The sequence below is a fragment of the Aotus nancymaae genome, unplaced genomic scaffold (assembly GCF_030222135.1).
Source record: "Aotus nancymaae isolate 86718 unplaced genomic scaffold, 86718_ANA_hifiasm-v0.15.2.pri h1tg000029l, whole genome shotgun sequence".
Classification (NCBI taxonomy): Eukaryota; Metazoa; Chordata; class Mammalia; order Primates; family Aotidae; genus Aotus; species Aotus nancymaae.
Genome location: NW_026988442.1, coordinates 24,110,268 through 24,396,113, shown reverse-complemented (window position 1 = coordinate 24,396,113; position 285,846 = coordinate 24,110,268). Strand labels below are relative to the sequence as shown.

At 47.4% G+C, this 285,846-nt stretch overlaps 6 protein-coding genes, 2 long non-coding RNA genes, 1 other non-coding gene and 1 pseudogene across 20 annotated transcripts; 4 read left to right on the top strand and 6 right to left on the bottom strand.

Moving 5' to 3' along the window:
* The first annotated feature begins 8,125 nt into the window (after window positions 1-8,125).
* RIMS4 (regulating synaptic membrane exocytosis 4) lies at window positions 8,126-65,743 on the top strand. 4 transcript variants are annotated; one of them, XM_064382466.1, is made up of 6 exons: window positions 8,126-8,144; window positions 46,286-46,424; window positions 59,347-59,459; window positions 59,764-59,865; window positions 60,480-60,619; window positions 61,196-65,737. In XM_064382466.1, the coding sequence occupies exons 2-6, from the start codon at window positions 46,348-46,350 to the stop codon at window positions 61,412-61,414; spliced, it is 651 nt and encodes a 216-aa protein (XP_064238536.1). In that variant the 5' UTR covers window positions 8,126-8,144; window positions 46,286-46,347; the 3' UTR covers window positions 61,415-65,737. The 4 variants fall into 4 exon arrangements, with proteins under 4 accessions (XP_064238536.1, XP_012322679.1, XP_012322678.1 ...); XM_012467256.3 differs by lacking the exon at window positions 8,126-8,144 and adding an exon at window positions 9,301-9,663 and having other exon boundaries at window positions 61,196-65,743; XM_012467255.3 differs by lacking the exon at window positions 8,126-8,144 and adding an exon at window positions 9,301-9,663 and having other exon boundaries at window positions 46,283-46,424; window positions 61,196-65,743.
* Window positions 65,744-66,730: 987 nt separating this feature from the next.
* On the bottom strand, window positions 66,731-71,567 carry KCNK15 (potassium two pore domain channel subfamily K member 15). The gene is given in 2 exon segments (XM_012467254.2): window positions 66,731-67,422; window positions 71,288-71,567. Coding segments are annotated over 2 exon segments (972 nt in total).
* On the top strand, window positions 71,254-107,207 carry LOC135276972 (uncharacterized). Its single transcript, XR_010344549.1, has 4 exons — window positions 71,254-71,513; window positions 78,296-78,410; window positions 86,332-86,391; window positions 107,029-107,207. It is a non-coding gene; the product is annotated as an uncharacterized LOC135276972 (long non-coding RNA).
* LOC105727362 (uncharacterized) lies at window positions 94,931-96,234 on the bottom strand (annotated as a pseudogene).
* Window positions 95,863-108,863, bottom strand: CCN5 (cellular communication network factor 5). Of its 2 annotated transcripts, none has more exons than XM_064382465.1 (5): window positions 108,790-108,863; window positions 108,336-108,420; window positions 104,049-104,265; window positions 98,972-99,226; window positions 95,863-96,559 (listed from the first exon to the last, which is right to left on the bottom strand). In XM_064382465.1, the coding sequence occupies exons 2-5, from the start codon at window positions 108,393-108,395 to the stop codon at window positions 96,339-96,341; spliced, it is 753 nt and encodes a 250-aa protein (XP_064238535.1). In that variant the 5' UTR covers window positions 108,396-108,420; window positions 108,790-108,863; the 3' UTR covers window positions 95,863-96,338. The 2 variants fall into 2 exon arrangements, with proteins under 2 accessions (XP_064238535.1, XP_012322676.2); XM_012467253.2 differs by lacking the exon at window positions 108,790-108,863 and adding an exon at window positions 108,591-108,783.
* A 39,658-nt stretch (window positions 108,864-148,521) lies between these two features.
* LOC135277075 (U6 spliceosomal RNA) lies at window positions 148,522-148,623 on the bottom strand. The gene has a single exon (XR_010344682.1). It is a non-coding gene; the product is annotated as a U6 spliceosomal RNA (small nuclear RNA).
* An 11,406-nt stretch (window positions 148,624-160,029) lies between these two features.
* ADA (adenosine deaminase) lies at window positions 160,030-225,536 on the top strand. Of its 5 annotated transcripts, none has more exons than XM_012467239.3 (12): window positions 160,030-160,177; window positions 176,290-176,351; window positions 184,689-184,811; window positions 188,887-189,030; window positions 189,767-189,882; window positions 191,135-191,262; window positions 192,328-192,399; window positions 192,479-192,580; window positions 192,756-192,820; window positions 194,148-194,277; window positions 194,891-194,993; window positions 223,011-225,536. In XM_012467239.3, the coding sequence occupies exons 1-12, from the start codon at window positions 160,145-160,147 to the stop codon at window positions 223,154-223,156; spliced, it is 1,224 nt and encodes a 407-aa protein (XP_012322662.1). In that variant the 5' UTR covers window positions 160,030-160,144; the 3' UTR covers window positions 223,157-225,536. The 5 variants fall into 5 exon arrangements, with proteins under 5 accessions (XP_012322662.1, XP_012322668.1, XP_012322667.1 ...); XM_012467245.3 differs by lacking the exon at window positions 223,011-225,536 and adding an exon at window positions 215,034-215,420 and having other exon boundaries at window positions 160,032-160,177; XM_012467244.2 differs by lacking the exon at window positions 223,011-225,536 and adding an exon at window positions 195,994-196,674 and having other exon boundaries at window positions 160,032-160,177.
* On the bottom strand, window positions 174,567-175,836 carry LOC110567922 (heterogeneous nuclear ribonucleoprotein A1-like). Its single transcript, XM_064382464.1, has one exon. The coding sequence runs from the start codon at window positions 175,772-175,774 to the stop codon at window positions 174,812-174,814; it is 963 nt and encodes a 320-aa protein (XP_064238534.1). The 5' UTR covers window positions 175,775-175,836; the 3' UTR covers window positions 174,567-174,811.
* Window positions 196,241-285,277, bottom strand: PKIG (cAMP-dependent protein kinase inhibitor gamma). 4 transcript variants are annotated; one of them, XM_012467248.2, is made up of 4 exons: window positions 285,173-285,277; window positions 224,674-224,743; window positions 200,342-200,515; window positions 196,241-196,994 (listed from the first exon to the last, which is right to left on the bottom strand). In XM_012467248.2, exons 3-4 carry the CDS (start codon window positions 200,490-200,492, stop codon window positions 196,915-196,917), a joined length of 231 nt encoding a protein of 76 aa, XP_012322671.1. In that variant the 5' UTR covers window positions 200,493-200,515; window positions 224,674-224,743; window positions 285,173-285,277; the 3' UTR covers window positions 196,241-196,914. The 4 variants fall into 4 exon arrangements, with proteins under 4 accessions (XP_012322671.1, XP_012322670.1, XP_012322669.1 ...); XM_012467247.2 differs by lacking the exon at window positions 285,173-285,277 and adding an exon at window positions 284,750-284,886; XM_012467246.2 differs by lacking the exon at window positions 285,173-285,277 and adding an exon at window positions 233,226-233,568.
* On the top strand, window positions 237,972-240,097 carry LOC135276932 (uncharacterized). The gene is made up of 2 exons (XR_010344479.1): window positions 237,972-238,299; window positions 239,031-240,097. It is a non-coding gene; the product is annotated as an uncharacterized LOC135276932 (long non-coding RNA).
* Window positions 285,278-285,846: the final 569 nt, after the last annotated feature.

Sequence of the window (285,846 nt, the reverse complement as noted above, 5' to 3'; positions counted from 1 at the left end):
TAGGTGAAAAATGTACTTACACTTATCTTATTCCAAACAATATATGCTCATGGTAAAAAAAAAAAAAAAATCATAACATAGAGAAGGGCGTAAAGCAAAAGACACTGACTACCACCCAGAAGTTTTCAGTCTTATGTCCCTAAGGAAATCACCATTAATAGCTTCCTGTGTATGGCTCCTGAAATTTGTGTGCCCATTCAAAGATTTATATTTAAATACCTACATACATATGTATTTTAGACACAGATGGGAGTGCACTATACATACTGTTCAGACATTGCTTTCTTATTTCATTATATATCTAGGCTATCAGTGCCAAATCCATCTACCTCGTTCATGTTAATGATGATAGAATTCCCCTATATGGATGTATTATAGCTTATTTGATGGGTACCTGGCTTATTTTCAATCCCTTGCTATTATAAACAATTCTGCAAAGCATTCTTGTATATATTATCTTCCTGCATATGTGCAAGTATATATGTAGAATGTAGAATAAATTCCTAGAAGTGGAATTGCTCTGTTCAAATGGTGAATTGTTAAGTTAAATGGTTTGTGGATTTAAATATTTTGATAGATGCTAACAAATTAATCTCCAAAGTTTTCATCAATTAATATATACTCCCACTAAAATGTGTGACTGTGTCTATTTCTCCACTCCTTTCCCCATACAGTTTATTTTCAAGCAATTTCTTTGTTACACTGATAGGTAAATAATGATGGCTTGCATTTGTTTTGGTTGACATTCTGTTCATAGTGAGAAGTGCTAAATAACTTTTTGCTGTTTATATGTCATTTGTATTTTTTTTTTCCTGTAAATTGCCTGTTAAGGGCCTTTCTCCATTTCCTATAGGAGTGATGGCCTTTTTATACCGTTTTGTAAGTGCTCTTTACATATGAAGGGAATCCATCTTTTTTTTTTTTTTTTTTTTTTGCCTTTCAAAGAACTTACTGTAGTTTTAGAATGTTTTGGGATTGGATAGGGCTCATGGTCACTCATTATCCTTCCCACTTTCCTCAACTCCATATTTTCCCGGCAATTTTCCATGAGAACTGTATCATTAGCTTGCCTAGTTCCAAAGGCCCTTTTCCAAATTTTCACATTATTTCTAAAACTTCTTTACATCCATTATCCCCTTTAGCCTTGAAACCACTGAATGAGGTCCATGAGCTTATTTTCCAAATGAGGAAACTGAGACGCAAATGGGATGTGGCTTGGCATTGCATAAGGTCACACAGGGGTTTCCTGATGGCCAGAACTCAAACCTACCTTGACGCCCCTGCCTCTTCCTCCATTTGTGAGCATGTGTGCATGAGCATTTGAGTATAAGTTTGTTTAAGAGTGTGTGAATGTGACTGTGTGAGTATGCATGTGTGTTGGATGAGGGTGGCCTGAGGACAGTAGTAGTGCTTGCTACAGGGCTCTTACAGCTTTGTCAATTGGGGCAGCCCAAATCAGGTCTGCAAGAAAGTCTGACTTCATTCTGCTCTCTTCCTGTCTCCAGTCATCTCCCTCCCTCTCTCCTGTTTCTGCCTCTGCCTCTTCCATTCCTTGTCTCTTTGTGTGTCTCTGTGATGGTGTCCCATGTCTCCTTCCTAGTTTCTGTCTCTTTCTACCCTTTCTCTTCTTTCTGTGTCTCTGTCTGTCTCTTGTCCACAGTGATGGCTTATTGGAGTGGAAATCACACCACTTGCCTGTTCTCTTTTTTTCTTTTTCTTTTAAATATAAGGCCAGGTTCCTCACCAAATAGTAAGTGAGAGACAGAGGGTGGAGAAGTAAGAAGGTGTGCTCCTGCCCCATGGCTTCCCGTTTGGTGTGTCCCCAGAGGGAGATCAGGGACTGGAAATGACAGGAAGGCCTGTCAGTGCTGGGGGGTCTGGTTTTGGCCTGAAGCGCCAGGGTATTTGTCCCAGCTCTGCCTGACCCTCTTGATGACCCAGGACAGGCCTCTGCCATTTTAAGGCTTTGGAAAGTCCCCTGATCTGCTACATAACGGTACAGCTCCTTGCAGGTTAGGAAGTGCAGATGCACCCAGAATCTCTGTAAGAAGGTGGGGCAAGGGTGCTCTACCCATTCTATGGATTCAGACAGGGCATAGGCTTTGTCCAAGGTCACACAAGAAGGTGGTGGCAGAGGCACTTAATGACCTCTGCTATGGATAGGGCCTCCCCAGCTTCTAGCTCAGGGGTGGCCCTTAGTAAAGTGTTGATGAGAATTTGCTGAATCATAGTGACCACAATGATGTGACAATAGTAGGTAACATAGTGAGCACTTACTATGTGCTAGGCAACATGTCAAGTATCTTATATGTGCTATCCCACTGAATTTCTACCCCATACCCCCAGTCCTATCAGGTAGCTACTTTATCATCTTCATTTTATAGATGAGAAAACCCACGCCTAAGAGAAAATAACTACATAGTTACTAAATGCCAGTGCAATCAAGAGGGAGGGAGGGAGGGAGAGATGGATAGATGGATGGATGGATGGATGGATGGATAGACGGATGGATGGATGGATGGAGGGATGAATGGATGGATGGATGGGTAGATGAAAGAATAAATTAATAAGATAAGTAGTTTAGGGGATTTGGAGTTTACAACAGATTTTAATATCTCTATCCCTATTAGCTCTAAGGCATAGTGGAGAAGTGAAGCAGGTGAAGACTGAAGTTAATCCAAGAAAATAGGAGTCCCCTCTCAAGCTACCAGTCAACATGGACAAGTTCACACAAAGCAACATTCACACACAGTCAGGGATGCATTCACACTGACAGGATGCAAAGACACACACACAAGCATAGGCATTACAGAAACCTTATGCTGACACTCAAATACAGCTAACTAAACTCAGTTCCACATAGACACTGATATGCTTAGAGATAAGGCAAACACAGAGAGGGACACACCATCGACGGAAGACACAAACACAACACAGAACCACGTGGAAACGGGAATACATGGGTCATGTGCACACAGACACAGGTACTGTCTTTCTCTGTCTTTGTGTATATGTGTTTGTGTCTTTCACACACACAAACATACACACATATCAGTACATGCAAAGACCAGTATACATGTCACATTCGAAACTAGACTAGACACAGTTAACACAAGGACATGCGCCTTGCAAGGACGTATTCAGAAACAAGGTTATTGCTTCAAAGACAATGACACAGATATGCAGAAATGCTTATCTATCCAGAGACATGGACACATTAGCAGGAAAGTTTTACACACACACACACACACACACACACACACACGGGCAGGACACACTAGATCAGTCTTTCTCTCTTGGAAGAAACTGCAAATAGGACACCCTAGAGGTTTAACTACATTCCAGCCACTTAGCACTTTCTCTAGATGAAAGCCACTCAGCTGGGTCTTGCAAAATATGTAAAATTTAAGGACCACCCTCCTCAAGGCTTAGGGAAAGGCTCCCGAAGAGGAAAGCTCCAACTGTATGTGCTGTTACTCTTGATGCTCAGAGCTTGGCGGTGTCTTTGTTCCTCCTTTTCCTTCTCAACCAACCCTCATCCCATCCAGTCTGTCACCAACTCCTGCTCAGGTGATCTCCGGAAGTTTTAGGCCCAGCCCTCTCCTTAGCCAAGGCCTTGTTACCTGCCATCCATGTCTCAGCCTCCCACAGCCATGGCCTCCTACCTGGCCTTAGGACCCTCGGTCCCTCAACCTCCTCCACTTCAGCTTTCCACCAGCACATCCTTTCTCAGCCATCTTCCTCTGCTAGGAGGCAAAAAACCAAGCAATGGCTTTTTGGTTCAAATCAGGACTTACCTGAAGATCTGAAGAGAAGAGGCAGGGCAAGTCTCTGAATTCACTCAAATCCATCCCTCCCAGAGCACCCTTAGAGTTATTTTATTTTATTTTTTTGGAGACAGAGTCTTGCTCTATCCCTTAGGATGGAGTGCAGTGGTGCAGTCCTGGCACACTGCAACCTCGGCCTCCCAGGTTCAAGTGATTCTCCTGTCTCAGCTTCCACCGAGCAGCTGGGATTACAAGCGCCTGCTACCATGCCCAGCAAATTTTTGTAATTTTAGTAGAGACAGGGTTTTACCACATTGGCCAGGCTGGTCTCAAACTCCTGACCTCAGGTGACCCATCCACCTTGGCCTCCCAAAGTGCTGGGATTACAGGCATGAGCCACAGCATCCGGCCCCAGAGTTATTTTAGAATGCAAATGTGAGGGCAGTGACTTGGATTACTTACTGATATAAATAAGTAAAATTTGTTCCAAGAACAAGTTTGACTAAGAACGGGGACAAGAACAGTCCAGGCACATAGGAAGTACCATTTTCAACATCCTCAGTGGACCCTTTTTCCATCCCCTCATGCTGGGTCAGATTCTCCACCCACTGGCAGCTGCACACACATGTACACACATGCACTGCAAAGTATATAGGTACTGGGCTGGGCATGGGGGCACATGCCTATAATCCTACCCACTTTGGGAGGCCACGACTGGAGGATTGCTTGAGGCTGGGAGTTTAAGACCAGCCTAGGCAACATAGCAAGACCCCATCTCACCCTATATCAAACACACACACACACACACACACACACACACACACAGTATATAGATACATATCTTTTTATGGCACTTATCACAATTGCAATTCAAGTTATTATTATTATGTGACTATTAGATAAGGCAGTAATTAAATAATTATTGTCATAATTATTTGTTTAACATTACCAAACAATAAGCTTCATGAAGGCAGAGACCAGGTCTGTTTTATTCATCCCTGTATTTGTAGAGCTGGGTACAAAAGTGAGCATTTGGAACTTACATTCAACAAATGTATCTATCAAGTACCTATTATATGCGACACGCTCTATACATCCAATCTCCACCACGATTGTGCAAAGAAGTGTTAATTATTCTTTTTTTTTTGGAGACAGAGTCTTACTCTGTCACCCAGGCTGGAGTGCAGTGGCATGCTCTCAGCTCACTCCAACCTCTGCCTCCCAGGTTCAAGCAATTCTTGTGCCTCAGCCTCCCGGGTAGCTGGGGTTACAGGCGTGCACCACCATGCCTGGGGAATTTTTTTATTCTTAGCAGAGACAGGGTTTTGCCATGTTGGCCAGGCTGGTCTCAAACTACTGACCTCAAGTAATCCTCCTGCCTCAGCTTCCCAAAGTGCTGGGATTACAGGTGTGAATCACTGTGCCTGGCCTATTATTCTCATTTTTTGATGAGAACCTTGAGGGAACTTACCCAAGGTCACATAAATAAAACAAGGACAGACGTTTAAACCCAAGTCAGGCAATGCTTCTTCCACTCCACTCCGCCGAGCTGCCCGGTTCTCGGCCTCCTCCATCTCACTGGACTGTGAAGTCCAACCTGGAGGTTTGTCTCTGGTTTTCCATCCCTTCCTTCTCTGGTTCCACATCCACCATTTCCCTCATTCATATTCTCAAGCATCCCTCTCCACCCCCAAACTTGTTCTTATTATGCATTATTCATACTCAGGTGTAAGTGGCTGACCACTTAAATTTCCCATGGGAAAACATTACATATTTACAAAGGGTAATGATTTACACTTACAGCCCCAAACCCTATTGATGGAATTTTAGGCACGAGCTAACCAAGAAAGGAGAAATCACACCAAGAAGTCCAGGCACATAGGAGGTGCTATTTTCAGCTTAAACATCACATCCTCAGGGAAGACTTCTTCCATCTCCTTATGCTGGGTTAGATTCCCACCCACCATTTTTTTTTTTTTTGAGATGGAGTTTTTGCTCTGTTGCCCAGGCTGGAGTGCAGTGGCGAGATCTCGGCTCACTGCAACCTCGACCTCCTGAGTTCAAGCGATTCTCCTGCCTCAGTCTCCCAAGTAGCTGGGATTACAGGTGCCCACCACCACACCTGCCTAATCTTTGTATTTTTAGTAGAGACGAGGTTTCGCCATGTTGGTCAGGCTGGTCTCGAACTCCTGAAGTCATGTGATCCACCCGCCTCGGCCTCCCAAAGTGCTAGGATTACTGGTGTGAGCCACTACGCCTGGACTCACCCACCATTTTTGACCAGACACCCACTCGCTGTGACCTTGAGTAAGTCTATTCCCCTCTGTAAGCCTCAGTTCTTCATTTGTAAAATGGGGAGAAGATGTGAAGAAAATGCATCTCCTTCCTTCCTAAGGCTGGTGTGAGAGTTTATGCATTCAATCAACAACTATTTACTGAACACCAACTTTTTGCCAGGAATCCTTCTGGGCTCTGGGGAGGGGGAGAAAGAGACAATAAACAAATAAACAAGAAAAAAATGTGTGTATTGTGTGTGTGTGTGTATATATATATCCAAACACATACACATATATACACACATGTACATACATATGTGTGTGTCCGTATAGATTCATGTACCACACACACACATATATGAAACGTGTCAGATGGTGATGAGGGCTACAGAGAAAAATAAAGCAGAGTAGAGAGGATTTGGCATTTCAGAGAGGGGTTTTGCTACTACATAAAGAGTGGTGAGGGAAGACTTCAGAAGGAAGGTGATATTGGGGCAGAGATCTGTGAGTGAGCTATGCTCCCTCTGCAAGGGAGAGGGCTTCAGGCAGCAGGAACAGCAGAACAGAGGTTCTGAAGCCAAGTGAGCCACCGGGGTGTCCTGGGCACGAGGACAGAGGGGTGGCACAGCCAAAGAAGTTAGGACCTTGTAGAACTTGGACTTTGACTGTGAGATGGGAGGGTTTTAAGTAGAGAAGTGGTCAGTTTCTGGTTATATTTTGTGTATAGAAATGACAGGAGATGCTGGTGGATAAATGTGGTGTGTGTGAGAGAGGAGTTAAGTATGTAAGATTTCTGATCTGAACAAGTGGAAAAATGGAGCTGCCACTGACCAAGGTGGGGATAATGATACCAGCCCTCTTAACCATGACACCAGGCTGCCTCAAAGTCTAAGGCTGCTCCCTGGGAAGGGGCTAGAGCTCAAGAGCACCTGCTGAAGGCCAGCACTGTGCTAGATGTTTTGCATACTGTGATGGGCAGATGTGTCAGAATAACTCCAGTGATCCTCGCCCTTGTATAATCCCTTGTATGAGCCTGCCCTTGTGTGAGTGTGGGTGGAAACTGTGACCACGATCAGAAATTGCTACCATGATTATATTAACATTATACGTCAAAGGGACATCATGCAAGTGGATCTGACCTCTAATCACATGAGTTTTGTTGTTGTTGTTGTTGTTGTTGTTGTTGTTGTTTTTTGAGATGGCGTCTCACTCTGTTACCCAGGCTGGAGTGAAATGGCACGATCTCAGCTCACTGCAACCTCTGCCTCTTGGGTTCAAGCGATTCTCCTACACCAGCTTCCTGATTAGCTGGGATTACAGGCACACACCACCACACCTGGCTAATTTTTGTATTTTTTAGTAGAGACATGGTTTTACCATGTTGTTCAAGCTGGTCTCAAACTTCTGACCTCATGATCCACCCGCCTCAGCCTCCCAAAGTGCTGAGATTACAAGCATGAGCCACCACGCCCAGCCACATGAGATCTTTAAAAGCAGAGTTTCTCAGGTCAGTAAGCAGAAGGCAAGGTAGAAAGATTCTACTGAAGGATGAGAAGGGCTTGACATCCTGAGGCTGGCCTTGAAGGTGGAGGGGGCCATGTGTAAGGACCAGAAAGCTACTTCTAGGAGCTGAGATCGACTTCTGACTGACAGCCAGCAAGGAACCTTAGTTCTGCAACCACAAGGAACTGAATCCTGCCAACAACCTGGATGATCCTGGAAGTGGACTCTTCTCCAGAGCCTGCAGAGAAGAGCCCAGTCTGGCCAATACCTTGTGAGGCCCTAAGCAGAGAACCGAGCTGGGGCTACCCAGACTTCTGAACCTATAGGATCACAAACCATTAGATTGGTGTTTTTAAGCCACTTGATTTGTTAGGCAGCAATAGAAAACAAACACCTGTGTTATCTTACAGACGCTTCACAACTGTCCAAGATGGAAGGTTCCTGTCCCCATTGTACAGATGAGAAACAAGACCTGTGAGGTAAAGGATTTTGCCATAGGCCACCCAGAAAGACAGCACTGCAGCTGAGATTCAAACTCTGGGCTTTCTCTTTCTGAGGCCTGAACTGTTTCCATGTCACCAGATGGCTTCATAAAGAGGTATGTGAGCAGCTGGGAATTTCTTTGGCATCTGGGGCCCAATTAGGTGGGCAGGGACCATCATGTCCCAGGTCACACGCAGGGAATGGAGCGTGGGTTTTGGATTCTGCTCGTCTCTGTCCTGGGGCTGCAAGTGTCTGAGCCCATGTGTGTCTGAGGACTGCGGGGGGTCGAGGGTAATAATGGGAGAGTCTGTGAGTGTGAGCCTGCAGAGTGTGTCTCACTGTGCCTGAGTCTGAGGGTGTCAGTGCATCAGTCAGGATGCACCACGCTGGGAGGGATGGAGTCTGTGTGGCTGTGTCTTGGCATGTGTGCGCTACTTAATGTGTCCAAGGGTGACAGTCTGTGCATCTGGCCATGTCAGAGCGTTTGACAGTGCTGAGGTGGTCACGGGGGACGCGACATAGAGTGTGTGCTGGGTCTGACTTGTGTGTTCATCTGAGTGTATGAGTGTGTGTATGATTTCTAGGGTGTCTGTGGGTAAGTGTGAATGCGTGAGACTGTGTATGCCTATCTGAACTTTTCTGGGGTTTTGTGGCATCTGAGAGTCTCCCCATGTGGGAGGCCGGGCACCAGGGGTGTCCTGCCTACCTCCCTGAGCGTGTCTGCAGGTCTCTGCGTGAGTCTGCGTGTGTCCGTGGACGTGTCTGTCCCCGCGTGTGTGAGGGGGTGGGCCTGTGGGTGTATCTGTCCGGGTGTCTGCGGGGCATGCTGCAAAGTCAATGTGTAGGTGTAGGTGCCTGTTTGAGCTTCTCTGTAGGTGCAGGTGTGAAGCTGAGGGTCTCTGTGTGGGAGGCCGAGTGCTAACCGGCCTGGACGGGACCCTCTGAGGGCGTCCCCTCCGAGCGCGCCCGTGTCTCAGGGTGAGGCCTATCTGGGTGAGGGACTGGACGCCGGCCTCTGGGCGAGTCCGCGGGCTGAGGGTGGGGGCCGCGGCGGGGTCGGGGGACGGCCCTCGGACCAGGGCCCAGCCAACCTCGCCCCGCGCCTGCCTCCCAGCGCAGACCTGCCGGGCCGGGGACCGCGAAGAGGGGCAGCAGCCCGCACCCTCTCGGCTCCCACGCCCCGCGGTGGCGCCCCCTCCCCCGGCTGCGCGGATTGGCTGCGGCGCCGCTCCGAGCCCGCCCCGCGCGGCCGGCGAGGGGCGCCGCGGGCCAGAGCGCGCTGCGCCGCCACCGCCGCCGCCACAGCCGCCGCCGCCCGGAGCACAGCGCGCCTCGGGCTCCGCGCGCCGCCAGCTCCTGGCCCGCCCGCCGGCCCCGCCGCGACCGCCAGCCCCACAGCGGAGCCCCGGCCCGGCCCCGGGCCGCCGCCACCACGCCTCGCGCCGTACTCCGCGTCAAGAATGGGGCGGCCAAGCTGCCCAAGCCGCCCGCCGCCGCCGCCGCCGCCGCGGCCGAGGCGCCCGGCGCCGGCGCGGGCATGGAGCGCTCGCAGAGCCGCCTCAGTCTGTCAGCCTCCTTCGAGGCGCTAGCCATCTACTTCCCGTGCATGAACTCCTTCGACGACGAGGACGCAGGTAAGCGAGCGGCCCGCCCCCAGACCCCGGGGGTGTCCCGGGATCCAGGTCCCGAGGCCCCCTCCCCGACCCGTGCGCTCTTAGAGGTGGCCACGCTCTCCTCCCCACCCCCAACCGCCTGGGAAGGCGCCCCTAGGGTCTCCTTCGGCACTCACGGGACCCCAGGGTCTCCAGGATGCGCTGTCTTCTGGCCTTCTCCTCCAGGTACCCCGAGATCGTCTGCATTCACCTTTCCCGCAGGTGGGCCCTTTGGGTCGCCAGGACCCAGCTCTGCCTCCTCACCTGTGCCTATTGGATGCCCCCTGCCTCGTCCCTGGATCCGACCTGCCACCCTCCCTGAGTCTCCCGAATGTGCCCGGTCTTCAAGCCTGGGGCTTTGGCTGTCCCACCCCTAGGGCTCCGACGCGCCCCCCGCCATTGGAGGTGGCGCGCAGACCTTACCACTCCATCTTTGTCTTGGCCGCATCCAGAGGATCTCTGCCCGGTGCCAGAGGCCTTGAGCGCCCCCATTTGTCTCTCCTTTCCTTCCCCGATGGGCTTGGGCTCCAGACTCCTGCTTCTTTTACGCCTGGGGCAGATGGAGGGGAACCGGCCAGGTGACCGGCCTATCCTCCCCTCTCTTCCCGGAAAGAGGTGTAGGGCGGCGCCAACTCTACACTTGCGCGCCCGCTGGTGTGTGCCCCTGACCTCAGGTGCTCTTGTCCCTGGAGTCGCCTTTCTCGGTGGGCTGAAGCCGGCACCATCCAGCGGCTTGAACCTCCTCTTCCCAGGCCTGCGCACAACCTCAGCCAGAGCGAGGGGTGGGGAGCTGTAGGAAAACCTACTCTTTGGGGCCCTGGGACCCGGCAGAGGGAACATGAGGGCTCCAGATTTGGTTCTGGGATGAGGAAGGGAATCCATCAACAGGTGAGGTAGCTAGAGGGCTTGGGTCAGAGCTCCCCAAAGAATGCCAGGTTGGGAATCAGAATCAGATTCCAGTCTTCATTCTCTACTCATTAGCTGTGACCTTGGGCAAGTCATGCCACCCCTGAGCCTGGATTTCCTCATCTCTGAAATGGGGATCGTTGTATAGATGCAAGGTGTATGTATAGTGTGAGGGTGTTCAGTGTTTTGTGAGCTGAATATCCAAGAGTATTTGAATTCAATGAGGGGACAAAACAGAGGAGTGTATGTGCTGGAGGAGCAAAATGGTTTCATGGGCACTTTCAAATCTCTGAAGAAAACATGGACTGTCTCTCCCAAAGTACATGTATGCACCATCCACAAAACGTAGCCTACGGTTTTAGGAAGTTCTTGGGCCCAGGTTTAGACTTAGTCTTTGGGGACCCTTGTCTGGTCAAACTGGCCACCAGGGTTCCAGCATGGGATGAAGCGGTGCTCATGTCTTCCCGCCCGTTCTCCAGAAGAATTTGTTGGCTGGTAAATGAATGGGGATAGGTGAGGCAGATCCCCAATAGACCTGGCTTTCTATTGACCTGGAGCTGGGGATGGGGGTAAGGGTAAAAATGGTTACGGCAGAGACATTTTACCATTTTTACAATCACCATTTTACAGGGGGAAAAAAAAAAAACAGAGGCTCAGAGGTTTAACTTCCCCCTTGATGTAGCTGAGGAAGGTTGTATTATTATTCTGGAGAAGGCAAGGTGGGAAGGAGTAGGGGGCTCCCTAACACAGTAGAGTGGTCAGCAGGCCACTTGGGTCTCAAGAGCCAAGATGGGCAGGAGCATGTGTTTGTAGGAGCATAGGAAGGCAGGAACAGTTTAGTTTTTCTTCAAAGTCATGCTCTGTGTCATGGGTCAAACACCTTGGTTATTGCAGGCTGCAGGCAATTTGCTCTGGTTTCACTTAAGTCAGAACAGATAACTTCATGCAGTATTAGTGATATTTTTGAAGGTCCACTCATATTTTTTTTCCAGTGGGCTTCTTGAAATTCTTTAGCGTTTCACTTGGAAGAGACCTAGAAATCATCTTGTCTATCCCCTTTTTGCCCCCAAATGGATGGGGTGTGTGTGTATTTGTGTGAGTGTATTTGTATGTGTGTGACTGAAGCCCTGGAATTGCGGGGGCGGGGGGTGTATAATCCAAGGTCATCTAGTGAGGCAGCCACAGAGCTGAGACTAAAATCAAGTTTATGGTTCTCTTTTCAGTAAACCAGTAGCCCTCCCTCTGAAAGAGGATTTTTAAGAAATCCAGACCTCACCATGTAGAAAATGGTTCCCAGGTGAAGAGGCTTGGGGGCGCTGCTGGCGGCCAAGAGTTTGGTTTGGGCATCTTGTGCTCTCTGTTCTTGAGGGATGCTTCAAATTTGGGAGGGGGAGGGAGAGAGTCAACTTTCATTTCCGGAAGAATAATTAATGTCTGGTGAAAGTCGGAAGTAGCAGCATTGTCTTGGTGCTTTATTTCTCTTGTTCTCCTTAAAATCATTAATTTTCTCCTAAAAGAAGCGTTTTGGATTTATTCTTTTAGAGCAGCACTGCGATGAACTGATTTCTAAACGGTCTCTTCCATACTGGACGTGGGCATGGCTCCACTTGCCTCTTCTCTCCTCCCTCCCCTGGCCCTCTTAATGCCTGTCTGTCTCTGCTGGCTCCTTCTCAGAAGTGTGTCCCTGACAGGCCTCCGGCTCATCTAGGAGCCTCCCCTTTCTTGCAGCTTCCAACTCATGTCGAATGCATCTTTTTCCAGCCAGACTGAGCTAGAGCTATCTTCAGTGTTTAGTTGCCACCCTTTTGCTAGTTTCCTGAGAAATGGTGTGAGAAGGAGCCTTTTTCTCATTAGCCTCAACTGGGGCAGAGCACATTCCCAATTTGGACTTGGGAGCCTTAGCCATTGGGGTGGGCACTTGAAGCTGCCCCTTCCTCAGCCACCCTTGGGCCCAGGATGCTGATCCTTACTGGTTTACAGAATTCCTCTCCAGGGGTTTCTTCCTTCATGCACTTTGAACCTATTTCTTGCAATGCTTCTTTTGCCCTCTTTCACAAGGATGCCAGGGCTTTAGGGAAGCATGTCCCTAGGGGTGTTTTTGTGTATGTGTTTTGTTGCCCAGCCTTGTTGGCACTGGGTTTGTAATTGAGGAGAAGTTAGATATGTGGTCTCAGTTTCGTATCTGTGAGGAAGAAGAAAAATAATAACATGGACTGCATAGGGTTAACATTTTACAAATGACTACCTTTGTGCAAGACATGTTCTCAGGCATTTTAAATATATTAACTCATTCCTCATTGCAAGCCAGTAAAACTGCTAACCTGTTAACATCCCCATTTTCAGATGAGAAAACTGAGGCACAGACATAGTAATTCCTTCAAGGTCACTCAGCCAGGAAGTGAAGGAGTGAAGCTTTGAACTTGGGCAATCTGACCCAAGCATCTATGCTTTTAATCAGCTATTATGTATGCTGTTTGTGCTGTGCAAAGGTCTTAGTACAGAGAAAGAGTTGTTTCTGAAAGTGACCGTAGAAAAGAATCTGTGGGTTTGGGGAGCAGAGAATGCTGATTCTCAAATGTTAGCTTTATAATTTTAACAGACTAATCTTATTGCATTGTTATAATTATTAAGATAGAGCCGGGCCTTCCTTCTTTGAAGTGGCTTAAACATAGGGATTTAGGGGACTTGCCTGCCAATCAAGAGGTTAGGGAGGATTTCAGCCACTGTTTCCCTGCTCTTCCTGACCACTTCGTTTGCACCAGTCACATCTACAGTCCCAACCCTGACACTCTGCCTTGGGGCCTAGCTGAGGAGCTAGGGTGTCTCTAGTTTCCAGCAGATGCCAAAGGGGGTTGTTACATCAGGGTCTGGAATTGAGCATGGTGTTCCTGAGCCTGTCCAAGTGATTTCAGCGTCCAGTTCTCCCCCTCCCACCCGGGAGAAGGGCGGAGAAGCTGGAGCAGCCAGCTCTGATTTGCCCATAGGATGGAAGCTTCGATCCAGCGCAGGGAGGAAGTTGCCATGGCAACAACAGCCCGCTACCGGTCCCTCTCCTAGCGGTTTGGGCCACATCTCTGGGCTGGAAAGCCCTTCCTGGCACCACCCTCTTCCACTCAGACCAAGTCTGTTGGGCTGGGGGTCGGGTGGGATAGTGGATGGGACCCAAAAACTAGTACCACAGCACCCCACTCCCCATTTTTGGACAGAGGAGAAATGTAGGGGGTGGTCTGAGTACTTCTGGGTTGTGAGGCAGCGATACCCATTATCCTGCCAGACAGATCCTGGCAGGGAGAATCAGAGTTCCAATTCCTCCCCGCACCCCCAGGGACCTGGAATGACCTCACTGGAGTTCTCCCCCTCCCCCTTTATTCCACTTGGCAGAGTTTTCTTTCCCAGACCAAGTGCTAACTTTTGTCCTTGAAATTTGACCTGAGCTTTTTCTGGGAAACAAAATGTCCTGCTGTCTCACCCCTTCCCTCTAAGATGGTGGGAATGAATCCTTCAGCCATAGAAGGAGGCTGGCTGGGTGGGTGAGGGAGGAGGCCTTAAAATATCCTTCATGATCAGGACCACGTGCAGGCATGAGGTTGAGGCTTTGAAGCCTCCACTCCCACCCTAACCCTCCAGGGCAGGACACTTCCTCTCCCTCTTCTTCCTCACCACACCCCCCTTCCCATTTTCTTAATGTTTTCGGAGCTGGGCAGGACTCTTCTAGATTTGGATAATTGAAGCATGATGGAGAATTGAACCAGTTGTTCCCATAGTTCAAGTTGAGGAGTGGGGTGAGAGTGTGGACACAAACCACTTTATTTTATTTTATTTTTATTTTGAGGCAGAGTCTCACTCTGTCACCCAGGCTGGGGTGCAGTGGTGCCATCTCAGCTCGCTGCAACCTCTGCCTCCCAGGCTCACCTGATCCTCTCACTTCAGCCTCCCAAGTAGCTGGGACTAGAGGCAAGCACCACCACACCTGGCTAATTTTGTTATTCTTTTTTTGTAGAGATAGGGTTTCGCCACATTGTCCAGGCTGGTCTCAAACTCCTGAACTCAATGATCCTCCCGTCTTGGCCTCCCAAAGTGCTAGGGTTACAAGCATGAGCCACCATGGCCAGCCCAAACCACTTTGTTTTAATCAAATTATCCTGAAACAAATTATCCCCAGCCCAAACCACTTTGTTTTAATCAAATTATCCTGAAAGAATGATCTCAGAAAAATCAGGTGCATGAGGGGTCACCCTTACCCCATTATACAGATCATTGGTCTGCAGGTCGGCTCTGGTGCTATCAAAGCTCTTTCTTTATTTTCTCTCTCCCTTAGGCACCCGCTTCTCTATCCCCAAGCTCCCAGACTCCTGGCTCAAGCTTCCTGAGTTTGCAGCTGCCATAGACCCACCTGGTTCTGTTTGGTGGGAATGGAAAGAGAGGTCCATCTACCTTGTTTCCTTTTCAGGATGCAACTCTGCCTCCCTCCTTCCTAACCCCTAGAACCAGAGGCAGAGCCAATTCTAATTGAAGGCTGAGTAAGGGTGCAGGCAGAGGTACAGAGGAGAGCGAGAATAGAAGGAAGCCTTCACCCTCAGCCGACCCTCTCGCCTGTCTCAGGGACTTCTTTCTACTCTACTTTGCCTCCTCTGTGTCTTTTCATTATGGCTCTAACAACCATCATTTCAGCATGCCTTTTAAAAATTGCTGGAAAGGTGCCACTTTTGGTGAATGTGCTCAAAAGGGTGCAGTATCTCCCCCACTATAAACCTTCCCCAATTCCGTGATCCGCGTCAGTTCCACTGCCTCTATGTACTAGAAAGATAACTGGGCTTGGATTTGAATCTGCTCTGGTTCTGTGACCTCAAGCAAGTCTCTTAACCTTCCTGAGCCTCATCTGGAAAAAAAAGGGTTAATTATTTTTGTTCAAGCATCTCTCAGGATTATAAAAATAAAATGATTGATGGGCTTGCTTGGTCATGCTCAGTGCTTTCTGTGATCTCACTGAATCCTATGGCAACCTGAAGGGGTAGCTGCTGTTGCAGATGTACCCATTTTGCAGATGAGGAAAGCCAGGCAGCTCAGAGCAGTTGAATTAATGACTTTCTTAGGCTATAGGGTGGCAATTCAAACCTAGGTGTGTTTGACTCTAGGCTGTCTTCTGCTTCTGTGCATGAAATGAGATCCTGGGTGGGACAGGACTGTGTAAGCTCCTGGGGCTGTGCTTGTGCTGTCGGAACAGCAGGTGACAAAGGCCTGGGTGTGATGTTCTCTACCAGGGCCCACCACCCTGCTACAATCCACCTGCCCATTGGAGTGCCTTCCTGGCCATCGGTTCCTGGATGATACTTATCACAGTTGGTCCTCAGCTGGTGTGGCTGCCTGGCCTCCTTGAAGAATCCAGTTGTCTGCCCTGGCCCTGGGGGCCAAGCCATCACCTGCCTCTCCAGACTGATGTAGGCCAATGCTGGATTATATTTAACGCTGTGCTATTTCCACTTGACAGCTCCAGCGCTCCATCCCCCCTCCCCTTTTCTTCTTCCTCCCCCCTCCCCTTCTGATTCACTCGGAAACTGAGGAGGCTGATGTCAGTGCCTTATTCTTAGCCCCCGTAATTGTAACTGCATTTAGCAGTGCGCACTTCATTAACAGTTTCTGCGACGGGGGAGTGAGATGACGGTGTGGCTGGGCAGGGATGTGGATGGGAGTGGGGAGAGGGCAGCTGCTGCCGGGACCCTGGCCAGCTGCCTTGTCTGGATGGACCAGCTGGGCTGCTTCCAGGTCTGGCTTTCCAAGACTTCCAGTCTTGGAAGGACCCTTGGAGAGCATCTAACCCATTTCCTTATTAAGCAAGGAGGGAAACTAAGGCTCAGAGAGGCGGACTGGCTTGCCAAGGTCACATGTTAAGGATCCAGAACTCTAACCTTTGAGTCCACCTTTTCTTTTCTGGTATTTATTCATTCAGCTAGTCTTTAATTAGCTTCTCAGTGTTAAACAATGTTCTAGGTGCTAGGATTCTAGGGATATATTGAGGAACAAGTCAGACATGGTTTCTGCTCTCAGGGAGTTATATTGTAGGGTGGGGAAAACAGACAATAAATAGATAACCAATTAAATAAATAATTTCAGGTTCTGTTAAGTGGGATGAAAATGGAATGATGATGGGATAGGATATAATGTTAAGTAAGGTAGTCAGGGAAGGCTAAGGAGGTGACATTTGAGATAAAGCCTAAATGACAAAGAGCCAGCAATGGGAATATGAGGAAGAAGAGTGTTCCAGGCAGAGGAAATAGCTGTGCAAAGGCCCTGAGGTCAGTACGAGTTTGAGTTTTAGGGAATAGAAAGGAGACCAGTGTGGTTAGATTAGATCAGAGAAGGGGCAGATTATCCCAACCTTGTAGATGATAAAGATTATCCAGTGTGGGAACTGAGGTCCAAAGAAGGAAAAGAAAGGGCCCCCAGGTGGATGAAGTTAGAGAGGCCAAGAACTCATGCCTTCTGAATCCCTGTCTTTTATGTTCCTTAGGCACAGATGGCTGTGCCTTTAAATACATGACGTGGCTTCCTTTCACATTGTAGCTGGAAGGCACTGTGGAGTCCAGGCTGGATTCTTTATACTCACCTGCCTCCCTCTGCCCCTGTTCGAATCTCACCTGACCAGGCTGATGTAGGTGTGAGAGACCCTGGGGAACATCCATGGATGGACAGAAAGAACACAGCTTTGGAATCTGGAAGATCTGAATTTTCATCTTGACTGCCACTTCTAAATTGTATGACTATGGGCAAGTTGCTTCAACCCTCTGGGGTTCAATGTCCTCATCTGTAAAATGGGGCATAATAATAGTAAATACTTCAGAGGGTTCTAGTGAGGAGTAAATGACATCAAGCACAAACACACCTAGTGCAGAGCTGGATGAGTGGAATAAGGTGTCCTTTGCTATGAGGATTAATGAATGAGAGTGTGTGTTTAACCCTTGCACATAGTAGGTTCCCAGTCATTGGTAGTGGCTGCAGTTGTCACAGTGTGTGTGTTGTCAGTTTTAAGGGGTTAGAGCAGGGCCGCCAAACTTGAATGAGCCTCAGAATCCTCTGGAGGGCTTCTTAACACAGACTGCTGGACCCATCCAGAGTCTCTCATTTAGTTTGGGGGCGGGGCGGGACTTGAGAATCTCGTTGCTAACAGGTTCCCAGGTGATGCAAATACAGATGCTGCTGATCCAGGGACCCTACCTTGAGAACCACTGGGTTGGAGGAAAAGGATGGAGAGAACTGAAGGGGTCTTGACAACATGGGATGTCTCCTGGCTCCCGATGTCTTAGATGCTGGGACATTGAGTACCAAATTCAGTCCCAGGTATGATCTTCAGGCCCTCTTGTTTCTGTCACAGAGTCTGTGATCCAAATGAGTCTCAGCTGCTGCCTGTGTTGCACCGGGTTTAACACGTAGGCCCTCATAAAGCCTCTAGGAAGTCATTTGTACAAATGATAAATGAGTCAAAATGAGCAATGCATCAGGCCATAATATCATTTCATGGGATATTGGACCCAGGCAGCTCTGGGAATTCTGAGGATTCAGGTCTAGCTCCTTTTTTGTCCGGAGAGAACAGGACATGGTCCCTTTTCTGCATTGGGAAAAGGGAGGGCTATGTGTTAAAACCAGGAAGTTCATTTGAGGACAGGCCTCTACTGGGAAGAAGTAAATCAAAGGAATCATCGATGTAAAGGGGGCAAAGTGCTGAGAAATGCTACCGAGGGAGTTTACTGAGTCAATTTATTTAGATGTTTCTAAGAAAGGGGTCCCTGGTAATTTTCTAGGGAAGATTGGGGTCTAGCTCAGGTTGGAGGCAGGGGACCAACCTTACGATGTGATGAGATTCTCACTCAGCCCATACAACTCAGAATCTGAAGACAAAGGCACTTAAAAATAGTTTCCAGGTGGGACTTGTCCTAAACTGATGGGAAATACCCTCTGTGAGGGGTGGCTTGGGCTAGCAAAAATGAGCCGACTTGGGAGGCCCAAAGACCTGGGTTTGTGTCTCTGGCCCTTTCTAGCTGTGCATTGTGACTGTGGTATGTAACTGATCTAGGCCTCAGCCTGTCCTTTGCAAGATGGAATTAGAGATACCTTGTGAGAATTCTAGAGAATGTATGTACAACACATAGAAGGCATCCAAGAGATGGAAGCTGCTGCCTTTCCTGTTTCTGTAGACTTCCTGAAAGTGATGCGATATGCACATCTGGGTGGAGGAAGGGTGGGATGGGGCAGCGCACAGCTGGCATCGGGCCTCCTCGCTCTGCTGTAGGTATGTGGTGTAACTGTGTGCACAGTGGAGCCCAAAAGGCTGCATTAGGAGTAAAGAGAGAAGGACTTCGTTCATCTCTGAGTCTCCTACACCCACTGTTCTTTGTCTCTTTGGGCCTCAGTATCCCTGTCTGCAGAGTGAGAGTCTGGTGGGCTTAGTTTAGGTATACCCATAGTCTCCCAGAGAAGGGAGGGCACTTATCCAGGCCCCCCAGCTCCTCCTTTGTCTCCCCCGACTCTGCGGTAGCCCCTAGATGGTTGTTTTTCATCCTGCGAGTACCCCTTCCTGCCAGTTTCTCTCTAGCTGATCTTTTGTTGATTGGTCCTTAGATAATTTTTAAAGTAGTATTTTTTTTGGATTAGGTAATAGATGCAGATGCTACAACATTTTAAACACATGAAAAATATCCAGTGGCAAGTGTCTTGGGCACCTCTGTCTTCTGATCCTCCTGCCCCGTCCTTGGTACATGCGCTGTTGTCAGCTTTCGCAATGCTTTATGCTATGTAGGTGCATAGTAAAAAAGCTGAACAGCACCAGAGGACATCCAAGGAAATGGCATCTCCCTCCCACTCAGCTATCCAGTCCCACTCCCACAAGCCACCATCACACTCCTTTAGACTACCAGTTTTTTTCTTATTTTCCTGTTTTCAAATTCTTATTAAGCACTTATGGCGGTGCCCATCCCTGTGCCAGGCACTGTGAGAGTTCCAGAGAAGTTGGGTTGTACTAGGCAGTATAGCATGGTGGAAGTAACAAGCTCCACAGCCAGATAACCTGGGTTTCAATCTTGACTCTGCCGCTTATTGGCTTTGTGACTCTGAGCAAGTCACTTAACCTCCCTGAGCCTGTTTCCTCATCTGTAAAGTGGGCCTATAATGGCCCCTTCCTGCCTCAAAGGTGTCAGGAGGATTAGATGAATAAATATTTGTAGAGAGCCTGGTACACAGTAAAAGTGTGTTAAGAGTGTTAGCTGTCATTATTTTAGCTAAAAGTCCTCTGAGATCGTCTACTGTGGCTATCTTAGTTGAGGCCCAGAGAGCAATCTCAGTTGGCCTGAAGCCTCAAGCAGGCCTGTGGCACTGATGTTTCTGGACACACACCTCAGGGCCTCTCCCCCTACCCCGAGGCACCCCAAATGACCATCATGGACCCCATCGCACCTGAGGCCTCAAGTCTGCTCCCTTCATCTCCAGCACTCAGTATCCCTCCCTAGTAAGTGCCACCTAGAGTCACCCTGAGAGTGGGTGGAAAGATGTGTCACTAACTGGGTCCTCTAATGAAAATTAATTAGTTCCTCAGCAAATGTCTTGAGAAACATCTTTCATCAGCCTGGGCCCAACACCAAGACTGGACCAGGTGCCTCTGGGGCCCACCCAAACCCGGGCCAAGCCACCCCCAAGCCATCTGGCCTCAGGAAACTGCCATTTGTGCCCAGCTTCTACTGGGCATGCTAAGTCCTAGCAGAGGGACCCCCAAACTGGGTGGCTGGGTCCTGAAGGGAGTCAGGTGTGTGCCTCTAGCAAGGGAGGATTTTTTTTTTCTGAGATGGAGTCTTACTCTGTCACCCAGGCTGGAGTGCAATGGCATGATCTCAGGTCGCTGTAACCTGTGCCTCCTGGGTTCATGCAATTCATCTGCCTCAGCCTCCTGAGTAGCTGGGACTACAGGTGCATGCCACCATGCCGGCTAATTTTTGTATTTTTAGTAGAGATATGGAGTTTCACCATGTTGGCCAGGCTTGTCTCAAACTCCTGACCTCAGGTGATCCACCTGCCTCAACCTCCCAAAATGCTGGGATTACTGGCATGAGCCACCACGTCCAGCTCAAGGGAGAATTTAACATGTACCTTCTCTGTACTCTTCCCGGAAGTTGCTTAAATTTGTAAAGAATACAGAAAAATGGGAGAACTCTTCATTCCTGTTCCTACTGTCTTAGCTTGAGACATGGATTTTTGTGAGTGATAGACTGTGGGAGTGCTGGTAGGTGAAACCTGCATAAGAGTGAACGGGAGACACAGCATGGGGCAGGAACAGAAGCAGCCAGACCTGTGCAATCGGCTGCAGTCTAACCTCAGCCAGATCCTGGGGAGCTCTGGAGAATGGATGGCACGGCAAGGTTGACTAGCCTGCGGTACTTGTATAGCAGGGTAGACCCCGAGGGCATAACTATTGGGGCAAGGCAGCTCCTATGAGCTAAGGGCAGTTGTCCAAACATGGGACAGTTGTGAGCTGGCACCAGCAGATACTCACGGCAGCTGAGTGATGGGGGACCTGCTTGGCACAGGGAATCTGGCCAGGACACCAGTAGGGTCCACTCACCCACTGTCTGGGAACCCCTGACTACAGAGTTGGGAGAGTGGGTGTGCCCAGCTCTGTGCTGAGTAATGTCCAACCCTTACTTCAGGTCACCCTCTCCATGGTCCACAAGGTGGGCACAGTCATTACATTAGGCCATTTGGAGAAATGGAGCCTCTGGATAGACTTCTGACTTGGCCAAGGTCACACAGCTAGTGAGGGACAGGACAGGGCTTCAAACACAGGCCTTTTTCAACACTTGTGTTCTTTCCAGCTTTCTATACTATAGTTAATGTTTGTCATGAATATATGTGTGGATTTGTGCTTCTCTGTGGGCCTCTTTCCGTCTTTGGAGGGTGTCTGTCCTGACTTTCTACTTTGTACCTTGCAAACATAAAGTCCTTTGTGTCTGACACAGCATTTTAATATATTTGAGCCCATATGATCCTCATGGAAAGTTGGCCCTGTATCCAGAGAGGTGGGCAGAAGCCCTACTAGGCAGCCTGAGGTGAAAGCCGAAGGGGTAGTTGATTTGTCAGGGGATGAGCCCTGGATTTGTCATAAGGAAACCTGGGTTTGAGATCTCATTTCTGCCAGTTTGCCAACTGACCCTGGGCAAGTCATTCTCCTCTTTGAACTCTGATTTCTTCATTAGATGAACAGGTTCACAGCTATAAGCAGCAGGTAACCTACGGCTGTTTTAATGATACTGCATATGTCAAAGATACATGGCAAGGCTCTGACTGGGGAATGCCGGAGGGATCTCAAACCAAGGCTGACCTCTGCCTTTGCTGAGGAGACAATGTGTTTGCAGGGAACAGCTTTAAATTAGGGCTTGTCTGTAAAATGGGCATGATAACACCCTGCTGTCCTAGTTTGGTTTTTCCCAGAAGCAGAGCCTGACACAAGGAATCAAGTATAAGTATTAGGGCAAACCACCTGAAACTGCCATTTTTATTAGTGGAAGCAGTCTAATAGAATTTTACATGCTTCCTATGGTTCACAAAGGTGATAGATGAAACCCCAGGATGGGAGTGAGAAAGTGGGGCAGAGAAAGAAGTCAGGAGAGTCAGGAGACTGTGTGTTATCAGGCAGATTACCCCGGAGTGAGGGCAACTGGAGTTTAGTCTTGATGGGGACTTCTGGGGAGACATTGTAGCACAGAACTCAGCAAGCTGCTTCTGTAAAGGGCCAGACAGTAGATATTTTAGTCTTTGCAGGCAGTACGGTCCCTGTTGCAACTGCTCAATCATGAAGTTGTAGTGAGAAAGCAGCCTCAGACAATATGTAAATGAATGGGTGAGTTGTATTCTGATAAAACTTTATTTATAAAAACAGACAGCAAGATGGATTTAGTCTGAGACCCATAGTTTGCAGACTCCTGGGGTAGAACGTGCACTTTAGTTATCCCACCCGGGAATGAGGGAGCTGGGGTATTTATACAGCAGTTCCCATTAGTCATTGGTTAATAGCTGCTAGGGCAGATCAGAGAGTTGGTTATTGCCTGCTTTTTTCCAGCTTGCCACGGGTGGTAGCCCTCAGGCAGAGAAATGCAGGTGCTGGCAATAGGAGACTAGGCCAGGACAAGGGGTTATGAGGTGAGGAGTGACAGCATTGCTCATTCCAGCTCAGGGTCATGGCTTGTTTATTTGGAGAATGTACTAGAAAGGCACAGGATGACCACCAAAAACAAATATATAGAGCCAGATTTCTAGCTCTTCCAAGCATTTGTTACTTCTAGGCAAAAACCAGCTTCTTCATATTCGACAGTCTTGTTTGAGTTTTCTCCCTCCATGCCTCTACTTGGGCCATTTCCTCAGCTGGGACACCTGATGTCTCCTTCTCTGGGGCTCCAGGGTCACCTCCTCCAGGAAGCATACCCGTCTTCTCTAGGGTGGAGGTGACCATTCCTGGGAGTCCCTGTGGTGCTTTGCTTTCTCCCTCTCCAGTGCATGCACAGCCTGGCTTTTCACTTTTTTACTGTCACACTGTGAGCCCCTGCAGGGCAGGCACTGTGTGATTCCCATCTGCATCCCACCTAGGGGACACTGATTTGGGAAAGGCAGAGTTGAATCCCAAGCCCCTCCCTTCCCCACTCTGTTTCTTTCTTTCTTCCTCCAATGGTTGCTCATGGCCAAGCTCTGTTCTGGTGACCTAAGGCAATCCAGTCTTTACATTCTGGTTCCTGGGGTATGGGGAGGTGTTGGACATTACACAGCTTGAAGGAGCAACTAATAATCTGATCGTGCCTGTAATAAGAGTCATGTAAGACAAGTACAGGGTGCTGGGAAAGGCCATAGCAGGGAGAACTGACATGTTGGGTGGGGGCCACAGGGAGGGTGGCAGCTCAGCTGAGACCTGAGGTGTGAGTAGCACTGGCCAAGTGAAGGCAGGGTTGGGGGTAGGGGGAGTGAGACAGGATGCTGCGAACAGACTTGGTAGTGATGGGAAGGGGGATGGAATCCTGGACTCTCTGTGTGGCTGTCTCTCTCCCTCCCGCTCCCCTCTCCCCACAGATGGAAATAACTATAATTGCTTCTGCATGACAGAATTATGGGTAGCTTTTGCTTTCTAGTTTGTGTGCTTTTTTTGTATTTTCCAGATTTTCTACAATGGGCATATTATGGTAAAAATTAAGAGCTTCAGAGTCTGGAGAGCATACTCTCCTTAGCTGCTACGTGACCTGTACACATTGTTTTTCACTTGGTGGTGCTTCTGTTTCTCTCTGTAAGAGGTGGATAAAGATAAGTAACATGGCTTACATGGCACCCCTTGTGTTCTGACACCACTTCCATTCACTCATTCGAGCCCCAAAACTACTCTGTGAGGTCATTTTGGGGGCTATCCCTATCTTATAGATGAGGAAACTGAGGCACAGAGACGTTAGGTAAGTTGTCCAAGATCACACAGGCTCCAAGGCAGGATTCAAGTCCAACTATTTGGGCCCTGGAGCGTCACCACTTGGCTCCATTGCCTACCTCATGGGGTAGGGGTGAGAGGACACCTATGAAGCCCTTAGCACAGTGCGTGGTATATAGTTAGTACTCAATAAATGTTAGCTCTGGTAAGTATTAGCAGCTATGCAAGGGCCCTGAGGCAGGAATGGGTCATAGTCTTTTGAAAGCCCAGGGAAAGGGTTGTTGCGGTAGCAGAACTAGATGATAGTAGGTCTTTAAAGGGGAGGCTCTTGGGCTTGAACATAAGGTCAGTTGGAACCCCTCATGGATTTTTAGCAGGGATGTGACAAACTCAGATTTGGGGTTTGCAAATCTTTAAAGACCTCTCTGGCCGGAGGCAGGGAGTGAAGCCAAGAGGCCCAGAGATGGCTCCCTTTGGTTATAATAGCTCTCTCCAGACAGATCTGACCATCTACCCCTGGTTCTCAGGTCAGGGTAGTGATATCTCCTGGTGTCTGGGCTGGCTGTGTGGGCCAGTACGCAAGAGACAAAAAAGTCAGCAGTGTGTCACCAGGCTGGTCTGGTGATTCTGGGAGGCTGGGAAGTGCCGGTTTGAAGGCAGGAACAAATTACTCTCCTGGAGACAAGGCCGGGCCAGTTCCTGCTGTGTTACATTATTAAATTTGTAATCTTCATTCTAATACTTTCCAGCAGTGAATAAGAACCAAATTTAAAATGCCGGCTTTACATTTCGGGAACGAAGCTCTTTGTCAAGAACTCATGAAGCCCATAATTTCTCTCCAGAGGTAAATGTCTAAGTCTTCAAAAAAAATTAAAATAAAAAAATAAAGGAAAACCACTCTTTAGTTAAAGGCTAAGTTTGAATGGTTGGCGACCTCAACCTCGGCCAGGAATTGGGAGTCGGGTCCGAATGTCTCCAGCCCCAGAAAAGGCCCAGGCTAGGACTGGACCTAGATGCGACTCCTCAATCTGAGCCTTGCCGGGGAGGAAAGCGAGAGAAGCTTTATGCCTACCTCACCCCCAGGTGGTTGGCACATCTGTTGATTTGTGAAAGGTTTTGGTAAAAATTGGAGACCACAATCCCCAAAGGAATCACCCCATATAAATCTCTTGTGAGTTTTCTCATGACCCATTTGGTGAATATCAGACCTGGCTGGTGGTAGAATTGGATACTGTCTTGCTCCTGCCTTTACTTTTAGAGACAAGGTCTTACTCTGTTATCCAGGCTTGGAGTGCACTGGCGCAATCATGGCTCACTGAAGCCTCAAAGTCTTGGGCTCAACTGATCCTCCTGCCTCAGCCTCCAAAAAAGCTAGGACTATAGGTACATGCCACCATGCCCAGCTAATTTTAATTTTGCAGAGTCAGGGTCTTTCTATGTTGCCCAGGCTGGTCTAGAACTCTTGGGCTGAAGTGATCCTCTCACCTTGGTCTCCCAGTACACTGGGATTACAAGTATAAGCCACCTGCCTGGCCTTCATTTCTACCTTTAGACCAGGGCAAGGAGGGCCCTGATCTGGGGTCACCAGCATTACTGGGATATTCTCTGACCCTCCTCCAGCCAGGCCTCTGGCTTCACTCTTATTGAGTGAAGGGAATATTACCCACCTGGACTCTTCCTTCTAGGCTTGTTCTAGACATGGGGACCCTGAAATTCCTTGCCCAAATGGCCCTGAGTCAGCTTTCAGGGTCTGTCTAGACCCCTTCTCTGGCTTCATTCTCCTGAGGGTGGATGCACCCCTTACTAGTATCCTGGGGGTGGCCCTGAAGGTACTGTTTGTGGAGGTGACAGCCAGCACAGATGTCCAGAGTGGGCCCTCTGGATATGGGAACAGAGGGAGAAAGGGTGGGCCATGGCTGAGGGCAGGCTCCCTCCCCACTCCACATTCATCTGTGGCACTAGGAGGATTCTAAATTTGAACTGTCCTGGCCTTGAAGGTCATTATGAAGACATATCTGTCAGAATGAAAGGATAGGACATATTTTATTTAATAGCCTGATTTATAACTTTTACATATTTAGAAAAAGTATGAGGTCTTCCTTTTGTACTCCTGCCCTGGGCCCCATAATCTTGGAGGGGACTTTACGTCATCCTTAGAACTGAGAGTGAGCACAGTGCAGGGTGTCCCTTCCCCTCATGGTCCCATAACGAGGGCCCTGGTCCAGGCACAGCACTTATATGGCACCCTTATGCAAGTTAGAGGAAGGCATGTCTCTCCCTACCCTCACCCTGGTGGTAGGATTTTAAAAACGCTACCTCCTCTAGGAGGATGAATCAGAACAAGCTTCCCCTTTCTTCAGTGCCAGCAGGGTACACAGCTGGGCAAGGGAAAACAGGCTGTACCTCTGCTTGTGCCCCTTCTCAGTCAGGCATTTTTGTGCAAGAAGCACTCTGTCCAGGAGTTCATCTGACCCCACAGACCTGAACCAGATCTGAAGGGAAAGTGCTGACACTCTGGTTTCCAGAGATAGCCATCTAGTCATTTTACATTTGTAATGATCATTTTCATTATGATAGTAATATTTATTGTTTCATGTGTGCCAGGTATTCTGAACACTTTACCTGGATTATCTTATTGAAACGTCAGACTATGAGGGGTGTACCATTGTTATACCCACTGTACAGGCAAGGAAACTAAAGCTCAGAAAGGACAGACCCATCTTTGGCCCAGGACCATTCAATAATAAGTTCAAACACAGACCTGCCTGTTGCTTGAGTCTGTGAACCTACCCACCGCTCAGCACTGCCCTTGATCATATTTTACAGCATTCTTTATGCAGTCAACAAATATTCACTGGCCTGCCTCAGTGTGCTCGGTACTTAAGTTTTGGTGCTAAAAAGGACCAGGACTCTCTCAGCCCAGAAGGAAAGACAATCAGAGCAAGTAAGGGTGACTCCATTGAGCAGGGAGTGCTGAATACCATTTTGAAGGGTGAGAGGCTAAATACCTGGCTGGATGTAGGGAAGGTGCCCCAGACCACTGGGGATCCTGTGTAGTCAGGGAGGAGCTTCCTGAGGTTTATGTATTGGGAGGCAAAGTAGATACATTAGGGAGTGGATATAGGGAAGAAATGGAGCTAGGAAAGGGGATGAGTGGGACCAGGATCCGCTCCTTCTTGGAGATCCGAGTTATAGCATCATTGTCAGGCCTCTGGGGCCTCTGCTTAGAGGAGCAGGCCTTAGCGTCCACCCCTACCACCATTTTTTTCAAAGTCAGAAAACTGATCAAGAGAAGGAGTCATTTGTGCATTTTGGGCAGGTCGAATTGGAACTCAGGCTCAGAGACAGCCGTGATCCAATCCCATCTCAGGGCTCCTTCCACACCTGGGACTGGGAGAGTCGCCATTTATGCTTTTAATTTTTAAAAACGGTATCATGCTTTCACGAGTTACAAATACTTGTCCAGTTATACTAGCTGGCATTTCCTGAGCACATGCCACGTTCCAGATGCCGTGCTAGGATTTCACATATGTTACCTTGTACAATCCTTGGAGCAAACCCCTAAGAAAGGTTCTGTTGCTATTCCCACTTTACAGATGAGGAAATTAAGTAATTCCCCCAAGGTCAGACAGCTAGCAAATGGCAGAGCTGGTTTCCTTGAGTCTAACATCCTCATGACACCGTATATGCTATGTGGACCCATGGTGGCAATTTTGGGAAGAAGCAGAGAAAGCACACAAAAAGAAAATAAAAATGTCTCATATTCTATAATCCAAAACTAGAATGCTTTGCTGCTAGGGCTGTTTCTCTCTAGGGTTGTGTGTGTGTGTGCATGCACACACACACACACACACACACACACACACAGGAACACGTATTTAAACCAAAGCAGGGTCATACTGTGATACTAGTTTGTAAGCTGAAGCCACCATTTAAAAATCACCTTAAAAGGACCTTCACAGGCCGGTTCCCACAGGGACACTCTGATTTCTAGGATCGGGTCTAGCACTGTGTGCAACTCCTCTGTAAACAGCCTAGGCAAGGCAGGTCTAGGGACAGGACAAGGCAGTTCACCCTAATAGCCATGGTTCATTTTTGTCCCTGCTTTCTCCTCCTGTTCTTATAGAAAATAAATATATAAATTTGAAAACTGACAGACCTTCCCAGGATTTTATTCTATGCCTGGCCCTGCATTTAAATGCAAGAAGCAGAAGGCTTGTGAGCTATAAATAGCCCAGGCCTCTTCTGAACAGTGGCGGGGAGAATTTGTAGGTTCTGTCTCCTTCCAACCTGGTGACCTGGATTACTTCCTTCCTGCAGTGGCTGCTTTCTTTGCTGCCTCCTCTGTCCATCCTTCATGGAGCAGAGCAAGTCGTCTCTGCAGATGTTCAGTGAGCACCTACACTGGGCCAGGCCCTGAGTGCTGGGCACAGGGACTTGAGTGAGACACTAGCATTGTCACAGCCTGGAGTGGCAACAGGTAAATATAGACACAGACATCCACAAGTGAGAATCGTATCTGTTGTGGAACCCCAAAGAGGGGTCCCCAGCTCTGGGAATCAGGGGAGGCTTCCTGGAAGAGAGGATGCTGGAGTTGAAAACTCCAAGAAGGAAGGAAGATGAAGGAGCCTGGGGAGGAGGTAGCCTGGAAGGAGGAGTCAGTGGGTCCGTGGGTGTCATGCTTGGCACAGTGCCTGGCCAGAGCATGCCTTTATTATTAGGCAAATCATATGTTTTTTGAGAGTATGTCCTGAGTTCCTTCAGTGACTCTGTGGCTTCTGGAATACAGTGATTGTGGGTAAGAAGGACACTCAGCATTTCGCTAGTCCGTGACTCAACATGCTCTGCATGTGCCTTTCATCTGCAGCCAGGATCCTTATCCCCAACCCAGACCACTTAATTGAAAATCGAGCGTGCAGCCTGGAATCTGTTGCTTCACAAGCTCCCAGGCGATTCTGCGATTCTGATGTTCAACCACATTTGGGATTCGCTGTGCTGATCCAGTGTCCCATCTGGGAACCACAGCTCAGTTCCCATCCCAGTCTCCCTGCTAGACAGGAGTTTATTCTTCCTTGGATGCCTCTAACAACAGCAAAGAGAGCTCACAACCTCCCAGGGGCTCCCCATTCAGTTGACAGGTAGCTCGACTGTGGAAAATCTTTCTTCCCCCTGGGCCCATTAATCAGATGTTGGGCTGGGCACAGTGGCTCATCTCATGCCTATAATCCCACCACTTTGGGAAGCTGAAGTGGCAGGAGGATTGCTTGAGGCCAGGAGTTCCAGCCCAGGCTGGGCAACATAGCAAAACCCCCATCTCTACAATAAATAAAAATCAGCCAGATGTGGTGGCATGTGCTGATAGTCTAGTACTCAGGAGGCTGAGGTATGAGGATTGCTGAGCCCAGGAGTTTAAGGTTACAGTGAGCTGTGATTGTACCACAGCACTCTAACCTGGACAGCAGCAAGACCTGATCTCCTGCCAAGAGAAAGAATTTTCAGAGTGTGTCTCTAAAAAATAAGACATTTTCACACTGTGATGATACTGGTGAGTAACATTTGTACAGACCTTTGTTGTACACAAAATATTCTCTTGATTTAGGAGGCCAAACATACATAGTTTTTTTTTTTTTTGGGGGGATGGAGTCTTGCTCTGTCACCCAGGCTGGAGTGCAGTGGCGTGATCTGGGTTCACTGCAACCTCCGCCTCTCGGGCTCAAGTGATTTTCCTGCCTTAGCTTCCCGAGTAGCTGGGATTACAGGCACCCATCACCATACCTGGCTAATTTTTTTTTTTTTTTTTTTGTATTTTTAGTAGAGATGGGGTTTCTCCATGTTGGTCAGGCTGGTCTTGAACTCCTGACTTCAGGTGATCCACCTGCCTCGGCCTCCCAACCTGGGATTCCAGGTGTGAGCCACTGCACCCAGCTAGATTTTTAATTCAGACAGACTCTGAAAATTCTTTCTCTTGGCAGGAGGGGATAGAGGGGAGGGGAAAGGAGAGGAGGAGGGGAGGAAACTGGTATTCATGGTGCATGTGGAACAGGATAGAGTGTGATCAGCAAGTCAGTGGACTTTGGCTCCAAACGGCCAGTGTTCCTGTCCCAGTCCTGCCACCTCTAAGCTGCGTAAACTTTGTTGAACCTCAACTACTCTATCTGTAAAATGGGTATAATATAGGGCGTATTTCACAGATTGTTATGGAGATTAGGTAAACAAATCCATGTTAATTGGGTAACATAGCACCTGTCACCTGTGCCCAAAGAATGCTAGCTGCTTTTATCATCACATTGTCATTGTCATTATCATCATCACCACCATCTCTTCCATCGACTATATGCCAGCTTGGTACAAAGTGTGTCAGTTTCTCAGTCTGCCCTCTCCTCCTGCCCTGTCATCTTGAACCTCATCTCACACTGCTCCCTCTTGCTCTGTCTGCTCCAGCCACTCTGGTCTCCTTCGGACTACCAGACATGTCTGCCACGGGCCTTTATGTTTCTGTTCCCTGTGTTGGGAATGCTTTCCCTGATCACTCTGTTTCAAAGAGAAACACCCATCCCTGCCCTCACTGCCTTCTAGCATCCTCTGTATCTTTCTGTATTTGTCTGGCTTGATGTTTGCTTGCCTGTTGTAGCATGGAGATTCAGGAGGACAGTTCACTTTTCCTTGTTTTGTTCCCTGCTCTAGGTCCAGTACCTAGAACAGTGCTGGACATATAGGAAGTGCTCAAAAAAATACTTTGTGAGTGAATGAATGAATGAATCTAATCTGATATAGGCTTCTATAGGGCTCTCAAACTTCACATGATGTCTCTTGTGTAATATTTTCAATCAACAAATAATCTCTGAACCCTCCTTTCTGCCAGGTTAGGTCTTAGGTTCAAGGGATAGAAAGATGAGTGAGAACATCCCAGTTCTTGATAAATGCACAGTCACATGAGGTGACCATGGTACAGTTCTCTTCTAAGCACTTAGACTATCGTTGTAACTACAGAATTATGCTGCTGTCCTGTTTCCTGTCTGTCTTCCACCCTAGACTAGAAGAGCTCAGTGAGTGAGGACCCCCATCTGTCTTGTTTAATGCTGCGTCCTTGGCACTAGTATGAAGGCTGGCACGTATATGTAAGCAGGGTGCATGAATGAAGAAATACAGGGTACAGCAGGATAGCGACTAGCAGAGAGGTCTGTGGGTGTACCAAAGAGGGGCGACTAGTCCTGCCTGGGGAGGGGTGGGGTGGGGCTGTGAGAGATTCACATGGGAGGTGAGGAACCTTCTGTCCCTTGCCTCGACTCTCATTTGGCCAACTATGGAGCAGCTTGGGAATGATGGTGAGGGTGTGGTTCCCCTCCCTCAGAGACTGGGTGGCCCTTCCATATTTCAGCTTCTGCCTGAGCTGCTGTCCTTGAAGTTAAAAATAGGGAAGGATGGGAGCACAAGGACATGCTGTCCTCTGCCACTGAGCAGGGATTCTCCTACCTCTTCTCAAAGGGGGCTGTAGGGTGGCAGGTTTGAGAAGCTAGAAGCTTAACGAATTATCCCTCTTACCCCCTTGCGGACAGGCACAGACTTCTTTCCCCAGTCTGGCATGACTCTGAATGAGCTGTATGGAATGTCACAGCTGGAAGGGCTCTCTGGGGTAGGCGGACATCTGGCAGGAAGCCCATCACCCTCCAGGCCTGGGATCTTGGCAGACAACACCAATCAATCAAGGCCTCCTTTCCTGGGACCATGGCAGGCATCACCAATCAATCACAGCACCCTTTTCTGCCAAGTCCAGGCACAGTCTAAGAATTCTTAGCACAGGGTATTTCAGGCAACAGCTACCAGAGTTGGCAAAAAAAAAAAAAAAAGAAAACCTATTTATCATCTCCAATCTAGTCCACTAGATTGGGAAATCTGGTGGGAAAACTGAAGCTCAAGGGAGGAGCAGAAAGTTGTCTGATGTCACATCGGAAGTCAGTAGTGGAGCTGGGACTGGGACAAGACCCAGGAGTTCTGAGTCCCTGCCAAGGCTTTTTCTTTTTCTATCCCCTGTTGCATCCTCTTTTCCGCAGGAACTAAGGTTTGCAGGTTTGTGTATGCAAAAGAATGGCTTTTAGGCTAGGAATGGTAGGCAGTTCACACTTGTAATCTGAGCTATTTGGAAGGCTGAGGCAGGAGGATCCCTTGAACCCAGGAGTTGAAGACCAGCTTGGGCAACATGGCAAGACCCTGTCTCAACAAAAAACAAAGTAATTAGCCAAGCATTGTGGTACCAGCTACTCAGGAGGTTGAGGCGGGAGGATCACTTGAGCCTGAGAAGTCAAGGCTGCAGTGAGCTGTGATTGTGCCACTGCACTCCAGCCTCGGTGACAGAGTGAGACCCCTGTCTCTTAAAAAAATAAGAAAAAAAAAAAAGAATGGCTTTTAACCCAAGGACTGCAGGCTCCCAAACTTTATGCAACATACTGTATGTGCTGGCAGGTCCTTTTCTAAGAGCAAGTAGCTTTTATCCACTCTCAAGAGGCTCCTTGAACAATGAAGAAGGCAAAGAAATCAGAAAAGAGTGAATGGAATGGGCTGGAGTCTTGCTACTCAATGTGTGGGCCACAGACCAGCAGCATTGACCTCACCTGGGAGTTGTGAGAAATGCTGAATCTCAGGCCCCACCTGAGACCTACTGAATCAGAATCTTTATTTTAACAAGATCCCTGCATGATCCATTTGCACATTAAAGTTTGAGAAGCCTGGGCTGGATTTCCTTCAGCCTTTAGTGTCTGTGTGGAGGACCTGCTGAGTGCCAGCCAGTGTCCCTGTCCACATTTAAGAGAGAGAAAAGCAACCAATGGAAGTGCCTTAGCCAAGGTAGGGCTCAGCTGCTCTGCACCTCTGCTAAGGCCAAATCAAGGAAGAGATTTGTTTAAACTGTTTCAAGGTTAAAGGTAGCACTGCTCATCCAAGGAGTAGGAGATCCAGCATGCATTAAGCACATATGTGGGAGGTTCTTGGGAAGCCTTAGTGGACACTGGGTTAGCTGCCATCCTGCAGAGCAGTCTGGAGAGAGGTGGATTTTAAGTAGTTGTGGGACATGGATGAGCTGAGCTGGAGCAACAGGGGATGTGCTGCTTAAGGCCAACATCACTACAGCCTCTAGTGCTGAGAACAGCTAGTTCAAGGTGGGTTTGCTCTGTGAGTGCTGGTGCCAGGTAGTTTCAGGTGGTCTTAACTAAGCCTAGCTAGCTCTGGGTCTTGCAGGCTCTGGAGGAAGCTGGCCATGTGTAGATTGAGGAAGGTGGTGGTGGGGAGCCTGAGGCTTGCCGTCATGGGGCTGGGAGGAAGGAATTTCCTCATTTCCAATCCCACCCCATCCCCTACATCTCTGCTCCCCATGTACCCACTGCATGTTTTCATCTGTGGGCCTTTGTAGGGATATATGTGCACATGTGTTATCCAAAGATGACATCTGAGTAGCCAGACTCTATGGCTTGGCCTTGTCTGGCCTTTGCAGCAGATTTTCCACACTGCTTCTGGCTCGGGGGGAGTCTCCCCTGTGGGCTCCTTGACCCTCTTGGGGTCAGTGTAGAACAGGGGTTAATAGCCTGACCTGGGAGATAAGATGAAGTGGAAGGAGATATATATAAGCTTTTGAGATATAATTCACATACCATGCTGTTTGAATATAATTCACATACCATACTGTTTACTAGCTTGAAGTGAACAATTCAGTGGGTTTTAGTATTTAATATATTCACAGAGTTGTGCAACCATCACCATAGTCAATTGTAGAACATTATCATCACCCCTGTACCCATGAGCAGTCACATCCATTTGCCCCTCCCTCTGGCCCTTGGCAACCACTAGTCTGTTTTCCAGTTCTATGTATTTACCTGTCTTGGACATTTCAAATAAGTAGAGTCATAGAAGAGACAGTCTTTTATGACCAGCTTCTTTCACTTAGCATTTCTCAGCTCACTGCAACCTCAGCCTTCCCGGTTCAAGCGATTCTCCTGCCTCAGCCTCCTGAGTAGCTGGGATTACAGGCACATGCCACCACAGCCCGGCTAATTTTTGTATTTTTTAGTAGAGACAAGGTTTCACCATATTGGTCAGGCTGGTCTCAAACTCCCACCCTCAGATGATCCTCCTGCCTCAGCCTCCCAAAGTGCTGGGATTACAGATGTGAGCCACTGTGCCTGGCCCAGTACTGTGTCTTTTTTATGGCTGAATAATACTTTATTGCATGGCTATACCACAGTTTGTCCATTCATCTATGGATGGACATTTGAGCTGTGCCACTTTTTGACTGTCACAATTAGTGCTACTGTGAACATTTGTGTTCAGCTTTGTTTGGATGGAACGGATTTATTTTGCATTCTTCCCCTCTGACCCTTACTTGCTGTGGGTCCTTGGGCAAACTACTTCAATTCTCAAAGCCTCAGTTTTCTGAGAGTTTCTGAGAAGCAGGGACACCACTCTCTATCTCAGAGTGTTGTTCATAATAGTAACTGCAATTTACGGAGTGCCCATATCTTACTGTGACAGTCATTGTGCATATGTTATGTCATTGAGTTCAGTCTCACAGAGGATATAAGATGTTTATTTCACATCTGTGATAGCCTCTGTGCTATCAGGGGCTAATATGTTACCTTGTTGGAACAAACCATTTGGTGCCTTAAGGAGTTCTCTTTCCAGTGTATGTGGGGAGGAGGGAGCTTCCCTGCCTCCCCTACATGTTTGGCATTGTCTCTCTGTTAAAGGCCATATTTCTTTCCTTTCCTTTCCTTTCAAAAAATTTGAAATACACACAGATAAATGTGCAACAGCTGGAAGAACTCCCTCTGTCATTCCTCTGCCATGAGACCAGCTTGTCCCATATAGGGCTTGCCCCTTCACCCTTGGTCCCAGTACAGTTTGTGGGATAGAGCCATAGCTAACTCATAAAATATGTTAAGTATGGCCAGGCGCGGTGGCTCATGACCGTAATCCTAGCACCTTGAGAGGCTGAGGCAGGCAGATCATTTGAGGTTAGGTGTTTGTGACCAACCTGACCAACATAGTGAAACCCCATCTCTACGAAAAATACAAAAAAAAAAAAAAATTAACCAGGCATGGTGGTGCATGTGCATGTAATCCCAGCTACTCAGGAGACTGAGGCAGGAGAATCACTTGAACCTGGGAGACAGAGGTTGCAGTGAGCCAAGGTTGCACCACTGCACTCCAGCATAGGCCACAGTCCATCTCCAAAAAAAAAAGTATGTTAAGAATGAACAAGAACTAAACCTTTGTTCTATAAGCCACTGAGATTTGGGGGTAACTTGTTATTGCAGCATAACCTAGTAAGAGCTTACTAATACATTTAATCCTTACAACAATAGGTGGAGTGGGTTCTATTTTTTTTTTTTTTTTCTGTTTCGCAAGGGAACTTAGGCTCAGATTGGTTCAGTAACTTTCATTAGTTTACTCAGAAAGTGGCAGAGGCATGCTTCAAGTCCCAAACCCGGTTATTCTGGCTCCAGAGCCTGTTCTCTTAAGACGGAAGTATGTAGGCTGTATTTGGTGAATGATGAGTAATTCCGTGTGGATAGAACACCTGGTATGTGCATCATGGCAGACTTGTAGTATAGGTTTAGGGCAAATCCTGGAAGTCTTGAATGCTGTGTGGATTGTACAGCTTCCCAGTGCCATATGGGGCCATAGACTCTACCTTTTGCCCACAACCCAGTTCCTTCCAAGGCTTGTTTCACTTGTCCCAAATGCTGGTGGGAATAGCTTCCTGAGGAAAAACAGCTTTTTGTAGGACTGTGAATTGTCTTCCTTCCAATGATTGCGGAAATGCCTCTTCTTTAGGAAGTCTTTCCACGTTGGCTTGAAGAGAATAAATGACTTTCCCCGACCACCGCTGCTCAGCGTAGGACCTCCCCCTACCCCAAATGCATTTACTCCGCATCCAGAACTTTTTGTCTTCAGTTTTCATTTGATTCCGCATTTTCCCCTTCACTTTATCTACATGTTTTTATTTGTCGATATAACCTTCAGTCGTACTGAAAGGTAGCGCTTGCATGTACAATGAAACCTTCTGATTTTATTTGCAATCAAGTATAATTCAGCATTGAATCATTTCTGCTTACAACCCAGACCGTTCCTCTACCTCCAGTGCTGTGTTAATTACCCTTCTCCTCAGCTCCCATAATATTCTGTGTGTATCTCTGCCCTTATATTATGCCACGTTGTAATTATTGCACAATTGCCCCTTTACTTGTCTATCTCTTCTGGTAGACTGGGAGTTTCAGCAAGGTCTGGGTTTAATTCATCTGTGTTATGAGTCTACAGCATAGGCTCTGGCCCTGAATAGGCAATTAGTAAAGAGTTTGTTGAATGAATGATAATTACTTATCTGTTTCATGTCCCCTCCCCACTCTACTACCTGTAATCTCCTTAAGGTCAAAGACTGTATCTTATTCAAATCCTCAGGGCCAAGAACAGCATGGCATAGGAAATGAGCTCAATAAATGTATATTTTGTTGGATACGTGAGAGTAACATTTCCTTCCAGGGGCATAACCCTTTAGAGTTAAAAAACACATTCTATATTTGTTATCCAGCTGATTATCTCAAAATCTTTGCATGTGTGCTCTCTCTCTCTCTCTCTCTCTCTCTCTCTCGTTCTCAAATCCTTATCATGTGCCCTTTGCTTCTCTTGCTTTCACTCATTTCATCTCTGCATCTTTATGATCTCCTCCTCTTTCCTCTTCAGATCCTCTTGGAAAAAGATCTGAGGCACTCATCCCTTCCCCCAGTGTAGAGCAGCCTACAGGGCAAAAATTGCATTCTGGCCTGCATTGAACCAAGATCACATCCTACATGCCAGCTTTGTAATTATGGGTAGGTTCATTAACCCCTGAGCTTCAGCTTTCCCTTCTGAAAATGAAGACAATATTTACCTTCACTGGTGGTTGTGAAGATTAAATGAAATGATGAATGGTGAGTGCCTCCCATAGGCTCTGGTTGAACTCAGTAAATGGAAGTTCCTGTCTTTATGTGGAAAGGTGATTCTTTGAGGATGGGATTTCAGGCATCAGCAAGCCAGTGGGAAGGAATGGAAGGACTTACGGTTTAAAAACAACCACAGGATAGGAATGCTTCGTAGTTCTAAAATCTCCCTTCCTTGTGAGCCCCACCTCTGCCCTAGGCAGGCCCAGTCCTCGGTACTCGATCAGCACCACGGACACTTCCAGCACGTGCCAGTTCTTTGCTGTGGACTTAATCGCATTTTAGTGGCCTTCAGCTGCAAGTCACAACTTTATTTTATGTGCCACCGAGGGAGCTAAGATATGTCAGAATGTAACTCTGACATGCCATTGGTTGCCATTCACATCTTAATTTTGGAGATGTTGAAAAAAATGCTTGTCTTAGAATTGATGAAATAACAAGTTTGCTAGAGGTGATATCAGTGAGCAGTTGACCACTGACCTTTAGAGAGGTTAATAATGATAGCCAGTACTTACTGAATGCCAACTGTATTCCAGGCCTTTTCTCCTCCTTAATCTCTTGTCCTGGGTGCTATCTGACCTTGATACACATTCTCTTAACAAAGATTACATTTTGGGAATATAAATGTGAGCCAGATATACAGTACATCAGCAGTCTTTCCACCATCCTTTTCTTCAAATATTCCAGTCTTGAGCCTCACTTCTTTAGAACATTGCTTCCTGCCAAACGATCATCTAATGTGTTAACCTTTCCAGTCCACACTGTGGTTAACCCACCTAAAAGGGATTTCAAATGCATATTCTGTGACCCAGCAGTTGCTCTCCTAGGTGTGTGCCCTGAAGAACTGTGCAGAAATGGTCACCAAAAGACACATACAAGAATATTTTTGGCAGAGCTATTTGTAATATCCCATTACTGGAGGCTACCCACCCAGATGCTCATCAGCAATAGAATGGATGAAAATTATTTTGATATATTCACACAATGTACTACAATATGTCATGAGAATGAATGAACTGCAATGAAACGATCAACATGGATGAACCCCACAAACATCGTGTTGGGTAAAAGAAGCCAGTTGCTAAAGAATATACACTAGGTGGCTTTGTGTACTGAAAGCTACAAAATAGGCAAAACTCAGTCTGTGAAGTTTGGATAATACTACTTTTGGTGGAAAGTAACTGGACGTGGCATGTGGGCCTTCTATAGGGCACTGGTAATGTTCTGCTTCTTAATCTGGGTGCTGGTTTCGTAGAATTTTGTAATATTCATCAAGGTATACACTTATAACTGTGTGATATATAATTGTACAGTTTTCTTTATGGGTATTATCCTGCAACAAACAGTTGTTTTTAAAAGCACCTTTCTCTTCTCAGAAGAGGAGAGAATGCTGAGACTTTGGTATGCAGGATGATGGGTAAGAACTTTGAGGGACAGCTGGTCACATGGAGGATTTGGCACCATTCAGTGTGAATAGAATGTAGAGCACACTAGAGAAAAGGGAAAAAAATGAGGCTGGAAATGTAAATTGGGACCAGGTCAGAAAGACAGTATGTGTTAAATTTGAATTTATTCTGCAAGCAATGGGTGCTATTGAAGGGCTTTAGTCAAAGGGATGATGTGTTCAGGATTGAGGTTTGGGAAGCTGAAGCAGGCCATAAAGTGGAGAAGAAACTGGCAGATGAGGACACTCTGGTGGCGTGGACACCAGTTAGCATAGAGGAGGACACTGAGCCACAGAGCGTTTAAGTAACTTTCTCAAGATCACACAACTAATAGGGTGACTGGGGCCAGGTTTACAACCCAGGCATTCAGGCTCCATTGTCCATGCTTTTAGCCATTAGGCCATGCTGACTCCCGAAGATGCTCTAGAAATAGTGAAAGGCTGTCAGCTGAAAAGGAGCAAGGAGGTTGGCAGTTAGGAGGCCTGGATTTTTTTCTTCCTGAGATAGGGTCTCTGTCACCCAGGCCGGAGTGCATCTATTATCGTAGCTCACTGTAGCCTCAAACTCTTGGGCTCAAGCCTTCCTCCCACCTCAGCCTCCTGAGTAACTGGAACTACAGGTATGGGCTAGTAATTTTTAAATTTTTTGTAGAGACAGGGTCTCACTATGTTGCCCAGGCTGGTCTTGAACTCCTGGGTTCAAACAGCCCTGCCATTTTGGCCTCCCAAAGTGTTGGGATTACAGCTGTGAGCCACTATGCCCAGCCTGAATGTGAATACCAACATGGCCATTGACTCCTGCCCCCTCTCCTCTTTGGGCCTCAGTTACCCTCTGTAAAATAAATGTGTTGATCTGGATGATCCCTAAGTTCCTTCCAGATGACTCTTTTCTTATTTTAAGGGAGGGCAGATTCTGATAGCTCCAGAGAGAAGAAGGGGAAGATTAGGGCCCTCACAGAAGTAATCAGGGTTGTGCTTCCTCCACCCATCCTTGTAGACACAGCTAGAGGCAACATCACTGCCCTGGAGGCCTGAGTACCTGCAGATGGTTCTCAGCCCTTGATTTTCATATGTATTTCAGGACCTGGACAAGGGAGGCATGTGAGGCCCAAGTCACTGGGAATAACTAGGCCAGGGAGAGGTTGACCATGGAGGAACAAGAGGCAGCAGCCTCCAGGGTATTTATCTCAGAGAGACAAGAAGGGTAGTTGCTATGCGAAGGGGAAGCAGTGAGCCAGGGGCCTTGGTGCCTCTCGCATCATAGTTTAAAATAACCCAGTCACCCACAGCTCTTGTGTCTGGGGGAGCTTCACAGGCTGCTCTATGGACTCAGAGTGGACACTCACACTGACCAGGATGTGGTTAGCGATTTTAAAGCCTGGGACCTGGAAGGAACAGGTCATGGAGCCTCTCTCGGCCTGAAGCTTCTCATCTGGAAGTCAAAGATGATAATACCCATTTTCAATAAAATGTCAAAGTGGGGACTAGTTGAGTTCTCTCCTTCTCCTTCCCCCACCACATCCCTGGAGTCTTGTGGTTAAGAGTATATGATGATCTGTTTTCACACAGACCTGGTTTCAAGCCTAGCTCTGTCTTAACTGGTATAACCTTGGACAAGTTGCTGAACTGTTCTGAGTCTGTTTCCTTGTTGTAACATTAGGATAATATTACTTGTCTTTCAGAGTTATGGTGGGGTTAAATTATATATGTATATATGATTTGTATATGGTACAGGGTAAAAGCTAAAAACAATAGAATTTTTTTTCATAATTTATCATCATTTTATTATCCTGTTCCTCATGGATACTTGCTTTTGGGAGAACTCACATTAAACATATTCATATTCAAGTATAAACAGCAGAGTGAGATCTACTTGTTTACTGGGGCTAAGTCCTAAAGCCAATTCAATTTAGCTCACTTTCAGTGGGGATGGGCAATGTGGGTGCTGTCCCTGGTGCTGAATGGAAGTAAGTGAGGAATCAGCTCAGGCTGTAAACACAGACATCAACTAGGTGGATGAGAACTGTGTTTCAAGGTGCCGTGGAATAGTTACCCCAAGAGAAGTGAAGATTGAAGTGTTCTGAGACTCAAGGAGTCTGATGAGGGACGTCTTTGTGGGAAGAGATGGCATTTGAGTTCTGTGGTGGAGCTTGGTGAGTTTACTTTAGGGCACATTTAAAACATGGCTTTGGAGCCAGAATAGCCTGGGTTTGAAGTCCAGCTGCACCATTAGTAGTTGGTGCGTGTCCTTGGGAAAGTTACTTAACTTTCTTAATCCTCATTTTCTTGCTCTGTAAAGGGGGGGCAGTAGCTATCTCATGGTTTATTGTGAGAATTAAGTAGGATGATACCTTTATAAAACACTTGGCATGGCTTATAGCACAATGGTAATAGCCATATTAATAATAGCCAGATTTTTTTGAGGGCTTAACCTGTGTTTCAGCCCACCTAGGCCGTCCTGAGGGTTAAATGTCATCGCATTTTTACATTGCTTGCTTGTTAACATTTAATGCTCACACAGTCCTGAGAGTCTGGTGCTTTTATCCCTGTTATATGATGAAGAAACTGAAGTACAAAGTACCCAATAAATTGTAGGTGTTATTTAAAGCTAAACTCTGGAGGATGGTTAGAAATTTGATAGGGAAGATGAGGAAGGCAGGAAAGGAAAGGAGTGAGAGCCAGGACGAGGAAGTTACTGAGGATGTACAGTATTTCTCAGGATGGAGCAATGAGGTTCTGGCTGGGCTGGGATATACAGACTGGGAGGGAGACAAGTAGCTGATGGTTGGGGGGAGTCAGAAAACGGAGAGTCTTGGATGGTGGGTGCAAACACTGAACCTAATTCAGCAGGCAGTGAAGAAACATTCTAAGGGTTTTGTTTTTGGTTTTGTTTGAGATAGGATTTCACTTTGTCACTCAGGCTGGAGTGCAACCTCAACCTTCTTGGCTCAAGTGATCCTCCTACCTCAGCCTCTCTATCAGCTGGGACTACAGGTGCCCATCACCATGCTCAGTTAATTTTTGTATTTTTTTGTAGAGGTGGGGCTTGGCTGTGTTGCCCAGGCTGGTCTCAAACTTTTGGGCTCAAGTGATCCACCTGCCTTGGTCTCCCAAAGTGCTGGGATTACAGGCATGAGCCACTGCACTCCGCCACTCTAAGGCTTTAAATAAGGTGTTGGCATGATTGAAGCTATGATTTATTTATGAATTTGTTTGTATTTACTTTCATTTGCATTATAGAATTAATATATTAATTATAAAAATTCAAATGACATAGAAGCACAAAAAAATTCCCTTCCCAATGTGCTGGTTAGGTATAAAAGGGTACAGCTACAGTTATGATGCGGGAGCCCACCTGTGTGAAGATTTTTGAACTTTGACTTGCTAAGGGCCTGTCTTAGGTCAGGTGGCCCTAAAGCAGACCCTGAGATGAGATTCACATGCAGGTAGTAGATGAAGAAAGTGCCCCCAGAACAGACACAAGGAAGCAGAACAAGACAGGGCAGGAGGCACGCAAGGGTGTGCTGCCAGGCAGATCCTGAAGAGGGCAGCTCCAGCTCCGCTGTGAGGTTGCTCTGGGGCCTGTGTGAAGCCTCAGCGTTGTTCTGACCTAGGGCATCAGAGGTTTGATGAGGGTTCATTCTCCTGTTTCATTTAGTCTTTGATGAAGGGCAGGGCAGAGGCAGGTTAAGGGTCATACATTTCCAGACACTTCTAGCTCTGCCTATGTGGGGGCAACATGGGCTCAGTAGCCCAAAGAAAGTCTTCACACCCCACCCCAGAAAAAGGTGACACGTACTGGCTGTGGGAAGCCACAGCACACAGCATGCTACAGTGGGGAGGGGGCTCATAGAAGTGGTAAAAATGGGGTCTTGCAGGAGGATCACATTGTTCCTTGCAGTGGGTTAAGTGAGGGTCTATTTCTGGGTCCTGATGGACAACAAGCCAAGGCTGTTAATTTTTCCCTGGCTCCCATCAGTGTGTGTTTTATCAGCAGATGCAGCACTTGAAAGTGTGTTTAACATCTTCACAGGGGCTTCCACCTCCCAAAAGGGTGTTCAGTAGATGTTGAGAGAATGGAACAGCCATGCTTCAGGGCCTGGGAGCTGAGTTGAGGCCCTTGGACCTGGTCGTGAGCAGTCAAAAGAGAATGGTTTAGTAAGCTGCCTGGATGGAACGGTGGGCTGGAGACACACTGCTAGAGATAAGAGAGAGTGTGGTGGGTGACATGGTGGCCAGAGGCTGTTCTCTGAGGAAGTTAGTTGGTGAAAGAGGTGGGAGAACTAGAAAGGGCCAGAGGATGGAGACGCAACAGACTCAAGGCCCAGAGAGGACAAACGGGGGAGGAGGTTGTGGTGAGTGTGGGAGGAGGTGGGATGCCAAGGATGGACACGGATCAGCCATGGCCAGGAGAAAGATGGCCCCCTCCTTTCAGAGAGGAGGACAGTGTCAGGCAGGTGAAAGGTCAGGATGGTGACTGTATTTGTCAGAGTTCTCTAGAGGGACAAAACTAATAGGGTAGATGTATATATATAGGAGTGTTTATTAAGGAGTGTTGACTCACATGATCACAGGTGAGGTCCCACAGTAGGCCATCTGCAAGCTGAGGAGCAGGGGAGCCAGTCTGAGTCCCAAAGCTGAAGAACTTAGAGTCAAATGTTCGAAAGCAGGAAGCATCCAGCACGGGAGGAAGATGTAGGCTGGGAGGCTAAGCCAATCTAGTCTTTCCACATTCCGCCTGCTTTTGTTCTGGCCATGCTGGCAGCTGATTAGATTGCGCCCACCCAGATTGAGAGTGGGTCACCTTTCCCAGTCCACTGACTCAAATGTTAATCTCCTTTGGCAACACCCTCACAGACACACCCAGGAATGATACTTCACATCCTTCAGTCCCATCAAGTTGACACTCAATATTAACAACCACAGTGACATTTGGCAGTGAGGAAGAGCAGAACAAAGGGAACACATCTTCTCAGCCATGTGGGATGGATGGATCTTGGTGGGGGCAGTTGAAAGCATTGGAACAGTCACTTTGGAGACTATGGCCAAGTTAGCGAGAGAGGACCCACAGAAGAGGTAGGTGGCAGAGGTTGGATGGTGGACATTGCTGTGGTTGGGTCCAGTGGTGGTCTTCAGCTTAGAGAAGGTGGCGTGTCAAGGGAAAAAAATGTGTCTATGAGGGTATCAGCAAGATAGTTGGCAAGGGCAGATGTAGGGGCATTGGAAGGTCTTTCTCCCTCTGCAGTAGTTTGGCTTTTTATGTTTGGCACCACTTTGTGCCCAGCACTGTGGTAAACATCTGTCATTTAACCCTCTCAACAGCTCCGGGGGAAGGTGCCGTCCAACTTGCCCCACGTCTCCATACCTGGGCCTTGTGACTGCACAGCCATGCTCACCTGTGTGGGAGCCAGGGCTGCTGTGAGGCAGATCCTAGAGGCCTGGTTGGGAACTGCTTTGGGGGTTGTAGGGTGCCACACACATGCAAGGCACAGCTCTGGGGCACTGAGTTGTTTGTCATGCTCTGCTCCTCCTCTTCCGGGAGAAATGTGTCAGACCCAGGTAGGCGGAGGTGGAAACGCAGTGGGGGCTCCCAAACAGGGCTCACTCAGCAGGGAGGGAGGGAGCAGAGGCAGGTGTGTGCTGCCTGCCTGCAGGGTGCCCAGTCATAGTTCTGTATCCCCAGTGTGGGGTGGAGGGGGTGTTTGTCCCTGCACATCTGACAGGGACATATGTACAATGCTGTGTGTGTGTGTGTGTGTGTGTGTGTGTGTGTGTGTGTGTGTCTGAACAGGGACATCTCTGTGTCTGAGACTGTGTTTCTGAATGTGCATGTGAGTGTTTCTATGTCTTTCTCTGTGTCATTGTACCTGATATACACAGAGAAATACAGAAACAGTGGAGAATGGAGGGTTGAGGGGAGGCTGCAGATACAAGCTAGGGAAAGAACAGATGACGGAATGGAGTAGAAACACAGATATAAGGGCACACATGCTCTCCCACGTGTTCAGAAACACCCAGAAAAGTTGTGTATATACCTACCCACTTAGCCTCAAACACACAGAGCGACAGGCAGGTGGAGACCCCTGCGAACATACTCAGACCTGCATTAACACACTCTGCATGCATATTCCTCTGTGTGTGTGTGTGTGTGTGTGTGTGTGTGTGTGTTACTGTGTGTTTTTCTGAGTGTAGGTGTCTGTGTGTCTGAATAACACAGACACATGTGGGAGACAGAAAGATGAGGCTACACATTCTGAGAAACAGAGTGTATGTATATATATAGATGTATGTATAGATATACATGCATGTATGTGTGTACATGTGTGTGTGATTCTTAGAGGCAGGGAGGAAGGAGATTCCATTCTGGAGTTGGGAGGAGGAGGGAGGCCCTGAAAAGGCCAGCAGGAGGTATCCTGGCCTTGCCCTGCCTCTAGTGAGCAGGCCCAGCTCTCCTGTCCTCTGGCAGAAGCAGGATGACTGGGTGTGATTGGGGCTGCTTTTCCCCAGTGGGTCAATCAGCAAGCATTGAAGGATCCCCTTGGGTATAAGCCCACTTCTGGACTTCATGGGACCATGAAAAAGATCCCACTAATGACCTACCCCACCTCTAGGAAGCCCACAGTCCCTTGAATCACTAGGCCATGGAGCAGGGAGCAGACACCCTCCTGGGGGTGTGTCCTGGCTCCCCGCCTTGCTAGCTCTACCAGCGTGGACAAGTCCTGACCTCTCTGTGCCTCCCGTTTTGGGCACTGGATGGGAGTAAACAGCAGCATTCACTTTATGGTTGGTTGTGAGGATTAAGGCTGCTCTCAAGGCAGACATTGGTCCATCTCACAGTTACTAGATGAGCTCTACAGTGGTCTAGACTCTGCTCTTGGTGCTGAGGCTTCAAGAGTGAACAAAGTTCCCTGTCCTCATGGAGTTTACAGTCTTAGCGGAGGAAGCTGGCCAAAACACCAACATTGTCTAATGCATTTGGGTAGTGAGCATTAGGAGGAAAACCAAAGCAGGAGTCAGGGCAGAGTGGGGCAGGGGGTGGGAGAAGGCTGCTGTTTTGGAGCAGCCAGGAGTAGTCAAGAAAGATCTTGGATAAGGTGATGTTTGACCAAGAATGGAAGGAGGAGTAGGCTGCTGATGGGAGCCATCTAGCCTCATAGGAGACTACTGTTCTCCCACTTTGCAGTTGTGCAAATAGAGTCACAGAGAGGCTGAGTAACTTGCCCAAAGTCTCCCAGCCACTGAGAAAGATATCCAGGATTTGAACCCATGTGATCTGGTTTCAGAGTGAGTAGTCCTTGATCGACTATTTGGCAATGTCTGCAGATATTTTCGATTGCGGCAACTGGACTGGAGCAGGGTGGGGTGGGGGGTGCTACTAGTATCTAGTGGGCAAAGGTCAGAAATACTTTTAGACATTCTGTGATGTACAAGGCAGCCCCTCGTGCACAGCAGTATGCCATCCAAAGTGCCAGTCTGCTGAGGTCAAGAAACCCTGGCCAAAATCCATGCAAAGCACTTGACACAGTAGGAAACATAGTGGGTGCTCAATAAATAGTAGCTGAAGAGGAGGAAGAGAAATGATTTGGAAAAGGTTGCAGGGAAGAAATGAATCAAGGGGAGAAAAAGCACATGTAAATGAATCCATCATTTAACAAAACTCATGCAATACTGTTTGTTGGTAGGGTGGGTACTGGTGAGGCCAGGGGTCCTAGGAGGTTGATGGTCTGGGGGTGCAGGTTGAAGCTGGACAGCCACCAGCTGCTGAAACACCGCTAACCAGATGACTCTTCTCTCTGTCCACCTCCCACCTGTGTCTCTCTCCCCATCTCTCTTGGTCACTTTGCCCAGAAGGGGACAGCCGGAGGCTGAAGGGGGCCATCCAGAGGAGCACAGAGACGGGCCTTGCAGTGGAGATGCCCAGCCGGACGCTGCGCCAGGCCAGCCACGAGTCCATCGAGGACAGCATGAACAGCTATGGCTCGGAGGGCAAGTGAGTGTGGGGCCACCGGTCCTCCTGGTGCTTGCACTCTTTTGCAGTGGGCTGTGGGAGGGACCGAGCAACCCCTCTGAGAGCCCTGGAGCAGCTCCAGGTTGTGGTGGGCACCAGCTCAGGGCTCCAGGGTCATCCTCATCTTCAGAAAAGAGGCAGTATAACAGCAAAGCCCCAAGGGAGAGTGAGCAGAATGCAGGCTCTGGAACCCAACTGCTTGGATTTGAATCTTGGCTCCACCCCTTTCCTACTGTGTGACCTTGGGCAAGGTCTCTCTGCCACACTTTCCTCATCTGTAAAATGGGATTAACAGCATCAGCTTCATAGGGGTGTTATGAGGATTAGATGTTTATAATCCGCATAATGCAAGGGTAATATTTATACACAGCATGAGGCAGTGTTTGGCACTAAGTGCTATGTATTAGTGCTGCTTAAGAAATAAAGAAGGGTGTAGAGAGGGGCTTTATTATCATCATTATTTCCTCTTTTTAGTTTCTTATTTCCTGTTGGTTTTGAAAAATATGTAGTACTTCTTTTTATAAAGGCGTTTCTTGAGCATCAGCTCACTAGACAGTAGTGTGGCCCGCTCCTTGCCAGTGTTTCCCTCTGGGCTTCGTGTCAGAATCGCCGGGAGCACATTACCAATGCAGATCTCAGAGCCCCATGTCCAAGCTGCTGAATTAGTCTGTGGGAGTGTGGCCTGAGAACTCCACTGTTAAAAAGCCTAACCTCGAAGAATTCACCTAGACTAGAGGTTTCTCATTTTCACAGGCCCCTTTGAGAATTTCAGGAAAGCAATGGGCCCAATTTTCCCCATACACACAGCCCCCAGTGCATGTACACACATTCTCCCACACACAGTCCTGCAAACATGCTTTTCTCATAATGATAGGGTATTCTCAGATTCCCCTAAAACCATGCATGGTTCCCCAGATGAAAGAAACTTTGATCCAAAATGACTTCCTTATCATACAGATGACCAGGGCACTCAGAGAGGTTAAGGAGCTCACTCTGCATCACGAAGTGTGCTACCAGGTCTGGAACCCAGGAGTCTTGACTCCCAGCCAGGGGTTATTTCACAGCGCTACATTGCCTCATGGTCCGAGCTGTCCTCTAAAGTCAGGGAGGTGGGCTGGGATGTCATGATTCTTGTGCACATGGGAAGACTGAGGCTTAGAAAAGTTAAGTGCCACAACTATCCAGCAAAGTAGCCACTAGATGCATGTGGCTGATTAAATAAGATGACACTTTCTGTTCTGTTGCACTAGCCATATTTCAAGTGCTTGTTAGCAACTTGTGGCTAGTGACAACGATATTGGATGGTGTAGAAAATAGAACATTTCCATCATCATAGAAAATTCTGTTGAACAGTGCTGGCTAAGTGACTTGTGCAAGGACATACACACAGGCACTGAGGGGTGGGGCTGGGGCTCGGCCTCCACCTTTTGCTTCCCTTCATTCCGGCCCTGCTCCTCAGTTGGGGACTCCTGTTAGCTAAAAGCCTTCCCCTTTCCCCACCCCGAGCCCCTCCTAAACTGGGCATCTCCAGCCTTGTGAATGGCCTTGCCTTAGCAGATGCTGCTGTTCCACCCACTTCCTAGCGAGACTTTCCCGTGGGTGAGAACAGGAGGAGGACAGCGGAAGGGAGAGGAGGAGGAGGAGGAGGAAGGGAGCCAGTGTTTTCTTTAACCTGAGAAACATGGCAAGGCAGCAGAACTTGGAGGAAGATATTCTCAGCATCTGGGGAGCAGTGGGGCGCTGCTGACAGGTGTGAGTGTCAGGGAGCCAGGAAGCTCAGGTCCTAGCACTGACTCTGCCAGTGCTCTGCCACTTATGCCCCGGCTCTGCCACTTATGCCCCTGGGTGGACCTGGGCACATTAGTGGGCCTCTCTAATGTTTGAGGAGGCCGGTAAACATCTGTTAGCCTCATGGGTGAGTCTGGAGGACTAGATTATGGGAAGGGCAGCGAGCTTCAGTGAGCAGTAGCAGGGAAGTGAAACCTGCATTTCCGTTTATAGAAGAGGAGGGGAAGGCTCAGAAAGGCCACATGACCTAGGGGCGCATCATCAGAGTGTGTTGTGAGGAAGAACCGAGGTGATGCCTGCAGGTGACAGATGTTTGGAACGTGGCTCTTGTTACTGTTTGCTGTAATAGGTTTTAAGGAACCAGAGAGTCTAATTACATTACAGAGAGGTTCAAAGCCAGGACTTAATAATGACATAGCCCTGGTGTGTGGTTCATTTGAGCTTCTTAGTAGCTGTGTGGCTTTAGGGAAGTTACTTCACCTCTGTGAGCCCAGTTTCTTCATCTGTAGAAAAGGGACAGTAACAGTGCAGACACTTAGAGTTGTCGTGAGGGTTCAATATGTTAATACATGTGAAGGCACTTTGTTAGCTATTATTGTTTGTTGTTAATGAAGCCACTATTTGTTGGCTATTTTGCTGCTATGGTCAGTTGTATTCTAATGGATATAGTGAGCCACCCCAGATATGATTGTGTCTGTAAAGTGCTTACTGCAGTGTAAGCACTGAGTAGGTGCTGGCTGTGATGATTGTGATTACTAAAAGCTCTCAGGTGGGTGTTCTGAGCCCAACTGAGGAGGTATCAGGTGGGTTGGAGGGTGCCGGGTCCAGCAGTGGGGTCAGTCTTGGTCTCCTGAGAGGGGCTGAGTGTTGGTGGATCCCAGCCAGGCCGGGCGCTGCCACCTGCCCAACACCTGCGTGAGGTAGGGACACAGAGGGACTGGTGGAGACATTGAGCTCTAGTCAGCCTCTTTGTTCTCCAGGCATTTTGGGCACTGGTTGGGCCCAAATGCCAGGCTCTGAAACAGGAAGGGATGTGACTGTTCTCCCCTCTCCCCACCCCTTGGGCTTCTGCCAGCCCAGCTGAGGCTTACAGGAGCCAGCCTCGCTTGAGCAACCCCTGCGAGGCTGCAGCCCCTGGCACCGCTGGGTCTGTCTGTGCTGGATCACTAGGCATATATATTCCTGCAAGTGGGCACAGGAGTGCTCCCACATGGATTTTGATTTGAGCAGATGTGATTGAGCACTTAGAATGTGCCAGGCAGTTGGGCTGGGCACCTGAGACACCCTGACCTCCATGAGCTTCCACTCTTGGACACTCACTAAGCAACTAACAGTGTGGGGAGAGCTGCAATGGACAGGTATAGAAAACTTGGGAAATGCTGTGTTCCCAGCCAGGTGTCAGGGATGGGGAAAGGGTGCATGTGGGTTGGGCGCTCTGTCAGTGAAGATGCCTTGAGTCCCAGGTTATGTAATACCAATGGACAATAGCTTCAGCCCTTGCTATTCAAAGGATGGTCCACAGCCCAGCAACACTGGCATGGGAGCTTGTTAAATATACAGAATCTCAGCCTCTACCCCAGACCCACTGAATCAGAATCTGTATTTTAATGAGACCCTGAGGTGGTTTGTATGCACATTAAGTAAAGAAGCCCTGGCTTAATGGTAATAATGGCCATAGCTAGCTCTTACAGAGAACACTTAGTATGTGCAGACACTATGCTGTGCTTTTACTTGTATTGACTCAGTTAATTCTCACAACAGCCTGACAGTGGCACTGTTAATATCCCCATTTTACAGATGAGGAAATGGAAGCTCAGAGAAGGTAAATAAGTTGCCCAAGGTCACACAGCCAGTCAGTGGCTGAGCTGGGATGCAAATCCAGGCATTGGGTATCTGCCCTTAACGTTTACACTCAACTCTTTTTCTCATTTAATAGTTGCATCTATCAAGATTTTTGGAGGTAGAGGCTTCCAAGATGGTTTGGGTAGTTCAAGGATGCCATCAAGGACCCAGAGCCCCTCTCTCTTTCTACATCATGGGCCTTAGCATGTTGGGCCAGCTGTGGTTGTTCCCTTAGGCTGGGGGAGAGCTTTCCTTCCTTGAGCCTGTTCCTGCCTGATCAAAAATTGGGGCTCTGTGTGTTAAGGATGGAGAGTCAACCAGCCACGCCCCCAGTCCAGGCCCATCTCACCCAGGAAAAGGGCAAGAGCTAGAGCTCAAGCCCCTCAGATGGGGCCATGAGAACAGAACCTTCCAGACATACTGTACTCCCCACCTGCCCTAATCCTGAGATACTCCCCATTGACTGTGTGCTCTAGTTTGGGTTTTCTCAGAACCAGACCTGAGACATGGGTTCAAGTGCAAGTGATTCACCTGGGAGGTGATTAGAAAATAATGGCAGAGGAGCATGTGGGAGAGAGGTGATGCACCCAATAAAGCCTACTTTAAGAAGTCAGCTTTCCCGGTAGGCAGCCAGAGCCAAGGTGTAGATCCCAGATCTGGGATCCCGTGTAGAACATGCACCTGGGAGTTCTCCCTCAGGCGGCAAGGGAGCTGAGGTATTTATATTCCAGCTCTTCCTAGTTACTGAGCAGTGGCTGTTCCCTGTTAATTCTCTGGCTCTTTCTGTGGTAAAATAAGCTTTAGAGGCTAAAGAAGCTCTTCGGGGGCCAGAGAAGCCTGGGCGAAGGCATGCAGACGCTGGCTATTAGAAGTCAGCAAGCACTGGCATAATAAGGGGTGGGGGATGGGCCAGCAGGGTGTGCTACACTGCCTGGGTACACAGGGCCACCATCTCCCCAGCTGCCCAAACCAGAAATCTGGGGTTCTCACAGACAGTTCCCCCTCTCCAATCCATAATCCACTCCCAATCCATAATCATGCTGTACCATTTTACTCTTAATGGTCTCTTGAATCCATCCATTGCTCCCCATCTCCATCTCCTGGTCAAGGCCATACATCGCTCTTGCCTGGACACCTGCAGGTCTCCTTTTTGGTCTGAACACCATAGTCTGCCACCCAGCACTTATTCTTCTGACCTTTTCCAGCCTCTCTCAGTCCCCAAACATGTGGGGACTCTACCATGCTGAACCTTTACCCTTCCCTTTCCTCATCTCCAGGTCTTTGCCTCCATTGTGCCCTCTACCTGGCACTGCCTTCTCTACCCTTGTTCCCTCTTCACCCTCTGACTAATTCCTTCTCCAGACCTCAGCTGAGAGCTGGCACAAAGGGTATATCTCATGTGCCAACTCCAGTAATTGATAGTGGTTCCCTGGAGTGCTGTGTTGAGAAGGATTCTGGAGCCAAGTCCAGGCTTGGCAGGAGAGCTGAGGTTGATTAGCAATGTCTGTCCTGGGCGTGGGCAGAAGTGGAATGGAACGGGTAGGGCCTGCCATTCCTCTGGCTATATCAGCAGCTCTCACAGTCCCCTGTCCCTCCTCCACTACAGTGCCTTCCACCCTCTATCTTAATTTGTCACATGTGTGTCTGTCTGGCCCACTAGACACTGAGTTCAGTGCCTGTCTAGGTGGTCCAGAGTCGGTGCTCTGCACATTCTGATGAATAATGGGTGTGTGTTGTGTGAGCAGAAGCATGCACACATTCCACTCCTTCCCGCCCCTTCAGCACACAGAATCCAGGGCCTTGGCATCCTCTCTGTTGACCCAGAAGCGCTCCAGGCTGGCTCCCAGAGCCCACCTGCTCCTTCCCTCTGCTCTTTGTTGTCCTGAGATGTCTGGGTCGTCACTTTCCAGGTCTCTGAGTGTCTGGGTCACTGTGTCCACAGCCCAGGGAAGCAGAGTGTGAGCTGAGGGCAGGGCCGCCGCTGCACCTGGGCTCAGGGTCACAGTCCTGCCAAGGCTGTTTCCTAATCACCAAAGGGCTCAAGAGTCTGGGTGGGTGGTCAGAACCACCTTTTCTTCCCCACCTCTGCTATTTAGCAGCATCCCCATGCCCAAAAGGACAAGGCGGAACTGGATGCAGCTGTGGCTAGGAGACAGGGATTTGTTTTGTTTTGTTTTATAAGCACTAGTATTTCTTGAGCATCTGACTGTGCCAGACTCTGTTCTAAGGCGTTTATCTCATTTAATACTTACAACAGCACTGGGATTATCCTATTGTTCTTTATTCCTGTTTTACTGAGAAGGAAGCCAAGGCTCTGAGAAGTGAAGAATGTGTCTCCATAACTAGTAAGTGCTGGAGTCAGGATTCAATTCCAGGCCTGCCCAACCCCATAGCTTGGCCTGCAAATCTCCGTCCTCTGCTCTGCTCTGGGCAAGGCTGAGGTCCCCTCAGGGCAAAGAGAGACAGTATAACATAGTGCTTAGGAGGGTGAATTCTGGAGCCAGACTCTCCAGGTTCAAGTCCTAGGTCTTTCACTACTAGCAGAGTGATTTTGGTTCAGTTACTTAACAATTCTGTGCCTCAGTTTCCCATTTTGTAAAATGGGTATTAATTACAAATACCTAGCTTTTATAGAGTTGTTAAGAGGATTAAATGAATCAACATTGATAAATGGTTACTATCAGTGCTTGGCTCATGACAAGTTTTTGACAAATAAAAAAATAAATCCTTGGCTTTGCACTCATGAGCCACAGTCTCATGGAGGCAGTCAGGCTTGGCAATGACTTGAATGCTTGAGAAGTCAGAGTCAGGACTGTGTGATATGGTGTATCCTGGCACAGGGCAATTCTGCTAAGCACTTGTTTTGAAAATGAGAATTTGTTCCAACATGATTCAAGTATTAGGGAACAATTTGAGCATAACATAAATTTTGCATTTGTTCAGGTGCAATTTCATCCACGAGGAACACTGAGTGAATGAAGGAAACTGCACCCACATAAGAATACACAAAACGCGTGCGCCTCACACATCCACTGCACCCTCAGTTTACTATTATAAGCCACACCCATCCACACCTGGTGCTACAACTTTCCATCAACTTCACTTACCACCTCACAATCACTCACAGGCTGCAGCTCTTCTGACACCCACTTCCTCAAGCAAACTGCAGCCCGTTTTCAAGGTCAAGTGCCATTTTTATTGTAGTATTTATGCATTTCTAAAGCATTTAACATATATAAAACCATGCTGTCATTTTTACCGCATTCCTGCGTTTTTCTTTTTTTGATGTGACACTGACCCCATTTTGCCATAAGCTCTGTGATTTTTATAGCAGAATTTTGCGTTGCACAGTAATTTTTAGAAATGTATATTTCACGTTACAGCAGGATTGACTGAATTGTAGGCTTAGCGAGTTTGTGGGAAGATGGATGGATGGATGGATGGATGGATGGATGGATGGATATGTAGTAAATGGATAGACAGGGAACCTATAAACTCCTAAACCCTTTCAGAACCACATAACCCATAATCACCACAAGTGCTGTGCAACCTTTTAATTTCTGATGCTGTTGAGATGAGTGATCCGTCTGGAAAAGAAAATGGAGTCAAACCCCTGAGTGACCCAGTTACTTCTTTCGCCCTAAAGAACACAGAAAATCGAGGGGTCAAACCAAGCTCAGAGGTTAATAATAAAAGATCAATGGGCTTCAGCTCCACAAACAAAAGTAATATGATTTGAAATGCAGGAAATCTCATTTCACCATTAACACAAAATAAAAGGCCAGCAGAACATGGGCTGTAATCCTGTCTCAGGGCTTTGTGCCTGTCCATGTGACACACATCCCTGGAAGGGACCTGCTGCTGCAGTCCTCCCCAGAATGGCTTGGGCTTGGTCTCAGGCATCCAGATGCTGCACTTACTAACAGGTCTAGAATCTGAAATGCCATGGAAATGCCAATAATGTGGCAAAGAGGCTCTCCCAGGCCAGGCAACAAGCCCAGCAGGCCATAATATCTCACCCTTTGGTTCACTCGGCAGGTCCTCTGTGCTAAGCACCTTGCCTGCACTCTCTCTCTGACCCTCCCCAACAACTGAGCAGTGTGATTACTGTTTACTCCCATTTTCTGCACAAGGAAACTGCAGCTCAGAGAGGATAAGACCCTTGCCACAGGTTGTATAGTACTGGAACCTAGGGTCTGTGTTATGCCAAATCCAGTCTTCACCCCATCCTTTATTTTTCCAGTGTGAATCCAGCTGTAGGGTTTGGCAGTGAACATTTATTGAGCTCCTGTTGCATATGAGAACTTGTCCAAGTTGTAGCACGTCTGCAACCCTTAATTCAGTAAGCTCTTTTATGCCCCTGTGCTCATGGATGCCGTAAGCAGAGATTTTGAAAAACGTTTGAAACTAGGACAGCACAGGCATTGGCCAACTAAATGGCCAGACACTGTCCGTGAGGCAGTGTGATCTCGTTTGCAGATAATAACATCAAAATGCAGAGACAATAACAGCTTGTCAGAGTTCGCACAGCAAGCAGTTGGCTAGTGAGGAGTAGAGGCAGATTTGATTTTGTGGCCTCTGCCTTCTTTCATACTCCAGGGAAGACCCCAAGGTGGAGTCAGGTCTCTGATGCAATTGGATTTCTGGCCAGTAGGGCCTGGCCACCACTTTATTCCTCTTTCCTCCAGCCCCCAGGAGGACGTGGTAACCCATTCAGGGTTTCTAGGGCGTCAGCCGGGTTCCTTGGCAGCCAGCAAGGCTCCCTGGGATAGGAAATCAGGCAGCTGCCCAGATATTATAAACAATTACCACTAATTACCAGGCCTGCCAGTTCCCCATTGTCTGCTCACAGTCCCACCAGGAGCTGAGGAGCAGACAATGATGATGTTGGAGGAAACTTTCAATTTCAGGCTGCAGAAGGCCTCCCTCTGCCTGGGAGGCTGCGCTCCTTCCATGCCTGGAATCCGTGAGACCCCATCATTTCTCAGGCTTTTGGAGCCCAGACACTCCTTACAAAATGGAGCCTGGACCCACGGATGGCTGGGAGGGTAGGGTGGAAGAGAGACCCAGGGACATGGAGGAAAGGCCACGTCACCAGTGTGAAAGAGTCTAGGTCAGGGGTCCCCCCATGGGTACCGGTCCATGGCCTGTTAGGAACCGGGCCGCGCAGCAGGAGGTGAGCAGTGGGCAGGAGAGCAAGCATTACTGCCTGAGCTCTGCCTCCTGTCAGATCAGCGACCGAGTTAGATTATCATAGGAGCATGAACTATCATGAACTGTGCATGAGAGGGATCTAGGTTGTGAGCTCCTTATGAGAATCTAACTAATGCCTGATGATCTGATGTGGAACAGTTTCATCCTGAAGCCATCCCCCGACTCCCTGCCTCAGTCCAAGGAAAAATTGCCTTCCATAAAACTGGTCCCCGGTGCCAAAAAGGTTGGGGACCACTGGTCTAGATCATAGCCTCAGTGCTGTCAATTAAGGATCTTTGGTTTTGCAAGAATAGTGGGTACACATTTCAGTCCCCAGACACTTAAGTGACTATTTTTTCTTTCTCTCTATTAAAAAAAAAACCATCGTTACGTAATTGTTAAGACAATAGACTTGGAAGCCTGACTCTCCGGGTTCAGATACCACTCAGCTTCTGTCTTGGTTTGGCTTCTTCCAGAGCAGACCCTGACTCAAAGATTCAAGTGGAAATTGGTTATTTGGCAGGCCATCCCAGGATTCCCCAGTGTGGAGCCACAAGGAATGGGATGGGAAAGGAAGGGAGCTAATAATGGATGCTATTTCAAGACTGCTGCCACTAAGGGCAGCTGGAGCTCAGCCCCACTGGGGAGCCTTGGGAGGCTGGTTGAACATTCACCTGCATTATCCACACTGCAGACTCCCAGTGTGTCACTGGGTGGGGTTTGCTTCTGGGGCATGAACCCTCAGGTGCTTCCAGCCTGCCCTGTGCCACAGGCTGAATTTTCTCTCCCAGCAAAATTCAGAATTCTCACAGCTAGAAAATAAGCCCTCAGTCCTCATGGCAGGTATGAGAGCAGGTAGCCTCGGAGTGTAGAGGTGCGTGCTGAGGGGTAGGGTAGGGCTGTGCAGTACCTCTGTGACTTGGGCAGGTTTCTTAACTCTCCAGCTCACCTATAAAATGGGCCCAGTAATAGTATTGACCTCATAGAGTTGTTGTGAAGCTGAAATGAATTAGTAAGTGTAGAGCACTTCGACATTCATGGCATTTAGTGAGCACTGGGAGTTCCCTCTTACTAATCTCTGTATCAAGTCCCCAGTGTCCTCTGTTTGCTGAAAACTTAAACTCATTTGGTTCAGGATTTTCCCAAGGGTTATGCCTGTGTCCTGGGGAAATTTATGTGGAGAGAACCCATGTAAATTTCTAGACCAGGCCCAGGGTAACAGTCAAAGTATTTAATATGAAGCACAGGTCATAGCTACTGATCACACTATCTCATACTGCAGCCCATATCCCCCTCGCACGTGAATTTTCTATTTTTTCCTAAGATTTCTATCATTTATCACCTTCTAACATACTGTATTGTTTATGATATTAGTTGTGTGTAATATGTCTCCCTCCACTAGAATCTAAGCACCTCAAGGGCAGGAATCACCATTCACTGACATACTCCAGGTGTCCAGAATAGTGCCTGGACACAATAGAGCACATAGTATGTGCTTGGTAAACATTTGTTGGATGAATGAACAGATCAAATGGATGCTGGCCATTAAACCTGGTGTACCCGCTGAATGCCAGTGAGGGCTCATGTCCAGTAACATTGGCTGCTATTATTGTGCTGCTCAGACACTGGGGACAGAGTGTGTGGTCCTCAATCATCATCCATCATCCTGGTGTCTCTGGAACGTGATCTCACTGTCTGCTCCTTGGTCATTGTTTCCCACTGGTCTCAGCTACTTCTCTTTGTCCAGACCGCCAGGCCTCTATGGATCTGCTCTTCTCTCTAGTGCACCTGGATCATATGCTCCTCTCTAGGGTGCAGAGGGACGTACAGAGAACCTCAGAGATCTCCCAGTGGGTCACTTGACAAGACGCCCAAGCACCCATTTCTGTAGAGTGTTGTGTCCTTTTCTTAGCTCCACACAATAAGAAGGGTGGGTGCAAGTCTCCTCTGCTTTCAGATCCCCCCAGCCTATCTGGAGTTTCCTGTCATCCCCCAGCACTTACCAGCTGGGGACTACAGACCTTCCTCAAGTATCCTGCAGCATCTCAACTCTCTTCCCTCCTTGCCTGACTTCCTCTGCTCTCCCAGGCTGAGGGTTTGTCTGTTTCAGTACAGGATAGCCTAGTTTTGTACCTATTCTTTCAAGTTTGTTTCTTAGCTTTGGAACTGAAAAGTCAAGAGTCCAAGTCTTGTTCTCTACTTCCTGCTGGGTGTCATTCCTTCCCTGAGGCAGGAGACATAGGAGACACTAGCTACTGTCTGAATGGGGAAAGCAGGCCAGGGGTAGTAGGAAATCATGAAAAGGAAAAGCACTCAGGCAGAATATTCTGCCATTAACTCTGCAGATAACTTGAATAAAAACAACACTAGGGGACCTCACATGGTTGAGGAAAGAATTGGGCAGCCAGGACTGGGTAGCTAGTAGAGTTTATGGGTTTTGCATGAGGGCAAACCATTTATGTGACTCAGTTCTTGTGACGTTTAGTGTCTGGGATTTACTTTTTTATTTCTCAGAGAGAGGTTTTGATTGGCCTGGCTGGGTTAAGCCTCTAATTCTGTTTTCATCAGCTCTGGCTAGGGAACAGGGTCACCATTTTGCTGGGCAAATGTGTTTCTTATCTAAATGATGGTGATAAAGATCAAAAGCCAACCTCCTGGGCTAGGCGTGATGGCTCACGCCTGTAATCCCAGCACTTTGGGAGGTCAAGATGGATGGATCATATGAGGCCAGGGGTTCAAGACCAGCCTGGCCAACATGATGAAACCCTGTCTCTATTAAAAACACAAAAATTTGCCGTGCATGGTGGTGCTTGTCTATAATCCCAGCTACTCAGCAGGCTGAGGCATGAGAATCCCTGAAACCCAGGAGTTTGAAGCTGCAGTGAGCCAAGACTGTGCCACTGCACTCCAGACTGAGCAACAGAGCAAGACTCTGTCTCAAAAAAAAACCAATCAACCAATCAAACAAACAAAAAACAACCTCTTGTGGTTGTGGTGAGAATCAGATGAAAATGGGTTGCAAGTCCTTTGGTCCTCAGGATGACAGGGGCACATGAGGCATGGTACTTAGTGCCTCATCTCACTTAACACAACAGACCCAGGAGATGGGAACATTATTATTTCCATTTCACAGATGGGAAAGCGATACTTAAAGAAGTGAAGGGAGTGGGGAGAACTTACTAAAGCTGCCTTAAGCAAAATAATAAAATTATCTTTGTTGTTGTTGTTATTGACTTAAGATAACCAAAAGATGAAGTAGCTTGCTTCAGGCAGAGCTTGATCCAGGAGCTCACACAGTGCTGTCATTTTGATGGTTTCATTCTTGGGATCCAGATTGTAGCCACATAGCGCTAGAAGCTCCTGTCCTGCATCTCAGGCACTCCCCATAGTTCAAACAAAGCTTCTGGGCCTGATTCTTGTTGTCTGAACTGGGCCACGTGCCAGCCTTTGAGCTGATCACTGGCTAAGGGGAAGGAATGCCCTGATTGACCAGGCTGAGCTGCAGACCCAGTCTCTGGGGCTGGTCAGTCCACCCCACTGTGATCATATGCCATAGGGAGGGGGCTCTCCAAAGAAAATTTGAGATCTTGTTACCAGAGAAAGAGGAAGTGGATATCAGGTGGCCAAGCAGCAGCAAGAAATGCACCCCTCAGAATCCAGAGCCGCTGGGCCAGTGCAGCTCACATGACTCCCACGTGCAAGTGCATCACCAGGGGCTTGTGTGAAAATTCAGGTTCTCATTCAGCAGCTGGGGGAGGAGCGGAGAGCAGTTCTGTGTATCGACTTAGTTCCCAGATGATGCTGATGCTGCTGGCCTCTGAACCACACTTCGAGAATCAAAGCACTAAACCACATGAGCCAGATACTGGATAAACCTTGTCTCCACCCCAAGAGGGAAGTATCAGCATATACATTTCAGGGAGGTTGAACGTAAGGCTTAGTGAGGAGAGGAAGGGTGATGGATGTGGACACAGGTTGCCAGGGAATGAGGGATGTTCTGGAGCCGACTGCCTGAGTCCAGAGTTGTCAGTCAACCACTGGGAATGTGTGGGGTTTTTTTCTCATTTTTTTCCTCATGCAGCCTTAACTATGGAGGAGTTTGCCTGGCATCAGACGCCCAATTCAGTGACTTCCTGGGAAGCATGGGGCCGGCACAGTTTGTGGGCCGCCAGACCCTGGCCACCACACCCATGGGTGAGTGCCCCAAGGCTGATTTCAAATGGACTAGGGGAGGCGGGGTCATACCAGAAGCCCAGCGTCTCTCCCTCCTTCCCCTCTGCCTGTTGATCCATCCTGTGAGCATGCAGCCTAGGGCCCAGGCCACACTCTCAAGCCCTCAACAGAGCCCAGGCACTTGGTGGGAGTTGGTTCTGGTCTTATTCTGGGCTGGGAGCAGGGGAAGGGGTTTCAGCCCTAAGCAGAGGGGAGGAGCTGAGTTGCCTCAGAGGCTTGAGCTTCTGAGCCATTTCCCAGTCTCGTCTCTTGGTGCCTGTTGCAGGGGATGTGGAGATCGGCTTGCAGGAGCGGAACGGTCAGCTGGAAGTGGACATTATCCAAGCTCGGGGACTGACAGCCAAGCCAGGCTCTAAGACACTGCCAGGTGTGGGGCCCACCCTCCCCCTGCAAGGTGGGGGTGGAGGTCAGGGAGGAGATCCTGATGGGTACCGAGGGCCTTGAAGAGAGAAAATTGAGCCCAACTGTGGGGACCCCCTGTCCCAACTCTAACATCTTATGTGGAACTGGTAGTTTAGGGTTTATCTGGGGACCCAGTTGAGATTATCTGTTGACCTTGTTCCTCTCCTCCACTGGACTGAGCTCCTGGAAGGCAGAGACCATCTTCCCTGCTTATCATTATACCCCAGGGTACTTGGCATGCAATAGATGCTCAGGCTTGGTGAGTGAGTGGGTCAGCAGTAGATGTATAAGCCAGGGAGGGGGTGTGTCATGGACTGAGAGAGGAAGGAGGTGAGCACAGAGTAAGCTAAGGAAGGGGAGGCAGTGATGACCACCAGAGGGGTGGGACAGGCCACACCCAAGCCTAGCTGTACCTGTCCCCCACACCTGCCCACCCCTCGTGTGTCCTGGTGCGTCCTCCCCAGACTCCATGGGGGCACACCTGTCTCCAGCAGAGGGTGGGCAACCTCCCTCTGTTGCACCCTTTGCCCACCATTTAAGGGCCAAACTAGAACTCACCCTGCTGGCCTCTGTCCCCAGCGGCCTACATCAAGGCCTACCTGCTAGAGAATGGCATCTGCATTGCCAAGAAGAAGACCAAAGTTGCTCGCAAGTCCCTGGATCCACTGTATAACCAGGTGCTGCTGTTTCCCGAGAGTCCCCAGGGCAAAGTCCTCCAGGTGAGGGGCAGTGGTGCGCTCTTGTGTGTGTGTGTGTGTGTGTGTGTGTGTGTGTGTGTGTGTGTGAGAGAGAGGAGGGCACCCCTGGCAGAGGTGTCTCTGGAGGGCCTCACCTGGAAGAAATAGGTGAGGCCCTCAGTTCACTGTGGCTGAACTGAGCTCCACAACTTACTGTGCAACTTTGAACAAGGGACCCTCAGTCACCTCATCTGTAAAGTGGGGACCCTAATAGTACCTACCTGATAACATTCTGCTGCCAGTGGAATGTGTACTTGTGTGCAGGAAAAGTTCTTACAGTTTTGCCTACACAAGTGCTCTGCCCATGGCTGCCATTACCATCATCACCATCACCACCGTCATCACCATCACCACCCTCATCACCGTCAACAACCTCTGGAGGCCAGGGGCTTGGCGTGGTGTCCAGTGATAAGAAGGGCCTGTTGAGGAATTGCAGTTTTAAGGAGGTAGAAATCATAGGACTGAGATGGATTAGGCATGGGGGACCATCCAGGTTCTGCTTCTGGGCCTGTGAGTGCCACTGGCGGGGTTTGAACCACTGTGTCTCTTGCCCTGCAGGTGATCGTGTGGGGAAACTACGGGCGGATGGAGCGGAAGCAGTTCATGGGTGTGGCCCGCGTGCTGCTGGAGGAGCTGGACTTGACCACCCTGGCTGTGGGCTGGTACAAGCTCTTCCCCACCTCCTCCATGGTGGACCCAGCCACAGGCCCCCTGCTCCGGCAGGCATCCCAGTTGTCCCTCGAGAGCACCGTGGGGCCCTGCGGAGAGCGATCTTAGTGCTGGGATGGGGAGGGGTTCCCCAAGATGGCCTGGAGACCACCCAGCCCTGACCTGGGACCCCAGGCCCAGGGGCACATTGAACAGGAGGACGGGGCTCTCCCCCACAGTGGGGAAGCAGAATGGGGAGACCTGCCCCCCTTGGGCCCCTCCTCACCCCTTCTTTGCCTCCTACCCCCTGAGACCTTCCCTCTCCCAACGGGATTGGCTACACTTTTGACTTGGCCGGTTCTTGACCTGGTGGATGTGGCTGCAGTCTGGAGAAAGGAAAGACTGAGGTGGCAGAGCAGACCACTCTCCTGTCCCAGACTCTGTCCAACTTCTCCCCCTTTTTGCCTCCTCGGAAGCTTGCTGCCCAGAGCCAAGTCCAGAACCCAGCCGGCCATCTCCATGGTGCCAATTACCAGCAAGTGTCTTTCCTGCGGCACCCGGTTCAGGCAGCTACTCCTGCCCCAGAGATGAAGGGGCAGCTTTGCAAGGATCCGGAGCTAGCTCCCGGGGGCCCAGAGTCCCCCACTTGAAGAGGAGCTTGGGCGTCCCTCTGCCTGCCCGTGGAAGGAGCTTTGCCGCAGCCTGTCCGAGTCCATCTGTCCATCCCCTCCTGCCTGCCCCTCTTCTGGTGGCTCTAGGAATTGGGGTTCAGCAGGGACCAAAGGAAAGGAGGAGGTGCCAGGGGCCTGGCACAGACCCCTAGGTGCCTCGCTCCAGGGGATCACAACAAGCTAGTTTGGGAACCATTGGTGGACTGGGAAGAATGTTGTCTGTGTTCTGGCGGAGGAGCTGTGGAACCTGAGTTTCCAGACCCCAACCCTAGAGAGCATTCGGGGGGTGCTGTATTGGAGGAGGAGGCTAAGGAAAGTTGGGATTGGGACTGGTGGTGCCAAGATAAGGGTTTCTCAAATTGGAGAACCCCTCCTTGTTAGATGAGGTCGAAGGTTATCTTGTCTACCCCTTCTGCCTCCAGGCCAGGGGTCTGGGGAGGCAAATAGAGCCCCCCTGTTTTAGTCTTTTTAAACAAACTATCCTATGCTAAGGGCAGAACCCACTGCCCCGGCCTGTTACCTTGGCTGAAGGAAAGATGGTGATAGGAGAGAAAGTGAAGAGGCGTGCATGTGAGAACTGGGAGATTCCTTTTCCAGCAGGCCTGGGTAGCTGCCTTCCCAGCCCAGCCCTCCCTGGGGCCTGCGGTAACCCTTTTGCATGCAAGGGAGGATGGAGGCTGGCCCCTCTTTATAGAAGCACATTTCTGCCACCTCCCCTGGGAGGCACCCAGAAGCCTGCCACTCTTTACCTAGTCCCTGCCGTGTAGGGCGTAGTCTGGGTTAGCTAGGTAGAGTTAGTGTTCCAAGCCCTGGGGCCCGTTCTTAGCTCATGCATAGTCCTTACCAAGTCCCAGGACGGGGGTGTAGAGGAGACTCACGTACATTCCAGGAGCCCACTGTCTCCTCGCTGGCCTGGGCCTAGAAGGGGCAGCCTGGCTCACAGGAGGCCAGCCCCTCATCTTCCGCCCCCTTCCTCCCCGTCTCCCCTGTAGGGTTATAGCCGGAGCTGCCTGTTATACTCAGATGTTCTGATTTATTATTCTTGGTACTGACTTTCTTTATGAGGCACTCCTGAGGGTTGTAGGACCTTGGCAGAGGGGGCCTGGTCTCCATTGGAGGGTGTCATTTTCCCCTGAGGACACCCAGGCTGCCTTTGGTCCCACCTTGTTCCCGGTCCTGGTCCTGGTCTTGGTCCCTGTCCCACCAGGCGACTCCTTCCACCTGGAAATTCTTCCCTTCCCTTAGCCTGTGTAAGCCCTGGGTATCCTTTAAAGTTCTGGTCGATGTATGTCACCTCCACAGAGCTGCTTACCCCGCACTGGGAAGTGGAGATGGAGATGCCCCCTTACCCAGGAGGTCTTCAGAACTTCCTGGGATTGTGGCAGGTGGAATCCCAAGGCTGGGGACAGAAGGAGCAGGGCTCTAGAGGGACTCGCATTCAAGGCACAGAATCGGCCTCTCGCCTGTTTGTTTTTTTAACCAGTGTGATTTCTCTGCTATTCGTTTATTACTCACCACTGGAATATTTTGAGCCAGGAGAGCACCTTCTCTCTCCAGCCATCGTCGCTGTGGTGGTTCAGGGGTAGCTCTTCAAAAATAGGGCACATCCTGGCTGTCCCAACCAGAGGGAGCAGGGGCTTGTCCCTGACAGCCTGAGCCCTTCCCCTGGTGTCCGCACAGCCTTCATAAAGAGAGAGAGAGAGCTCCGAAGCAATAACAACACCTGGGGGTGGTCAGCGAGAGCCCCCTCAATGATTTTCTTGTTTGTTCTGTGAAATCTCGCTCACCTCCTGGAGGGGTGGAGCAACTGGGGGCTGGAGCCCTGTTTCTTTGTATCATCGTGAGCATGTGCCCCCTTCCCAGGGGCTGTGACCATAGGGTATGGGAACCACACAGTCTGTCCTCACCAAGGGATGGGGGTTTGGGGAGGGGAGTGACATTTTCATCATTAGCTTTGGAGAAGCTTCAAGCCCATCCTGTCCCCACTGCTGCCTGGCCCCTTGCTGACTCAGGCTGTACTGTTTGAAGAGGAGCAGAGAGGGTGGCACTGGGGGCCCTTATGGGGCTGTGGCCTCCAGGGAGTGACTTTTTTCAATCTCTGGGCCAAGATCACATGCAGGATACTATGGGAAGGAGCCATCTCCACTTTCCTTCTCCAGAACCCCCTTTGCATAGTAAAGGGGAAGGGCCTTTGGGACCATTAGTCCATTTCCATTTTACAGACAAGAAATCAAGACCCAGCTTGGGGGAAAAGCCACCCCTGGAATCACCTGTGTGTTCAGTGGCACCCCCAGCCTGGGCCTCCTCCTCCCAACAGAGGCTGAGCCGGAGCCAGGGCAGTGTGAGGTGGGGCCCACACCTCCTTCTCCCTTTTTTTGAAGCCTACTTGCCCCCAAAAGATGGGCAGGACAAGTTGTAGCCCATCTGAGAAGTTGGAAAACTGAGGCCCAGGAACAGGAAGCGACTCACACAAGACCCCTCAGCAAGGTCGAAAAGGGGGAAGAACAAGGGGCTCCACTGTGCTTCAGGTGACAGGAGACATTGCTCCAGGGCGTGTCTGCTGGGACAAGGATTCCTGGCCTCTACACCCTGGCTGCACAGCTCTGCTGGGCTCCACCTCTATAAGCCAGTGACTTCTCTGGGCCTGGGTAGGGGGAAGAGGTTGCCAGGGAGACAGCTCTCCTGGGGGGCTGGCTCAGCTGACTGAGGGTACACAGGATGAGGTCTAGACCTTGATGCCTGGGTGGAGGTTCCTGCTAAGGGGCCATAGCCTCTTCAGGACCAACTGGAGAGAGAGGAAACAGCAGCTCCTGCCTGGGGCAGTGAGGGAATGGGAGCAGATGTGGGCGCCTCATTTTAGGGAAGTCCTCCCCAAACCTTCAGATGCAGTGAGACCTGGCCTTCCTGTTGTACTTTGCAGACTTGGTTTTCAGAATGCTTTTACCTCGAGCGTGCCCTTTGGCCCTCACGAGAGCCCCTGGGGACTAGGTGGGGGCCTGTGCCATCATCCCTGATTCAGAGCGGGCAGCTGAGGTCCTGGGAGGGAAGGTGCTCGCCTCAGGTCCCGCTGTGTTAGTGGGTGGGCAGCACTGGAGCTCGGTTCTTCAGCAGCCCAGAGCTCACTCTTTTACACTCAGAGATGGAAATAGCTTAGAGGGTGGTTGTGCACTTCACAAGCCAATTCAAGATCCACTTCCTTCAGCCAGGAACTCCTGGGTGCATCTCCGTGTCAGAAACAGCACCGAGTCCTGCCCCCTCTGGAGGCACAGCTGTTGCGTCAGGCAAGGTCACCTGCATTTATTTATTGAGCAGCAGCGCTGTGTCAGGCCCGGGGATGGAGTCCCCTCCCCGTTCCCCCATGGTGACTCCAAAGCCCTCTGGGAGGGCCCCAGGTCTGTGGAGCAGCACCTCAGCATGGATGGAAAGCATTCGCGTCCATGAGCTCACCCAATGCCAAGCCTGTGAGGTGGGCTGATGGTGCCCGTCTAACCCAGCGCTTCTGTGAGGTCAGAGTGGAGCCGAACCCAGGGCTGTGGGCATCACCTCTGGAGCCCTTTCACTCTCTGACTGCCTCCTGGGCGAGTGGCGGGAAGGCAGGACCCGGGTCCTCAGGCTAGGAGCCTCTCCATTCACCCACCTTTCCCTCATTCCTTCTCTTAAAGCAGGAGCCGCCCAGGCCTTTAGGGAGGGAGGGTTTCTGGGGCCCCTGGGTTGGAGTGGGGTCACGTTGCATTGTGTTCATGACCATGTAGCTCATGTTAAAAATTAAAGTTTTTGGCTTTTCTAACCTGGCTCACTCATGCTTTGTGTTGAGACAGTCCTATCTGGGAAGCCAAAGGAATGGGGTGTTTGGAGGGGCTGAGTGCCACGGGGTGCCAGGATGCCACACCTCAGGCTTTGTCTCTGCCCCCTTATGGTGCAGGGGCCTGCTCCAGAAAGTCCTGTTAGAGATGCACAAGAGGGAGCAGGGTTCTGGATGAACCCAGTTGTTCTACAGATGTGGAAACTGAGGTCCTGGGAGGGGATGCAATTCTCCAAGGTCACATTGCTGGTGATTGACGAGACCCAGAAGAGAGCTCATCCCATGGCATTCTGCTGTGTCCAGGTGGCCCCAGTGACATGGTGGGTGGGTGACAGCAAGGCCTTCCTCATCCCGAAGTGGGGCTGGCCACAAAGAGCATCAGCCATAGGGAGGAAAGAGGCCATCATTCACACATGGGCTGATTCCACTCTACACACTGGGCAGAGAACGAGAGATTAAGTAGTGCAGAGACTGACCCACTTGTCCACACTGGACTGTACACTGTCCCATTTAGTCCACCTTTGTTCCCCATGCTTCTTGTAGTGTAAGCATCTGACCTCACTAATTCCAGCGAAGATTCCAGTGTTGAAAGCTGCACATTTCAACTGCGACTCAGAAAACCAGCCTCTTCACAACAGAAAAGTTGCTCTAGAGGGCCTTTCTAGAGCAAGGCTCTGGCATGCACCTGTGCAGAGCCTCGCCCAGGTGCGGATGTGGCCACGCCCTCATGCAATTTGGACTACAAGGAGTTTGCTGCTACAGGGTGACCCTCGAGCTTGGTTTGTGCTTATGATGTGACCGTAATATATTTTTGGAGAGGAGGGAGGGGACTTGACCACAGAAGGTAATAAACTGTGTGTAGCTGAAGACCGCCCGGAGGCCCGTCACATGTCTCCAATCCCTGAGGAGGGTGCCCTGATAGCTGAAGCCAGACCCTCCCGTTTCAGATTCAACCCAACCCAGGTGGGTTTGTCAGATAGACTTCCGCCGGGCCCCAGGCCTGGGTGCCTGCCCGCCGCGCACGACCCCCGGGCTCGAGGAGGGCGAGAAGCCCACGTTGTGTCGGGCGCACTTCTCCAGCTGGTGCACGTGGCAGGAAACAGAGGTGTAGCCGCCGGAGCCTGCCAGGCAGCGGGGCAATGAGGGGCCGCGGCTCTCGGGCGCCCCCTGGTGGCGCGGGCTGGGGTCGCGGGCAGCACGCTCGGACCCGTCGGCGCTGGCGGCAAGGAAACGCAGGACCACGAGGTTGAGGAAGGCGCCAATGACTGTGAGCCCCAGGAGGATATAGTGGAAGCTGAAGGCCACGTACGGGGGCTTCCTCTGCAGCGCCACGAAGTCGCCGAAGCCGATGGTGGTGAGGGTGATGAAGCAGTAGTAGTAGGCGTGGAAGAAGGTCCAGCCCTCGAAGTGCGCGAAGGCGACGGCCCCGAAGGCCAGGGTGGTGGCGCACGCCAGCAGCCCGGCCACCACCAGGTTCTCTGTGGACACGCGCGGCCGCCGCAGGCCCAGGCAGCGTTTGGCCGCCAGCAGGTGGCACCGCACCAGCGCGTTCAGCCGCTCGCCCAGGCTCTGGAAGGTGACCAGCGTCAGGGGGATGCCCAGGAGCGCGTAGAACATGTAGAAGACCTTGCCAGAGTCCGTGCCCGGCGCAGCGTGGCCGTACCCTGAGCAGGGAGAGCAGAGGGGAGGGCTGGTGAGCTCAGCTCCAGCTGACTACAGTCCCTCCCCACCCCCGGGGCTGGCAGCGCACCTGCAAATACTAGTCCTAACCAGGTCATTCCCCAGCTCTAAAACGTGGCGTGGTTATTCATCTTCACCTCAAACCGCAGACAACCAAAGTGTCCCTCGACTGGGGAATGGATAAACAACCTGTGGGGCATCCAGACACTGGAATTCTTTTCAGCAAACTGAATGAACTCCTGTAACCTTGCGGCCACCAAGGATGGATCTCAGATGTCTCCAGCTGAGCGGAGGAAGACAAACTCGAAAGCCTACAGACCGCATGGTTCCATGTAAATGACAATCTGGAAGTGGCAAAACTGTGGCGACAGAGAACAGATCTGTGGTTGGTTGCCAGTAGCTGGGGTTGGGGGTGGGCTTAACTACAGAAGGCATGGAAGAATTTTGGGGGTTGATGGCAATGTTCTGTCTTGGTCGTGCCTGCAGTTACACGACAGGTATTCATTCATTTGTCAGAACTCACAGGCGTGTACACAGGAAAACGGTGAGTTCTACTGTATGTAAATTATGCCTTGAGGAAAAAACGAAGCAAAACTTTCCACACTTTCCAGCTACACCCCAAGCTGTTCCCCAACCAGCATGTCCCCTCCACATGCCTTTTCTCCTGCCTTTTCCCCTGGACTACCTCCCCCAGTTTCTGCCTCCCCCTCCACTGCTCAGCCTACCCTCACTTAAACACCTTTTGGTTCTGATTGTCTGGTGTGGCAATTCTTCACGGGGTCCCCTCAACTACTGTAGGGAATTTAAACATGACTGAGCATCCTTGAGTCCTGGAACACGGTGCTATGGCAGGGGAATGAATGGGCATCTCATTGTGTGTCTTTTCCTGGAAAGAGGAGTAGTCACTTTCATGGTACTCTCAAAGGAGCCCGTACCCCAGGAACAGTCAGGTGGATCTTCCTAAAAAGAATATGCCTCCTCTAACAGATTGGCCCTACCTGCCAAAAAGTACAAAATACAAATCCTTTGACCAAGGTAGTTCCACAGTGAGGAAGTTAGCCCTTCAGTATACACACATGCGTAAAAATATGCGTGCATGTGGGTCATCATTGCAGCATTGTCAGTCATAGTGAAAATGACAAACACTGTAAGTGTCCATCGAAAGGGACCTGGTTAAATAAACTACAGTGCCATCCAAACCATGGGATCCTACACAGTAGCAGTTCTCAATCGAGAGTGGTTTTGCCCTTAAGGGGACATTTGGCAACATCTGGAGACATTCTGGCTGTCACAAATGAGGGTGGGGAGTGGGGACGGCTCTGTGAGACTGGCATCTAGAAAGGAGAGGCCAGGGACACTGCTAAACATCTTGCAGCACACAGGACAGTCCCCACTGCCCCAAATGTCAGTAGTTCCAAGGCTGAGAAACCCTGCAAACAAGATGACGCAGCTCCTTAGAGACTGACATAAAAACATCGCCAACATATATTGAGCAAAAAAAGCAAGAGACAAAACTGTGTGTATAATGTCTACACAATACGTGGTGTGTTTTAAAGGAATATATAGGCAAAGAATATATCTAGAAGGACACACACAAAACTGGTAACTGTATTTAACCCAAGAAGAATTTATGGACTGAGAGACAGGGTGGGAGGGAGACTTCCTTTTCATTCCATGCCCCTTTGTACCCTGTGAAGTGTGTACTGTGTGCATATATAACTTATTCAAAATCTCAGCACTACAAACATTTAAAGGCCTGTGGCTCCATTTCCGCATTTCTGTTGCATAGCCCTATCGCGTTGCCTCTCTGTTATTTGGGGAGAAAGGGGGTCTGCTCATCACTCGGCTTTGAGATCTCTGAGGGTAGGGACGATGGTGGTCACCTCTCTATAGTCCCCATCACCAGGGTCCTGCACCAAGCCTGGCATAGACTAGAAGCTCAATGAAAGTTTCTTGAATCAAGCCAAGTTGAAGGGGGCGCTAGTGAGAAAGAGAGGAGCCTTTTTAGGAATAAGAGGCTTCCAGCTGTTTGGGGCTGTGCCAAGTTTTGGCAGAGAGTGAAATGAAGAAGAATAATAATAACGATGACAAGAACTAATCCATGTAGGTACTGTGCATGGATATCAGGTTTAACCCTCCCAATGACTAGATGACATGTTATTGTTCCCATTTTATAGATAAGAAAATTAGATTAAAAGGGACAAAACTGCCCAAAGGCCCCGGGCCTGAGCTATTGCTTCAGTGCCTCTCTCCCATCCAAGCAAAGCCCAAATTCCTGGGCCCTGGCACCTGGCTCTCTGAAAGGCTGGCTTAGCAGACTGGACCACAGTAGGTGGTGGTGCCCCCAAGTGGCCAGAAAAGGCAAAATTCCTCTTGTTTCCACTTAAGTCTCTTACCTCGGCCTCCCAGGTGTACCTCAGAGGTGAAGAACCGGGATAAGAGGCCAAACCCACCTGGTAAGCCTCCAAAGAATGTGGAAAAAGGCAGAGAGAACAGGTTGATGGCATCTCAAACCAATGGGCACGGTAACTGGGAGGGTCTCAGGCTTTACCAAGATAGGGAAGCAAGGGTGTCCATGTGGACAGGAGGGAGAAAAGAGCTGAATAAGAGCTGGGGCCATGTTGGCAAATAATGAATTACTACTACTAATGAATAGTGCCTACTTGGTCTCAGGCACTGTGCCAAGCATGTTACATGCTTGACCTCACTGAAACCTGGCAACCACTCAATGAGGTAGGAACAATTGCATTTTGCCTTTGGGGAAACCAGGGCTCGAACAGATAAAATCAATTGCCAGAGAAGGCAGGTGGCAATAGAGACGAGACCAGAACTCCAGTCTCTGTAATTGCAGAACTCATGCTTTTAACTCCACTGCAAAACCCACAGCTCACATTCACTTGCAAGAGCATTATTGGAGAAACTTTCTCCAAGGCATTGGCTTTGAGGCTGGTGGTCCAAGCCCTAGGTGGGGCGCCTGGACGCTCACAGCTGGAGCCTGGGGAGTGGCTGACACCAAGCTTAGAGCCCTGCAGAGCCCGCTTCTCTCCTTCCTGTTCCCCCAGACTTAGGCTCAGCAGGTACCCGCCAGATGGTAGTCATGGCAACAGCTGGTGTTCCAGATGCTGCAGAGGAACTGCTCTGCATCCCTGAGGGCAAGGTCCCGAGCCTGTGGTTATTCATCATTCCTTTAACAAGTATTGATTGAGCATCTATTGCACCCTAGGCACTGGTCATACAGCGGTGACTAAGACAAACTAGGTCCCCATTCTCATGGGGTAACAATATCAATTGTTAATGGGGGGGGGAAACAACTGTAATAATCAAAAATCGATCTTTGTAGTGCTCTGTATGTGTCATGTTTTAGCACAGGCCCTGTGCTAAAACTTTCTACATAGTTGGCCTCCTGGAGGGTGAGATACCACAACCCTAAGATAAGGCAGATTAGCCACACTGTTTTACAGAGGAAAAAACTATGGCTCAGAGAGGTTGAGCAACTTGTCTAAGGTCACACAGCAAGTGTGATGCAACCAGGCAAGGAACAGCAACTCCAGCCACTTGGATCCCAGCCAGCCCCTCTTCGTCTGTCTCCAGGCCCCTGGGATGTTTTCTGAGCACTCCCGGCTCAGCCTCTTGGCAAACTCGATTTACTGATTCCTCTGGTCCCTGCCTGCGTTGGCTGACAGCTCCATTCAGCAGAGCGAGCTGAAGGAGACTAGGGAGGCTCGGTGAGCGGAAATGACCTGTCCGAAGTAGCTCAGCTGGGCGGGGGCAGAGGTGGGACCGAAACGCAGAGGCACCCCGGGCGGCTGGGGCTGGAGCGGGCGCGGAGGGAGGCTCCGGGCGGCTCACCGATGGTAGTGATGACGGTGATGGCGAAGTAGAAGGAGCCAGCGAACTTCCACTGGCGGCGGCGCGGTGGGGCTCGGCGTAGCGCCAGGCGCTCCAGCTCGCGGTAGTCCTCGGCCGAGAAGCCGAACTTCCTCCGCAGCGCGCCCCGCTTCTGGACCAGCAGCCGCTGGCGGCCGCTCTCCGCCTCGGACTAGAGCGCGTCGAAGACGGCAGCGCCCACCAGCAGGTAGCACAGGGTGCACAGGACCAGCCCGGCCGCGCACACGCTCGGCCTCCGCATGGCGCCCTGGCCCCGGTACCCGCCCGGCCCCAACCTGCTCCGTGCCCGGACCGCGCGCTCCGCCCCCTCCAGCCCCGGCGCCCCACGAGGCAGGGGTGTGACGGGCGGGGTGGGGCGGCTGCGGTGCACCTGGAGGCTGGGATCGCCACCGTGGGGGCCCAGAGAACCGCTCCCCTGTCCGCCTCCCAAGCGCCTGCCCGGGGTTCATGTGTCCGGAAACAGTGACATCTGAAGCAAAGGCCCAAACCCTGAGCATGCAGAAGTCCTGTTCCCACCACTAACTCATGCTGTGACCTTGTGCCAGTCATTGTCCTTCCTCACTCCATCCCTCCCTCCCTCCTTTCCCCTTCCTCCCCCTTCCTTCCCTCCCTCCCTTTCCTTTCTTTCTCTCTCCTTCCTTCCTTCCCTCCCTCCTTCTTCCTCCCTTCTTTTCCTTCTTCCCTCCCTCCCTTCTTTCCTCCCTTCCTCCCTCCCTCCTTTCCTTTTCTTCCCTTCTCTTCCTTCTCCCCTTCCCTTCCTTCTCCCCTCTCCTCCCCTCCCCTTCCCTTCCCTCAATCCTCGACAAATATTTACCAAGCACCTACTGGTGCAAACATTCCTGTTGTAAACAAAGGTGATAACCTAGTAAGGAGGGCCGGCTAACAAACAAACAAACAGTTACTTTAAGACAAGAGTGATAGAGAAGGAAAGAGATCATTTCTTAGGAAGGTGAACCCAGCACCTAAGGTGGTGGGGAAATCGCTGAGGAGTGACTGGGGGAGAGAATCCAGGCAGCAAGTGCAACTTTCTGCTTAAAAGCAGAACTGGGCATGGCTTGGCGTGGCAGCCAGAACAGCAGGGAAGCCAGTGTTGCTGGAGCCCAGAGAATTGGGGTGCAGATACTTTGGGGGAGCAGAAGGAAGACAAAGAGGCAACTTCACACAGTGTCTTTCTTACAAGCCCTTATGTGGGTGTATTGAAAGCCATGGAAAGGCTGTATTACAAACACAGGTGCACACATACACACACACGCAACAACAGTGATCCGATTCATATTTTTTAAAGAGTCTCTGGCTGTCATGGGGAAAAGGGATGGTGGCTAAGATTGGAGGCCAGTTCGAAGGCTAGTGTATCCAAATGTGTGAAGATGGAGAGAAATGAGGGGATCTGGAATGTTCTGGGGAAGTGGAGCTGGGCACACAGCTGGCCACGTGCCAGTTTCTACACTTAGCGGAGTCTATGTGACCAAGCCTTAGCTCATGGAACATGGGCAGAAATGACGTGTGCACTTCCAGGCCTGGCCCATAAAACCCTGTGCACCTGTGCTCCATCTCTTTCCCCCACCAGCAGACTGAATGCAGAGACCCGAAGTCTTTAGAAGAGAGGGAGCCACAAGGTGGGAAAAACCTGGGGCTGAATGACACATTGCAGGGTCACCCCCATCCCCAATCAGGAGCCCTGGTTTTGAGCTTCTATTAAGTTGCTGACATATGCTAAGCCCCTGAGGACTGCAGCTCCCCAGGTCATGATCCTTGCAGACTAGGCCCTCCAAGTCCCAGAGGAGGCTGTACTTCCATATAGAAGCCTCTAGAAAGGAAGTCCTGCCAACACCTCGATTTGAGCCAAGTGAGACCTGTGTAGCCCTCCACCCTACAGAACTAGAAGATAATACATTTGTGTTACGTTTGTAATAGCTTATTGCAGCAGCAACAGGGAACTCATACAGTGGGGTGGGTGTGAGGATTAAATGAGTCAATAGATGTGGAGCCAGAGAGCTGACCTTGGCCCTGAGGATTTGTCTAGAAGTGTGAGCCGCTGTTACAGATACCACAAGTGAGCAGAGGCCCGGCCTGTAGGGCTGTCTGACCCGGTGCCTGCCTGACTCAGTTCCCAGGCAGAATGGGGCCCCAGCGCCTGGTAGAGAGGGTCTTGGCCCCCCTCTTCTGCCGAGAAGCAGGATGAATCTCAGTGGCCCAGAAGCAGTGTTGGTGCCACTACCTCAGCCTGATTTTTAGCAACAGCATCAGCTGAGTTTGATATTCCGACTTCTGTTCAGACTTCAGAGGAGCAGAAACCTGGGCTAACGTCTTAGAGTTGGGGTGACTGGGACACCGAGGACTTACAGCCCAAGAAGAGCCTGAGAAGAACCTGTGGAGACAGGGGGATGCAGGCAGCGGCTGTTCTTAGCAGAAGGGCACGGCCCACTCAGGGGAAAGTTAATGAGGACCTGGTGTGGACACAGCTGGAGTCAATAAGACCTGGCTTTGAAGTCCAGCTCCTCCGCTCGCTCACTATCACGAGAACAGCATGAGGAAAACTGCCCTCATGATTCAATCACATCCCACCAAGTCCTTCCTTCAACACGCAGGGATTACAATTCGGATGCCATTTGGGTGGGGACACACAGCCAAACCCTATTACTGGGTGTCCAGAAACAGAACACTTGTACTTTTCTGTGCTTCAGTTTTCCCATCTGAGAAATGGGGGTAGTAATGACACTCACCCCATAGGACCACGTTGAGGATTATAGAAGCCGTTTTGTGCTACTATCCAAGTGCCCCTTATCCAGTAGCTGCTTCTCCTCCCTCTTTACAACTGTCTGTGTGCAGATGTCAAGCACTCTTTTTCCAGAAGCAGGGGCAGGGCTAAACTCTGCCCGTGCTAGGCATAGTCACAGACATCACTCATGGGACCCTCACCTTACAGCCCGGGACACAGAGGCACACAGAAGATACTTAAGCTGCCAAGTCCTCCCAGCCAGGCTGTGGCTGAGCCAGGATTGAAGTCAGGGCTGTCTGGCTCCCCAGGTCATGATCCTCGTCAGGCCAGATGCTGCTGGCTTTATCCCCCTCTCATTGCCTCTGTGGTCCTCACTTTCCTTGTCTCCGTGCTGAGGCTGAGGATCTGTGGCTGGCTGTGCTCCCCCACTGTTGTGAGGGTCCCATGATGGGCAGCTGAGAGGCGCTTGGTCAGGTGTGCCCGCTGGGGGCGGGTGTTACTGGGGCCACGGGGGAGCTGGCTGGCCCCGTCAGGCAGGTGACTCTGCCCTGTGCTTGGCATTTTTGGTTCAGTGGCTCTATTTTAAGCCAGAGGAGGTTAGACTTTGTGTATGTGTGTTTCTCAGGTTGGAAAGCCATCAGCTGAGCAATCACCAAAAACAGCAACACCCGAGGCACCTCCCCCTTCAACTTACCCCCTCTGCCTCCTCCCCTCCTTCCTCCTGTGCAGACCTGAGGGAACCCAGTGATTTTCCTCTGTCCCATCGTGCCAGAGAAACACCCGCGTCCCTCAACGGGGTCTTGGATTTCCTTCTTTCAGAGCTCCAAGGTTGTCAGCTTTGAGGACGACAAAAAAGGTAATCCCAGTCCCAGGCTGGGCGCTGGGCATGCTTCTAAATACTTGGAAGTCTAGATCATTCTGAAGCCTTTGTGAGCCAGGCAGGCCGTTCCTGTCTCAGGGATAGGAAACTGCGGGGCAGGAGAGAGAGAGGACTCACCTAAGGCCATACAGGGTAGGGCAGTGGCAAGAAAGAACATGGGTGTCAGAGTTAGCCAGTCCTTGGTTCTGTCTTGGGCAAGCGACTTCACCTCTCTGAGCCTCAGTTTCCTCGTGTGACCTGGGGCTAGGAATGTCTGCCTGACAGTATTCCCGCGAGGATTAAATGTAGTGTGTGAAGAACTGCTCAGCACAGATTATGCCCAGCAAATGCTAGTGCTGCCCTCCACCCAATTAACTTCTTTGCCCTTTTCCACACTGCCTGTTCCTCAGGGCTACTGGGATCTTCAGAGATTGATTTTTTATAGTTAGACTATAGCCTAGTAATTTTCCAGAAAGCCAGAGGACCGGGCAGATTCCCTAATAAGATCTCTCTCCTGTCTCTCTCCTAAAAGAATGGACTATTTTAACGTCAAGGGACAGTAGGTGCCAGCTCCTTAGAGGTGGCAGTTGTGGCCTTTCGGTAGCCTGATTATCATTGAGGGATCTGGGTTACAAGAAATTAAACGCTGTCTCTTGGTAATTTAAACAACGTTACTGGTAGGAATTTGGGGTCTCTCATAATTTTCTGGGCGTTGAAAGACAAACCATGTGATTTGGGGGACCCAGAGAGCTGAAACCTTGAGTAGAAAAACACCAGAAAAACACCATAGCCACACCCAGTGGGGGCACCATTGCTCCCAGGCCGGTGAACATATTATTTGGGGGACAAATGACAACTGTCTGAACAAGATCCTGCCTCTGATGGGTCTCAGGCAAGGCTACTCAGAGGAGTCCCTACACGTGTTTGTGACCATTTAGTTGGAGCCATTGAGAGTTTGTTTTTCAGCCTTGTACGGATCCATATATTTGAGTTAATGGAGTTATTAAAGCCCTTACTCTGGGCCAGGTGTGGTGGCTCATGCCTATAATTCCAGCACTTTGGGAGGCTGAGGTGGGCAGATCACTTGAACCCAGGAGTTCGAGACCAGCCTGGGTCACATGATGAAACCTTGTCTCTATAAAAAATACAAAAAAAATTAGCCTGGCATGGTGGTGCATGCCTGTAGTCCCAGCTACTTGGGAGGCTGAGGTGGGAGGATCACTTGAGCCTGGGCAGGTTGAGGCTGCAGTGAGCCGTGATCATGTCACTGGAGCCTGGGGAGGCTGATGCATCAGCCACTGCACCTCAGCCTGGGTGACAGAGTGAGTCCCGGTCCCAAAAACACAAAAAAAACCCTTTACTGTGGTTTGTTTTAGATTTGAACATCTAAGTGATAGGAGTATGGAGGTTTGCTAAGCCATTCTCTCTACTTTCATGTATATTTGAGAATTTTCACAATAAAACACTTTTTAAAAGAACCTTTTCTCTCTGTCCATCCCACCCTATTTTTTCCCCTGCTGTTTATTTGGTCTGAGTGGGAGGTTACTCTGAGAGTTACAGTAAATAAGAACATTGACTGAGTAGCTAGTATGATCCAAGCACAAAGCAGTTCTCACTTCATTCAATCCCTAGAACAACAGTGGGCACTGTTAATTCCACCCTGTAGATGAGGACACTGAGGCTCAGAAGGATGCAGTGGTTTTTTTCAAAGTCACAATTCCAAGGAGAGGGGGAGCCAGCTGCTGAGCATTTATTCTTGATGGCAGCCCTTCCCTGCCGGTGAGGAGCTTAGCACGGTGCTGTTACAGGTGGCAGCTGTTGCCATATGGCAATTTGAGCCCAGCTGCTACTCACAGAGGCTTGTTCCTGCCAAGGACCACCCCTCCCTTTCCCAGTCAGCATAATATATTGGAATCAAGAGACGTCTGAATCAAAGGGGGCAGGACTTGTGTTTCAGAAGACATGGGCTAGAGAGAGTCAAGACAAAGAAATAAAGAGCCTGCCCAGGCACAGTGGCTCATGCCTGTAATCCCAGCACTTTTGGAGGCCGAGGCAGGCAGATGACTAGGTCAAGAGATCAAGACCATCCTGGCTAACGTGGTGAAACCCCGTCTCTACTAAATATACAAAAATTAGCTGGGCGTGATGGTGCATGCCTGTAGTCTCAGCTACTTGGGAGGCTGAGATAGGAGAATCACTTGAACCCAAGAGGCGGAGGTTGCAGTGAGCCAAGATCGCACCACTGTATTCCACCCTGGCGACAGAGCAAGACTTTATCTTTAAAAAAAGAAAGAAAAGAGCCTAAGACGTGAAGAAATACATGTGCTAACGTTAGTGTAACACAGAGCTTCCCTGTCCAATGCCTTAACTATAATCATATGTGGCCATCTATAGTTAATTAATTAAAACTGAATTAAATTGAAATTTTAAGCCAGATGCCATGGTGTGTGCCTATTGTCCTAGCTACTTGCAAGTCTGAGGCGGGAGGATTGCTTGATTCAAATACAGGCTGTCTGGTTTCAGAAAGTTGCCCTTAACATTGATTCATAATCTTCGCTTTATATAGGCTGAGGAGGCTTTTGAGGGAAGGAAAGCTGGTATAATATCCTGAAGAAAGGCCTGCAGGGGCTGGGCACAGTGGTTCATGCCTGTAATTCCTCCCAAAGTGCTGGGATTGGAGTCGTGAGCCACTGTCCCCAGGCAATTTTGGTTTCTTTAAAGTGGGGCAAGGACCTGCAGACACTTGTATAGCAACTGGAATGCAGAATCCCTCAAAATTCTTGTGGTTACTTTTTTTCCAGGTATTTTTAGTTGTTTCTTCCACACCTAATTTAACAGTATTCTTTTTAGCAACCAGTCTTTTCTGAGTTTTCATAAAAACAAATCTCTTCCTTTTGCACTCATATTTCATCAGTTTATGGAATATCTAATTCAGTTACATTGTTACAATATTAAGTGTGCCTGGTGCAAACTGATTTGGGAACAGACTCAGAAGACTCTTAGCAAGCATGACCCATAGCAAAGAGCCAAAGGGAAGAGGCAAAGGGAAAGCCTAGAGAATGGCTTACTAGCCGTAAGCATTTAGTATGCCTGCGGCAGTAGCGTTGCATTCAGAGAGCATGGAGAGCACTGATTAGCCTGGCAAGCTGGTTAAACAGATTGGTAGAGAGAACTTCTTTGTGTACTAACTCTGGAAAAGACTCTATAGTGTGGAATTGTCTCTGGAAGACATGTGCCTAGCTGGAGACTACATTTCCCAGCATCCCTTGCATCTAGGCATGACCATGTGACTAGTCTCCACCAATGGAATATGAGCAGGAGTGGTGAGTGTCACTTCCAGGCAGGGCCTTTAGGAAGCAGGTGAGCTTCTCCATCCTTGTCTCCAGTCTAGATGCAGAGAACCCCAAAGCCCTGCCAGATGGCAAAGCTGCAACATAGAAGTCACCCAGATCACCATATGAAGGAAATCTGCCCTCCAACCAAGAACACCTGCCTTGCAATATTAGGTAAGAGATAAATTGCTATTGTGTTAAGCCACTGGATCTTGGGGGCTGTTCACTATAGCAGCTAGCATTACCCTATTTAATACACTTCCCATATAGGGCTGTCATGAGGATTAAGGCAAAGGACACACGTGTAATAGACTCTTAATGGGACTTTTCCTGTTGTGTCAGATTTACAGCTAAAGCCCCAAAGCCAAGGATGGACAAGAGGTGTCAAATACCATATTATGCCTGCAGGACCTCTCTCTCTCTCTCTTTTTTTTTTTTTCTTTTTGGACACAGGGTCTCACTCTGTCACCCAGGCTGGAGTGCAGTTGTGCAATCTCGGCTCACTGCAACCTCTGCCTCCTGGACTCAAGCTATCCTCCCACCTCAGCCTCCTAAGTAGCTGGGACTACAGGCACGCACCACCACTCCTGGCTGATTTTCATATTTTGGTAGAGACAGGGTTTTGCCATGTTGCCCAGGCTGGTCTCGAACTCCTAAGTTCAAGCAATCCAACCACCTCAGCCTCCCAAAGTGCTGGAATTACAGGCATGAACCACTGTGCCCAGCCCCTGCAGGACTTTCTTCAGGACATTATACCAGCTTTCCTTCTCTGAAAAGTCCCCTCAGCCTACATAAAGCAGAAGATTATGAATAAATGTTAAGGGCAACTTTCTGGAACCAGACAGCCTGTATTTGAATCCTGTGTCCAAAACTTACTAGCTGTGTGATCTTGGAAAAGTTACCTCACCTGTCTGGGCCTTAGTGGATGTAAGATGCCATTAATAATAATACCTACCTCATAGCCTTGTAAGGTGCACATAGTTAGGCTACTTAACCATTAAATAACAAACATTCTTGAGGTGAAGGGTCAAGCTTGATTCAGGGGAAGTGTTAAATATTATATGATTTGATGTTGAAACTGGACAGAAAGTCATGGGCAAAAAGGAAAGATTTCATTGAATGTATTGGAAGGCAATGGTTGAAGAAAAACTAAATTCATTTAGGTGGGTCCCTCATTACGTTCAGATTATTCAATAAACCAGTTACACATGTGAAATATTTAGATCAGCTTGGGGCACACTGAAATCCTCAATACATCTTAACCCTTATTATTATTCAAACTTGCGGCAGGTCAGAAACCAAATCCTCTCTAAGTTTTATTACTCTTGAGTGATAATACAAATGAATATTTTGGGAGTTGGAGAAAGCAATGATTCTCATACTTTTGAGTTTTCATAATACTTCGAAAAAAAATTTTTTTTGAGACAGGGTCTTGCTCTGTCACCCAGGCTGGAGTGCAGTGCACGATCTCAGCTCACTGTAACCTCCACCTCCCAGGCTCAAGTGGTCTCATGCGTCAGCCTCCTGAGTAACTGGGATTACAGGTGCCTGCCACCATGCCTGGCTAATTTTTTTTTTGTATTTTTAGTAGAGTCGGGGTTTCGCCATGTTGACCAGGCTAGTCTCCAACTCCTGGCCTCAAGTGATCTGCCTGCCTCAGCCTCCCAAAGTGCTGGGATTACAGGCATGAGCCACCATGCCCAGCCAATACTTCAAAATATTTATGAATCTAAATAAGAATGCCAACTCCACTGCAAAGTAAGAACATTGGGAAAAAATCTGCAAGTGCTATTTCTAATCACCTTCATTTTATAAAGGAATGAACTTTATAACCCCTGGAATTAGGAAGGTCATAATCTCCAAGTAAAGGGCAGTCCTTCAGACAAAATCCATTTAACTGAAGAGAATTCACTAGGTTGCCCTTATTTTTAGTGCAGTTTACTGGCCCATGTTTGGAGACTCCAAGTATAAATTACCATAAAGTGTATAAGCATTCAGAGCTATTATCCCTCATGATAGTCCTACAAAAGGGGGATTGTCCTAGTCTATTCAGGTTGCTATAACAAAAATACCTTAGGCTGGGTAATTTATAAGCAATAGAAATTTATTTCTCACAGTTCTGGAGGCTGGGAAGTCCAAAATCAAGGTTCCAGCAGATTCAGTATCTGGTGAGTGCCCGTTTCTCCTGGAGGTCACCTTCTATGTATCCTCACATAGGCGAAGGGCAAAGGGCTAACAAGCTCCCTCAAGCCTCTTTTATAAGGGCATTAATCTCATTCCCCACCTCCACAAAAAGGCCCCATCTTTTAATACCATCACCTTGGGGATTCTGTTTCAACATATGAATTTTGCAGGGATGTGAACATTCAGACCACAGCAGGGAATGTAGTCTATGAGGATATAGAGGTGCCAAAGATTAGGTGACTTGCTCAGGGTCACCCAGGTGGGCTGAGGTCTGGTCCCAGCATCTCAATGCTCTGGGAAAAAACAAGTATTTTCCTCCAGGGGTGATTATGTGTTGGAGGGATCTCTGTTCCATGTGGTCTTCCGGGGATCCAGTCTCCTTTCTTGTGATCCTCCATGCTCTAAAATGAGATTCCTTTCCTGGAGACAACAGACCCCCAAGGGATCTATGGATGGAATTCAGAAATCCATGAACTTGAAAGAGAAAATAATTGCACCCTTATTAACATTAACTTCTGACATTTAACATTTATTTCCATTATGAATACAGACAACAAAGTGGTATTAGCAGTACCTATTTGTTGGCAATAGAAATCATAGATATTTTCATATCACATTGACGTTATTGCAGATAGTTTGAAATACTGTTTATACCATCACAACATTGAAATTATGGTAATTAGACTAGATATTATTGTTTCATGTGTTAATAAGGAAGCACTATATCGCATACTTTTTACATTTTGATTACTACATTTTAATAATTTGTTGCCTTGGTAATTCCATGTTTTTTATTTTATGCCTATAAAAGTATTAACTGAGAAGGATAGCATAGACTTTACCAGCTGCTCAAGGGTCCTAGGTTCATAAAGAAAAGTTAGGAATCATGTTCTAGAGCCTTAGAGTCTTCTATTGGATCCTCTGCATGTGACCAGAAGATGAAGGCAGAGATCGAGTCTGGAAGATTGTAATGATTCAGGTCTAGAGTCACATCCCACAGCCAGACCTCAGGCACCCGGCTGGGAGGTGTGTTTTTTTTCTGGGTGCTCAGGAGGAGAGAGAAAACAGTTTAGAGAATAACCAGCCGGACTCTGCCCCATTATCATGTCACTTGCAATGACTCAAATTAGAAAGATGCTGGGACCTCTTGTCTAGCATCCTCTAATTTCTGCAGGTAGTGGGAGGGAGAGAGGTGCTGGGCACCAGGTGCCCATCTTCCTTATTTTATTTGCAGATGCAACAAGTCTGTGTTGCATAGAGACAGTTCTAAGGGTGCTTGAGATTGAGTTTCTCAGATTTTCCTTTTGCTCTTCCAATGTACTGGCTGTTTTGTGTCCCCAAGAACTTACAATTTATTGGGGGCTGGTGAAATTAGGACAAAATGTACAGCGTTGAAAATAGAATTATAGCTTGCATGTATACAGAGCTTTAGAGTTTGTCAAGTGCTTTAATAAGCCTGTGCTCATCTGGTCCTCATTACAGCCCTCAACGAGACAGGGCATTTTCATATTCAGAGTTGGAAACTAAGCTCAGAAGGAGAAATGGATGCTCAAGGTCACAAACTAGAGGCAGACTCAGGGCTACAGTGGTCTCAATCCCTGTTCAATAGGCATGTATGAAATACCTGCTATGTCCCAGGTTCTGTACTAGGGTCCAGGGACACAAAGATGATGAACCAGAAATCCACTCAGCTTCTAGGGAGAATGCCAATAGAAAAGCCAAGAATAGATAGGTAATTATATTACCACATATAATTATATTTGTCAATACTTTAATTGAAGAGATAAGAACACAAGTCAAATTAGTTTAATAAGAGGAATTTATTGGTTCACATAATAAAAAAATTTAGGAATGTATGGCTTTAGGCATGGTTGGATCCAGCTTCTCAAACCATATTGCCTGAAATGTGTTTCTCTTATTCTCTGGGGTATGTGTGGCTTCATTTTTCAGACAGGGTCTCATCTTATGGTGGCAAAGATAGCCCCATTGATTCTAGGCTTACCTTTTACTAGTTTGGCAACGTGAGTCAAAAAATGGTACCTCTTTCCTGATTGTTCCAAAAACAGTCTTAAGGCTGACTCTCATTGGCCTGAATGGGGTCATATGACTATCACTGAACTAATCACTATAATTTTGATTGACCAGGCCTGGTCACATATTGGGCTCTGCATCTGAGGGGTTTTAATCAGCCTCCTTTGAACCATATGGACTGATGTGGAAGGCCTCCCAAGGGAAAATTGGGGGACTGTCCCCCAAAGAAAAGGGAAAATATGCTGGGGAGGTAAAACCAACAGAGGCCCCCTGTGGCAATGGTGGTGATAGTACTGGCCACTATGGGAACAGAAGGAGGAGACAGTCCAGGCTGGAAGTTTGGGAATGTAAGGCAGGAGACAGCACCAGGCACAGGGAACGGCATGTATAAAGACCTAGTGATGAAGAAACCATAACACTTGGGAAACTGTGTATAGATGACAAGTGGGATGGGAGGGACTACAGTGAGGTTGCAAGACCAGCTAGAAAGCCAACTGATAAGACACTGGGGTGGTCTGGGATAGGGTTGGTGCTAAATTGCAAAAATGGCTGTACTTATTTATTTCTTATATCCCTACCTCATTACAAAGGGAAATCTGTTTCTCTGCTCCTTGAATCTGGGCAGGTCTTATAACTTTCTTTGGCCAGTTCCAGGCCTAGACCTCAAAAGAGAACTTGCAAACTTTCCCTCTGTCTCCTGGAACTCCACCCGGTCATTCTGTAAATGAGCCAGTGCCATTCTGCTGGCTGGTAAGAGACACATCAGTAGAGCTGAGCCATTCCACCTAAGTCCCTGTGATGTGAGAGAGCCCAGCTAAGGAAGGCAAAGCTGCTACTCACCCAACAGCTGGCTGCAGATATATGAGTTGGCCCAGGTGAGACCAGAAGAACCACCCTGCTGAGCCCATACCAAATTGCCAACTTCAGAACTGTGAGCTAAATAATTGTTTTAATCCACTAAGTTTTGGGGTAGTTTGTTTTTATGCAGTAATAAAGAACTGATAGAGGGGATGTTTGTAGGAATAAAATGTATGATAGGGGAGGCAATATTCAAGAGCTTTTCAAAGAAAAATAACCAGATCTTGATGACCATCTGGATGTGGAGGGTAATGGAGAGAGAGGGTTGGGCAAGTGCTAGGAGAATACAGAAGAAAGGGGAACATGTTCAAGGGGAAGATGGCTCATTCATTCATGCATTCCATAAATATCTATTGTGTACCTTTCTATGTCAAGCAGAATGCTGGAAGCTGGTGACACAGTGGTAAAGAGAACAGATGCAGCTCCTGCCCCCATTGAATCTGGGTTTGAGCAGGTGGAGTTTGAGAATCTAGTGGACATCTAGATGGAGCCATCCAATAGGAGTGGATGGCTTCTTATCCATTACTTTATCTGCTGCCTCCTCCCTGATCATCTCCCACTTCTATCTTTCTGTTCCTGGTCATGTGTCCTTAAGTAAGTCTGTTCTCTCATCTGGTCTCACTTTGCCCATTTATGACAATAGCATTGAGGAGATGAGAACTCCATGAAGTCCTGAGCCTCCATGAGGATAGGAATGTGCCTATGCCTTGCCCTGAAGACTCAGATGGAGAGGCTGGGTCTGTATTTATGATTGGTAAATCCAGGATGAGCTACTTGTGTCTGGTCAATTGGAAGTAGCAGGATAGCAGACAAACTGAGGGAAGGGGCTGAGATCCTCTCAGAAGTGGTAGCCCGGCCACAGAGCCAGTTGTCACATGAGAACAGGTATGATTTATAGTGTAATGAGTGGACTTCTAAGCCTGAAAAATCAATGGCATAAATCACCAAGACAATCCAGAGCTAGAAGGAGACATGGGGAGGACTGGCAAAGATGGATACCCTCTTTATTTAGAGTAGAAGATGGTAGCAGAATCAGGGTTATTCCCCAAAATGCCTTTTGCCTTGTGGTGAGCCGAGATCGCGCCATTGCACTCCAGCCTGGGTAACAAGAGTGAAACTCCGTCTCAAAAAAAGAAAAAAAAAATGCCTTTTACCCTTCCATCTTGCTTAGTCGTCCTGGATTTCAGTGAGATTAGCCCTACCCCTAGCTCCAGGCTGGGACTGGATGATCCTAGAGATTCTGTTCTGAAGTAGTACTACCGCTCTGCCCCCTGCTAGGGGTAGGTTGGGCAGCATTTGTAGTAGAGTGAGAGAAGCCTGTTATCAAGGTGCCTGGAGGGTGCTATTGGCACTTAGTTGGGGTTGGGGAGACCGGGGATAGTAATGTTCTGTGATGTACAAGATAATACAGCAAAATAAAGAATTGTCTCACCAAAGATGCCAGTCACACCGGTGTTGAAAAACACTTCTCACTCAGAGCACCCTCCCCTCCCTGGCCCTAATAATTGGGTCAGGAAAACCAGGCTCAAACCAGTCAGTACTTGTCAAACCCCTGGCCCCAGGGACTGATTTGAGCAGGAGGCTTAGGACCTGAGCTAGGAATTTGGGAATCCTTTGTCTCCTGCTCCTCCTGGAGGCTATGGTGTGAAGAGCTGAGGCTGGAACTGTGCATAACACAGGAGCCAGCCTGAAATTATTGCCGACACACAGAGGAGAAAAGAGCTGAAAGACTTGCAGGGAAATAGCCCTGATCAAACCATTCCTGAAGTTCACTCTACTGCTGGACTCCATTAACATTGTAGGCCATTGCACCCAGTAGGTAACTTTTTAACCCTCAGAACAAAACAAAACATTGAGGGCAGTTCATCTCCTACAGTTCAAACTAGTTTGGGTTGTGTTTCCTGTTATTTGCTATGAAGCACCCTATCAAATTCAGAGACTAGGGCTGGAAGAGTATGAAGCTTGACTGAGACCATATGGGGCTGGAGCCATGGGGCCACTCTGTGGCATGTTCCAGGAGACTGGGGAAGGTTTGAGTCTGGTCCAGAATGGTAGAGGCCATTGCTAGGCTGAATCTTTGCGTTCTCTCTGGTCCTCCAAAGGCCAGAGCCCATATTCCAGCTGGGGACATGGCTAGTTTCTAAACTAGGATAGGATTTTTTTTTTTTTTTTGAGATGGAGTCTTGTTCTTGTTGCCTAGGCTGGAGTGCAGTGGTGCAATCTCAGCTCACCACAACCTCCACCTCCTGGGTTCAAGCAATTCTCCTGTCTCAGCCTCCCGAGTAGCTGGGATCACAGGCATGTGCCACCACGCCCAGCTAATTATATACTTTTAGTAGAGACAGGGTTTCTCCATGTTGGCCAGTCTGGTCTTGAACTCCCAACCTCAGGTGATCTGCCCACCTCAGCCTCCCAAAGTGCTGGGATTACAGGTGTGAGCCACTGCTCCCAGCCTAGGATGGGATAATTTTTTAAATCCCTGGGCTGGGAGACAGGAGGCCTGGTTCACAAATGGACTCTGCCCCAGACTTGCTAAATGATCACAGGAAAAACACTATCCTACACGGGCCCCACTGTGGCCCACCTATACATGGTAGAGGAGTGGGCAAGAGAAACAAGAAACATCCTCTAAGTGCTTTGCTGAGGGCCCATTAACCTCAGGAAACAGAGCCCTGAAGATGTTGTGAGTCTTCTTCTCTCTCAGGGCCATGGAACCTTCCCCTTACCTCCTCTCCTACTGCCAAGCTTGATCCCCAGGGCTCTGAGCCACACAGTCCCTATATCCTGCATTTGCACCCTTCTTTACCTGCACAGTGTGAGTGTTCACCTAGAGCCAGGAAAGCAGCACAGGTACCTATCAATGAAGGAGTGGGTGTCTGTGCTGTCTCCAGACCCCAGGGCAATGACATTTCAGAGCCAGGCCTTGTGTTCAAGGGACTCAGGCAAGTAGTTAAGATAATAATAATAATAATGTTATTGCTTGAAGATATAGTAGCAGAGTGGAATATTCTCCACTTTCCAGCTCCTTCCTAGGGCTTGGTGCATATGGATATCTCCTTCCAGAAGCCTGGTCAATACTAAGGTATGATGAGAAAGCTGGGGGGGTTGGAATAAGGAGGAAAAAAGGGGCAAACTCTCTTAGTGGTGGAACTTACTGAAGTTAAGCTTCGAGTCTGTATTGGTCAGGACCCTTGGTCGCAAGTGACAGAATCCCAACTCTGTTAGTGCGGGTAAAAGGTTGAGCTGCTGTCACAAAGATGCCCAGCAGTGCTGTGACTTAAGGAAGACAAAAGTTTACTTCTTTTTCAACTGAGCTGCCAAGTGGTCAAGGCAGCTATGATCCAGGGGGCCACTCAGAGACCCAGGTTTCTTCATCGTGCGCTCCATCATTCCTTGGGACAGTGGTTTCCAGGGTGGACCCTGGACCAGCAGCATCAGCAGAGCCTGGGAACTTGTTAGAAATGTCAGTCCTCCAGCCCCATCCTGGGCCTAGGGAATCAGAAACTCTAGGTGTGGGGCCCAGCCGTCTGTCTCTTTACAGGCCCTCTGAGTGCTTCTTCAAGTTTGAGAATCACCCTCCTAGGATACTATTCCTGTCTGCACAGTGGAAGCTGGGGCACAGAGGGTTGCAGTTAGTGGAAGTGGGAAAGAACTCATGAAGGAAGCACACGAACTTGTAAGGCTCAGGTAAGGTGCCACTTCCCTTCATATTTTATTGGCAAGGATTGAGTCACATGGCCATATCTAGCTGCAAAGGAGACTGGGAAATGTAATCTAGGCATGTGCTCAGATAGAAGACAAATCATCTGAGAAGCAGAAAGAGGCAGTGGAAAGCTCTGTGAACTTAGCATTTAGGTCACTGGGACAGTATAAAATTTGGGATCATTTGTTTCAACTAAAAGAACCATGACTATCTGTCCTATGGTAAAATTCCTATATCAGAGAAAGAAGACTCATAGATGGTAGTTTATCCACCTCTTGTCTCACACAGACATTTAGCATTTCTTTATTGTGAAATATTTAAGACATTGTGGCAAAGACAGATAGATTTTTGTGATAGCACATGAAATGTAGATAGACTACATTTCCCAGCCTCCCTTGCAGTTGGGTATGACCATGTGACTGAGTTCTAACCAATGAGACAAGAGCAGAAGTTCTGTGTGCAACTTCTTGGCTCAGGCTCGCCATGAATTAATTGTCTGGGCTTCCTCACTGACCTGTTCAGGTCTTACTGGAGGCAGATGATTGGGAGAAGGAGACAGAAAGGAGGAACCCCAGACAAAGGAGCCCGAGTCCCTGGATCACCATGTGGGGGAGCCCACCAAGCAGAAGCACCCATTGGGAATGTTATGTGACACAAATAGACTTAGTGCTTTGGCTAGTAAGCATTTTGGCAGTGACATTCCAATGGCACTGGTGGTAATGGAAGCAAATGCAGGTGATTAAGGGGTACATTGTCTGTAGAGAATTTTAAAACAGTAATGAAACTAAAAGTCTATCTGCATTTTATTATCACCACATGCCAGCAATTCTAAATGTTGCCAGTGTTAAAATATTCCTTCTCACCAGGGAGAAAACTCCCACTGTCACAGGCGTTTGAACCAGAGAACTCCACCTTGAATAAGGGCTGGGTAAAATGAGGCTGAGACCTGCTGGGCTTCATTCCCAGATGGTTAAGACATTCTAAGTCACAGGATGAGATAGGAGGTCAGCACAAGATATAGATCATAAAGACCTTGCTGATAAAACAGGTTGCAGTAAAGAAGCCAGCTAAAATCCACCAAACCCAAAACCAAAATGGCCAGGAGAGTGACAGCTGGTCGTCTTCACTGCTACACTCCCACCAGTGCCATGACAGTTTACAAATGCCATGGCAACCTCAGGAAGTTACCCTATATGGCCTAAAAAGGGGAGGCATGAATAGTCCACCCCTTGTTTAGCATATAATCAAGAAATAACCATAAAAATAGGCAACCAGCAGCCCTCGGGGCGCTCTGTCTGCGGAGCAGCCATTCTCTATTCCTTTACTTTCTTGATAAACTCACTTTCACTTTATGGACTCGCCCTGAGCGCTTTCTTGCGCAAGCTCCAAGAACCCTCTCTTGGGGTCTGGATCGGGACTGCCTTACTGTAACACCATCACCTCCCCTGGTCCCTTGCTATGCCACTGGATTTGGGGTTAATTTATTACTGGGAGCTGGTTTACCCTAGCTAATAAAGACAAACATAAAGGTATAAATAGCAATGACGAACATCCATATGTGCACCATATTTTTTAAGGAAAAAAAAATTACAAATATGACTGTTGACATGAACATTTAAAATAAATTTAGATTTCTTCTGGTGACTGTAGACTGATACTTAAGCAATCTGCCTGACGTGGGGAAAAGATTCAGGGGGACTTTGCATTCCACAGATGCCACATCAGCCATCTGGAGTAAGCAATGAGGCAAAGAGGATGCCACCAGGTTCCCAAACCTTGGGTTTTAGTCAGGTGGGTACAGAGCAGGGGTCAAGAGAAGAAGGCAGGGGAGTAGGACTCCAGTGAGATGTCTCAGAGACTGAGAGAGGCAGGAAGTAGTGGACATGGAGGGCGTGTCCTTGAGGTGAGTGGCAGTGAGGGGTTTGAGCCGGTAGAGGGAGTCAAGTCAATCACCTGTGTCTGACCCCTGCTGGCTTCAGGGCAGAAGAGAAGCTGCTAAAGAGGTTCATGTTAGGTTATTGGCCATCCAACAGAGACTGGATGAAAAGACTTGGCCCGTTCCAGCACCGTGGCTCACGCCTGTAATCCCAGCAGTTTGGGAGGCTGAGGCAGGTGGATCGCCTGAAGTCAGCAGTTCGAGACCAGCCTGGCCAACATGGTGAAAGCCTGTCTCTACTAAAAATACAAAAATTAGCCAGGTGTGGTGGTCGATGCCAGTAATCCCAGCTACTCGGGAGGCTGAGGCAGGAGAATAGCTTGAACCCAGGAGATGGAGTTTGCAGTGACCCAAGATCACACCATTGCACTCCAGCTGGGTGACGAGAGCAAAACTCTGTCTCAAAAAAAAAAAAAAAGACCTGGCCCGGTGAAGACATTATATTAAAACCTTTTTCATGAAAGCCAGTGGTGAGGGGGCATTGGGCAGTGAAGGTGTTACTGGAAAGGGGTCCTGATCCAGACCTCAAGAGAGGGTTCTTGGATCTCCTGCAAGAAAGAATTTGAGGCGAGTCCACAAAGTGAAAGCAAGTTTATTTAAGAAAGTAAAGGAATAAAGAATGGCTACTCCAGAGATGGAGCAGCCCTCAGGGCTGCTAGTTGCCCATTCCTATGGATATTTCTTGATTACATGCTAAACAAGGGGTGGATTATTCATGAGTCCCCTTTTTAGACCATATAGGGTAACTTCCTGAGGTTGCCACGGCATTTGTAAACTGTCATGGCGCTGGTGGGAGCGTAGCAGTGAGGACCACCAGAGGTCACTCTCGTTGCCATCTTGGTTTTGGTGGGTTTTGGCCCGCTTCTGCAGCCTGTTTTATCAGCAAGGTCTTTATGAGCTGTATCTTGTGCTGACCTCCTATCTCCCTGTGACTTAGAATGCCTAATTGTCTGGGAATGCAGCCCAGTAGGTCTCAGCCTTATTTTACCCAGCCATTACTCAAAATTGAGTTGCTCTGTTTCTAATGCCTCTGACAAAGGGGCCATGGATAAAGATCAGATCAGTTGAAGTGTGATGGGCCACTTGCAGCCCCTGCTTCTGCCCTTGGGTTCTCCCTGATGTCAAAATTCATTTCAGTGGAAGAGAAAAAAGATGAACTCTTGAGAATCAGATGGCTAAGAATGCACCTCAGACTCTAGACCACATTTTAGCCATGGAGAGGCAGGTGGCCTTTTCGTTAGCACATGAGACATGGTGGCCATTGGTCGCCTCCTTTCCTGGGCGAAAGGTGGCTGAGGAGGTTACCTCCCAGGGAGGCTGTTGGAGTTGCCCCTGGAGCAGCCTCCTCCCGGCAGGTGGCCTCTCGGCTGTTCATGCATGGAAATGCCACAAGGGGGCAGCAGCACGCCACTGTTGTCCTCCCCCGAGGCTCGAGCTGTGTCTATTAATGAGATGGGAGATTTGTTAAAACACCAATTTCTGGCCTGTAATCCCAGCTACTTGGGAGCCTGAGGCAGGAGAATCACTTAAACCCGAGAGGCAGAGGTTGCAGTGAGCTGAGATCTTGCCATTGCATTCCATCTTGGACAACAAGAACGAAACTCCATCTCAAAAACAAAAACAAAAAAGCACACCCAGATTTCTGGGCCCTACTCTCAGAGCTTCTGCAGGTCTGGCATGGGGAATTTCTAACAAGTGCCCAGGGGATGGCTGGTGCTTCTTGTCCTGTACAGTCGCTCTATCTGTTAGAAGTCAGGATACCGCCTGTAATCCCAGCACTTTGGGAGGCCGAGGCGGGTGGATCACGAGGTCAAGAGATTGAGACCATCCTGGTCAACATGGTGAAACCCCGTCTCTACTAAAAATACAAAAAATTAGCTGGGCATGGTGGCGCATGCCTGTAATCCCAGCTACTCAGGAGGCTGAGGCAGGAGAATTGCTTGAACCCAGGAGGCGGAGGTTGCGGTGAGCCGAGATCGCGCCATTGCACTCCAGACTGGGTAACAAGAGCGAGACTCCGTCTCAAAGAAAAAAAAAAAAAAAAAAAAAGAAGTCAGGATACCTTGTGAGTAGTGAAGAGAAGGAGTCCAAGGTGGGTTTTGGAGGTGCAGGCAGTGCATGGTTCTGCTTTGACCCAGGTACTGATTGCATGGGTGTGCTCATTTGTGAAAACTGGACTAACTGAACATTTATGATTTGAATACTTTTTTTTGGAGGCAGTGTCTCACTCTGTCACCCAGGCTAGAGCGCAGTGATGCAATCTCAGCTCACTGCAACCTCCGCCTCCTGGGCTCAAGCCATCCTCCCACCTCAGCCTCCTGTGTAGCTGGGACTATGGGCAGGCGCCACAATGCCCGGCTGATTTTTGTATTTTTTTTAGAGACAGGGTTTCACTATGTTGCCCAGGCTGGTGTCAAACTCCTGAGCTCATGTGATCCACCCACCTCAGCCTCCCAAAGTACTGGGATTACAGGCATGAGCCACCACGCCTGGCCTTGTATACTTTTTATATTTCATTAAAAATTCAATAAAGAAGAAGAAGAAAGGAAAGAGAAAGGCAAGGGAAAGAGGAAGAAAAATGTAAGAAGAGGGGAGAAAGGATGAGAGAGAGAGAGAGGGAGGGAGGGAGGCTGAGCCAGCCGCTGCTTCAGCCAGTCTGACTTTCCATCCTGGATGGTGAGTGGTGATTGTACTCTTCAAGCCTCAGCTTCTCATCTGTAGAATCCATATCACAACAAGCACCTCACTTTCAATAATAAGGTATAGAAAGTGAGAAAGGAACATGAAAACCCCAGTTCACTCTGCCAAAAGGAAAAAGTTAAACTGAAAGTTGAGTCATGGGAGAAGCTGCCTTTCCTTTGTTCCTAAGCAGAGAGCCACAGGTAAAAGGCCAGAGAGCTCTGTGAGTAGCTGCTCTGTGTTCACTTTATCTTATGAAAAGTTACCGAGCGTGAGACAAATACCCAATTGAATACGTAATTCCCCTACCTGCTCCTTTTCTCTTGCCCCATGCGGATTTCCAGACCCTTCCTCATTCCCCTCCAGCCTGCTGTTCCCTTTTAAATACCAAAGCCCTCAAAGTCATCTTTGGAGAAAAGCACAGACCTCTCTGCTGGGCATGTCCTTAACCTTGGAGAAATAAACATCTACACTGATTGAGACCTGTCTCAGACACTTCCTGCTTTACAAAAGCATCAGGAACACAGTAGCTGCTCAATAAACAGTGAGATTGTAAGCTGCTCCATAGCAGTGTGTGGGCGCCTCTGGGAGAACCTGGCCATCTGTGTTTGCTAGGTTCATTTTAATTGTATTAATTGTAACCAGTTAGGATGGGGAGGACCACAGGTGTCCTGGCAGGCCAGAGGACCTCCTGGGGCCTGTTGAGGCCCTTCACTAGGGAAACTTCTTCCTTACGGCTCTCAGCTGGAGGAGGACAGTGTGCCGAGGGCCCGAGGAACAGGCCCTGTGCCAGATCCTTCAGCCACAGCTGGTAGCAAAGGCCTCTCCAGAAAACATTCTGCCCCGGAACACTCAGCTTGCCCTGCAGACCCAGGCGAGCACTGAGGAAGTGGGTGCAGAAGCTTCCCATGGGGGAACTGCCAGGCCTGGCACCTGCGGCCATGAGAGCTTCCGAGAGGGTGAACCTGGTTTGCACCTGTGACCTTTGTCCCCGACGTGTGTTCCCTCTTCCCCACAAGCAAGAAGATTCCCAGCCCTTGCCTTCACAACCCTTGCCAAGAATTGCAGGCAGGATGATAATAATAGCTTCAGTTGAAGAACACGGAGGAATTAACCTAATACTCACAATCCCCCCGCGGAGTGGGTACTCTGCACATTTTTTTTTTTTGAGCCAGTCTTGGTCTGTTGCCCAGGCTGGAGTGCAGTGGCACAATCTTGGTTCACAGCAACCTCCACCTCCTGGGTTCAAGTGATTCTCCTGCCTCAGCCTCTCAAGTAGCTGGGATTACAGGCGCATGCCACAATGCCTGGCTAATTTTTGTATTTTTAGTACAGACAGGGTTTCACCATGTTGGCCAGTCTGGTCTTGAACTCCTGACCTCAGGTGATCCGCCATCCTCGGCCTCCCAAAGTGCGGGGATTACAAGCGTGAGCCACCGCGCCTGGCCGGGTACTCACTTTATGCAGCCATCCTGTGGGGGCAGGCACTACTATTTATTCCCATTTTACGGATCAAAAAATGAAAGCCCCAAAAGGCCAAGTTAGGATAATGATTGCTAAATTTTATTTTATTTTATTTTTTATTTTATTTATTTATTCAAGACAGAATCTTACTCTGTCCTCCCAGCTGGAGTGCGGTGGCATGATCTCAGCTCACTACAACCTCTGCCTCCTGGGTTCAAGCAATTCTCGTGCCTAAGCCTCCTGAGTAGATGGGATTACAGGCATGCGCCATCACACCCAGTTAATTTTTGTATTTTTAGTAGAGACGGGGTTTTGATGTGTTGGCCAAGCGATCTGCCCACCTTGGCCTCTCAAAGTGCTGGGATTACAGGCATGAGCCACCGCGCCTGACCCTAAAATTTTTTTTAAATCACAGAATACTCTTAACAGTCCTCTGTGTTGACTACTGAAGAAGGGGAAACGGAGGCACAAAGCGGATAAGCACTTTGCCTAAGGTGACACCACTAGGAAATAGAGCCAGGACGCACACCTGGGCAGTTGGCCAGCCCACTCACTCCACCACCGCACAGCAGCTGCTCGGCCGTGAAGTGATGGGCCTGAGTCCCAGCTCCACAACTCCAGGGAACCTTGTTAATCTCTCTGGATCTCAGTTTACTCACCTCTAAAAAGGGCGTATTAGAGGTGCTTTCCTTTAGGAATGTCCCAAGGATGACGTGCAATGGTGTGGACAGAGCGCTTGGCAGAGAGAGCCTCATCTATAGGAATCGCTCTGCGCACGTTCCTTTGTCTTGTCCACGTTCTCCCTGTTTTGGGGGGATATCAGAACTTTGCCTGGTAATGTGTTTAGGGTTAACCTTTACAGGACCTGACCCATGGAAATTCTCAGCCTCTGAGAGACCAACAGCCATTCTCAAGAGTCAGATAAACTCAGGTTGGACTAGAATCCCACACCAGCTGTAGACCAGCTTTTAGACAGGTCACTTTCCCGGGTGTTTCCTCATCCCTGAGCTAGAGTTAGCTATAGTTAGCTATAGTTGCCGTGCAGGGGCTTTGTGAAGGTTACCTGGCTCAAACTCAGCCTGTGATTCTCCAACCAGGGTTTCTGGAGGGGGTGATACCTGAGATCATGCTGGGGGCCAGGCAGCACAGGCCTCTGTGACCAGCAACTGCACCTGGGGTGGGTAATTTACAAACACTGTGTATGGGAATTGCACTCATTTTCAGGGGCCCTCCTTGCCCTTCCTTGCCCTACATCTCCCAAGCTCCCCTTTCTTCCACCTTCCCAGCAGGTTTGACTCATGGAAGGCGAAACTGGAAACTTGCGGATAGCAGCAGGCAGAAGCCAGGGTGCGTCTCCCCACCTCTGTCTACTTTTTGTTAGGTCTACAAGGCTGCATCTCCTTGGCGGCTGCAGCTCCCAGCAGACAGCCTTGCTGGGTCCCCATCCTCTGCCTGCCAGTGCCAGCACTGGGCTCTGCCCTCCCTCTGCCCCTCCACCCCGAGGCTGGTGTTGACTTTCCCCTGTTGCATCCCAGGGTCCCCTACCTGGCTTCTCAGATGGGTAACTACGTCCTCTCATTAAATTCCTCCTATGTTATTATGTGGAGTGAAAGACGTCATTCATTAGAGAGTACCTATCATATGGTTGTATTAAGGTGAAGTTTAAGAACAGGAATGCTCATCTATGGTGATAGAAATCAGAACAGTGGTTGCCTTGGGGAGCAGAGGGCTAACTGGGAAGGAGCCAGAGGAAACTCCCTGAGATGGTGAAAAGGTTTTATACCTGAACTGAGGAGTTGGTTACATGAGTGAGTACGTTCATGAAGACTCGTTAAACCATATGCTTAAGACCTGTATATTTAACTGTGCGTAAATTATACCTTAATAAAATTAGCTTAATAAGAAGAAATCCCTGTTTAAATACCAAGAGTGTTTTCTAATTTCCTGCTTGGATCCTAATGGAAATATAGTTTTATTTTTTAAACAAGCACAGGTAGACCATGGAGGAAGATGTAAAATTCATGGATTTGGTGTTGAGTTTTGTCATTGTTTTTGTTTTGGGGGTTTCTTGTAAACAATAAAACCGGAGACTTCGAAGAATTTCACCCTTGGCTTGGTGGATTTCAGGCTCTGCTCCCCTGTCCCTGGGAGGCAGCCTTCATTCTCCCTGCTCTTTTCTGGTCAGAAACCCTGGGAAGCACTGGTCTATATAAAGTGCTTAGTGCCTAGCACATAGTAGGTGCTCAAGAAATGTTAATTATTAGCCAGGTACAATAGCTAACACCTGTAATCCTAGAACTTCGGGAGGCCGATGCAGGTGGATCGCTTGAGGTCAGGAGTTCAAGACCAGCCTGACCAACATGGCAAAACCCCATCTCTACTAAAAATACACACACACACACACAAACACACACACACACACACACACACACACAGAGCCAGGCATGGTGGTGCACGACTGTAATCCCAGCTACTCAGGAGGGTGAGGCAGGAGAATTGCTTGAACCCAGGAGGCTGCAGTGAGCCAAGATCATGCCACTATACTTCAGCTTCAGCCTGGGCAACAAAAGCAAAGCTCTGTCTCAAAAAAAAAAAAAAAGAAATGTTAATTATTATTAATACAAATTGGGTTTCATGGATCACTTAAAGACCTGTCTTCTGGCTTTCTTTGAAACTGTGATTTCACCTTGTGCGGTTCACAGAGAACTCCACCCCTGAATTCTGCCCAGATGGGAGGACTTTCTCAGAAAACACAGGCCTGACACACAAGATCACGCATAGGCTTGTATTCAGGGACGATTTTACAGAACTTTGGAAAAGGCAGCAGGAGAGCCACAATCTCTGTGTGCCTTCTCTTCATCCTACCCCAGAAAAATGGCCAGTCCAGTGCAGCACCTGGGGCAGCCTCAATATTAAGGGAACGCTTGTCCCATCTCTTGCCCAGGGGAAGTTGGAGAGAAAGCTCACCCGCGTGCATGTTTGATAAAGGCTGTGTGTGTAGCAGGGAATGGGCCAGAGGACCCTGGACACCTTGGCCAGCCTTCTAGGCAGTGAGTTAGAGGAAAGGGGACTAGGTCTTACATCCCCACTGTACCTCGGGGTCCAGGCAGACCAGGCAGCGTGTTAATATTTGTGTCCTGCATGGTGGACCCAAGCTAAAGTGTGCCTGCAGCCAAGGGCCTGGGCAGGGGCCATCTGCCATCAGTGCAGGGCCCAGGCACATCATGTCCCCATTCCCAGCCCTGCTCTAGAAGGCCCTGTTCTGTGGTCTGCGGCCCCTGGAGGGTGGGCAGGGCCTGGACAGGCACAGGCGGCGCTGGGTCTCCAGTCGGCAGAAGCGGTTCTGGTTGGACACCCGGGTGGCCATGCCCAGCCCACAGGTGGTCGAGCAGGGTCCCCAGGCCGTGCTCCATTCTGGGCAGGGGACACCAGGGGGCAGGGAAGCGACAAGGCCAGAAAACTGAGGTCCTAGGGGGAAAGAACTAGAGTTAGCACTGAGTGGCAGGGCTTGGCAGCTCAATCAGCCCCGCTACCAGTGGCCACGGCCATCTTGGTCACATGGCTCAGCCTCTCTGCATCTCAGTTTCTTCGTATGTAAATTTCCTCACAGTGGATGGCACTGAATAAAATAGTGGGTGTGAAGTGCCTAGCACAGTGCCTGGTACTTGTAAGATCCCCGTTAATATTAGTTATTTGGCAGCCAGAGTGTGCGGCTCACCATGGTCCCTCAGTGAACCGTGGCTTTCTCTTCTCTTTGGATAAACAGCATCTTACAGGCAGGGGGTGCCAAGCTGTGAGGAGTGGTGCTTTGACCCAGTGGCAAGGATGCTGAAGATTCCAGGATTCTTGTGCCTGGAACAAGATGGCAGGTTCGCTGCGGTCCAGCTTTTTCTCTGTTCCACATCTCCCTCTCTGTGAATATTTTGATGTCCTTCCTTCTAGTCTTTTATGCCAGTAGTCCTCAACTCGGGGGATTTTGCCTCCCAGGAAAGGTTTGGCAATGTCTGGTGACATTTTTGGTCATCGCAATTAGGGGGATGCTACTCGTATCTAGGGGACAGAAGCCAGGGATGCTGCTAAGCACCCACAGTGCAAGGAAAGCCCCCTAACAAATAATTACTTGCCCCAATTGTCACTAATGCTGAGATTAGGAAACTCTGATTTCTACCCACATGTGTGTGCTGTGCGTGCATGTATATGTGTAGATACACCTGTATACATGCATAGGGACACACTTAGTGGAAATAGAGTTGGAAATACACCTCTTTTTCTTTTCTTTCTTTCTTTCTTTTTTTTGTTGTTGAGATGGAGTCTCACCCTGTCACCTAGGCTGGAGTGCAGTGGCGCAATCTCAGCTCACTGAAACCTCCACTTCCCAGGTTCAAGCAATTCTCCTGCCTCAGCCTCCTGGGTAGCTGGGATTACAGGCACCACCCCCCACCATGCCCAGCTAATTTTTTTGTGTCGTAGAGATGGGGTTTCACCATGTTGGCCAGGCTGGTCTCAAACTCCTGATGTCATGATCTGTTTGCCTCAGCCTCCCAAAATGCCGGGATTACAGGCTTGAGCCACCGTGCCAGGCCAAAATACGCCTTCTTATCCTGCTTTTATCCATAAGGCAAACTCACTGGTGTTTTTCTATGTATTTAAATAATTACATCATATTCCATCACAAGGATCGTGTCAGCTACCTCTGATACAGTACCATGTGCCAGGCACTGCTACAGCTGCTTGGTTTGCACAAACTCATGTGGTTCTCACAACGCTGTGAAATGGATGCTCTTATTGTCCCCATTTTACAGCTAGAGAAACTGAGGCACAGAGAAGTCAAGCAACTTTCTCAGAGACACAGCAACAAGGAGGCAGCGAGGCTGGTCAGACGCCACGCACCTGACCCATAACACTCGACTGCCTCTCGAGGGTGGCAGCAGCATTTATGAAACTAATCCTCCTCTTTTCAGTTGCTTTTTGAAAAAGTCACATTCGTGTAATAGTTTTCAAAAAGCGACACAGCAACAACAAAAATCTCTAAAATTGAAGACTTTTAGCGGGATGGTGGGAGGTAACTGTCTTCTCTCCATCTCCAGCCCCGCCAGGCCAACCTCCCAGAGCAGCCACCTTACCTGGTTCAGTTTTGAGTTTCTTTTTTAATAACCCCAAATAATAATAAATTAATATTATATTAAAATGTATCCATATATTATAAATACAGGCATATTATATATTCTAAGAGCTTACCTCTATCACATCTCTGAAATGTGAGAATTTGGTTCATGTACCCTAACCCTCCTTTCCTCTCCCCACTCTGTCACCCAGTTTTTATTTTTAATTATTTGTGGTTGTAAATTACACATCTCAACGGCGGTGGCTTTTTGTTTATCAGTTTTAAAGAGGCCTGTTGACCCTCCACTCCTCTTTCTTTCTTTTTTTTTTTTCTTGAAATGGAGTTTCACTCTTGTCACCCAGGCTGGAGTGCAGTGACGCATCTTGGCTCACCGCAACCTCTGCCTTCCAGGTTCAAGCTATTCTCCAGCCTCAGCCTCCCAAGTAGCTAGGACTACAGGTGCCGCCACTATGCTCGCCGGCTAATTTTTGTAACTTTAGTAGAGATGGGGTTTCGCTGTTAGCCAGGCTGGTTTCAAACTCCCAACCTCAGGTGATTCACCGGCCTCGGCCTCCCAGAGTGCCGGGATTACAGGCGTGAGCCACCGCGCCCCGCCCTCCACTCCGCTTCTAACTCCCTCCTCAGCGTCTGCCTCTCCCAGCTCCTAATGTGTCCCTGGGTCCTGGCACCCAGGAGGCCCCACCCTGCCCACCCCCCAGGTGGTCCTCGGCACCCCCAGGCAGTCCTGCCCCGACCTGGACCAGCACAGCGCTCACCTTGGGCTGGAAGGGGCTGGGCCGCCAGTCCCCCTCCTTGGTCACACACCCACTCAGGGCAGCACTTGCCCGGGACCTCGACCCTCCTGGGGTGGGGGCAGTCCCAGCTGGGCACCCGCACATCCTCGGGGCACAGCGGCACGCAGGTGAAGCTCCCATCCTCACAGCGGCAGCGGATCCTGCAGTGGGGCTGGAAGATCTCCCCTTCCTGATACAGGCGGCCGTTCACCTCACAGCTGCCGTCCTCCTCTGCCACTGCGGAGGAGAAACCGCACCCCCATCGGTGACCCACAAATCCGCACAGGCCTCTCTGCAGAGCTGCCCAGATCCCCCTGCAGGAGGCAGCAGCTTCACGGTAGCTGAGCCCTGCCCAGGGCTCCTGCTAGAATATGCGCCTCTCCCCAACCCTCCCCCCGCCTTTTGGGGCACCCTGGATCCTGGCACAGGGATTGCAAGAAGACGGGCCTAGACCAACCGCCCCAGCTCCACCCTTTCCTAGCTGTGGACCTGGCCAAGTGATTTCACTTCTTCTTGCCTCAGTTTCCTCATTTGCAAGCTGGGATATAATGGTACTTATCGTCCATGGTGGTATAGATTACTCGGAATGATGATCCCAACCTAAACACCTTCCGCAGGTCCTAGCTACTCTGCTATTGTCATTAGTATAAATACTGTCTGTTGATAATGCTTAAGTAGCCTATGCCCACTGAGATTTCATGCAACAAACTCATCCTCCACGGGTTGTGTTGTAGTCATCACTGTCAGATCAGGACTTAACTTGCTGGCTGTGTGTCTTTGAGTAAGTTGCTTAACTTCTCTGAGTGGCCTGAACAACAGCAATGCTGATCTCGGTAACTGTACCTTCAGGTTCCCCGGGGTGACATGTGCGCAGCCTCTGGCACACAGTGCTAGGCATGGCCTAGGTACCCAGGGAACACTCTTTTAATGAAGCCCTCAATGTATGGGCGTTACTGCCACTTCCTCCACTGGACATGAACTCCGTGAGGGCTGGGGCTGACGGTGTCCGTCTCTGCATCTCTCCAGCAGGCTCAGGGCCTACATTCAACACATAGGACCACAGGAAATGCCCCTTGAATGAATAACTGGCATAGGCTTGGCACATGAGAGGCACTGATGGAACAGCCCTACTCCTGATCATTCCAGAGGAATTTACTGTTTCCCTCCTGTGTGCCAGCCACTGTGCTCCTGGACAGAAAGAAGACAGGTCCTGCCTCAAGGGACTCATGGGCAGGGCGGGGGACAGGTGTGAGGGCCTCGCCTCCAAGACAGGATGAAGTAAGAGCTCTGGAGAGGTGTGTGAGCTGCTCAGGAAGTGCAGATGGGGATCAGCGTGTGTGTGAGACCTGGGTGGCCGCTGAGCTGCATCTGGGGAAAGGACTCCTTAGCAAGCAGGTTCTCCCAGCTCTTCTGAGAATACCTTCCAGTGGGTCTACACACACACACACAGGGGTTTCGGAACCACACAGACTGAGGTTCAAACTCTGGATGCCACTTGTGGTGCCTGGGGCAAGTTATTTTGCCTCTCTGAGCCTTGGTACCCAGCTCACAGGGCTGCTGAAAGATTAGATGAGCTAGGGGACTTACAGCATTTTGCCCCAAGCCTGGCGCATAGCAGATGCTCAATAAATGGGAGTGGGTTATGCTTCCACGTTGCACCTGCTATGCACCAGACTTGGGGGGAAATGCTTTACGTCCCCTAGCTCATCGAATCCTCCAGCAGGGAAGGCCTCACTGGGAAATAATGCTGGTAGAGGGAACAGCCAGTGCAAAGGCCCTGAAGCAGCACAAATACCACACCCTGGGGTATTTAAGAAACAGCAAGGGGCCAATGCGGCTGGAGCAGAGAGCAGGAGGAGATGAGGTCAGAGAGGAAGCAGGAGCAAGATCCCGTGGGGCCTCGTAGGCCACTGGAGACTTCAGCTTTTACTCTGAGGTGGGAAGCCACCAGAAGGCTTGGGGCGGAGGGAGGTGATCTGACGTAGGGCTTCCCAGGAGCTTTCTGACTGCTGTGTTGTGAATAGACCAGGGGCAAGGACAGAAGGAGGGAGACAATTATGGGGCTATTGCAAAATCCAGGCCAATGATGACGGGGCTCACACCAGGGTGGTAGCCGCAGAAGGGATGGGAGTGTCGGAGGCTGGAAATAGCACGATGAATTTGCTGGTGGATGGTATGTAGGAGGTAAGAAAAGACAGACGTCTAGGCTGGGTGCGGTGGCTCACGCCTGTAATCCCAGCACTTTGGGAGGCTGAGGTGGGTGGAAAACTTGAGGTCAGGAGTTCCAGACCAGCCTAGCCCACATGGCGAAACCCCATCTCTACTAAAAAAACAAAAATTAGCCGGGCGTGGTGGAGTGCATCTGTAATCCCAGCTACTTGGGAGGCTGAGGCAGGAGAATCACTTGAATGCAAGAGGCAGAGGTTGCAGTGAGCCGAGATCACGCCACTGACTCGGGTCAAAGAGTAAGACTCCGTGTCAAAACAAAGAGAGAGATTGAGAGAGAGACATCTAGAACGACTCCAAGGTCTTGAGCTTGAGCCATGAGACGGATGGATGGGGAGGCCGATCTGCAGGGCGGGAGATCAGGATCCCGGCATCAGATGTACCGTTACCACGATGGTGAATCTGCAGTGCATCTCACAGCTCAGAGTTTGCCCTTAGAGAACCATGTTCAACGAGTAAGTGATAGGACTGAGGTTTTTGGCAGCGCGTTCCCCGCGAAGCCCCAGACTGAGCCTTTGCGATGTCTTAGCTGGACTCTGACTCACCTTTGGGGTTCACCAGTTCCCAGCCCCTAAATTCAGCTTAAATCATTAAACACTCACGAGCACCCACCATGTTGCCAGACAAAGGTGGGGAGTTTCGGGAAGGACCAGGCACCCGAGTACGCCCGTGGCCTGCAGGTGTTTGAAGTCTGAATTAAGATGGAATAAGAAAAGTCCCTTAATAAAGGTATCGACAATCACAGCCTATATACTCATCATATGCTGCATGTCCGGCAGTTGAGCAATGGAGCTTGTGAAGCCAGCTCCCTGAGTTCAAATCTCAGCTCTGCCACTTATGAGCTGTGTGAGCTTGGGCCAGTTGCTTAGCCTCTCTGTACCTCTTTTTTCCATTTATAAGAGAAGGGTGACATTATACCTACCTCATGTGGTTGTGAGATTAAATGAATTTATATTTGTGAAGCCCTCAGTGTCTTGCACGTGGTAAGGGCTATGCAAGTGTAAAATAAATAAACTCTGTGGGTGCTGTTAACACCTGTCACGGGGAATGTAAATAACAGCTTTGTAAGCAAAGTGTTACTTATCTCAATTGTTTTTCAGATACCTTTTCATAAGCAATCCTCCCTCAGTCTGTGTAACGAGTCACTTGTAAATAAAGCATTTCACATGCATTACCTTTTTTTTTTTTTTTTTTTTTTTTGAGATAGGGTTTGGTCTGTCACCCAGGGGTGCAGTCACGGCTCACTGCAGCCTCAAACACCCAGGCTCAAGTGATCTTCTCACCTCAGCCTCTCAAGTTGCTGGGACTACAGGCATGTGCCACTGCACCTGGCTAATTTTTTTTTTTTATAGAGATAGGATCTCACTATGTTGCCAAGGCTGGCCTAGAACTCCTGGGCGCAAGTGATCCTCCCGCCTCAGTCTCCCAAAGCGCTAGGATTATAGGCATGAGCCGCTGTGCCTGGCCTGTTGTTTTTTAACAAGGCTTTTCCTACAGATAGTTTCGTTGTCAATGATTCATGAGCTTTTCTCTCTCTCTTGTTCTTATTTTTATAAAAGTGTGACATGCTCATAGATGAAAGAGGTAAATTGTTCTACAAGGCTTATTATTAAAAAAGGGGAAAAAAGAAGAACACGCTCTTGTCTCTGCATTTCTCTAAAGGGATGGTTCTCAGCTGGAGATTTTGCCCCTGGGGAAATTTGGCACTGTCTAAAGACAGAGTGTCACAGCTTGGGGGATGGGAGTGCCCTGGCATTGAGTAGGTGGAGTTCAGGGGTGCTGCTAGAAGTCCTGCCACGCACAGGACACCCTCCCATGCACGGGACACCCTCCCACGCACGGGACACCCCCCCACGCACGGGACACCCCCCCACGCACGGGACACCCTCCCACGCACGGGACACCCCCCCACGCAGGGGACACCCTCCCACACAGGGGACACCCCCCCACGCAGGGGACACCCCCCCACACAGGGGACACCCCCCCACGCAGGGGACACCCCCCCACGCACGGGACACCCTCCCACTCATGGGACACCCCCACACACACGGGACACCCCCACGCACAGGACACCCTCCCGCGCACAGGACACCCTCCCAAAGCAAAGAATTCTCTGGCACCAAGTCACTACAGCCAGCTTGCAAAACCCTGCCCCAAAGCATCGGAGGATGTCAAGGCCTAGAAGAGTGGGGAGGAATGCAACGTGCTCAGGTGACTGGTGAAGACGCAGCAAACCCAGGATTCCAGCAGTGTTCTGAGGGCTCCCACACTAGAGAAGACAGAATGAAATGTTCCTTAGAGCCTGTTGGATCTGGTCCCAGGCCGTGTGACATGAAGCATGTCCCTTAATGCTGGTGAAGCTCAGTTTCCTCATTCATAAAATGGGTCTGAAAGTACTTCCCATCCTAAGGTTGCTGTGAGGATGATGTGATTTTTGTAGTAGGTGCTTAGCACAGTTCTGGACACATTATGCCCTAAAGAAGAGATGGCATTTTCCTCAAAGCGTTGTAAGGATCCTGGGAAGGGAACAGTGGCATCCGGTTTGAAGAATCTGGGGAAAAGCTGTTTGAACTTGGCTTTGAAAGTTGGCAATGATACAGACAGGTAGGGATGGAGGAAGGTTATTGGAGTAGTGGGATGGTTTAAGCAGAGGCCAAGAAAGGAGAGGAGGGGGTGGGGAGCCTTGGACCACCAGGTTCGGCTAGAATGGACGGGGTACCTGAAGTGAGCATCAAATGGGGTAGAGAGAGGAGGGCTGCGCTTTGATTCAGGATGCCACGGCCTTGACCCCCCCCCACTTAGACGCCCCCCTCAGTCCTGCAAACCTGCTTACAGAGGCACAGGGCCCCGTGGCCCCCGGGTCCTGCCCCGGACTGGCAGACCAGGCCCTGGCTGGCGTCGCAGACGTGGAGTTGGTCGCAGGGCTCCCCCAGCCGCCGTGCACATACCCAGCAGCAGCCACAGCCATCCAGCACCAGGGGTACTCCCAGCGGGCATCGGGGAGGCGACCAGGGGCAGGCACACGGCATCGGGCACAGCTGGGCACACACCTGAAGAGACAGAGACCTCATTCAGACACAGCTTTCGAGATGGGCGGTGAGACCCTCACAAATGGCCACCTCTCCGCCAGGCTGGGCAGTGTGGGGTCCACACCTTAGCCTCAGAGCCATGCAGACCTGGCCTCCGAGGCCAGTAGCCCCATGGCACGCCCTAAGAGGCAGTATGGCATTGTGGTTATGGGCAAAGACTCTGGGCTACAGTTCCAGCCCCCCTTTTTTTTTGAGTCAGAGTCTCACTGTCGCCCAGGTTGGAGTACAGTGGCATAATCCCAGCCTCACTGCAACCTCCGCCTCCCAGGTTCAAGTGGCTCTCGTGCCTCAGCCTCCTGAATAGCTGGGACTACAGGCACATGCCACCACGCCCCGCTAATCTTTGTATTTTTAGTAGAGACGGGGTTTCACCATGTTGCCTGGACTGGTCTTGAAATCCCGAGCTCAGGCAATCCGCCCACCTCAGCCTCCCAAAGTGCTGGGATGACGGCGTGAGTCACTGCGCCTGGCTAGAATTCCAGTTCTAATTCTGCCCTGTATTAGCTGAGTGACCTCGAGGAAGTTACTTAAGTTCTCTGAGCCTCAGTTTCCTCGAAGTATCTAACTCAGAGGCTTGCTGTGGGGCGTTCATGAACTGGTGCGCAGTAAACCCTCAGCACAGGGCCTGACGCGCAGCCGACGCTCAGTGCCCTTAGCTACGATGAGCGCTGCTGTTAATTACAGCAGAGGGCTCAGCCCCTGCCCTCTGGGAGCTTACGGAAAGGCAAAAGCAACAAGCCAAGGAAGAAAATGCCGGGGTCTGGTACGTTTTCCAGCATATGGATATCTATCTTAGGACTGAACAAATTGAACAGTATCACGGATGTTTTTGGCCTTTGGATCCATTCAGCGGGTTTCCCAGCTCTGAATGCACATCTCATCAGCCAGGAGACTTGGGAAAATGCAAACCCCAAACTCACTCTGGGACTTACAAAATCAGAAGTCCCAGAGTCAGGGCCCTGGAATCTGTCTTTTTAACAGGCTGTCCAGTGGCTTCTGAAGCTCGGCTAGGTTTTCAGCACATCTGCCCCCATCTAACCTCCTCCCCCTGCCAGGCACAGTTGGGGGAACTGAGCTCCAGAGAGAGACAGGGACTTGCCACAGTCAGTGTGTTTGATTCAGGGCTAGGGACATCCCAGGTCCTGCTTCCTCAGTGAGGACTCAGGGTCACGGGGTGGGGTAGACTGCGTCTGTAATAGGAAGTACCTAAACCAGGGACCCACTGCACAGTGACAGGATCAGGGCCTCAGCGTAAGTGACCTGCCTGCCCCTTGCCACCCACATCACAGAAACAACCAAACCGCACATTGGGTGCCGAGGGCTTCCTGTCCACCCATTTAAGGTGGGGACCAAGAAGGAAGTATCATTCAAGACGCTCCCAGTTGGCCCATCCATGGGGGGCCAAGTTTGAGTTTAGGAGGATCCTTAGGGGACGAGGGTTTTAACTAGAGGAGGGGAGACTTGCAGCTTAGGATGATGGAATTAATGACCTTTCTCCTGTGCAGCTCTAAAGCAGGCAATGACCCCATTGCCCTGCCTTGCCCTCTGCCCCGCCCAGTGCCCCCACCACCCGCAATCCTGCAAACCTGACTTCAGTTACCAGCAACTCTCACCCTGGCCACCAGGAGCCATTGCAAACTGGCTGACCAGCCTCTGGTGGGGGCCACAGAGTAGGACGTGATCACGGCCCCCACTGAGACAGCACTCTGTAGCGGACAGACTAACTGAGCTAGGTGCCTGGCTGCCTCACCAGGGAGTGGTCCCATAGCTGCAGGCTATTCAGATTCTAGAGACGATAGCCTAGCCTCCTTACCCCTCAAAGTGTGGTCTGAACCAGCTGCAGCAGCGTCACCTGGGAGCTTGTTAGAGCGGCAGCTTCTGGAACCCCTCTATAAATCTGAAGCCAAATTTGTATATAATAAATCCAAATCTGCATTTTCATAAATCCACAGGTGATTCACATAGAAACAGTCTGGGCTTTGGGGTTCCCTTCTAAGTCAGAGGTTCAGCTCCCTTGGCTTGTGGGAACAGAGGGAGGACTGGCAGAAGTGACTCTCAGGTCTCTCCCACCTGAAAACAGCAGTGCCAGGAAATAGACCAGCAGCTGTGCACCTGGGCTCCCACCGTGGGCTCCCTCTACTGGCCATGCTTGGCAGGCGCAGGACTCTGTAAGCCCCGATACCCAGGAGAGGCTATGAATGATATCACTTATTCTAGTGAACAATGATCACGTGCAATGCCATATGTATGACATGTGCCAAGTGCTGTTGTCTCATTTACCCCTCCAATGTGAGGTGTCATCGTTATGCCCATTTTAAAGGGGAGAAAACTGGAGCTCAAAGTGTGTAGTAACACAGCCAGTAAGAGGTGGAATCAGGATTGACATCCAAGCTCAAGCTGACATCCAAGACCCAAACTCAAGTTGTCCAATTGTGCCTCGGTTTCCCCAGGGCCTTGCCATGATATCTGTGGGGAGGGGAGCCAAGGCTCATGATATCTGGGGTAGGAGCACTAGACATGGAGTTTTTGGGCAAGAATTGAGATTCAGCTTCTGCCACTGACTTGCTACCTGGCTGAACACATGGATGAACAGCTTTGGAATGTGGAGGTGAAGCTCCGTGTTCTCCTCTGTAAAGTGGAGTAGAGACCACCTATTTCTATGATGATGGAGATTAAATGAGATCCTGGCCAGTCCTTGATCAAAGTGATTTTGCTTTTGTCCAGGTGTCTGCCTCCTGCTCCGGTCCACAGCCAGGAGCCCAGGAGCCAGCAGCCAGCCTGGAAGACGCAGAGCTCTCTCGGAGGGTCGCTGTGGCTTTCCATGTTCGTGGTGACTACGTCTCTGAGTTTCTGTGCAGTCTCTGCTTCCTGGGACCAGGGAAGAATGGTCCCATAAGTCTCACCCTAACGGTGAGTCTAGAACGGCTTTACTTTGGTCTTTCATCATCCTGGGCCCCTTCTCCCTCCTAGAACCCCAAGACCCCTATTCCAACTACCCAAGCCATCCACACTGGCACCACGTCCGACCCATCCCCTTTGGAAGAATAAACAGCAGGGCAGGATGCCAGCGTGGTTCTCAGCCTTCCCCGGCACCAGTGCTTGGAGCCTGAGGGAGAGAAGCTCCTGCCTGTGCTCTTCAAAGGAGCGTGAAAATACAGTGAGATCGTGGCTTGTGATGGGGCTGATTCCACAGTTCTGGGAACTCAGCATTTGTCGAGGGGATGACAAACTTAGCAGCTGTGGCCTTGTTCCAGGTTGGGCTTGGGGAGGCACAGACTGGAGTGCCTCTCCCCTACAGCCATGTCTATTCTGGGCTCCACCATGGCCCTCCTCTGTTGCTCTGAACTTTCTTTGCTGTGTGGCTTTGGGCAAGTTGCTTACCCTTTCTGAGCCTCACTTGACTGAAAGCTGGGAATAATAACTCCTTATGGGGTCGTTGTGCATGTTAGACAAGGGAGATGTCCCACAAGCTCTTTGGTGAATGTCCTGTGCAGCATTCCGGGATGAGGCCACTACTCTACAGAGGTGTCTCCTGTCCCCCTCTAGCTACTGTGGGCAGGTCACTCACTGCCTAAAAGTCCAGCAGAATCGATGTCCTTGCAGAATGAACCTTCCAATCAGTTAGGCACCCATCCAAATCCTGGCTCAGAGGTAGGCCAAGCATGTCATGTCTTGTGTGTCCCCATTCATAATGAAGATACATTAAAGTCCTCTTTAATTTGCCTGGTAAGTTTGATGAATGATCATGAATGGTCTTCACAGAGGCCTCCCAAACTGTACACCCTTCACCTGGGGAAGATGCTGAGGCCCAGAGAAGGCGAGGCATGTGCCTGATGTCACACAGCAGGGCTGGTCAGAGGCAGCTCTTTGGGTGCCAGGGAGAGAAGCCTTGCTCAAGCACGGTGCAGACTGTGCCCGATGTGCGGCCCTGGAGGAATTCTGCCAAGGGGGTCCTTGGCTGCGATTTTACACCCCCACCCCCTCCACACCCAAATAGTCAGCAGTGCCTTCCAGGGCCCGTGCCTCCTTACCTTTGAGAGGAGGCAGAGGAGGGAGAAGGACAGGAGGTGGGTCTGCAGTGTGCCTCTCATGTCCCCCGCAGAGCCAGCTTTCAGCCTGGAAGGCGGACCTGTGAGTCTTTATGTTCCGGCAGCTGTGAGGTCACTCCCAAGCACACACACTCGCGCACGCGCGTGGACACACACACACACACACACACACAGAGAAGCTTTTTTGTTCCTTGCTTTGCTTCCCATCCTCATGGCCCCAAGGATGAGCCCATTTACCTGAAGGTAAAACTGTGAAGGCCACCAAGGGGGTCCCTGTCCGTGTGTGTGTGTGTGTGTGTGTGTGTGTGTAAGCCTGAGCCAGTGCCAGCACCAAGAGCCTGTGACAGCTTGCAGGGACCTCTTTAGCTCCTCCCAGCCCAAGAGGGTCCTAGCCCTGCTATAGTTGTGAAGCCCTACTCCAGACCCCTGTCCGAACCTCAGCGGGGGCTGCAGATACAGGAAGCATTCAGCAAACACCCCCTTTGTAGAACTGACCCAAGGTCTCCTAAGCCCCGTGGCCCTGACTCTGGGTAGCTGCGGCCCAGCCTGCGGTTTCTGGCAGGCAGATTGGCAGCCACCCAGAGGTGGGTGTGACCCAGAGCAAAACTTCCCTGGGCGGCCTGTTTGCTTTTGGCAATGAGGGGCCTCCCTCGGCCTGCCTCCTGGCTTGGGAAGGGGGTCCATGGTTGGCGAGTTCAGGCAGGCTGGACCTACTGTGTGCCAGTGCTTGCCGGGGACCGCTAAATGATGGGGTCAAACCAAATCCATTTGGTTTCATTCAGCCGCCTCTGAGGTCACCTCTGCAGGAGCTGGAGGCACAATCGTAACCTGGAGACAAAGCCCAGAGAGGGAGATGACAGAGGGAAAGCAAGGTCCCTTGCTCAGACCAACAGTGAGGGACGCTTTCTGATGGAGGTGCCATTTCAGAAAGCCAAGGAGAGGTGAGAGAGGGCAGAGTGTTCCAGGCCAAGGGAACAGCACGTACCAACGCCAAGGGGTCGGACATAGCATGATAGCCTGCTTATTCTGGGAGCCAGAGGGCCCGGTATGAGTGGAGCCTTCTGTGCAATGGGAAATGGTGATGTCTGTGAAGGGTGAGCAGTCACACCACTAAGATTTGGGGACATCTATGATGTTCCAGCCATGGGAGCAGGGGATGGAAAGACACGGGCTTTGCTTGTAGAATTTGGCAAAGATAAAAGAGGTAATGTCTTCAGCTGCCTGGGGCTCCCATCACCTCCATCAGTAGTAGCCCAAGGCCTCAAAGTGATCTAGCTAGATGGCAGAAGGTTCCAGAACGGGCGATTGGTTAGAAAGAAATGTGACCCGATTTAGTGGCAAGACGGGGATTGTAAGCATGGAGATTCCCCCACGGCTGCTGTCCTGGGGGAAGAGGCAATGGAAATGGAAGCTGAAGATGAAAATGTGGGTTTTGATTGTCTATGGAAGGAGGTGGCCAGGATGGAGATGGGGGTCCAGGAACCTGGAGGAAAAGAAACAGCAGGGGTCTTTTTAATTTTGTTTTATTTTGGGCTTCTTGTGGAAATGCTGGTGTCTTAGAAGCATGCCTAGAGCACTTTACATCCACGGTGGATCCTCTCCAACACACCTCTTCCTTCACACGACAAAATTATTTTCAGTAATCATCATGAAATGAAACAAATATTTTTCATGTATGAATTAAAATGTGCACTTACCAAACAAAATCATTACCACTCACTGTTCGCAGTGTTTTACTCTTTTAAAAACTATAAATACAAATCAAAAATCCAAGTAGTTTCGTAAAATGACAAAATTACCACTCTGAGTTCATTGTTGATTTCACTCTACTGTTTAAATGCAGAAATACAGCCAGGCCAGTGGCTCATGCCTGTAATTTGGGAGGCCAAGGTGGGAGGATCACCTGAGGTCAGGAGTTCAAGACTAGCCTGGCCAACATAGTGAAACCCCATCTCTACTAAAAAAAGTTATAAAATTAGCCAGGTGCAGTAGCTCACACTTGTAATCCCAGCACTTTGGGAGGCTGAGGTGGGTGGATCACCTGAGGTCAGGAGTTTGAGACCAGCCTGGCCAACGTGATGAAACCCTGTCTCTACTAAAAATACAAAAAAAAAAAAAAAAATTAGCTGGGCGTGATGGCGGGTACCTGTAATGCCAGCTACTTGGGAGGCTGAAGCAGGAGAATCACTTGAACCTAGGAGGTGGAGGTTGCAGTGAGCCAAGATTGTGCCATTGCACTCCAGCCTGGAAAACAAGAGTGAAAGCATGGGTTTTTCTTGGAACTTTTTCTCTCTGATAACTGAGGATGGGAGAGTGTTGTCAGTAGAGGCCCTGGGGCCTGGCCAGATCAGGAAGCAGGCGTCATTGTGAAGGGTGTTGGGGAATGAAGTGTGAGGGATGAATCTCAGTTCAGCGTGGGTGGGTGTGGTGGGAGTGGTGGGAGCTGCCGCTTTGCTGATTGGTTTGCTGTGGTTCAGCCCTCCCTCTAAACTGTCCAGTTTTGGCACTGGAGGGACATATGCGCCCAGGGAACCCATGAGTCTTTTGGCTGCAGCCACAGCCCCCACATAAGGGCCCAGGGTGAGTGTGGCTGCCCTCTGCTTTCCCAGAAGGAAACACAAGCTCAGGAGTCAACAGGTCCCAGCTTCAAATCCAGGCTCCCTCCACCAGCTTACAGGGCTTGGGCCAGGGTGATGTGACAGAGGCATGTAGGGTACAACATTTAGGGAGGCTTTCATTCTCAGCTGCTGACCTTGCACCTGCAGGACCCCAAGAGCGAGTGCCTCGTTCAGAATGAGGCACCCAGGTCACACTAGGAGTTCATGGTAGGAACTCAATCAATGTTGGTTGATGACTAAATGATGATTTTCATAAGACAATGCTGCAATCACGAACTAATGCCCACATCTCAGTGGCTTAACCCAGTGAAGCTTATTTCTTGCTCGTGAATAGTCCAAAGCAGGCCAGGCACCTCTCCTGGGGCTACATCCTGTAGCTCTTCCCTACTCAAGTGTGTAGGGCCAATGTGGTGTAGGACTCAGATGTGTCCAAGGACCAATGGCATCAGCGTCGGCTGGTTGCATGTTGGAAATGCAGACTCCTCGGCCCCACTGTCAGAATCTGCATTTTAATAAGACCCCCAGGTGATTTGCAGGCACATTACAGTTTGTGAATCCCTGTTCTAGACCAGTGGCCTCCAAGGCCACCTTGGCAGAAAAAAAGAGGGATGGAGAAGCCACATCATGACTTCTACTCACATCTCATTGGCCAGAGCTAGTCACATGGCCCCAACTTAACTGCAAGGGAGGCTGGGAAATAGCATCATTCTGTGTGTACCTATGAAGGAGAACCAGAGTGAGGGACATCTAGGTAATGTTCTTTGCCACAGGTTCATCGGCATCTGGGACACACACTTTTGCTTCTATGGGCCTCAATTTCTCCATCTGTTAAAAAAATAAAATAAAAGTGACCTACGTGTTCAGGCCTGGGCCAGGCTGAGCATTTTTAGCATCTAAGAAATGCATCTGGCCGGGCACAGTGACTCACAACTGTAATCCCAGCACTTTGGGAGTTCGAGGCAGGCAGATCGCTTGAGGTCAGGAGTTCGTGACCAGCCTGGCCAACATGGAGAAACCCTGTCTCTACTAAAAATACAAAAATTAGCCAGGCATGGTGGTGTGTGCCTATAATCCCAGCTACTTGAGAGGCTGAGGCAGGAAAATTGATTGAAACTGGGAGGCAGAGGATGCAGTGAGCTGAGACTGTGCCACTGCACTCCAGCCTGGGCCACAGAGCAAGATTCCATCTAAAAAAAAAAAAAAAATTCATCTGAAAAGTGAAACTTATGAAACATCTCCATCAAGGCATAGCATATGGAAGCCACGAGTAAATATCTGCAGTTGAAAAGGGGAAGCCAGTCTCAGCCCTTTACAGTTTGTCAGCTCCCTGGGTGTGTGCCCGCCTTCCTGCTTACAATCTCTGCCCCATGCCAAGTCCCAAGCTGACACTGGGGAGGTGGAGCTCACAGGTGTGACATCATTTGGTCGTGGGGACAGAGAAATCCAAACAGATCCTGACCCCGGCAGGGCTGGAAGTGAGGAAGGGCAGTGCTCTAGTGGCTAGATGTACCAGGGTGTGAGGGGACACCTGTACCATGGGAAGGTCAACAGTCAGGAGAACATCCCAACTCTGTGACTAATTTGCTTTGTGGCTGTGTGTAAATTCCCTCACCTCTCTGGGCCTCAGTGAGGCAGTTTCCTGTTTTGGAAACTAGGATCTGTGGCAGAGCCTGATCGATGCCCATTCCCAAATCCTTCTTCCTCCTCCTTCAGTCACCAAACGCTGATTTTTTGTTTGGGGTGGCAGTACACTCAGCGTTGCGGGAGGCACAGCCGTGGGATAGGTGTCGGCAGTGAGATACAAGCAGAAGTGTTGTGTGCCGATTCTGGGAAGTCTCCTTAAAACGAAGGGCTTCCCTTTGGTGACCCTGCCACCACTCATTGCTCCCTCCTGCTTCCAGTCAGTAATACGGATGTGATGGTGGAGTTCCGCAGCCATCCTGGACCATGAGGGTACTCTGAGGATGGACTTCATTTGCAGAAGAGGGTGAAGGAGAAATAAAGAAACTCAGATCCCTGGTGTGCTGACACCCAGAGCTGCCATATATACCCTGGACTCTATGTGTAGATTTCATTTATGTGATTAGAAACATAATGTGTGTGTGTGCACGTGTGTGTATAGAGACACTATTATATATATACACACACTATTTTTATACTTATATATATGTACCTTTTTTTTTTTTTTTGAGACAGAATCTCACTCTGTTGCCCAGACTGGAGTGCAGTGGTGCAATCACGGCTTACTACAGCCTCCATCTCCTGGGATCAAGCAATTCTCCCACCTTAGCCTCCTCAGTAGCTGGGACTACAGGCATGTGTCACCATGCCTGGCTAAATGCTTAAAAAAAAATTTTTTTTGGCAATATGTTTCCCAGCCTTGTCTTGAACTCCTGGGCTCAAGCAATCGTCCCACCTGAGCCTCCCAAAGTGCTGGGATTACAGGCATAAGCCACTATGCCCAGCTGTGCTTTTAAAATGTATGTGTGTGTATACATTATATATAATATATTTATTTTTCATATATATTATATATAAAAAAACCTTTCTAGGTCAAAATTACTTTGTTTTTCTGGCTAGTTATTGCTGATGTAAAAGTGTCATTGATTTTTGTTGTTGATTGTGTATCTGGCAATTTTGCTGAACTCTCTTATTTGTTCTAATGTTTTGTCAGTTTATTTGGTTAGTTTTTCAGGGTAGTTGATCACACCATCTACAAACAATGACAGTTTTATCTCTTCCCTTCCAATAATTATACCTTTTATTTTCTTTCCTTATAGCTCAGCCCGGCTCTCCAGCTCTGTGTATGTAACAGCAGCTGTAATAACTAGCACTCTTTCCTTGTTCCTCTTCTTCAAAGACATGCACTATATATGAAGTTTCTCCACTGGGAATATTCACTGTAGGTTATTGGTATTAAAAATACCTACTAAATTAAGGCACTTCTCTCATGCTCCTAGTTTGCTAAGAATTTTTTAAAATCATAAATACATCAGAACCTTATCAAAAGCTTTTCCTGCCTCAGTTGACATCATTGGATTTTCCTTTTGATCGAATAATGTAGTGAGTTACACTGGCGGATTTTCTGGGATGCTTTTCTGGGATAAACCCCCACCTTATGGCAATGTGGTATCATTATTTTAACTCTGCTGAATTCAGTCAGCAAATACTTTGTTTAGTGTTTTTCTGTCGACACATTCATAGGTGAAATGGGCCTATACTTTTCTTTTTTGTACTGTCTTATTCATAACAGCTCTTAAATTACTTCAAATTCTGCGGTCAACGATGTTCCCCCTTTTTGCTCGGCATTTGATTTTACTCCCTTGCCTCATACCTCTTTCATCCTGATCAGTGTAATCAGGAGTCTCTGCCTTGTGTTAATTTCCTCCTAGACGTGGCTTCTGGTTCTGTTCATCTTCTGCCATCTTCCTTTGTTCTCTAATTCATTGATTTGTTCCCAGAAGCTTTTCTGTTGAACACAGCTGAGCCTTTCTTTGGCTCTTAACGACTCTGAGTAGTTCCATGTCTTCAGCGAGGTCACATACTTCATGGAAGCCCCATAGAAGGCCCAGCAAATTGCCCTGGCCCACTCGAGGCCAGGCTCCATCTCTCCAAGCCTGGCTACCCCCACGCTGCCCCTGCCTTGGCCATGGTAGGAGGGGTGAAGAGGGAAGTGCTGTTTGCTGCCTGCTCAGCTGGCTTGCAAATGTCCAGCCCCCAGGCACCTCCCTATGACCTCCTCTCGCCACATATTCCCTGGTTTGGGCAGGAATTCAGAGGTCTGCTCCTGCCCGTGAGCTCCCAGGTGCCATGCAGCAACTCCCCTGGGGCAGCTGTGGGGCTTGAACAGTTTAATGCCTGGCTCCAGTCTGAGCTGGCAAATATGAGCATGCAGGGACTAACACGGTCGCCACTGAGGCTGAGGATGGAATGTGCAGCTCACAGAGCACACATGTGACTGCCTCCTCTGCACACGGCAGCCGACTCCAGTGCCAGCCAGGCTTCCTGACAAGGAAGTGGTCCTCATTTGCTGGGAGAGGGTGTTGTCATAGGAGTCATGCCACGCATACAGCTAGTGAGGCACAGGCCAGCCTGCTGGAGAGCTGGAGGAGGTCATTTGAAGCATGGAAATAACTTTTAAATTAGCATGAAAGTTTATGTACAGCCCTAGCATGTCCGGGAAAAGGCATTGAGCCTGGCCCTTTAGGTGCTAGATACATACTTGCTGTATGAATGAATAAATGAATTGAAAGACCCAAGCTCTAATCCCAGTTGTATTGCTGTGTGTCCTTAAGCAAGTTTCTTGGCCTTGCTTGGCCTCAGTTTCTTCATCTGTAAAATGGTAGGGGGGTGAATCTTATCTTTTTTACACCTTTCTGGCTCTAGGGGTGTATGTTTCTATGCTTGAAAGCATTTATGAGGTGGCAACTGTAACCTGAAGAGTGGCAGGGTGGGAGGGTCTCAGGATTGCAGAGTCCCTGAATGTCACAGGCAGGGTAATTCCTATAGCCTCCTGTGTCAGATGAATTACCAGAGTTCAGGATACCCCACTGAGTTGGAACCAATTGGTCAGAAGGAAGCAGGCACCAGGGCAGGGGTGGCTTTGTTCTTGACCAAATATCTCTTGGAGAAGGCAGATAACAGGTTAGGTTATTCCCTTTCCATCCAAGAGACCCTTCATCAGTCAGGATATCCAGGCTCCAGGGATTTACCTCTCACTGTCCGAGTCCCTGCAGATGCCATAATCTGCCTGATTTATTCATCCACCTGTCCATCAACCCACCTGTCCACTAATCCACCTGTCCATCAATCCATCTGTCCATCCATTCATCCGTCCATATATCCTACATCCATCCATGTTTGTTGGTCCATTTGTCCATTCAGCTACCATTTGGTCATCCATCCATTCATCCATCCATGTATCTATTCTTCCAGCCATCCATCCATCCATCCATCCATCCACCCACCTATGCATTCATTCAGCAAATGCTGAATGTAATAGGTCATTCCCTACTATTAAGAACAAAAACTAAGGTCTCTGTCCACAATGAGCTCACAGACTAAGGGCAATATAGAGACAAGCAAAGATGATTCCAGCACAGTAAGTGGGAGGTACCAGGTCCTGAGGGAGCCTGGGAGGTGGAGGAGGTGGTTTTGAAAGGCTTCCTGGAGGAGGTGACATCTGAGCTGAGTCTTGAAGCAAGATTAGGAGTTGTCTAGGTGAAAAGGAAAATAAAACAGCAGCAGGAGTGTACGGAGGCCTGGAGGTGGCCTGAGAGCAGGAGCTATTTGGAGAGCTGTGAGTAGCCGAGCCTGGATGAAACCATGAGAGCCAGTTGGAGGTGGGGTGAGATGAAGCTGAGAGGCTCTGTGTAGTTGGGGAGGGCATTTGCAACTGGAGGTTGGAATGGGGACCAAGCCCTTGGGCACATCCAAGAACTATCTGGAGAGGTAGAAAGGCTCTGGGTCAGCCATGGGGACTCCAGTTTCCTCCCTTCTCCCCACAAGGGATGTTAGGCAGCTCACCTGGCCTCTCTGGGCCTCAGTTTCCCAACTGTGACATGACATCTTGCCCTTTTAGCCTCTTGGGACTCTTCCAGCTCTGAGGGAGCTCCTGAGTCACATGTGGTCAGCAAAACCAATGCCCACGTGAACATCTGGCCTGGCCTTAGGAGGGAGTTAATTGTTCCCAGTCTCCATGTGTGTTAGGGGCAGGATGGGGGACGGGCCTTGGTTACGGGGACCTTGGTTAGGAGCCACCCCCAAGGGGCTCCCAGTCATGGGATGTCAGGATGTGCTGAGAAGGGAATGAGTCACTGGCCAGTCATCAGCTTGGGCTCCAGGGTCCCTGAGTGGGGGCAGGGGAGCCCCATTCCCTGCTCATCACAGAGCCTCCTTCTCAAGATGGCTGACCCTTTGTTAGAGCAAAACCCCAGCCACGCTCTAATATTTAAAACAGGCCCAAGGACAGTGGCTTGGGATGAAGCAGATGATGATAGCTCTCGCCCAGAGCAGCCCCCAAGGCCCCACCAAGGAGCTGCTCCAAGTCTAAGAGTCCAAACACCCAAATCCCTCAGCAGGAGAGACAGGCCCAGAGTCATTAGGGACTGACCGGAGCTTACATAGCACATTCATTCACTTCTCTCCTCTCCTGGGCTCTGACACTGCCCTTCCCCCTTCCCGGAAGACGGAAGATAAAGCCAGCCTCCTCCACCATCCTCCGCTCTCTGCAGAGCCTCCCCTCCCTAGAGCGAGTCATGTGTGGAGTGCTGGGAGGCTCCTCTCAGCTCAAGCACATGGTGGCTTCTTGGCGACACCATAGGAGACATAGCTGAACCATGCTCTGCCCTGGGTGTGACCCCTGCAGAATTTGCCTCCATCTCTGGGCCTGCGTCTCCACCTCTTCAATGGGAAGAGTGAGAGGCTGGAATAACTAGCATGGTGCAGGGCTTACTATGAGTCATGCCATCCTCACAGAAAGCCCCTAAAGCAGGCATCATTATCCTCATTATATAGGTGGGGAAACTGAGGCACCAAGAAGTTGAGTGACTTGCCCAAAGTCACATAGCCAGTAGGAAGCAGAGCTGGGATTTGAACCCAGGTGGCTGGCCCTCGAGTCCCTGGTGTCATTCATTGTGCTATTTTGCCTCTTAAAAAATGACCTGAGGCTGGGCACAGTGGCTCATGCCTTTAATCTCAGCACTTTGGGAGGCCGAGGCAGGTGGATCACAAGGTCAGGAGGTCGAGACCATCCTAGCCAACATGGTGAAACCCCGTCTTTACTAAAAATACAACAAAATTTGCTGGGCATGGTGGTGTATGCCTGTAATCCCAGCTACTTGAGTGGCTGAGGCAGGAAAATCGCTTGAACCCAGGAGGTGGAGGTTGCAGTGAGCCAAGATCATGCTACCGCACTCCAGCCTGGTGACAGGGCAAGACTCTGCCTCAAAAAAAAAAAAAGATGACCCAAAAGCACCTTCCAGTTCCTGCTGCCTGCCGTTTGGACAGTAAGATGGAGGTGATTCAAGGGAAAGGGAGAGACTTGGCCATGTCCCAGCTCCGTCATTTACTCACTGTGTGACCTTGGGCCAGTCGCTTTCTCTCTGAGCCTGTTTCCAAGCAGGATTGTTGTGAGAATTGAAGGGCTGGGGCAGTGGCATTCAGGAAATGGTAGCAGTGACCATGGTTAGTATTCCTCCAGTGCCCACCTCTGCCCCACGGGCCCCTGCAGACACTGTCTTTGGGAGGGAAGAGGTGGCAGCTGCAGTGGAGACCTTCTCTTCCATCTTGGAGCTGCCTGGGGGTATCCCCAGGAGAAGCTGTTCCTCTAACCCCCTCAGATCCCCAGAAGGGACCAGCAGGGGAGAGTCTAGCCATACCCTGTCTCTTGGGCTTAGCCCTGCTCCATGCCCAGAGCCCAAGACCTGGTCCCCTTAGAGGCCAGTTCATCCTCAGGGACCAGTGTGGGCCTATGGGCTGCCCAGGCTGTAGCAAGGTGTGTCTAGACCCGCTTCCAGAAGCCCAGGCGGGGAGCACATGGGACAGGAAGACCCCAGTGCCCCACCCCACCAGCCCCATCAGCTCCCCTAGCCCCAGAGAAAACAATTCATTACTGAAAACCTAGCCAGGCAGAGGGGGTGGAAGTGGCCTTGCTGGCGGAAACAGTGCAAGGTCGGCCAAACCTCAGGCCCTCTTGGCCAGCAACCCACAGACCAACCACGTGGGGCTGGCTCACTGGGTGTTTACGGAAACGCTGGCCCTGAGGTTGGCCCAGCTGCTGGGCTGGGATCTCCTGGGACACCCCCACGCCTCAAAGTGCCAGCTTGGCAGGAGTCATCAGAGGCTGCAGCTGGGACCTTGTTTGCCTCCATGGCCCACCTGGGAAGCAGAGTGCAGAGAAGCCCGGTAGGCAGTGGAGATGGGCCAGGTCTCCCTGGACAGCTGCCTGAGCTGGGACCAGGGGCCAGGCTCTTTCCGGACACCCCTAGGAAGGGGCATCATCTCGGGAGAGGGACATAGAAAGTGGATGGTGGAGGCAGATAGTCTGGGTTTGAATTCTGGCTGTGGCCCTTGCAGGCTCCGTAACTCTGAGATGTTTACTTAGCTTTTCTGTGCCTCAGTTTCCCCATGTGCGAAATGGGAATGGTGATAAGAGTATATACTTCACAGGGATATTGACATAATTAAATGATTTTAGTAAGTGATCTAAATAAGTGATCATTGGCCGGGTGCAGTGGCTCATGCCTGTAATCCCAGCACTTTGGGAGGCCAAGGCAGACAGATCACTTGAGGTCAGGAGTTCGAGATCAGCCTGGCAAACATGGCAAAACCCCATCTCTTAATACACAAATTAGCCAGGCGTGGTGGCACATGCCTATAATCCCAGCTACTTGGGAGGCTGAGTCAGGAGAATCGCTTGAACCCAGGAGGAGGAGGCTGCAGTGAACCAAGATTGTGTCACTGCACTCCAGCCTGGGCAACAGAGCAAGACTCTATCTCAAAAATAAATAAATAAAATGTACAAATAAATAAATAAGTGATGATTTGATAGATTATAAAAGTGATGTGCTTAGAACAGTCCTCGTCACAAACTAAGTGCCACCCTTAGTGCTGCTGTATTCAGCCTAGAGTGTCCTCCCTCCTCTGAGGTCCTCCTGCTCTGCTCGGGTTGAACTCCCAAATGTTTGTTATGGAAATCCCTTCCACTTAAACATTTGCTGAGCCTTCCAACCGCCAATAATGAGGAACTGAGGTTACAGAGACAAATCTGATTTAGATCCTGCTCTAGGGAGCTTCAAAGCTCAGGCAAGGATAGCAGGTGAGGCCTGAGCGGCTGGGCAGGGTGACATCCCTAATAATAGACCCTATGGTAACGGACTGGGGTAACTAATTGGCTGTCCAGTCTCTGTGTTTGTGGGAGCAGGAGCTGCATGGTCCATCCACTGCTCCATCCTGGAGCCCAGCTCAGAGCCTGGTACCAAGTCATTAATGACCGCCTGGCTCTAGAAGGACTACATGAACACCCAATGTGTTTGGAGCCCTGGCCGAGCTGCCCGCACTGAGCCCGCAGCCTCCAGCCCGTGGCTCTTTCACCCTCAGCACCTTAATGGAGTAGGGCGTATCATTCTATATTCAGAGAAGCAAACTGAGGCTCAGAGAGGGCAGTCCAACGTCCCACAGCTGGTAGGAGATACAGCTGAGGCTGAACCCACATCTAAGTTCGAAGTCTGCATTTTTAGCTACTCAGCCATACATTATCTTCCTGCAATGTCAATGTAATACCAAATTACAGCAGCCCTCAGCCTGGGAGTTCAGAGGAGTGCCCAGCCTGACCCAAGAGGATCCAGAGGAAGGGAGGGAGGACTTTCTAGGCAGAGGGATCCACCTGCAGAAAGGCAGCACTGGGCCCTGTGCTGCTCCCAGCGGCCTGTGTGTGGAATAGCAACTGTGGTGTGCAGGGCTGGGGTGTGTGAATGTTGGGAGCAATGGGCGGTGGGGTTGTGGAATATCTGCAAACAACCTCAAATGCCAGGACAGGATTTTAGACTATCCTGTGGGGCTCGAGTCCCCAGAGAGATCCCAGCAGGGCCTGCCTGTGGCCAGGCTGAAAGATGAATTACAAAGATATGAGTAGGAGGCTGGGAGAAAACCAGTTTGCCCAAATAACAAGCCTCAGCATCATTACCATGGAGGAGCCGTCTCCCCAAATCCAAACTTACCTGCCTGGAGTTCCACTGCATTTAAAGCAATGTCTGCATGCCTTGGCGGTCCAGAGCCTGGCGCGGAGCAGCCAGGCTTCAAGTCCTTGGAGCCCCAAAATGTGCTTTCCTCCCCACCTCAGCCCCAGCGCCTTCAGTGCCTTCCTCTGGGGTTAACCCCATTGTGGCCATGGTGGCTGCCAGCAGGGAGGAGGCACAGAGGTGGTGGGAACAGGGCTGAGGGGCACACAGGGCCCTCAGAAGCCATCCTTAACCCCCAGCTCATCCAGGATTCAGACAAGTACAAGTCTTGGATCTGCCATACACAGGACCTTGGATCTGTCATATACAGGACCTTGGATCTGCCATATACAGGACCTTGGATCTGCCATATTCAGGAGCTGCAACCCTGTGCAGGTGCCTTGAGGTCTTGACACCTGAGTTCCCACACTTGTCATATAAAGGCAATAATAAAATGCGAGGGCTGCATGAGGACTGTGGAGACCCTGAACAGCAGGCATGGAGCCCAGCACTACCTGTGCTCTGGTACAGTGTGAGCGCTTGATAAACAGGAGCCCAATGCTGTTGTTATTACCTAGCCTGCAGCAGAAGCCGCCGTCTGGTCTGGGAAGGACTTGGAAATGGCCTGCTGTGACCTAGAAATGCACAGAGAGCATCTGGTCCCTCTGCCTGTTCTCAGGTGCCCAGGGCCTGACTTAGCTCAGGGAGGCCAGTTTAAGCCAGTGAGCAATGAGGCCCCCGCTTGGAACCATCTGTGTGTACCCTGCAGGGCAGAAGCTGGTGAAGAGTGGAAGAGGCAGTGTTCTGGGTTCCACCTCATGGGTTTTGGGGATTAAGCCGTCTTGATTCTACACTCAGCTCCATCCTTTTCTAACAATGCATCCTTGGACAAGTTACTCAATTTTTTTTTTTTTTTTTTTTTTTTGAGACGGAGTCTTGCTCTGTTGCCCAGGCTAGAGTGCAGTGGTGTGATCTTGGCTCACTGCAACCTCCACCTCCCGGGGTCAGGTGATTCTCCTGCCTCAGTTCCCGAGCAGCTGGGGCTATAGGCGTGCACTACCATGCCCAACTAATCTTTGTATTTTTAGTAGAGACAGGGTTTCACCATATAGGTCAGTCTGATCTCGAACTCCTGACCCTGTGATCCACCCACCTCGGCCTCCCAAAGTGCTGGGATTACAGGTGTGAGCCACTGCGACCACCCAAGTTACTCAATTTTTAAGTGCCTCCATTTCCTCATTTGAAAAATGGGTATAATCCTAGTCCCTACCTCATAGGGTCATTGTAAAGATTCGATGAGATCTGGTGTGTAAATGCTTAGCCCAGGGCCTGGCGCATGGGGAGCACTTGGTAAATACTAGCAATCATTGCTTCCAGGCCATCAACACAGAGCAGGAGAAATGGGACAAGGAAACAGTAAATAATGGGAATTAAACCATGTTACAAGGGATAAATAATAACAAGGGTATAGTATGTACAGTTGGAGGGAGAGATGGAGGCCATGGTGAGAGGTCTAAGGCAGGGCCACGGCTGGGAAATGGGCCCAGCCAGCCTCAGAAAGGCAATCAATCAAAATAATAGGAACAGGCCGGGTGCAGTGGCTCATGCCTGTAATCCCAGCCCAGCACTTTGGGAGGTCGAGGCGGGCAGATCACTTGAAATAAGGAGTTCTAGACCATCCTGGCCAACATGATGAAACCCTGTCTCTACTAAAAATACAAAAATTTGCCAGGCATGGTGGCATACACCTACAATCCCAGCTGCTTGGGAGGCTGAGGCAGGAGACTCTTGAACCCAGGAGGTGGAAGTTGTGGTGAGCCAAGATTGTGCCACTGCACTCCAGCTTGGGTGATAGAGAGAGACTCTGTCTCAAAAAAAAAAAAAAAAAAAAAAAAAGAAGAACAATAAGGGCATTTTCCTTAAGAGTGAGCACGAAAGGCATGCTAGGTGCTGTGCTAACATGCTTTGTATAAAATACCTCATTTCCTTCCCACGATAATCCTGGGAATCGGGGACAAGGCAGCAAGGTGACCAGGGTGCAAATCCACCGAGGCGCTCACTCTGGGACCTGCGCAAGTGCAGGGTTGGCACCTCAGAGCAAGCATCTCCTTAAATGTTATGCCTTGAGCATCTGGCTTGCTATACCCTAGTCCCAGCCCTATTGGGAGGTTGGTATAATAATTAGCCCCATTTGATAGATGTGAAAACCAAAGTTTCCCCACATTGCGTACCTGTCCAATGTCACATAGCCAGGGAGGAAGAGGCAGACCCCAGGATTTTGAAGCCTAGAGTTATTTTTATTCTGAGGAGCTGCCTCCCAGCCTGGGGATAGAAGGTTCCAGTCTACCTCCCAGTGGTCCAATAACTGGAAAAGCTGCCTAGAACTGCCCTCCTCTGGCTGGACTGGGTGGCTGGGAGAGCTGGCTTCCCAGGGGGAGGTGTGGAGATTCCTCTCCACATTCCTGGGGGTTAAGTCTGGGGATCCGGGTTCTCAGCATCAGTCATCACGTTCCCCAGAAGGAATCTCTATTCATAACAAACCCTAAAGGTCACTTGTCTGGGAAGGAGTGTTCTGTCTCCACCCCAGGGCAGGACAGAAGGTCCCAGGCTTCATGAGAGCACTGGGTCCCCAGAGGCAGATCACCTGCTTTTGGCCAGCCTGTGAGCCCCTCTTCCTCCTCTGGGTCTCCTCTGTAGATGGTATCTAGAGGGGATGAATACATACCCCAGTTGAAGACGAATGGACATTCCCCCCAGAGAGCAATCGTGTGTTAAATGCATGGGCTCAGCCTGCCTGAGCTCAGATTCCCCTCTCATCACCTCCTAACCATGTGGCCTTGGGGAATTTCCATTTCCTCCCTGTGCCTCAGTTTCCTCTTCTGTAAAATGGGGGACAATTATAATACCTACTGCACAGGGTTGTGTCATGAGGATTTAATGTCATCTACCCACTCAACAACTATTTACTGAAGGCCTACCAACTTCCAAGCAGTGAGTAATAGGGCAGTGAATAAAACAGACAAAACTCCTTACCTTCAAGTTTTTTAAAAGAAAATTTTGTGATGAATATTATTTACTTCAGAAAATGCCAGCACCAAAAACATGACACAAATATAGTAAAATGTTAACAGAAATCTAGGTGATGGGTAAATGGTAAATGGGTCTTCATGATATGTTTTCTGTATGTTTGAAGGTTTTTATGTTTTATTTTGTTCTGTTTTGTTTTGTTTTGTTTTGTTTGAGACAGAGTTTCACTCTTGTTGCCCAGGAGGGAGTACAATGGTGCGATCTCGGCTCACGGCAACCTACGCCTCCTGGGTTCAAGCGATTCTCCTGCCTCAGCCTCCCAAGTAGCTGGGCTTACAGGCATGCACCACCACGCCTAGCCTGAAGTTTTTTATAAATAAAAGTGAAAAGAGAAAAGAGGGAGAGAGAGGACTATCTGCCATTTTGAAACTTACAGTCACGTAGGGGAAATAGACAACAAACACGTAAGTATAGCCGGGCGTGGTGCATGCCTGCAATCCCAGCTACTCGGGAGGCTGAGGTAGGGGAATTGCTTGAACCTGGGAGACGGAGGTTTCGGTGAGCTGAGATCACCTCTTTCCAGCCTGGGTGACAGAGTGAGACTCTGTCTCAAAAAAAAAAAAAAAAGTAAAACGTGGTGTGTCAGTTGATGTTAAGGACCTCTGAAGAAAAATAAAGAAGAGGAATAGAGAATGCGCAGGGTGGTGGAGGAAGTTCCTTTTAAGTCAGGCGGTCAGGGAAGGCCTCTCTGGGAAAGTGACATCAGGCAGGAGAGCCTAGTTCTCCTGGCTTCCAGGCCTAGGTGCTCCTAGTGTCCATGTACAACCTTCTGCCCAGTGAAAGAGTCATTGCCAAAGACCAGGACCGAAGCCTGTTGGGATTGTGGAGTCTAAGAGTTATATGCAGCAGGCACAAATCTCAGTCTGAAATTCAGATGAGCTGGAAATGTAATCTATTTTAAATTCATTTTCATTTCAATGCTCCATTCCATATGTAGGCAGAAGATTCCTCTTAAGCAATGTTTTTCCCCCCCAACCCCTTCCCTTTCCCAGCTCCATTCATTTTTCCTGTGATTGTGGCTAGTGTGAAGTTGTCTCAGGCCCTCTTGGCCATTTTATCTCTTGAGATCCTCCCTGCTCTCTGCTTCTGAATTCTTCAAAACTCTGTGGGGTCCACTGACCAACAAAATCCAAAATATGCTCACTCGTAGCTTTTTCTCTGACCTCCTTCCCAGCCTTCTTAGATGGGAGGCAGGAGGGAGGGCAGGGGAGAGATGTGCATCAGTCAGGGTGGGGTGGGTTCTGCTGCAGTAACAGCAACGCTCAAGTCCTGTTTCTCAGTGGCTCGTGCTGCACTTCCCTGGCCCTGCTCTGTGTCTCCTTGCTCCTGGATCCCAGCTGATGGAACAACCACCATTTCAACTGTTGTACAGCAGAGGGCAAGAGAAAGCATCAAGCCACAGACTGGCTCCTAAAGTCTCCCCTGGGAAGTGGCATACTTCACTTCTGCACACATTTCATTGGCCAAAGCTTGTTACTTGGGGCCAGGCACAGTGGCTCATACCCGTAATCCCAGCACTTTGGGAGGCCAAGACAGGTGAATCACAAGGTTAAGAGATCGAGACTAGCCTGGCCAACATGGTGAAACCCCGTCTCTACTAAAATACAAAAAATTAGCCAGGCATGATGGCAGGCGCCTGTAGTCCCAGCTACTCGGGAGGCTGAAGCCGGGGAATTGCTTGAACGTGGGCAGCAGAGGATTCACTGCACTCCAGCTGGGTGAGTGCAAGACTCCGTCTCAAAAAGCAAAACAAAACAAAACAAAAACCTTGTTACTTGGCTCTACCTAACTTCAAGCAGAGGACGGAGTTCAGGTGGAAATCCTACTATGGGCCTGTGCTCTGGTCTGAATGTGTCTCCCAGAGTTCAGATGTTGAGACCTAACCCCCACAGTGATGGTCTTAAGGGGCCTTTGGAAGTTGGTTGGGTCAGAGGGCTCCACCCATGAATGGGACTCATGCCCTTGTAAAAGAGGCTTGAGGGCGCCCCTCTGTCCCTTCTGCCATGTGAGGACACATAGAAGTCACCATCTATGAGGAATAGGCCAGACGTTGAATCTGCTGGAGCCTTGATCTTGAATTTCCCATCCTCCAGAACTGTGAGCAATGAATTTCTGTTGTTTATAAATTAGCCAGTCTAAGGTATTTCTTTATAGCAGCCTGAACAGACTAAGATGGCCTAAAGGGAAAAGAAACAGAATATTTGTGGACAGTCCCTAAAGATAGTCACAGAAAGTGAGAGCTTCTTTCAGATTCATTAGGTGTTAAAGATGCCCAAGTCCCTTAGGAATGTTCTTTTCTGAGAGGAAGGGGGGCTTTTGAAACCCAGAAATGTATTCTCTGCTTTCACGAAAACATCTTTTTCCTGAGTCAGTACATGTTCTGCAGTCTTAGATTCCTGGACTTTGAGTATCATGTAATCTTAGACTCGAATCTGAGAGCAGGGCTCTGAGAATCTTCCCACCACAGATTTTCAAACCTGAAAGGTCTTTGAATCCAATATCACTTTCTATGCAGGAATTGCCTTAATAATCTTCCTTGCAGGTGGCCACCGGACTTTCTCTGCTTGTATCCTCCCAGGATACAAGACCAGGGAGCTCAGCACATCCCAAGGCAGCCTGTTCCATCATGGATGAGCTCAAAGTGTTTGAATGTTCTGCTTCATCCAGTGATAAAACTTCCTCTCTCGGGACCATCCACTCCAGGTCCCAGTTATTCTACTGGAGGAGCGAAGGTAAAGCCATCACCAGGACAAGCGTGGTGACAGACAGGCTGGACTGGCAGCCAGCTTTTGGGGATGAGTTCAGGGAGCCCTGAACAGCCATGGGAGCCAGACGTATTACTCTCCTGATGCCTAAAATTCCACTATACTAGTCTGGTGGTTTCTGTTAAGGAGGCTTATACACGGTGGAAAGAATAAAGGCTTGGACTCAGCCCTAGGTTCAAATCCTGCATCTTGGCCTGGCCTGTAGGCAAGTCTCATCACTTCTCTGAGCTTTGGCTTTCTCATTTGTCCAACGGAATAACAGTAATAACAGTAATAATACCTCCCATGCAGGATTGCTGGTATTTTCAATGAGATAATATATCTAAACACCTCACACAATGCCTGGCACATAGCAGGTGCTCTAGATCTGTATTGAAATCCAGGCTCTGTCTAGATTTTATATCTCCTTGGTTTATATGTCCTTGGACTTCATTTCCTTGAACCCTAGACTCCCCATCTCTAAGGTGGGGTTGATATTATTCACATCCCACCAGGTTCTGGTCAGAATTTTTAAAGTGCTCATTTACAGATAATGTGCCAAGTTCTTTATTGGAAATTGGATATGTAATCCTCTACTCTGTGGGTAGAACATTTATAATCACCCAATGTTTTTAATGGCAAAACTAGAGCTCAGTGGGGTTGATTGACTTTGCCCAGAGTCACACAGCCGGTGAGGCGGCAGAGTCAAGGTTTGAGCCCAGGCATTTTGCTCCCGCATATACACTATGCATATAAAGGACCTGGCACAAAGCAGCTGCTCATTTTGTGCTTGAACTGCTATACCTTCTGTCCCCGCCTCCAAAAAAGCACAACATCCAGAGTAGGTCAAAGCTATGTTACTTGGCTCTACCTAACTTCAAGCAGAGGAGGGGTTTCAAGGGAACCAAGCATTTGTGGTGCAAAGCCACTGAGGTTTTGGAGTTATCCGTTGTAGCAGCTGGCATGGCTTAACCTGCCCTCTTCGCTGATTTCAGCATTTGCACCTGAGTGTCAATCAGTTAGGAGGTTTTAGGCTGCAAGTAATAGAATACCCTATTACTCCTGAATTCAACAATAGGTGCCTTTGCAGTCAAGAAATCTGGAGGTTAGGTGGCTCCAGGTTTGGTTCGTTCAGAGGTTCAATGATGTCATCTAGGACCTGCATTTTGGCTCCAGCACTCTCATTTTATTGGCTGTAGCCCTCAGGCTTGGCCCCTCATGCTCTCAACATGGCTGCCAAAGTTCCAGACATCACATCCTCATGCAACCTCTTAAAGGGAAAGAATAGGGGACCTTCCCCACACCCCTTTTTATATAATAATTGAGGCCAGCCCTTCTCAAACCTCCTGCCCCAGCAGACTTTCTTTATGTCTTATTGGCCAGAACTGGGTCATATTCTTGTGGACAACTACCAGGGCTTACTAATAGCTATTCTTCCTGGGCACATATCTGGGATACATTTCCCAGCCTTCTTTGCAGTTAGATATGGTCATGTGACTGAGGTCTGGCCGATGGGATGTAAGCAAAAATAATTGTACTGATTTCAGGTCTGGCTTATAAAAATCTCCTTCCCACAATCCTTGCTCTTTCCACCACCTGCCTGCTGAATGGAGAGGACTCTGAGAATGAGGAAAGCCACAAAATAGGAAGAGGCTCAATCACTACACGATCTGCAGAAAACAGCCCTCCCGTCAAGACTTATTGCAGTTTGATGTGAGAAAGAGCCAAGCATTTACGGTGCAATGCCACTGAGGCTTTGGAGTTATTTGTCACAGTAGTCAACATGGCTGAACCTTGCCCATACATAGTAGCCAGGGTCTAGAGAGCTTTGAATGGTTTAGCTCCTGAGTTTGGGAAAAGATTTATTCCTTGAGTACGTTGCCCAATCTTTGTAGAGAAGGATGAAGGCAGGAAGGGGAGTAGGCGTTGGGGTTTAGACTTGAGCTAAACCCAAGGCATAGGAGGATGGAGCTTAGGGAGACAGCTGCCTTCCTCACATGCTGGGGCTAAGAGGGGTGCGAGCAGGGAGAAGGGCTTCTGCAGATCTCCAAATCTGACCCAGTCAGACCTTCCCGCAGTAGGGTCATCAGCACCCTGGGGCACCCAGGACCTCTGCTGGCTTGACCCTCTGGACTGTACCCCATGTCTCCCTCAGTGGACAGCAGGGAATTGGGCAGCTGTTAAATCATAGCATCTTGGTCCTTCACTTGAGGAAGTTCCGTTTCTTAGAAGCATGCATCTGTGGAGTCTCAGGGGCCCAGAACCTCAGGGCCTGGGGGGCTGCATAGCGGGGTGTGCAGGCTGCTTCTCTCCCATTTTCTAGGGGAGGCAAATTTGCATAGTGGTTAAGAGGCCGGACTTTAGCATCTCAGTTCCACAGCTTCTCAGCCCAGTCACCTGGACAAGTGAACTTACTTCCCTAAGTTTTTTCATCTGTAAAATGGGTACAGAAAATGAATTTCTTGAACATGAGTGAAGAAGAAATGAAATAATCAATAGGAAGTCTTAAGCCAAGGTTCTTGCACCCGGCAAGTGCTCCTTAAGTGCCCGGTGTCATCATTATCTCTCCAGGGAGGGTTTACATTCAGATCCCATCACCACCCTGTCCCCAGCCAATGATCCCCAAGGGTAGGTTCCTGGACAGAGCTTTCTCTTTCTGAAAGCAGCTTACTAGACAGCAGTCTGCCCTGGCAGGGAGGGTCCCAGCTCCTCCTCCTCTCACCAGCATGCCACCAAGCTGCTCTCAGCCTCAGCTTTCCCACCTGGACAATGGGCACAAGCAGCTCCCCCTGCCTCTACCTCACAGAGCTGTAACAGGACGCAGTGGAGGAGCAGGGCCTGTGTTTCGGGACAGATTCTATAGGATCCCAGCCCTGCTTCTGAATCTCAGCTCTGGCCTTCTCTCAGTGTGTCACCTTGAAAATGCCACTGAACTACGGTTTGGGGACATTTGAATGAGAACGCTCATTGCTTCCTCATAAGAAGGATGAAATGTGATCAGACATGTGAAGTGCTCAGCTCTGATCAATAGTTTCAATATTAATCAAGATTTGGGGACATATACAGAGGGGCTGTAAGTCACAGGGTTCTCCAGCCAGGTTCTTTGAGACAGATAAGAGGGAAGTTCCGCCCTCACCTTGAAGCCACTTGGGTCCTCCAGTTCTGCCTACTACAGAGCTCACCTCTGAGTCCCCTCTTCCTATCATTGGGACCATGTGGGAGCCAGTGCCGTGCAGGGCTGGGAGCCTAAGGTTTTGAGTTCCAGGCCAGCTTCCACCACTCTCTAGCTGTGTGACTCTGGGAAAGTGCATGACCCTTTCTGAGCCTCCTTAACAGTTATGTGAGGCAGTGGGACTGGAGGCTCTCACCCTAAGCACCCATATGATTATGACATTCACTGACGCCTTCCTCACAGCATCCAGTGGCCAAGGAGAAAGGGTGTGCCTCCCTCGGGGGCTCAGGGTCGAGGTCACTGTTCTGTGTGGAATCTGGATTTTGCTGCCCAGAATGGTCCTCCTGATGTCTGGAATTCCACCATGAGTGACTCACGCCTTTGGAAAGCCACTGCCCTGACCCCACTGAGTAATAACAATAACAGGCCCTTGTGGCTTTTTCTTTGCTGAGAGTTTTCATAGTCCATGGTCTCATCTGGTCCCCAGTGCACAGCTATGGGAAGGCAGTGAAGGTGGAGAGAGTTAGAATCACCATATACAATCCAGAAAGCAGTGTGCGCACAGCTGCACAGCAAGCTAGTGACCAAGCCTAGAGTCCTGAACTGTGGCTTTTCCCTAAAAATGTTTTGCTTAAAACGGCTACCTCTGATATCCGTGTGTCCATGTTCATACAGATTGTTCACAGTAGCCAAAAGGTGAAAGCCACTCAAGTGTCCTTTGCTAGATTAGTGGATAAACAAAATATAGTGTATCCATACAGTGGAAGATTTTCAGCCTTAAAAAGGAAGGAAATTCTGATGAAGGAAAACAGGGATGAAGCTTGAGGACATTATGCTAAGTGAAATAAACCAGTCACAAAAGGAGTAATACTGTGTGATTCCATTTATAGGCAGGATCTGTCAAAAGTAGTTCAATTCATAGAGACAGCAAGTGGAATTGCCAGGGGCTGGAGACGGGGAGAGGAGAAGTTTGCTTAATGGGTTTAGAATTTCAGTTTTGCAAGATGAAGAGTTCTGTGGAAGGATGGTGATAGAAACACAGTGATGTGAAAGTACTTAAAGCCACGCGTGGTACATTTAAAATTGCTTAGATGGTAAATTTTATGTTCTGTGTGTTTTGCCAAAATGTAAAAAGTTAAAAAAAAGAAAAAGGCTTCTCCTAAGAGGTAGGTGGTAAATTCTAATATTTTTCAGGACATATAAGTTAGCTTATCATGAGTGTATCAGTCAGGATAGGCTAGGTCATGCTGCTGTAACAAACAGCTCCAAGGTCTGACTCTAGATTAGAATCCCCTCACACTAACTCTGTTCCTCCTGGAACATTCTTCTTTGCCATCCTAAACCTTTCCTTACTCTGCCTGTACCCCAAACCCAGAATAAGGCAATAGAATCAGACATACTCAACCTTGTCTGGCTGTGTGGCTGTGGGCAAACCAGTTAACCTCTCTGGGCCTCAGTTTACTCATCTGAAAAATGGGGACAATAAGTGAACCTTGAGAAGAGAATTCAAGGAGTATGGAAATATTTAGCATGGTATAGGGCATGGTGTCAGGCTGTGGGTATATTCAAACCTCGTGCAGAGCTTGGCACCCAGGCAGGAATGGGGTGGGCTTCAGTCTCCTGCCAGTCAGGCCCTCAGCCTGAACAATCCCGAGAACACCTTCTTCCAGCCAGCCTTGCGTCAGGGCCGGGGAATGGGTGGGACAGGAGCCAGAGGCTGCGGAGACAGCCGTCTAGCGCCTGGGATACTTTTCTCCCCGATAATCTGTTTTCAATTTTTCATTATTATATTTTTTCTTTTTCAAACCCATCCTGCCAAGGAACAGGCACGCAAGTGTGGTCAGCTCCCAGCCCAGCCTACATCACACTGTTAGAGAATTTCTGCTTTGAATCATGGGGAAGGGGACCCTGCCATATGTCACGTGTGTCCAGCCTCCACACCTTTGCATGTGCCGTTTCCACACCCTGCCAGGCCCCAGCTCCTCTGTCTTTCCCGATTCTGTTCAGCGTCTGTCAAGGCTTGGCCACAGGGCTCTCCCCGGCCAACAGCTCTCTGATCTCTCTTCCCTCTTGTTACCTCAACCCCTACGGTCTCACCAGATCTGGGAACGTGTCTTGAATTCTCATTTTCTTGATTTAACACCTTTGAGGGCAGAGACAGCATCATCCACGTGGTCTGACGACTTTCATAAATTGACAAAGTGTTTTTATCACCACCATACCAATGGCAGGAGAGATGATGAGGATGTTTGTCCCCATTTTACAGATGAGAACATGGAGGTCATGAGACCAGAAGTGATAGTCACTTGGGGAATCAGCACCTCTATCCTGATGCCCTTGCTCTCTCTAAGCTGCCCTGCTGGGCTAAGCACACAGTGGATGTGTGCCTAAATGTGCATGAGTGGGGGCTGGGCAAAGGCTGGGGACTGGCAGGCTCTTCCCTCAACTCATCCCCTCTTCTGCCTGGACAAGTGGTGAATCTGCATTTCCAGGCTTCCTTGCAAGGAAAACAAAGTCTCTCAGGGGACTGATGATGAAAGTAGGCCTGATTCTGCACCACTATGTTTCCACACCCCTTTGCAATGTGACTTGGCCTTCCTTCCCTCCAATGGGGGTTGGCCTTGGGACTGTCTTTGGTCCATTGAGTGTGGTGGAAGTGACCTTGTGCTAGTTCTGAGCCTGAACCTCAAGAAGACATGCAGTCCTTGCAGATTCCCTCTCTCTCTCTCTCTCTCTCTCTCTCTCTCTCTCTCTCTCTCAGTCTCTCTCTCTCCCCGCACACACCCACTGCTCCCCACTCCCCCTGCCCCACTGCTGGCCTCCTCTACCACAAGACAAGCCCAGGCCAGCCCCTTGGAGAATGGGAGAACTCAGGGAGCGGGACCAACCCTTTTTACTTTTTCTTTTCTTTTTTTTTTTTTTGAGACGGCATCTCATTCACTGTCATCCAGGCTGGAGTGCAGTGGCATGATCTGCTCATTGCAACCTCAACCTCCCGGGTTCAAGCAATTCTCCTGCCTCAGCCTCCCAAGTAGCTTGGACTACAGGCCCATGACAACATGCCCAGTTTTTGTATTTTTATTAGAGGCAGGTTTTGCCATGTTGGCCAGGCTGGTCTCGAACTCCTGACTTCAAGTGATCCACCAGCCTTGTCCTTCCAAAGTGCTGGGATTACAGGTGTGAGCCACTGTGTCCGGCCCCAATTCTTACATAAGACAGTTCTACCATCACTTTAAGTCACAAACATGGCCTCAACTCAAATTTAAAATGTCCAGTCAAGCTATTAATCCAAACTCCCAGCTGGATTTGGGTTTAAACCTTCTCCTCTTGTCCAGCTCGGGCCTGTTCTGCGGTGGCGGTTTGGGGGGTTCCTTCTCTAGCTCTCCTCCCCTCCCCCACAGGTGGGGGCTGTGGAGGTAGCAAGGGGAGAGAGAAAGGGTCTTGCTTGAGCTGCCACCATCCTGCTAGTTTTGAGCTGACAGTGTCACAGATGTCCCACAGATGGCCATCTCTGCAAGGCCCCTCACTCTTTACCCTGGAGGGACGCACCTCTCTTCCTGGGGGTCTCTTGCAAGTCCTTCCTTGGCCCTGAGGAACCCAATATCCAACTCCAGCTTCTTGCTAAGACCACTCCACCCTCCAAAAGGTCCTAGGGGACAAGACTCAAGCTGACCCCTGCAAGCTACCCCCACCCCAGCCCACATCTGATCCCCAAACCCTTCCAGATCCCCTGCCCAGCATCTGGAGATGAGGAGTGGTCCCCTCTGGGTGAGGTCTCATAGCTGGAGCTGCCACTCCTCCTGCAAAAGCTCTTCCCCAAGCCCCAAACCCTTTATTTTCCCACCGTCGTGAGGGGTGAAGGCTGCGGAGGCAGAGATGTGACCACCTTCTTTGTAAATCCGTCGGACCTGATGATCCAGTCTAGAATTTCACGCCTTTCCTATCCTGGGATCTTCTGTTGAACATTTTAGTATATTTCAACAGAATGAAACAGCCCTTATAGACCATTCTTGCTCTCAATTTTATTATCTTTATATCTTGAATATTTTCTCACTTTTCCTTACAGCTCACTTAAAAATTTTTTAATTGCAGCAAAATATACATAACATAAAATTTAGCTAATGAACCATTTTAACTGTACGGTTTTGGGGCATGAAGTACAGTCACACTGTTTTACAACCGTCACCACCAAACCTCTCCAAAATGTCACCTTGCCAAACTGAAACTCTGAATCCATTAAACACAAGCATCCTGGCCCCTCCTCCCAGCTCCTGGAACTGCCATTCTACTTTCTGTCCCTATGAATCGGACTAGAATGGGACTACTTTTTTTTTTTAGACAGATCTTGCTCTGTCGCCCAGGATGGAATGCAAAGGCACAATCTCAGCTCACTGCAACCTCTCCACCTCCCAGGTTCAAGCAATTCCCTGCCTCGGCCTCCTGAGTAGCTGGGACTACTGAAGTATGCCACCACACCTGGCCAAAACCAAGTTTTAATCCCACCAACAACGTATGGAGGAGTGTCTCTCCATATCCCCACCTGCATAACTTTGCCAATTTGAAAGTAAAACAGTCCCTGCTCAGGTGGTGTGGATTTAACAGGTGTTTCTCTTCCTAGGAGTGAAGATGAGCATCTTTTTATCTGTTAAAAAGCCACTGCACATTTTTTTTTTGTGAACCATTGGCTCACCTCTTTGAGGGCTATTTTATACTTCTCTGCACCCCTCTCCTTGTTCCCCAGGTCCCACCAGAGCTGAAACTAAATGAGGGCTCAAAGCCAGATAGTTGAGAATCATGCTGTTATGCTGGGCAAATTCTGTTGGCCTGAGTTCTGGGAAGCAGGACTTATTTTTGAGGGCACACCTCCCCCTGCTGGCCAAGCTGGGTTTTTCCTCCCCAGCTTGGACCAGGAGAAGAGGCAGGGCGGCTGGAGATTGAGGGGTCTGCCTCTGGAGTCTGGGTTTGATCTCACATATACCATTTACTGCTATGTGACCTCGGGTAAGCAGCTTTACCTCTCTGGGCTTTCCACCTCCTCATCTATAAAATCAAAATAATAGCCATTCTTCTCACTCACGGGGTTGTTGGAGGAATAATCTGGTGATAGGGCATGAAGGTGCTTCACAGAGTGTGTGACACAAAACAAGTGCTAAATAAATAGTAGCTGGAATTCTTGACATTCAGGAAGACCCAGCGGGAAGAGAGAAAGGATGATGGGAGCCTAGCAAAAGAAGCGGCTGGTGCGGCTGGAATCTCGTAGGTCCACTCCTGCCTCGCCAACCTGTTTCCTCTTGGCGACCTCACTTTCCAGCCAGAGGCCGGTCATACTGCAATGCTGAGAACTCCGTGCCCACACCAGGCAGGGCTTTGACCTCTCCCCTGTGTCTGGCTGGGTGCACTAGAGTGTTGAGCAAATCCACACTCAACCCCCGCAACACATACACACACACGCACACAAAGCCACACACAATCAAAGCCACACACACACAAAGCATCTGTATATCTTCTTCCAGGGAGCTTATAGACACCCTATTAGAGGCCTCTGTGATCACATCAGCTGAGCACCAGCTCTCTATGTAGTGCTGGAGAAGGGGAGTTTCATCTGAGCCACTCTGGCCCTCCGCTGTAGGGCCCTGTCCTCTTTTCTGACATTCAACTCTTGCCTAATTGACAATTACATTCAAATCCTCCCTCTGCTCTGCAACCTTCCATAGCTCCCCAGTGCCTCCTATGTAAGCCCAGATTCCTCACCCTGGCATTCAAGGCCACTCGTGGCATTGAATGGTCTGTGTGTGGAGGGGCCCACTAGGCTAAATGAGAAACACTCCCTCCAATCCTGCCCTTCCTTCAAGACTGAACTAAATGCCACTCCTTTCCTTCCTTCATTTCTCTACCCATCCAGTCAACATGATTTATTAAACACAAAGTGTATTTACTAACACATTTATTACCTACTATGTGAAGACATTATTCTAGGCAGTGGAGAGAGACAGTGGTCTTAGCCAATTGCAAACAGAATGTCTTAGTTTTGCAAATGTTTTAAACCATATGCCCATGTGCATGCGTTGGAGAGTTCCTCCACGGCCCTGGGAGAGGACGTCCAAGCGAAGAGCCCTAAGGCATTGCTGGCCTCACAGTAAATTCACCTCTGTGCCCAACCGTGCCGGGCTGTCCAGGATCGTGGCCTCTTCCTCCTCTGAGCTCCAAAGACTTTCACTCTCAGCTCTGCCACTGACCAGCTTTGTGACTTTGGGAAGTCATTTTTCCAAGTCTCAGATTATGTACATAAAGCGATATATAGGACGTGATTCCGACCTTGAGAGAGGAATGAAATGTTGATTTAATTGTTTAAAGGGGTTACGTTAGATTAGGCGTAAAAATGCCTGCACGTGGTAAGTGCTCATTGAGGGGCAGCCAGTGTTACTATTACTATTAGCTGCAGCTGACACGGGCAACACTGGCTACCCGCTCCCCGATGGAGCCAGAGGTTTGCTTTCTTTGCCCACTGGAGGGCAGCAGAAAACACAAACCTGCCTTCCAGAGCTTTGCACCCAGGCTAACACCTAACACAGGCCTCCCAAGCGGCAGGAGGAAGGTAAGGGGTTTCTGGGCTCAAAAGTGAGGCTGGTCAGTGAAGAGCCTTGTTCATTTCCTGTGTCCCTAGGACTGGATGTTAGTGGCAGGGGTAGGCTCCCTAAACAGCTCCGGTCAATGGAAAGGCAGCCAGCTCACCCAGCCCAAAGCCCCAGTTTTGGTTCCTGGCTGCATCCCACAGTCCCGGACAGGGTGGGCCGAGTTCTAGCCTCTGGAGCTGCTCTTCGCATTTCTGTCTGTGTGACCTTGGGCAAGTGCCTTGACCTCTCTGTGCCTCCATTTCTTTTTCTATGAAATGGAAATATTGCTGTTTCCCCCAAAAGGAAAAGCTTCCGTATATGCAGAGGGATGGCCATGCTTGTGTTGCTTTTCATCAGGTCAGTCTGTTATGCTGTAATTCGCTTTTTTCTTCTGATCACAAGTGCAATGTATTAATTGGTTTGAATGTTATTGAGTGCCCTACAGCAGGCCAACACCTGTGTGAGCTGATGAAATTGGCAAAAATGAAGCTAGTTGTGTTGTTGGGTGGTGGGATTCTGGGTGACAGAGTTCCCCGTGTCAGCACCCGCCACCCCATTCTCCAAACTTTCTATAATGTTGTTGCATCACCTTTATGATGGTAGAAAAGGGAGATCAGGAGGAATGCTGACTGAGCACCTACTGTGTGCGCGATGTTTCCATTGGTCTTTTCCCGAATTCTGCAGGTGCCACACAGGCCAGGCCACATCTGTGTGGCTTGCCACTGTATTTCCAGTGCCCAGCACCACACCTGGCATGTCATAGGTCCTCAAAACATACTCGTTTAGCACCTAAAGAAATGATTTGTGCGAAGTTTGCAAACGAGGAAATTGAGGTTCAAAGACGTTGTGTGACTTGCTCAATGTCACCTAGCTAGTGGGACGCAGGGCCAGGATCATCAGACTTCAGGTCCTGAGGAAGGCCTTTCTACTCCTGCCTGTGTCTCCTCCTCCTCACATTCCCACACCCTCTTTGTAACGCCATCTTATTTTCCAGGCCTCGGATGCAGGTGCAGGAAGAGTGCACTCTTAGCTAGTATGGCCACGCTTCCTCCCTGAGTGTGCCCCGCATCTTCTCAACCCCCTGGGGACCCCTGGATAATCTGAAGCATGCCCTCCAGCTGGGGGGGTTGCCCAGCAGGCGAGGGTTTGCCCCTTAGCCACTGTGGCCCATTTGGAAGTTTGGCAGGTGGGTTTCTAGTGCAAGGCCAGCTCTGCCCTTTGAGCCCGGAGTCACCTATCTGGGCCCCGCCCAGTCCTGCACACACCTGGTAGCAGGTGTAGAGGAGGCAAAAGCCAGACTTTGCCCCTTTGTCTGCACCCCTTTTCCCACTCTCAAGCAGATGTGTGTCCAAAAGTGTTTGACGTGTGCTGTGTGCATATGGGAATATGCACATGTGTACATGGGTGTCCCAGGCACATACTTGTGGATATGGGCAGCCCCGTGTGGGAGCACACGTGTGTCTGAGTGTGGCTTATGCGATCCTCCGTGTGCCCATTTGTGCAGATGTGAATCCAAGCGTGAACATGAGTTTATGTGTAGCTCTGTGTGGGTAACACCAAAGAATGGACCACCAAGTAGAAGAGTAACTCCTCGCCCCACCTCAGTTTCCTGGTCTGTAAAATGGGGACAGCAATGGCATCAAATAGGTGGAACCGGCCAGGCACACAGTAAGTGCCATGAGAGGGACTGGCGCAGGAAACATTTCTCCCATCATTCTTGGGTCCATGAGTGTTTCTTCTGTTCTCTTGGTTTTATCAGTGCAAAGGCAGTGTAACAACAGTAGAGCAAGTTTGGGAAAGAGATGTGGGGAAGGGGGGGATGCCTGTCCCCCAGAACCCCAACACTCCCAACACAAGGGGGAGTTTGGTTTTGCTTTTCTTTTCCTGCCTCTGTCCATGAGCCAGCACGGAGCTTGGCACACAGCACAGTGCTGGAAAAAAATATTTGGATGTTTTAACGAATATATATTAGCTAAAATGACACACTGAGTATTTGTCCATCCTGTGTTTGTTCACACATCATGGACATTTTCCATACGATAGCCGACCTTTATAGTTATTATTATTATTATTTGAGATGGAGTCTGGCTCTGCCTCCCAGGCTGACGTGCAATGGCACGATCTCAGCTCACTGCAACCTCCGCCTCCCGGGTTCAAGTGATTCTCCTGCTTCAGCCTTTCTGAGTAGCTGGGATTACAGGCATGCACCTGCATGCCAGGCTGATTTTTGTATTTTTAGTAGAAATGAGGTTTCACCATGTTGGCCAGGCTGGTCTCAAACTCCTGACCTCAATTGATCCGTCCACCTTGGCCTCCCAAAGTGCTGGGATTACGGACATGAGCCACCACACCTGTCCCAGTCTTTATAATTATTAAGGATAATAAAAGAAAATTAGGAACTACCCAATGCCCCCAAACAGCAGTTCACTCAGTTATAGAAGAGCCACTTGTAGTAAGGAATGTCATGTTACAGTAATGAACATCTTTTTCCACTAGGATTTTTTTTCTTTCTTTGGGACAAGTTAGTGTTTCTACATTGGGAATAGGATGTCCCAGGATCTATCTGCCCCTGGATAGGAAGGGGATTGCATTAAAAAAAACTGGAAACATTAACCATCAAGGAAATGCAAATAAAAACCACGATGAGATCCCACTACACCCCCCACCCCGAGGATGGCTGCGATCAAAGACACAAACCATAACAAGCATTGGTAAGGAAGCAGAGAAATCAGAACCCTTATACATTGCTGACAGCGATGAAAAAAGTGAAAAAAAAACAGTCATAAAAGACCACCGGGCTGGGCACACTGGCTCATGCCTGTAATCCCAGCACTTTGGGAGGCCAAGGTGAGGGGATCACTTGAGCCCAGGAGTTCTGGACTAGCTTGGGCAACATAGGGAGAACCCATCTCTACAAATAATTTTTAAAAATTTGCTGGGCATGTTGGTGCACCTGTGGTCCCAGCTACTCGGGAGACTGAGCAGGGAGGGTCACATGAGCCCTGGAGTTTGAGGCTGCAGTGAGCCATGATTGCACTGTTGCACTCCAGCCTGGGCAAGAAGGGGAGACCCTGTCTCAAAAAAAAAAAAAAAAAAAAAGGAAAAAAAAGACCACAGATTGCATGACTTCTTTTATATGAAACTTCTAGAATAAGCGAATCCATAGAGACAGAAAGTAATGGGCAGTTGCCTAGGGCCAGAGAGGAGTCAGCCGCAGGAATGACTGCTAGTGGGTACAGGGTTTTTGTGGGGGATGATGAAAAAGTGCCAAAATTGACTGTGACAAATACATGAAAAGTTATTGAACTGTACACTTTGTTTTTTTTGTTGTTTTCGAGACAGAGTCTTGCTCTATTGCCCAGGCTGGAGTGCAGTGGCATGACCTTGGCTCACTGCAACCTCCACCTCCTGGGTTCAAGTGATCTCCTGCCTCAGCCTCCCAAGTAGCTGGAATTACAGGCATTCACCACCATGCCCAGCTAATGTGTGTATTTTTTGTAGAGATGGGTTTTCACCATGTTGGCCAGGCTGATCCTGAAGTCCTGACTCAAGTGATCTGCCTGAATTGTACATTTTAAATCAGTGAATCATATGGCCTGTGAATTTTATCTCAATAAAGCTGTTATAGTAATGTATTTTTTAAAAAAGGATGGAGACCCAAGATGACAATAAAAATACACGCCATCATTTACTGGGAGCAGGGACTATTGCCAGGACTCATTAATCTCATGTATCTTTCACAATAACCCTGTTGGGTTATTTTCCCCGTTTTATAGATGAGGACACTAAGATTCAGAATGACTAAGTAACTGGCCCAACAGCACTTAGTTCTTTATAGAGCTGTGATTTGAACCCAAGCCCCTGCTCAATTTGAAGTAATTTTGCCTCCTTAGAAGGCACCAGGAGCTAAGGCACCAGGCCGACGGGACAGACAAGGGCCCAGAACGGGGCCTCCTTTCTCCCCTGCCACTATCTGGCCTGGGCAGCCAGAGCTCACCATCAGGGCTCTCTATCTCTCCCTCAGGCCTTCTGCCTGCATCTCCCTGTGTATGGCCCCTCCAGCAGAAACCCAGTGGAGGCACTGATCTGGTAAACAGATGTGACTCAGGCCTCTCCAAGGCAGCTCTCAAGCCTGTCCACCAAGTAGCCTCCGAGACTTACTATACGGAAATAATAATACATGTGCACAAAGATGGACAGACAAAAATGTTCATCACAGCGTTGTTTCTAATAGGGAGAAACTGGAAAGAACCTACATGTCCAGAGCTGGAGGACTGGTTATTCCACGACAGAATGTGCAGTGGAATAATTCTGTGCAGCCCTTAAAAACCTATGGTAGCCAGGTGCGGTGACTCACGCCTGTAATCCCAGCACTTTAGGAGGCCGAGGTGGGCAGATCACGAAGTCAGGAGTTTGAGTCCAGCCTGGCCAACATGGTGAAACGCTGTCTCTACTAAAAATACAAAAATTAGCCAGGTGTGGTGGTGGGAACCTGTAATCCCAGCTACTCAGGAGGCTGAGGCAGGAGAATCACTTGAACCCGGGAGGCAGGGGTTGCAGTGAGCAGAGATTGTGCCACTGCACTCCAACCTAGGCGACAGATCAAGACTCCATCTCAAACAAATAAAATCCTATAGCAGAAGAATCCAAAATCCTATAGCAGAAAGATCCTCACTGACATAGGAAAATGTTCACAATATGTCAAGTGAGAAAGGCAGACCCCTGCTAGCTGCTGCCCCTGCCACCTAGGCCCACCCCTGCTTGCACCTACAATCCAGCCACATTAACCCTCTTCTGCTCCCCCAAATGCCCCAGACTTTTCTTCTCAGGTCTTTGCAGTTGCTGCTCCCTCTGCCTGAAATCCACTTCCCATCCCTTGTCATTCTCTTTCAAGCTGGCTAACTCTGCTGCAGCCTTCAGGTCTCAGCTGAGCTCTCTCTTCCCCTGGGAAGTACCCTTGGGCCCTCAGGCTGGGGCAGGGTCCCTCCCTGTGCCCTCACAGCCCTGTGGGACCCCCATCATGGCACCCATCACCCTGTGACTGGCCATTTAACTAATGCCACCTGCATTTGACTCCAGAAGACAAGTCCAGACCTGTCTAACTGGACTGATACTGTTTTCTTAGTGTCTGATCTCAGAGGAGGCCTCTCCCAGTGACTTCTGTGGCAACTGGAGTGAAAGCCGGTCTCCTCTTCATGTTCTCCAAGGTCTTGCGTGGTCTGGCCAGTGTCCATGCCCCAACTCATCTTCTGTGTTTTTTCTCAATCATTCTGTTCCAGCCATATGGGCCTTTTAGATGGTTCTTCAACATGCCGAATGCATGCCTGCCTCAGGACCTATGCATTTGCTGTTTCCTCTGCCTGGAATAAATGGCCGAATGACCAAGACCTGATGCTTCACCCCAATTGGCTCTCCTCTGGGCCCTGCTCTTCTCACCTGTAAACCAGAGGTGGCCATCTGCCCAGTCTCTCTCTCTCTTCCTCCCCCTCCCTCCCCTGCAGGCCGTTGTGAGGGTCCCAGGAGGCCGGGGTTGAAGCATGTTTGATGAAGCATGCAGGGCAGAGGAACCTCAAGATATTTTAGGGGCCTTGAGAAGAACTCACCCAGTTAGCACAGGTATCACAAGCACAGACTAATGGTGAATACTTGATTGGCTTCATGTCCTTGAGAGGCTTTTCAAAGTCTCACGTGAAACTCCTTATAAAAAAGTTCCAGTAAAGCCAATTTAAAGGGAGCCAATCACGATTCTTGCTGCACATTATGCAACAAATCAGGTTAAGTATAATAAGTCTAAAATTTATTTTACAAATAAATCAGTCCTACTACGATTTATCTTTGCTAAACTTAGGGGACTGGAGAGGGAAAAATTGTCATGACTAGTTGTTGTTATAATGGCATAGAGAGCTGGGGACCCAGCTTCCTCATGAACCAAGAAGGGTAGGGGGAGGGCAGGAGGGAAGACAAAGGCAGGCTGTTTCCCACTCTGCCCCAGGCTGAGCCTGGCTAGGCTTGGCAGGCCGCGCTCTGAGCTCATTGTCCCAGGTGCAGCCTGGCCTTTAGCAGGGAGTCGCTGAGGCTGGGCAGGGCTTCTGTGGAATCAGGCATCTGGTGATTGCTTATCTAGCCTTCCCAAGCCAGGAGGGCCTGGGGCAGGTGGCAGCGTATCTTCAGCCCTCTGCCTTCCCGGTGTGAGTCTCTCTCTCTCTCTTTTGTTTTTGTTTTTGACACAGGGTCTCACTCTTTTGCCCAGGCTGGAGTGCACTGGCGCAATCACGGCTCACCGCAGCCTGGACCTCCTGGGCTCAGGTGATCCTCCTGCCTCAGTCTCCCCAATAGCTGGGACTACAGGCAGGAGCCGCCACAGCCAGCTAATTTTTTGGTGTTTTTTGTAAAGATGGGGTTTTACCGTGTTGCCCAGGCTGGTTTCAAACTCCCGGCCTCAAGCGATCTGTCTGCCTTGACTTTCCAAAGTGCTAGGATTACAGGCGTGAGCCACCATGCCTGGCCAAGTTTCTCTTTGTTACAAACTTAATTTTCTCTTCTCCCAGGAGAGGCCCCAGATGCCAGATGGGATGCCAGAGGCTCCAAATAATCAGCTCTCAGGGCTCCCTCTGCTCTTTTGGCCCATTCCTGGCTCCCTGAGTGTTTAAAGGGGTGCCTAATGTCATGCATACATACAATAGGCTGTTTTCAAATTCTTACTAAATAGCTCTACCTGAATGTCTGACAGGTTTAAAAATATTTTTCAGGCTAAGAAAGGAAAGACATTCTGACAGGTGCCACAAGATGGATGAAACTTAAGGACATTGTGCTAACTGAAACAAGCCAGTCACAAAAACACAAATACTGATTGCAGGTATATGAGGTATCTAGAGTAGTCAAATTCATAGAGACAGAGGGTAGAATGGTGATAAGCAGGGCACTGGGGAAGGGGAATGAAGAGTTACTGTTCAGTGGGTGCACAGTTTCAGTTTTGTGAGATGAGAAACTTCTGGAGACCTGTTGCACAACAATGCAAATATACTGAACATTTTCAGCCTAACGAAGGCAAATTAATATAGGTAGAGAGTTTATTTGGGCCGAGGTTGAGAATTGCAGTCCAGAAACACTTCCCAAGTTACTTTGAGAAATACTCTGGAGAACAAAGAAGATGCTCCAGGTTTTTTAGAATGGACAAATCATGAGAGGGGGCAATTACAAGATTGTTTTTCAGGAATTCTCATTGGTTTCCAGAAATGACATTGACTGTTGATTGACTCTACCTGGTTGTACTATAGGATATGAGTTATGGTGTCTAGTGGGGGTCAGTGTTAATTTATAGATTTTGGTGGTGATACTCAGCCTAGAGACCATACAGCAGGCAGCTTTGAAATGATTATTTAACTCTGAGTGGGTGGGAAAACATGATTGCTGTCTCATTCCAGTGCCTCTCTGGGCCTGATCATTTAAAAGAGCCTTGCTTTTCTTGGATAAAATAATTCTTTTCTTTCTCATTTCTCCCTTTCGATCAAAAATCTTTTTTCTTGAGAGCATTGATTAAAGTCTAAGTGTCAAGGTGTCCCTCGTCACTGGGAGGGCTCATTCCTGGACAGTCCTGCCTCGTATAGAGGGGGAAGGAGAAAATGTCTCAGTGAGGAATTTTAAGGGTGCCGAGAAGCTGAATTGGTATGGCGTCACAGCATGGCAAAAAATAAGACCTCAGCCAGGTCATTGATTTACATACCTGCTGTCATTTGTTAAATCATCTCTCGTTTTCAGAATACTGGGCTTTTAGTTTTCTTTGGAGAAGTAAAACAATGAGAGATATATAACATTAATAATCTGAATAGTACAAATTTAATGTTCATAAGAATTATCACAAAGAGAATTTGTATGCCAAAATGGAAAAAAAAAAAAAAAGAACTTATTCCATTAGGGAGCCAACTTGAAACATCATGAAAAAAATTAAATCCAAGTTTTTCTTTAGAAACTTGTAACAAAAAATAATTCAGGATTCAGTTCAAATTTTGGGCAAATAATAAAAACTCAAAGACCATGGTCAGGGCTAGAAGCTAACAGGTGTGCTATTGAAACAATTTTTCTCTCTCCTGTCCCCCCAATTTTAGCAAAGATAAATCATAGTAGGACTCATTTCTTTGTAAAATAAATTTTAGTCTTATTATACTTGACCTGATTTTTTGCATAAAGTGCAACAAGAATCGTGATTGGCTCCCTGTCAATTGGCTTTACTGGAACTTTTTCATAAGGAATTTCAGATTAGACTTGTCAAAGCCTCTCCAGGACACGAAGCCAATCAAGTATTCGCCATCAGACTGTGCTTATAATACCTGTACTAACTGGGTGAATTCTTCTCTCCTCAAGGTCCCTATCTTGAGGTTCCTTGGACTTCTCAGAAAGTGACATTCTTTACTTATCTCAAGTTCAGGAACACTGTAAGGGAACCACATAGACAAGATATCAAGCCAGTCTTTTACCAAGCCTATTAGCTTTATAAAGTCAACTCAATCCCTCAAAGCAGTCTGAAAACCTATGAAAATAACCCATTCCAGTCAAAGCCTCAGTAAAATAACCAAAGGTTATTTTTGGGAATAAAGAGATTTTGAGAACAAATAACCTTTGTTCTCAAAGGTGTCAGGTTCTTATTGAGATAACTATGTTGCAAATATAGTTTGCAATAACTACGCAAATAGTTACTTTGAGAAGTGCAAATAACTATATTGCCATAAAATAAGAACACTCACAAATAGTTTCTGAGTTCTGGAGCAATCAGATAAAAAAGCAAATGTGTTAATTTGCTCACAAAAGTATAGTTCACCCAATTGCTATAAGTGGCTTAAAAGAAAAGTTTTCTTGACTCTGGAAAACAACACACAAAATGAATCCACACTATTTCAAACAACAAGTCATAAAACATCATTTTAGACCTCCATTAGTTAAGTACAATGTAATTAATTCTTATTCTGCTTGATGCTGGGTTAGCAATCTTCACAAACTCCTCAGTGTTTTAAATTAAGGTTCTGGAGGTTTTTCCCTAGACCAATGTTATGATCTTAAAACTTATCAGAAAACTGACAAGTATTTAAGGATACTTGTCATTGTCCTTTCCACAAATTTATTGAAGCAGCAGCTAATTTTGTACTATTGCTGACTATAAGACACTTTTTGAGAAGAATCAAAGTCAAATAATAATTGTCTATGGATGATAAAAAACTTAGAATAGCCATGGTTAAAGACACAGTTGATAAGGAAATTTGGTTATTTCTGTGGCATACAACAATTTAACATAATGTTCATAATTATGACTGATAACATACCAAGACATATCAGATTTTTTTGAAATTTCATACAACTTCAGCACACATATTAATAACGCATTTATATAAATACAATTTGAAGAAAGTTAAACACCATTTCTTATTTGGTAATGCTTCCCATATGATTTTAACATACCAAATAAACTTAATATGTCTCCCTCGGACTTTCAAGGGTTATTTTTTTGAATGTCCAAAAGTTAGTTTGAAGTCAAAAAGACTCAATTTAGAATTTGAAATTTGATTTTGAGAAGTATGTCAAATATAAAGGCTTAAAATACTTGATATCAAAATAAGATCACAGGTCAGTGTAAAATTACAGTCATTCATCTAAAAAGCGATTATTCAAATATTTCAAAAAACAAATCTTTACTCTTTCATAGAGAGGAGATTCAGTTTTCCAATCAAAAGACCTGATAAAGACAGCTTAAGACTAACAGACTATCTCTCCCTCTCCCTCATTTCTTCTTTCTTTCTTTCCTTCCTTCCTTTTTTCTTTCTTCCTTCCTTCCTTCCTTTATTCCTTTCTTCCTTTCTTCCTTTTCCTTTCTTTCTTTATGAAGTTTACTCAAAAAGTAAACAAAAAAATATTTTATTATCTCTTATTAATACTATATGAGATCAGACATAGTGGCTCATGCCTATAATCTGGCAGTTTGGAAGGCCAAGGTAGGCAGATCACCCTGAGGCTAGGAGTTCAAGATCAGCATGGCCAACATGGCAAAACCCCGTCTCTCCTAAAAATCCAAAAATTAGCCTGATGTGGGAAAAAAAAAAAAAAAAAGAATATCTGGTTCAAAAGAAAAAAAACTGATTCTGCTTTTGCATCAGCACATTATAAATATGAAGCCTATTTTTTTTGTTGTTGTTTTTGAGACAGAGTTTCACTTTTGTTGCCCAGGCTGGAGTGCAATGGCACCATCTCAGCTTACCGCAACCTCTGCCTCCCGAGTTCAAGCAATTCTCCTGCCTCAGCCTCCCGCGTAGCTGGGATTACAGGCATGAGCCACCACACCCTGCTAATTTTGTATTTTTAGTAGAGACAGGGTTTCACCATGTTGTTCAGGCTGGTCTCGAACTCCTGACCTCAGGTGATCTGCCCGCCTTGGCCTCCCAAAGTGCTGGGATTACAGGTGTGAGCTACCATACCCGGCCCTAATTTTAATAAAATCTTATAAATAAATCCATCCAATCTCAATCAACTTTGACCATAGAAGATAATATTTCCATAAACCTTTTGTAACCTTTTACAATTTTTCCATTCCTCTTTCTTTTCCCAACTTTCTATATTCATTCAGTTAATCTATTTCATTTTTTCCTTCTTTTATCCCAATTTAATACAGTCTTTAAGTAACCTCTAAACTAGGCAAAATCACATTCTCTTTAACAAAAACCGTATACTTATGTCTTGTAATCTTCCATCCTAAAAACATATCTTACTTTCCTTATATATTCTGAATACAGAATTATTTTCCTTCTGGTCTCTAGTATTAGTTACCATATATTAGTCAGAATTTTAAATCTTAGTAATCATAATTTATACTGAAAACCTAAGAAGTAATTTTTTTTTTTTTAGACAGAGTCTCACTCTGTCACCCAGGCTGGAGTGCAGTGGTACAATCTCGGCTCACTGCAACCTCCACCTCCCAGGTTCAAATGATTCTTCTGCCTCAGCCTCCAAAGTATCTTGGACTACAGGTGCACACCACCACACTGGCTAATTTTTTGTAGTTTTAGTAGAGACAGGGTTTTACCATTTTGGCCAGGCTGGTCTCGAACTCCTGACCTCAGGTGATCCACCCACCTTGGCCTCCCAGAGTGCTAGGATTACAGGTGTGAGCCACCATGCCCAGCCAGAAGTAATTTTTAACTGTCAGTTATGTGCTAACAATTTATGAGTACACATTTTATAATAGTTGGAAACATAGGCTTTCTAATAGAACAATTTTTCAATGTGGAATAGGATATTTTTACTAACAAATCTTATTTATTATTATTTTTTTTTTGAGACAGGGTCTTACTCTGTTGCCCGAGCTGGAGTATAGTGGTGTGATTATAGCTCACTGCAGCCTCAGACTCCTAGGCTTGAGTGATCCTCCTGTCTCAGCCTCTGGAGTAGCTGGGACTACAAGCATGCAACACCACTCCTGGCTAACTTTTAAACTTTTATTTTGTAGAGAAAATGTCTCACTATGTTGCCCAGGCTGTTCTCCAACTCCTGGCCTCAAGCAATCCTCTTAACTCAGCTTTCCAAAGTGCTGAAATTCTAGGTATGAGCCAGCACACCCAGACCCTAAATATCTTTTGTTTCTATGAAACAAGAAATCAAAAGTATATGAGCTTAAAATTATATGTAGTAATTAACGTCTTAGCATTATATCTTCTTTGGAAATGGTCTAGATATTCAATAAATATTCATAATTTAATTTATCTTGGCAAAACTCTAAAGGTATAGTTACCAGAAAGATTTGAAAAACGTTTTCCCTTTTGTGTCCACTGCCAGAGCGGGAGGAGCCAAAATGAAATTTGATCCCTTTGTGACTTTCTTTTTGTTTGTTTTTTATTTTATTTGTTTGTTTGTTTCTGAGATGGAGTCTCAGGGTCTCAGAGTCTCACTCTGTCACCCAGGCTGGAGTGCAGTGGCACGATCTTGACTCACTGCAGCCTCTGCCTCCCAGGTTCAAATGATTCTCCTGCCTCAGCCTCCCAAGTAGCTGGGATTACAGGTGCGCACGACCATGCCCAACTAATTTTTGTGTTATCAATAGAGATGGGGTTTCACCATGTTGGCCAGGGTGGTCTCAAACTCCTGACCTCAGCTTCCCAAACTGCTGGGATTACAGGTGTAAGCCACTGTACTCAGCCTTAATTAATTTTATTAAATAATATATTTTTGTTATTTTTAAAAAATAGAACACTTCAAATTTGCATGTCATCCTTGCACATGGGCCACGCTAATCTTCTCTGTATTGTTCCAATTTCTTTCTATCTATCTATCTATCTATCTATCTATCTGGAGACAGAATCTCTCTCTGTCACCCAGGCTAGAGTGCAGTGGTGTGATCTTGGCTCATTGCAACCTTCCCCTCCCAGGTTCAAGCAATACCCCTGTCTCAGCGTCCCAAGTAGCTGGGATTACGGGCATGTGCCTCCACACCCAGCTAATTTTTGTGTATGTAGTATAGATGGGGTTTCACCATGTTGGCCAGGCCAGTCTTGAACTCCTGACCTCAGGTGACCCACTCACCTCAGCCTCCCAAAGTGCTGGGATTACAGGTGTGAGCCACCACACCCAGCCTTCGTTCCAATCTTAGTATATGTGCTGCCCAAGTGAGTACCTACCTCACTGAATTTTAGAAAACAAGGTAGGAAATTTACATTTCAAAGCACAGAGAAGGAATTTAAGGCTTCCAGAAGGCCATTGAAGTTTTACATTTTATTCCTTCAGCAAAAAATCATACCAACAAGAAAGGAAGGGAACTGAGAAAGGGACTCACCAGAGAATTAAAAGAGGGGTTTCAGTCACCTGGAAGAAATTCCCCAAAACAAGATCCAAAATAGAAAAAACAGAAAGGCCCTATTTTAAAAATTATAGTCTGAATATCTGCTTTTAATTAAGTCAACTTTGGACTACAGAGCTCTTAAGAAAATCTTTTTATCAGGTTTTAGCCAGGTAGATAACGAACATTCGTGTGTGTGTGTGTGTGTGTGTGTGTGTGTGTGTGTGTGTTGGCTTTTGCTTTCTGAAATTTAGTTTAAGAAGAGTTTTGGAGGAGGGGCATATTTGTTTATTAGAGGTCTAGGATAACCACTCTTTTTTTTTTTTTTTTTTTGAGACGGAGTCTCACTCAGCCACCTAGGCTGGAGTGCAATGGTGCATTCTCGGCTCACTGCAACCTCCACCTCTCAGGTTCAAGAAATTCTCCAGCCTCAGCCTCCCAAGTAGTTGGGATTACAAGTGTGTGCCACCACGTCTGGCTAATTTTTTTGTGTGTATTTTTAGTAGAGATGGGGTTTCACCATGTTGGCCAGGCTGGTCTGAAACTCCTGACCTCAGGTGATCCGCCCACCTCGGCCTCCCATAGTGCTGGGATTACAGGTGTGAGCCATCACGCCTAGCCACAAGTCACTCAAAACCAACATATATAGGTGTGCATGAGAGCAATAGCTGGTGCCCATACAGCACCCAGCACAGAGCCCAGTACACAGTAAGCACTCAGTGCTGGCTAGCACTTCTCATTATCATCATCATCATGGGCATCCTCATCTATGTATGGGTGGCTGATAAACCTCCGAGATCATGGATGAGGAAGACTTTGGAAGTCAAGACATAAACTATGAAGAGGGCCAGGTTATCCCAAGCAAGGGCAAGATACTAGAACTGCCTTGTAGCACTGTAGAGCTATAATAAAATGGAACCAGCAGCCCATTATTTCTGGGGGTGCTGGGGAAGATAAGGACCCAAGGGGAAACCACTGACAGCTAGTGGTCGGCTTGAGTAAAGAACTTCCCACAACCAGAGTTTTGACCCATGATAGTACAGGATTTGGAGAAGGGCGAGTTCCCCATCCTAGGAAGTGTGCAGAGCCAAGGCTTAGTGGGCAGCTCTCATCAGGAAGAGGATTCCTGCACTGGTGACAGGTTGAAGGAAATGACATGTCAGGTTCTTTATTTGGTCTTGGTCTCTCTGAATAAGGGTCCCAAGATTCTCTCCCCTGTTGTGGCCACTTAGCCAGCAACGGTTCATAACATAACATGTTATTAAACATATTAAGGCTGGGCAAGGTGGCTCACACCTGTAATCCCAGCACTTTGGGATGCTGAGGCAGGTGAATCACCTGAGGTCGGGAGTTCGAGACCAGCCTGACCAACATGGAGAAGCCCCCATCTCTACCAAAAATACAAAAATTAGCCAGGCATGGTAGCACATGACTGTAGTCCCAGCTACTCGGAGGCTGAGACAGAAGAATTGCTTGAACCCAGGAGGCGGAGGTTTTGGTGAGCCAAGATCATGCCATTGTACTCCAGCCTGAGCAACGAGAGCAAAAATCTGTTCAAAAAAAAAATTAAGTTACACATAACATAATAAATATATTTACATAATAACATTACATTTTCATTTATAATTACATTAAAATGTATACATTTACATTCTTATTTACATTAATATACATATCTATAATTATTTCATTCTTATATTTTGGTTGTATACTTTTAGGTTAACTCTTGATGTGACATTGATTTTGTAATGTCATTTTCTTTAGAGAGAATAAGAAGATTTCAGTCTTTTCTCTAGCACAGTTGACCAATTTTTTTTTTTTTTTTTTTTGAGACAGAGTCTTGCTCTGTTGCTGGACTATAGCGGTGCTATCTCGGCTCACTGCAACCTCCACCTCCTGGGTTCAAACGATTCTCCTGCCTCAGCCTCCTGAATAACTGGGACTACAGGTGTGCCATCATGCCTGGAGAACTTTTGCAATTTTAGTAGAGATGGGGTTTCACCATGTCGGCCAGGCTGGTCTCGAACTCCTGGCCTCAAACGATCCGCCCACCTCGGCCTCAAAGTGCTGGGATTACAGGTGTGAACCACCACACCCAGCCCCCATTTTTTTTTTTTTATGACAAGGTCTTGCTCCATTGCGCAGGCAGGAGTACAGTTGTCTGATCTTTGTGCACTGCAGCCTCAAACTCCTGGGCACAAGGGATCCCCCTGTCTCAGCCTCCCAAGTAACCAGGACTGCAGGCATGTGTCTCCACACCCAACTAATATTTTAAGATTTTGTAGAGATGGATTCTCACTATGTTGCCCAGATTGGTCTTGAACTCCTGGCCTCAAGCCATCCCCCCACTTTGGCCTCCCAAAATGCTGGGATTACAGACATAAGCCCCACATTTTTTATGGTCCCACATATTTTATAGTTAAAGTTTCTTTCCGCTTCACAACTTATCACCGGAACAGTAACCCCCTCTTGTGCAAGGTTTTGTTTCCTGAGGTTTCAGTTGCCCATGGTCATCAACCAGAGTCTGAAGATACTAAATGGAAAATTCCAGAAATCAACAATTCGTTAAGTTCTACATTGCATGCTGATCCGAGTAGCGTGCTGAAGTTTGGCGGTGTCCCACTCCACCCCACCTTGTCCCACCGGGGGCGCGAATTGTCCCTTTGTCCAGCATCTTCACCACCTGCCCATTAGTCAACTTAGTAGTTGTCTTGGTTATCAAAACAAAAAAAACATAGTCTAAATAGGATTCCATACTATCCAGTTTCAGGCACCCATTGAGGGTCTTGAAATGTGTCCCTCGAGGATAAGGGGGGACTACTGTAGAGTCATAAAATTCTAGGATTGCTGTCAAATGTAGAAGAACCTCTATCAAGTTTCTTTCATATCAGAGCTGTAAGATTTCCGGCTTGTTATGTTTCCTTCATAACTAATCTTAAAATCTTTTTGAACTGATGCCATCTATTACACCCTTTTTGTAGTGGTATATTTTGACTTTTGTTATTTTCATCAATGTCAGTATTCCGTGACAACTTCTCCTTAGCTAGATCCCCCAAAATACCAGAACCACTTGGGCAGTACCCAAAAGGAGGGGAAGTGTGACAGAGAGGGAAGCTGGAGGGGAAAGAGGCAGCATTCTTGATAAACTACAGCTAAAACATCTTACGTTGGCAAATTCAACTAAAACATGTGATGCCTGAGTATGCGTTTCTCAGCCCCTCCCAGGACCCTGGAAGGCGCCTGGCAAGTGAGGGGCTCTAAGGCTTAAGCTTGTGACTTTCACAGTAAGTTTGCTACATCCACTTCTGCCTCTCCCCAGCATGAAATCCCTACCTCACCCACACCGGACGAACAGGCTCAACAGCGCCTCATTTTGTCCACCTCCACTCAAGCATTGTTTCTTACAGGAAGCCTCCAGAACAAGTTAGCTGCCCTGCCCCCACCCCATTATCTGTGTCATGAGGCTGGAGGCCATGACTGTCTAGTTCCTTCTGTACCCTCAGTAGACTGAACAGTGGCTGGTACATAGAATCTTAGGCTCAGAGGGCTGAAGTGAGCTGCCAGGGTCATGCAGATAGGAATTGCCAGAGCTGGGGATCAGCCAGAATTAATGAATGAATGAATGAATGAACTCCAGCTTCCCAGGCTCAGTCAGGGAAACCTCATTTCTTTCTTTCTTTCTTTTTTTGAGAGAATCTCCCTCTGTCTGCAGTGATGCAATCTCAGCTCACTACAACCTCCACCTTCTGAGTTCAAGCGATTCTCTTGCCTCAGCCTCCCAAGTAGCTGGGACTACAGGCACACTTCACCACTCCTGGCTAATTTTTGTATTTTTAGTAGAGACGGGATTTCACCATGTTGGCCAGGTTGGTCTGGAACTCCTGACCTCAAGTGATCTACCTGCCTCAGTCTTCCAAAGTGCTGGGATTACAAACGTGAGCCACCATGCTCGGCCAGAAGCCTCATTTCTTACCAGAGTCCTCGATGGCCTGCTTCCCATTCTCCATCCTGGAAGACTCATCTGGAACCCCAAGAGGAGGTTTTCTGAGCCCTGAGGCAGAGGTCTGTCACCTGGAAAATGAGTCTAATGACTGCACTTCCCACGCAGCAGGAGAGGACTACAGATAGCATGGGATTGGAGGAAGAACTCTGGCCCTGGAGACAGCATCATCAAGCAGTAGCTTCATCTTTGCGAGCTGGGGCCTCGGCAGAAGCTTTCTCCTCCTCTCTACAGGCTGAGCCTGTCTCAACCCGCCCCCCACCACGTGCACCCCAGTCCTTTGGGGTCACCTTAAGGCTTTGGCTGATGCTTCTTTGCTGATGTCAACCAAGGTGATGGACCTGTTTGTCCTCATAAAGTAACTCTTGAACGGGCATGCACTTCTTCCTCCCTCCTCTTGCTTTGAAGGCTGGGTGGGCACCTGCCACCATGGGCAGAGGGAGAGCCAGCCCCATACCTTCGAGGTCAGAAGGCAGCTGTCCCTGGCCTGGGGGTGTCTCTCAGAGGGGCCAGGCCTTCCTCACCATGTGTCCCCAGCACCTAGCCTGAGCCTGGCCCAGGGGCATGCTCAGTAAATGCTGGCTGAGAATTAAGGGGGACTTTCCAGTTCCTCTCCAACTCTTTCATTTTCCTTCTTTTTCTTTTTTTGAGACAGAGTCTTAGTCTGTTATCCAGGCTGGAATGCAGTGGCGCGATCTTGACTCACTACAACATCCGCCTCCTTCCTGAGTCAGTCGTGATCCTCATGTTGCTTATAGCAAAAGAGGCCAAGAACTAGAGTGATCAAACCATCCTGGTTTACCATGTCTGAGGAGTTTATTGAAATACAGAGTTTTCAGTGCTGAAAACAAGAGTCCCAGGGAAATTCCCAATGGTTGGTCACCCTACAGAACAACCGTACCAACAGGATTAGCCCTCACACACCCACCTGGGCACACACATGTTACACAATTACTCCCCTTTCTGTTGCTATCATAGAACCCCTGAGACTGGGTAATTGACAAAGAAAAGGGGTTTGTTTCTTACAGTTCTGGAGGTTAGGAAGTCCAAGATAGGGTGGCTGCATCTGGTCAGCTTCTGGGGAGGGCCTTGTGCTGTGTCGTAACATGGCAGAAGGCATCATAGGGTGAGTGGAAGAGAAAGCTGAGGCAGCCAAACTCACTTTGGTAATGATCTGCTCTCAATAACTAACCCACTCCTATGCGAATAAACCCATTCCTGTGAGAAATGCATTAATCCCTCCTAATGACCTAATCCCCTCTTCAAGGCCCCACCTCCCAATACCATTTCACTGGGGACCAAATTTCTACATGTGTTTTGGAGGACACGAACCACATCCAAATCACAGCACACACACAGCATAAAATGTATCCCTGTTGTTTACCACAACCCCCAACCTCCAGGCCCACCTCACCAGCCCTTTTAAGAGAAATAGATGATAAAATGGTTCGGAGAGTAGGCTCTGGAAGCTTCAGTTCCAGCATTCATTAGGTATATGTGTTTGGGCAAGTCGCTTTGCCTCTCTCTGCCTCAGTTTCCTCATCTATAAAATTGAAAGAATAACACTAAGTTCTACTCTGTCAGGTCATTGTGAGGATTGAGTTAACAGATGCAGAGCAGTTACAATGGTGCCTGTCACGGAGTAAGCCACACAGGTCACAACTCCTTAACTGAAACTCCAATGTCTCAGGATCCTGATGCATTTTGGAATTTGGGGAGTTTTGGGGTTTTGGAAAGCACATGACTTATTTAACACACTAGCGGGTAGTGGGATCTGGCTTAGCATCCCATAATGGAACACATTAATATTTCTGCAGAAAACAATATGTGAGTATTCATACATCTATTCAGATCAGGTTTTTGCTACTGAATGAGTTTTGGTATTAAGTTATTTTGTTCAGAAACGTTGGGATCTCTGAAGTGTGGATAAGGGCTTGTAGATGTGCGTAATGGTTTTTATTCTTGTTCAATGTGCATCTGATATAACTGCCATGCAGTTGCTTCTTGAGGACAACTCTGAGCTTTTGTGTCCAAGGCCCTCCTGAGCTCTTGGAGTTTTCCAACAGGGCCTTCCTGCACCAAGAGCTCTGAACAACCTTTGAAGGCTGACGGCACACTCTTCTTCCTTCTCTACCCAGGTCCTCAATTTAGTGATGTCCCTCTGATCCTTTCAGTGTGGTAGTAGAGGTTGGCAGGAGAGGGGTAGGTTGCAAATGCCATCTCCATGAGCCTTCCCCAGCCTGACCCCCCACCCCTCAATCCCAGCTGGTCCCAGTGTGGGGGAGGGGGAACAGGTTATGTGGAAGTGATGCAAGCCGCTCTTCTGGCAAAGCTGTCGTGAGTTCAGGCACGTCTGGCCTGCACAAGCAAGATAATGGAGCTGAAGGAGGCTTATGACCCCACAGCTGCCTGTGGGCATGCACAGATGTCTCCGTGGCACATACTGTAGCACTTTGAGAAAAGTGTTGGGGCCGGGGGCGGTGGCTCACGCCTGTAATTCCAGCACTTTGGGAGGCCGAGGCAGGTGGATCACTTGAGGTCAGGAGTTCGAGACCAGCCTGGCCAACATGGTGAAACCGTGTCTCTACTAAAAATATAAAAATTAGTTGGGTACAGTGGCACATGCCTGTAATCCCAGCTACTCGAGAGGCTAAGGCAGGAGAACCGCTTGAACCTGGGAGGCAGAAGTTGCAGTGAGCCGAGATCACACCATTGTACTCCAGCCTGGGCGACAGAGTGAGACTCCGTCTCAAAAAAAAAAAGGAAAAAAAAAAAAAAGAAATAAAAACTTGCCCTGAAGCCACAGAGCTGTAAGTGATCATCTACATTTGATCTTGGCCTCAATCTAGCCACCTGCCTTGGCCTCCCAAAGTGCTGGATTACAGGCATGCCACTGCATCTGACCCTGATCATCTGTATTTGAATTGGAAACTTGTTTTTAACTTTTTAAAAATTTTGTTTAGATTCTATGTGGTTTTTACAAAAACTTAAATATTTTTTGTTCAGATTCTATGTATTTTTAAATATTTCAATTCATTTATTTTGAGACCGAGTTACGAGACTGGCTAATTTTTGTATTTTTGGTAGACAGGGTCTCACCACGTTGTCCTGGTCTTGAATTCCTGGGCTCAACAGGTCCACCTGCCTTGGCCTCCCAGAGTGCTGGGATTACAGGCATGAGCCACTGCACCCAGCCTGAGTTTGCAACTCTTGATTTCTCAACCCCTTGCTCAAAGTTTCACAGAGGAAGACCCTAAAGCCCAAGGGAGTCTCACTCTGTCACCCAGGCTGGAGTGCTGTGGTGCGTCTTGGCTCACTGCAACCTCAGCCTCCCGAGTAACTCAGGTGTGCACCACCACGCCCAGCTAATTTTTGTATTTTTAGTACAGGCAGGGTTACACCATGTTGGCCAAGCTGTTCTCGAACTCCTGACCTCAGGTGATCCACCCGCCTCGGCCTCCCAGAGTGCTGGGATGATAGGCATCAGCCACCATATCCGAGCTGAAATAGATCTTGAACTAGATTTTTCAGGAGGGCTACATGAGAGGTGGAGAGACATTCTCAAACGTGCTCCATCTCTGTTGTCTTCTCACAGGAGTGGCACGCTGTGTGCATAATGAATGTGTGGATAATGAACATCTCTCTCCAGCCCCTCTCAAGCTTTCTGTAGTCGCTGGTCCACTGTGTATTGCTGTGAAGAAGCTCAAGACTAGCCTGTATCATTTGGGGGTCATGGCAGGAACCAGGTGCCACACTCAAACTGTGTAATTGAAGAGGGTTTAAATTGGGAGTTATTTACAAAGGTGTGGGCTGGTGTAGCTACCCATATGCCCTCGACGTCACCTCTACATGACAATAACTACTTATTGCTAATACCTGAGCCCCTCTCTCATTGCTGCGGGTATTTTCTAGTCATGCGAGCAAGCTCAGCCAGTTATGTTGAACAAACTAAGAGTGCCAGGAAGTTAATGTCCTGGAAGCATTGCCAGAGGGGAGGGGGCAGACAGATCCCCCAGCTTCCTCCTCCTCAGTTGGGTTAAGGCTGTGACATACTCATCATCTCCATCCACCCAGGCATGGAGTTCCAGGTGCCCAGGGTGGTGACCTGCTCATATTGTTTTTGTTTTTTTTTTTTTTTGAGATGGAGTCTTGCTCTGTTGTCCAGGCTGGAGTGCAATGGTGCAATCTCAGCTCACTGCAACCTCTGCCTCCCGGATTCAAGTGATTCTCCTTCCTCAGCCTCCGGAGTAGCTGGGATTACAGGCGTGCACCACCACGCCCTGCTAATTTTTGTATTTTTAGTAGTGACAGAGTTTCACCATATTGGCCAGACTGGCCTCAAACTCCTGACCTCATGATCCACCTGCCTCGGCCTCCCAAAGTGCTGGGATTACAGGCGTGAGCCACCGCACCTGGCCTCCACCTTCCTGTCTTATTTCTGCACCCACACCTTTCCCATGGTTCCTCTTCCCAAATAAACTACTTGCATTCAAATCTTGGTCTCAGGGTCTGCTTCTGGGGAAACCTGAACCTAGAGAGTTTAAGGAAAGCAGCAAAGGGTGGTGTGGTACTCTGGGGCTGGTGAAAAAGGGAGCCACTGCCTTTCAAGAAAAAGGCAGGAGGCCAGACACAGTGTCTCATGCCTGTAATCCCAGAATTTTGGGAGGCCAAGGTGGGTGGATCATTTGAAGTCAGGAGTTCAAGACCAGCCTGGCCAACATGGTGAAACCCTTTCTCTACTAAAAATATAAAAATTAGCCGGGCGTGGTGGCAGGTGCCTGTAATCCCAGCTACTCCGGAGGCTGAGGCACGAGAATTGCTTGAACTCGAGAGGCAGAGGTTGCAGCAAGCAGAGATCGACCCACTGGGCTCCAGCCTGGGTGACAGAGTGAGACTCTGTCTCAAAATCAATCAATCAGTAAATAAATAGGCAAGAGGGAACCTGGAGAGGGGAGGGCGTGGAGAGGAGGGCCAGGAAGACTGTCAGGAGCTGTGGCCTTGGTAGACACAGTCGACCCAGTGACTGTGCACCGAGGGAGAGGGGAAAAGAACATCCTGACCTCTCTCCTCTCACCTGCTGATCTGCTGGTGCTCCCAGTTGACAAAACCCAACCAGAGCCAGAAGGCAGTTGCCTCCTTCCTGGTATCCCGTCCTCCCTCACCCCTGCTGGCCCCCTGTAATGCCCTCCTGTCAGCAGGGAGCCCAGGCTTCTCAAAGTGCCCTATGGGTACAAGCCACCTGGGGTTCCTGTTTGTATAAAATACAGATTCCAGTTCAGTAGGTCTGGGATGGGGTCTGAAAGTCTGCAATTCTAGTCAGCTTCCAGGTGATGTGGGTGCTGATGATTCCTGGATCACACTTTCAGTAGCTGGAGAATATTTTTTCCAAAAAACAATGTGATTCTGTCTTGCCTCCACTTAAAACACTCCACTGACTTCCTAGCAATCCCAAACCATCACTGGGTCCCACAGCCCTGGCAGGATTCAGCTTCCATCTGACTCTCTAGCCCCTTGCTCTCCACTCTCCCACCCTCTCTTTCCCCCTTGTTTGTGGATTTGCTAATTTATTTATGATGAAATGAAATGAAGCTACCATCCAGCCCAGTACTGGAACATTATCAGTACTCTATGGCCGGGCGTGGTGGCTCACGCCTGTAATCCCAGCACTTTGGGAGGCCGAGGTGGGTGGATCACCTGAGGTCAGGAGTTCGAGACCATCATGGCCAACATGGTGAAACCCTGTCTCTACTAAAAATACAAAAATTAGCCGGGTATAATGTTGGGCGCCTATAATCCCAGCTACTCGGGAGGCTGAGACAGGAAACCGCTTGGAATGGGGGCGGGGGGCGGGGGACGGAGGTTGCAGTGTGCCCAGATCGCGCCACTTTACTCCAGCCTGGCGTGAAACTCCGTCTCTATAAATAAATAAATGCATAACCTGTAGCCGGGCGTTCTTTCCCTCCGTCCTTGCCTCCTCCCAGCTCCTTCCCCTTTCACTCGCGGTAACCACTCTTCTTGTGTCTATGCTCACGTTTCCCTTGCGTAACTTCTTCCACCGATGCATGTGTCTAAACATGCATACCTTTGGTTTTGTATTACACATTCTAAAAGATGTAACCGTTGTATGCGGTTTTCTGCATCTTAGTTTTTTCACTCAACGTTGTTTCTGAGACATTGTTTCTGTTGTCTGGCTGAAGTTCATTCCGTTTCACTGCGGTCTAACGTTTCATGGTGTGAATATTCCTCTTTATTTGCCCACTTGCCCGTGGAGGGGCATTTGGGGGTGTTTCCAAAGTTCCTGTTAATCGGAATCGCGCAGGTGTGAACATTCTGCACCGGTCTCTGGCTGCGCCTGGGCGGGTTTCTTAAAGGCGAATGCCCAGGTGGGGCTCGTCTGTGTTCTCCCTCCCTCGGTGCTCCAGCCTTCCTCGCCTCCTTTCACTCCCAGCTCTCTGGAGTCTCCCGCAGAATGTCCTCTCCACCCCCACCCACCCCTGGTGAACTCCTGCAGTTTCTGCAGGCCACGGCTGGACCCCCTCGAAAGCTCCCTTACTATATAATTATGTTGTGAGCTTCTGCGACGAGCGTGCGTCTATTCGGTGGAACGCACGCCCCTGGAGGCTTGCGACGCTCCCGGGGTCCCCGCTTCCAGCTCGGGCCTGGCGCAGCGCAGCGCCCAGGCTGCAGGGGGACGCTTGCAAGTTGTAAGGCAGCATCCACAGGTGGGTCTGGTTGGGCGCCGCGTGGCCGGAGTTTTTGGGTCGGCAGGCGAGGACGCCGGCTCCAGAATTCCAGGAAATGCGCGACCGGGGCCGGCGGGGCGGGGGCTCCAGCGCAAGGGCGGGGCGGGGCGGGGGCGGGCCCCGGGAGCGGAGTGGGGCGGGCAGGAGGCGGAGCCCAGCCTGGTTAAGAACAGAGTGGCAGCGGGGCCACCGCGGGCCCCAGGGTAAGTCGAGTGGCCCACGAGCCTGCGGAGACCCACCGAGCGTCGGCGGAGGGATCAGCATCGGTGCGCACGCGGGGACCATGGCCCAGACACCCGCCTTCGACAAGCCCAAAGTGAGCGCGCGCGGGGGCTCTGGGGCTGGGCGTCCAGTGCCTGGGCGGCCCGAGGGGTTTAGCCGGGCCCAGTCCTGAGCGTCCGAACCCCGGGAACGAACGGGGTCTCCTGCAGGCACGTTCTTCCTTCGGCTTAGGACGTGGCTCGCCTGCGGGCTAATCAGGGACAACGGGGCAGAGGAGGTCCAGAACCCGGAGGCCTCCAAGGTCTGCTTCTGCCCCTGACTTGAACCCCTCTGGGTCTCAGTTTCGCCGTCTGTTAAGTGGGCATCCTAGCACCTTGATTGCTGTGTGGGCCTGAGCAGGGGCTTGAGGTCTCTGAAGCTCAGCTGTGCGATCGGGCTGATGTCTATTCGCATAGGCACCTGTGCTGTGCCTGGCGCGTACTGAGTGCTCAGTGAGTGGAAGCAGCTTTGTACGCCAACATTATGGTGGTGAGCGCCAAGGAGCCCAGGTTTGTGGATGTGCCCCGGTGGGGGAATAATCGTGAGCCCTGCCAAAAAGGGAGGGAGGGGAGCAGGGCACCCCCTTCCCCACGCCAGAGGAACAGGGGCTAGGTAGGCCCTGGGTTTGGGGCCCTAGCAGGGTTCACTCGAGGCCAAGCCATGGCCAGTGGCCCCAGGGGAGAATCCCCTTGTCCTCCGCCCACCAGCTGTGGCGTCTTGGGACTGGTGGGGTCAGAGAGGGTCCAGACCCCCTTGGCCTGTCTCAGAGTCCAAGGGGAGGGACCCAGGAGTCTGCCAAGCAGGGTGAATCAGCCAGTAGGGTGTAAGAGTGGGGGATTGGGGGAGGAGTAGTCAGCTGCAATCAACCTCAACTTTCCCTTATGAGAAATAGGTGTGAGTGGCCCGGCACAGTGACTCACGCCTATAATCACGGCGCTTTGGGAGTCTGAGGCGGGAGGATCACTTGAGTCCAGGAGTTCGAGACTAGCCTGGACAACAAGCTAGACCCCCATCTCTCCAAAAAATAAAAAAACGTATAGGGGAGGTGAGTGTGGTGATGCACTCCTGTAGTCCCAGCTACTCAGGCACTTTGGGAGGCTGAGGTGGGAGGATTGCTTGAGCCCAGGAGATCAAGGCTGCAGTGAGCTGTGATGGCGCCACTACACTCCAGCCTGGGAGACAGAGTGTAGACTCTGTCTTTAAAAAAGGAAGGAAGAAAGGAGAGAGGGAGGGAGAGGAAGGAGGGGAGGGAGGTGTGAATGATGATGACAGATATCACAAACGTGCCAGAGAGAATCCAGTATGTGTGTGTTAGTGTGAAGGAGAGAGCCTGTGGGAGTGAGAGCCTACCTGCCTTCTTAGGAGGGTGAAGCCTGGCCCGCATTACTGATGCCCCCAGCCCAGGGAGAACGCTCAGCTACACCCTGTCAGAAGCTGGGAGCACTGAGGCGCTGTAAAAGCCCTCCTGCCCCCACCCCTGCCTCCTTCACATCTTACTGGAGCCAGGGGCCCATCATTAGCGCCTCTCCTTTGCAGTCTTTTTGTTAAATGTTTTGGGCTCCTTCTGCCCTTAGGCTGGGGACCCACCATACCCTGATGTGAATCCTATGGCAGTAGCAAACCTCCTTGATTGCAAGTATATTGAGAGCTATGGAGGGAAACAGCAGGGCCCACTTCTAGAACACTTGCCATAGGCGCCCAGTGAGTCCTTGCAGTTCTTCTGTAATAGCCCATCAAGGGATGGGCTCATGTTATTATTCCCGTTTTTTGGCGTTGCCTGATCCTCTCATCTGATTCAAGCTGGCAGGTCATTTCCCCCATTGGGGCCTCAGTGTCCACACCTGGGGGATGGAACACCAGCTTGGGTGTCCCGAGGCCACAAGGTGATGCTTGAGAGTGAAAGTAGAATGTTACCTGCCATGTGTTTGAAGCATGACAAATCTTGTATGACTGTAGGGAGGAACTTACCTGAGCTGGCAGGAGAACTCAGAGCCACTGTGACCAGAGCCAGCTCCCTGCCCTCTTGTGATGAGATAGAACGGATGATAGTTATAATTATTAGCATTACTAGCAGCAGCTTATGGAGTTTTGATGGTTCTGTGCCCAGCACCGTTCTAAACACGTTATCTGCATTACTTCATTTAACCCAGGCACAGAAAGGTTAATGAGGCCCAAGATCACACAGCTGGGAAATGTCCAATCTGAGGTTTCAGTCCAAGGGAAGCTGGCTTTGAAATCCCATGCCCCTAACTGTGTTTCCTGAACTACCGCTGCAGAAGCCTTTGGGGATAGAGGTGCCAGTGCGCCAAGTGCAAACCTCCTGAGACAGGAGCCTTTGCTGTGCCCTCCAGCTTCTCATACCTGCCACCAGCTGAGGCTGGGGACCTGGACAGCTAGAAGAAAGCAGAGCAGGGCAGTGCTTTTCAAACTGCACTCAAATCGCCTGACTTTTCATGTTCACATCGGGATTCTGCATGGGTCGGTGGGGCCCGCGATGCTGCACTGCTGACAAGCTCCTGGGAGGTGCTGATGTCACTGATCCAGGATCAGACTTTGTGTAGCAAAGCCCTGGGCAGCTGCCTTCTGTTGTGCGGGACCCCTATTGACTCCAGTGGAGACAGCACCAGGCTCAAGGGGCCAAAGATGAGGTAGCAAAGACGACGCAGGGTTTTGCTGGGGGCTGACATACGGCAGAGAGAGTCCAGTGGCGGCCGGCTGAGCAGAAGAACTGCAACTACTCTTGTAAAAGCATGTATTTTATATAGCTTTTTTTTCTTTTCTTTTTTTTTTTTTCTTCCTGAGATGGAATCTTGCTGTCTTCCAGGCTGGAGTGCAGTGGCCTGATCTTGGCTCACTGCAACCTCTGCCTCCCAGGTACAAGCAATTCTCCTGCCTCAGCCTCCTGAGTAGCTGGGATTATAGGCGCCCACCACCATGCCCAGCTAATTTTTGTATTTTTAGTAGAGACAGGGTCTCACCATCTTGGCCAGCCTGGTCTTGTACTCCTGACCTCGTGATCCAGCTGCCTCAGCTTCCCAAAGTGCTGGGATTGCATGTGTGAGCCACCACGCCCGACCATACATAGCATTTCCATTTCACACCTTCCCCCTAACCACCTCCACCTAGTAGCCTTCATTTCACCCAAAAAAAATGGCCTTGGTCCCCTGTACCCCTGTATGGCCAGTGTCCCATGGGAATGGGGTGGTGCTCAGATGCTCCTCATAGATAAGGAATGGATCTCCAGGTTGGCTGCTTCTGTATTCCTCCGCTCGGAACTCTGAACACATAGTCAAGTGTGCCTGCCATGCAAGGTCATTGTCAGGGGATGCCCAAGTCAGGTTTTTCCTGTCAGGCGCGCTACCATACACCTACCTGGTTTGAGCACCTGCTGGAGGAAGTAGAAAGGGGGATTGGAGGGGTGGCCCTTATCAGCCTATGTCCACAGGTGGCACCAGGCACTCAGGCATTCTGCGTCCTGGAGGCCAGAGCTGATCACATGCCTCTTGTTATAATAATCGTGACGATGACTATCCTTTGCGTAGTCCTGAGTACTAGGTGCCTTCAGTGACTGTGTGTTTGAGCCAGAGTCTCACTCTATCACCCAAGCTGGAGTGCAGTGGCATGGTTTTGGCTCACTGTAACCTCTGCCTCCTGGGTTCATGCGCTTCTCCTGCCTCAGCCTCTCACGTAGCTGGGACTACAGGTGTGTGCCATAGAGTCTCCGTCTGTTGCCCAGGCTGGAGTGCAGTGGTGTGATTTCGGCTCTCTACAACCTCTGCCTCCTGAGTTCAAGTGATTCTCCTGCCTCAGCCTCCCAAGTAGCTGGGGTTACAGGCACCTGCCACCATGCCTGGCTAATTTTTATATTTTTAGTAGAGACAGAGTTTCACCATGTTGGCCAGGCTGGTCTTGAGCTCCTGACCTCAAGTGATCTGCCCGCCTTGGCCTTCCAAAGTGCTGGGATTACAGATGTGAGCCCCCATGCCCAGTCAGGTAACTTTTATCTCAGAATCCTCTGGGTGACGTGACAAGGCATAGGTCTTTATCCCCATTTACAGATGAAGAAACAGGCTTAGAGAATAGAGAGACTTGACGGGGCTACACAAAATCTGAGAGCCTTGAAGCTGTAGACTAGCGAGTGAACTGGTCCCGGTTGGGACAGCAGCTTTCCAACTGACCCTGTGTGATGCAGAGGAGAATTAGGGCTAAATCAGCCATGTGCCTTTTCTGTCTCATATCTGAATGTCTACTCTGTACGAGGCGCTGTCCTGCTTTGCATACAGTGACTCATTTAATGCTCACATCAGCCCTCTAAGGAAGGTCCTGTCCTATTCTTAACTTTACTTATCTATGAGGAAACTGAGACTCAGAGAGGGGAGGGTACTTGCCAAAGTCACACAGCCAGCAAGCAGCAGAGCTAGACTTGAACCCAGATCTGCCTGCGCTGAAGAAGTTGTTCATTGCTTTGCGCATTTGCCATCCCACTTTGTGCTAAAAACAGGAGAGAGTGTCGGGGGAAAGTTAGAATCAGGGTGGCAGTGTGGGCCAGTGTGTTGGCCCCGGGCTTCAGATGTCCTGGGGTTGAATTTCTGCCTTGCTGCTTAGCAGCTTGGGTGTCTCAGGTAGACGACAGCTGAACCTCAGCTTCCCCCTCTGTAAAATGAGATGACAAAATTAAGATCTTGAGGTTCTCGTGGAAACTGACATGCTGATTGTGTCTTGTACAGTGCCAGGCTGGCAGCAGGAGGCCCTCAGGGGTGCACTTCCTTCTTGGGGGCTGGTGTAGGGGCCGCAGTGGACTCTGGGAGGCTCCCCCCGCTGCAGAATCTCTCTCATCTTCCTGACACAAAGCTCCCCAGCTGCACTTCTTTGAGCTTGCCGTGGCTTTCAGTTACCAGAACCACCTGTTAAAACAAAAATGTCCCTGGGAAGAGCCTGCCTTACGCATTTTAACTCACATGGCAGTTGGTCGGGGAGGGGAACAAAGGAGACTGAGTTTTGTGGAAGACTTTGCTTCACAGAAGAAGAAGGGAGGACCAGAAAGAGGAAGTGGTCTGTGGTCACACAGGGAGGCAGGGGGGCCAGACAGCCTCCCAAACCCATGTCCAGCCTCAGGGTGGGCTTGGCCTGGGTGGCAGGAGGCCCTGTGATCTTCGAGAGACTTGTCCACCTGCCCAGGTGTCTTGAAGGGGTCGCTATGGTACCTCCTGAGGTGGGGCAAGGTAGTGGGACCACAGTCTGGCTGTGGGTGGTGGAGAGGAGCAGGACGAGGTCCCAGAGTGAGACTGGAATCTATATTTATCCAAGGTAAATATAGACTGGGGGGAGGCTTGCCCTCACCCCTTAGTATTCTCAGACCCCAGAGCAGTTACAGGGGATAAGCTCTGCACTCCTCAGCGGGGAGCTAGGACAGCAAGGAATTTGAACTTGGACACCAGCTGGGGTCAGGCTGTCTGGGTCTGAGTCCTGATTTCCCACTTTCCAGCTAGAGGAGCTTGAATGAGTCATTTAACTTCACGGTGCCTCCGTTTCCCTCTCTAAAATGAGAATTATACCCATGCCCACCTCTCGAACACCAAGTGCAGGCCGGGCTCAGAGCAAGTGTTTCAGCGATAGCTGCCACTGGTCATCGGCATCATCGTGGTTGGTAATGGTCCTGCTTAGACTTTTGAGATGGAGTCTCACTCTGTCACCCAGGCTGGAGCGCAGTGGTGCAATCTTGGCTCACTGCAACCTCTGCCTCCCAGGTTCAAGTGACTCTTCTGCCTCAGTCTCCCAAGTAGCTGGGGTTACAGCTGTGTGCCACCACACCTGGCTATTTTTTGTGCTTTTTAGTAGAGACGGTTTCACCGTGTTGGCCAGGCTGGTCTCACGCTCCTGACCTCAAGTGATCTGTCCACCTTGACTTCCCAAAGTGCTGGGATTACAGGTGTGAGCCACTGTACCTGGCTCCTGTTTAGACTTTAGCTTGACTGACCCAGTACCTTGCTATGCGGCATGAGGGGAGTATTCTGCCTTTAAGACCTTCAGCTTTAGAGTCCAACAGCTTCCTGGCTGTGGTGTGCATTAGACTCTAACTCAGGGTCCTTCTACTCTCTGAGCCTCCGTCTTGTTGCCTATAAAATGAGTATAAGTGTACTGGGTCCCTACGTTGTGGCTCCACGGGATTTTCCCCAGGTAGAAGACACACTACCTTCTGTGAAACCTCTGAACAGCAGAGCTTTCAGGCCCCAAGTCAGCAGGAGACACTGCGGGGACTGCTCACACCCTTCCACTGTGTACCTTGGAAGAGCCAGAGCTTAGACGAGGCTGAGCACAGAAGATTTCCTGGAGGAGGTGGAGCTGAAAGTTTATCAGCCCAGTGCTGCCTTGTCTCCTGGCCTCACGCTAAAAGTCAGCTGAGAGGCCATAGTGGCATAAGACACTGACACTGGCACTGCCCAGCTCATCACCAAAAGCAGGGCTGGGGAAGGAAGGGATGTTCGGCTGGCAGTGGGCACCTGTGGCTCATCTGGGTTCCGGCCGTGGTGCTCAGGTTCTGCGGGCTGGCCAGGTATCCCTGGCTCCTTTGCCCCTTGTGGGTTTCACCAGGTCCCGTGGGGCAGGTCGGCCCCTTCCTAGTTGCAGGGAGAGCACCCAGCATTGCTGCTGTAGGACAGGAAGAGGAGGAAGTAACGGTGTGGTCACTGGACACATAGAAAGCACTTTGTGCTGTGCGAGATGCTGTCCTAGGCACTGAGGACACCACATGATGACACAGACGAGGTCTCTCCTCTCAGCAAATGGCTCGTGAGGGAGACAGACATGCTACATACATGAACCCCAAAAGTCAGATGAAAACGGATCAATGTGTTCGGGAGGCAAACCCAACTGCTGGAGGGCGAGCAGGGCCGTCTACCTCTAAGGCAAACCCTGTCAGACAACTAAATTTTGTGTTTTTCATAGAGACAAGGTTTCACCATGTTGGCCAGGCTGTCTTGAACTCCTGCCCTCAAGTGATCACCCACCTCCGATTAGACAACCAATCTGACAGGGTTTGCTGTGGAGGTAGATGGCCCTGCTCACCCTCCAGCAGTTGGGAATATGGGAACATGAGTCAGATCTGGGAGTATGTGGCCCAGGAGTCCAAGACCCGGGTCCTCATGGTAGCTCTGCCACCGATGCAGAGCGACCTTGGGTAAGTGAACCTACTCTACTGCCCTGGGCCTCTCTGGCGGGCATCTCTTGAAAGCAGGGACTTAGTGCATTTCCCAGGGCCTCCACAGCACCTGGCACATAGTGGGGCTTAGTAAATATTTGTTGGTAACTGAGGATGCTTCCTGTTCACATCAGCGCTGGGAGGATTTCCTGCTGTTCCAACAGATGCTGGGTTGGCTGAGAGTCAGCCTTGCAGAGAGCAGAGGCAGTGGGAGGGGGGCGTGAGATTCCCCTCCCGAGAGGTCAGGAGGCCAGGCACCTTCTCAGCCTGAGCGCCAGGGAGGGGGTGTGGCCTGTGGGCAGGGCTTGGGCTTAGAGACAGAGGGGCTTGCATTCCACCCTAGCTCTACCACCATCAATTTGTGTAACCCTGGACAGGCCACTGAATTTCTCTGGGCTTAGCCTGGCAAGTCCATTTCCCCATCTGTAACATGGGCCAGTATGTCCATTGCCTAGGGATTGAGATTAAATGAGATGAAGCGTCTGAAACTAGTAGGTAGCTGCTTTATCATTATTGCCGTATTATTGATGTCTGAGGCTAGGCCCACAGAGGCAGTACAGTAGGGTGGTTAGGAGCTCAAGAATCAGACCAGGATTCAAATTCTGACTCCATCACTGACTGTTTTGGGGTACTTTGAATCTGTTTCTTCATCAGTAAAATGGGAGTGAAGTCCCTGCCTTGCTGGTTGTAAGGATGAAATAAGGTCATGCATGTAGATGGTCTAGCACAGAGGAGATACTCCAAAGTTCGAGACCACTGCTGATCCTTTTCCCTGAAAGGGGACAGGAGACCAAGGTCCCCACCCCATTGTCATTGTCACTTGGAATAGGCTGACAGACTTCCCATGGGGTGTTGCAGTTTTCTAGAAAGTTCAGTGGGAGGCCTGCCTGAGCCACCTGGGGAGGTGGCTTCCTGCCTCTGCTCTTCTCCTGAAATATGCTGGGGCCTCTTCCCAGGCAGCCCTGAGAAGGAATGAGTGCTGTGGGGCCTGGTGGGTGGCTGGCTCTGCCTTCCCCCTCCCTGGAGGAGCTCCTGGCTCACCGGGCCCCTTGCTCCTGCACCCGGGCACTGTCTGGCTCCTGCTCACTGAACGCCCGATGCTGCCTCGAGTACTTCCTTCGTGATATTCAAATCCCAATCGGCTCTTCCCTCCCACGGTAGCTTAGTAGCCCATCTTCTGTTCTGCTTCCTGCCATCCTGTCCTCAGCACAGCAGCTGGGAAAGGCTTTTTTAAAGGGGACTCTCCGATGTAACCCACTTGGGTGGAAAACCCTTTGCTTCTGCCTCTGCGATCTCCCTGCCCCCTCTCAGCTTTGCCCTGGCCTCATTTCTCACCACTAACCTCCCTCTGCACTCCCGCCAACTCCCGGCTGCTTCCTGATTCAGACACTAAGCACACGCAGCTCCCTCTGCCTAGAGCTGTTCTCCTTCCTTCTTCTCCCTGGCAAACTCCTCCTCTAAGTGATCTTTTCCCCAGCACACTTTCTGAATTGCCCGACCCTTCCTGCCCTCCACCCTGTGTGATTTTTCTTTATCTCATAGCACTTGGTTCTGCTTCTCATCGCAGTTTGCAAGGCTGAGTTCAGAAAGGTGTGTTTGCTCATTGTCAGGCAGGCGAAGCTACCTCGTGCTGCAATAACAAACAGCCCCCAGGTGTGAGGGGCCTGCAGCGACCCAGGTTGGCCGCATTCTTGCTCACACTGCTTGTCCCTCCAGGGCCTCCAGTGAGGTTTCTGCACCTTGAGATCACTCAGGACCCCAGGTAGATGGGAAGATTCCACCCTGAACGTTACCAGTTGTCGTGCCAGAGTAAAGCAGAGCTGGGAGGTAGAGCTCTTGAATTGCCATTTAAATACTTTCTCCAGGGCAAGGTGGCTTAGGTGGCTTACGCCTGTAATCCTAACACTTTGGGAGGCCTAGGTAGGTGGATCACGAGGTCAGGAGTTGAAAACCAGCCTGGCCAACGTGATGAAACACTGTCTCTACTAAAACTGCAAAAATTAGCTGGGCATGGTGGCAGGTGCCCGTAATCCCAGCTGCTTGGGAGGCTGAGGCACAAGAATCCCTTGAACCTGGGAGGCAGAGGCTGCGGTGAGCTGAGCTTGTGCCACTGCACTCCAGCCTGGGTGACACAGTGAGACTCCATCTCAAAAAATAATAAATAAATAAATACTTTAGCCAGAAGTAGCCATGCAGACCCCCCCAGCCCTACCCACAAGAGGATGTGACCACCGCCCCCATTCACTGCCTGACCCTCATGTTCTCAGGGCCTCCACGGCCAGGCCTGGTTTTACCTTCTCACTTCCTCCTACCTTCCCAGTAACTTCATGCAACTCTTCTCACTCAGCCTCAGATCATCCCCACGGACATTTAAACTTGCCCAAGACATTCCGACCTTCGAACGAGCCCCCATTCTCTTGACCCACATGCACGTCCTGCCCTTCCAGGTTGCTAGTTCCTTTAGGGGCAAAGTTGTGAAAGAGTAGCCTAACCCATCTTCGTCGTCTCACCTCTGCTTCTTTCTAACCTTATTCCAGTGTGGTTTCTACCCTCACTCAGGCCTCTAGAATGGTTCCCAACCTTGACTACATGTTTTTTTAAAACAGGCTCCCCCGGGCCTGCCACCAAGGATTTTGCTTAACCGACCTCAGATGGGGCTGAGGCCTTGGGAACTGGCTAGAACTTTCTGTGCTCCTAACTTGCAGCCAGGGTTGAGAACCACTCCTCTGAGGTCCACAGTGACTGGGCTTTTAGCCTGAGGGACATATTTCTGCTATTCTGCCCTGTGACCTCCAACAGGGCCTGACCATGTGAGTTTCCTGTGGTTGCGGTAACAAGTTGCCACACCCTAGGTGGCTTCAACCAACAGAAACATGCGCCCTGGCAGGTCTGGGAGCCAGAAGTCCAATGTCAAGATGTCATTGGCGCCACAGGCCCTCTGAATGCTCTCGGAGTGGGGGGAATCCATTCTTTGCCTCTTTGGCTGCTGGTGGTTCCAGGCATTCCTTGGCTTGTGGCCTCATCGATCCAGTCTCTGCCTCTGAGGTCACGTTGCTGCTTCCTCTTGTGTGTGTCTCTCTTAAAACTCTCTGCTTCTTCCTTAAAAGGATACATGTGATTGTATCTAGGGCCCAACCAGATAATTCAGGATAAACTCTGTCAAAACACTTAATAATCACACTTTGCCATATAAGGTAATTTTTTTTTTTTTGAGTTGGAGTTTTGCACTTTCACCCAGGCTGGAGTGAAGTGGCACGATCTTGGCTCACTGCAACCTCAGCCCCATGGGTTCAAGCAATTCTCCTGCCTCAGCCTCCCAAGTAGCTGGGATTATAGGTGCCAGGCACCACACCCAGCTAATTTTTGTATTTTTATTAGAGACAGAGTTTTGCCATGTTAGCCAGACTGGTCTCGAACTCCTGACCTCAAGTGATCCACCCGCCTTGGCCTCCCAAAGTGCTGGGATTACAGGCGTGAACCACTGCACCCGGCCATAAGGTAATATTTTCTTTTTTTGAGAGGGAGTCTTGCTCTGTTGCCCAGATTGGAGTGCAATGGCTCGATCTTGGCTCACAGCAACCTCTCCCTCCCAGGTTCAAATGATTCTCCCACCTCAGCCTCTCGAGTTGCTAGGACTACAGCTGCATACCACCATGCCTGGCTGATTTTTGTATTTTTAGTAGAGATGGGATTTCACCATGTTGGCCAGGCTGGTATTGAACTCCTGACCTAAAGTGATCCCAAAGTGTTGGGATTATAAGTGTGAGCCACCACACATGACCCATATAAGATAATATTTACAGGTTCTGGGGATTAGGATTAGCAAATAGACAGCTTTGTGGGGGCCACCATTCAGCCCACTGTGTTACCCCGTGAACCACTGTTCTCCCGTCCCTGACATCTGATGGCCCAGCATTCTGCACACCACACACCCGCCCACCTCTCTGGCCGTGCTTCTGCAGGCTTGGCCTCTTCCGTAAAGCCACTAAGTGCTGACGCTGGTCAGAGCTTCATCCTAGGCCTTTTCCTTACCTCTGTTGATGTTTCTCCCTAGGTGAGCTCCTTCAAGCCCATGGCTTCCGTGCTCACCCACGTTGCCACCTATATTCCCAGCTTGGGCTTCTCAGGACAGCTCTAGACTCTTGCATCCCATTAGCTTCCTCCCTTTACCTTTGGATATCTCAAAGGCATCTCCAGTTGGCCGGCCAAGGTTGTTCACACCTGTAATTCCAGCACTTTGGGAGGCTGAGGTGGGAGGATCACCTGAAGTCAGGAGTTCAAGACCAGCCTGGCCAACATGGTGAAATCCCATCTCTACTAAAAATACAAAAACTAGCCGGGCTTTGTGGCAGGTGTCTGTGTCCCAACTACTCAGGAGGCTGTGGCAGGAGAATCGCTTGAACCTGGGAGGTGGAGGTTGCAATGAGCTGAGCTGGAGCCACTGCACTCCAGCCTGGGTGAGAGAGCGGAACTCCATCTCAACAAAACAAAACAAAAGGCGTCTCCAGTTTAACATAACTAAGACCAAACCAATCCTGTCTTCCCCCCTCACATCCTCCCTTCTGGAGGGAGATCCAGGACTTGGTTTTCTCTTCCAGGGTTCTCTGTCTCAAACTGCAAGAATCACTGCCCACCCAAACTGAACCTGCAGTGTGATCCTTGGCATCTTCCTTCCGCCGGTTCTTCCTCTATGCACCTCACAACCCTGATCCAAGCCACTGTGGTCTTTCAAATGACTGCATAGCCTCTAACTGGCCTTATATGAGCCATCCTCTTTCTCTAACCAGCTTCCAACCCTGCAATGCCTTCTCTGTGCTTTCGAGATAAAGCCCAACTCGTTGTGGCCTGCACAGCCCTCCCTGGGTGGTCTTACCCTGCAGCCTCTCCAGTCCCGTGAACCCTCCCTTCTCTGAACCTGTATTTAATTCCTTTCATACACCCCATTTTCTCCCGCCACAGGGCCTGGCACATGCTGTTCCCTCTGCCTGGAATTTTCTTCCTGCCTCCCTCTGAACCCGGTGGGTTCCTCTCTCTCCTCAGCTTTTAGCTCAGGCTCACTGTGGGCCCTCTAGCTGTGTTCACGTGTCTTGTTTGTTACCCTCTGTCATAGGACTGTGTTTGTGCTTCCAAAGCATCATCTTGGTTTGTGACTGTACGTTTTCCCATGTGACATTTGCTTAACGCCTTTCCCACTTTGGGGCCTGTACAAGCCCCAGGAAAAGGACTTGGACCCTTCTGTTTAACTCTACAATCTAGCATCCAGCCAGAGCACAGGCCTTCATTGACTTTTCTTTTATTTTTTATTTTTGAGACAGAGTTTCTCTCTTGTTGCCCAGGCTGGAGTGCAGTGGTGAAATCTCGGCTCACTGCAGCCTCTGCCTCTTGGGTTCAGGTAATTCTCCTACCTCAGCCTCCCGAGAGCTGGAATTACAGGCATGTGCCACCACACCTGGCTAATTTTTCGTATTTTTAGTAGAGATGGGGTTTCGCCATGTTGGCCAGGCTGGTCTTGAACTCCTGGCCTCAGGTGATCCTCCCACCTCGGCCTCCCAAAGTGGTTGCATTACAGGCATGAGCCACCATGCCCAGCCTTCATTGACTTTTAGTTGACAGCTATTTAGCATTTGTGATGTGCCAAGAACTACCCATGCACTAACACGGTTAACCCTCACGAAGCCTAAGAGGAAGGACTATCATTATCCCCATTTAACAGATGAGGATGCTGAGGCACAGGGTCATGCAGGGAGTCGGTGGAGGAGCCAAGATTCCAGCTCTAAGTGCATACGCTATACAGTGTGACTCTGGCTCACTGGTTGGGCCCTCTCCATAGCCCTGTGAGGGTTAAGGATAGAAAACAGAGGCTCAGAGAGGTGAGGCCCCTTGCCTGAGGTCACACAGCTGGTTGGCCATTCCCTGGGCTATAAGCGTCAGTATTCCCAATGCTGAGCATATTTTGAGAACCCAAGAAACATTTGGCTGAGTGGGAACTGAACTCATTTTGTCAAGGAATCCAACAACTCAATTGGCCCCGAGCCTGGGGGTGAGGACTGCTCTGTCCCTTGCCAGCTGGATGACCTCGGGAGAGATCTGATGACTCTGAGATCCTGCTGATAGGACCTCTGGTGTCTCTGTTCCCTGCTGGCCTCCCATGGGCGTGGGCTGGGTTTCCTCTGTAGGAGGCAGCTCATGGATGTGCGCCTACATGCCCCTGGGCCAGCAGTTCCTTGGCCAGGCAGTTCCTGTTCCTGCCTGAGCCAGGGCAGCCAACTTACCCAGCTCTCCATGTTGCCCACCCCAGCATGAGATGTCAGCCGAGAGTTTTCTGGATCTCCCCTGGCTGGGGGAAAAGCTTCCCTCATTTGGAACAGGAACAGCAAAAACAGCAAAGTCCCTTTCCCCACCGTCTCCCACTGCCTGCTGTGCTTCATGATAAACACCCTGGCTGAGCGGCAGGGGCTACTTCCTTTGGGCTATCCACGTCCACCTACACTGTCCTTTGTAATCCTTACAATTTTTCTTGGATAGGGGAGCATAATATTCCACTGTTTTTCAGTTGAGGAAACTGAGGCTCAGAGAGGTGAAATGTCTTGTCTGAAGTCACACAGCCGAAGAAGGGGCAGAGCTGGGAGTCCAGCCACATGGGCTACCTCCAAGGACCCTGCTCTTAAACTCTAGAGTACTAGAAAGATCTTGTATTGCCTAATATTGATTCCTGATAAGCTATGCCTGAGTAGCATCTGCTTTTGAAAATGGAGCCTGGGCTGGTCACAGTGGCGCATACCTGTAATCCCAGCACTTTGAGAGGTCAGGAGTTTGAGACCAGCCTGGCCAACATGGTGAAACCCCATCTCTACTAAAAATGCAAAAATTAGCCGGGCATGGTGGCACCTGCCTATAGTCCTAGCTACTCAGGAGGCTGAGGCACAAGAATCACTTGAACCTGGGAGGCAGAGGCTGTAGTGAGCCGAGATTGTGCCACCGCACTCCAGCCTGGGTGAAAGAGCAAGACTCCATCTTTCTCAAAAAAAAAAAGAAAGAAAGAGAAAAGAAAATAGATTCTGAATTTTGAAATACACTGTGGCTCTTCCCTGGTTTGGGACATCTGGGAGTCAATCCCTTTTTTTTTTTTTTTTTTTTTTTTTAAAAAAAGACATTTATTCAGCGTCACGATCAGACTATTACATTTAGCAATCAACAGCATGGGTGCAAAAAAAAGAAAAAGAAAAAGAAAAAATCTACATTAAAACCCTTTGTTGGAATGCTTTACACTTTCCACAGAACAGAAACTAAAATAACCTGTTATACAATTAGTCACAAATACAGTCCTCGAGTTTTTTGCCCATACACATGAGTATTTGTCTAAATCATGTCTTCTTTGTAGCAGCTAGGCCCTGCCACCACTGTGCTTGGCTGAGTTCACAAATCTGTTGTAACCTGTAGCTTCCCTGTCACTTCTCTGGCTCTGCTCTCCTGCTAAGCTTTGTTTCCTAATTAAAATCTTCTGCCACTGCCATAGCTACTGCTGCTACTGGAACCGCCATAGCCACCTTGGTTTTGTGGTTTGGCAAAGTATTGGCCGCCACCACCATAGGGGCCAGAGCTTCTGCCTCCAAAGTTTCCTCCCTTCATGGGTCCAAAATTTGAAGACTGATTGTTGTAACTGCCAAAATCATTGTAGCTTCCACCACCTCCAAAATTGCCTCCATCATTACCAAATCCATTATAGCCATCCCCACTGCCACCATATCCACCACCACCATGGCTGCCACCAAAGCCACCACGACCACTGAAGTTTCCTCCACGACCAAAGTTGTCGTTCCCACCGAAACCACCTCCACGACCCCCACCAAAGTTTCCAGAACCACTTCGACCTCTTTGGCTGGATGAAGCACTAGCCATCTCTTGCTTTGACAGGGCTTTCCTAACTTCACAGTTGTGGCCATTCACAGTATGGTATTTCTGAATGACAATCTTATCCACAGAGTCATGGTCATCAAAGGTTACAAAGGCAAAGCCCCTTTTCTTGCCACTGCCTCTGTCAGTCATGATTTCAATCACTTCAATTTTTCCATACTGTTCAAAATAATCTCTTAGGTGATGTTCTTCAGTGTCTTCTTTAATGCCACCAACGAATATTTTTTTCACAGTTAGGTGGGCACCTGGTCTTTGAGAATCTTCTCTTGAGACCGCTCTCTTTGGTTCCACAACTCTTCCATCCACTTTGTGTGGCCTTGCATTCATGGCTGCATCCACCTCCTCCACAGTTGCATACGTGACGAACCCAAAGCCCCTGGATCGCTTGGTGTTTGGATCTCTCATTACCACACAGTCTGTGAGCGTTCCCCATTGCTCAAAATGGCTCCTCAGGCTCTCATCAGTTGTTTCAAAGCTCAACCCTCCAATGAAGAGCTTCCTCAGCTGTTCCGGCTCTTTAGGAGACTCTGACTTAGACATGATCACAGGGAGAAGAGAGACTTTAACGATGCTGCTTCGGCGGCGTCCACGGGCAGAAAGGACAATCCCTTTTGTTAAAATAGTTTATTTAGTTGGCTGAGAGCAGGAGCTGTGTACGTGACCTGGAGCACAAGCCTTGAACTTGGGCTTGGGTTAGAACTCCGCCTCTGCCACTCACCCACTGCAATTAAGAACAGAGATACTGGGTTGGACTCCTGCTTCTATGACTTGCATGCTGTGTGGCCTTGGATGAGATATCTAATCTCTCTGAACCTCAGTGTCTTCAATCATGAAAGAGATAGAGATAACAGCTGAACCCATTCCCCAGGAGCGGATTAAACAAGATAGTGCAGTACAGAGTTTACCGAAGTGTATGGGGTCAGCGGTCGGCCAGTGAATGGTGGCTAATGGTTATCATGATTAATGTTAACATTAAGCTCTGAAAGTTCCTTTGGGAACTCATAGGTATTTGTTCTCTCTCCCTTTCTCTCTCTCTTCCCCCTGCCCCCTTTCAGGTAGAACTGCACGTCCACCTAGATGGAGCCATCAAGCCTGAAACCATCTTATACTATGGCAGGTAAGTCCATCGAAAAGAACGTGCTCTCCCTGGGATTTGGGTGGGGTCCACAGTGACACCCAGATGCCCCTGGGGAATCCCAGGGTCACTGTTCCTTCCTGTCTCCCTGTGGAAATCAAGTCAGCTCCAGGCCAGAAGTGGGGCTGTGGGGATGCAGGGGCCTCAGCACTGAGCTGGAGACCCAAAGACCGACTCCTGAGCCTTCCGGGCCTCTGACTCTTGTCCTGCTGGTGTCAGGTGAGGCAGGCCTGAGCCTGCTCTCCCCACCCACCCACATACATTCATGAAGGTAGTTCCCAGGGCTGAATCAGTCCCTGTCTTTTTTTTTTTTTTTTTTGAGACAGTCTTGCTCTATCCCCCAGGCTGGAGTGCAGTGGCACAATCTCAGTCCACTACAATGTCTGCTTCCCAGGTTCAAATGATTCTCCTGCCTCAGCCTCCCAAGTAGCTGGGATTACAAGTACACACCACCACATCCAGCTAAAATTTTTTTTTTTTTTTTTGAGACAGTTTCACTCTTTGTTGGCAGGCTGGAGTGCAGTGGCACGGTCGTGGCTCACTGCAACCTCTGCTTCCCGGGTTCAAGTGATTCTCCTGTCTCAGCCTCCCGAGTAGCTGGGATTACAGGTGCCTCCCACCACAACTGGTCCAATTTTTGTATTTTTAGTAAAGATGGGAGTTTCACCACGTTGGCCAGGCTGGTCTCGAACTCTTGGCCTCAGGTGATCTGCCCATCTCAGCCTCCCAAAGTACTGGGATTACAGGCATGTGCTACCACACTCGGACTAATTTTTGTATTTTTAGTAGAGACAGGGTTTCACCATGTTGGCCAGGCTGGTCTCCAACTCCTGACCTCAAGTGATCCAGCCAGCTTGTCCTCCCAAAGTGCTGGGATTACAGGTGTGAGCCACCGTGCCTGGCCTCTGTCTTTTGACTTGGCCGAGAGCCTGTAGCAGGTGATGTGCCCACAGGAGATGCCAGTACTGTTTGTTGAGCATCTCCTAGAGCTGGGCTGGACTGTACTAGCTCACTGAACCCCTCCACACTCAGACGAGGAAGATATGCTCTCTGCATTTTACTGAGGAGGGAAGGGGCTCAGACAAGACAGCTGCCCAAGGTCACACAAGTTAACAGCAGATCAAGAATTGAACCCAAGGCTGTCTGACCCTGAGGCTTTACTACATCATCAGGGTCATAACCTGCTAGGAGTCATGGAAAAGTGGTTCCCCCTCTCTGTACCCAAATCTCTGCATTTTCCAAGTGAGAACACACTTCCTGCTTCAGCTCTCAGGGATGCTGGTGGGCCAGGGGTTCCCCCTGTTCCCCAGGGAGGAAGGTTCTTCTCTTCCTATACAGACTTCAAGGGCTCACGGCAGCTCCTCTCTTAGGACCAGCATTTAAGAGCAGGAACTTTGGCCAGGCGCGGTGACTCACACCTGTAATCCCAATATTTTGGGAGGCCCAGTGGGGGTGGATCACCTGAGGTTGGGAGTTCAAGACCAGCCTGTCCAACATGGAGAAATCCCATCTCTACTAAAAATAAAAAATTAGCCAGACATGGTGGTGCATGCCTGTAATCTCAGCTACTCGGGAGGCTGAGGCAGGAGAATTGCTTAAACCTGGGAGGCAGAGGTTGTAGTGAGCCAAGATCGTGCCATTGCACTCCGGCAGCCATAGGAGCAAAACTCCATCTCAAAAAAAAAGAAAAAAAAAAAAAAGAGCAGGGACCTTGAAGGCCAATGGATCTGGATTCAAATCTGGACACATTACCTCCTGTCTGTGAACTTGGTCTTTATCAACTGAGGCTTAGAACAGGGCCCTCCCCCAGAGCTGACCTAGGAGACGGGCTCCTCATCCACCCAGCCCTGCCCTGGCAGACCCGTGTCTCTCACGTGTTTGCATAACACTCGTTATGTTTGGAGCTGGAAGAAATCAGCCTCTCTCCTATGGTCATAAAATTCAGCTCTGGACCCAAATTTGAACATTTCTGCTCCGTAAGCCAGAATCCCATTATTCAGAGGCCTGCCCCTGGGGAGAGAATGTGGAATCCCTGGGAGGCTGCTGCCCCAGCTCTGGGAGCATCTCCACCAACTCCCTGGGAGAGTTCTGGAAAGTCCACTGTTCTCCATCTGTTCGCACTTCCAGGGACCTTCTTCTACCCCAAGAAGCTGCCATTGATTTAATTAATATTTAACTGCGTGGCATAAGCACATTGGCATCTCCTGTGTGCCAAACACTTCTTTAAATGCTTTACCCGGGTTATTAAATCCTCCCAACAACTTGTAAGATAGGGCTTTATTGCTATCAGTTTACCGATGAGGAGACTGAACCGTGGTAGGGGAGTAACTTGCCCAGTAAGCACAGGGCAGAGGTTTGAACCCAGATGGTCTTCCCGAGTCCATGTCCCTGGCCATTAACCCCTGCCAGTTAGAGGTTTCGGTGAGGCGATGCATATGACATGCTTAGTTCAGGCCCATTAAAGTGCTCCATAAATGTCACTTAATGATAATATTCTTATTAATTAGAACTTATGTCTCTAAGTGGGGTGAAGCCTCTTGGCTTATCTCTGCCTGGCCTTTGCCCATGTCAAGCTGTCAACTTGCCACAAGGCCCCTAATGAGGTCGTTCAGTGGGGCAACGAGATGAGATCGAACTGAGGCATTCATTAAGGGGTCATGGAGGGCTCATCGGCTGCAGCCAGGGCCTGAAAGTACCAGGTGGGTCCAAGAGAAAGGGGAAAGGAGCTGCCGGGAGGGGCACCGGTCTGATCGTCCATTTCTCATACCACCTCTGGGCCCTGGAGATGACGTCCGGCAGGTGCCAGCTGGAGCCTGGCCTGAAGTCAGCAGGCAGGGATACTGGAGAGTTTCTCACACTCAGATATGGGGAGTGGGCTGAGAATGGAGGGAGGAGGGGACCCCCTGGCCTGTGCCCTGCTAGGCCCAATTCAGTAGCCCTTTTCCCAGCTCTGGAACTCAGGCCTGCCGCATTAACTGTTCTCACCCATTGCTTCTGCCTCCAGCTTCTGGGATTCTGCCCTCTTCAGGGGCTTCTCTAATCTCGTTCTCAGTCTTGTTTATAACCCTGTCAGCTATTGCTCCAAAGATTCTGAACCTGGCTGCTCTTTCGTCCTGTCACCACCGTGGTCTGGGCCACCGCTGCCCTTCACTGGTGCTGTGGCCTTCTGATGGGTCTCAGCCATCTACTCTGGCCTTCCTCTCTGAGGGCCTTGCAGTGCTGTAGCTGGAGCAAGAGTCTTAACCCATGGTCTTCCCAGCTCATTGCCCTGCTCAAGACCTCCAGCACCCCCACCTCACTCAGGGTCAAAGCCAAAGTCCACACATGGGCCTTAAAGTTCCGCCAGGCCTGCATTGCCTCTCTGAGCTCTCTACGGCTCCTTGCTTAGTCCACACTGGATATTTTTCAAACATGCCAGACCTAATAAACAGAGAGAGAGTGGGTAACTTTCCCAAAGTCACACAGCCTTTAAGTCACAGAGCTGGGATTCAAACCCAGACCATTGGGCTTCCGAGTCTGCTGTCTTTCCCATGACACACAAACAGTTTCATTTCTTCCTCTGTGCACCCTTATAAAGAAAATATTTTTTACTGACAAAGGCACCGAGGGTCTTAGAGGGGAGAGCTCCTGCCAGGGTGATGTGGTAAATAGGGCTGGGAGATGGACTTGACCTGCAACCCCTGAGCTCATCCTCCCTCCCTGGGCTCCTGAGGGTGGGCTTCTTGTGGCTGTGTTGCCCACCAAGGCAGAAAGAAGACCAGACAATGCCCCAGGGCAGCAGCTGTGGCTGACCAGCGAGTAGGAATCATCTAAGAAAAGAGCGTGAGCAGTGGCTCACATCTGTAATCCCAGCCCTTTGGGAGGCTGAGGCAGGTGAATCACATGAGGTCAGGAGTTCGAGACCAGCCTGGCCAACCAACATGGTGAAACCCTGTTGGTTGTTGACAAAAAATTAGCCGGGCGTGGTGTCGGGTATCTGTAATCCCAGCTACTCAAGAGGCTGAGGCAGGAGACTCGCTTGAACCCGGGAGACAGAGGTTGCAGTGAGCAGAGGTCGTGCCACTGTACTCCAGCCTGGGCAGCAAAAGCTAGACTCCGCCTCACACACATACAAAAAAAGTGTGGCCTTATGAGGAGCCTCAGCTTCTGTGGGCAGCCGGGGACAGCAAGAGGTGCCAGGGCCCTAAGAACAACTCTATCCTGCTTCAACTTTGGGCCCCAGATGGGGGTTTTCCAGCTCAGTCTGAGCAGCTTCTGGAGGCCGAGTCCCGTGGGAGACACTGGGAGTCCCCTGTGCTGTCTGTCTCCGGTCGGGCCCCTGCATTCGTGCTCTGGCCTCAGCTCTGGCTTCCCTCCAATTTGTTTCCCACACAGCAGCCAGAGGAGCTTTTAAAAAGGTAAATCATTTCATGCTAGTCCCCTGCTTGAAATCCTACTGTGCCTTCCCAGTGCTTTCAGGCAAAGCTCCAGCTCCTTCCTTAGTCTAGCCTGGCCCTGCCCTCCCAGGCACCTCATCTGCGCAAATGCCTGCTCTCTGACAGCCAGCCACCCTTCGCTTCCAATGCCTGCCGCTGCCTGCCTGCAGCCTTTGCATGGACCCCTCCCCTGCCCAGAAGCACCCCCATCCCAAGGCTTCTGCTTAAATGTCACCTCATCAGAGAGGCCTTCCCTGGCTGCTCTGTCTAAACTCTGTGTTGAAAAGGTCTTGATAGATTTGAGGAGTGTTGGAAACAGATGCTCGGTGCTGCCAAGAAAAATCAGCACTGAGACAAAGGATCTTACAGCAATGCAATTTTTACTTCCTGGACTGCAGGAAGGGTACCCTCACTAGCCATTGTGCCACAAGAGTACAATGAACAAAGGAAAACAGACAAATTTATCCCTTACACATTTGGGGTCATCCTTACTGCTGTGTTTGATTTCCGTTGGCTGCAGCCAGACCTTACAATTTAAACTAAAACCTGGTTGGCTAATAACTTAAAACTTTTTTAAACAGGTAAAAACCATGGAGAGCTGGGACATGCCTGTAAGCATGGCATGTTTAACAGCTACATAGGATAAGGCTTAACAAATAGTTATTAGCACACTCATTCTTTTTTTTTTTTGAGATGGAGTTTCACTCTTATCACTCAGTCTGGAGTGCAATGGCTCGATCTCTACTCACGGCAACCTCTGCCTCCCAGGTTCAAGCAATTCTCCTGCCTCAGCCTCCTAAGTAGCTGGGATTACAGGTGTGAACCACCACGCCCAGCTAATTTTTGTATTTTTAGTATTTTTGTAATTTGTATTTCTCCATGTTGGCCAGGCTGGTCTCGAACTCCTGACCTCAGGTGATCCGCCCTCCTCAGCCTCCCAAAATGCTGGGATTACAGGCGTGAGCTACTGTGCCCAGCAGGACATTTACTCTTTAACAAGAAAAGAAACTTTGAAAAGGAACTTTTCTACTTCCCACAAGGAGAGAGGCTGGGGGAGAAGAATCAAAGAGGAGAAATAGAAAGCAAAATAATTTGTTCTTGGGGACTGGCTGGTGGTGGGCAAGGGGAGGCGCCCGTCTCTGGTGTGGGCAGCTGGGTAGATGGAGGAGCCGTATTTGGAAATGTGGAACCTGGGAGGGGAGCGATCTAGAGGAAGGGGAAAGGTGGCACGAGATGCCTGCCTCTCGGCGGGCAGTCGGACACAGGGGTCCATCTTGGTCACTGCTTTCTGCCCAGCACCCAGCATATCACAGGCCCTCAGGGGTGGTGTGTGGGCATAGAGGGTTAGAAGCTGTGGACCTCTGGATCCTAAGCTGAAGACCACAAAAGGATATGAGTTGACCTGGCCAGGTGTGTAAAAGGCAGAGTCTGAGAGAGTGGCCAGAGGGAAGAGCCCCCACAGGCGGAGTCTCTAGAGCTGAAGGGAGACCCTCGGGAGAATCACACACAGCGGGTGCAGCAGGCCCCAGGCAAATGTGGTCACTGGGTTTGGCAGTATGGAAGCCAGAGCCCTAGTGTCATCTCCCTGCCTTTACCCAGTAATTCTCAGAGTGATATCCAAAACAGTGTTTGACAACTGGTACAGGCTCTTCAGGGGCCACAATTACTGGGCAAGGCCTTGCAAGGGTGACTTTGGGGCAGCTGGCCAGCAGCAGGAGGGGAAGCACTGAGCTCTGACCTCTGAGTGCCAGTGCTTTACTGGGGCACTATTTCCCCCAAGGGTCTCAGAGGGATTGGAGCAGCTAGGGAGCCATGGTGGGCTGACTGGCAGGCTGGTGGGCACCAGGGTGACTCCTTGGTGGTACCCTCTGGGCACTGTTGGGGACTGGGGCTAACAGATGGGGAAGGGAGCACATTCAAGGGGTTTAGAAAACATTTATGTAGGGAAACATATATATATATATATATATATATATATATGTAATTTTTTTTTTTTTTTTTTGAGACAGAGTCTTGCTCTGTTGCCCAGGTTGGCGTGCAGTGGTGCGATCTTGGCCCACTGCAGCCTCGACTTCCCAGGCTCGGGTGATCCTCCTACCTCAGACTCCCCAGCAGCTGGGACTACAGGCGTGCGCCACCACGCCTGGTGAATTTTTGTGTTTTGAGGGGGTTTTACTGTGTTACCCAGTCTGATCTCGAACTCTGGGCTTAAGCCATCTGCCTGCCTTGGCTTCCCAAAGTACTGGGATTATAGGTGTCAGCCACTCCGCCCAGCCTCCTATTTTTCTGTTCTTGCTTTGTGGATAATCAGATGCTTGGCCCTCCTGATTTAATCTTCTAATTCTCTTAACTGTTTACTCCTATTTTTCATCATCTTGTCTTTTTGTTCTACTTTGTGGAGGATTTCTTCACTTTTAGCTTCCAGTTCTTTTATTATATCCTGACGGTGCTGCCATATCCTCTATTTATTTTACTTTAAGTTCTGGGTACATGTGTAGATCGTGCAGGTTTGTTACATAGATATACCTCTTTTAAATTTGAGAGCTCCTTCTTATGTTCTGAATGTTCCCTTGTTTCACAGATGTGATGTCTTCTCATCTCTTTGAGGATACTCATTTCTTTTTGTTTTGGTTCTTAGGTTTTTGTCTATTCTCTGCACTGTTTCCTCAAAGTGGTTTTTGTCTATTCTCGTTTTGTCCCTCATGTTAGAAGCATTTCTTAATGTCTGGTGTTCTCTGGCTGTCCCTTTTATCTTAAAAAAAGGGAAAACTGAGGCTCAGGGTGACCTTGTGAGCTGGAGCAGAGCCAGGATGGGAGGAGGAGGCAGGAGTGTGTGCAGAAGGGAGGAAGCCGGCTGGGCACGGTGGCTCACGCCTGGAATCCCAGCACTTTGGGAGGCCAAGGCGGGCGAATCACAAGGTCAGGAGATCAAGATCTGGCCAACACGGTGAAACCTCGTCTCTACTAAAAATATGAAAATTAGCTGGGCTTGGCAGTCACCTGTAGTCCCAGCTACTCAGGAGGCTGAGGCAGGAGAATTGCTTGAACCCAGGAGGCAGAGGTTGCAGTGAGCTAAGATCACACCACTGCACTCATGCCTGGGGGAAAGAGCGAAACTCCGTCTCAAAAAACAGAAGGGAGGAAGCCCCCCCGAGCTCTCACCCTGCTTTCCAGAGCTGGGAGGGGAGGCCGAGATGCTTGGGGAGAAATGGAGGCTCCAAGCCGGGGGGCTGTTTCCAGCATGCCCTTACTAAGTGCTGCTATAGTCCGGCCCACTGTGGGGACTGTGGACAGGAAAGGGAGAGAGGTCTGAGCTGGATGGCGGCCCACTGGGCCCTTCCCCTGAGCTTCCACCAGCCCTTTCCCAGTGCACTGGGCCAGGCAAGCCTCTGATATGCCAGCCAGATGGAGGGCAGAGGAGGGAAGTCCTGACACCTGCCTCTACCCTGGGAATTGTGACACTGCAGTTACTGCCCCGATAACCCCGGACTGGGCATAGGACCAGCTGGTTTTGCCAGCTCCTGGGGCTGATGAGGAAATCATGAGCTTGCCTTGTACTTTCCTTGTCTCCAAGCATCTGTCCACCAGGGATATGGAGCGGGTGTGTACACAGGCGTGCATGTGTGCATGTGCACGCACGTGTGCACACACACACACCTTCAATCTGTTTATCCCCCTTGAGATTTGCTGACTTGTGCATCTGGGGCAGAGGGTGCTGAAAGAATTCTGGTCCTGGTTCTCAGTTTCCCCATCTGGTCAATGGGAACAGCTGGACTAGAAGACCCCCATGTCCCCCGCTGTGGTCCTGCAAGGAGGCTGGTGCTCCTGAGTCTGCTCCATCTGGACTATCAGGCTAGTTGGATCCTGCCCTGGGTTGATCTACTACTCACTGTTTTGTTTCCAGGAGGAGAGGGATCGCCCTCCCAGCTAACACAGCAGAAGGGCTGCAGAACGTCATCGGCATGGACAAGCCGCTCTCCCTCCCAGGCTTCCTGGCCAAGTTTGAGTACTACATGCCAGCTATCGCGTGAGTTGCCCCCAACCTGCAGGTCCTGAGGCAGCATCGATTCCTATGACTAGGACCAGGCCTGTCCCTCAGCCTGTAGGGGCCACAGAAGGAGCTCTGGGACCACGGCTGTCTTTCTCACCATTGTGTACACTTAGTGAGTCTCTCCAGTGCCTTTAGGCCTCAGTTTTGCCTTCCGAGATGTGGGTGTGAGAGACTGAAATTGCTTCAGCTTCTACAGAGAAATGACAGAATTTTACAAGAGTTAAGAACACAGATCCGGCTGGGCGCGGTGGCTCATGCCTGTGATCCCAGCACTTTGGGAGGCCAAGGCGGGAGGATCACTTGAGGTCAGGAGCTGGAGACCAGCCTGGCCAACCGTCTCTACTAAAAATAAAAAAATTAGCCAGGCATGGTGGTACATGCCTGTAATCCCAGCTACTTGGGAGGCTGAGGCAGGAGAATCTCTTGAACCTGGGAGGCAGAGTTTGCAGTGAGTCGAGATCATGCCATTGCACTCCAGCCTGGGCCACAGAGTGAGGCTCTGTCTCAAAGAAGGAAAGGAAGGAAGAAAGAAAACAGATCCTAGTATTAGACTTTCACAAAATAACCGTGACATTGGATAAAATTACCCTTTCTGGGCCTCATTTCCCTCATCTATACACTAGGGCTTGTGATCTTCCTGCCTCACAGGGCTGGAGTTGGACCAGGCCCAGCACTGTCCTCAAGCAGCCCCCTCTTGCTTTGAAGATAACTGCAACCTTTACTGACAGGCACTGTTAGATCATCTGTCATGGCTTCCATTTCTTAATAGCAGAATATCTCCAGCATTACACTTACCTTTTGTGGCTGTCAACAGTCCTATAAGGTAGACACAATCTTCGTTTGCAGATGAGGAAATGGAGGCTCAGGGAAGTGACAGAGCTCACCCAGGACCATGCAGCTGGCAAGGGGTGAAGTCCAGATTCTTGCCCTGGTGCCACCTTAAGCTTCCTGGCATGAGGCAGGCAAGAATTTGGCCTCAGCAGTCACTGCTGCAGGAGCTCAGGAGGGGAAAAGGCAGAGGGGCTGGGGGCACTTGGGGAAAGTTTCCTGGAAGAGGAAACGCGGGCTGGGCCTTGAGGAATGGAGAGGGTGTGTGATCTCGTCCAGACAGCTCGATGCAGGGATGGTTTGGAGGTTGGGCCAAGCATAGATTGTTGGAGACCAGTGAACAAAGTCTTTGAGACAGACGGAGGCCACTGGCTGGGACAGAAATGAGGAGTCCTGGGGAAGGAAGATGTGGGCGGGGGCTACTGTGGTGCGGAAGATGTGGTGCGGAAGCCTTTGCGCTCAGCCTGGAAGGTACCAACTGCCCTTATCCTTGGCCCTGGTGGGCAGATGCACAGGTGAGCCCATGCTGCCTCCTTGGGGTACTCGATGTGTCTCCTAGAGACACTGCCACAGAGAGACACACGTGTAGGTGGAGCTCCTGTACACACTGAGGCATGTCACGGGGACACCACCCTAACAGGCAGTTTCTACCTCTCTAGCCTTGAAACAGAAGAGTCCCATCCCTGAAGGCCCGCGCTGGGCAGGCTGTCAGCCACTGTCTCATCTGAAGCTGCCTGGCCTTTTGGGCTTGACCTCCCCTGACCTCCTTGCCACCATCCACAGATGTTGGATGAAGTTCGAGCCCTCTGGTGGAAGTAAACTGAGGCCCAGGAAGACACGGGGTCAAAAACAATACAGGGCTTGAACCTGGCCCATCTATCTCTTAGTTCAGGCTTTGTGTTGTGAGCAGAGGGGAGGCCTGAATGTGAGATGGGGGTGGGGAGAGGCAGGGAAGATTCTCTCAAAGGCTTTTTCTTTTTTCCTGTCTTGAGTTGCTGGGGAACATTGCTAGGTACTGAAAAGGCCCAGAAGGGGTATGGGCGAGTGCTACAGAGAAATTCAATGACCTATTCATTCATTCATTGATTCATTCATTGAGACAGCATCTCGCTTTGTCTCCCAGGCTGGAGTGCAGTGGCACTATCTCAGCTCACTGCAACCTCCACCTCCCAGTTTAAGGGATTCTCCCACTTCCGCCTCCCAAGTAGCTGGGATTACAGGTGTAAGCTACCACGCCTGGCCTCCATCCTCATGCTGGAGATTCGAGAACTTCCCATGACGCCTTCTCCTGAGAGGGGCTGCTCTCCCCTGGGGCAGGGCACTTTCTTCCCGCGCTGGGCCCTCCCGGCACTGTGTGTCTCCCTCACGCATTCTAGTAACCACTTCATTTTCAGTCTTCATCGAGTCCACTGTCATGTGATCAACACAGTGGCCCTGACAGGCCAATTCGTGCCTTGCTTCTGGAGCAAACATGCAGTAACAACAACGAAAATGTTTTGAGCATGTGTCTGCTCTGCTCCATGCCCAGGTGGGGTTGATGAAGTTTGATTCCTTTGTCCCCACAATAACTCTTTGATGTAGGTGACAGAGGGTGACTAACCAGGGGCCACACAGCAGATAGGTGTGGGCACAAGGATTCAAGTCCATGACTGTATCCCAGGTGTCCCCCTTATCCAGGTGTCCCTCTGGACTTGTCCAGCTGTGTCCTTTTCTCTCACTTCTCTTCCCTGCCAGCCTTATCTCCATCACCAACAAATATTTGGCTACTTGTCCTAGGCATGGTCCTTAGCTGAGAGGTCACAGCCGTGACAAGACAGAGGGGTCCTTGCCACATGGAGACTGCATTCTAGTAGGAGATACTGCAAACTGGCTGAGAAGTCATATGACACACAGTGCTGAGTGGTGATAAGGACCTGGGAGAAAAAGAAAACCCCAGAGAATGGTGGAGGGGTCATTTTAAGGCAGTCTGGGCGGGGCACACCCAGTGGCTCACGCCTGTAATCCCAGCACTTTGGAAGGCTGAGGCAGGCAGATCATGAGGTCAGGAGATTGAGACCAGAATGGCTAACATGGGGAAAACCCGTCTCTACTAAAAATATAAAAATTAGTCAGGCGTGGTGGCACGCACCTGTATTCCCAACTACTTGGGAGGCTGAGACAGGAGAATCACTTGAACGCAGGAGGCGGAGGTTGCGGTGAGCTGAGATCACACCACTGCACTCCAGCCTGGGCAACAGAGCAAGACTCTATCTCAAAAAAAAAAAAAGAAAAAGGATAAGGCAGTCTGGCTGGGCACAGTGGCTCACGCCTGTAATCCCAGCTCTTTGGGAGGCTGATACGGGTTGGGTATATCACCTGAGGTCAGGAGTTCGAGACCAGCCCAGCCAATACAGCAAAACCCTATCTCTACTAAAAATACAAAAACTAGCTGGGTATGTTGGTGTGTGTCTATAATCCCAGCTACTCAGAGGCTGAGGCAGGAGAATCGCTTGAACCTGAGAGGCAGAGGTTGCAGTGAGCCGAGATTGCGCCACTGACTCCAGCCTGAGCAACAGAGCAAGACTCTATCTCCAAAAAAAAAAGATAAAGTGGTCAGGAAAGGCCTCTCTGAGGAGGTGAAGCTTGAGCTGGCTCTAAACCAGGGGACTGGAGAGAGACACAGTGTGGGACAGTATCAGGGAAAAGCAGGCCTGCAGACGCAAAGGCCTGGAGTGGCAACAAGCTCGACTGTCCTTAGAAAGAAGGCTCTGGTGGCCTCAGGGAATGAGCGAGAAGGAAGGTAGGGGAGGCTAGTGAGGCCTGGAGGGTGCACGCCTTGTGGGCGGGATCTGGGAGTTGCAATTTCATTCTCTGTGGTAGGAAGCTATTGGGGCTTGGAGGGGAGAAGTGATATGCTTTGATTTACCTTCTTAAAAGATTGTCTCAGCTGCTGGGTGAAAAACAGGACAACAGAGGCCAGCATGGAGACAGGGAGGCCAGTTAGAGATGGCGTGATTCAAGCCAGGACAGGAGGGCGAGAACTGACACGCACTTCCGAAGTAGAGCTGATAGGACTTGCCCAGTGTCTGGGATCTTATCCAGTGGATGCCCAGAGCTTGGGTCTAGAGGATGAGCAGGGGCCAGAAGTGGGTTTAATCTGCCAAGGTTTGGGGATGTCATTTGCTCCCAGAGCTCCCAAGGGACTTAGGGAATGTTGTTTCCAACCCCTTTCTTCCCTTCCCAGGGGCTGCCGGGAGGCTATCAAAAGGATCGCCTATGAGTTTGTAGAGACGAAGGCCAAAGAGGGCGTGGTGTACGTGGAGGTGCGCTACAGCCCGCACCTGCTGGCCAACTCCAAAGTGGAGCCAATCCCCTGGAACCAGGCTGAGTGAGTGATGGCCCAGGAAGAGCCGTGCTGAGGGTGTGGCTGGGAGGCTCAGTCCTGAGTCTGGAAGGGCAAACTGCTGGGAGTCCCTGACCCAAGCAAGACTTTGCTCTTGCCCCTGCCCCCAGTCTGGTCCATGGGCTCAGAAAAATGGGTTTAACTCTGTCACAAGAGACATGGTTCCCATCCTCGCCTTGGAGTTCCCATCCTTACCTTGAGCACAAGTGTTTGGCTGTGTCTGGCAACCCACAGCTCTGGCCACAGGCCTGCTGTCCAGGAATGTTAACCTGCTTAGCCAGCAACTTCTAAAGGCCCTGCTCTAACTTCATAACTGGAGTGAGTCTGGCCCATTTCCAGCCCCCTGCCTGGATCCCCACGGATCTCTAAGTGGTATCACAGAACCACCCTGCCCCATTTTCTGAGCCATGATTCTGACACATATCGAGTGTGAATACCATGCTAGGCCCAAGCTTAGCATGCTCTCCCTATGGGGGTGGGGAGGGCCGTGTGGACACCACACACCTCCCACTAAGATCGAGGGGCACCCAGCTGCTTTAAGGGCCAGAAGGGACATGCTAGGGCCTGGGGGCATCTCTGCCAGTCTTTCCTCTGAGGCAGTGGGTCAGTGCGGGAGGAGGGTCCTCCCCAGAGCCTCATCTTCCTCCTCTGTCCCAGTCCCAAAGCTGCCCTTTGGCCTTCCCTTTGCCTCAGGCCCATCCCTACTCCTCTCCCCACACAGAGGGGACCTCACCCCAGATGAGGTGGTGGCCCTAGTGGGCCAAGGCCTGCAGGAGGGGGAGCGAGACTTCGGGGTCAAGGCCCGGTCCATCCTGTGCTGCATGCGCCACGAGCCCAGTGAGTAGGATCACCGCCCTGCCCAGGGCTGCCCGCCTGACCCTGGCCCTGACCTCCTGGTCTAGCAGTGGGGCCCTACCTGACCTCCCCTGTGCCCCACACCCCCATGGTGTCCCCTGGAGCCCACTGTCAGGAACTCGGGGCTTCCTGAAATGACTGGAGACCTCCTAGGCAGGCTCAGAACTTCCTAGAGACGTACTTTTCTCCCCAGGGATGCCATGCCTTCATAGCCACCCTGCTGGAAACTCAACACCAAATAGGAGCTTAACTATTGAAAACAAAAATCTAGGCCAGATTCTAATCAGCCCATGTTCCTCCCTTGAGACCCCGTGGACCAGGCCCCATCCTGTCTGGGCCACAGAAGCCGTGAATAGGTCTGATTTCCCAGATTTCTGAGGGGTCTCCCTTGTCACTGACACTGATCAGATCTCAAGTTTGTGCCTCGTGGTGCACAGCCTCACTGTGTGACTTTGGGCAGGTCACACCGACTCTCTGGTTGTGCACCGAGACACCTCAGTTGTGCACTGTCATGAGGAGATGATCACACTTACTTCATTCCTTTACCCTCAGGATTAGTGAGAACCAAAGCTACCTGCACGCATCTCCTCTAATCCTCGCAGCAGGCTGTATAGTAGAACTACCATTGCTTATTCCCATTTGATAGATGAGGAAATTGAGGGGGAGTGAGGTGCAGCCTCTTGGAAGGCATGAACCCTGGATTTGCATCCAGGGACATCTAGTTCCAAAGCCTGTGTTCATTCATTCTTTTTTAAACACTTCATAATAACTTTATTAAGAGTACATAATACATTAGCAATATGCCTCATAATACTCAAGAGTTCTGTCTTAGACGACAAGTTACACCGTCCTCCATTTCCTCATCTGCGTGTGGGAGTAAGCCTACCATGAGCACTGTTGGAAACACAGGTGAGAGAAGGGTCCGTGTGTTGTTTACTGAGCTCAGGCCCGTTCGTTGGCGCTTTACACACATGGCCTCGGCAAAGCCTTGCCATGACCCTGTGCAGTAGCTGGCAGCGTTCTTTCTGAAAAGGGCGGAAACTGAGGCACTACACAGCAGTTTTCTGCAGGCCATGTGGTTAGGACGTAGCAGTCAGGATTTGAAGACACAGAGCCCTGTTATGTGTTGGCCTCCCATGGGGCGGTGAGGGGGTGGGTAGGACAGCAGGCAGGTGGGCAGGGAGGTCTCTCCATGGTGCTGATGACAGAGCCTGGGTGGGCATCTCACCCACAGACTGGTCCCCTGAGGTGGTGGAGCTGTGTAAGAAGTACCAGCAGCAGACCGTGGTAGCTATCGACCTGGCTGGAGACGAGACCATCCAGGGAAGCAGCCTCTTCTCTGGACATGTCCAGGCCTACGAGGTGGGTCCTGTGAGAAGGAATGGAGAGGCTGGCCCTGGGTGAGCTTGCCTCCCACCCATAGTTGGGAGAAATCACAAGAACCAGGGAGTATGGGGTCTCCTGAGTTCTGAAGTGTGTCTTGATTGGGTCTTAAGGCTTGAAACTGGAAGTCCCCCAGGCCAGGAATGGTGGTTCATGCCTATAATCCCAGCACTTTGGGAGTCTGAGGGAGGACTGCTTGAGCCCAGGAGTTTGAGACCAGTCAGGGCAACATAGTGAGACCCCATCTCTGCAAATATAAAAAAATTAGGTATGGTGGTGTGTCCCAGCTACTTGGGAGGCTGAGGTGCAGGAATCGCTTGAGTCCAGGAAGTTGCAGCTGCCATGAGGTGTGATCATGCCACTGCATTCCAGCCTGGGTGACAGAGGGAGACTCTGCCAAAAAAAAAAAAAACAAAAACGAGAAGGGAGGGAGGGAAAGAAAAAAAAAAGGAAAGAAAGGAAGAAAGAGAAAGAAAAAAGCCTCACTTGGTGTTGGGAGTCCTGTGTTTGAGCCTGCTTCTGGCTGTGATCTGCTGTGTGACCCTGGGCAAGACTGAGTCTTCTCTGGGCCTCTGATTCTTCTATTGGGATGACTGGGTTGGAGCCAATATCTCAAAAGCCCCTTCCAGCCTAATGATGAATGTGCTTCCTGTGGAAGGGGTGCAGCATGGTGGTGAAGGGTCAGGGTTCTGGAGTCCCACTGCCTGGGCTCAGAGCTTGCTTCCACACTTCCTGTCTGACCTTAGTCACGTTACTTGACTCTCCTGAGCTTCAGTCCCCCATCGTAAAATGGGTAAGGTAATAGTTGTGAATATTAGATAATATACACAAGTCACTTCATATACTACCTGACACATGGTAACTGGCTAATAAGTGACAGCCACCACTTAAAGACTTGAGGGGTAAAAGACGGGTTTCCCCATGCTGTTGAAGGAGGCAGCCTGACTGTGGGATGGTTCAAGCTCCACAGCGTGGTCAAGGCAAGGCCTGCGGGGGCCCTCCCTCTAGGGCGCCCATGACCTGATCTGGCTCTACCCCTTCCAGGAAGCTCTGAAGAGCGGCATTCACCGTACTGTCCACGCCGGGGAGGTGGGCTCAGCCGAAGTGGTAAAAGAGGTGAGGGCCTGGGCTGGCCATGGGGTCCCTCCTCCTCCCTGCTTCCTCCTGTACTTGGCTCCATTCTGCTTCTCTACAGGCTGTGGACATACTCAAGACCGAGAGGCTGGGACATGGCTACCACACCCTGGAAGACCAGGCCCTTTATGACAGGCTGCGGCAGGCAAACATGCACTTCGAGGTGAGCGGGCCAGGGAGTGGGGAGGAACCATCCCCGGCTGTCCCCACTTCCTGTATAGAGAGGCAGAAAGCAAGGTGGGTCCCAGGAGCTGAAGGGGTGGCCCCAGGCCCAGACATGGGGGGAGGGATCAGCATGGCCTGGGCCATCCCTACCAGCCACACACCTGCTCTTCCAGATATGCCCCTGGTCCAGCTACCTCACTGGTGCCTGGAAGCCGGACACGGAGCATGCAGTCGTTCGGTGAGCTCTGGCCCCCTGTTCAGTTTTGTTCCAGGAAGGCCAAAGAGGGAGGAAACTGTAGTGAACAGGCATCAGCCCATGCCAGGTCTCTTAGATATGAAATCTCTTTGACTCCCTGGGAAGCAGGCATTGCTGTCCTCATCTTATGAGGAATCCGAAGCCAGATGTGCTGTGGGTTGACTGGGGTTAACCAGCAGAGCTGGGGTCTTACAGCTCATTCAGCTGCAGCAGAACGCTCTGCTGCTCTGAGGGAAACTTCCACACTTCCAATTCCCCCAACTTTGCCTCCTGGGCATCGCATAGGAAGCAGGAATCTCTCCTGCCAGTATGTTTTCTGTACTTGGCACCTGGCCCTTGGGACCCCTGGGCATTCCCCTGAATGCCATCTTAAAGCTTTCCACTGGAGGGTCTGTTCCATCCTCCCTGGCTCCCATCCTGTAGTCTAACCAGGGCCAAGCCCTAGGAGTAATATCAGGCCAGCACTGATCCATCTGCCAAGCTTATGAGAAGAGGAGGGGCTTGGGCTCTGATGTTCTGAAGACAAAGGGGGTCTTGAGGCTTGCCTTAGGAACATGTGGCACCTGTGGAGGTTCTTGGAGGCACGTGGGTATACCATGGGCTGGAAAAAGATCCAGGAGTCATCTGCACAGATATGGTGGTTGAAGGAGCAGCAGTGGCCCCAGGAAGTGGTGGAGCAAGGGCCTAGGATAGAACCCAGAAGGACAATGATATTTAAGGGATCAGCAAAAGAGACAAGTAGGAGGAAAGTCAAAAGTGTAGTATCAGAGAAATCTAGGGAAAGGATTTCAAGAAACAGTCAGCATTGTTAAATTCTGCTATATGAGTCAATTATGGTCAGAGCTAGGAAAGATCATTAGATATAAGATGATGGTCAGGGATCGTGCTAAGAACAGCGTCTGTGGTATGTTGGAATAGCCCGCTCCCAGTGGGACTGAGGAACAAGCAGGGTAGGGTGCAGAGGGGAAGGTTAGAGAGGGTGGTAGCTGGAGGGGGAAGCTACTTTTTTGGCTCCCTCCCCCCACCACCACTGGCCGTCATTCTGCATGGTTCTCATGTCTGGCCCCTCTGCTGCCTTTGCCCAGCTCTGGTCTGCAGGATGGGTTGGAGTCTGGAGTTTCTGGTTACGTAGCCTTGGGCAAGTCATGGACAAGTCACTTGAGTTCTCTGAATTTATTTCCCCCTCTGCACAAGGATCAGCTCTTTCAGATCTGTTTGAGACTGCTGTGAGGGATCAAAGGTGGGTGAGTATCAATGTGCTGTGACTATGTAAGAGTAAAAGGAGGATCGTTCTCTCCCCTTCCTGCAGTCTCAGAAATGACCAGGCTAACTACTCGCTCAACACAGATGACCCACTCATCTTCAAGTCCACCCTGGACACTGATTACCAGATGACCAAACGGGACATGGGCTTTACTGAAGAGGAGTTTAAGAGGCTGGTGAGTGGGTGTGAGCCATACTGGCCTTGACTAGGGTTTGGGAGTATGAGATCTACAGGTCCTGCCCGGGGCCTGGAACCTTTGGGGAGAGGGAGCAAGTTTGCCTGAACAATCCAAGACAAGCCCAACCTGGACACTTTCCACAAAGAAGACATCTTTGGGTTGATGTCCTGACCTAGGACCAGGTTTCTGATCCTTCGCTTGGGTTGAGTGCCTTTAAAGAATCCAATGAAAGCTGTCAACCATCTCCCCAGAAAGGTGTGCCCAGCGATGAAGTCTTGCATGTTCTCTTCAGGTTGTTCTTAGATCCCTGAAGACTCTTGGGCTGATTGAGTCCATTCCTGCAGGTGTCTTTGGGGTATCTCTGCCCCGCTACATTCCACCCTGTCTCAAAGGTTTCCCCAACTTCCTTCTTGCAGCCCTTTATCACGTAATGACACATTAAAAACACGACCCCATGACTCTGGCACTTGCTGTCGTGTGACAGTGGACATATCCCTCCCCTCTAAGCATACCTGCCCATGTTCAGTGAAGAGGATGGACTATCACTACATTGCAAGAGCTGCCTTCTTTGTTCTCTGGTTCCATGTTGTCTGAATTCTGGCCCTTCCAGAACATCAATGCAGCCAAGTCCAGTTTCCTCCCAGAAGATGAGAAGAGGGAGCTTCTTGACCTCCTCTATAAAGCCTATGGGATGACACCTTCGGCCTCTGCAGGTAGGTTCCTGTCTGGGCTTCTGGGCGGTTGCCCTGTGCTGGCTCCAGCCTGGCTATCTGTGGGACTTCTAGCAAGATGCTCTTCCTTTCTTGGGCAGTGCCAAGAAGGTGTGATGACTCCGTGGTTTCTGGGCCCTGGCCGGGAGCAGCGTCTCATTAGATTGGCTTGTTTTCCATATAACTTCTTGAGAGGCTGTTCAAAGGGGGGACTTTCTGAAGCCCAGTCCCAAAGATCTGGGGAGCTTGGGACATCTCCATGGCTGCCCAAAGCCAAGGGCAGGGAGTCGGGCCCAGGCCTGTTCTGCTCCTTTCTACCACTGTGGTCTTAGCAAGGCATCTCCTTGCCATCAGTAGGAAGGAGTTCTTTTCTGGTTCTGGTGTCCTATGATTTTTACAACATCCTGGGTACTGCAAGTTGCCTGATCTTTCTGCTTCTCTGAACCAACGAGCAGGGCAGCACCACTGAGGATGCCACCTCTCCAAGCCTTCACCCTGTGGAGTCACCCCAACTCTGTGGGGCTGAGCAACATTCTTAAATTTATTCCTTCCAAGAAGACCATGATCTTGATGGTCAGTTACTGATGCTCCTGAAGCCTGTGTGTCCATTTCTGCACACACGTATACCTCGGCATGGCTGTATCACTTCTCTGATTATGTGCCCTGGACAGAGACCAGCGCCCTTACACATGGGCATGGTTGAATCTAAACCTCTCCTTCTGTGGCAACTTTTGTACTGAAAATCTGGTGCTCAATAAAGAAGCCCATGGCTGGTGTCATGGCATGTAATTTGGTCTTGGGCAGGGTGAGAATGGAAGGAGCTAGGTCAGCCTGCTCAGTAGCAGGGCTTAAGCCCAGGGAAGGCTGTGAATGCTAGGCCAGAGCCCTAATGCTGTGGGCCAAGAGGGGTCCAGAGACTGTCCTCCTTCCAGAAGAAACAAGGCTTCTCTGGTTGTCTGCTCAAACAAACATTCCCTGAACTCTTAGCCCCTCCTAATTCTAGGTTTTAAGGAGTAAACCTTGCTTTTGAGTTCCTGAAACTGGCAGCTAGGGTGACAGCAGACGAGATGGAAGAGGGTTCATCAGACACTGGGCCTCGGAGTGGTGCTGGCCTCTGCGGAACGCTGCATCATCTCAGAATCTTATGCTCCAGAAGCCTGGGACAAGTCGGCTAATTGTGGACTTGGGGAAAATAAGGCCCAACCCCTGTTTTTGCTGCTTTAAGGAGAAAGAAAGAAATCTTAAACCAGTCACACAAATCATCAGCATTTATTTCCTGGGTCCTAGGTGTCACTTATCCTGGTAGAAAGGGCAGAGGTGGTCAAATACTTTTGAGCCAAAATCCCTTCCCTAAAAATGGATCTGTGAAGCTCCATGAGGGAACCTCAGAGCTGCACAGACAATGAGTTTAGCTAAAATGGCTTAAAAAAATGTGAATTGATTGTCAGCTCTCTGTGTCTCTGCTGAAAAAAGGTTTAAAATTTTTAAAAAGTTTAAAAGTGTTTTCTAAAAAAGGGACAAGAAGGTCTTGACCCAGTAGGTTGGGGCTGGAAAGGAGGTGGTGTTGGGACAGGGTCCCTGCCCAGGCCGCTCGCGAGAGGAGCATTCCTGCATGGGCTGCTCACTGTAGGGCAGGGCCCCGCCCAAGTCCCGGCACCAGCTCAATAAATAACCTTTGTGGTTACAGTGTCTTGAAAGTGTACCTGGGCACGGTGAGAAGGTGGTGGGAACGTGGAGCCTATGGGTGTGGGCAGAGGGCTTTCCCGGAGTGGAGGCCACAGAGGCCTCTGGGGAGCCTTCTCAGTCTGGCCTGGTTTATCTGGGACATGGGGCTCAGAGAAGAGGCTGCTGGGCCAGTGCCAGAGTTCCCCCTCTGGGAGGGGACAGAAGGTATCTCGTCCAGCCTACTTGGACGAGATCAGACTCAAGACGAGGTGGTCCCATCGCTGCTCTGGGGCTGGTTGCCGGCTTCCTTGTCTGGGGCGCTTCCCTCCACCTGTCCTTCTGGAGAGGAGAGAAAGGTTTTTCTTGGGCACATATACACAAAGTAAAGCACAGAAGGGGGTGTAAAAAGGCCCAGCCAAATCGATCACAGTGAATGTGCCCTGGGGAGCAAGATAGGAGCTGGACTGGGGTGGTGGTGGCCAGTGGGACTTTGGCCTGGTCTGTAACATCTTTTTACAGGGAAATGCACGTGCTGTTAGTATAATTAAAAGTCAATTAAGGGCCATTTTGGATGGGTGCTTAAAGCATCTTGAAGGTCGTTTTATGTGTGCAGGTTCCCCGAAGGGGAGGCCAAATGTTAAGTCCCCAGAGTGTCACAGGTGCTCAGCAAATGGCAGCTGTTCTTCTAAGACAGTAAAGAGCCCTGAATCAGGCCAGCTCAGCGAGTGCTGGGCTGTGGCCTGCATTAGGGCTGTGGCCTGCATTAGGACTCTGGCTGCCAACCGTGCAGCATGGGGTGTGTGCTGGGCCCCCTCCCCAAACCCATCCTGCCAGACAGCTTGGCAGTTTGGACAGCAGCAGGCACACAAGAGGGGGAGCACCTCCCCCAGGGAGGCAAGGTACAAGCCAGGTCTCCACTCTCAGCTTCCTTTGAGCCCCACTGTGCAAGGTGGGACAGGCAGCCCCTACCACCCACTGTTACCAGCAGTGCAGGGTGAGGGAAGTATCAAATTCACACCCAGTCCTCCAGTCTCCATGCCCTCCTCCTCAGGATGCACGATAAACATATCTTTTCACAAGGTGCCCCAACGTGGGGCCTGGCATGTGAGCAGAGTTCAATCAGTGGTGTGTTCTTAAACCCCAGTGACACTGTGCAAGCTCACCAACGGACTGAGTTCAAATCCAGCCCAAACAGACCACACCTTTGCATCCTTCAGGCTAAGCCCTTCACAGAACCAGGAGAACCACCACCCTATACCTAGCTCCAGGGTCCGCAGACAGATGGGCACTTTTTCATGCAATGCACACAGTAACATGGAGGTGTAATGAGGGTCGTGATATGCACAAGAAAACCGAGGCTCAGCGAGGTGAGCTGATTTGCCTGGATCAAGGGTGGAGAGCCCTGCTTGCCACCAAGGCCAGTACCTCTTCTACCAAATTTAACCTCTTCCAATAAGCAGCATCCCTGAAGGTTTACAGAGGCCTGGCATCAGCACTGCCTCACTGTGCCCTGCAGCAAGCTAGAAAGTGGGTGGTAGCTCAGTACCCTAACCTGGGAAGCCTGCTCTTATTCCCAGCAGGGCAGCGCCTGGAACCCTGTACTCCCCCTGCCTTGGGGAGTCTACCGGACTGAGCCTGGCCCACAGCCCTGCCTGTGGAAACAGAACTGCTCACTGTGGCTTCCTGGAAGGCTCCTTCGCCAGTTGCTCTTGCCTGGACACCACCATGAGTGTTTTGTTTCCTCAGCTCCCCTTTTTAAATGTCATGTACCCAGAGGAACCCCACTGTAGGGAATCTGAGTCAGGGAAAACAGGTGTTAGGAGGGCCTGGGCACATGGGCCAGCAGCTCCAACTGCTGAGGTGTAGAGGCAGACAGAAACGAGTTCACCAGAGCTGAGGGTGAGGACATAGAAGCCTTGAGAGACAGCCCAGGGCAGTGTGCCCAGTGTGGCAGCTGGACATGCTGGTCATTCAGTCGGTCAATGAACAGCCACTGACTTGGCACCTCTGTCATGTGCCAAACGCCACCAGGCACCGAGGGCACAGGACACAGAGCCTGTGCTGGAGAAGCTCCGTCTAGAGCAGGGCACTATGCTCAATGGGCTCATGGAGGCAGATCATAGAGGCATCTGGCAGGGGCACTGCGGTCAGGGAAGGCTTCTCAGCTGAGCAGATGCCTGGGTCTCTAAGAATGAAGAGAGGCCAGCCAGGCAAGGGGAGGGAGGGAGAAGCAAACAGAGGGGCAGTATGTGAAGGCCCACAGGGGCTTCTGAGCGATCAAAGTACTTTACTCTGGCTGCTGAGAGGATGAGAGTTGAGGCTGGAGAGGTGAGCAGGGTGAGCCCCGTGGACGTTCTGCCTGGGCCAACTGACAGAGGAGGACTAACAGACCACGGAACAGGGAAGGCTTGGGGGATGGGGTTCCGTTGACAGGTGCTGGGGACTCACAAGGCGGCCAGATTCTCATTCTATGTTAACTCCCTGGTGGCCCTGAGCAAGCCCCCCAGCTTCTCTGGGCCTCAGTTTGTCCATCTATAACATGAGAGGGCTGGTCCATGCCCCTGCAAAGCCTTCTCTGTTCTGTACTTTTAGTTCACTTCTGGCCAGTGAGGCCCAAGAAGACTGGGGCTCCCCAGGGAAAGGCAGGGCTGTGACCCTCCAAGGACAGCCTAGGGGGGACAGACACAGCCTGACAGCTGTGCTGTGATGAGACACACAGCCTCTGTGGTGCTGCGGGAGCAGGAGGGAAAGGCCTCAGCCAGTGCACGGGTCAGGGAAGTTTCCCAAGGAAAGTCCCAGCCTGACTGTGGACTTGAGCCAAGGGGTTCTCTGGGTAGTGGAGGGAGGGCGGGGGTGTCCCAGTCAGTACTTGGGTGCGTGGATGCTGTTTCCTTTTGTCATTCAGTCTGTGGTTACCAAGCACCTGCTGTGCGCCAAACAGAACACAAGGCCTCTGCCTTCCTGGCACTCACATTTGGCCACATGAGACCTTGTCAGAGAGTGGTGAGGGTCATGTGATTGGGGAAGGGTGATCTAGCAGTCAGAAAAGGCCCCTGGAGAGGCTTGACTGAGAAACAGACCAAAGGTGGATGTAGCTGGAGGGTGGCAGGGAGAGGAGTGGCATCAGGTGAGACTCGGGCAGGGCCTGGCCCACAGCAGGACTGCCCCAGGGCACTGTGACAAGCTTAACTTCACTCAGTGACAAACTGGGGAATTTTTTGGCAGAAGCATGATGGACAGAATGGTTCAAACCAGGGCTGCCAGCTGCTGCATAGAGCTAAACAGGAAGGGCAGAAATGGGTGCAGGCAGGCCAGCGGGGAGGCCGCTATAGTCGGCCAGGTGAGAGCTGTGAGTGGCCAGAGCCAGCCATGGCTGTGGGGGGTGGCGAGAAGTGGAAGGATCTGGGATGTACCTTGGAGGAGAACTGACAGGACTTATGGGTGGATTAGGGGGCAGGGGGACAGGAAGAGCCCTGGATGCCCGGCCAGAGAGTCCTTGAGGCCTGAGACTCAAACATCTTCCAATCTAGAGACTGCTGGACTCAGCCACTGGCCATGGGACAGGCCTGATTTAAATGTGATTTATTCTCTAAGAAACTGTGGGCAGTCTAGGACTTGGAGGCCAGCCCGGGGCTGGGCAGAGGGCCTTTGGCATGCAGGAGTGCCAAGGACCTGCTGGCTCTTACCTGCCCCCTCAAGTGCCAGCTCGCCCATGTCTCCAGCCAGCTTCCTCACACTCACAGCCTCTGAGTCTCCCTGGATGTCAGGGACCGCATTCCGACGGCCTGTCCGGTCACAGGAGATGAAGTCAGAGTAGGAGGACTCGACCTCCATCATGCCTGTCGCATCGCTCCTCAGGCCTGTGGGGACAGGAGGCGGGGGGCAGAGGTAAGTCCAGATGCATTCTGCACAGAGGACAGCTCCAGTTCCCCAGCACAGGTGGCTTCTGTCAAAATGACAGTTATTGCCTCTCAATGAAAACAAAGCAAAAAGCACAGAAAAGTACAAAGAACAAAACAAGTCACTCATAATTCCATACCCAGACAACCACCAGCAACATTTTGAAGAACATGGGTTCAGAGTTTTCTTTAAGTAAAATTATTGACAAACATGTACATGTATTTATCCATACCACATGCCAGGCACTGGCCACAGACTGCAGATGCCACTATGAACAAATTGGCCATGGTCCCTGACCTCACAGAGCTTACCATCTACCGCAGGTGGCATAAAATCACCTTAGACCTAAGTCCTGGCCTTCGTGTGCAGGGCTTCAAGGGAGAATGCAGGCTGCTGGAGGGATCACTAGGGCCTGGCCAAGACTGAGGGTCACGAAGTGACATTTTAGTTGAGAACCAAGGATGATGAGGCTTCATGTAGATGAAGAGTGAGGGAAAGAGCATTAAAGAGAGGGGAAGAGCATGTGTGCAGGTTCCAAGGAAGGCAGGCATGGGGGCTTGGAAAAACAAAGAGCCAGCAGGCAGGAGTATGGCGGAAGAGGGGCAATGACAGCGAGGACACTGCTGAGGTAGGCAGGGGCCAGACCATATCTCAAACTTGGTCCCTGAGGGGCTTTAGGCCAGGTCATGAAGGAGCAGCTGTGCATTTTCAAAGATGACTCCAGCGTTCAGGCAGAGCAGTGCTGGGAAGGGGCAAGTTAGGAGGCTCCTGCAGAAGTTCAGGTGCCAAGATGGTGGGTGGAGGAAGGTGGTGGTGAGGATTCTAAATGTAACTTGGAAATCAATCCAGCAAGATGTAGTGTTGGACTGATGGGTAATTGATGTGAATAAAGGTGGACAGATGTGTGGTTTGCTGACATGAATAAGAACAGAGGAGGAATATTTGGGGGCATAAAGTCCTATTTGGCCACGGTAGTGCTGATATGCCTGTGATCCCTCCAAGGGGAGAGGTAGAGCCTTAGGTACATGGAATGAGGAGGCTGGAGCTCAGAAGAGAGGTAGAGTGGGAGGAGAGATATGAAATTAGTAGTTCTTACTACAGAGATGGCAGTTAACAGCCCTAGTGGTTGGTAACACAGCCTAGAGAGAGAAGAGCGCCACATATATAAAGAAGAGCCACATACATTCAGAAATGATTTGGGGCCATACTTTACGTTGTGTTTTATAGCCCACTCTCTGGGATGCTTTAGAACATGTCGCTAAGGCTCCCTCCACATGGGTTTTGTGCCAGCATACTTGGATGGGCCATGATTTACTCTAGGATCAGACCTCCAGAAATGAACACGGAGGTACTTTCCAGTTTTCTACCGCCATATACGGCACGGGGCCTTTATGTAAGTCTCTGTGCCCATCCCTAACTATTTCCTGAGAGTATATTCCTAGAATTTCTGGGCTAAAGGGAAGGGTGAAGGAATTTTTAGACTTCTGACACATTTCCAAGTTGCTTTCCCAAATGGCACAGTGGTATTATTTATGACAAAAAATTGGCAGAAAGACTTATAAAGTCAGTACTGTTTTTATTTATATTCCCACCAGTAGCACACAGGTTGTCTGTCTGAACTCTTGGCAACAAGAAGTACTGCTACTATATCAATAAAAGGTTAATTTGCTAAGGGGATACTAGTATCTCTCTCATTGAGTGCCTATGGTTTTCTGAAGGCAATTAAGTAGCAGTCATTGCATGAACTCTGCCTACCTGGCGGACCTGAATTAGGAAGTGGGAGGGGGTGGTCTAAGCACTGGCCTGACTTGAGGAGTTCACAGTCCAGTGGAGTGGGCCCAGCAAATCTTAGTTCTAGACCCACTCAGGCAAATGCCCAATGTTTTCTACAGTGTGAGGATATTTATTGCACATGGTCAGTAATAGCAACCTATAGGAAACCACCCAAATATCCACCAGGAGGTTAGGCATTGTGTGAATTATGAAGTATTCATAAAAAAGAAATGTGCCGGGCCAGGTGTTGTAGCTCACGCCTGTAATCCCAGCACTTTGGGAGGCCGAGGTGGGTGGACCACCTGAGGTCAGGAGTTCGAGACCAGCCTAGCCAACATGGCAAAACTCCATCTCTACTAAAAACACAAAAATTGGCCCAGCATGGTGGTGTTAGCCTGTAATCCCAGCTACTTGGGAGGCTGAGGCAGGAGAATCACTTGATCCTGGGAGGCAGAGGTTGCAGTGAGCTGAGATCACGCCACTGCACTCCAGCCTGGGTGACAGAGCAAGACTCCATCTCAAAAGAAAAAAAAAAGAAACGTGCCATATAGCCACTATGGAAAACAGTATGGAGGGTTTCTGAGAAAATTAAAAACAGAACTACCAGATAATCCAACAATCCCACTACTATGTATATATCCAAAGAAATGACATTGGTATGTCAAGAAGACATCTGCCTTCCTATGTTTACTGGAGCACTATTTATACTAGCCAAGACATGGAATCAACCCAAATGTCCAACATGATTGAATGGATACAGAAAATGTATGTATACACAAAGGAATACCATTTAGCCATAAAAAAGAATGAAATTGTCATTTGGGACACCACGAATAAACCTGGAGGACATAATGCTGAGTGAAATAAGCCAGACACAGAAAGACAAATATGCATGATTTTATTCATACATGGAATCTTAAAAAAAAAAGTATTATAGAAGCAGAGAACAGTGGTTATCAGAGAATAGGGAGGGAAGAGGAGAAAAAAGGATGGAAAGTTGGTCAACAGGTACATAGTTACAGTTAGATAGGAGAAATAAGTTCCTATTCTATTGCACAGTATGGTGATGGTTAACAATAAGGTATTCTAGGCCAGGTAAAGTGGCTCACACCTATAATCCCAGCACTTTGGGAGGTCAAAGTGGGTGGATCACCTGAGGTCAGGAGTTCAAGACCAACCTGGCCAACATGGTGAAACCCTGCTTCTACTCAAAATATAAAATTAGGTGTGGTGGCACACATCTGTAATCCCAGTTACTCTAGAGGCTGAGACAGGAGAATCACTCAAACCCAGGAGGCGGAGTTTGCAGTGAACTGAGATTGTGCCACTGCAGCCTGGGCAAGATAAAGCTTCTATATTACAAAATAACTAGAGAGGTTTTTGAATATTCTCATCACAAAGAAATTATAAATGCATGGGATAATGGATAGGCTAACTGCCCCGATTTGATTATTATACAGCATATATGTATCAAAACATCAAGTTGTACCCCACAAATATGTACAATGACATGTCAGTAAAAAAATAATAATAAAGTAAGAAATGTGCCAGATGGACCTGTACTGACATAAGAATGTCCGAGATAAACTGGCAATTGAAAAATGGAGGTTGCAAAACAACACCTAAAATAAAACCCAGTTCCTGTGGGGAAAGACAGCAGACATACGAAAAAAAAATCTGAAAAAACATGTTATCAACCTTGTCAATTGTGGTTGTTTGTGATTAAGGGGAACTTTCGTTTTCTAAGTCTATATTTTTTCAATGGTTGAAGTTTTTATAAACCCAAATTATTATGCAAGGCTTTTATAAGGTAGCTGACATTGGCAGGAAGTACCCAGAAAGCAACTAGGGTGGGGCTGAGCCAGTAAGTGCTATAGAGGGATGTGTGTGTGGGGGGAGTGGGGGGGGAGGAAGATCATTATGGAGGGTTGGGCCCATATCCCCCCACAACACCTAGTGTGTGTGTGTGTGTGTGTGTGTGTGTGTGTGTGTGTGTGTGTGACACAGAAGAGAGGAGAGGAGGATCAGTATGGAGGGGGTGTGTGTGTGTGAGAGAGAGAGAGGGAAGGAGAGAGCGAAAGTGAGAGAGAGAGAGAGAGAGAGGAGAGAAGAGGATCAGTACGGAGGGCTGGGCCCACATCCCCCCAAAACACCTAGCTCAGAAGAGACACCTAAAGAATGAATTAGGGGCACTCAAAGATCAGACACGTGAGACAGGGAGGTGTCCCATGGTAGAAAGAGCAAAGAATGAGACACGAGACCTTAAACCCAAGCTCTGCCACCAAACCCTGGGCAAGACCCTGCCTTTCTTCGGGCCTTCGTTTCCCCTGTGTAAAATAGAGGAGGCCAGGACACTGTCCACGGCAATTCCCCTCAGCTGCAGCAGATGGCGCGCCCCGCCTATCTTCCTAGAGGCCTTGAGCACTGCCCTAGTCACGCTCCGCTCCTCCTTGACTAAAAGAATTCTCAGAAGTTCCAGAGGTGGCTCCTTCTGCAGATCACAGAGGTTCACTCCTGTCCTCTCCCACTGGGAAAACTGCTCGGTGATTCAGGACAGAGAAATGGCTTATGATAATAACTAATAACAGGGTAAAAATGATGCTGAAATTATTCCTGCAATAAGGAAAGGTACCATGGACCAGGTGCCCGTGTTTTCACACACATCACGCAGTCAGTGGCCACAGCTGTCCTCTGAGGTGAGTGAGGCTGGTTTAGAGCCACAGCTCAGAAGGGCCTCAGCCCCACCTGAAACCCACTGCTCTGGGGAGGGACAAACCCCGAGCAGGCCACGCCGGCTCCTGGAGCCTCCAAGTCCTCAGCTCTTTTCCTCAGTTAGAATGTCAGCTCCACGGGAACAGGAATTTTGTATGGATTTCTCCCATGTCCAGCTGAAACCTAATCCTGGTAGCTGAGCCAACAGGCTCTGGCTGTGCCATTCCCTGATTCTCCCCCAACACCTGGTGAACAGCAGGTGCTCCATGCACACTCGCTGGATTTCACTCTCAGGCCTCTGAAGGAAAGGGAGTTTGTATCTATCCATCTTCTCCCCCGCTGCCCGCCCCCTCTCTGTGGGAAGGAGAAGCAGTTCCTTCTTGGGAGTGGTGAGAAAGGCCTCCATGCCCTGTGGAGGGCTGTGCAGGTGTTCTTGTCCTAGGAACTGACACCACGGGATGGAGTTACAGGCTCCATCTGAAAGGCCAGCTTCCAGCTGGAATGTCTCCTGGGGCTTTGATCTCACACTTGCCGTCTGATGTTACAAGCTGCCCAGTGCAGGACATGGCCCTCAGGACACGGAGACAGCAAGTGCCACACTCAAAGCCCAATCCTAGAAAACATCAACTGGGCCAACATCCTCCGGCTACCCTATCCCCTCAGGGAACAGCAATTCCGAAGACGGGTCTGGGGAGCTCTCCAATCCAAAGCAGAAACACATAATTTCACTTTTCTCCCACATTTGTATTTGTCACTCACCCTCTCATCTTTAAAGTCAACAGCAGGCCGGACGCAGTGGCTCAGGCCTATAATCCTAGCACTTTGGGAGGCCAAGGCGGGTGGATCACAAGGTCAGAAGATTGAGACCATCCTGGCCAACATGGTGAAACCCCGTCTCTATTAAAAATATTTTAAAAATTAGCTGGGCGTGACGGCGCGTGCCTGTAGTCCCAGCTACTTGGGAGGCTGAGGCAGAACTGCTTGAACCTAGGAGGCAGAGGTTACCGTGAGCTGAGATTGCACCATTGCATTCTAGCCTGGGCAACAAGAGCAAAACTCTGACTCAAAGAAATAAAAATTTTAAAAATAATAACAAAGTCAACAGTAAATGGGGAAATAAAGAATCCTGAGAGTTGGAAAGCATGTCAGAAAATGGTCATTCTCATGTGTAAACCGCTAGGACCTCCTCCGGCAGTGACTTGACAGTGTGTATCCAGAAACCTCAACCTTTTTCATATCTTTGAGCTACTAAATCAGTTTACAATAATCTATTCTAAGAAAATAATCCAAGATGTCCATGAAGATAAAGTGTACAAAGATGTTCATCACAGTATTATTATTTTTTTTGAGACAGGGTCTCGCTGTCACCCAGGCTGGAGGGTAGTACTACAATCATGGCTCACTGCAGTCTCAACCTCCTGGGCTCAAGCCATCCTGTTGCCTCAGCCTCCTGGGTAGCTGGGACTATACCATGCCTAATTTTTTTTTTTTTAGGGATGGGAATCTCATTATGTTAACCAAGTGATCCTCCTGCCTTGGACTTCCAAAGTTTTGGTATTACAGCCTGGAGTCACTACGTCCAGCCCACAGTATTACTTATAATAGCAGGAAACTAAAGACACCAAAATGAGTTCCTAAATGGACATGTCAAATGTCCTAAATGGACAATGGAGAATTATTAATATATACATATTTAATTTCTATCTAAATGAAATACCATTCAGGCATGAAAATTACATTTGTGAACATTTTTTAAAGACATGAGAAAATGTTCACATATCGTTAAATGAAAAAGAATCTGATATAATTACCTACATTAATATTTTTATAAGATTTTTAAATCAGCTATATTTTCTTTATAGTGAACACATTCACTTTATCTTAAAGTTAGATTATGTGTTGTGTGTGGTCTAAAATTCAAAAGGTACAAAAGGACAGAGATAAGAGCATAGTCTCCTTCCCATCCTATCCAGACACGCTCCCCAAGGCAAGCATACTCTGGTGTCCTTCCAGAGAAAATCTACACAATATACATGTTCCCTCTTTTTCTCCTTCCCTTCCTTTTTCCTTTATTTAAAATAAAATTTTGTTTTCCATCTTGCCTTTTTTTCATTTAAAAATATGTCTTGGCTTTGGGAGGCTGAGGCAGGTGGATTGCTTGAGGTCAGGAGTTGAGACCAGCCTGGCCAACATGGTGAAACCCCATCTCTACTAAAAATACAAAAATTACCTGGTGTAGTGCACGCCTGTAGTCCCAGCTATTCAGGAGGCTGAGGAAGGAGAATCACTTGAACCTGGGAGGCAGAGGCTGCAGTGAGCTGAGATGACAACACTGCACTCCAGCCTGGGTGACAAAGTGAGACTCTTTCAAAAAATATATATATGTACATATGCCTTGGAAACAACTGTAGATCACTCTGAAGCCACTACAGCACTGATTACATCAAGACACTGAAAACAAACCCAAAGTAATAACTAAATTGTTCCTTTTATTGTCCACACGATATTCTGTTGTCCCACCGCTGTAGATTGATTTAATTACTTCCCTATTGATGGGCCTGAAGGTTGTTTCCATAAATGTGTAATTGCCACCTCATAGGACTTTTTTATTATAGTAGGTATTGCAAAATTCTTCCCACAGAAGTTAGTTCCTGTCTCTCAGTCCGTTTTGTGCTGCTACAACAAAATGAGTCTGAGTAATTTCTAAAGAACAGAAATTTGTTTCACACAGTTCTGGAGGCTGCGAAGTCCAAGATCAAGGTGCCAGCCTGTGGTGAGGCCTGCTCTCTGCTTCCAAGGCAGCACCTTGAACACTGTGTCCACATAGGGCAAATGGCAGAAAGGCAAAAAGGGTCAAACTCACTCTCTCAAGCCCTTTTATTTATTTATTTGAGATGGAGTCTCACTCTGTCGCCCACGCTGGAATGCAGTGGGCATGGCCTCGGCTCACTGCAACCTCCTCCTCCCGACTTCAAGCAATTCTCCTGCCTCAGCCTCCCAAGTAGCTGGAATTACAGGCTTGCTAATGTTTGTATTTTTAGGAGAGACGAGGTTTCACGATGTTGGACAGGCTGGTCTTAAAATTTCTGACCTCAGGTGATCCGGCTGCCTCGGCCTCCCAAAAGTGCTGGGATTACAGGCATGAGCCATGGTGCCTGGCCTCCAGCTCTTTTATAAAGGCACCTAATCCCATTCACAAGGAAGGTACCCTCATGATCGAATCACCTCTTAAACACCCTACCTTTTAACATTATCACATTGGCATTTTGGAGGGAACACATTCGAACTATAGCAATTCCCAGTAGGTTTATGAGATGAGCACTTTGTTTCACCAGAGTCTTCTTGATGCTGTTTTGTTCCTAATCTAAAAGGTGATTTTAAAAATAGTGCCCCATTGTTTTAGTTCCTACTGCTCCTAGGAGTGAACCTGAGCCTCTTCCCACATGCATCTCTTTTTCTGTTTACTGTTTCTTCAAATCCCTTTGCCCATCTCTAATGGATTTTAGGTCTTTTTCTTATTGATTTGTAGGAGCTCTTAATATATTAAGGCAATTAGTCTTTTGTCTAGTTAGTAGTTACTAGTATTTTTTACTTGTCATTTGTACTTTGACTTTAACACTTCTCCACACACACATTTTTTATATTCATTAGTAAAATTAATCTGCATTTTATTTTATGGTTTGTGGGCTTTGGAATACAATTAGAAATGTCTTCCCCACTCTAAGATTAGTAAAGAAACCCCCTTGTTTATTTCTGGTACTTGGTTTTTTGAGACAGCCTCGTTCTGTCACCCATGCTGGAGTGCAGTGGTGTCAGCTTAGCTCACTGCAACCTTGAACTTCTGGGTTCAGGGATCCTCCTAACTTAGCTTCCTGAGTAGCTGGGACTACAGGTGCATGCCAATATGCCCAGATAATTTTTTTTTAAGAGATGGGGTCTCACTATGTTGCCCAGGCTGGTCTTCATCTCCTCAGCTCAAGTGATACTCCTGCCCGAGCCTCCCAAAATGCTGGGATTACAGGTGTAAGCCACCATGCCTGGCCTCTAGTACTTTTATGGCTTCACTTTTCATATTTAAATCTTTGATTGATCTAGAATTTATTTGTAATAAGCTATGAGTTACAGAGCCACCTTCATTTTTTCTACCTATCTCAAATCATTTCTGGAGTAATCCATCATTTCCTCACTGATTTGAAAAGCCATCATTGTTACATACGTGAGGGTCTGTTTCTGAATCTTTGAATCTCTTCAACTGATCTATCTACTCATGTACTAGTAACATGTTTTCTATTACTTTAGCTTTAAATTTAAAAAAATAACTGTAGGTTTCCTTCTCATGGCTCAAATCTTTTTTGACTTTAGATTTTTTTTTTTCTGGCTGTTTCTGCTAGTCTGTTTTCTTATGAGTTTAATAGTCATTTATCTCTAGAAGAACTTTTGGGTTAAAAGAAAAAAAGTAGTCATTTAACTTGTCCCCCAAATTCTCTCGTATTTATCAGGACTGCACTAAATGTATACAGTAATATCTGGTACCTGAATATAGATGGAAATCACATTTTTATGATACTGAGTCTTTTTTCTTTCACAATTCCTCTCCTATGAGGTCAGGCACTCAGACTTCCCTTTTGCTCCTCCGTGTACTCCAAAGGGCTGACCCAATGCCTGGCATGTGCTGGTGCTTGACTCTTACTACGGAATGAATGATGAATTACTGCATGAGTTCTACTTCTGATGTGCAAAGTTAAGTGCCTTCCATGTATTCTCTCATGTAACCCTAAACACAATGAACAGGCACTATTCTAATCCTCATTTTAGAAATGAGGAAACTGAGGCTTAGGCAATACAGCAACTGCCTTCAACGTCTTAGAATGCTCTTTTACATTCTCCTAGTACAACACCTTGACTACTTTTATACCCCCTTAATTCCATCCTTTACTCTCTTCTGTTTCCTCTAATTGTTCTACACGTCTCATCCTCTCTCATGACATCATCTTCCATTCATTTCAATGTCGATCCTCTCACTGCTGAGCTGCAGACATCTGGCTGAACCCACCCGGAGGATATGAACAGAATTATGCTCTCCCTCCTCCAGGACTCTCTCTCATTCATTCATTCTCTTAATCAACAGCCACCTCCATAATCAATTATGCAAGTCAAAAGCCTATTACCCTTAACACATGCCTGACTTCTTCCTCTCTTTAAAAAGGTATCCTGTACCTTAAAGCTCAATTACCCAGGTTCATTTATTTTCTCTCTTCAGTACTTCAGGTCCATCTTCCCATTTTCTCCATGCAATAATTATGGCCTCAGTTAGGCTTCATCATCTCTATTCGGTCTATTTCCAACCTTCCCCAATTGGTTTTTCTGCCTCCAGTCTTCTCACTTATTCCTCGCCTCGCCCCACCCCCACCCCCACCCCCAATTCATCCTCAAGCTCTCCGTCCTTTACTTCAAGGGGGACATTCCCAAACATCAGTTGCCTCATCCTCACACCCAGCTTAGAAACCTTCAATTATTAAAAAAAAAAAAATCAGGCAGATCCATTTATGTATACTTACATGGAAGGATGTTCTCAATAAATGATTACTAATATGCCCTAACACACGGGTCTACAATCTTTTCTCTATTGAGTTCTGAGTCTTTACAATAGCCCATGACCTATCTCCAACAGGGAGACAGCTTTAATTCACTCAGGACTGTCACAACTTTTCAATTAATGAAAAGTTGTAGAATCTAACTGGAAGACATCCCAGAGCTCATCTAGACAAGTCTCTCATCAACGGCTGCAGAAACTGAGGCTCAGAAAAGGAAAGGGTCTTGTCCAGGGTTCTTGATCTAGCGGTCCTAACTCCTAGTCCAGGGCTCTCGTGGCCACATCACACTGCCCCCTTGGGAGTCCCTGATGACATTACAAGTCTCTGAGGGGAATGGGTGGCAGGGTAGAAGGCATCTAGGGTGCTCATCCAGCCCAGCTGTGCTGTTAACCAGCTCTGAGGCCGTGCACAACTCCCCTCACCTCAGCAAAGCAGGGCTAACAGTCACACCCTGCAACTCAGGGGGCTGCTGTGAAGATTCAATAAGATGATGCAGAAAGTATACTGAGTGATGTGGAATGTAAATGGCATGAAATTAATAAATTATTCGTATGGTTCATTTGTGGGCTGAGTTAGTAAAACCTGCCTTTGGACATTTCATTCAGCTCCTCTGTTTTTACTCTGTTTAATGGTGCTACCGAAGATTAAAACTTCCTTCTTTGGTGCTTTACAGTGTTGAATGGTAAGAATATAAATTCCACAGAAGTGGTGACCCTGGCTGGTGTGTTTACTGTTATGTCCAGAAGGCCCTGCATATACTTGAAGCTCAATGAATAGTTGATGAATGAGTGAATAATAGAAGATGTTCTAGATTACAGGGAAGAATGAGGAAAGAATGTGCGGCCCTGCATCGTAACAGTGGCTGAAGATCTGGTTCAACACCCAGGCAGCAGGGTGACCCCTGATGAGTCCCCTTTTCTCTCTCAGCTTCCTTTCCCACCATCTGAATAATGAAGGTTGAAATATCATCTCCAAGTCTTCCAGTCTTTTTTTTTTTTTTTTTTGAGACAGTGTCTCACTGTGTCGCCCAGACTGGAGTGCATGGCACAATCTCCACTCACTGCAACCTCCGCCTCCCCGGTTGAAGTGATTCTCCTGCCTCAGTCTCCCAAGTAGCTGGGATTACAGGCATGTGCCACTACACCCAGCTAATTTTTTTTTTTTTTGTAGTTTTAATAGAGATGGATTTCACCATGTTGGCCAGGCTAATCTTGAACTCCTGACCTCAAGTGATCCACCTGCCTCCGCCTCCCAAAGTGTTGGGATTACAGGCATAAGCCACTGCATCCAGCCTCCAAGTCTTCCAGTCCTGATATTTCATTTGTTCACTCAATGTACTGAGCACCTTCTATATGCCAGACACTGTGCCAGGCACAGGGTATACACTGGAAACTAAAAAAGATAGTTACGATGTGTAAAAAGAAAAAGGCACTGAACAAGTAAATGAATCTATCATCACAGATTATGATACGTGCTATGGGAGAAGAGGAGAAGGTTCTCTGCATGTGGATCATTCAGTTAATGATGATCAGGAAAGGCCTCTTTGAGGAGGTGGTTTTTGCTGAAATCTGCAGAAAAGTTGGATAGAGAGTGACCCAGAGAGCCAACAGGCAATCTGAGTCTAAAAACAATCTAGAATCTCCTAGCTCAGCCTGAGACCTATGGGGTGCTAAAGAACGAAGCTCTTTCTTTTCCTCATCCTCAGGAGGTTTTGGTGTCTTGTGGGATCTGAATGACTGCCAGACATTTGATTGACCTTGAATGCCCAGGACAAAGGGTGAAGCCCTTATACTCTGTCCCCAGACCTTTTGGGGCCCTCGGGTCAGAGATTATGGTGCCTGCAGGTGCTTGCTCAGGGCATTTCCCCACAGGAAGCCACTTCTCCCCTGGGTTTTTAATACTCCCCCCAGCTTTGTAAACTGAAGAGGCCCCAGGCTCTGCCAAGAGCTACATGGTCTGTTCCAAGTCTGCAGCTATTAGTCCTCATTGCTCAGGCAGATTCCATTACAAGCTCCAAATTGTTTTCCAAATATACTACAAAGGTCATTTCCTGTTTTTTTTTTCTTTTTAAAAAATTCAGTATTTGCAGAGACCATACAAAAAGCAAACAGACTTTTGCAGAAAACACAAAGCATAGAAGTGGGACTTGGTCTCATGGGAGAAGTTTTATCAGGGGTGGGCAAAATATTCTCTAAGGCTTCTCTGAGGGAAGAAAGGGCCATGGAAACAGAAATGTCAGGGCCTACTGAACTGGCATTCATCAAATTCCAAGGGTAGCAGCTTCTCTCTGTGATGGAAAGCCAGAAAAGAGAGACACTGAGGCCAACAGAAAACTCAGGGCCCCAAATTGAGACCATTCCAAGAACCTGGGAAAGGACAGGGCTGCTGGTTCTAGCCATGTGTCACCTGCCTGGGGCTGGCTGTAAAGCCCTACCCAGTGCCTTAGGGGCACATCCAGCACAGGGTCACCAGAGAGGAGCCTGTCGCCTGCCTGGGCAAGTGCCTGCTGCCATTCGAAGAGTGGCCCTGGGTGAGGCTTTGTTTGGAGGCAGAGAGGCAAGGCCCTGGCCTCTGCACCTGCAAGGCCTAGACCCAAGCAAGCCTGGATGCAGTGGTAGGGAGGGAAGGGCAGGGTGCTGGAGTCAAACAAGGTCCTGAGCGACTTCCATGCTGCCTTTCCCCAGGTCCACCTTTTTGTCCTCCTCTTTCAACTCATTTCTTCTAGGACCACTCCCCTCATGGGACTTCCAGACACCACACCCTCTGGGCCTTTCTCCAACCACTCTGCACAGCCACCCCCTCCTGCTGGGACTTTTATTTTAGGATGCTAGTCTCTTCTGTTTGCTCCCTAAGGGCTCTTATCTGTTCCCTGAAATAATCTATGGCTGGTGACCCCCAAAGAGCCCCAGCCCTCTCTTAAGAGCTCTAGATTTGTGACTCAGCCTATTGAGCATGTCATTTGGCTATCCCACCAGCACTGCAAGCTTCAGATGTCAAGCCACCAGCGTGCTTGCCCTGGCCTTCCCAGCTCAGCAAGGGCACTGCCATCTGCCCAGCTGGAAACCTGGGACTATCCTTGACCTCCTTTCTCCTTCACCACCCATGGACAATTTTTCACCAAGTCCTGTCATTTCTTTATTTTTTTCTTAAAAAAATTTTTTGTTTTTGTTTTTTGTTTTAGAGATAGGGTCTCACTATGCTGCTCAGGCTAGTCTTAAATTCCTGGCCTTTAGCAATCCTCCCACCTTGGCCTTGCAAAGAGCTGGCATTATAGGCATGAGCAACAGTGCCCAGCCTGGTCCTTTTGTTTCTACCTGCAAAACAGAGCTTGACTCTGCTGACCTCTCTCCTCCACATGTACCACTCAGGGTCCAGGATGTCTCCCTGGGACCCTCAGCAGAGCCCCTGACCAGAGTCCTATGTCCCTCTCACCCCTAGCCCAAGGTCTGTTTTCTATATGGCAGCCAGGGTAATGTTCTCAAAATGGAAATTGGGTCATTGGAATTTCCCTGCTTGGTTCAACCTTTGATGCTTTTGTTTCACATCTAGTGAAGTCCACATTCCTGATGCCAGGCCCTGAAGTCCTGCATGGATCTGGCTCTGCCTGCCTCTGCAAATGAGGCTTTGTCTCATTTCTGCTCTCTTCTTGGTCCATTTTGCTCTGGTCACACTGGGCCTCTCTTTAAATCCTCAAATCTCATTTAATTCCTGACCTCAAAGCCTTTACTAGACTATTTCCTCTGTGTACAACATTCTCTGTCACTTGCTCTCTATAGAGCCTCTGAAGTGGATAAGCGGATTCCTGGCCTTGGTTTTTCAAACATTCCTCCTCTAGGACCTGACATGGGGCTTCTGTAGGGCACAAAGCCTCCTGAGTTCCTCCGCCCCCACCTACTGTGTGTCAGAAAAGCCCGGCAGAGCTGGCCGGAGGCTAACGTGATGGGGTGGACACCACGAGAACTTCAGAGTCTTAGCTGCTGTCCCTTCAGTGGCACATGGTGCTGGGCACCTCACCTGACTGCAGGTGCCCCTTCTATAAAATGGGAGGGCTCACACCTGTCTAAAAAGGTAGCTGTGGGGATTAACTAGAGCCAACAGTTCGTTCTTACTGCATGCCAGACTGTGCTAAGCATCTAACAAGCATTATCTCATTTAATTTTATAGCAACTCTATGACACAGAAAGTATCATTATCCCATAGCATAAAAGAGGCAGCTGAAAGTCAGAGAGGTTAAGGGGCTTGCCCAAGGACATATACCCAAGGAGTGTGGAGCAGGATGGAGCCTGTGCTACTGGGTTATAAAGAAGGGGAATGAATTAGTATCATGCCTGGCATGTAGGATGGGTTTACTGAAAAGTACTCATTCCCTTTTCTGACCACCTTTTTCCCCTGCCCCCAGCTTCATAGTAAGGCATTTCTGAAGGAAGGACAAGAAAGAAAGCAAGTCCCTGGAAAACATTCTACAAGGCTGTCTACAACATACACCCAGATGCATTTCACCCATGCTTAAGCAAACTTCTGTTATGAATATTCAGCTGGAAATACAAACCTTCAGAATCTTTTCAGTGATGTTGGGCTGATTCTCTTAATTCTACCACCACATTCTACTCTTTGGTATCTAACTTCATAGCAATAGTAAAAATAATTATTTTGGGGTATGAATGTTTTAAACTTTTACCTCCTCAGCAGTTATATCCTACTGGCAGGGCGGCGTTACTGCTTCACATAGGGCCAGGACTAGGGACTGGAACTGTTACACCAACTATCTTTAACCCATGAAAGTCTGTGCTTCCATGGAGGTCTTTGGAAAGCAGCAGAACAGTCCAGCTGCGTCACTGCTTGGTGCCGGGCATGCTGGGTCCTCCTCGGGCCTCCTGCTGTGTCTGTATTATCAAACAGCAAGGCTTCCAGAGATTGGCAGTCCCCATCCTACTGTGAGGGGAGGGGCAGGAAGGGAAAGTGAGATCACTTCTTAGCAGGCCTGCCAAAGGCCCAGGGGCTGGGCCACAATCCAAGTCTGCCCATGCCAGGCTGGGTGCCTCTGGACAAGGCTCTTCCCCCTCAAACCTCAGGAGTCTCAAGTGTGGAATGAAGGGGTAAACTGGGTATCTCTGGTGGTGGTTCTGAAACATGTTTGCAAATTACCTGACATTCCTCCTCTCAGGAAATGGAGATTAATTTCAATTTCCCCAAATGAGCTGCCCTTAGTGACCTCTAACAAATAGGATGTAACAGAAATGATGTTGTGTGACCTCCAAGATGAGGCTATAAAGAGTTATACAGCTTTCACCTGGCTCTCTCTGGGGACACCTGCCTCCAGAGCTTTGAGCTGCATATGGGAACTCTGAGGTGACCATGCCATGAGGAAGCCCAAACAGGCCCTATGAAGTGACCACAGGGGACAGTCCTGAGACAGCCAGGAAAGAGCAGCAGCCCGCCAGCCTCCAGTGGTGCTGGCCCCAAACTACTCCAGTTCTAGCCACTGTCTAAACTGCAACTGCATAAAAGATCCAAGCCAGAACTGCCAAGCCAAGCTATTCCCAATTCCTGACCCACAGAAACCACGAGATATAATAGACTATTGCTGTTGTTTTAAACCACTGAGTAACAGGGGTGACGGATTACACAGGAGTGGATAACTGAAGCAATCTCTAATGTTACTTCTAGCTCTGGGGTAAGGGAAGTAAGAGCCTTCTAGCTCTGAAGGAAGGGCAGGAAAGCAAGGAAGTCCCTAGAAAACTGCCGCTTCCTTCACAGTAGGATGGAGACTGCCACTCTCTGGGAACCTGCTGTGTAGCTGAGCCTCAGCAAGTCTGGATCATACATCCACAGCAGGAGGCCCGGGGAGGACCCAGCATGCCTGGCACCAATGAGTGATCCAGCTGAACTGTTCTGCTGCTTTGCAGAGACCATGAAAGCACAGACTTTCATGGGTTAAAGAGAGTTTGTGTCAATATAGTTCCTCTAGAATTCTATAAAATGCATTCCCAAAATACACTGTGGAAAATGAAAAGAAGCAAGATATTATCTCTACAGTATTCATTCATTACCTCAGAAAAATTTGATCCCTCAGTGTATACCAGGCTTGGGACTAGATGCCATAGATACAAAAACAGGAAGAAAGCATGTGCCCCTGAGGGAAGTCCATGGTCTAGTTAGGGAGCTCAATTTGTAAACCCCTAATTCTTAACCAGTGGTAGTAGAAGGGCACATCACAATTACCAGAATCACTAGAGGCCAGTTTCTAATGGTAATGCTAATAAGGCCAGGTGGGGGGGATCTGGTGGGGGGTTATTATTATTCTAATAATTCTGGGTATGGGGACCTGGTAGGGAATTATTATTATTCTAGTAAGGCTGGGTAGGGTAACCAACCGGGTGGGGGATATTAATATTATTCTAATAATGCTGGGTGGGGGGACCTGGTGGAAGATTATTATTATTCTAATAATGCCAGGTAGGGGGACCAGGTGGGGGATTATTATTATTCTAAGAATGCCTGGTCGGGGGACCAGGGGTGTGCTCTCTAGCTAATGTTCACTGTTCTCATCAGCTGCTGTTACTGATGGTTGGGTATCACAGCCCACAACACATGATGAGAAAGAGGAGGTTAGAAACCACTTCTGTATATACATCTAAATATGCCAGGCAGAGGGCACAGCATGCCAAGAGGCAAGGGGAGCCTGGTGCCCAGAAAGACCAATAAGAGGCCATGGGGCTGGGGAGCAGTGAGGGGGAGAGGAGGTGAGTGGGCTGACAGTCACTGGGGCCTTTCAGGGTCTTCAGGGGCAAGAGCAGACTTTGAATTTTGCTCTGACTTTGATTTTACCCTTAATATGTTAATGCTTCCCTTCCATGCCAATATTCAGAGGCTTCTCACTAGTGTAGGGTGAGTGAAGCCCTCAGGCAGTGAGAGAGTCCCTTCACTCACTGCTCAGACACTGCACTGTGTGTCCACAGCCACTGCCAGGGATGGCTGGAGCCCTGCTATCTCCAGCTTCAGGAGGGATGTCCTCCCATCCTTCCTGCCTCCTGACAGAAGTAGGGTTCAGAACCCAGAACATGGCACGCAAGTAAATACTGGTTGAACAACAACCTCCCTTGGAACCTGGAAGAGCAACATGTGTGCAAGCCAGGGCCCATCACCACTTGAGCAGAGTGTGTCATCATACCTTTGAACTACATGAACATCATTTACACAAGGTTCCTAAGCCCTTGGTTTTCAGTATTCCAGCCCTCCATCCCCCACCTCCAGATACTGGGTCTTCATGGGAATGCCAGCCCCCGGTGAACAGTCCTGTGGAACTCCTAGTGGCCTGGGGCATAGACCCCTTAGCCTGAGCGCCTCTTCCCCTTCCCTGACCCACCAGAAGAGATGAAGTTTCCTTATCTGCCACCTGCAGCGCGTTGACTTCTTTCTAATAATGACTGCACTCAAAATTCATTCAACAGTCATTCAACAAATACATATAGAAATGTCCTGTGAGCCAGGCACAATGCTGATATGGTTCAGCATCAGTTGATGAATCAGCTGGAATGGCAGATAATGAAGCATTATCTGCCATTCCAACTGATTCCAAGAGGGCAGGTACCCTGCCTTTCTTGTTTGTCACCGTATCTTATAAATATAGCACAGCTCCTGACATACAGGTTTTAATCATTCAGTGACTAAATAACATCTGAGTCCTGGCTCCTGACCAAATAAATAATAACAATGGTAATAGTAAAACAAAACAAAAATGTATTTAAAATTAATTTATTTAAAATTTAATAAAATAAAAAAATGGCTACCACTTGCAGGGTGAATACACTATGTTCAAACATGTTGACATGTTTAGGGTGCTGAGCGTGCATTTTCGTGATTGCACTGGGGGCATCACACAGGACAGTTGTACTTTTATGGCATAAAAAGTACTTGGGGCATCCCAAAGGACCGCTGTACATTTATAGTTATAATTGTGAACTTCAGCAATATTTGGTACTGTATCGCAGTTCACACCTAAGCAGAACAACAGAGGCCTGGTGTGGTCTCCCAGGATTCTGGCATCTTGAGAGGCTAGTGCCCAAGGGAGCACACTGGCCCACAACACTCTGGGTTCTCTCTAGACCAGTGCTCTTAAACTTTAAGAATCACAGACATATTTGAGAGTTTGAGGAAAGCTACAGATACTCTGCCCAGAAAAGTATATACTCTCTGTGTGTGTGTAACCATGCCTATGATTACAGGGGGTTCTTAAATCCCTAACACCTACCTATAAGCCCCTGGTCAAAAACCCCAGCTCTAGACTTCACATGACCCTGCATTCTTAAGGTTCGGAGGCTCTGGACCTCGACTCTCCAAGCACAGCTGAAACAGAAGCCTTCCTAAAATGGCCTTAGCCAGAAAACTAGTCCTGGGAGCTGAATGCAGCATCCTAGTCACTGCAAACATCTGCAACCAGGGGATTCCCAGGAGCCCTGAGTCAGAACCAGGTCACAAGATGGCTGGCTTGGAAAGTTGCTATGGCAAGGCCCTGAAGCCTTGCTGATAAGCAGCCGAACAGTTCCAACCTCAAGGCAGCTTTCCTCCGGATGAGACCCTTGCTATGACAACAGTGAAAAGGACTCTTAGGAGAGGTGCTGGAGGCAGAGTAGGCCAAAAGAAGGAATTCAAAGGAGCTGGAAATCCCCCAGACTCCCAAGACTACTAGGACCTGAAGAAATAAAGGCTGGATTTTCTGCTCCAATTGCAAGGAGACAGAGCTGAAAGGTGGTGATAGGGGAGGGAATGGGGTAGGCAAGTAAGCTATGGATCAGAGCCTGTACGAATCGGGGCCCCACCAATTGCTAGCTGTGTAATGCTGAACAAATCACTTAACATCTCTGAGCCTCAGTTTCTTCTTTTGTAAAACAGAGATACCAACCCCCAACCCTTAGGGTTGTTGTGAAATTAAAGGAAATTCATGCATAATTTTTTGAGTCCTTTCCTCCTAAGAACCTGAAAAAGTAAGGAATGAAGGAAATACAGGATGATCGTTGAGAGCTCACTCTAGTCTCAGACGAAACTTGTTAGGCAAAATTCCTGACTTCTCTGAACCTCAGGTTCTTCATATGTAAAACAGGGACAATGATACTTTCCTTGTAAGGTTCTACTGGATTAGAAGGGATGGATGTATAATGCCTGGCTCACATGACGAGATGCTCAATAAAAGGTGGTGGTTACTATTATCAGAAAAGCAAAGCTAAATTCAAGAAGTCGTTTTGGTGTAGCTGAAAAATAGAAGATGTGGAACTAAAAAAAGCTCAAGTGAAATCTTGGTTATGCAACTTTCTAGCTCTGGTACATTGGCCAAATGATGTAATCTAGTCTCAAAAAGCCTCAGTTTCCTCCTTGGTAAAACATGGATAATAACAGAAGCTACCTAATTAGACACTGGATGTAAAGGTTTAGCCCAGCATTGGCACAAGAGCACTCATCCATATGCTATAAACCATATTCTTTGGGCTTACACACAGCTTAGGGTATGACTGATGGCTTCCTGTGACCTAGGCAGATTTCTTTAAATTTTTTTTCAGTTTTATTAAGTTATAAATGACAAATAAAAATTTTATATATTCACACTGTGACATGACTACCACAATCGAGCTAATTAACATATCTACCACCTCACACAGTTACTTTTCGTGGTGAGAATACTTAAGATCTACTCTCTTAGCAAATTTCGAGTATACAATACCATATTGTTAAGTATCATCACCATGCTGTACATTAGGTCTCCAAAATGTATTTATCTTAGAACTGCAAGTTTGTACCCTCCATTTCCCCAAAATCCCTTCTACTCTCTCTGAGTTCAACTCTTTTAGATTCCACATATAACTGAGATCCTGTAGTAGTATTTGTCCTTCTGTATCTGCCTTATTTAACTTAGCATAATGTCCTACAGGTTCCACCATGTTCTTGCAAATGTCAGGATTTTCTTTTTTTTGAAAGATAAAAAAAAATTTTATTTTTTTTTTATTGCATTTTAGGTTTTGGGGTACATATGAAGAACATGCAAGATTGTTGCATAGGTGCACACGTGGCAGTGTGACTTGCTGCCTTCCTCCCCTTCACCTATATGTGGCATTTCTCCCCATGCTATCCCTCCCCAACCTCCCACCCCCCGCTGTCCCTCCCCTATTTCCCCCCAACAGACCCCAGTGTGTAGTGCTCCCCTCCCTGTGTCCATGTGTTCCCATTGTTCAACACCCGCCTATGAGTGAGAACATGCGGTGTTTGATTTTGTGTTCCTGTGTCAGTTTGCTGAGAATGATGGCTTCCAGGTTCATCCATGTCCCTACAAAGGACGCGAACTCATCGTTCTTGATGGCTACATAATATTCTATGGTGTATGTGTGCCACATTTTCCCTGTCCAGTCTATCATTGATGGGCATTTGGGTTGGTTCCAGGTCTTTGCTATTGTAAACTGTGCTGCTATGAACATTCGTGTGCATGTGTCTTTATAGTAGAACGATTTATAATCCTTTGGATATATACCCAGTAATGGGATTGCTGAGGATTTTCTTTTTTAAGGCTGAATAATATTCCTCCCTCTCTCTCTCTCTCTCTCTCTCTCTGTGTGTGTGTGTGTGTGTGTTGTGTGTGTTGATTACTATAGCATTATAATTTTTTTTTTTTGAGACATGATCTCACTCTGTCAGCCAGGCTGGAGTACAGTGGCATGATCATGGCTCACTGCAGGCTTGATGAGATGCTTGGGCTCAAGTGATCCTCCCACCTTGGCTTCCTGAGTAGCTGGGACTACCAGTGCACACCACCATGCCCAGCTAATTTTTGGATTTTTTTTTTATATAGAAACAGGGTTTCGTCATGTTGCCCAGGTTGGTCTCGAACTCCTGAGCTTAAGCAATCCTCCTGCCTCAGCCTTCCAAAGAGCTGGGATTACAAGTGTGAGCCACCACATCCAGCCTACAATATTATTTGAAATCAGGTTGTGTGTTACCTCCAACTTAGTTTTTCTTGCTCAAGACTGCCTTAGTTATTTGATGTCTTTCGTGGTTCCATTTTAAGATTATTTGTTCTACTTCTGTAAGCAATGCCATTGGAATTTTGATAGGAATGGAATTAATCCTGTAGATCGCTTTGGGTAGTATGGACATTTTAACAATATTGATTCTACTGGGCAGATTCTCTAAATGGTTTGGTGTGGACACAGACAGCCTCAATTCTTTCCAAAACTGGGCATTAGAGATCTTGTTCAGCCAGGCAGGATTCTCACTTTTACTCTCTCCACTGGCTTCACTGGCTCCTCTAAAGGGGTTTTCCTCATGGCCAGGAGATAGGGAGTGACTTCAGTGTCCATGGCAAACCAGATGAGGCGGTGGCCTTCTGGTAGAAGGAATAACTATGCTTCCCGGGATGCATGGCCTGCCTTCCTTGCTGAGGTGCAAAGGACACATTCCTTGCTGCCAAGCAGTTTGCCCATATGGTGGGAAGGCAGCAGCCCTGTTTAATGCACTTGGGGAAAAGGACTGATTGAGGGTAAGTGCTAAGTGGGGATGCTGGCCCCAGGATTCCGTCCATGTTTTGTTTGTCTGAAGGCTCTGTATAGGATTTTCAAGGTTTGTAAGAGAATCCCTTGATTCCTCTGTGTCCTTTGCATTGTCTGAAAGGTCTGAAGGAGCACCAGCGGAATGGCAAGTGCTGCGCACAGAAGTCAGAGAGCATGGCCTCTAGACTCCAGCTCTTCTCCTTCTTCCTGTGTCACTACCAGCAAATAGTTCCACCTCTTTGAGTTTCAGTTTCCTCATCTATACAATGGAGATAATATATATGTACTTCATAAGATCAAACTAAATGAGACTAAGAAGAATGTAAGTGCTTATCATGTCTGGCGCATGTCTTAAATAATAGTTCTAGAAGCTTTGCCCAAGCACTTTTTGTCTGTGGGTGTGGCCAAGAACATACCTGGCCTTCACTCAGTGTTTGCTCCCTCTCCTCTGTAGACTGATCTTTATGTGCCGCAGGGAGAGAGAGCTGTGAGACTGATCCCAAGGCTAAGGTGTCTTCACGGCTCTTATCCCAGGGGATAAGCTTAATATGCTCTTAATATGCTCTTAATAAGGACATACTTAATATGCTCTTGAGGATTTCAACAAATCCTTATGTAACAAGCAAACCAGAGAGATTTCTCTGGAAGCCCTAGCTGGGCATATAAAATATTCAGGTGAGATTAGAGAAAAGAAGAGTAATACTCACTGTCTTCATTTAATAGATAAAGAAGCTGAAGCTCACAGGTGTGAAGTGACTTGTCCAAGGCCACCTGTACGCTCTGCTTTATACTGAGTGCCCTGACCCACCCACCCACCCACCCCCACTTCCTCTTTTCTCTCCAAGGAAACGATCTCATCTTAGACTTGGGGCTCTGTCCCTGCCTTCTTGAAGGTCCAAGGGAAGGAGGAACACAGGCGCTAAGAGAGGTGATGAGAATGTGCCAGGCAGAGTACAGAACTCCCTCAGTCCTTTACCCAAACTGCAGCTAAACCTGAATCACACCTCTCTCCTGCTTAAAAGCCTCCAGTGACTTTCCATTCAGAACTATCAGGATAAAGTTCAGATTCGTTGACAACCACTTCCAGACTCAACTTCAGACACGGCATCCCCTGTGCACTGTGCACAGCCCATGGAATTCCATGGAGTACAGCGCCCCTGAGCCCCCAGGCCTTCACCATGCTGCTCCGCAAGCCCACAGCCTCTCCCTGTGCCTGTTCCAAGTCATCTCCTGCACATCTTTCAAGCCTCAGCACCCTCTGCCCACTAGCCCTCTGGACCTACCGCAGACTACTGCTACCAATCTACCGTCAGCCAGACCCATAAGCTTCCTGAGGGCAAGGACTGTGCTGCTTGTGCTTTGTTATCTAGTGTCCAATTTATAGAAGATGCTCCATAAATATCTGCTAAATAAATGTCAAAATGAGAAAAGCTTTTCCTGGCTGAGGCAGGAGCCTAAAGTGAGCTGCAGCAGACACAGCTGCACTGCGCCCCCTGTGGTGCTGAAGAGAGAGAAAATAATAAGACCTTCCCTCTCTTCATGCAGCTTTCAGTCCCCACACCGTCCTTAGTTTATGGACAGATGCACAGTAGATTCAGCAAGCTCTTCAGAGAGAAGAACTCATACCCAGGCTCTCTAGCCTCCTTGTGAAAATTCCAGCTGTGGAGAAGGTCCAGGTGGGTATAGGCCAATCTAGAATACCCTTCAATTCTGATACCTTAACAATTACATCTATGGATGCCGATGGATGCCTAGTGGGTGAGAAGATGTCTGTGGACCTGGTATTTCCAACTTGACGATTCAAAGAAATTCACCAGATTTGTTGATAAATACTGCTGCTTTAGGTAAAAAGTTGACTATTATGTTACGCTGAGTTTGAAAATATTAACTTATTCCAGAAGCATTTAGATATCATAAACTATGAACACTGACCCAAGGTGGCAATACTGCCAGGCAGGTCACTCATGCTCTATGAACGGCAACTTGTTCTCAGCGGGAGGGACTGCATCTTCATCCCTCCTCACCAGACTACTGGGCCAAACCCATTTCTTTGGGTTGGGTTTTGCTTGCTTTTGCTCCCCTTATACAGCATTAAAATGAAAATTCCCATCATGTGCCCTGGTCTTTGTGAAAACAGCTTTACAGCAAACACTTGGTGGACAGGAAAGCTGGCACCAGGCTCAAAGTTGGTAATAACTCCTGTGTATGATTCCTGCTCATGGCCAGGAAACCCATTCCCTCTTAAGCCACTGGAGGTAAACTGTCTTTCTGATACTATACATATTTTAAAAAAGAGCCTGAAAATGGAATCTTGATTGTGAACTTGCAGCATGATGTTATGTATCTAACTTCTGAAAAGAGCCCTCCTACCTTTTCTTCATAGGGTCAAAACCTACCTCTAACTTCATTTGGAACTTATGTATCTTCTTCCTTCAATCAGAAATAAAGGTATTCAGGCAGAAATGTGTGCTGCTCTGGCAGTATAGCATCAACAGGATCACTACCCACCTGGTTTAATTTTTTTTTCCTGCTTGCATCTCTTCAAATTTTCCACCGTTGACTAATCAGTATGGGAATTCTAAGGAACCAGAAGAAAAACAAAAATTAGAGCTAGATATACTCTGGGATTATAAAATGAAACAATCTTTTGAAAAGACAAGTCGACAATACCTATTAACATATTAAATGTGCATACATATCCTTTGGGGTCAAATTCCTGGACACATCACATTCCTGAAATGTCTAGGAATTTATACTACAGATATATTTATCTAATAAAAAGATACTCAGTGAAACATTGTACAGTAGCAAAACCAAGGGGGAAAACAACTTAAATGTCTATTAATAGAAAAAGAGTCAAATTATGGGGTATCAATATCATGAGAAACTATACACCTATTTCAAAGAATGAAGGCGATTTCATTGAACTGATATGGAAAAATGTACATGCTTGTTAAAAGGTATATTGTAAAATTGCTTATATTATCCTTTTTTAATTAAAAAAAAACATAAAAATTTTTTTTTTTGTTTCAGGAGACAAAGTCTCACTTTGTCCCCAGGCTGGAGTACACTGGTGCTATCATAGCTCACTGTAGCCTCAAACTCCTGGCCTCAAGCAATCATCCCCAGTCAGCCTCCTGTGTAGCTTGGGATTACAGGTGTAAGCTACTGTGTCCAATTCAAATATGAAGATGCTTATTTATGTTTAGAAAAAAGAAAAAAGTACAGCATTTGTGTACATGCATACTTTAAAAGGTATATAGTTTACACTTAAATAATTTTCAGTATACAAAGAAAAGAGCAAACTATAAGCAATGGTTTCCTGTGGGAAATTTCTCTCTTTTGAAAAAAAATTCTTTTCTTTTGAGAAATTGTGGGGAAAAAAATGAAAGACTTTCACTTTGTACATTATCTATTTCTGTTTTGATTGAAAACTTTTAAAGAGGCATGGGTAACTTTCACATTCATTACACATGCTATGCAAAAAATTCTATTCTAGCTAACATATCAAGTTTAAAGGCAAAAGATATTTTCAAACAAAGAATGGGCAAGTCTGCCATTCACAGACCCCAAGAATATTCTCTAACAGAAAGGAAACTGAACACAGAAAATAAGTGAGATTTTAGAATTAACGATGAGCAAAGGAATTAGTAGGCATATTGGTAAATTTAAATACATACTGATTGAATTTAAAAAAGCTAATAGGAGATACAACAAATGTGATATTTGATAATATTAAATATCTAACAATAACAGGATAGAAAAGATCAAATTTTTAAGTTCCTTGAGTATTCAGAACACAGAAATACTGTTTTACTTTCCATAATACATCCATGATGCATATTAAAATTCTAAAGGTTAAAAACAACAAAAAAAATAAAAATAGAATGCATAAATACCACACCAGTTAGCACGTGGTCAACTTGGGTGGAAAAGCCCAGTTATCGAGAAATATCAACCCTTTGGAAATCACTATGTAATTTTAATTAAATTTCAGGAAAAATACCAATTGGTTTTCTAGAGGGTGAATGGATAAAATTACTCTAAGTGCATACAGAATAGCCAAAAAAATTGGCCAAGAAATAGTCCAGAAAATTATGAAAAATAGGGGATTTGTCTTATGAGATTAAAAAATGTACAATAAAGACATTATAACAAAAAGATATGGTATTAGCATAAGAATAGACAAATAGGTCTGTGGACTAGAACAGAAAGTCCAGAAATATTAACAGATGCAAGTATATAAAGAAACTTATTTATAAAAATATGGGATTTCAATGTAAAAGGAAAAGACCTTTTTTTAAGAAATAGTATTGGCATAATTAGAACACAGCTAGACCACTTCTTCTTGCTATCTATAAACATAAATTCCAATGGGATTAAAGATTCTAGATTAAGTTAATTAAAACAATAAAAGTATTAGGAGAACATTTAGGAAAATATTTATATAAATTTGATGTATGGAAGTTATTTTTAAATAAGGTAAGAAATCTAGACACTATAAAGAGAAACAAAATACACTCTTTACAATAAAAAATTTTATATTTTGCAATAAAAAGCAAATGATAGATTTAGAAGAATATTTGTAGCACATATGGTATCCGTAACATATAAATCATATAAAGAGCTCCTACAACTTGTTGAGATAAAGGCAAACAAGACTATTCTAAGACTAGGTGAAGGAAATTCACAGAATGAAATGGCCAATTAACATGAATCAATGTTTAATCTCACTAAGTAGTAAAGTAAGTAACTATCAGACACGATTTTCCCCAATAGCTTGGCCACAAAATCAAACAATAGAGATACAAAGGAAGGGAGGGAGAGAAGGAGGAAGGGAGAAAAGAAGAATAGTGAGGATATGTAATATTGGTAAAAATTCTGGGAAATGGAAGTACTTGGGAAGTACTGGTATTTTGCAGGGAAGAATACAAATTATTACAACTCATTGTAAAGTAGGATGGTATTACCTATTAAAATGTTAAATATGGCCAGATGCAGTGGCTCATGCCTGTAATTCCAGCACTTTGGGAGGGCAAGTGAGGAGGATCACTTGAACCCAGGAGTTTGAGACCAGCCTGGGCAACCTGGGGAGACATGTTTCTACAAAAAAAAATAAACAAAATCAGGTGGGCATGATGGCATGTGCCTGTGTTCTCAGCTACTTGGGAAAGTGAGTAGCCTCCTCACTCCATTTCACTGTTGCCTTCCAATCCATTCCCCACACAGCAAACATCACCCACAGAGGCCAACATCTCCCAGGCCGAGCCTAACTCTCTTAACCTCCTCACCCTAATTTTCACCCATTTCTTCCCTTCCTCTCCCACTGTGCTTTGGCCACAAAGGCCTTCCCTCAGTTTCTCCAACACTCTGTATGCTTTCCTGCCTCAAGTGCTTTCACATGTGCTCTTCTACCCACCTGGATTATTCCTTCCCAATCCACGCACCCTTCTTCACTCCCTTTCCCTCCTTTACTCTTGATAAAACTGACTCCTCTTCTCAGTTTTTGTTTTGTTTTGAGATGGAGTCTTGCTCTGTCACCCAGGCTGGAGTGTAATGGTGTGATTTCAGCTCACTGCAACCTCCACCTCCCAAGTTCAAGCAATTCTCCCTCCTCAGCCTCCCAAGTAGCTGGAACTACAAGTACGCACCAACACGCCTGGCTAATTTTTGTATTTTTTTTTTAGTAGAGATGACGTTTTGCCATGTTGGTCAGGCTGGTCCCAAAATCCTAACCTCAGGTGATCCACCCACCTCAGCCTCCCAAAGTGCTGGGATTATAGGCATGAGTCACCGCACCTGGCCCTCTTCTCAGTTTCAACACCACCTCTTCAAGGAAGACCCCAGCCACACTCTCCTCTTTTGCTGCCCCTGCTTATTGACTTCTTAACGCCACCATTTGTGCTTGTAAACTTCATGCAGGTAAAGGCCATGCCTGTTTTATTTAACATCATCCACCTATCACCTTGCCCAGTTCCTGGCAGATACTAGGTTCTCAACAAATATTGGCTAAATATGTGAAAAATTTATTGAAGGCTCAGCTCAAATGGTACTGCTCCTCCAATTTCTCAGGCTTTCTACAGGACTCTGTACCCATCTTAGGGCACATTATCACATATGTTCATGTTATCTGAGTCTTTTTTCCTATCAGGCTGTGAGCAACCTCAAGGTCTTATTTACCCTGACATTCCCCACAGCACCTTGCGTAATGCCTAACACATAGAGGGTTCTTAGCAGTAGGTGAATCCATGCACACATACATGAAAGTACAAATGAAAACTGCAGGCTCGACCCAATCCCAGATAGTGGTTTCTCTCCCTCCCAGTGATTGTAAGCCCAGAACACAAGCACCTTTGAGATATGCAAACAAACATGAGACTCTACCCAGGGAGAAATTAAAATTAGAGCTGAACTTGAAATATAGTGGTATGTGGGTGGGGGGGATTGGGAGACAGGCCCTTATTCAAAAACCAGAGAAGTGAAATTACTGAGTGATGATTTATTTTAAGTATGTTTTTCTGTACTATCTAGCTTTTCTTCCCATGAACATATTCTAATTTTGCAATCAGGAAAATTTTAAAAACCCACAATAAATGTTATAAAAACAAACCAACGGAAAGTCAGTGGTGATTTTAGACTACAAAAATCACCCGTCCCTCTGTTTCCTTACTACAACTTTGGACTTCAGATTCAGGGCCCTGTCAGGTGGGGCCCATACATTTTGTGAGGAAGTGTTCTTTCTGCCCCTCTGAAGCCACGGGAGTTAGGAAGGTGCCAGAAATGAGTGCTTCACCAGGTGCAGCTCTCAGTTGCTCCCTAATGCAAATGCTGGCAAAGCTCCCAGAGTCAGGAACTATAGGGAGAGAGCAGGAGGAATCAACCCCCAGCACAAGATCAGGACCTTCACAAGGATGCTGATCCAGTGTCTGGCATTTTGGAGCACTTGGACATACTTTCTTCGCAGTACTTTTCACATGCCATTTAAATTATTTACTCCTCTGCCCATCTTCCCTTGATGCACAGAGAACTCCACAAGACCGGAGGCTGTGTCTTTACCCCAGTCCTCTAGCCCAGTGCTTAGTACTAACAGGCCCTCAATGTACGTTTATCGAATGTTAAAGACCATACTGATAAAGTACTAAAACAGTAAGTGGCCTAGATCCCTGGGACACAGTAAGAATGCACCAAATACTTTCTTCAGTGCTATGAAGGGCCATTATTCAGTTCTGAAGAGCCAAGCTAAAGCCTGTCATTTCTTCAAAGATTACAGAGACTTCTTTTAGGAAATGCTGGCTTCCTCCAGTAGAGCGGATGCATTATGCGTTCTGATCTGCAATTCATAATCAATCAGCATAAGAGCTGACTGCAACTTCCAAAGAAACCACTCTTTGAAGGAGCAGTACTCAAAGTTTTCCTAAGGCATTTCTGAAGGATTTCCAGGAAGCAATGAGCTCAGCCTAGGGTCATGATTAATAACCTGTTTCCCAGAACTTTAGATTTTCCACCTCAGTTTCCACTTAGGAATTGCTTCTGGCCCCTCATGAAAGAAAGCACTTGGCAGAGTTAACTGTGCCCAGTTCAACTTCTTGTCTGTCACACCCAGCACCTGCTACCAGCTTCTTCCTTAGGTTGCTGGGCTAGGGTCCTCTGGTCCGAAGAGAATAGCAGCCCCTTCTACTTTTGGCCTCAGCACTGGCTGGCTGATTTGAGGTTCAGCATCACTTGACTAGGTGAGAGGAAATAGTGCTAAGGCTTGGTTTGAAGAGCCAACATGGCAGCTCCAGGGTCCATCACAGGGATTTCAAAATGATGAGTTCAAAGATAACTTCCGGTTCCTCATACAAATGCCATCCTATGTCTGAGGGGGCAGATGCCTGTGTATATTGGCTGACATTCTCTTTCTGGAAATTGGGAGCAGCTAATCCTAAGCATGTATTTTTATACCAACTAAGTGCTTTATGATCCCTATCTCATTTCATCCACATGGCACCCCTTTGAGGTCGGTATGACTGTGACCCTCACCCCCACTTGACAGAAAGAGAAGTAGGTTCAATAAGATGAGGTGCTCAGTCCAGGATCTCCCAGCTAGGAGGTAGTGAGCGCAGAGCTCTTACCTGCTATCCCTTTCCAATTTCTCACTGAACTCTAGATTGTCTAAATTGAAAGAGACAGCAGACACCAACCAGACCCAGGGTTGCAAATGCCCACAGGGGCCAGGGGCCAGGCAGGGGACTAGAGAGTGGGGCAGGGGAATGCGCAGATGGTAATGAACTGGAGAACACACCTGCCTAAAGGCATTCAAATTAAAACCAAAACACCACTCTGACTTCAGGCTCTAGTTCACTCGTCATCATTTCACAGATGGGGAGACTGAGATCCAGGGAGGTGATACAGAAAAAGCAGTGCAGTATGGTAAAATGTTCAAGGGCTTCGGGTACAGCCAGTTCTCACTAGGAACTCAAGCTCTATCCCCTGCCAGCTGTGAGACTCTGGGCAATCCACTGTGCCTCTCTGTGCCTTTCTTATGTATAACATGGAAATGATCTCTGCCTCATATAATTGCTGTGAAGATTAAGAGAAGTCAGCATATGCAAGATGCCCAGCCCTGTATGTGACATTTATTTCAGGAATATACAAAAGCCAGGGAAGATCTCTGGACACGTCTTTTCCACATGCTACCTCCACTCCCAAGATGGCCTAAACTCACTGCCAGGGTGACTGAGGTGGGGTAGGTCAGGAAAAGCACACTGATAACAACAGGGACTTTGACACACAAAATAAGAATCAAAAGCCACCCTCGTCTGGTACATGAAGGCCTGGTTGAGGAGTATAAGGCATTCCACATTTCCAATTCCCACTTCCTGGACCACAAAGTCTAGGTACCTTCCTTCCAGAACATCACTTCCTCATACCACATACCACCTTAAGAAAAAGCATGTCTTTTTTGATTATTCCAAATCTCAAGACCCTGAGGGTGCTGGGATGAAGCAGAGGAGGTGGCCCTGGCCTTCCTACTGCCCATGCCCATGGGTGGGTCCATGGAAGCAACAGTCCACCTTCAATGGGATGAACTGCTGGGGAAGACTGCAGCTTTAAGAAAGGCCAAGGGCTGTTAAGACCCCTCCTGTTAACTAGTATCTTAATTCAAATAAATAGTTTCTAAATATCACAACTTCCTGAGGATTTGGGTCTCTTATGCTCTTAAAGAAAGCCCTTTATTTGTCAAGACCTAGGACCTTGGAAATTCAAAATCTGACATTTTTTTTTTTTTGCACTCTGGCTGTGCCTATCCTTCCCTTGCGGCAGGAGAGGGCAGGTCTACATTAAATGATGAAAGAGAGGCAAATAGAGAGACGTTCCCCCTTCTTCTCTCTCTTTCTTGCCTAACTAGGAACTAGGATGGCAGGCTTTAAGTTTAAATTAAGTTGTGTCTCCTTTGTACCTATGTGCCAGGCTTTCTACTGGGCAATGGGGCATAGCGATGGGCTAGACAGACAGGCAGAGAGGGTGCACATGGTCCAGTGGAGACACAGGGAACTGAAGTTATGCCAGTAATTATGTAAATACTGTTCAGTTAAACATGAAGGGGTTCAGGATCATATGAGAACATATAAGTAGATGGTTGCCCTCAGTCAACAGTGTTAGGGAATAATACTGACCATCTAGTGCTATGTAAATGGTTGAGCATAACACAGGGCCTAGTGCTTAAGAGATACTCAATAATGTCAATTCCTTCTTTCCTCTCTCCCCAAGTGTACATGCTTGTGTATGTGTGTGCACACATATAAACACACATATACACACACCACTAACACTTTGTCTTTCTCTTTGTTCAAGAACATTTTACCTAAAAAAAGACCCATAAAAACTCAGAAGTAACTTAATGTTGCCTGTTTTATGCCTTCTTTTAACTGCCCTACAGACACCTGTTTTTAGCTACTCTGGGAAACTGAAAACCTCAGGTACTTTGCTCCTAAAGCCAGAAAGGCCCAACACAAAGGGAAAAGAAATATGGACAGTTCATTTCATACTCAATTTGGAAATACAGAGATCATCTAGTATTGTCCCCTCATCAGGTACAAACGAAGAAACAGACCCAGAGAGTATGAAACACTTGCCCAAGGTGACAGTTTCTTTGGGTGACCCTTCTAATACATGGTAGCTTTTCGGTTTTTTAAGCTGAAATCTTTCCCTGTTAGCTTTAACTTTTCAAATATATACACTTAATGTGCTAACTGGGAGGTGGGCCCCCACACATTCAAGCCATCTCAAGCCACCTGGGAACCCTCAGTTCAGGGACACCAAGTAAGGCGACCTGGGCACAACAAGGGCCCCTTCTTTTCCTCTCTATAGAGTAGCTTGCTTAGTTTCAAATCCTGAAAACAGATACCAACAAATAAAACGCCGAAGGGCTTACATGTCCTGTTTATATTCTAGGCATAAACAGCAAACTTTTTAAAGGAAGCAATAAAAAGATCACAAACCCAAGGTTAAAGATTTCCAGCCCCTTTCCATCTTGGAGTTTTCCACACAGCTGCTGCAGCATTGGGTTTATATATGATAAATTCATGAAGTCTGACCGTATCTGTAACTGAAATTTAACACAACGATCGTATTCGTGAGGGGGAAGATTATAGGGGATTTTCACTACTTTCAGAGACTTTTCTTTCCAGAACGTTTAAAAAATTTTATACCACCTTTGTAATCAGAAAAAAAAGTAAAGGTCTTACAAACACCAATTTCTCAAGGAAGATTTATTTCTTCACTTATATCTGGAGCAAGGAGCTGCTTTTAAAGCTCTGAATATTCTGTCAAAGTTCTCTGAGTAAAAATCAAACAGCATCTAAATGGAGCCCATCTGTGAGACTTAAGGTTCCGACTAGCCTTAGGCAGTTTCAGACAAAGCCATAATTTTCAGAGCAAGCTCACATATATCATAATATAAAAATAGACAGTTTGTGGCCAAGAGGCTGGAAAGCAAGCTCTCTAGAGAGCTCAGCCTCCAAGCTCTGCTTCTCCCTGGAGGTGGTGGACAGGGGAGGAGAGTAAAGTTTACTTACAAGAGCAAAGTTTCCTCAACATTCAGTGGTCCTCAGTCAAAAGTGGAGGCAGAATTTAAGACATCAGCATTCAAGGTTAGCAGTCCAGCCAGACCTGTGGTGCAGGCAGGATTCTCACTTTACCCCTCTCTCTCTCTTCCCTGTGTCTCCCAAATGAAAAGCACTTCGAGGTTTTAGTGGGTGTTTCCCATGTCTCGGGCCAAGTAAGTCCCCGTTTGTTGTAATCCAATGCTCAGCCTGATGATGTCAACCACACAACTCACAAGCTCAGTTTCCACCTCTCTATCCACGGGAGAGACCCATTTCCTGTGGACAATAAGCCAGGGGCTGTAGCTGCACCCCAGGCCGCCACACTCGCCTAACATCCTTCCTTCAATTTTCAGCCCTGCAGCTTTAGTAACAAAAGGCTTCCTATCCACTCACTGAGCCAGGGTTTCTGGGTAAACCCCTTTGCTTCTTAGTGAGTTGTCTACTTTGCCATGTGTTTAATTCATTTCTTTGGTATATAACATACTAGTTAGAGTGGAGATCTTCATCCCACCCCATACCCATCTCTTTCTTCCTGCCCAATTTTCCAAGTTGTTTAATTTCTCCCAAGTCTTCCAGGTACATGCTGGGCACAGTACATGAGATAGTCCTTCAAGTTGGGGAGGTGACGTGTGCCCACAGGGAAGGCTTGGAAACATCACTGTCTGTCACCTGGGGACCTGGGTTCGGGTCTCGGTCAGGCCTTCACCTGAATGAATGACCTCAAGCAAGTCACATCCCTCTCTGGACCTCAGTTTCCCCATCAACAAAATGCTGGCTTTGGTGCTTTCCACTTCTGAAATTCAGTGACTAAAAATCAGTGACAGAGGAGCTAATCAACAAATGCATTATATAGAGAGCATTTTACTACAAGCTACCCAACTACATGCTTGAGGGAAGGAAGAACCTGGAGAAGTCAGAGGCCACTGCCCAAGATGCCAGGCTCAGCTGGGCTCCTTTAACCCCCTTTTATAAAGGAAACAAACAGATTCTCTGGGAGTAAAACCAAAAGAATTCACTGAACAAGTCCTCAGGGACATGAAAAGCAGCAGCATAAACTACCAGATAAGATAAACAAGTAAGAGAATTTAAATGTCCTTAGGGACTAACATGGAACAGCCGTAGTTACGAGAGATAATTTCATGCATTTGTCTAGTGCTTGATGGTAAAGACAAAGAACATCTCTCTACTTTTGTGTATAATGGGAAGCAATGTGACATGCACAGCGGTTAGAAACATCCTTTGGGAGCCACAGATGTGGATCTGAGTTCTGTGTGACTTAATTTCTCTGAACTTCAGTTTTTTTAACTGTCAAGTGGGATACTAATGCCTCTGTTTTAGGATTGTGGGAATTAAAAAACACATGTAAGGAAATTGAAAGTATTTGGTACATACTAAGTATTGAATAAATGTTAGCTCTTGTTATACATAATCTCATTTGATTTTAATAACATCCTTAGGAGAATTAGATATTCAGAGGCTATATTATTAATCTCTCTTTCCTGGATAAGAAGATATATAGAGAGAAGTTAGGTGACATGCCCAAGGTCACACAGCTCAAAGCAAAACAGACAGAATTAGAAATGGAGCCTCAACTCCTAACTAGGTCAGCACATGTGCTATACACATGCCAATGTCATTTCTCAAAATTGTTGCTGCAGCCAGCCTGGTAAAGGAAACACTCAGGCCACTAGGTCAGAGAGGCTGCTTTCCTTGCTTTGCTACCAAACCCTGTGTGGCCTGAAGCAAGTGTGGGCTTCAACTAACTCTCTCAAAAGGAGCAGATCTGATCTGTTTCAATGCTACTTTGATGGTGATGGGAAGGTAGGGACGGAGCTCTACTGGCAAAGCTGCTCTCTATAGGTGGGGAAGAGGCTGTGGTACTTTGTGGTTTAATAAGATTTTTTATTGGTTCTCAGAAAACACAAATGCTTATCAGAAAAGACCTGAGAAAACATGCTATATTAGGAGGAAGTTTGCCAATCTGAAGGCTTTCAACGTTATATAGGACTGTTGTGGAATAAAAACCACACCAGTCTGGTAACCCACAGAGAGCAGTCGTTCACAGTTCAGAGACCTGGGCTTCCTTCTGGTCCCCAGACCTTCTTGCTGTGCCTTGGTTTCCCAATGCAAAATGAGAATAATAGCCTTACTCCCCAAGGTTCTTGTGTGGGTTAAATGCCTGCCACATACTATTCATTCAAAATTACTTGAAAAATAAGCTGCAGTGTTTTCATAGTAAAGACACTGCAGCTTATTTTTTTTCCAATTCTGACCAGAATTAGAAAAAATTTCTAATTCTGAATTTCTGATGAAATTCTAATTTCATCATCCTTTGCCCTAATGGTGATGTGACAATGAAATAAAGTCACATATTGGTCAGGAAGTCAGAAGGGTCCTGTATTTCTCCAGAATGTCAGGATGAGTAATGAACAAAAACCCACCCATAGCTGTCAGGCCTGTTCTTGGCAGCAACACTCAGTTTGGAGGGACTGGAGGTTGGGGCCATTGTTTGGCTGAGCCTTTATTCTAGAAGCCTGAGTGGGTGTCAGGAAATAAGGGTGGGTTCTTGAGATGGGTGCTTTGAATCATGTTTTGTTACTTGAACAAAAATAATAGTAAGGAGCCCATTCATAAAAACAACAATATCATTTTCTTTAAACATGTACTTTGTAACACTTCCTTTGTGAACTGAATAATTCTACATCTGTGACAGAATCCCGGAAGACAGAATCATAGCAACACTGGCACATTCATTTCTTCTTTTTATTTTATTTTATTTTATTTTTGAGATGGAGTCTTGCTCTGTCACCCAGGCTGGAGTGCAGTGGCACGATCTTGGCTCACTGCAACTTCTGCCTCCTGGGTTCAAGTGATTCTTCTGCCTCAGCTTCCCAAGTAGCTGGGATTACAGGTGAGTGCCACTATGCCTGGCTAATTTTTTGTATTTTTGGTAGAGACAGGGTTTCACCATATTGGCCAGGCTGGTCTCAAACTCCTGACCTCATGATCCACCCTCCTTGGTCTCCCAAAGTGCTGGGATTACAGGCATAAGCCACCACGCTCAGCCCCATTTCTTCTTATAACTGACAATATTGGACACACTATGTGGACTGGAGGCCATACTGTGCACTGAGCACTCTCTAAACACCACTTCATGTCATCCTCACAATAATCAGGTGCAGGAGACATTATCAATATTCACATCCTACAGCTGTAGCAACAGATGCATGGCGAGCCAACCAACCTGCTCAAAGGCTCACAGGAGCAAGGGGCAGAGCCTATGCTCTAACTGGAGACCATTCGGGGCCAGTCCTGAATCCACAACCCCCTTGCACTACTGCCTCTTAAAGGGCTTCCCTTCAGGAAACTTGGCTGTTTTTCACAGACAGCAGTATCAGCTCCACTTGAGGATGAAAGAAACTTTGGCTGCTTAATTCCACCCTCTACCCCCACTTTAGAAGGAGTCTCTCCTTCCTCTGAATTTCCTTAGTACTTTCTGTTTCTCTCTTAAGTAACTTACCCTTTTCTCCTTTGACACATATTTTTTGGGGGCAGGTCTAATTTCCCTAGAATCTGCTAGAATCCTAACTTCTTAAGGAAAAGATCTGTGTCTAATTTAGCAGCATTTTGTACATATTATGAGACACTCATTAAAATAAGGAAATCTATAAACAAACCCCAATACTATTATTGGATGTTTACCATATGCTAGGTAATATTCTGCTTTATTATATTTTATTTATTTATTTATTTTTGTGGAGATGGGGGTCTCACCATATGCCCAGGTTGGTTCTGAACTCCTGATCTCAAGTGATCTGCCTGCCTTGGCCTCCCAAAGTGTTCAGATTATAGGCGTGAGCCACCATGCCTGGCTGTATTCTAACTGCTTTATATAATTACCTCATTTAATCCCATAAGGATCTCTATGAGGTCGGTATCATTATTATCCCCTCCTGATACATGAGAAAATCACAGACACAGATTGATTAACTTGTTTGGATGAAATGTTAGTTCATTTTGCATTGCTATAAGGGAATACCTGAGGCTGAATTATTTATGAAGAAAAGAGGTTTACTTGGCTCATGGTTCTGCAGACTATATAAGCATGGCTCACGCCTGTAATCCCAGCACTTTGGGAGGCCAAGGCAGGCAGATCACAAGGTAAAGAGATCGAGACCATCCTGGCCAACATGGTGAAACTCCATCTTTACTAAAATACAAAAATTAGCTGGGCGTGGTGGCATGTGCCTGTAGTCCCAGCTACTCGGGAGGCTGAGGCAGACCAATCGCTTGAACCTGGGAGGCAGAGGATGCAGTGAGCCGAGATCGCACCACTGCACGCCAGCCTGGCGAAAGAGCAAGACTCTGTCTCAAAAAAAAAAAAAGAAAGAAAAAAAAAAGGCATGGTGCCAGCATCTGCTTCTGGTGAGGCCTTAGGAAAGGGGAGCCGGAATGTCGCAAGGCAACAGAGGGAGCAAGTGTAAGAGGAAGAAGTGCCAGGCTCTTTTTAAACAACCAGGGCCAGGCATGGTGGCTCATGCCTGTAATCCCAGCACTTTGGGAGGCCCAAGGCAGGTGGATCACCTGATGTCAAGAGTTCAAGACCAGCCTGGCCAATGTGGTGAAACCCTATCTCTATTAAAAATACAAAACTTAGCCAGGCTTGATGGTGCACCCATGCAGTCGCAGCTACTCAGGAGGCTGAAGCAGGAGAATTGCTTGAACTTGGGAGGCAGAGGTTGCAGTGAGCTGAAATCACACCACAGCATTCCAGCCTGGATGACAGAATGATAATCTGTCTTAAAAAAAACACACAAAAAACAACGTATTGAAATTAGAAACTTAAACCTTTTTGGGGGGAGGGGAGTCAAACCCATAAAAGATGACTAAGACATTGCTCAAAGTATTTTTTTGGTTTTAGAGTACATGTGGCTGCTTTTTCTTCAGGGTTTGATGTTCAGAGGACCCACTTCATGGTCCCCTTTGGACTGCTGTTTGGGTGTGTCTAAAGGACAGCTGCAAGGAGAAGTGAAGCCTGACCCCAGTGAGTATGTGGCTAGAAACTGGATAGGTTTATGGAATATCACATTGTCCCCTCCCTGCCTTTTTTCAAACCACTTCCCATCAGCTTAAGTTTCCAACTAGGGCTGTTTGGAGAGAGATGGACCTTCACTTACATTAACTTTAAACAGTCTTGGACTCATTGATTTTTGCAGCTGAAAGGAACATGTGGTCTCCTCATTTTAGGGGTGAGGAATGTCAGATCCAGAGAAGGCAAGGGACTATCCTGAGGTTGTACAGCCTGGTGCTCTAACAGGAGAAGGACCTTCTATTGGTTTGAGACTCTCACTTGCTACTGCACTTTTAAATACAAATTTGAAGCACTCTTCCCTCTTGTTTTGGTTAACTCCAACTCAGCCATCAGATTTCATATTAAATGTCACTTCCCTAGGGTGACCTTTTCTCTGAGCCACGTTAGCTCCCCCTGCTGTACGGGTTTCATGGTACCCCTATGTCTCGTCTCATAACCCTTAACATATTTGTAAGTACACATCCCATGTGTTTCCCTACCAGACTGTAAGCTCCACAAGGTCAACACTATGGCTCCCTGGTTCACTGAATACATCTATCCCAAGTGCCTAGAAGAGTGCCTGGCATAAAATAGGAAACTCAATAAATATTTTCTAAACACACACACACACACACATACACACACACACACACTCACTCACTCTCACTCTCTCTCTCTCTCTCTCTCTCCCCCCCTTAATCCAGTCTACGGTAAAACAATAACATACTTTTTGTGAAAAGCACCATGTCTTCTAAACTACAAATTGGACCTTCTTGCTGAAGGAAGGATCATTAGAGGACAAGAGATTTCATTTCAAATAATTTCCAGAAGATAGAAAAAGTTCAGAGAGGCATGACAACAGAACCTCAAGTTCAGAGCACAGGGACAAGAAAGCACCATTAGAAATGAGAGATAAAGAACGGCATGGAACCTCAGGGAGGCTCTGGGCCTGAAGACAGCAGGCATGGAGAAGATTCAGGAGATGGGCCATAAATGGAGGGATCCACTGAAGGTCCTGTGCCAGCCAGCTCCTCTGTCCCATACCTGGAGCACCCACAGGGCCCTAAAGCTCTGTCGAACCACAGGGAAAGACAGGAGGCCTCTTTAAATAAATTGAATGAACTGCCTGGGATTGATCGAGGGCTTCTAGTGAGAGTCTGGCCTCCTTATTCTGACACACGAAGGGCCCTCAGTGTAACTGCTGCTCCTGCTCATGTGCCCTCAAGCATCTTCCACTTAGTACCTTAGTACCCTTCCAGTACCCAGCAACTTCCCAGGCAGGGCAGAGGCCTATGGTACAAACAGATGACCCATTCCAGAGGAAACCGAGACCTATCCCCTTAAAGAAGTCTTTTATTATTGATTGTGAATGGCCAAATAAGCACGCCAAGATGTCTGATGAAAACCAACTGCATGACAGGAGTTCAACACCAGCCTGGCCAACATGGCAAAACCCCATCTCTACTAAAAATACAAAAATTAGCTGGGCATGGTGGTGAGTGCCTGTAATCCCAGCTACTTGGGAGGCTGAGACAGGAGAACTGCTTAAACCCAGGATGTGGAGGTTGCAGTGAGCTGAGATGGTGCCACTGCACTCCAGTCTGGGCAACAGAGGGAGACTGTCTCAAAAACAAACAAACAAAAAACTGATGAGTCAAGAAAAAGCGGTATGGTAATGTGAGGTCCTTGTTTGGATCTGACTGGAAAGAAGAAAAAAAAATCATGAGTTAATTGGAGATCACTGCTAATAATAAAGGATTATGAATTATTTTATGCATGATAGTAGTGCGGTTATATTTTTAAAAGGAGTCCTTATTCTCTTAAAAATACATACTAGACCGGGCGCGGTGGCTCACGTCTGTAATCCCAACACTTTGGGAGGCCAAGGCAGGTATATCATCTAAGGTCAGGAGTTCAAGACCAGCCTGACTGATATGGTAAAACCCTGTCTCTACTGAAAATAAAAAAATTAGCCAGGCATGGTGACATGCGCCTGTAGCCCCAGCTACTTGGAAGGCTGAGACAGGAGAACTGCTTGAACGTGGGAGGTGGAGGTTGCAGTGAGCTGAGATTGTGCCACTACACTCCAGCCAGGGTGACTGAGCAAGACTCTGCTGCAAACAAACAAACAAAATCATGCTAAAGTAGTTACTGATAAAATGATGTCTAGAATTTACTCCAAAATAATCTAGTGGCAAGGGAAAAGTGGCTACCAGCATAGATGAAACAAGACTGGCCATGGGTTGTTGATTTTTGAAGCCGGGTAATGTGTGGTACATGTGGATTCATTATACTATTCTTTCTAGTTTTGTACATGTTTCAAATTTCTGTAATATAATTTAAAAAAAAACCAGATATCTCTATAAGCATATTATTTAGCTATAGAGAGATAAATACTAGATCAAACGCCTAACAGGATCAAAAGTGTAGGCTCTTGGGAGCAGGATGGGAAGAAGGGTAAAGAAAGGGTGGGGGCAGGGAACAGACAGTTTTTATTGTTTTTACGATATTTGACCTTAAAAAAGACTAAGGAAAACTATGTGCATGTACCATTCTGACAAAAACAAAATTAATTTAAAAAAGGAAATGGGAGTGATATTATTTAGAGAAATAGAAGTAACCACCAAAAGAAATAAAAGCAGAAAAATAAAATGCCTGCCTCAGAGTGAGGGGAGTAAGCAGGACACAGACGCCTTTCTGGAATCAGAAATTTTTTAAAAAGTCATATTCATGTATTACTTGAATTTTTTAAAGGTAGCTATTATTATCAGTTAATACTATCAGTTATTAGCAGGGCTTTTTGCTAATCTCTACATCTATAAACTGAATACTTCCTCAGGTTTAGAATCCTAAATCACCCAGAGTGAATATCTCCACATTAAGTGTAATAATATCAATTATTGCCATTAAACTATTGTTTGCCATTTGTCAGTACTTTACATATGTTATTTCTAATCCTTCTAACACTCCTGCAAGGCAAGTATAGATATTCCCATTTTACAGATGAAAAGGTTAAGGCTGAGAGACATCTGCTTGAGGTCACAGTGTGGACTAGGCCTGTGAAACTCAAACATCAAGTTCTTTCCATTATCTCACTTCTCCTCTGCATTCCATTTATTCAGTATAGTCCAGAAAGTACCTTTACATAAATTTTCTCATCAACCCCAAGAAACAGGAGGGACATGACTATCTTTACTTGACAAATGAAGAAACCAAAGCTAAGAAATGTTAGGTAACTTGCCCAAGAATCCAGGCTCCTGATTTTTAATCTAGTATTCCCTTTACCATTCCTTATGTCCCCTCAACAACAAAATGTTAAATGATTCATAAGCTCCTCATGGGCATTTGACATAAGAGTCACTGTACCACTCTACACGAATGCACCCATGCAGCCAAAGCAGGAATTTTAAAAAGAGAGAGAGAGGAAGACATTTTTTTCCAAAGGAAATATAGTAATAAACCACGGAATGTCCTCAGTTGCTCTAATGACAGCATGTTGCTTGAGTCCTCAAAGGGACTCTTGAAATGTCAGCAGCCTGCCTGCCTGGCATAGAGCAGATCAGCTGCTGGCACAGGCATCCTGCAGCAGTTCTGACAACCAGTGCCACTCTACTTAGTTCTAAAGAAAGAAATGAGCCGTGCATGCTTCTGCCCTGAAAAAAGAACTTCTGTGCTTCCTAAATCTACTTCAGTCAACAGCCATGTGGCCCCAGGGCTTTTTAATAGTTGCCAGGAATCTTCTTAGATCAGTGCTACTCAACAGAGCAGAGGCATGTTTATGAAACTGTACATCAAGTTGCATAGGGGTGGGAGCCAAATGTGGGGTAACTAAAGAGGGTGAACATGTGACCCTTGATCATCTCAGGTCCAGGATAGCTGAAGGCTCTGCCCAGAAAAGAAGCAGCCCAAAATTTGGGAACAAGAGCCTTCAGCCTGGTGTGAGATGCTCCTCAGTCTGTGCTGGCATCTGAATAATGGCCAAGCAGCAGTTAGTGGAAAGAGGCTGTTTACTTGAGTTCAAACTATTTATAGCACCAGCAATCTGCACATATTTGGATGACAAATCTCTGGGCTTCAAGTAAGTGGTGCTTTGCTCCTGGACAATTTCATCAAACACATTCCCTCCCCACGCCACCCCCAGTCCCCCTCACTAACACATGTTGCCCTCAGGATGTTTTATTTAAGTTGCTGAATTTTAAAAGATTATAAAAAGAAACCACATTTTAAGAACAAGTGACTTTTAATCCATTTATTTCCATGTTTGAACTACATATTTTCTTTAAGGCTTGAATGAGAAATTAAATTATAATACATGTATATTCTATAAAAATATACGTTTGCCCCATATATGAACAAAACAGTAATTGAATGATGTCTGTAATTTAACATGAATATTGACCTGGCATGGTGCCTCACACCTGTAATCCCAGGTGTGATTACTTTGGGAGGCTGAGGTGGGTGGATCACTTGAGGTCAGGAGTTTGAGACCAGCCTGACCAACATGGTGAAACTCTGTCTCTACTAAAAATACAAAAAAATTTAGCTGGGCATGGTGGCAGGTACCTATAATCCCAGCTATTCAGGAGGCTGAGGCAGGAGAATTGTTTGAACCCGGGAGGCAAGATTGCGCCACTGCACTCTAGCCAGGGCAACAGAGCGAGACTCCATCTCAAAAAATAAACAAACAAACATGTATATTTTTGTAAAGATGCTGACGCCTACTCAAGACCTACAAAGAGAACATTTCTTACAGTACAATTAACATAAGATGATCAAAGGCTTTCAGAACAGATCCACAAACAATGTGTAACCATATACACATTACAAACAAAAGAGGTCTTATTACCTATGGATTCTGGGGAGAAGCAATGGTAGTGTACAGTGTTCACCAAAGCCCACTGCCCTCACTGCATGCCATACAGGAAAAAGGCTCAACTGTAACAAACACATGTGCAAAGCCTTCTGCACAGTTTAACTCACAGAAGGTGTTACAGTCTTGCCAATAAATTTGTTTGGAAAAACCAGTCTACCCTAAAAGCTGCCTTGTTTTTATAGCAAAAGCAATGGTGATCGCATCTTTTAACTCTCCTGACCCAGGCATTGCCTAATTCTAAAGAAGAAAATGTGCTTGTTAGTCAACATGCATGTTGGCAGCTTCCAGTCCTACAATGCAGGCAGGATGTGGTGTAGAGAAAATGGCCAGTAAAGTGAAGAGAAAGGTTTATAGTACAATGGGTGATGGTGGACAATTAACTTAGGGAAAGGAAATAGAAGAAATTCCTAAAAGGGACTTAGGTGTTTTTTTATCTTTTCCCTCTCCCAACAAAGCACATTAGAAGGTCCCTAAGACAATCTTTCAACAACCCCACTTTAACATTAGGAAAGAAGTTCTGGTGATGGTAAAGAAAAAGAGGCATGTCTATACATAGAATGTAAATTATTTAAAAATTTTTTCAGGTCACTTTGCCATTATTATTATTTTTTTCTTGAGAGACTCACTCTGTCGCCTAGGCTATAGTGCAGTGTTGCGATCTCAGCTCACTGCAACCTCCGCCTCCTAGGTTCAAGCAATTCTCCTGCCTCAGCCTCTCGAGTAGCTGGGACTACAGACTTACACCAACACGCCCGGCTAATTTTTTGTATTTTTAGTAGAGACGGGGTTTCACCATGTTGGCCAGGCTGGTCTTGAACTCCTGGCCTCAAGTGATCTGCTCACTTTGGCCTCCCAAAGTCCTGGGATTACAGGCGTGAGCCACCGTGCCTGGTCTAATGCTTGTAATGTTTGATCCCATGTTTCTATTTCTAGGAATTTTCTAATTATAAAACTATCCTTATCATGCAGACCTTAGCTGAGATGACACTTCTTCAGAAAAACTTTCCCACCCTCATTTCTTAACCATAGCTTCAGGCAAAAAATAAAAACTTTCCCAAGCCATTCAACCTAAAATAATCACCCATCTACCTACAACGTCATTTTCTGTTAAATGTCCATACTTTTTTTGTTGTTTATTCACTTCTTTACTGTCTTTCACTGCTACCTCCTCCTGTCCCACATTAAAATGTCAGTTTTGTGACATGAGGGTCCTGGTCTGTGTTGGACACTATTCTTCCTAGGTGCTGGACACTAGCCAGAGACATTGCAGCGTCATCTCATTTAATCTTCACAGCCACATGAAGTTTCTGTTATCCTTCTACTTTAGAGATAGGCAAACTGACGTACAGTTTCATTTTGGTGAATGGCCAGTAAGTGGCAGTTGAAATCTAAATACTGGTATGTATGAGGACAAAGCCCACACTCCAAACTACCTCTCTCAAGATGATACAAAAGTTTAAATAGTTTAAATGTGCACACTTTTTAAACCAAAAAATCCTAGTTGTGAAAATTTATTACATGGAGATGATCACACAAGAATACATAATTAGATACATCTTATTTATTGCATATAACTTAACATCGCAAATACTGGAGATGTTCAGGCAAGTCACCAGTTAGCCGTAAACCTCAAGTTTACTTTTTGGGAAACAGGGGCCCCCATCTCAGACACTATGAGGATTTAATGAGACAATGCAGAGCACCTGGCTTATAGTCCATGTTTTGTGGTTATTGTTATATTTATTCATTCATTCGAGATAGGGTCTTGCACTGTAACTCAGGCAGGAGTGCAGTGGTATCATCGTACCTCATTGTGACCTCAAACTCCTAGTCTCAGGTGATTCTCCCACAACTCAGCCTCTGGAATAACTGGGACTACAGGCATGCACCACCATGCCTGGCTAATTTTTTTCGTTTTTTGTAAAGTCAGAGTCTCACTATGTTGCCAGGCTGGTCTCGAACTTCCGGTCTCAAGTAATCCTGATGCCTTGGCCTCCCAAAGTGCTGGGATTACAGGCATAAGTCACTGAGCCCAGCCTACCTTTAAATCTCTAAAAGGATATACAATATACCAAATAGTTAATAGAGGATATCTCTGGACAGCAGGACTACACGGGGAGCTTCATTAACTCACTGTGTACTTCCAAGTTGTTCTACTTTTAATAAAATTCGTATTAGTCCTATATTCATAAAAAATAAAGATATTACTATTTTGAAAAAAAGAGAAGAAAATAAAACTAGAGGAGGAAACTCTTCTACAGAACAGGGATGGAAACTACTAGATCTCAAAATAAAAACGTTCCTCCTCTTTTGTTCTATGTGAGAACCAGATCTTTAATATTCATATAGGTCCTATCCTATTGTGAGGGCCTACATTCACAGTGAAGTAAAAGAGATTCTTAATAAAAATACAGGCCTAAGAATTTAAGATGGCTTCACTAACAATTTGAGATGTTAAAGCATATATACAGAAAGAAAAAAAGTTCTTCATAATCATATCTGCCTTCTAGAGAGAGAGAAGCTCCTGTCAAATGGACAGCCCTTCAGGCTATTGATATTTTTTTCGGATTCAGCAATGCAAAAAATAACAAACAAAAGCTGGGGACCAAGTGAGCCAGGCATGGTAGTTCAGACCTATAATCCCAGCACTTAGGGAAGCCAAGGCAGAAGGATCCCTTGAGGACAGGAGTTTGAGACCAGCCTGGGCAACATGGCGAGACCTCCGTCTCTACAGAAAAAACATATTTTGTTTTGTTTTTTCAATTAAAAAAGAAAATCCTGGGAGTTGCTAAGTACCTCTATAAAATAAAGAAAGAAGAAGTGGAATTCCAGGGTAAATCTGTGAGCTATGAAAGAAAGAGAAGGAGCGAGGAGCCAGGGAGGTGGCAGAAGTCTGGATTTTCTGCTGACCCCTTCTTGGGATCTCCAAATCAGAAGCAAAGTCATTAACACTTACAGATGCTTTTTGTGAATGTATCCTTTGTTCCCAAAAACCAAGGAAGGGATTAAGTTTCAATTATGGGCTGACAGGTTGAAAAAGAGGGAGGAGGAGGCAGAGATCACCAGGAGAGCATATGCCACACATTCACCCCCCCGACAAAAAATATCTACAGAATCTTCTGAAAACTTTGGACTTCCACAGGGCATGAAACAAGGGGTCATGCTGATCAGATCTAGATCTTCAAATGCTGAGATATCTGGGTCATATATAGTTTACTTATCAAGTGGGATCAAGGAACATATTGACATGTGCAAAAATAAGTGGCCTAGGTGGTTCACGCCTGTAATCCCAGCACTTTGGGAGGCTGAGGTGGGTGGATCACCTGAGGTCAGGAGTTCAAGACCAGCTTGGCAAACATGGTGAAACGCCATCTCTACTAAAATACAAAAATTAGCTGGGCGTGGTGGCAGATGCCTATAATCTCTGCTACTCGGAAAGCTGAGGCAGGAGAATTGCTTGAATCTGGGAGGTGGAGGTTGTAGTGAGCCAAGATGGCAACATTGCACTCCAGTCAGGGTGACAGAATGGGACTCCATCTCCACTCCACTGAAAAGCTTTGCATAAAATTGTGTAGTGATACGTACTTTTAGGTCACATATTCCTTTGAGAATCTAATTAAATATCCTTCTCTGCAGAAAATGCAAATGAATATAATTTCAAGGGGGTTGTAGAACTTCTGAAAGCCATCTTTGGACCCAATACAGTTCCACAGTTCAAGTTCAAGAACTCTTGCTCTAGGGAAACTGCCACTGTTGATGAACATTGCTTGTTGTACAGTGAGTATCACAAGCCACTTTGCAATTTATGCAGAAGGCCTAAGAACATTGCCAACATTCATTAATTTATAAACATTATTGGGGGCCTAATATAATAAACTTTGTTTTTGGTGTGTTTGTTTTTTTTTTTCAGAGTCTTCCTCTGTTGCCCAGGCTGGAGTGCAGTGGCACAATCTCGGTTCACTGAAACCTCCACCTCCCAGGTTCAAACAACTCTCCTGCCTCAGCCTGCTGAATAGCTGAGACTACAGGCACACATCACCACAACCAGTCATTTTTGTATTTTTAGTAGAGACAGGATTTCACCATGTTGGCCAGGCTGGTCTCAAACTCCTGACCTCAAGTGATCCAGCCTCCTTAGCCTCCCAAAGTGTTGGGATTACAGGCATAAGCCACTACACCCAGCCTAACAGATTCTGAAAGTATAAAGATTAATGTGCTCCCTGTATAAACAGGGTAATGGTTAATAGAAACAGAAAAGAGACCACAACAATATAGTGAGATGAACCAGACTAACCTTGTCCCTCAACTTCCTTTTTGGCTCCAGACTTACTAACTACAAAATAAAGTAACAGGTGAAAATGATTGACATGAATACTGAGTATAAACAAAGAAAAAAGCAACAAGGGTCTGGGAAACTGGGTACCATTTTTAAATAGCCAGTCTGCCCCTGCTATGGACTTTTGATTTCCCTCTGTATCTGCATAAAAATATCTCTAAACAACACAAAAACAAAACAGAGCTCTTTTTAACACACAGTAACCACAGAGTTTTTTTTAAAAAATGACACTTTAAGAAAAAGGAATTAACCAAAAGATTTTTCTCAAAAACTTACCTATTCCACAAAGCCCACAGCCAACACTGCTGCTTTGCATGGTTAGATTTGCAAATATTTATTGAGCTCTGAAGTAATAACAACGTCTGATACTGGCATTGCAGGGAGACTCTCACAAAGATTATCTCATTTCCTGTGCAAAATATACCTCATTACAAGTGCTTATATTCCCATTAAATAGAAGAAAAAATGGAGGCTAAGAAGGGCAAAGCCACTTGCTGGGGCTCATTTATATCTTCTAACTCCTGAAGCCAAAAATCAGAATACACACCATCTACCTTTTCCTAAGCTTGCAGGGAAGTGTCAGTAAGGACAAAAACAGAAGCTGAGGAGGGGAAGTGGAGGGGTCGGGGGACCTGGGGAAAGAGTAGAGAGAATATATTAATGTAGCACAGTCATAAGTATTGAAATTAGATGGACTTGAGGTAAAATCCTGGCTCCCCCACCAACACCCTCTTACTAGCTGTATGACCTTAGGCAAATCACTTAACCTCTTTGAGCTCTGGTTTCTCATTTGTAAAATGAAGAAAATAACATTTCATTTGAATACTGGGACAGAGGGAACAAGAGAGGGTAGAATGAAATGGAGGATACTAATTTCTTCATCTTCCACAGAGGTGAGTCAGGAGGTAAAGAGTGAGGGGATCAGGACGGCTGTTTCCAGCCAATGTAATAAATTAAATCTCCCGAGACCCTCTTCCCACAAACACCTAAAATGATGGATGCGATCACCCTTGCGATATGTCAAATGTAGGCAAGGACTGAAAAGAAAGCATGGAAAGTTTTCTGAGGTCAAATAAAAATCACAAATCCAGCAGGATAAGCAAGCATCAGAGCCTTCAAAGCATCTGCAATTCTAATAATACAAAACTACTTATCAAAATAACTGGCTAAAAAGACAAATTTTAAAATTACATGTTGGCTGGGCACAGTGGCTCAAGCCTGTAATCCTAGCACTCTAGAGGGCTGAGGCGGGTGGATCACTTGAGGTCAGGAGTTTGAGAGCAGCCTGACCAACATGGTGAAACCCCATCTCTACTAAAAACAGAAAATTAGACAGGTGTGATGGCACATGCCTGTAATCCCAACTACATAGGAGGCTGAGGCAGGAGAATCTCTTGAATCCGGGAGGCACAAGTTGCAGTGAGCTGAGATCACACCACTGCACTTCAGCCTGGGCAACAAGAATAAAACTCCATCTTAAAAATAAAATAATAAAAACTACATGTTTATGTATATTTTATTTACAGTTTTGGAGGTAACCACAATTATGAAAAACAGCTAAGGTAAAAAACAAACAGCGGCTGGGCGCAGTGGCTCACACCTGTAATCCCAGCACTTTGGGAGGCTGAAGCAGGTGGATCACCTGAGGTCGGGAGTTCGAGACCGGCCTGACTAACATGGAGAAACCCTGTCTCTACTTAAAATACAAAATTAGCTGGGTGTGGTGGCTGTAATCCCAGCTACTTGGGAGGCTGAGGCAGGAGAATCGTTTGAATTCGGGGGGCAGAGGCTGCAGTGAGCCGAGATTGTGCCATTGCACTCCAGTCTGGGCATCAAGAGCAAAACTCCGTGTCAAAAAAAAAAAAAAAAAAAAAAAAAAACAGCTTTCAGAAGGCCTGGCTAGAGCGAGTCAGGATTTTTTTTTTTACTTTAATCGTTATATCTTCTGTTCTATCTGAATGTTTACTTCTGTGTCTATGTATTACTTTTATAATTTTTGTTAAATCGGCAAAAGAAGGCAGATTGGTGGAATTGTGTGATCACCAATAATAATAATGAACTGGTGACAAATATTATTTGTGATTTATTACTGGTGATAAATATTATTTATCACCAATAAATAATAATGAACTGATTAATGTAAATATAAATTTCAGGAAAAAGAAAATTTAGTCTTACCTTGACATGTGTCTTATCAAAGATTTCTTTTTAATGATACTTCTCAGTGTTGTAGAGATATGGGAAAATGTAGGCGAAAATGGAAAATGGTACAACATTCCTAAAGGGCAATTTGACAATACATATTAAAATCCTTAAAAATATAGGGGGTATATGGGACCTCTCTGTACTTGCTGCACAGCTTCACCGGGAACCTAAAACTGGTCTAAAAAATAAAGTTTCTTAATTAAAAAATGTAAATGCTCTCTGACCCACTTATTTCATGTCTAAGAATTTATCCAAAAGAAACCACTATAGAGGTGTATGCAAAGACTTGACTTAAAGTTGTTCACTTCAGCACTGTTCGGAATACTGTAAAACTGAATATCCCGAAAGTTCACAATTCGGGAGTAGTTAAATAAACTTCAGTAAATCTACAGAATGGAATATTATACAGTCACAATAAGCGATATTATTGAAGAGTATCTGATGACATTAAAAAATAGTCTCACTTTAATGTAAAGGTAAGCCCCTATATATAGAAGGGGCTCATGTTTGTAAAACGGAAAGTAGAAAAAAATGGAAGAAACTATTTTTTTTTTTTTTTTTTTTTGAGACGGAGTTTCGCTCTTGATACCCAGGCTGGAGCGCAATGGCGCGATCTCGGCTCACCGCAATCTCCGCCTCCTGGGTTCAGGCAATTCTCCTGCCTCAGCCTCCTGAGTAGCTGGGATTACAGGCACGCGCCACCGTGCCCAGCTAATTTTTTGTATTAGTAGAGACGGGGTTTCACCATGTTGACCAGGATGGTCTCGATCTCTTGACCTCGTGATCCACCCGCCTCGGCCTCCCAAAGTGCTGGGATTACAGGCTTGAGCCACCGCGCCCGGCCGGAAGAAACTATTAATCAGTAGTATCTCAGGATGATAACACTGCAGGTAATTTTTATTTTCTTATTGGTATTTTAAATTTTTTTATAAAATGGTATTTTATAATAAAATATAGCATTACTTCTACACAAAGAAAAAAATATAAGAAGTTATTTTTAATAATAACTTGGACAATACATACCAAGTGCTAAAAAAAAAAGGGCACACACTGACTTATAAATGAGAGAGACGTTTATATCAGTTATTTATTTATTTACTGTTTAGTTTTGAGACAGGGTCTTACTCTGTCACCCAGGCTGGAGTGCAGTGGCATGATCATGGCGCAGCCTTGACCTCCCGGACTCAGGCGATCCTCCCACTTCAGCTTCCTGAATAGCTCGGACTATAGGCATGCGCCACCATGCCCAGCTCATTTTTGTATTTTTTTTTTTTGTAGAGATGGGGGTTCACCATGTTGCCCAGGCTGGTCTCAAACACCTGGGCTCAAGCGATCTGCCTGCCTTAGCATCCCAAAGTGCTGGGATTACAGGCAGAGTTATTTATAATAGTGAAATAGAAACAATCAAAATATCAAATACATTGTCTGGCCATTAAAAGCGTGAAGAGAGGCATAAGCCACACTCTGTCAGTCGAGAACAGTCTCCCAGTCTCTAGGGGCCTGCTCCTGTCCTTACTCCCAGGCCTGGCCCAGGAGTGCTGCCCAGCCTGTGCCTGGCACTGGAAGGTGCAAGAGAAACACATGCTGGACAATAACCTCCATGAGGAGTAGCTAGAGAAGCTGTTGAATGTGCACTGAAAAGGGGAAGAAATGAGCTCTAACCTTTGTTCAGGTACCTCAGCCATGAGTTAAGCCACTGATGACATGAATAAGAATATAAAGAAAAGAAGAGGGAAAGGAGCAAAGTAGATAGCAGAAGAAAAGAAAAATAAAATAGGAGAAGAAAAATGAGGATTTTTAGAACAGTAAGATGAAGATGAAGCAGAATTCCAAAAGATGGAAATGCCCTGAGCAGCCTCTGAGCTCCTGAGCCAGGAGAGCCCTCCTTCAAGAAGCTTTGCTGAGACAATCGCAGACTGAGTTCTTAACGGAGCTGATCTTGCAGCATATCTGGCAGCCAGACCCTAGGGGCACAGGTGCTCAGCAATAGCAGCAATAGGGTTTTCTCCAGGGAAGTCTCATGGTGTAGTTAGATGGTTTTCCCCAGTCTGCATTTTATTTGCTGCTTGATTCCCATCTAGGTGACACTAGGATCTGTTTTCTGACCCTCTATAAGATTCTATAAGATCCCTAAATTTTTCTTAAGCAATGCTTTTCTGCTTAAACCAGCTGGAGTAGACACTTTGTTAGTAGTACCTGAGAACCCTGACAGATTTGAGTAATAGAAATCAGAAGGGAATGCAGACAAAACTCCTAAGGAAATGAAAGAGATCTTGGATAACTCATGAATGGAACATGCCTATTCCTGTACCTGTGGATTACAACTGATTTGTGGATCATGAAATCAATTTAGTAGACTGGGACTAGCATATTTTTGTTTTTATTTTTATTATTTATTTATTTTGAGACAGTCTTGTTCTGTCGCCCAGGCTGCAGTGCAGTAGCATGATCTCGGCTTACTGCAACCTCTGCCTCCTGGGTTCAAGCAATTGAACCTCAGCCTCCTGAGTAGCTGGGATACAAAGCATCCACCACCATGTCCAGCCACTTTTTGTATTTTTGATAGAGATGGGGTTTCACCATGTTGGCCAGGCTAGTCTCAAACCCCTGGACTTAAGTGATCCTTCTACCTCAGCCTCCCAAAGTGAGCTACCATGAGGCACGAGTTACCATGCCTGGCCAGGACTAGCATATTTTTTACAACATGAAACAGTATAGAATAGAATGAAAAGAAGAAAACGTTTCATTGACATATAATATATGATATGCACACGTGAATCATAATATAAACTGTGCATCTTATTTTCAAAGTCAAAAAGTTTGAAAGAAACTGATTTATCTCACCTGCTGAACTCAAGAGGCAGGGAGAATTTACTAAGCATTAAAACTGGGGTTGGCAAACTTTTTCTGCTTTTTCTGTAAATGGATAGACAGTAAACACTTAAGGCTTTGCGGCCTCTGTTGCAACTACTCAACTCTGCCACTATAGTGCAAAAGCAGCCACACACAATGTGTAAACAAAATGAACTTAGCTGTATTCCAATAAAGCTTTATTCACAAAAACAAGTGGTGGGCTGGATTTTGCCTGCACGCCATAGTTTGCCAATCTCTGTCTTGGAGAATGAGATGCCAGTAGTTAGCGGCATACAATGTAGGAAGAGCTTTTAAAATAATCACCTATGATTGCCTGAGGTAAAGTCCATATTAAAGTTAAGGCTATTTCAAACTCAGTAGCAGCTGCTATAGACCAATGAAGGGCGTTAAGGATATAAAGATTATGAATGGGCTAACTGCAGTAGAAAACATAAAGAAAATTACAAGCCCATGTTCTAGGACTGTTATGGGACAGTTGCTGATGTCCAGTATCTGATGTTACCTGTGCTGGTAAAGGCAGCAGTGGTGTTTTCTCTAGATGAGTCACCCTTAGTGGGGTTGGCCATTTTTCATGAAAACATTGTCCGTGATTGCTTCACTTCCATCTGTGTAACATCCAAATGCAGATGTTAAACTACCTTTCTGCTTAAACCAACTACAGTGAATTTTGTTGTTTGCTACTAAGAATACTGACCAACACATGCCCCCAATAACACTTCTATTATAGTTCCCAGCACAGCACACTGTAACTACTTGTTATATTCTATCTCCCTTAGTAGATGGAAAATTTTGTCTTTTATTCAACTTTATAGTCTGAGCACCTTGCAGAAGGCCTGACAAACAGAAGGAACTTAATAAATGAGCATAAGTAGACATTAGAAAAAAACCCACAAACACATGAAAGCTATTGCTTTAGTTAGAATGGTGAGATAGGTAATTTTTAAATGATGCTTTAAAACATTTTCATAAGCGCCCACGTCAAAGTTGGTATTATTCATCCAAGGCCAAGTAGCATAGTAGTATTCGTATCAAGGTCAATATGTCCTATTGAAGAAAAAGAACTGTGGATTTTCTTTATTTCCACTAATGATTTTTACTGGTTGTTCAAAGGACTTATCCTAGACTAAGCCTCAAAGGTCTGAGAGGTTTATACACATCTGAAACAATGACAGGAATATGAAATCATGATCATGAAGGTTTGTTTCCTCCTATATTCACAGCCTATCTTATAATATAATAAATGAATGAAGTGTTATAGAAAGTTATAGAAAGACCACTGCCAGAGGGGTACTTGGGATCAAACAAACAAAATCAGAAAGGAGAGTCCTCCAAAACTGATCCCAGAAATAACGGCTAAAGCCGGGCATGATGATGCACATCTGTAGTCCCAGCTACTCAAGAGGCTGAGGCAGGAGGATGGCTTGAGCCCAGGAGCTCCAACAAGACCCCATCTCTGAAAATAATAATAATGGCTAGAATTCACAATAACTCACACTATATCACAATTAGAGAGAGCTTATAAATAAAATGAAGCTGTGTCCTTTCATGACATCAGAAAAAAAAACCACTTTAAAATAGAACAAAAATGAGACCATGAGGCCAGTGATACCACGGTAGCAGAAAGTGTTAGGAAATGAAAAGGAATAGTGAAAAAGGATTCAGTTTAAAACTATTTTTCCCACTTGCTGTAGAGAAGAGGCGGCTTTGACTTCAGATGCTCATTCCAACTCCTTTGGGCAAAAGAGAGTAATTCCTCACAATCCCACACCCTAAGAGATGATCAAGATACTTTACCAGAGCACCATTCTCCACAGCCAAAATTAATCTCTCTGGCTGAGAAAAGTGAGGTTAATAAGTAGTCTTATACCTCATCCCCCAAAATAGCTCCTGGTAGATCCACAAATCTAAATGCAAAAACATGAAACCATACAAGCACTGGAAAAATACATGGCACACATTTTATGAACTCACAATGGAGAAGGTATTTCTAAGTACTATGATATAAAATCATTAAAGAAAATTATCAAAGTCATTAAAGAAAATACTAATAAATTTGACTATATATAAATAAAAATATTCTGCATGGCAAAAAGCATGATTAGCAAAATAAAAATCAAAAGTCAAATAGCAGAATTTGTATTTCCTATCAATAAACAGCTTATTTCCTTAATCTGCAAAGAGCTTTTAGAAAATGGTAAAACAGCTTATTTCCTTAATCTGCAAAGAGCTTTTAGAAAATGGTAAGACAGATGGCCAAGTGCTGACGTCTCTAATCCCAGCACTTTGGGAGGACGAGGTGGAAGGATCGTGTGAACCCAGGAGTTTTAGACCAGCCTGGGCAACACAGTAACACCTTGTCTCTACAAAAGAATACAAAACTTAGCTAGGTGTGGTGGCATGTGCCTGTAGTCCCAGCTACTCAGGAGGCTGAGGTAGGAGGATCGCTTGACCCCAGGAGGCTGAGGCTACAGTGAGCTATGATTATGCCACTGTACTCTAGCCTGGGCAACAGAGCAAGATCCTGTCTCAAAAAAAAAAAAAAAAAAAAAAGAAATTGATAAAACAAAGATCAACAAGCCAAGGGCTTGATTCCAAACGCTCTCTGAGTCTTCCCAGCTGGGAACCCAGACAAAATGGAACAGAAACAAGCCATCTTCATTGGGCCCAGTTCAAACTTCTGACCCACAGAATCTCTGGAAAAAAAATATCAGTTGTTCCAAGCTATAAAACTTTGGTAGTTCCTTATACCACAATAATAAGTAAAATAGTGGATTTTGCTTTGCTAATATATAGTTGGGAATTTTTCATAGTAAAATGTAGAAATTTTCATGAGTAAAAGGGCTTGTGATTTTTCCTTTCTCATAATGTCACTGTTAGGTTTCTGTTTCACTAATCTCTTTCTATTCTTAGGAATTATTTGTGTAATATTAATTCTTTCTCTTAAGTGCTTAAGTACCTTCCTAGTGAAAGGATAGTTTTCTTTAAGGGAAGAGTTTAACTACTGATTCCTTTTTTTTTTTTTTTTTTGATATGGAGTCTTACTCTTTTGCCCACACTGGAATGTAGTTGTGCAATCTCCACTCACTGCAACCTCGACCTCCCACATTCAAGTGATTCTCCTGCCTCAGTCTCCCAAGCAACTGGGACTATAGGCACATGCCACCATGTCCGGTTAATTTTTGTATTTTTAGTAGAGACGGGGTTTTGCTATGTTGGCCAGGGTGGTCTTGAACTTCTGACCTCAGGTGATCCTCCTGTCTTGGCCTCCCAAAGTGCTGGGATTACAGGTGTGAGCCACCACACCCAGCTGACTCCATTTTTATTAATAGTTATATTACTAATAAATTTATCCATTCACCTAAATTTTCAAAATTTTTGGTTTAAAATTATTTATAGCATCATTATTTTGTTAATGACTATACAGTCTCCCTTTTTTACTTTTTTTTTTTGAGATGAAGTCTCACTCTGTTGCCAAGCTGGAGTGCAGTGGCACAATCTTAGCTCACTGCAACCTCCGTCTCCCAGGTTCAAGCGCTTCTCCTGCCTCAGCCTCCAGAGTAACTGGGACTACAAGTGCATGCCACCACACCCAGCTAATTTTTGTATTTTAAGTAGAGATGGGTTTTCACCTTGTTAGCCAGGATAGTCTCAATCTCTTGACCGTGTGATCCACCCACCTTGACCTCCCAAAGTGCTAGGATTACAGGCGTGAGCCACTGCGACCAGCCTACTCTTTTTTTTTTTAATTAATCTTTTCTAAGAATGATACTTTCACTTCATTGATTTTCCCCACTATACATTTGCTTTATATTTCACTAACTTCTACTCTTTTCATTCTTTCTTTCCCTTTATTTTCTTTTTTCTTTTTAGAGACAGGGTAGGGTCTCACTGTGTTGCCCAGGCTGGCCTCCAACTCAAGCATTCTTCCCAGAATGCTGTCATCATGCCACTGCACTCCAGCCTGGGCAACAGAGCAAGACCCTGTAAGAAAAAAAGAAAAAGAAAAGAAAGGAAAGAAGGAAGAGAAAGAAAGGGAAGAAGGGAAAGAAAGGAAGAAAGGAGAGAGAGAAAGAGACAAAGAAAAGGAAGGAAAGGAAAGAAAGAGGAAGAGAAAGAGAGAGAAAGAAAAGAAAGAAAGGAGGGAGGGAGGGAAGGAGAAAGAGAGAGAGAAATGTGATCTTGGACTGGAGTGTTGGCAGTAGGAATGGAATAGAAGGGAATAGTCCAAAGACAAGATGATTTTCTATCTCGTACAATTATTGTTACCCAAATACTTACTGTCTATTTTAGAGTGTCAAGCACAGGACAAAAGATATCTGAGCTTTACCAAAATCAACCAAACAATCGATCAATCATATAGTCCACTTATCAAGTCTCAGTTCTCCTACCCATAAAATGGAGAGAACAAAATGCCTAATTCATAGAATTATTATAAGGGTTAAAGGAAGCTACGTAAATAAAACATATGAAGTCTTCCATATGTTAACTACTAGTACTACTAATATTACTATTACTACCACAATGAGGACAATTTAAAGAGCAACTTCTCTGTGTATTAGGACTCAAGTATATCTAAGCAGCCTATCTTTCAGAAACACATTTACACTACAGAAAGGGATGACATAAAGTATATATTCATTCTCCTTTTTAAAATTTAAAAATATTATGGTCATTTAAAGACGAAAAGTTTTATTCCTAATGACTAGTGATTTTATACAGGTAATCTTAGAGAAAGCTAGTCAACTTTGAAGAAATAGTGAGGTTCCTAGCCCCTCTGCTATGCAAAGGCTGTCTCTTGAGTTCTCAGACATAGAAAAGCCTTAGGAATCCAAAACAGCACCAAGTCTCACTGTTTGTACCCTATACTCCACCACAGCTTTTTTTTTTGAAACAGAGTCTCACTCTGTCACCCAGCTAGAGTGCAGTGGCACGATCTCAGTTTACTGCAGCAACCTCTCAGCCTCCCAGGTTCAAGCAATTCTCCTGCCTCAGCCTCCCAAGTAACTGGAGGCACTTGCTACCATACCATCTAATTTTCATATTTTTAATGGAGACAAAGTTTCACCATGTTGGCCAGGCTGGTCTCCAACCGCTGACCTTGTCAAGTGATCCACTCCCGAAGTGCTGGAATTACAGGGGCGAGCCACTGCAACCAGTCCCCCATAGTTCTTAGAGAACAAGGAATAAGGGTATAGTTTCTTTTAAACATTTACTGTTCAGGAAAGACTGAAAATAGTACAGAGAAAGGAAAAGTACAAGTCCCTCTCATTAAGTATTGATTACTCTAAATACACTAAAAATCACAATAAAATCATGTCTTTATAAATGACCTTAACAGAGTAGGTAAGATTTACAGCCCCCTTTTTAATGAAGCACTCATATTGCAAAATGCATAAAACCCCCAGCTGTTTATTTTGAAACTGCAAACAATCCTGAACTTCTATTCCACTATCACAAAAATAATGAGTGGGGCCTTTTGAAAAGCAGGGCGTATTCCGAAGACTTAGAAGAAAGGAAATCATATGAAGGAGACTTACACCTATATATCTAGTATGATTTTTACATACCAATTTGAGAAAACTAATAAAGCCAACAAATATCTATCAACTTTCTACTCTGCCATAAATAAAAAGGAAAAAAAGAAATGTTTTCACTTGGAATCCAAATTTAGTAGAGATCTTCATTAACTTACCACTATTGGCCAGGCACAGTGGCTCACGCCTGTAATCCCAGCACTTTGGGAGGCGGGCAGATCCCCTGAGGTCAGAAGTTCAAGATCAGCCTGGCCAATGCAGTGAAACCTCATCTCTACTAAAAATGCAAAAATTAGCCAGACATGGTGGCACATGCCTGTAATCCCAGCTACTCAGGAGGCTGAGACAGGAGAACCACTTGAATCCAGGAGGCGGAGGCTGCAGTGAGCCCGGATCGCGCCACTGCACTCCAGCCTGGGAAACAGAGCCAGACTCCATCTCAAATAACAAACAAACAAACAAAAACCTTATGGCTATTACTAGCCCAAAGACACTATTATGGCTAATAATTAAGTCTGGGTTGTAACATATGGGAGATAATGTGATATATAACCCAAACACTCTTTTTAAGCTTAGAGATTCAGCTAAATGAGAACAGAAAATAAAAAGATTATTTTAGGTAATGAATGATTTAGTTGTTCACAGTAATAAATCAGGAATAAACTTTAAATTAGGTCTCTAACACTCCTTCCAAATCTTGGGTTTATGACCTTATCACACAAGTATTTTCTTTTTAAAAAACATGAGTTTCCCTAGCAAGCATATATATATATATATATATATACACACACACACACACACACACACACACACGAGGAACAATAAAATCATCTATACACATATTCACACACAAAATGAGTGGGAATACGAAAATGAAAGAAATATTTTCAGAGTATGAACAGGATGCTTTTCAGATAAAATCCTCAAGTATCAACAAAGAACTGTGGGTGAGCTTAAATCATGTGCCTAAACTACTCTGTAACTTATCTAAAACCAACAGGCTGCTATCTCTGAATTTAGAAGCAGAAAAATACATGGTAGTCTGGATACTTAGAAGGATTTAGTTTAAAGGCAATGTGTGCAAGAATATTTATAAACTTACATAAAACCTATAGAATTTGGCAAGCTTTGGAGAGACAAACAAACAATTCTGGTCGGAAATGAACTTCCTGTAAATATATTTCAGTGTTTTGGCAGTAAACTGTTAAGCACTATTCCTTACAGTTTTTGTAAAAGGAATAAAAGGAAGGTAGAGAATACGCAGATCTCTCAATACATTTTCATGTTTGTTTACTTGTTTGTTTTCAATTGAAATAAAAACATTTCTTAATTTATAATACTAAGGATAATTCTATTAATAGAATCTTCTCTTTTTTCTTTAAGGATAACAACATAAACAAAAATAATAATGACAACATCAACAAAAATACCACAGTAACATGTTAAATGATTTCTGGCAGTCTGTCAAAAATACAGATATTAAAATAGGACACTTAAATGATATTAAGCTTCAATAAATCCACAAAACCCAGAACTGTATAATTTTTAATATCCTACTCTTCAGAAAAGAAAAAATGTCACGTTAGTATAAAACAAAAATAAATTCATAAGGTGATTATTTTCCTGTATCTGATCAATTGAGTTGGGGGAAATCCTGTCTCTGTAGCTGCTCCCAAGCCCCCTGCCCTTTTCAGAAGACTTTCTTCGAATTGCAGGCAGCCTGGAAATCTTCCGAGAAAATCTTTGAAAAAACACCGTCTGTTGTCTTCTGCATAGACACTTTGGATCTTAGAAAGCACTTAGAAGTTTGTCCTCTGCTAAAAACAAATCAGGAAAACCAACAATCTGTTTTTTCCCCCAAGCTGGAAGCTCCTGCCCACCAGCAAACTACTGCCCATTCTAGCCCTGTCCCCACCAGTACTTGCCACCTTCTCACCCCTTCACCCTTGTCCCAGTTCTTAGCTAGCAATTAGCATCAAGTCTGGGCCCTGCTTAAAAACCCATCCTTCCCCTTGCTCTGAATATCAAGTTAAAAGTCCCTCCTCAAAATGGGGTGTTGGTTACTCTGTGTCATCTCAAATCCATCTGTGAAGACATCACAGCTACGGCTCTAATTCTGCTTGGGTTTCCTATCTCGGAAGAGGAAATTTTCCAGGTTCAACTTAAGGCAACAATTTTCTTTTCTTTTCTTTTCTTTTTTTTTTGAGGTCCAAGGTAGGTATAAGGGCAACAATTTTCAAAGAGCAAAATGTGTTTACTCTTAACATGTATACTTCAGGCGCTTGTCTAACCTCTCAGCCAACAGAAGTGGTTTGTCTAGACAAGGGTTTATGTGAGATATTTGCTACATGCCATTGGTCATACTGGCACTCCAAGGCAGCATAAACTTTAGCCTTTCCAGGGATGGAATTAATGACGTGACACCCTCAAGCTTTCAACTTTGGAAAATCAAAAAAAAAGTAAGTCAACTGAGTCCCTAAAAATTCTCTCCCTTGCAAGGTTGTTATGAGGCGGTGGGAAGAAAAATGAGAAAGATGAGTCAGTGTGAGTCAGTGTTAAGAAAAAAGCTCTGCTTCTGGTAAACAGTTTGCTCTTTTACTGACAGGACTAGGATTACCGACTCCCACTTCTAAAAATACACAAATAACAGGTGGTATATATTATATAAGTGGTTCCAAAACACAGACTCAGATAATTGACTCTAAAAAGAGAACAGTTAATCAGCAATGAGCCAGACCTTCCCCAGCCTGCTTCTTTCTGGAGAAGCCCCCAGACTAAGTATTTCCCTAAAGGCAATTAAGATCCTAAGTACTTCCACTGCTCACTCAAGAGACCTAAAGGAATGACCGAGCCTCCCTTTCAATAACAATCACTTCGTGAGCACCTACTATGTGCCAATAACGCTGCTAGGCTTCATACAATTCATCTTTAAACTTTACAACAATCCTGTAAGATGGTTGTTATTATTCATGTTTTATAGAGAAGGAAACTGGATCACAGAGGTTGGGTTAGATTTATATAAAGTTGCATAGTGGCAGCATCAGATCTGATTTGGAAGTGCTTGTTTCTTTTTATTCCAGGCTGAATTCAGAAATACTTATGAACCACCCTAAGCAAAGCAATGCATCAGGTACTACAGTGGCTACAAGGCTAGAAAAGGCCGCTCCAATTATCAAGAACGTAAAATATGAAGTAAATGGGACTATCTAGGAGAGCTTCATCTACTTCCAAGATCCCAAACAAGGCCTACCATATAGGAGGAGTTGCCCAGGAAATTGCTACTGAAACATGTGGAAGAAAAGGGAAACATACAATCAAATGTAACACAGGCAGTATGTGGTTAGTGTCACAGGACAGAATGTGCTGTAATGATTTAGATTATATCTTGATGGAGGGCTTTGGAGAATATGCATGAACAACACAGCATTTGAGATAAGTCTGACAAACTGACAGGCAACAGAGAAAAGTAAAGAGATCAATGGAGTATGTGGGGTAGTAACAGTTGAGACAAACTGTTCAGTACCTCTAGCAGTACAAGGAGAAATAAAGCTAGAAAAAAAACTGATTCTATATTGTGTTGGCCCTGAGTCTGCTTCAAGTCCCTTTTTATATAGAAAAGCGTATAAATTACAAGTATTTTCTAGCTGATTCAAATACATGGGGAGACACTCTTAATGGTTAAATAAACATAAATCTGCTGTATAACCTTTCTGGAACACAGCGGTGGTGATGGTGGTAGAATATAATAGAATAAAAGAATATCTGTTTATAAATCTAGAACATATGTGTTTGTAGAACTAAATGAGCATTACAGGTAAGTTCTACCACCTTTATTGCCTCAACTCTGAATCATGATGATAAGTGTTGTGTGACAGCACATTTTATTTTAATTTAATCTATAGCTCCTTCAGTAGAGGACCAGTCAAGTCAATGACAGTCAACAGGCCTAGCTGGCTAAAGGACTTTCTGGAAATGCGAGAGGATGGGAGGCACTTTTTGGCTGACACATTTGATTGTTTCCTCACTCAAATAGGCATTTAGTAGGTAGAGACCAAGATGTTAAACATCCAGCAAATTATGGGGCTGTCATATAGAAACAAAAACTGTCCCTTTACTCTGTTTGACTTTTAAATACCAAGATATTTATGTAAAGCCTCTTTATAGTTATCTGAACCTAGAACTCTACTCCTTTTTGTCTGTAACAAAGAACTTTTGCATGATTTTAGAGGAAATGTATTTTCCAAGAATGCATCTACCAAGTAAAAGGAAAATGATGCTTTGTTTTGTATTTAAGGAGTGAATTATCATGTTCATAATATATTTTCAAAGAATTCAGCAAAAAATTGAAATATACACTTGCAGATAAACTATATGCAACAAAATGTTAACTGTTTGGGCTAGATTTTCGATTCAGGTGCTCATCATACTCTTGTTAATTTGTTTCCACATGTTTGATATTTTTCATAATGAAAAGCTGGAGGGGAAAATCCATCTGGCCCTCATTAAGTGAGAGGTCACAATAAAGATTAAGATCACTGATTCCAAAGCTCTGGGACCTTAGGCAGGTTACATTCCCTCTCTCTGCCTCAGTTTCTCCATCTGTAACATAAAGATAATAATAGTACCTATCTCATGGAGCAGTTATAAGGATCAGATGAGTTAAAAAATGAAAGTTGTGGCTGGGCGCAATGGTTCTTGCCTGTAATCCCAGTACTTTGGGAGGCCAAGGCAGGTGGATCACCTGAGGTCAGGAGTTTGAGATCAGCCTGGCCAACATGGTGAAACCCCATCTCTACTAAAAATACAAAAAATTAGCCAGGTGTGGTGGTGGGCACCTGTAATCCCAGCCACTCAGGAGGCTGAGGCAGGAGAATCGCTTGAACCCAGGAGGCAGAGGTTACAGTGAGATGAGATTGCACCATTGCACTCCAGCCTGGGCAACAAGAGCAAGACTCTATCTTGAAATAAATAAATTAATTAATTAATTAATTAATTTTTAAAAATGAAAGTTGCTTAGAACACAGCCCAGCACACAGAATGCCAGAATGTACTACTGAAGTCATAGCTATATCATCATATCTCAGTAAATAGTCATTCACCCACCCACCTGCCCATCTCTTCACCCTGAGTTACTTGTACAAACAGAAGGGTTGGAAATACTTGACCAAGAGTCATATTCACTCTATTTTCTTCCAGTTAGATCCTTTCTTATCCCCTTTTGAATATGCTCCAGCCAAACAGATCTTACTTATGCCTCTGACTCTCTAATGCATTTTTTTCTTACACATCTCCTTATTCTCTCCCCCATCTCACCTGAACACCATTTCTCCTTCCTCTCTCTTAATTCTTATTCATCCTTCAGAATGCTGGCCAAGTACCGGCTCCTTTATGAGCCCAGCCAGACTCAGCCACCACTTGGCTTTCCTCCTCTGAAGTCCTTCTCCCAGGAACATAACACATGACTGCCTTCAAGTGTCAATTACCTTCCAATCTGTAGATACCTTTTTAAACAGACTTTAAACTCCTTAAGGACAAGGGCTATACTATTCTTTGCTATATATTTTCTTAGGCTTCTCACAGCCTCTAGAACAAGATGCATGGTGAAATCTTTCTTTGACCTAAGCTGCTGCATTTGCTCTCTGATGAACCTTCACTTGTTTTTAATATGCCTCAAATAAAACTTGATCTAAAGGCTTTGCCCAAACAGAACACTTTACTTGACAATATCTTCTGTGCTAACATAAAGCCAAGGGTGGTCCCAAAGAATTCCAAGTTGCATGATCCTCAGAGGCCAAGGCACATTGAAGTACTGGGTGCCACAGGCGTCTCTTCCTGAACATTCAAAGTCCAGCATGGGCTGTGTCTTCCTTTCCCTTCCAGCAAATCCATTATTCTGCCTATATTCCCTACTAGAAGGACCACTGTGATGTGATTAATGGGAAGTATTCTGAAGATGACAGGACCAGAGTCCTTCTGAAATGGTCTCAAAGAGAAATACATACATAAGTGGGGGAGCGGGTGGTAGGTAAAGCAAAGAAAAGGAAAGCATCCTTCCAGACTGGAACTCTGGTCCCAGCACCAGAGCAGAAATCCAGTGAGCAAACTGAACCATGTTCATGGCATCTCCTTGCTTACAACCTGCGAGCACTTCCCACTGTGCCTAGAATGAGATCTCTAGTACTTGTGACAGGCTTCAAAGCCTGAGGTGACCTGGTTCCTATTTGTCTAGTCTGAAATTGTGCCACTCTCCTTCTCATTGTCTATTCCCCAGCCTTGTGGTCCTGTCTGTTGTTTGAACAGGTCAAACTTAACGCTACAAAAGGGCCTTTGTGCCTGTGGCTTCCAGTCATGGTTCCACTACTTACTAGCTATGTGACCACAGACAAGTTACTTAATCATTTCGAAACTCAGTTTCCTCATCCATAAAATTCAGTCATTTATTTATCAAGTGTCTACTACATAACATGACCTGTTCTAGGCATTAAAGAAGAAGCAACAAACAGCACAGACAAGGTTCCCACTCTCTTTAGCTTACCTTCTAATGGACAAAAAGCAATTAAACAATTAAGATCATTTTAGACAGTAACAAACTCTATAAAGAAAATTAGGCAGAGTAATGCACAGCTGAGTTGAAGAGGATGACGAGCAGGCTACATTAGAGTGGTCGGGGAACGCTGCCTGGAGGAGGTGACATTTGAGCTAAGACCTGAGGAAGAGAAGATGTTAAATACATAAAACGCTGTGGAAGAGAATCTCAGGCAGAGAGAACAGTGCAGAAACGCCCTGAGGAGGGAACTTGCAGCATGGGTTCCAAAAAAGCTGTGCCAGGCTAGAACCTAGTAAGCAAGAGAAACAATGTGGCTGGAGAGGCAGGCAGAAGCTAGGTCCCAGAGGCTTTGCAGAGTGGTGTTAAGGAATTTGGATTTCAATCCATGTAAAATGGAAAGCCACAAAAGTCCTTTAAGCTGGGAGTCACATGATCAAATTTATGTTTTTTGTTTTTTGACGGGGTTTCACTGTGTTGGTCAGGCTGGTCTTGAATTCCTGACCTCAGGTGATCCTCCCGCCTTGGCCTCCAAAGTGCTTGGATTACAGGCGTGAGCCACCACGGTTGGCCTCAAATTTGTTTTCAAAAGATCACTCTGTGGGGAAATCTGAACAACATTAGTGGACTGTATAAACATCAATATCCTGGTTGTGATATTTGACTATCGCTCTGCAAGATGTCATTATGAAGAGAAACTGGGTAGTGGGTACATCGGATCTCTATTAATTTTTACAACTGCATGTGAATCTATAATTATCCCAAAGTTTAAAAAAATCACCTTGGCCACTATGTGTAGGATAGATTTATATATGTATATACACAGGTGTTTTTATGTATATACACAGGTGTATATACATACAAAAAAATCACCTTGGCCACTATGTGTAGGATAGATTTATATATGTATTTACACAGGTGTTTTTATGTATATACACAGGTGTATATACATACATATTTATTTATATTTATTTTGTAGCGAGGCAAGAAGGGAATCAGGGATACCAGCAAGGAGGCTGCCACCCTTGTCTGATGGCTCACAGGTTTGCTGCATAGTGTCTTGCTGTAACCAAACATAATGGATGTGGACAGAAGAGTGAGGGAGATCAAGGATGAAGATGAAGTTTTTAGATTATATGAGGGTTCTTCAAAAACTTCATGGAAAATATGTATTATGAAAACAGTATACATGAACTTCAAAAATGTTCTGCACCGGCCGGGCGTGGTGGCTCACGCCTGTATTCCCAGCACTTTGGGAGGCTGAGGCGAGAGGATCATGAGGTCAGGAAATTGAGATCATCCTGGCTAACACGGTGAAACCCTATCTCTACTAAAAATACAAAAAAATTAGTTGGGCATGGTGATGGATGCCTGTAGTCCCAGCTACTCGGGAGGCTGAGGCAGGATAACTGTTTGAACCTGGAAGCGGAGGTTGCAGTGAGCCGAGATCACACTACTGCACTCCAAACTGGAAGACAGAGTGAGACTCTGTCTCAAAAAAAAAAAAAAAAATTCTGCATCAAAATAAGCTTCTCCTAACTTCATTTCCGAAGAGGATCTCGTTTGGGGCACTAAGAATGATACAACATTAGTTTGAAAAGAGCAACATTAATTCTGCTAAAACTGAAGCAAGAGCAAACATCAAATTTATGGTGAAGCTCAAGTCAAGGAATGGTGAAATCACTGGTGCCTTACAAAAAGTTTATGGGTACAATACCCCAATGAAATTAGCAATTTACAAATGGATGACTCATTTTAAGAAGGGATGAGAGGATGCTGAAGATGCAACCCACAACAACAGACAATCCACATCAATTTGTGATTTTTTAAAAAATTCATTTTGTTGGCCGGGCGCAGTGGCTCACGCCTATAATCCCAGCACTTTGGGAGGCCAAGGCAGGTGGATCATGAGGTCAAGAGATAGAGACCGTCCTGGTCAACATGGTGAAACCCTGTCTCTACTAAAAATACAAAAATTAGCTGGGCATGGTGGCACATGCCTGTAGTCCCAGCTACTCAGGAGGCTGAGGCAGGAGAATTGCTTGAACCCAGGAGGAGGAGGTTGTGGTGAGCTGAGATCACGCCATTGCACTCCAGCCTGGATAACAAGAGCAAAACTCCATCACACACACACAAAAAAATTCATTTTGTTCATGCTCTATTGAAGAGGATCAATGATTAACATCAGAAACAGCCAACAACACAGACATCTCAATTGGCTCAGCTTACACAACTGATGGAAATATTACAATTGAGAAAACTTTCCACTTGTTGGGTGCCAAATCCATTGCACCCACATAAGCTACAGACAAGAGCAGAACTTTCAAAGGAAATTTTAAACAAGTGGGGTCAAGATCCTGAAGCATTTCTTCAAAGAACTGTAACAGAGATGAAACATAGCTTTGCCAGTACAATCCTGAAGACAAAACACAATCAAAGCAATAGCTACCAAGAGTTGGAAGTGGTCTTGTCAAAGCAAAAGTGAATTGGTCAAAAACAAAGGTCATGGAAACTGTTTTCTTGGGATAGTCAAGGCACTTTCCTTGTTGACTTTCTGGAAGGCCAAAGGACAATAATACATGCTTATTATGAGAGTGTTTTGAGAAAGTTAGCCAAAGCTTTAGCAGAAAAATGCCTGGGAAAGCTTCACCAGAGTCCTTCTCCACCATAACAATCCTCCTCCTGCTCATTCCTCTCATCAAACAAGAGACATGTTTATGAGATTTCAATGGAAAATCATTGTGCACAGAAATCATTATGCATTCACCCTACAGTCCTGATTTGGCTCTTTCTGACTTCTTTTTGTTTCCTAATCTTAAGAAATCTTTAAAGGGAACCCATTTTTCTTCAGTTAACAATGTAAAAAAGACTGCATTAATATGGCTAAATTTCCAGAACCCTCAGTTCTTTAGGGATGGGCTAAATGGCTAGTATCATCACAAAGCTGCCTTGAACTTGATGGAGCTTATGTTGAGAAATAAAGTTTTTATTTTTCATTTTTATCTTTTAATTCAATTTTTCCATGAACTTTTTGAAGTCTCCTCTCATGTACCTAACAATGATTCTGTGAGAATTAAATGAGTTAATATATGTAAAACACACAGCCCAATGGTAAGCACATAGTAGATGCTCACTATATATTTAAATCAAAGAATAAAACTGGTCCTAAAGATTCAATATATAAAAAATTAAGGCATACCTCAGGTACTAGTAAAATTCCTTCAGAAGTTAAAATTAGTTCCAAATTCCACGTTTAAATGATTAACAAGGAAGATCAAAGAGTACATTTAGACCTCCTCCTAACTCCCTTTTCACTGAGAGATATAATATTATCAAAGAAAAGATTTTCTATAATTACAAAAATCCAAAGCTTTTTCTGTCACTTTCTCAAATGGAAGTTTGTTTTCTTTTATTTTGAGAAAAGGTCTCACACTGTCACCCAGGCTGGAATGCAGTGAGGCAAACACAGCTTACTGCAGCTTCTGCCTCCTGGGTTCAAGTGATTCTACTACCTCAGCCTCCCAAGTAGCTGAGATTACAAGCATGTGATCCCATGTCAGCTATTTTTTTCTATTTTTCGTAGAGATGGGGTCTTGTTTTGTTGCACAGGCTGGTCTTGAACGCCTGGACTCAAGTGATCCTCCTGCCTTGGCCTCCCAAAGTGCTGAGATTATAGGTGTGAGCCACAGCCCCAAGCCTTAAATGGAAGTTTCTATTAGAAGTAACACATCTTCAGTCGGGCACAGCTCACACCTGTAATCCCAGCACACTGTGAGGCTGAGGTGGGCAGATCACCTGAGGTCAGGAGTTCAAGACCAGCCTGGTGAACATGGTGAAACCTAAACTCTACTAAAAATACAAAAATTAGCTGAGCATGGTAGTGTACACCTGTAATCCCAGCTACTGGGGAGACTGAGGCACAAGAACTGCTTCAACCTGGGAGGCGGAGGTTGCAGTGAGCTGAGATCAAGCTGCTGCACTCCAACCTGGGCAAAAGAGCAAGACTCCATCTCAAAAAATAAAAAAAGAAGTAACAAGTAACACATCTTTTAGTACAAAACTGGCTAGATGACTACTGGAGATGATTTGTGCTGGAGTTTTTTGAAAAGAAATATCAACAAAGCATACCGAAATTCCTAGAAAAATAATCAAGGAAAAAAGACTGTGTAATAAAACATTTACACAGAACAGTATGTGGAAGAAGAAAATGAAGAGTTCCTGTTACTGGGGCCAAATGATAGCTTTAGGATATTGCTCATTTTGAGATAAAACTGTATCTTGTACATGTTTTTTGTTATTTGGGCATAAAGTGGGAGTTGTTTGAATAAGTAAGTCTGTGAAAGTACAAGATGCTATAAATCACGAATACTAAGAATGCCAAAATTGTAGTATCTGAAAAGCAAAAATCAAGCTTTTAAAAAGTCAAATCTAAAAGGCAAGTTGTAGTTTTTAAAGAAGTTTTAAAAGTTTTAAAACTTCCTGAGAATTTAAGTCTAGAGCACTGACTTTCTGACCTGGGTTTATATAACTCTCATACCCAGGGGATGTGACAGCTGATTGTCCTGTCCAAACAAACACTACAGAAAATTATTAAAACCATCAGGGATATTTCATTTCTCTTCCCACAGTAACTAATTCTTATCTCAGACAGATGTGTGTGTGTGTGTGTGTGTGTTTTGGATGAATGTTCTACATGATTAGAATTCTTTACAGTACTAAGGAGAAGGCAAAGTGTTTTAAAGTCTGAAAACAAAAACTAATTTTCTAGAGAAATTCTGGCTTTGGGAAAGTAGCAAAGTGATCTATGGATGACAGAGTTATCTTTAATTAGGAGTTGAGCAAACAGTTATAAGCAAAATCTAGATAAATAAAGACACTGTTTATATTTCAAAGGCAGGGAAAACAGATTCTGCTACAAAACTTTTCCAACACAAATCCCCAGCAAATAGTTTTCCTTAGGAAAACTATTTTTATACTTTTATCAACTCGGTTGATAAGTATTTCATTTTCAGTGCATATATGAAAAAGCTATATAAAGTGAAATTGTTTTCATTATTTAAACAACATTTTACAAATGGAGACAAAGCTTATTGTGCTGTAATGTTTATTTGCTAGGTTGGCAAATGATTCTGCCCCGAATATTATGAAGTCTCAGAATGAGAATACATAGAAGGAATTGCCTTGACTCCCAAAAATCCTCCTGAACCATGGTCCTTCCCTCCATACTAAAACACCACTCCGGAAACTAGTAATTAATGTTCATTAATTCAGAACATATTTATATATATTATTCCACTGCCTGTGTGGGACAAGATGCTACCTTTTTGGTTTTTTGGTTTCTTTTCGAGACAGTCTTGCTCTATCATCCAGGCTGGAGTGCAGTAGTGCGATCTTGGCTCACTGCAACCTCTGCCTCCCGGGTTCAAGTAATTCTCCTGCCCCAGCATCCCAAGTAGCTGGGATTACAGGTATGCACTACCACACCCAGCTAATTTTTTGTATTTTTCTTAGAAACAAGATATCACCATGTTGGCCAGGCTGGCCTCGAACTCCTGATCTCCAGTGATCCAGCTGCCTCAGCCTCCCAAAGTGCTAGAATTACAAGACATAAGCCACCATGCCTGACCTATTTTTAATGGAGAACAGGGTTTCACCATGTTGGTCAGGCTGGTCTCAAATTCCTAACCTCAAGTGATCCACCCACCTTGGCCTCCCAAAGTGCAGTGATTATAGGCGTGAGACACCGCGCCCTGCTGATGCTATGTTTAAGATGCTATTATTAGTCCTATTTTTTCAGATGAAGAAACTGCAGCTTGGAAAGGTTGGTGTCCAAAGTCACCAAATTATTAAGTGCCACAGCTGCCACACTCAGCTCCCACAAGCTATGAAGGAGTGATAGTAATGACAGTGGTAGCACTTAAGCTGTACTCAGCACGTGTGAGGCACTGTTCTTTTCACTTTCCTATGTCAATTCATGTAATCCTCAAGACAACCCCAGGGGACAGGTAGGCAGGTTTGTGTTTGGACCACCAGCCTCCTCTTTCTCTACCTTGCTCACTATACATGGCCTGCTTCTCTCCCCACAAAATCACAATCAGCAGAGGTGGGTAGATCACCTGAGGTCAAGAGTTTGAGACTAACCTGGCCAATATGGCAAAACCCTGTCTCTACCAAAAATACAAAATTAGCTGGGTATTGTGGGGCACACCTGTAATCCCAGCGACTCCAGAGGCTGAGGCAGGGGAACTGCTTGCACCAAGGAGGCAGAGGTTACAGTGAGCCAAGATCACGCCACTATACTCCAGCTCAGGCCACAGAGCAAGATTCAATCTCAAAAAAAAAAAAAAAAGAAAGAAAAAGAAAAAAGAAAGTCAATGTAAAAACCACAATTTTCGGCTGGGCGCGGTGGCTCATGCCTGTAATCTCAGCACTTTGGGAGGCCAAGGTGGGTGGATCATGAGGTCAAGAGATTGAGACCATCCTGGTCAACATGGTGAAACCCCGTCTCTACTAAAAATACAAAAAATTAGCTGGGCATGGTGGTGCGCACCTATAGTCCCAGCTACTCGGGAGGCTGAGGCAGGAGAATTGCTTGAACTCAGGAGGCGGAGGTTGCGGTGAGCTGAGATCATACCATTGCACTGCAGCCTGGGTAACAAGAGTGAAACTCCATCTCAAAAAAAAAAAAAAATACCACAATTGTCTCCAAATAGAGGGTATAGTTGACATTGTTAGCCACCTCCTGTGATGGGCACTGCCCACTTCCAGGCCTAAAGCTATTCTTCCATAGCTGCAGAATCCCTCTGTTCTTGGAAATGGCAATGTGTACAGCTAAGAAACTGCATTCACTAGCCTTCTTCACAAATAAGAATGGACAAAGATGTAAACTGAACATGGTGGCTGAGACTTAAGGTACTTTAAAGGGTGTCCTCTGCCCTCCCCTTTCCTACTTCTTCCTGCCTCAAGAACCGTTTGGCTAGAGTCAGAGCAACACGTGTGACCACAAGGTGACTGCAAGCTGTGTGATAAGGATGGTGAAACAGAGAGAGAGAAAGATCTAGACTGCCTGATGGCACTGTGGAACTGCCATGCCAGGAATAGACTATCTACTTTGGACTTAATATTTCTTGAGAGAAAAATAACCTGTCTTCCACCACCCATGGAGCAGAAGGGCAAAAGCTCTCTTGATCTTGATTTTCAGTACGAATACAGACCGTGAAAGCAGGGCCTCAAAAAAATTAAATTTAAAATAAAAAAAAATGAAAAGTGAAAAAAATAACCTGTCTTCCTTAAAGCACTGTTATCGGCAGCCAACACAATTCTTCTTCAACCAATCTACTCAACGTCTATTCCCCTACTCAAAGAAAAAAACTTTCCTAACAGAAACACAATTCTGTTTCTGATTGGTCTAGAGATAATTTCATCCCTCTTGTAAATGGCTTGTTCAAAAACCAGGCCTAAGCCTATCAGGGCATCGCACTGCTCTACTGACAGGAATTGGCTCAGGAATGAGCACATGACCCAATCCATGCCAATGAGATTCTAGGGTTAGTTTTCTGGAAGCTTCTGAGAATATTTCTCACTCTAAGGAGAACAAAGAGACAATCTTTCTTTCTTTTTTTTGAGATGGAGCTTTGCTCCTGTTGCCTAGGTTGGAGCGCAGTGGTGTGACCTCAGCTCACTGCAACCTCCACCTCCCAGGTTCAAGCGATTCTCCTGCTTCAGCCTCCCAAGTAGCTGGGACTACAGGTGTCTACCATGGTACCCGACTAATTTTTTGTATTTTCACTAGAGATGGAGTTTGACCATGTTAGTCAGGGTGGTCTCAAACTCCTGACCTCAGGTGATCCAACTGCCTCAGCTTCCCACAGTGTTGGGATTACAGGTGTGAGCCACTACGCCCGGCCAAGACAATCTTTCTATTCCTTAGTGGGATGTCATACACAGATCTGGGGCCTAGGCCTATTGCAGCTATTTTGCTGCTAGCCTGAGGAAGAAGCCAATACTCTAGGGAGGGCACACCCAAGAAAATTCTAGGGAAAGAAGCCCATGACAGATTAAGTTAACCTTGAAGTGTGTCCAGGACAAGTATAAGTGTATCAGCCAAAACACAGACAAGTTGCAGAAGTCACTGCAGAAGCAATGGAACAGGTGCTGAGAGTTAGTCAAATATTTTGAGAAGGCCAAAGTAAGTCAGGTCTTCCCAGTGGACATGCAAGGTAGGGCATGGGTTTTCAAAATATTTCTGTGCCTTTTCCATATGAGGCCTGATAAAGAACTTACTATACAGTAAGTTTGCAAATATTGAGGTTTTTTTTGTTTGTTTGTTTGTTTGTTTTGAGACAGAGTCTTGCCGTGTTGCCAGGCTGGAATGCAGTGGTGCGTTCTCGGCTCACCGCAATCTCCGCCTCCTGGGTTCAAGCAATTCTCCTGCCTCAGCCTCCCGAGTAGCTGGGACCACAGGAACGCACCACCATGCCCAGCTAATTTTTGTATTGAGTTATTTTAGAAGTGCTTTTTGGACAGGGTTTTGCAAAAAAAAAAAAAAAAAAAAAAAAAAAAAAAGTTACTCAATAAGTGCGCATGTGTCAAAGACTTTATAATAATAAACATAACGGCTAAAATCTACATGTTAAGTTCTTTCTATCTGCCAAGACTGTGCTGAGCCCTTTATTTCATGCAATCCTCACAAGAAACAAGGAACTCTCATAGTATCCACTTTACAAGTGGGGAAGCCCTGAAGCTTAGACAAGTTAAGAGTATTATGCATTAAGTAGAAAGGGCCTGGGATAAGATGTGAATTCATGTCCAAAAGACTCCAGAGCCTCATTCCTAACCACAAATTTGCACTGCTTCCTTATGAATACATAAAAGCACAGCGACCATTTCTCTGAGTACACTTCTTCAAAATATTCTGTTGTTCTAACCCTCTTAAGTATACTATACTTATCATACAACAAGTCCCAATTTTTTGGTTTATACATGACTGCTGAGTGCAGTGGCTCACGCCTGTAATCCCAGCACTTTGGTAGGCTGAGGTGGGCAGATCACTTGAGGTCAGGAGTTCGAGACCAGCCTGGCCAACATGGTGAAACCCTGTCTCTACTAAAAATACAAAAATTAGCCACGTGTGGTGGCACATGTCTGTAATCCCAGATACTCGGGAGGTTGAGGCAGGAGAATCGCTTGAACCCAGGAGGCGGAGGCTGCAGTGAGCCGAGATTGTACCACTGTACTCCAGCCTAGGTGACAGAGCTATAATCTACCTCAAAAAATTTTTTTAAAAATATATGGCCACTACATTTAATATGTACCACATATAACATGCAGAGATCATCAAAATCCAATGAAAGTTAAGCATTATGCACCTAAGAAAAGAATAGAATCACGTTATGCTTAACTGACATTGAAAATCAAGATTAAACCACCAGCTTTTTTTTATTTTTAAAGTTTCATTCTGGTGATTAGCAAAAGCATGGAATAGGTAGGTCTGCAAAATCAGTACTGGGAGAAAGGAAGATAACTCACATTAATTAAGTCCCTTCTAGTGGCCAAGCTTTAAAATGGTTAACTCTCACATGATCTCATGAGACATTTTACAGATAAGGGAAACTAGACTCAGAGACCTTGCCGCCCAAGGTTACCCTGGTCTTCCTGAAAGCCAAGTTCTTGTTCTTCTCATTATAAAACTCTGCATTCCTATGAGTTCTAGCAATTTCTAAGGATTGGCTAACAGAAAACAATGACCTTAAAGCCACAGGAAAGCTACGTAAGTTTAAGCCTCTCCGGAAATATCATTTTCATTTTCAGTTGCTTTCAATCATGGTGTCTTTGGCTTTAATAAATTATAAATAAGAAAATAACAGGCCGGGTGCACTGGCTCACGCCTGTAATTCCAACACTTTGGTAGGCTGAGGTGGGCAGATCACAAGGTCAGGAATTCAAGACCAGCCTGATCAATATGGTGAAACCCTGTCTCTACTAAAAATACAAAAATTAGCCAAGCGTGGTGGCCTGTGCCTGTAGTCCCAGCTACTCAGGAGGCTGAGGCAGAAGAATCGCTTGAACCCAGGAGGTAGAGGCTGCAGTAACCTGAGATCATGCCACTGCACTCCAGCCTGGGCAACAGAGCAAGACTCCATCCCAAAAACAGAAAGAAAAAAAAACAAAAAACAAAAAACAGAAGGCAACCTTGGCCAGGCATGGTGGCTCACATCTGTAATCCTAACACTCTGGGAGGCCAAGGAGGGCATATCACCTGAGGTCGGGAGTTCAAGACCAGCCTGACCAACATGGAAAAACCCTGTCTCTACTAAAAATACAAAATTAGCCAGGTATGGTGGCACATGCCTATAATCCCAGCTACTTGGGAGGCTGAGGCAGGAGAATCGCTTGAACACAGGAGGCGGAGGTCATGGTGAGCCAAGATGGAGCCATTACTTGCACTCCAGTCTGGGCAATAAGAGCAAAACTCTGTCTCAAAATAAAAAAGAAAGAAAGAAAGAAAAGAAAAAAAAGAAATAACCTATACTTGGCAGATAGATCATCTGAGGTCAGGAGTTCGAGATCAGCCTGACCAACATGGTGACACCCCGTCTCTACTAAAAATACAAAAATTAGTCAGGTGTGGTGGTGGGCACCTGTAAACCCAGCTACTTGGGAGGCTGAAGTGGGAGGATGACTTGAGTCCGGGAGTTTAAGGTGGCAATGAACTATGGTTGCACCACAGCAACTCCAGCCTGGGTGACAGAAAGAGATCCGGTCTCAAAAACAAAACAAAACAAAACCACAGTCTAGTCTTAAAAGTACACTGCCCATGGAGAATCACTTACAAAATAAATCAAAGATGGCCGAGTGTGCTGGCTCATGCCTGTAATCCCAGCACTTTGGGAGGCTGAGGCAGGTGGATTACCTGAAGTCAAGAGTTTGAGACCAGCCTGGCCAACATGGCAAAACCCCATCTCTACTAGAAATACAAAAGTTAACCAGGTGTGGTGGCAGGCACCTATAGTCCCAGCTACTCAGGAGGCTGAGGCAGGAGAATCACTTAAACCTGGGAGACAGAGGTTGCAGTGAACCAAGATTGTACCACTGCACTCCAGCCTGGGTGACAGAGCGAGACTCCATATCAAAAGAAAATAAAATCAAATTTAAAAATAAATCAGTCTGTATTTCCTAGTCCTTCATTGCTGATGTCACTAAATATTCCACTGCTCATGTCCTAAGCCCAACCTGATTAGAAAGGGCAGGAACAAAATTAGGGCTACTCTTCCTACCATCATATGCATAGGAGGTCCAGCTCCCTCTACTGTATTCCCATGCCTAGAAGCCAACCAAAGGGCTGAGTCAGTTTCTCCACTCACTCACTCCTGCCCAGTCCTAACTTCCTTCCCCTCTCCAAACAACTAATACTGATGAGCCCCTGCATTCCTTTAACAGTTCCAGTGCTGGTTAGAATCACTTACTCTACCTCAAGTATAACCAGGCGCCGTGGTTCACCCCTGTGATCCCAGCGCTTAGGGAAGCCGAGGTGGGTGGAACACCTGAGGTCAGGAGTTCAAGACTAGCCTGGCCAACATGGTGAAATCTTATCTCTACTAAAAATACCAATAAAAGGTCAGGCACGGTAGCTCATGCCTGTAATCCCAGCACTCTGGGAGGCCAAGGCAGGCAGATCATAAGGTCAGCAGTTCGAGAGCAGCCTGGCCAACATGGTGAAACCCTGTCTCTACTAAAAATACACAAATTAGCCAGGTGGGTGGCGGGCACCTGTAGTCCCAGCTACTCGAGAGGCTGAGGCAAGAGAATCACTTGAACCCAGGAGGCAGAGGTTGCAGGAAGCTGAGACTGAGTCACTGCACCCCGGACGACAGAGCAAAACTCCGTCACAAAAAAAAAAAAAAAAATAGCCGGGCATGGTGGCGGGCACCTGTAATCCCAGCTACTCGGGAGGCTGGGGCAGGAGAATTGCTTTAACCCAGGAGGCAGAGGTTGCCGTGAGCCGACATTATGCCATTGCACTCCAACCTGGGCAACAGAGCAAGACTCCATCTCAAACAAAAACAAAAACAAAAAAACCAAAAATGTCAGTACATGTGAAAATCTCTGGAAGGTTTTTCACATTCCTCATGTATCCAGTTCAATTTGAATACCAGGGGATTAATTTGGTCATTAGGGATAATGTAATTAATTTTGGTTACTTGGTAATCACCCAAGAAAGCCTTTGAAGGAAATTCTAAAATGAATCCATACACTGTATTATTTTATAAATGGATCAATATACTGTATTATAAGTAGCAGGCTTGAACATAAATGAATCCTTGACTGAGAAACTTGCTATAGCACAGGGTGGTTGTTCAAATACTGGAAAAATCATGCTGGTGCAGTTGGCTCACCCCTGTAATCCCTACACTTTAGGAGGCCAAGGCAGGCGGATCATCTGAGGTCAGGAGTTTGAGACCAGCCTAGCCAACATGGTGAAACCCCGTCTCTATCAAAAAAAAAAGGCAAAAATTAGCTGGGCATGGTGGCATATGCTGTAATCCCAGCTACTCAGGAGGTTGAAGCAGGAGAATCACTTGAACCAAGGAGGCAGAGGTTGCAGTGAGCTGAGATTACACCACTGCACTCCAGCCTGGGCAACAAGAGTGAAACTCTATCTCAAAAATAAATAAATAAATAAATACTGGAAAAATTATATGACTTGACTAGGACCCCAATAAAAAATATATTTTACATCATGGCTCAGAAATACATAAATGGAGCTGAAACAAAACTTTTACAAGACAAAACTTATTCTTACTCTATATGATGTATCTGAGATGAACTGTGATTTTTTTTAAAAAAAATGCTAGGCCAGGCATGGTGGCTCACACCTATAATGCCAGCAATTTGGGAGGCCAAAGTGGGAGGATCACTTGAGGTCAAGAGTTTGAGACCAGCCTGGCCAACATGGTGAAATCTTGTCTCTAGTAAATATACAGAATTATCCAGGCATGGTGGCACATGCCTGTAATCCCAGCTACTTGGGAGGCTGAGGCAGGAGAATCGCTTGAAACCTGAAGGCGGTAGTTGCAGTGAGCTGAGATTGCGCCATTGCACTCAAGCCTGGGTGACAGAGCAAGATTCCGTCTAAAAAAAAAAAAGACATGCTGTAACCTTTACCCCAAATATTCCTCAACCTACATTAGTAGCCGGCTACTAATGTAGGTTGAGGTTCATTAGCAGTTTGAAACAGGCAGCCCTTCCACTGTGTGGTCTTGCAAATACATAAGCCAACCCAGGAAAGCAATGTTGGGAGAGGCTGGTGTTGGACAGAGCATATAGGATGTGGGTTGTTTTTTTGTGTGTGTGTGTGCAATGGCACGATCTTGGCTCACTGCAACCTCCACCTTCCGGATTCAAGCGATTCTCAAGTCTCAGCCTCCTGAGTAGCTAAGACTACAGGTGCACACCACCACACCCAGCTAATTTTTGTATTTTTAGTAGATACAGGGTTTCACCATGTTGCTCAGGATGGTCTCAATCTCCTGACCTCGTGATCCGCCTACCTTGGCCTCCCAGAGTGCTGGGATTACAGATGTGAGCCACCATGCCAGGCCTCTGGTTCTTTTTTATTACTATATTAAGATGAGCTACTAATTGAGGAATTTTTTTTCCCACCTATCAGAGTGGAGCACAGATGACAGTGTGTAAAGGCTTCCTTTAATTAGAAGATAGTGGGATTAAACACAGCACATGACTTGGCATCAGAAAACATGAATTCATTTTGCAACCCCTAATATAATAAAATAATGGATTTAGACAGTGATTATTAGCAGGTGCTAAAGCCATTCCGTGAAAGACTGATGGGAGACTTTAAACAGCTGGATAATGGTATCAACACCTGAACCCAATGATCAATCTTACTATCACACAAAGAGAGCTAACCAGACATCACTCTTTGAAGTCTCCCGACATAATGCAATAGACTATGCACAGCATCAGCTATAAGGTACAATGGATAAAAGACATAAAATAAACAAACATATTAAAGGGATGCTGGCTCTACTAAAATTATTTAGGAATTACTACTATTTATTTCCTTAGGTATAATAATGATATTGTGACTACATGGGGGGAAAGGAAGAAGAAAAAAATCCTTTTCTCTTAGATGTGCATATTGAAGTACAGTATTCATAATGAAATATGATGCCTAAGATTTGCTTTATGATAATTTAAGGTGGGGTGGAAGTGGGCAGTATAGATGAAATAAAAGTAACCATATGTTGGTAACTGTGAAAGCTGAGTATATTAGACGTCTTTTATTATCCTTTCTTCTTTTGTATATGTGTAAAATTTTCCATAATAAAAGGCTAAAACATAAGAAGAAAATAAAACCTGGATTCAAACTCCAGGACTTATCAGATATAGAATCTGAGAGGGGTCTGTCACATCCTCTGATCTTCAATTTTCTTATTTGAAAATGGGAATGATAATCCCTACCCCACAGAATTGTTAGGAGAACTAAAATGAGACCATGGATTTGCATCTTTTGGAAATCCAGCTCTTGTAAACTGCAGAGCTATTTACAAATGTTAGCACAACAGTTAGCTCCCTCTGTCTGTAATGCTCTGGAAGTAGAGAGAGACTACAGGTTTGTGGGAGTAGAGCTAAGCGATGGGCTGAATCCATCTGGACCCTAAAAATTTTCATTTTGTAAGAGTTCCTTAATATGACACTGCGTACTTTATATTTTCTTTCAAAAGGAGACTGTCAGAATTTTCAATAAAATGTGAAAAATTTTGTTTTAAAATTTTAACAGAATTCTAAACATTCTGTTAAATGACATTCTCTACTTTGAATTATTTTTGTTTCTTGTTTACTTTCTCAGTTATTCATATTTCTCCTACTAAAGTTAGAAAGTATATTTACAGAATGTTGGCTGCAGTGGCCCATGCCTATCTATAATCCCAGCACTTTTGATAGGCCAAGATGAGTGGATCACCTGAGGTCAGGAGGTCAAGACCAGCCTGGCCAATATGGTAAAACCCTGCCTCTACTAAAAATGCAAAAAAATAAATAAAAATAAAAATAGCCAGCATGGTGGCGATACTTGGGAAGCTGAGGTAGGAGAATTACTTGAACCCTGAAGGTGGAGGCTGCAGTGAGCTGAGATTGGTGCCATTGCATTCCAGCCTAGTGACAGAGTGAGACTCCGTTTCTAAATAAATAAATAAATAACGTAGTATATTTACAGGAGACTGTGTTATTGAGATAAAACCGAACATGGGCAGGGCATGGTGGCTCATTCCTGTAATCCCACCACTTTGGGAGGCCGAGGAGAGCAGATCACTCGAGGTCAGGAGTTTAAGACTAGCCTGGCCAACATGGTGAAATCCCATCTCTACAAAAACACAAAAATTAGCTGGGCATAATGGCGGGTGCCTGTAATCCCAGCTGCTCGAGGCGCTGAGGCAGGAGAATCGCTTGAACCCAGGAGGCAGAGGTTGCAGTGAGCTGAGATCGTACCATTGCAACAAAAACAAAAACAAAACAAAACAAAAAAACCGAACACAATTAGGCATCAATGTATTCTAAATGAAACTTTGTTTAAAATATTCCAGGTGCTTTTAGGAGAATAATATGTGTAATTCAGTACTAAAGGTTCATCTCAAATAAAAGGAAATTAATAGAAGTTCAAGTATAAGCAACACAAAGGGATATTTGGCACTATCAGGCTTCAGCTTGAAGAACGGTTGGAAAGAGCCAATGTAATCTCTCTATGTGCAAATCAGATCAAGTCATTTCACTTCCTTTCAATGGTTTCTCTCTACCTTCTAGAAGTCCAAACTGCTAAACAAAGGCTTGGGTGGCTCTCCAGCCTTATTTTCTCTCTCTTCCCCTAGTCAAAGCCCCACCAGGACTGATAGCCCTTCCAACCACAGGCCAAGAATGCTTCATCTTCCACTCCTCTCTCCCTTAGCTCTTAGTGGTCAAGTCCTGTTGATTCTCCTTCTGAAATGTCTCTCAAATCTGCCCTCTCCTTTCCTTTCTCACTGCCACTGCTGTTTTTAACCCTTATTTCCCCAGCCCCCTAAACAAGATACTTCCTGATTTTTTTTCTGATTATGAAAGCAATTCATGCTCATAAAAAAGGAAAATGAGGAAAAGAATAAAAGTTTTCCCATGATCTCATAAACAGCTTACCTTTCTAGTACACTTAGGTTTCATTGCAGTATTATTCACAATAGCCAAAAGATGGAATCAACTCAAAGTGACCATCAATGAATGGATAAACAAAGTGTGGTATAAACATACAATAGAATATTATTCAGCCTTATAAAAAGAATGAAATTCTGACATATGCTACACAATAAGGATTGAACCTTGAGGACACTATGCTAGTGAAATAAGCCTGTCACAAAAAGACAAATAATACAAGATTCCACTAACACGAGGTATCTAGAGTAACCACATAGAAAACAAAAGTAGAATGGGCACCGCCAAGCACTGGTGGGAGGAGGAAATAGGAAGCTAAACTTATTAAAAGTATAGTTTGACTTTTGCACTTTTACAAGATGAAAAAGTTGTGCAGATTCGTTGCACAGCATGAATAAATACTACAAACTGTATACTTAAAAATAGTTAAGATGGTAAATTTTCTCACAATTAAAGATTTAACATTTTTAAAAAGATGTTTTTAGTATTTCCATTTTTATTATAAATATGTATATATTTAAAAAAAAAGGAACATACTGTACTATAATCTGCTTTTCACACCTAACCATATGATGTAACGTAAACATCTTTCTAATATATATAGTTCCCACCTAATTGTCTTTTTTTTTTTTTTTTGAGACAGAGTTTTGCTCTTGTTGCCCAGGCTGGAGTGCAAAGGTGCAATCTTGGCTCACTGCAATCTCTGCCTTGCAGGTTGAAGATATTCTCCTGCCTCAGCTTCCTGAGTAGCTGGGAGTACAGGCATGCACCACTACACCTGGCTACTTTTTGTATTTTTAGCAGAGATGGGGTTTCACCACGTTGGCCAGGCTAGTCTCCTGACCTCAGGTGATCTGCCCACCTTGGCCTCCCAAGGTGCTGGGATTACAGGTGCGAGCCACCGCACTGGGCTAATTTTTCAATTTTATAAAAACATGATACTCAATATCTCATGATGTCTTAAGATAGACACTTGTTTTTTTAACCTATCCCTTCTCTAGTATCAGTACTCTGATATTCCCATGGGAAAACTACTTTATCTTACTCATTCTGTCCTCCCACCTCCGTGCCCAGTCAACTCTTACTCTGTATGGCTAGGCCGGGTACATGTATTTTTAAGTTTATTTCTAAGCATTTATTTTTCATGTTGCTATTGTCAGTGCTCCTATTACCTTTTCTATTGTTGTTTGCATAAAGCTATTGCTTTTTGTCTATTTTATAACTGCTGCATTTTGTCTGTCTTATAACTGCTGCTCATTCTCCTGCTGAGGCAAGAGAATTGCTTGAACCTGGAATGCAGAGGTTGAAGTGAGCCAAGATTGCGCCACTGCACTCTAGCCTGGGTGACAGAGTGAGACTTCGTCTCAAAAAAAGAATGGTGCATGAGGTCAGGCACAGTGGCATTTCAGCCTGAGCGACAGAGTGAGACTTCGTCTCTAAATAAATAAATAAAATATATGTACAGGAGACTGTGTTATTGAGAGAAAACTGAACACAAGCAGGGCATGGTGGCTCATTCCTGTAATCCTAGCACTTTGGGAGGCCAACGCAGGTGGATTACTTGAGGTCGGGAGTTCGAGACCACCCTGGCCAACATGGCAAAACCCCGTCTCTACTAAAAATACAAAAATTAGCTGGGCCGGTGGCTCACACCTGTATTCCCAGCTACTTGGGTGGGGGCTGAGGCAGGGGAATCGTTTGAGCACAGGAGGCAAAAGCTGCAGTGAGCCAAGACTGCACCTTTGCACTCCAGCATGGGCTATAGAGTGATACCCTGTATCAAAAAAAAAAAAAGAAAGAAAGAAAAGAAAAAAAGAAAAAGAAAAAGAATGGTGCCTGAAAAGTACTTAACATAATACTAGTTCAATAAATGCCTGCTATCTACTGATAATGAAAACTGTGACTTTCCTTCCACACTTACACCTTTATTTTTGTTGTACTACACTGGTGCACTCATTTCAGGAATTACCTGGCTTCCTACGTCTCCAAAAAGTAACAGTCATAAGACTCCTATTGAAGGATCTGTGCTGTGGAGTTCCTCCACTCCCACCTTCTCAGGAAAGTCATACATACTATCAATTCTCCCCTTCATATCCTGTATCTTCTCAGCCTTTCCCTCTCAACTGGCTCCTTGCCAACAGCATTTAATCTCTCTCATGCTCAAAAAACCTTCACCTTATTCCCCAATCGCTCCCAGCCTTCTCTCTACCTCCCTTCCAGCCAAACTTCTTTGAGCTGCCTACACTTTGTCTTTCTCACATCCCACTCTTATCTCATCCCACTGATATATTATATTGAACCGCTGAAAGCTGCTGATATTATAGATTCCGCCCCAACCATTTCACCAAATCTGCTCAATGAGGTTCCAACTGACCTCCATATTTATTTACCCAAAAGGACACAATTTAATTTTTAACTTATATTACTTGACATCTCAGCAACATCTAGAAAGGCCAACCTCTTCCTTTGGCCTTCATTACTATACTTTGCTGGTTTCTCTCCCGTTCCTGGTTCTCTAGCCGTTTCTTTTAGTGTAGCCTAAGGGAACGGCTCTTTCTTCCAGGAGTATGCAATGCAGTAGCTCTGAATAAACTCACCTTTTTTTTTTCTTTTTTTAAACCTCTCTGGATGGTATCTCTTTCAATATTGATTTTTAAGTTGCCGTTGTAGTGGACGGCTTTTGGCTCCACGAATGTACTTTTGAATATGTTTGGAATATCCCCACCCTAGCTAACTCAGATTATTCCCTCCATTTTATCAAAACCCTACCTGAATCTCTAAACTACGCTAGATTGACATTAACATGCAACCCCTTTCACAATTATCATCACAATTATAATCACTTATTTGATACATATTTTCTTCACCAATCTGTGAGGCCAGGGATCTGCTTCCTTACTACTGACACAGTGCCTTGTACATAGAAGATGCTCATTAAATATTTTTTGAATTAGCCAGGCACAGTGGTGCGCACCTGCAGTTCCAACTACTTGGGAGGCTAAGACTGGAAGACCACTTGAGTGCAGGAATCTGAGACCAGCCTGAGCAACATACCGAGACCTCATCTCAAAAATAAATACTACACACACAGTCACACATACACACATATATATATGAATCACCACAAATGAATGCCTGCAAAGTGAAAAACAGATTGGAGGAATGATAAGAGAGAACAACAAAAAACTGACCTTTCTGAAACCGTACCTCTGATCAAAAACACACACCACCTGCTTAAAACCCTCGCTGGCTTCCCCGTGCCCCCAAGACAAAGCCCAAACTCCTCCACACTTACAAAGACAGCCTTTCAGGAGGAGCACCTGCTTGCCTCTCAAACGCCATCTAGCCAGACTTCCCCCAGCTCACATAATCAGCTCTCCAGCTAGCCTGAAATCCTCGCAGACTCCCAAAAAGTCTGCACTCTCTCCCCAGGGCTTTGCACACACTGCTTTCTCTGCCTACAACAAGGTGCACTCCCCCAGCCTCATCTTCTGAACAACACAAAGGCAGTCTTCATGTCTCATTTTGGAAGTCACCTTCTTTTGGCATCTCTCTCTGACCATCCACGCTAACCTCACCTCCAGAAATCCAGTTTTCTCCGTTCATTCACAGCCCTCTGTATATCCGAAATCATAACTGGAATCACTGTGAATTCTTGTGTACGGGTCTGTCTCCTCCGGAAGACTGTGGAGTTCCCTCAGGCCAAGATGTCTCTCGTTCACTTTTTTACCCTGGCAATCAGCCCCGGCCCTGGCTCACAATAAATGCTCAGTGATGGTCCTCCCTGTAGTAGTAGTAATAATAAAAGCTCCCACGTATTGAGGACTTACCTCCGCAAATTTGAAATATATATTTACCTTGTAATAACGTCATTAGACAGGTGCTACCATGCCCATTTTGCAGACGATAAAACTGACGCACAAAGAAGTCAATCCCCTCTGGCCCCAGAACAGTCGCACACACGTACAGGTTTTCCGCACAGTTTTGAGTTATTCCCCAATCCCCAAATAAGAAGGGATTTTTTTTTTTTTAAAGAAACTTTGGCATGAGGTCGACCAATGGCTACAAATATAACAAACAGCCGAAAGCGGACTCTACCTGAACACGGGGCGGGGTCAAAGGGCGTGGGGGGAGCCGTCCCCCGAGGGGCTGAGGGACTAAGGTCGGGCCGCAGCCTCCCTCCCCGGGGTCTCCCGCGGCCCAGCCCCTCGCCCCCTGCGACGAGTCGACGCCAGGCCCGGAGCGTTGGGGCCGCGACCCGCCCTCCAGCTCCTGCTCACCTGCGGTTCTCGCCGCCTCAACGAGCTGGGGCCGCCAGCCCGCAGCGCCTCCCCGGGGCAGCCTGGCGCCCGCAGCCCGCAAACCGCAGCGAAGCCCGTTGCCTTGGCGACCCGAGCTGCCGAAATCCCGCGGCGCTCGCGCTACGGCGGCTCGGATGGGACCAGGACGGTTCGCGTCCCCTTCCGCAGCCGCGGAGGGGGCAAAGGAGGGAGGAGGTGGAAGTCGCAGGGCTGAGCAGTGAGGGAGGGATCCGGGTCGGAACTTGGGCTGGGAAAGATAGGGAAAAGGGGACAGTGAGGCCAGTGGGAGGTCTTGGGCCTCGGATGCTGCTTGTGCCTCAGTTTATCTCTCTGTAACCTCAGATGGGGACCGTATGAGAAGGAGACGGGATCTCAGGCGGTGGCTTGCTAGACTGGCTTTTTGTTTTTGTGTTTTTGTTTTGAGACAGAATCTCACCTGGTCGTCCAGGCTGCGACGCAGTGGCGCAATCTCTGCTCACTGTAACCTCTGCCCCTCCAGCTGGGTTCAAGCGATTCTCATGCCTCAGCCTCCCGAGTAGCTGGGATTACAGGCATGTGCCACCACGCCTGCCTCATTTTTGTATTTTTAGTAGAGATGGGGTTTTGCCATGTTGGCCAGGCAGGTCTCCAACTCCTGACCTCAGCTGATCCAT

Bases quoted from the DNA above. Each gene is read 5' to 3' on its own strand.
- ADA (XM_012467239.3), top strand. From the start codon at position 160,145: ATGGCCCAGACACCCGCCTTCGACAAGCCCAAA. The intron at 189,883-191,134 runs GTGAGTAGGATC...TCTCACCCACAG, and splicing joins CTGCATGCGCCACGAGCCCA to ACTGGTCCCCTGAGGTGGTG. The intron at 194,278-194,890 runs GTGAGTGGGTGT...TGGCCCTTCCAG, and splicing joins AAGAGGAGTTTAAGAGGCTG to AACATCAATGCAGCCAAGTC.
- PKIG (XM_012467248.2), bottom strand. From the start codon at position 200,492: ATGATGGAGGTCGAGTCCTCCTACTCTGACTTCATCTCCTGTGACCGG. The intron at 196,995-200,341 runs GTAAGAGCCAGC...TCTCCTCTCCAG, and splicing joins GCTGGCACTTGAGGGGGCAG to AAGGACAGGTGGAGGGAAGC.
- LOC110567922 (XM_064382464.1), bottom strand. From the start codon at position 175,774: ATGTCTAAGTCAGAGTCTCCTAAAGAGCCGGAACAGCTGAGGAAGCTC.
- RIMS4 (XM_012467255.3), top strand. From the start codon at position 9,567: ATGGAGCGCTCGCAGAGCCGCCTCAGTCTGTCAGCCTCCTTCGAGGCG. The intron at 59,460-59,763 runs GTGAGTGCCCCA...TGCCTGTTGCAG, and splicing joins CCTGGCCACCACACCCATGG to GGGATGTGGAGATCGGCTTG. The intron at 60,620-61,195 runs GTGAGGGGCAGT...CTTGCCCTGCAG, and splicing joins CCCAGGGCAAAGTCCTCCAG to GTGATCGTGTGGGGAAACTA.
- CCN5 (XM_064382465.1), bottom strand. From the start codon at position 108,395: ATGAGAGGCACACTGCAGACCCACCTCCTGTCCTTCTCCCTCCTCTGC. The intron at 104,266-108,335 runs GTAAGGAGGCAC...CTGTCTCTTCAG, and splicing joins TCCTCTGCCTCCTCTCAAAG to GTGTGTGCCCAGCTGTGCCC. The intron at 96,560-98,971 runs GTGAGCGCTGTG...CTTTCCCCCTAG, and splicing joins CCAGCCCCTTCCAGCCCAAG to GACCTCAGTTTTCTGGCCTT.